General features: G+C 39.6%; 3 protein-coding genes across 4 annotated transcripts; 2 read left to right on the top strand and 1 right to left on the bottom strand.

Annotated features, from left to right (window-relative positions):
* The first annotated feature begins 113,390 nt into the window (after nt 1–113,390).
* Nucleotides 113,391–208,126, top strand: LAMA4 (laminin subunit alpha 4). Of its 2 annotated transcripts, none has more exons than XM_052678593.1 (38): nt 113,391–113,959; nt 134,067–134,168; nt 145,186–145,310; nt 148,939–149,019; nt 153,778–153,992; nt 156,941–157,036; nt 158,283–158,434; nt 158,582–158,692; nt 161,471–161,582; nt 164,748–164,915; nt 165,644–165,837; nt 167,679–167,795; nt 170,110–170,258; nt 172,337–172,478; nt 173,503–173,599; nt 174,158–174,274; nt 175,265–175,450; nt 178,611–178,750; nt 179,956–180,129; nt 181,272–181,414; nt 181,823–181,985; nt 183,588–183,721; nt 184,804–184,975; nt 187,049–187,180; nt 188,278–188,420; nt 192,327–192,462; nt 193,621–193,758; nt 195,204–195,337; nt 196,662–196,826; nt 197,540–197,693; nt 198,397–198,590; nt 200,038–200,227; nt 201,037–201,192; nt 201,798–201,957; nt 202,923–203,053; nt 204,505–204,598; nt 205,542–205,661; nt 207,549–208,126. In XM_052678593.1, exons 1-38 carry the CDS (start codon nt 113,759–113,761, stop codon nt 207,692–207,694), a joined length of 5,484 nt encoding a protein of 1,827 aa, XP_052534553.1. In that variant the 5' UTR covers nt 113,391–113,758; the 3' UTR covers nt 207,695–208,126. The 2 variants fall into 2 exon arrangements, with proteins under 2 accessions (XP_052534553.1, XP_052534545.1); XM_052678585.1 differs by having other exon boundaries at nt 174,158–174,277.
* Nucleotides 208,127–212,712: 4,586 nt separating this feature from the next.
* TUBE1 (tubulin epsilon 1) lies at nt 212,713–226,035 on the top strand. The gene is made up of 12 exons (XM_052678706.1): nt 212,713–212,845; nt 212,919–212,992; nt 214,454–214,506; nt 217,800–217,857; nt 218,401–218,516; nt 219,523–219,644; nt 220,881–221,068; nt 221,695–221,870; nt 222,613–222,753; nt 223,232–223,372; nt 224,161–224,335; nt 224,826–226,035. Exons 1-12 carry the CDS (start codon nt 212,821–212,823, stop codon nt 224,982–224,984), a joined length of 1,428 nt encoding a protein of 475 aa, XP_052534666.1. The 5' UTR covers nt 212,713–212,820; the 3' UTR covers nt 224,985–226,035.
* Nucleotides 226,036–226,643: 608 nt separating this feature from the next.
* Nucleotides 226,644–235,196, bottom strand: CCN6 (cellular communication network factor 6). The gene is made up of 5 exons (XM_052678754.1): nt 235,059–235,196; nt 231,617–231,908; nt 231,007–231,246; nt 227,871–228,064; nt 226,644–226,967 (listed from the first exon to the last, which is right to left on the bottom strand). Exons 1-5 carry the CDS (start codon nt 235,107–235,109, stop codon nt 226,686–226,688), a joined length of 1,059 nt encoding a protein of 352 aa, XP_052534714.1. The 5' UTR covers nt 235,110–235,196; the 3' UTR covers nt 226,644–226,685.
* Between the last annotated feature and the right edge of the window lie 53,162 nt (nt 235,197–288,358).

Raw genomic sequence — 288,358 nt, 5'->3', positions numbered from 1 at the left:
TCTGTTGCATGGGTATTTATCAGTGTGCACCAGTCCTCCATGCAGAAAGTTCATGGTGCTCTGGGGATGAAACCAAGCAAAGTTTACAGATCAGCAACTTGTCAGCCCCAACCTCCATATGAAATTAAATGCAGATAAAACAAATAGAATGTTTTAAGGAAATGGAAATACCAAGTGCTGGAATTTCCTGGCTATATACAGCTGGATTTATTTCAAGCGCTGTGGACATGGAAAAAAACATGAGCTCATACTCCCCATATGGGAAATATGATGTTGGTAAGAGAGGAAAACAGAGTTACAATCCCTGCTCTTTGGAAACTGTGGGATTAACTAGGCCAAAGACAAGGGAACCTGTCTACCATCATGAGTAGCTGCCTAGTCACAGCCCAGAGAACAAAATGGGCAGAAGTATGTACCCAGTAAGGAGAATGGATGAGGCTTTCTGGGGTTAGTGAAAGGGAGAAAGAAAATTAAGCCATGTGGCAGCAAGCTGCGCTATGACCCTTGCCCTGGCTTCGTGTAATTTTCTAATATAGAAGCAGATTATGTGACTTACTGATTCCAGTGTACAGTGAGGGGTCAGCTTGAATTACAAGGATGAAATGTTCAAACAGGAGAACATCAGATCTGCAGCATCTGTGAGTGCAGCAGGGAATTATCAGAGAGGGGATAGGAGCAGGGGCTGCTGGAAGTGGGAAGTCATAACATGCTGCATCCTCACATTCATCACCCAAAATTAGTGGGCACTTGTTCAATTAACCCCCATGTGTGGTTTCTCCATCTATAAAATAGTTTTCTTGCAGGATGTGCCTACTACAGCACTGCAAATTCCATCTGTGGTTTTGTTTTGAAGCCATACCTTCCCCACTAACCACACTCCAGTTTACATTCCCAAGACCTGCTGAGGCACAGGTTGAATTTTTCTGGGAGCAATTGATATAGGTGTAGTTCTGCAGGCAACCCATCTAATGCTCTCCAACCACTCCTGGATGTTTCAAATGTGCTGCTGGGGTTCAGCAATCCCCTGCAATGTGCGCATCAGGCCCTCTGCATTCACTCTTCCATGAAGGGATTCACTGCTCACTAACAGGCACAGATTTCTGTAAAATTGATGCTACAAAGTGCTTAGCTGCAGCAGTGATGAGCAGGAGAGAACCACCTGGAAGGAAGCTAAGAGTCTTTTCTTCAGAGCAAGGTTTGTAGGGTGCAGAGTAAAAGCATCATATACCAGATGCAAGAAGGATAGTAAGTAATACATAGTGGTCCTTAAATGGGCCACTTACACTTTCTATGCACCGTCTGAGATTGGTGTCGTGGAGAGAAATTGCATACATTCGTGTAACTAAAGACTGCCTTGAGGTATACATTCATGAGGTCAAATTAAAGTTGCACAGACCACCTTAATTCTGGCATTTCCTAAGTCTCAAGTGTTTGACTTTACAACCTTAATAATGTTCTTTTAACATAGATTTCGTAAGTGTAATAAATTATATACCCTTCTCATTTTCAGTGCTCTTCTCACCAGTAATGCTATTGGACTCTGGTCCTTTGTTATGAAAACAAATACTGGAAATTATTGCTGTTGTTATTGAAACCAGATGTACTACTCTCTGAGGCATTTATTTGTATAGTGTCAAGCTCTGGCACATTGAATTTCAGCGTATTTATTGAATAAAAAAAAAATAGAACTGATAGTGAAATGTCAGTGCTGGAAAAGCCCTAGTAGCTTTCTTTTCAGGAAAGTCTGCAGTGTTCTTTTTGTACATACACATTCACACCAGTGACTCTGAGGAAAATTGACAAAATCACGTTTTCATCAGTATAGAGTAATGGAAAGTTACACTGGGCCAAGATGAAAGAATTTGGGTCCGAACGTGTGAGGCATTAAATTTGTCCTGAAGTAGGTGGTCTCTGGTGCCTCATGGACAAAAAAAATAAAATGTGATGCCTTCGGTAAAATGCAAAAAACAGCAAAGATGAATCACAGACCTCATCTTCCTTTCTGAGATCTCAGCAAAAGCTACCCTGAGGGACAGCATTTCACTTACTGCCAAGACATGTTTTAGTTTATGCTTCAATTTTAGAGGTTGAACTTTCAGCCATCAAACATTAGGTGGGAAATACCACATTGTGTTTCTTCTACACTATCACTGCTCGTCCTGACCTCACTCCAAGGAATAAGGCTGTTGACTATATTAAAAAGGAATGGGAGGAGAAAATATGCAGGGGAGAAGCCCAGTGGGTGTCTAACAGGATATAGGATTGCAGGGAGACAGAAGACTTCCCTAGTTCTTCCTTGGAAGGAGGATTCCAAAAACACTGGGTAGAGATCTCTGCAGAAGGCACAAAGTAAAGAATTGGAATAGTATAACTATTTTCATGAAAATTGTCAGCACTGCTAGATAATACTGATTAAACATATTTCTTCAAAAAATACTGGATGTAACCATTTATAAAGCCTTAAAGTAACATTACAGCTCTATGTCTAAGTATGCAAAAATTAGCAAATCCTAGTGCTAGATAGCTAGACGTACTGGCAATAATTCAATCCTTCTATAAACATATTTTAGTATGAATTTTAATTGCATGATCACCTTGCAATTTTCATACAGGATTCCAACCTCAGTTAAAACACATGCTGGGTAATGTGAACGTGACCCACGTTCATGACTGTGCTGGTAATGAGGTTTTGCCAAAGGGCTGAGTCTGTAGAATTACCAAGCACTCGTGTCAGTCAAGGATTGTCTGTATTCTGGATGTGCATCATGACAGCTAAAGACCGTAAATCGGCCCGTGGGCTTCTCAGATTGGATAACTAGTCTTATCCTGTTTGAGCTTTAAATGTTATGTCACTTAGGTGTCTTCTCACAAGCCTGGATACCAGTATGCTTTCATCTCAGAGAGCTGTCACGAAAATGAATTTATTAGCAGCTGTATCTCTCTTATGCACTGCAGTAAAAACAGTGCAGTAAAGCTAGCTGAGCTATTAAGCACATATGGAAGGCATGTGGTTATGTATATGCAGAGTAATAGATTTCCATTCTCTGTGAAATGAGCAAAAAAATTAATGCTGCTGCTTACTGAGAGCTTTTGCAACTTTGACATGTCTCTTATATAGGTTTTCTGCAATGTAACCATCTGTGCAGTTCCCAGGGTCGTGCAAAACACATACAGGTGTCAAAAATCTTTCACTCTAAATAAGCAATATATATGGGGATGGCTGAACAAAGCATTGTAAGTATGGAAAAGTGTCCTTTCAGTTAATGTGTGTTAAGCATTGCTACAAATAAATTACTTCTAGCTTCATTATTCTTGAATACCCATTGATCATTTTTAAAGAATGCTGTTTCTGGACAGGGCACTGCTGACAAGTCTAAACAGACAATTACTGTCTTCTCATTTATCCACTGACCAGCCTCCCATGTTGTGGCATGGCAGAGTTCACAGTCAGCCTCACAAGGCTTGTATTTGAGAAGGACCAAGCCTTGTTTATTTGGTCTTCCATACCATCCAGGGGAGCAAAAGCAACTAATCAATTGATTGATTTCCTTCCATTCTTCTGACATTCCTTGGATTTTCTGCAGTGAAGATCAGACACCTAACTCAGAAAACAATTTGGAACTTCAGTGAGACTTAGAGAGAAGCTAGCTCAAAACAGCATGGATTTTTATCAGCAAGCTAATCCCAGAGTACCTCTGACATCTCTAAATGATGGTAACATCAGAAACAGAGAAGAATGACCAGGTAGTTACTGAAAAATTGAATCCTTGTGGCCATTTCAAAAACACTACCGTAACCAAAAATGTCCAGTGGGAAGTCTGAAAGAAGAAAGTAAATATTTTTTTAGTACAGCTATAAGGAAAATGTGCTCCGTTAGTTTATGAAGCTTTTGATTGTACTGTGATTAATCAGATTTATGCTGCATATATAGTATATGGCCCTAATTCAAAATGTAGGAGGAACTCTTGTAATAAAACACAGTGATTATTTTTTTTTTAATATTGCAAAAGGATACTATTTTTACTGCAATGCACAACTGTGCCAGTGGAAAATAGTGGGAAGGAAAAAATATATTGTCTGGCACTGGTTGCCATAGCAGCAAGCTGAAGTTCAAGGAGAAGTGGAGAATCTGAATTCTGTGGCAAAGTAATGAATTTAGCATCTACAGGAACAGAAATGGATTTTCTGTCACAGCCTGTAAATCAACCACAGGAAACTAACATGCTGGAGATATTTAGGAATGCTTTATATCTGCTCCAGATGTATGAAAAGTGTATCAGAATTATCTCTCTGGGTTTTGTCTTCAAGGGCCTTCCCTTTTTTTGTTGTTCTGACCACTGCACTTAAAAACACACTTGTTTGTTACTGAGACAAAGGAACAAGCCTTGCCATTTTCTCAGCAGCCTCCCAAAGACAGAAGGCATCACTCTCCTCTGAGAACGCTGCTCATGTGCACTGTCTTTTTGCAGTGCCAGAAGGTCAGCAATGAATTACTTGTGTCCAGTTGTCCGTGCCAGCTTTCGAGAAACATGGTATCCAGCTTAGCAATACGAACAAGCAAGATGCTTTTCAACATATCCATGCACATGTGTGACCAATCCACCTTGAAAAACTTGTCTGCTTGGCAGGGGAAGCTGGTTTAGGTGACCCCTCCAGACAAAGAAAGGGGAGATGGAATTCAGATGCTGAGCTGATATTGTATGAACAGTGCATGTAAGCAACCAGTTATCTTGATAGAGATTTGGGGGAATGGTGCCCATGTTTCAGTTAAATCTCTAGTCAGTCCTCATGTTTCCTCGGCATCTTTTTAATGGCTACTTGATGTCCAGAATGGCTTTCTCCTTGGCCACAATAATTATGCCCCAGCCATTCAAACAGTATCTGTGAGAAATGTATAGAAAAGAAATACATCTCACAGCAGTGGGACCCAGATAGCATTCTTCATGTTCTACATGACATTAAAAACATGAAAAATAAATAGCTTTCCTTTCTACCTCTGTTCCTGGAGCAGATGGAACACACTCTGGGGAAAGGGGGGGAAAAATCCTCTTAAATAAAAAAAAGAATTATTACAATACACTACGGTTAATCTATCTATAATGGTTTCTATTCCTAATAAATCACACTCATTTAGCTCAGATACAATTCTTAAAAAGTCAGTGAAGATAAAGCAAAGTGAACTCAATGTGAGCAGAAACTATAAAATATAGTGGGAAAGAAATAAAGAAATAAAGGAATATATTAAACAAAACAAACAAAACAAATGGTCAGAGTTTTTACATGTATGTCTTTTGCATAAGAGATGGAATGCACCCTAACCCTGTTACTGCAGAGGGTTCGTATGGGATATCTCTTATTTCTACATACACTTTTTGCCTATCAGTCATGAAACGGAATGCAGACTGAACATCAAGTAAAAGTTAAGGAGTTAAAATATTTCATAGAATTTCATTTTATATAATTTGCTGATTGTGACTAACTCCTGTTCAAATTCTCTTTTCCTTCCAGAGTAAAGGAACAACGGGAAGCATAAATTTTCCTGGGTGTGCATTTGTAACCTCCTCCAAACAAAATTATTTGAAATCTGCAAATTAAAACACATAGTATCACAGTCATATATAAAGACACAGCAAACTCTCTAAGATAAGCCCATCAGAGACTATCTGAAAGAAAATAAATAATATTTCCATTCTAACCGCTTCATGTTCTGTTCTGTTACTCCAGTTTCCTATTCCACAATCATCATGGTCCTCAGCATCAGATGAACTTAAGAGTGATTCCCAATTTATGATTTTCTAAAAAAGGTGAAATTCTTAAACTTGTAAAACTAGTCCTGAGATTAAAAATAGTTGGTTTCAAGATTTGGGTAACCTGTGGCCATTTGGAAAAAAATAAAAAATAAAATAGAAAAGACAAAGAAATACAAATTTCAAAAGTACTTTAGTCCCACTTAGGACAGCTGTAGAATTGAGGATATGTTTAATCTTTAATTCACATTTCTTATTCTTTCGTACCCTTCTAACATAACTTCAGTCCCCTTTGAGCTGTTATAAATAAATAGATAGCTAGTAGCTTCAGTTTCATCTTTGCCATCTTTCATTTGAAATGTGAGTCTTTCTGGGATGAGAGCAGGACAGCATCGCTCTGCATGTGTTTTCTTCTCAGGAGTCCTTATAGAGAAAGCCACTTTGCTACTGAGGTGAACCACTGCAATGACAGCTTGGAGTTTGTGGGATTTCTTTACAAATATATTAGTTCACATTTGAAGAAAGGAGTCTTCTGATTCAGGAGAGTGCTTTAACACAATAATGGCCTACCATGTTTCTGCTGATTTGGTTTGAAACTGTAAGTAAGCATGAAAATAGCAGGAAATCATTATTTCAATTATTACTCCTGTCGTGAATGTAGGGTTCTCTGTGTCTGACAAACAGTACATGATCTTCACTTACATGATCTTCTCTTAGAGTGGAAAATAATAAATAAAAGCTTTTATTTTCTTCCCAGTCTTGTCACTAAAGCTCCATTTAAATGCATTCAGGTCAAATGCCTTACTTCTGACTCCACAGCACTTCTCATTTCTCTCCCACTTCCCAGACAGGTAGGTACAAAGGCTGCTGAGAAGGGCAGAATAACAAGGTAAAACAGGCACATGCTTTATTTTCCTAAAGAAAGAGGATGAGCATTAAAGAAGAAAGAATCCTACTCTGTACACTGGCCAAGCACTGTTTGCTCTCCTAGAGCAAAGTGTGTAAGCTCAGTCTATAAAACATGCCACCGCAAAGACAGAGGGCAATTTCAGTCCCATTCCCTTTCTTGCAGTCATCAAAGTTGGGACCATATATGCATGGCCCAAGTTCTGGATCACGACCAGGCAGGCCAAATTCATGTCTGGGCTGGTTCTGGTTTCTCTGGAGCTAAACAAAGAGAAAAGTCTCCTTATGGTGTCAGGATCTACTCTACTGATCAATTAGACAACTTAATTATCCTAACCTTTTGGCAAACAGAATACTAGCTACTCAGAAAAACAGTTAACTCCAACTGTAATGCAGAGATCTGACCAGAATATGTGTCAGTAAACTGTCAGTAAACTGTCCACTACTGCTAAAAACTGAAAATATTTATCCAGGCTGATAGATGTGTCAGGTAGGTGGTGGGTGCTCTTACATTTCAATCAGTTTCTTCTCAACAAATATTTGCTTCACAAAAACTCATAAATAACCAGCAGATGCCTCCCATGATTATATCAGACCTTTCAGAATTATAAACTCAGGCACTTTAAACTGGTCTCAATGTTGTAAGGTTTTAATTATCTATAAAATCTGTTATTTCAACTTTCTTGCCCTCTGTTCACATAGGAGGACCCTGAATCTCTGAAGTAAGCCAACTTCCATGAGGGAAGAAAACAGTCAGTCATTTTTCTGCAAGAATCAGATTGCAGCGTGACTGCACAAATTGGCATGACTCGACTGCTGGAACAATTGAAAGTGTGGGAACATGTGTGGTATTGTCACCAAACACACTGTCACGTCAAATCACAGCCTCAAGCAAAAGGACTGAAGGATGTGATTTGGACCTAGATCTCTCATCATGACTGAGATTTCCAAGATGCATGGAGAAAGCTACATGCCTTCTCCCAGAAGATTTGTGAATCAACTTTCAGGATATTTTTTCAGTATCTTAATAATAAAAATGAAAGAAAATTTTCTGTTGGTTTGGGTTCTTTTGTTGCTGTTGTTGTCTGTGGGAGGAGGGTGGGTTTTTTGGAAATCATCTGTATGCTGGTCAGTCTTCACTGAGAATTTTTTCACATTTTTTCATAGAATCATAGAATCACAGAACAGTTTGGTTTGGATGGGACCTTAAAGCCCACCCAGCCCCAGATCCTGCTGTGGGCAGGACTGCCACCCCCCAGCTCAGCTGCCGAGGGCCCCATCCAACCTGGCGTTGAGCGTCTCCATGGATGGAGTCCCACAGCTTCTCTGGGCAGACTGTGCCAACACCTCCTAATGTCTAATCTAAATCTCCTCTTTTTATTTTTAAGCCCTTGTCCTACCACTGCATTCCCTGATAGAGTCCCTCTCCGTTTTGGGAGTTGCTGTAGTTGCTAAAGGAAAAGCCTTACTTACTATGTTATGCTTAATACATCTGGAAAAATCTGACTAGTTCTGCAACAGTTTCCACAGCTCATTAATTCTTCTATGCAAACTTGTTTATGAGCACAAATGATTCCCCCCCCTATCAATTATCTTCAGAAATTATCACAGGAGAGAACCGGCACTGGAAAGAGTCATTACATTAATGCTTGGATTCTTTTTATAGTTTTCAGGAAAAAAACTTTTGTGTTTGTGGTGTCCTTATTCACCTGAGAAATGTTAATTAGTGCTACTAATTCTAGTGAAGTATTTACTGTCTCAGTAATTAGATAGCATACCAAAGTATGTTATCTAGCCAATACCCCTCACTAGTCATAACACACAGCTGCAAAGCTCCAGGAGGGCTTTGACAGGTATACTGAAAGTTTGTGTTAGTGGCAGGAGAGAAAGTGAGGACACCTGGCCCATCCAGCATTCACCTTGAACTGATTTTTTATGTGCAGTGAGTAGGGAGGAGAGTGGACTTGTTTACGGTTCTGTTTAATCTTCAATCACCTCAAGGGGATTTTTGTGATCTGCTGATTTTTTAACTGTTAGCAGTGGCAGGGAAGCCAGAGTTTATAGTCTTCTGGTTTCCTGCTGGATTCTGCATGCCAAAACAAAAGTCTGCTCTCCTTCCATCTGCTCCTTACTCCTTCTCTGGGCTAACCCCTTCCCTCTGAAAGGAATTTTCTCTACAAGAGAATCAGTTTATCTCACTTTCCGGTGAGACTCTACCCTGAGTAGTTCAGGCAGAGGACACTCAGCTGCATGTAACTCAGCTTTGTGGTGTGCTGCATGAGTCAGTGCTGCTCCTGAATGTTTAAAGATGCATGCATATCTTCTTGCCATTCCCACAAGTAGCATGGAGAGGCTTAGTAATTTTTTATTTTTTATTTTTCAGAAATCTCTTCTAAATAGTCTGTCCACCTCAAGCACACTGCTCTACACTGCACTTATGCAGTCCTGGGAGAGCAGCAGAGCAAGCAACATCACTGCCAAGCTCATCAGTGCTGCCAGCTTGTGCCAAGCTAAGACTGCTTATAACTGTGCTCTTAGTTGTCAAGAGCTGTCTAGGAGCAAGGTGTGCAAGCAGGGGGTAGGGACTCTGGCATTACTACTATGGGCTTGATGCTCCCCTGAGCTGCTGAAGAAGATGATCCAAGTGATGTGGTTCAGGTTGTAGAAGACAATCAAAGACCAGAGGGCAGGCACAGACATTGCAACTGGAGAATAAGAGAAAGGAAATGTCTCCAGAGACACAAAACTGAACAAACAACTTCAGCTCTGTCATGTCCTGACATTTGAGTTCTTGGGTTGGAAACATGATCTTTTTATCTAGGTTACACGCATACAGAAGACGGTTACAAGCAACAGCATTTTTTTTTACCATCTTGTGTCATAGTTTCAAATGGCATCTTTAAGAGAACGACATAACTGCACTTTGCAATGAGCTTCAGCTTGTTAAATCCTGAAATATTGACAACCGTGTGCAATTAAACCAATCTCTCACTAGGTTCTCTCTGTAGCACTCACTTTATGGGGCAACTACTTGGAGGAAGGTAGTTTAATGTTCTCTGTGCAAAAGCATCAATAAACATTAGTGTAGACACCTAAGCATCACTGACAGAGTCTCATATAAATCCAAAGCAAATCAGGTAGTGAGAAGATTACATATACTGATTAAACCATTACATTAGGTGAGTAACAAGGATCCTGGATGTCTCAATGTCTGTTTGACACAACAAAAGGCAAGAACTACTGGTTTAAAGCTATTAGTGTAAAATGGGAGAACATCTGCTTGCTTATTGCTTTATAGACTAACGGATTACAGCTATTATCACGATCTAAGGGAGCTCTGGGTAGAGACTGGAGAGTATGTATGGTCCTACCAGTACAGATGCTGTGTGTAGTCAATGGAAACTTAGTCAAGTACACTTAATTACTCACATAATTAAAGATCATTACTGAAAGTAAACATAATCACCAAAGTTAGCACTCTTGAAGGAGTAAGTGACATTTCTCATTTATTCATACAAAAACCAAAAGAGATCATTAGGGCATAGATGTACTCTGGGCTGGCAGAATGACAAGCAGTTACAGAGACATTAAGAGTATTTATAGGTGTAAAATAATAATAATAATAATAATAATAATAATACTGAAAGTGTAATGCCTTTCCAGTAGAGGAACTGCAACTTGAACTGTGATTGGAACTGGAAATGGAGAGAGGAGCAGAGAGGAAGGAAGGTGAGGGGAGTAGGAAGAAGACTGTAAACATATGTACAGAATATGATCTTTGGTCACTACAGTTTCTAACCAAAAGCAAAGGGGAAAGCTTTAGATGATCTAGAAAATTTTTTTACAAGCTGATCTCTGTCGTGCACATAAAACATCCTGAAATCAACAGTGGTTGCTTAACTCTAAAGCAATCACTGCAGCAACTCTGAATGAAAGAAGATTTGGGTCAAAATGGCTCTGGGAGAGTGTTGCTTTCTGTGATGGCAATAGAAATTATCTGACATCAAAGTGTAATGTAAGTTACATATTCCCACTGGACTGACCACATTCACCACGCATCTAACATTAACATGGAGAGCAAGCAAAAAAGTGTGATGGATTCATGAGGTGCCAAGTGGCAGGGAGCTGGGCTGCCATTTTGTAAATGGGAATGGATACAGGTGAATTTTGCAGCTTCAGTAGTAGTCCCAAAATAGTTTTTCTCAAAGTCTTTTATTTTAGACCACAGCTTCTCTGTGCTGTAGCCCTTTAGCCAGATCCACTGCTACCTCATGAGGAAATGAAAATACAAGGAGGGATTTTCTTAATATAAAAAGCTTTTTTTGGGGGGAAATCATGCTTTATTGAAAGCCAAAAAAAAAAAAAAATGCCATTTATGTTCAGATTCAGATCTGAATCAAGACATAAATTTAATCTGTACATTTAGAGATATATATACTATTATATGTATAAGTATACATACTTGTGCACATAAATGTACATATAAGTACACACATGCACATGTATGTACACAAATATATTGCACATTTATAATACAAATATACATACAAGACTATGCATACATGCATACACTTGTGCCTGTATTTACGCCTGCACTTATGCCCACACATACTTACATTCACATGTATGCACAAAGGCATATGTGTGAATTGATGTGTATGGGCGTGTATTTAATGTGAGATATATGTCTAAACTCCTATTGTGGTTAGTGGAGTTAGGGCAGGTGTCTAAAAGCAGCTGGGCATAGTGACCTAAGCTGTCCTCTGCTATCCAAAACAGCCACACAGGTCTGCAGAGGCAGATGTGGCGTGGGATCTTTGGAGATTCATGGCCTCATGGACTGATCCTTCTGGAGGTCACAGAGGATTATTTTCAGGGGTCTCAAATTGTATTAGATGCATATGTTTAGACAACTAAATCCAGCTCCTAGTCTATGGATTCTCCAAAGCTGCTCAGCAGAGCTCAGCTAGAGCACCATTTGTTCACCTGAATAGCTCTCAAAACTCTGTTGACTGTATTTACTAAATCACCATTGTTTGTTTAGGAAGCTTAGACAGCCAGCATGTGTCAACACCTGTACAGAGACTTTGCAGTCTCAGCCTAGAGCAGAATCCCAGTCTTAACCACAGAAGTATCAAATCTATGTTAACTTTAATTTGAAATAGTTGTAAAATCATAGAATCATAGAATCACAGAATATCCCAAGTTGGAAGGGGCTTATAACCATCACTGAGTCCAACCCCTGGCTCCACACAAGATAGTTAAAAATTCAAACCGTGTCTACACGGTTGAGAGAGCATGTCCAAACACTCCTTGAATCCCAACAGCTTGGGGCCATGACCATTGCTCTGGGGAGCCTATGCCAGGGCCTGACCACTCTTCTTCTGGTAAATAACCTTTTCCTGATATCCAGCCTTACCCTTCCAATGCCACTCTGTTGGGTCAAAGTTTGTCCCATCAGGGACATAGGAAGCACACAATGGAAGTGGAAATCACCTAAGTTCCACAAAAACTGTGCCTGCAATAGCTGCAGGTAGCAAAACAATCTCAGATTTTTAGCAATATGCTTTCCAGTGAATGACCAGTTCACCTTGAGTGAATTGTGTTTATCTTATTACAGCATGCAGATAAAAGACAATCATATTTTTATACCTGAATTTATCCTCCTATGCTCTATTGTTCACTTCTAATTCTTTCACATCTGCATCCTTCTACTACACCTCAGGTAAAATGCCTGTTTTTATTTTTATTGTTTCCCAAACACTTTGTTTAGAGCATTCTATAATGTTGTTCATACCCCTATATTGACTATATTCTTGTGCATTCAAATTCCCTCTCAATACCAGAAAACTCTCTTTAAAGAGAGGGAAAGTTCATCTTAAACCAGTCAATTTAAACCATTTATCAAATTAACCATTTACCAAATATTCAGTATAGCATTTTGAGTAGTTAATGCACCAACAGAGGTTGGAGGCACACTGTCCATACATCACCTGGAAATGCAGGGGTTGCTGTAGCAGTTTTTCCCATGGAAGCAATCCCCAAAGCACTACAGTCCGGGCTGACCACAGAACTATGTAGCACAACTACAAGGACACATGGATTTGTATTGATGTAATCTCACTGGTACATGTCTGGAATGTGTCACTGATGTCTGGGTTGAGCAAATGCAACTTTTGTTTTCTATGGACTATAATTTTGCTAGAAGCATCAAAAAGGGGCACTGTCAGTGCACTTGGCTCCTTATTCAAAAAGCAAACTTGAAAATTCACATGCTACCCAAGTGATTAAGATGAGTCTGATTTCATGATTCAGCAATGTATTCTTCATACTGGCTAGTTAATTTGTGTGGCTGAGTTAGAACATTGCCACAGGCTCAAATTTTCTTGTTATATGTTTTCTTTTGCTTTGTCCAAGAAATAATATTGTTGGTCAGTTCTGATAGTTTTTTCCTGACTTGTTTGCATCTGCTGATGTTGTCAAAGAACATACGTGCAATTAAATATTAATATAGTTTTCGCAAGAGAAAATATAAATGCAAAAGCACTACAATGCTATATTCAGAAGATAAAATGCTGAGGAGAGATTTTGTGTTCTTGTTGACAACTTGGGTAGGCTAATGTCAGTGATAGAGTCACAGCTGGAAGCCTGCCCAGATCTCCCACCAGGAGGAGTCACAAGCTCAGTGGCACTTGTGGATCAGCAACATATGAGGTCTTACATGAGCCACTAATTTAGCAAAGAGGGATGTTTTCGTTTACTGTGTTTGTCAGCTCTGTAGTTTGGCATGGCAGAAATCAGAACTAGGAATGAGATGATTGGGTAGACAATCTTCACAGAGATTGTCTACCCAAACCAGAATCAAAAGTCTCCATCAAAAGAGGGCTCCATAAAAAGAGGGGTGGCCAGCAGGGACGGGGAGGGTGATTGTTCCTCTCTACTCTGCTCTTGTGAGGACCCATCTGGAGTACTGCATCCAAGTGTGGAGCCCCCAGTACAAAAAAGACAGGGAGCTGTTGGAGAGGGTCCAGAGGAGGGCCACGAAGATGACTGGAGCACATTCCCTATGAAAACAGGCTGAGGAAGCTGGGCTTGTTCAGCCTGGAGCAAAGAAGGCTGTGGGGTGACCACATTGCAGCCTTTCAATACCTAAAGGGAGCCTACAAACAGGAGGGGAATCAACTCTTTGAAAGGGTAGATAACAGCAGGACAAGGGGAAAGGGTTTTAAGTTGAGGGAGGGGAGATTTAGGTTGGATGTTAGGGGGAAGTTCTTTACAGAGAGAGTGGTGAGGTGCTGGAACAAGCTGCCCAGAGAGGCTGTGGATGCCCCGTCCCTGGAGGTGTTCAAGGGCAGATTGGATGGGGCCCTGGGCAGCCTGGTCTAGCATTAAATGGGGAGGTTGGTGGCCCTGCATGTGGCAGGGGGTTGGAGATTCATCATCCTTGAGGTCCCTTCCAACCCCAGCCATTCTGTGATTCTGTGATTCTGTGAAAAGTGCCTGCTCTAAGCAGGGGAAGATCTTCTCCAGAGTGAAGGATTGATAGTTTTTTCTTCCCAACTACTCTTTTCGCCACAAGCAGAATTCATTTCTGTTCCAGGAACTGAAAACTCAAGGCATTCTTCTACCGTAAAAGCAGTAATGGAAACAGATAGTTTGGCACTGGATCACCACAATGGCTGAGCAATAAAGAGGAGATTAAATTAATGCATAAATAATGCATTGTCCCCTACTTTGGCTGGCATTTCAGCATTTTATTATTATTATATGAATTAAAAACCCAAACAAGCAATTCTTAATCAATCTTTGCTTTGGTAAGTGAAGAAAATGGTCACTAAAGTACAAAGGAAAAGGGATTGTAAGCTTTTTAATTACTCCTTTCAGCATTTTTTTCTGCATAGTTTCTCAGCAAACCACAGTTTTGGATTGAATCAAACTGAATGAGATATTCCCCAAGAACAATGGCAGATGTGAGGAGGGGTGACATAATTTTGTTTTACCACACAGTCAGGGCCCCAGTGCCAAGCACTGCAAACAGGGATTTTTTGCATCCCAGGCTAGCAAAAGGGTTGGGACTGTTGAGTATATCGCTGTAAAATGCACTGTGGTCACAGACTCTTTAAAAACACATAATGGATGGACACGGTGTCTGTTCCCTGCCTGCAAGTCTAACTATCTGGTCTCTTTTCCTTTCCAATTAAAGTATGGGTTTATGATCCAGTGAATTTAGGTCATAATTCAGAGAGAAGATTTTAAAGCACTTAGCTGTGCTTAAGAAAAGGACTTGGTGTTAGAAGAAAAATATGATAAAGAGGCATGAGAGGGCATATTTCTTTTCTTCTTGTCTCCTAAGCAGAGAGGGCTGGTAAGAACCTCTTACCAGCAACCTCACAGAGTTGCTGTGATGACAGCAGCTCTTGAGGCAAAGGCATTGGTACTTGCCATTGCCCTGTGCTATCCCCATCCTGTGGTGAATTGCACAATGTCACAATGTTTGCTCTTAAAAGAGTTTGTGTGTTTTCTATGCACCCACTGAGAAGCCTTAAAATCTAAAGATCACACCTAATTATTTATAAAAAGTTGTTTTTCTCACCATCTTTCAAAATAGTTATGAAAGCCTTCTGTTGTTTCCAATTCTACTTCAAGTCATATAATAATTCTTCAGTGTGGAAATCCTTTTGCCCAAACCATCAATGAGATGTAGATGTTCAAATCTCACTGACTTCAGTGGGTATTCAGAGATTAAATAGCTCCAAGGCTCTAGAGTTTTTCTGTGCCCTTATCTTTGTGCCTCTACCCTAGAGCTACTCTGGAGATAGGGACAACAGCAAAAAACCCTGAAGCCTGTTCAGGAGGTGGGAAGTACAGGCATCCCAGAGAATGCACCATGTCTCAAACCACAGAGCCTCAGCACTGTCCCTTTCCCATCTGCATGTCCTTCCTAATATCTTTTTCTCAAGCATCTCCTTTGAGAACCACACTCTTGCTGGCTGGCTTGGTGTGCAGCTGCAGAGAAACAGCCCTGGGAAAGGATCTTTGGAAGTTACCAGCTGTTGCTAATTCCCAGGGTAGCATTGTCCACAGTGACCAGAGTTGAATAGTCCATGAGCAGCATCTGTTCTCCATATGAGCACCCTTCCCCAACCTGAAATATTCAGGGCAGAGCAGGTAGGATGGAGCCACAAGTAGGAATCTCAGGAAAAGGAAGAAGAGCAGAAAGTCTCAGTGTCTCATCTGGTTGAGTCCCATCCTACATGTCCTGTGGGCAGACTCGTATGTTCTACATTAGAGCTTATCTCTGCAGCTGCACTGAGGTACCACGCTTCTTGGCCCCAGATCTGCATGCCAGCACTGCCCAGTCATTTACAAAAAAATGCATTGAAGAGATCGGCCTGGGAACTGCTTTCTGATTTTTCAGAGAAAGAGGGCAAAATCATAATAAATGAAAGGGGTTTCTCACTGCTTGTTGCAACACAAGATGTTCTTAGGTGAAACACAGGCCTTGATCATCTTGAAGATAAGCAACATCGTCAATCAGTATATTTGTTTGTTTAAAAAGTAACATAAAAGCAGAGACAGAAGAAAATGCACCAGAGCACTTGTTTTATTTTTCTCCACAGACTGTATTGATTATAATAAAAATTTCGGCTGGAAAGTTGTTTTTTTGTTTTTTTGTTTTTTTTTTTAATGCACATATCTACAACATTTATTACAATAGGGCCATTGAAAAGAGGAAATGGCTTTTTCTTCTGGTGGTATATGGTTTAAAATCCAGTAAATTCTCATTCTAATGCTCTCTTCTCTGAGATTCAGTCTAACACGAGTAAGTCTTGCCCACACATCAGTGAAGCTGAAAAAGACTTCTACCAGAGAGACTGCCTGGACAATCTGTACTCAGTTTTGTGCAAAGCCAGATTCACCCTGCCCCAAGTCTTTAGGCACTGCAGATCATAGTCTGGCCAGGCAGGATGTGCTCAGCTATGCATTTGGAGCACTGTACTGATCTGAAATTTTCTGCATTAAAAACAGACTTTCTCGTGATCTGAGGGGCGGAGTGACCCTGAAAAAGTTGATGATCTCCTTTATTTATATAGAAATATAGTAAGCTGCTTACCAGATGGACTTGTTTGCAAGCTTGCCCACTTCTGACATGAATCAATTAATTTACAGGGAGATTTTTTGGAAACCAGTTAACCCAAGAAAACGGACCAGTGGGATACCGGTACTGCCACCTCGTGTAGGCTCTGATCATTGCAGTTGGCTCCTGCAGGAGCTTCACGTTTTAGTATCACTAACGAGGAACGAGGAAGTTATAGCAAATACTTCAAGTGGCTGCATGCGAACATGATGCAAAGGAAACTGTTTTCTTCCCAGACCATCCTTCAAACTAAGCATCTGCAGGAACAGAAATACCTTTGGATCTTATTTAAAAGCAGACTTTCATATCATACAGTCACAATTTCAGAGGTAGACCATAATCCCTTATAGGAAATTAGGGAAACAAAAGAAACATTGAAGGACAATTTGGAATAGAAGGAGATTTAGTGAGTGAATGGTTTCCCTGGAGGAGAATGACCAAGGCAAAAGAAGCAGAAATCTAAAACAGCAGGCAAGGTGAGCAGACAGATGCACAAGATAAGCAAGTCCAAACAAAACAAAATACAGAATAAAAGGGAAACAGAAGAAAGCTTGAACATTCCTCCATGTTTTTTTCACCTTGGAGATTCACCTTGGTATTTTCTTCACTCAAGTAACACTCTCAAATTTTTCTTGGGAAGTCCTGTTAAAAGTAGAGATGATGGTCAACAGACTGTTGATCTTCCAAACAAACATCTTAAGAATTTTTTTGTAGTAACAGAGGAGGGGCTGCATCATTACATGACCAGAGACTCGATCTCTGCCTCAGTGCAAAGATTTGCAGCCCTCCCAGCCTCTCCCTGCCTTATCTGACCACCCCACACATGCACAGGGTGGGGATAACCATGACCTCACTGAAACAAGCAAGGCTCACTGCCAGCCCAGATCTCTCTAGAGTACTGCTAGAAGAGTGTAATACTCTGTTTTGGACATATCATGCTACAATTCAAGCAGGCAGAACCAGTTCAAGAACCAGGGATCATCAGACCACGTTAATAGGATCAGTGAAAATAGAAACTGAAGAACAGCAGAACAACACATTGTTCTCCCCAAGGATTCTCAAAGTTAACAGGAGTTCAAGGGCAGATTGTACAAATACTGCAAGAGAAATCTCCAAAAAACACAGAAAGTGCAGGACATGTCCAGTCCAGCAAAGCAAACTATCCCATGTTTTACATGCCATCCAGTCTGACATCTTGGTTCCAGTATTAGAATCACAGAATCCTTATAACTGGAAGAGATCATTAAAGGTCATCTAGTCCAACTCTCCTGCAATGAATGGGGACATGCACACCTAGGTCATGTTGTCCAGGGCCTGATTTGAAAGTTTCGCTTTGAAAGTTTTTTAGGGATGGGGCTTTCATCACTTCTCTGGTCAATCTGTTCCAATGCCGCACTTTTAAACCCTCACTGTTTAAGATTTTTTCCTTATATCTAGTCTAGATCTACCCTCTTTAAGCTAGAAACGATTTCCCCTTGTTCTGTCACCACAGACCCTGCTGAAGAGTCTGTCTTCTTCTTTCCTGTAGCTCCCCTTTAGATACTGAAAAGACACTATCAGGTCACCTTGCAGCCTTCTCCAAGCTGAAGAGACCCAGCTCTCTCAGCCTGTCCTCATAGGAGAGGTGTTCCATCCCTTGGATCATTTGCATGGCCTTCTTCTGTACCCAGTGAAACAGTTCTATGTCCTTTTTGATTGGGGACCTCAGAATTGGATGCAGTACTCCAGGTGGGGTCTCATGACAGCAGAGTAAAGGGTCTCCCTCGACCTGTTGGCCATGCTTCTTTTGATGCAGCCCAGGATGTGATTGGCATTCTGGGCTGCGAGGGCACATTGCTGTAAGTGCATTGCTGTGTTGGTGCTTTTCTTAAGACCTTCTTCAGACCTCAGAAACTGGCAAACAATCCTCCAAAAAAAAAGATAAATTTATATTTTTTTGACTTAATAGAGGCACAGTTTGGTTTGAGACTAATCTTGTCTATAAAAATGAGCATATCATCTTAGAAGAAAATTTTTTATTTTAGATTGGGTCAGACTTCCCAAAACTTCATATGGGTTGTGCCTGGAAGCATCTAACCCTCCTGCTATCCCTCCCTCCCTCTGTCCTGGGATTATTACATGCAATCAGCTGCTCTTCTTCCCCTTTCTTTCCACTAGCCAAACCAGAGCGACAGAGCCTGAGAAGAAACTTTCTTTCAGTAGAGCTACAAATGGATTGCTAACTCTTGCTGCCTATGAGAATGATTATGTTGAAAGAAGAGTGAGAACTGTGACACCTGCAGTCATACACAATACCCAGACACCCAACAGTCACTATTCTGCATCTCCTTGGATAGTAGCAAAATAAAAAAATAACCTAGGGAAAACTCTCCATTACCACAGGTTTAGCTTTCAAACTTTCTTTTCATTCTGTCATCACGGAATAAATTCTTTCACATCAAGTCCTTTCTTTTCCCCTTGCTACATCCAGTGTAGTAATGATCCCCATCGCTTCAGTTTCGAAAGCTGTTACACTACGTTTGTCAGTACATGACATGGGAGCAAGCCTCACAACCTGACAAGCCTTAAAGCAAACTTCTTCCAAAATTTTGTTCCAGCATACTTTCCTGTGGAAACTTCTATCAGTTAATGCACTGAAAATAGAATTCTCTCTTGGCCAGAGAGAAAAAGAGAGACCTCCCAAATATCAGTAAGAGGCTTTGGCTACAATCCTTTAATTACATTTCTTTTTATTGACTATACATATGTCAGGTTTGATCAAGACCAAAAAAAAAACCTCTTCTGGAAATATATGGAAAATTATGCTTCAAGAATAAACAAGTGTATTTGACAAAACATGAAAGTACTGTCCAGAGATACATGTCTGAATGACTCTTTAAAATAGTTATAGAATTATAGGAATCGACATCATTTATTGTCAATGATGATTTCTTGATATGTAGAGTCATAGTTCACATCAGTTTGTTCAGTGCCACTAATGTGTCCTGTGTGTACATTACCTACAGAGCTTCTTGATCCATATAATATCATGGTTGCATTGGTGGGCAGTTGATTAAGGAAATGAGATTAGCTCGAAGCTAATTCCCAGTGTCTAAATAAATGACTTCAGCTTCAAAATGTCAGATGAGATAACATCCCAGCCAAACCACATCACACTGTAGTATCTGGTATGCTTTTTATTGCTTGATATAAAAAGAAACAGATGAATATAATAATGCACTCTAAAAAACTCTGTGTATGTCCTATTCTTTAAAAATTGAATCAGTTTTCCCTTAAATAGGTAGATTAATGATGTATCAGATGTATCACATCTCTTTTTGAGTCTATAAATTAGGTGTATGGTGACCCATACATTTCCAGATGTTTTGCACAAACTTCTCTATCTACGGGACACATAGAAATCTTTTTCTCTCTATCACAATCACTCTTTAGAAATAGTGTCGTACCATATGGAATTACTTTTGTTTAAATCAGACATGCTATTTCAGAAAAATACAAAAACTATAAGCATCCATTGATTAGCAGATATTCTGATTGAATCGCTGTGATCAAAAAGAGAAAAGCATTCCATATAGGTCTCCATGACATAAATCAAAAATATATTTGGGAGCATATCTTAAATTGAGCACTTCACAAAGCCACTGTAGACTGAAGTAAAATACAAAGGATTGTTCCCATTCTTTGTTCTTTCCAAGGAGCAAAGACCACTACGAGAAGTAAAATGCAATCATGACATTTTTGAGAATTAAATCTGCATTATTCTTTAATTTCTATATCTCCAGATTCCAGGCACATTTAGTATCTCCTCATGCAATTTAGCATCCTATTAATACAAACAATTGCTGCAGCTTTATCCTAGGAGAACACCATGCTGCACCTGTATTAAAATCAGTAAGCCAGCAGACTGTGACTTAAGTCAGTCCCCTGAGTAAAGGGTTTGAGTGTGGGTCTGCAGCCCACAGCCTCCAGCAGGAGAAACAGCAGCTCTGTATCTGTGCAGTTAGCACTGGAGAATTAAGTAGTCTCCTGTTTTCCTATTTTAGATTGTCTGAAAGAGAGGCATCTAGTCTCAAGTTACTTTCCAAGTTGTATTTTCTAAACACTGGTGGAGAACAGGTGCCATCAGAGGATGGACCTCACCCTCAAGAGGAGTTCTGCTGCAGCTGGCACACCTCATTCTCTGGAGATTGCTAGACTGATGATGGAGGAAGCTGAATGCAGTGTTTCAGACCAAAGCTCCAACCTTTAAAATCAGGTGAGATACACCTTCTAACCCCTGCTAAACTGCCCCCTTCCACACCTGCTCATCTTGAATAAAAAGTGATATTCAATGAAAAACGAAACAAAACAAAACAAAAAAAAAAATAACCAGTGACCTGCTAGAACTTCAGAAACTTATAATTTCCATTAGTAAAGTTGTATTGATTTGTTCTGGTTAAGGTTTGCTGATATATGCCTAACAGAGAAATGGAGTTGCAGCAGGCGACCGCTTAAAAATTACTGCATAATCTATTGGACAATATACCTTCTGGTTCCCACAGGGATAACTTATTTATTTATGCACTGTAAAACCCTGCACAATAGATTCAAGTACAGACTCCCAAGGCCAAGAATACAAAACATCCCAAGAGATCTCATCAGTTCCTGAGGCATTTTAGCCACATCAGTGCAATTCTGCCCCTGAATTAATTTTCCCGACAGAATACCATGACTTATAAGTTGAGCACAGCGGTTGCCTGAAACAGCTATTTTATATTTCGGGTTGAGATAACATCTCTCTGTATTGCAATGAATGGTTTTAGACACATGGCTCGTGTTAGCTCTGGTATGAGTACATTTTGCTTTCTTAGGATGTATAGAATTGTCTTTTAAAAGCCAAAGTTTCCTGAGAAAACAAAAGCAAATTAAGACTCTAGTTTAAGCATCACCATGTTTCAATTCCTGCTTTTCTGTATATACATTCTTTGCTAAGAGTACAGATATAAAAAACATCAAATTTCAAATATCTGAATTCTTAAGGAACAGAAGAATTTTTGTAGCTCATAACATTACGGGCCCAATCACCCAAAGTGTACTTAATGTGTTCTTTAATTTTAAAAAAATTTGCAAAACTAATGGAAAGTCAGGCAAGGACACCTGATTAATGTTGCTACAAGAGGGCAGGAAGGTGAAGGAGAGGACAGGTAAGCAATCTATGATTGTAAGCAAAGGTACCATAAAGGTACTGTCGTGTTAACTAGCTCCCAAACCCTAAAGTGGAAAACAAAGGAGAGAGGCTGCTCTGTGCTCATCAAGCTATCTAAAAAAGCATGCTTGTCTAGCAAGTGCAAAAAAAGCTGATTTTCTAGGCAGCTAATGGAGGGTTATTAACTATTATGGCAATTGTTTTGTCCATATAGTCTCAGAAGGAGAATGAAAACTCTGTTTGTCTACTGAAGATAATTAGTGACAACTACAGAATTATTTGCTTTCTTATTTCAGCTTCATGCCAGGCAGCACAGGATAAGTTTCTGTGACTGAGAAAGTGCAGGAGCAGTAAAAAGTCAAGTTAATAGATGAAGTCTTTATATAATCAGCATTTCTAGACTTGACATTTGGAGTTGGAGCCTGTGACAGTCATGTCTGTAGTTTGACTCAAATTACTCATCCAAGATCTCTCAAGGTATTTAAGTATCTAAGCCCACTTATCATTCCAGACTTCTTTCGTCTACCTGTCTGCTGTAGGAAACTCAGCAACGTCCTGCACAGACCTCCCATTGCAGAACAGTAAAGACTAACGCTTCTTTTGCATAACTTTCATGGAACAGTATATAAGGGTAAAGGATTTGAAAAATACTAGATAAAAGCTCCAAGCAGTCACTTGGCTCATGGGCAAATCTTTCTGACTTCTGCATCCCACATTTCATAGAATTCTCATCCCATCCACCACTGAAGAAACACCTTTGATTTTTTTCACTGATATTTGCACAAATATCAGTGTCACTTTACAAAATATGAAGTATCATATGGCCAAAAGAGTGGTATCCAAATGACCTCATCTGCTTTCACTGAATTTCCTGTTTCATGGAACTAGACATTGTTATTCCATGGATGGTATCTACATATTGGCCTAATGAAGCAGGTTCCGACTGAAGTAGTTTCAGACTGAAGTAGAAGGTCTGTACACGATTGTATTTTCATCAGCTGAAGGTGACCATACATATGGCAGCATAAAATTTGTATAAGTTATGACTATTATTACTTACTATAGTGATAATAGTAAGATATCATATCAGGGCAGATTCAAAGTTTATAGAGTTACCTGAGCCCTGAGGCACAAAAATTTAAAATTTAAAATTTCATCACACAGAATGTCCTAAGGTGTTGCTGCATGAAGATATAATAGATGCAAAGTTTAGCTATTGGACAGTCGGAGGGACAGAAAATTAAGCGAAACAACAAACAAACAAGCAAAACTCCTTGTAAGTATTGCTTGCTCTTTCAACAAAGTTACAAGGGAGAAAAAATGACAAATTCTAATTAAAAAATTAGCAGGTAAGTACATTATGCACACCTGAGAAAGACAGAATTAATTCCCCTGCATGCAGTGCTGGTGCTGTTCAGGTTCAATTATTCAGATTATGTTGTCTCTTAATGTTAGCAGCACAATCTCTCTGCATTGGACTACAATATTTTCAATTGCTTTTGACTCTGTACTCTCCTTTTCACCTTCTTTTCCATCTGCTGTTACAGAACCATTTCTGAGCTAGCCTGGCCCTGGAGATGACAAGGGGAGGAAGACAACAAACTGGAGAGAGGCTTCCCTGGTGAGAGCAGAGCTGTGGTAGCCCTGGGGCTGTCAAGCATGGCTCTGGCTCCAGACAACACACATTACATAGTGAGAATGATTTCTGATGCAGTGATGGTGTCTAATCTATGGCTTAAAGTAAAACAAAACACAACTCAACAGTGCTCTGAGTGTAAAGACTTGCTCCTCAGTGTTTCTTCTCAGTGTTCGCACAAATTTCTAGTGAAATATAATGTAGACAAAAGGCCCTGCTGACTTGAATGTAAGCAACGTAAAATTTCAGTCTTCCCCTGGAATAATCAAGAGGAAAGGAAAAGAAATGATTTCCCTGAATTGAAGTACTGACTGGTCACCAAAAAAACTAAGTTCAGATCTATAAGGTCTTTAGGTTTGACAACCGAAGACCTACCAAAACCGCCCAGAAGTCAGTGATTAGAGACCAAAATGACTTTGCAGATTTGATTTCTATATTGGTCTCTAACTTTTACTGTCCTTTGTATGTTCTGATTGAGTTCAAGATCTATGAATTACTTTCTATGGAGTCTCTCAGTGTGAACAAGCATGTGTATCCACATCTCTAGAGAATAATACACTAATTCTTCCTGTGATTGTTTTCTTCGCTTAGCTGTGGATTCTTCATTATCTTCAAGTTTCCCCATCATTAATTTGCAATACTTTCAAAAATATACACATGGATTCTTGCACACAGCTGCAGCAATTTTATCTATTCTGAAATTTCAAAGATAATTTTACACCACAGCTTTATAGCTACATTTCTTCCATTTCAAATTCCCTCCTATGTCCTTCACACTATTTGATCACCATTGAAAGATGATAGATATAAATCTCCCTTTGTTCTCACTTCATGATCAGCATGGCAAAAAATGCCCTTGGAAAAGGTGTAATTCCAGAAGCATTTCAATTGCATTCCTAAATGTCTAGAAATGAATACAGACATCCTATAATTATAAACAAGAAATGGTAAAGGAGTTATTTACTAGTAAATATACAACCTGTATTCAAGAGAAAATGCATTATCTCTGTATCTAAATGTATAATATGTACACCTATACAAGTCAGAAAAATGTCTCTTCCTTTTCTGTGTATCAACTCTGCAGAAGCAACGAATGGTTCTTACACAGTCTGCAGCATGCTGAATCTGCATAAATCTTTATTTTTTCCTTGAGGAATATATCTTTACTTGACTGTGAACAGGTGTCTTTCACATCCGCTTTGAATCACAGCCTAAACGCTGCAAAATTAAAGTAGTTTCTCAGCTAAAGTCACAGTAGCATACTGGGAGACTTACAGAAGGTCAACACAAGCTTTTTCCAGAGCTGAACAGCTTCTAAACTTCTTACCAAGTCTATCCAAGAACTCAAAATCCTTTTTACTTGATCTTTTTAACTCTATATTAAAAGATTTAGGTCTTAACCTTTGAATGCCTTTAACTTGAGGCCCAAATTTTCCACTCCAAATTCCCACACATTACTACATGGTTTGGGGTAGAATTATCCCTTCATTTGCATTGCAGAAAATAGACTTGCTATTACCTGCTTTTCTGTCTACAATCACCATGTCTTTTCAACTGTATCATAGAATCATCAAATCACCAAGGTTGGAAAAGACCCACAGGATCATCCAGTCCAACCATTCCCCTGTCAGCAATAGCTCTCACTAAACCATGTCCCTCAACACAACATCCAAACATTCCTTGAACAAATCCAGGGTTGATGACTCCACCACCTCTCTGGGCAGCCCATTCCAGTGCCTGACCACTCTTTCAGAGAAGTAGTATTTCCTAATGTCCAGCCTAATCTCCTCCAGTGCAGCTTGAAGCCAGTAGTTCTTTTCTTCAGGGTGTGGAGGCATTCCAGCTTAAGGTGCACAAGCAGTAATTTCCATATGACATTTGTAAAGGTGTTTTAGATTAAGCACTAAGGTGAGAGAGAGTTCAGAAAAGTTACAGGCAAATTCTCAGGGGTTGTAGCTATATGCACATAAACATGACTGCATTTTGCATGATCTGAGAGCAGCAGTTCTTCCTCTACTTTGGGATGACTGTCATACCATGTAGATGTGGATTGCACAAGAGAGGGGGAAATGAGCATCTTGGCTGAAACAAACCCCCTTTAAACTGCCCTAGCTCTGCATAATTTTGAGTCGTATGGCAGTGTTTATGCATATTTACTTTGTTTGACATCACATTGTAAATTACAGGGAGTTGATGGGCAGCTCAGTCAAGAAGAAATGAAACACCATCAAAAAAGGATAATAAATTTCCAAGCAATGAGCACGGACTTTTCCAAGTAGTATTTCTCAGGTACACATTATGTTTGGAATATATTGTCCAAATGTACCTAAATCATCCTTTTATAGTGGTAATAGGACAAAGATTGAATGAGCTTTGGATTAATGTCTCTGAATTTAATTGCGAAATGTGTCAGGCTTCTAGTTTTTCCTAGTTATAAAATGTTTTATGCTTGAGAGAGTACAGAATGATTATTTTTCATTTTTGGTTTTTTTTTTTGTTATTTTTTTTTTTTTTTAGCTGACTAAAATGGAGTGGGCACAGATATTTTCTTCTTTTATTTTTATAACACTATAAAGAAATTACCCATGTCTCTTTTGGCAGGTTTGATTCTTTTAGAGATTTAAATTCTATTTAGGGGTAGTTAAATTCTGTGACCTCATACTGTGTTTAAAGTACCTTCCCACTGTTGTTTAATAAAGCTTATGATGAAAGAAAAGCCCAGTACCAGCCATAGCTATTGTTATCAAGGAACAAGTGAAGGAATAATGACAGATGAAGGATGGAATATTGTCAAAGACTTTTTTTCCATAGATAAACAGCTCATTGGTCTGTACAATCTTATGAGTATCTGTCTGTGATTCTGCCCACAACATTCTTTATCACCATTGCTAGAAAAACCAACACCAAAGATCAGAGCCCTCCATAAACTCTCCTGTATCAATGGCACCAGAAATCCAGTGTCCTAAATGATAGGAAAAGATCAAGTATTACATAATAACTGAGCAGTTGCTGCAATCCATTTACAAGAATAAACAACACTTAAATATCAGTGATATTTATCAAACACAACTTATAGTCATGCTCTTAAATGAATGTAGTGTTGAAAGAATTTAGCAGAGAGCCAAGGTGTTCTCTAACAATCTCTCTTCCTTCAGCCCCCCCCTTCAAAAAAAAAAAAAAAAAAAAATTCTATGAGTAAAGCAGCAGAAAAAAAGAAAGGATCCCTTTAAAAGTTTAGTGCCACAAACTTTTTCAGGTGCAGATATTATACTGTTCCAAGGTGCTGTCTCCTCTTTTGATTCCTCTGAAGTCCTGTTCCTGGAGCCGGTTAAAAATGTTTCTTATAATGTGTATCAGCAGTTGAAAGTCAGTTTACTGAACTGAACAGGTTTATAAAAATTGCAAACATTTTTTATCACAAAAGCATTGTAATATGTGTTTCTACCTGCTAGATGAATCATTCCAAGTCATAGACGTGCTAGATATCATTGCTATACTAAGAGCGTGTGTGAGTTTTATTTTAAGAAACATAAATTGGAAATAGAATACATATGTTAGTCTAAAATTACTAAGCTTCAAAATATTCATAAAAGGAAGTAGGATGCCAACACTGGGGGAAATTAAGAGCCTGTGAATTGTGTGATTCTTCCCAGTTTGTGAATCATTCACAGATTATTTTTAAACAAAGCAAGTGGAGCCATACACTGGGAAGATACTCATTCACCAAGTATTTAGGATGAGTGTTCAGCAGCCAGCATCCCAGAGGGAGTGTTGGTGTATATATCTAGTCATGGGACATGCTCTCTGTTCCTCAACGGATGCTGTAATGGGAGTGAGGAAAGGTAAAGAAACAGTCATAAATTTTGCCATCAGGCTTTAGTGGATCAGATGAGGACCCTTTAAAGGGTTGAGTGCTCACTTGTGACCTTTTTGGTCAGACCTCCTTTGAGCATCTATCATTCATCCTGCTCAGATCTCATTAAATTATCCAAGTCAGAAAAATTAGCACAGATAGAAAAATAACTTCTCGTGCTGGATTTCACAAGATTAGCACACTGCTGGCTAGAGATGAAAAATAGGTACATCTCACTCACATCCTAGGAAAACTTTTTTTGTCAGTAAAGTTAGTGGAACATTTTTACTAATGAGGTAGTTACATGGCAAGTCGTTCAATAGCTTTAAGGAAAGGTCAGAGGCACACAATGAACTAAGCAACACAGGGTCCTCTCCTCCTCAATGTAAGGGGCTGGATCCAAGTAGTGCCTTGATCCTTTGAATCTTGTCATCCATAATTTATCATTAAAAAAGCTACCTCCCAAAGAGCTGGGAGATCAGGAGTCCGGTTTTGTGTGCAGGAGGAGCTGCTGAGACTGAGCTGTTATTGTTCTGTAATTGTCAAAGAAGCCTCTGTGTGCCTGTAGATATTTATAATCTGGTGTATTTTAGAGTAAGTGTGTTATCTCATAGAGAACAGCATGTTTGATGTAATTCTAGTGGGATATATGAAACCATGTGTTCTATATGAATGGTGGAGCCACCAGGGGAAGTGTGTGACAAGCTGAGGTTGCTGCATTCAGCCTGCTCAGGAAAACACCAGAGAAAATAACCTGACTATCATTGTGATCAGATCTCTCCTTGCTGCCAAATTAAATAAATAGAAATGAGAACATTACATAAAGCTTTCTGGGTGCAGTGAATTGTGAGAGCATTATGTTTGTGCACATGCTAATAAGTGTTTCCAGTAGCAAAATCAAGGGAGTTTAGTGCCAGCTGCCCCATATAAAGTTTATTTGGTCAGGCTCACATAACACATTGAGCTATCAAAAGGGCACAAAAAGATCCTTTTGAGATCATTTTCCAATAACACCAGGCTTGCTTTGGTGTTGCACACCCAATAGCACCATCTCACTAGGTGCAGAATATCACACAGTGCACAGAAGAAAACTGTCTGCCTGCTTACAACACAATCCAAGGAATTGTCTAACTATAAACCTTATAAAAAGGAATCTTTCTTTCTTCCTCACTCCTTCCTCTGTATCCTTTGCTTTTTCATACCACATTATTTTGCTGAGGATCTTGTTTTGAAAGCCACGTTTATATTTTCTCCAAATAAATACATGTAAGATCATGCTGTGTTGCTAGGAACATGATAATTAGCTTTGCTGCAAAATGAGAGCCTGAGGTGATGCACTGATAGAGTAGGCATACACAACACCTCCCTGAGCATTTTTCAGCAATCAGATGAGGAAATTATGAGACTTACAATTGGAACAACTATGGAAATAAAATACTTCTTCATAGCTTTCTCATTACATTTTGATCTCTGTATTTTATTACTGCTGAAATTAGTTGCTCATTGACGCTGCATTTGGAGATTCCTTAAAATGTTTTTGTTTCAATTAAAGCACATTAAACGCTTTCAGATAAAGTGAAATAGACATGGCAGTGAGCAACAGTTGACTGCTCATTGGATATTTGAGCTGAATGTCGAAGAAACAGACCTCAATTGGTATCAGTTTTCTTGCAAGTCAGCAGAAAGGGCCAAAGACAAAGACAGCACTGAATTGAACAGTATGGTTCATACATGAACGGTGACGTTTAAGGGTATTTCTCCATTTAGCTTTGGAAAAGAAGTATCGTCTCTACCATAGGTTGTCAGAATATGCAGATCTAGTTTATTAAAATACACTGATGAGTGATGGGAGGTCCTGTTAGAGCCATGATGAGATATAATTTAACATGGTATCCATCATAGATTGACAAAAGCCTTCTCAATAAGGAGACAGAGGTGGGTCAGCTTCTGGCTAACTAAATCAGTGGCATCACACTAGAGATCAGAGCAGTGAATTGCATTGTCCCAGAAACATGATTTCATTATAACTTCGCAATAATTCTAGGTAGGTAGGTAGGGAAGGAAGTGAAGGAAGGGAAGGAAGGTAAAGAAGGAATGGAAGGAATGGAAGGAAGGGAGGGACAGAGGGAGGGAGGAATGGAGGGAATATGTATTTCAGATTCTCATAAGCCTGTAATAAAATTTGTAGTGAAAGATCCTGTTCCTACCTTCTTGCAACAGATCATCTACTTTCACCAGACTCTAGTATCTCTAGTCACATCTGGTCATTGGTACACCTTTCAGCATGTGTATCTCCTCCAGAATGTATTTTTCAAAATGTACTTTGATCCTAGAGGACACAGATAAGCCTGAGATTTTTTCTGCATTATTTAATCTTTTACACATACATCTATCCTCTAATTTTCCAGGATCTTTGGGAGTTAGGATGAGAGAAAAGAAAAGAAGAAAGAGTATTTTTCAATTTTAAGTTATCTTGTGAAATACAGCATTGTTTGAAATTCTCTTTCCTTCCCCAGTTTTGGTCACAAACACAGGAATGTCAAAGAAATGCAGACCTACCCCAGAGAGACATTCATAGCCTCGACTTATTCTTTTACCCCTGGAGTTGTATTCACAACATTGCTGATGCATGATATCTGGTAACTCTCACCATGTTACATCTCTGGCTGTATTGCATACTGAAGGTTTTTTGCACATCTAAAAGGCTTTGGATTGTTCACAAATCTAGACACTTTCAAAATGATTTACTATCTTCGGTTATGGGCTTTGTTGTATTTTCTGGATCAAGTGACAGCCTATGGGATTTTAAGGGGTGTATGATGAATGGCAATTTGTAACAATTCCCTCTTATTTCTATTAAATTTATTTCCCCAAGTCTTTAAGCTGACAGGTAAGAATATGGCTGCAGCCTACCTCTCAGGCCATCTATGTTTCCTACAAACAGAAAAAAAAAACATTTTAGTGCAGCTCTTTTCAAACCTGAATATTTCTTTCCTTAATACTATCCCATGACTGGTTTGATCCTCAAAAATTTTTTTTCTAACATCTCTACTTGTTAGAGATGCCAAATGTGTAGAAATAAAATGTATTTATTCAGCAGCACTTACCAAGATCAGCAACATAAGTTCCTACTTTTGGCAAGTCAAACAATAACCAGCATTGGGCAAGGTGCCCTCTTCAGTGCTTTGCTTAATTTGCTTGGGATCATGCACATGAATCGTTACTTTCTCATATTTTTCCTTGACATCCTCAGAAAGATTTTTCTGCACTGTGTTGGTTTCTTTCCCTTTGTTGTTGCTTTGCATTTGCACAATACTGCCTGTGCTTTCATTATTACTGGTGGTTTATCTCTGAGACTGCTCCCCTTCTGCTCTGCAGTTAGATATGAACTTTTAATTTGTTTTATCTGCCAACAATTTTTGACAGAGTTAGTGTGGGATGTCAAAGTACTTCTCATTCAAATACTTGCATTTTGCATTTCAGTCTCTAACCTACTATGAATCAGTTTCAAAAAGTATTAAATACATTAGTCAGGTCACCAAAACACTAATTCTTTCATTCTCCATTTCTTGCTTAAGCCCACTAAATAGATGGTTTTCTGGCTACTGGTTGAAAGTGTGTAACATCTCCCAGCAGAAGCCTCCTCTCCAAAGGGGCAGCTCCAGACACTGGGGTGGCCTAGGGAGGAGAGGGAGACTGGAGGACAGAGCTTCTCCTCCAGACTGGATGGAACAGGAGGACAGGAGGAAAGGACAGCTCCAACATCCTTCAGCCTCTGTTCTGTCTGCACATGATAGGAAAAAAGGAGCAAGAAATCAACATCTTGTATTTCCAGCCACCACCACAGAGGGTGACAGGGATGCTAGTACCCAGCTTCACATGCTGCTGCCTTCTCCCCACCATGAGCTGCACATCTTCGTGCTGAACATAGCCCTGCCATCTGCTTAGAGGCAGGGGTGTGACATGTTGCTCAATCATTCTTCGAACATTCTGCTTTGATGAGGTAATTTTTGTTTTCTTGATCACTTTGTTTTTAAATAGGCTTTTGCTGGGGAGGCCGGAAGAGATGAGAAACACAGCCTTATTGATTTTGAATCCTGCAAGACACCACTCACTAGCATAGCCAGTATGAGGAAGAAGGAATCAGGACAGGACAATATCCCACCTTCCTAGCCCTTTTCCATTTTTCCCACCAAATTCTGTCCATTGCTTTTCCCACCAAAGACCCCATGGAAACTTTTCTCCTTGGGCATGGGATTGGACAAGAAAAGCAGGGCTGTCAAATGTGGCAGAAATAGCCCAGCTGCTCTTCCATGGCCCGCAAAGGATAAATTCTTCCCCTTGTCCCACAGATCCCAATGCCTAGGCCAGGTGGGGATTTCTGGAGAAAGAACAGCTAGAACTTGCAAAGAACATACAGGGAGGAGGCTGGACACTGTACATCTCTGCTCTGTATAGTTTACAGACTTTGCTGATGCAGACACTGCTCAGCTGCCAAGCTCTACAGCATATGAAGCAAATGGTTAAAGAACAGCCAATATACAGACAACGCCACTGAAAAGCCATTTCCCAAATTCCATAGTCAGTAAAATGTAAAAAGTGCTTACCTGCATTTCTTGTCTACATATGCAAAAATCAACTTCAATAAAGCTTTGGCAAATGCTTGGGAACCTCAGGCACAGACAGACTGCAGGAAGGATGTAGCTAAAACACCAGGGTAGGAAATGAGTGACCGTGGCTTGGATCCAAGCATAGTCACAGGCACCTTCCTTGGCTTGCAGTTTCAACTGAATTGTGTTTGCCCCTGAAGAGCTGAGTGAAACCAGAGCAAAGTTTATCAGTTCCTAAATAGGAAAAAATGAGAGGTGAGTAGAGCAAATATTTTTAACTTTGTGAATTCATTGGAAATCTGCCTTTTTCCTCTTAAATAGGGGAAATATTATTAAATTCCAGATCCAGCTGTGTGGGACAGCTGGAGCAGCGGCTGTGCTTGCATGGTCACATCACCACATCCCAGGGTCTCATATGGACAGACAGCCCCATCTATGTGCTCAGACTGAAAGGCACACAGCTTGTCTCTCATTTTTTCCTCCTTTCACAAGTGCTTTGGGATGTGACAGGTATCTTTCCCCACCAGAAACACAAGACATGACACCGGAAGACTAAAGTGGTGCACTTTCCCTTCTCCATCAGGGAGCCCATCTCCCAGCCCAGCTTCCTTCATCCCCTCCCTCTTGCTCCCAGCCATGCATTTGTTCCCATTTTCCTCCTGTTCCACTCCCAACTGGAAAAGCACTGATCGCTTTCTTTCCCAAAGGTGATCGCATGACATCCCTCTGGCAACAGCACCAATTAAGTGTGAAGAAAAGTAATGCTAGGAAAAAGTTAATAGATTTTGACTTCTTCTAATGTAATTCAGAGCTGGAAACAACAAAGCAAGACTGAAGGAAGTAGGCTGCCAGCACCCATGAACCAACAGCTTTGTTTGGGAACTGGAGCCGCTGGGACAGGCGGGAGAAGGAGGCAGAGTGCTTTGGAAAAGGTGACAGCATTCACAGGAACCGCTCTCTGACTTCCCAGAGAGAGCAGCACTGATCAGTGCCAAAGGAAGAAGCAACTAAAGAGATTTGCATGGACACAGAGGAAAGAGCTGAAAAAAATGACATTTTGAGTCTAATCCTTTATGCCAGTAAGCATTTACTGAAAAGAACAGAGAGAGGCCAAAAGACCAAGAAGCCAAACTGGGGATCAGGACTGAGCAGGTCAATCATATCCAAATGTTCCGTGCTCCTGGAGACATTGGTTACATTACTTACAGAAACTGGATACATCATTAACTGACCTAAGATCTCCATGAGCATAAAGGAAGTGCGTTTGGCTCTCCACAATGGCAAGAATACAGCTGGAATTCAGATCCATAAAAAACGCCAGATCGGAAACACCCTCATAAATGCTGCCACCATGAGCTGCAGGAAATGGAAAAGATAGACAATGCTCAGGGCTCAGCACTAGATATTACACCGTACCAGTCAGCAATAAATAATCACAACATTAAGAGTGCCTGGTCCTGGTCACTGAAGTACTGGCAGAAGCAAGATGGGCCTGGGGACTCAATACTGCCAAGGTGCCTTTTTTTTTTTATCAGAAGAAAATGTCATTAGAAGAAAATGGGGAGAATGTGTTGAGCTGCAGGAAAACAGAGTTTAGTACAGTGCTTTTAATTTTTATCAGAGGACATGGGCACATATACTCAGATCTTCATTAGATGACAACTGCAATGTAACAGCAGTGAATGCCTTCAGTCAGTATCTAGGAATACCTGTAAAGGCAGGCAAATTCCCATAACTGGATTTTAATATCAGCCAGCTACCGAAAGGTCATAACCATAAGCACAGCATCCCCCATGGGTTGCTGCAGCCCTGAGAATAGTGAGGGACCACATATTCCAGGTGATCTCCTTCTGTCACAGCAAGCTGCTGCGAGTGTAAAGGGTGGGGCGATTTCACGTGAAACAGGCTGCTTTCTGTGACAGATTGCTTCTGTTTCTTGTGCTTCCAGCAGTGAGCTGAAACATCTGAAGTAAAACTCCAAAAATATAGTTGAAACACAGTCTTCTCCTTAACTAATTCTGCCTTGCTTTCTTTGATATGAGAGAGGGAGAGGAGCTGAAGACATTGATTTCTACTTCTAAGCATGTAACCTAGATACATGACAAGGCTAATCCCTGAGCTCTTACTGAGACAAATGAAGTCAGATTTTCTGCTGCATATTTTGAATGAGAAAAGTTGGGATAAATCTCCAAGCTCACCAATGTTTGTATTTAGAAATTTATTAGAGGCCATGCTGACAGTGGAGACTTGGCACATAGCAGCAGAACATCAGTATTGAGAGGCATTCCCAGCTATAAAACCTGCCTACCTTTGCCTCCTGAGCCACTGCATGGAGATTGCTGAGCTGGGGTTGGCTTCAGGCAAGCTGTCATCTAAAAAGAGAGAGCAGGGAGAACATTGTACAAAAATTCTGTGCGTTTTGCTGCCAAAGATTTTGTTTGTAATTCATTGCATTTTTAGACGATTCCAGTCTTTAACTCACAACTGTCTGTAAATCCATAGATATGTAATACTAATTCAGATAACATTTTTGGGCAGGAAATTCAGCAATGGAAACACACTATATGCAAAATCAGTATGTGAATATGTAGACAAATAATATTAGCTTTTTACATTGGCACAGCTCAGAAACCATCCCATGTGACAAAATAATTTTTCCTTTTGTTTAATACATTTTTGAAATCAATTAAAATCACATTTTTACTGTGATTTCAGGCCTGATGTAACTCAGTTCCACAAATTCCTTGCATCAGGAACAACAATTTCTGACATTCTGAAACATCATTACAAACATACACTGAAAACTCATTTGTCATACTGAAGTAGAACAAATATATGATTGGAAGCAGGACAGACTGTAATGACTTCTGAATATGTCCCACATTTTTACACTCCATGTATTTTGTGTTTGTCAATCTACATTTACAATGCTGGAACTGGAATTTATTAAGGTAAATCAGGAGCAAGATGGAGATTCGTATTTCAGATTTGTGAACCATTCTCCCATGTGAAATCAGAATATAAGTATCTCATTGAGGCTGATTATTCCCACCACTATTTTCTGCAGTTTCCCTGATTTTCCCAACCAGCTGAGAAAATATTTTGCTGTGAAACATCTGGCTGAGGAATGCTGGGAGTTCTGAAACTGCTGGTGCATCCTCTGAAGTAGATAATTTTGAAGCAAAGTAACATAGCTTTGAACAATTCCAATAGACCAAAAAATGTTTAAAAACAGCTCACCAAAGACTATCCAAGATCCTGTAGTTGCTGTCATAGACTTCTCTGAGTATGTTACCCTGGTACACACAGATGTAACTAAGTCTGTGCAGATATTATGGGCAGAAAACTACAAATCCAGCAGAAAAGCAGTGAGGGGATGCACATGAAGGCAAAGGAGTTGTAAAAACAAAGAGTAGTGGAAAATCGAAAGCAAAGAAAATCTGTTCTGTCCAGCTTGCAGTTTTTCTTCCACAAATGTTTCTCAGAGACAGTGAGAATCTCTCCAACTCTGCTGCAATTACTCCAGAAAGAACTTTAAATTGAGAGAAATGCAGGAAACAGCAATCCCTTAGCCTTGTTGGAGTTTTGATTATTAGATAGATAGATTGACAGACAGATAGATTAATAAATAAGAGAAAACAGAGAATAAGTTATTGAAGAACAAAGCAAGTTCTGGATGATTTCTTTCATGATAGTTGTGACTGAAATCTTGGCATAGAATTCAGCTCAACACTTGCCCACAAATGTTTACAGCATCATCAGTCAGGGACACCACTGTCAACTGAATTTCAGGCATCTTTCTCTGCACAATTAGTTGTACTTGGTTGAATAACAGTATTTATTCTTTCTTGAACACAACAGTATCTTTCAGCTGACTGAAGACTTCTGCCTTTATTCCAGCACCAGTCCCAATAACTGGAAAGATTGATTGCTGCAGCAACTGATCACAAGTAAATGCAGTTGTTGCACAATTGAATGATCAGAGATAAACTCCAAAGTCAGTGAAAAAAGTCAAGAGAGATGTCATGAGAAAACAGTGTAAGAAGAGGTTAAAAAGCAGAGGTTCCTGGGAAAAGGCATCAACATAAATTATGTCACTGTGGAAGAAAGAAGTTAAGTGTTGCAAAGAATTAACTTGGTTAAGCAAGGAATCCTCCATTTATCAATGACATGTTGGTACAAGAGCAGCAGGTAGAAACATGGGAAATATTCTATTAAGATTCAAATTTATAAATACGTTCACAGATAAGAGAAAAACCAAAGATAAACCACAAAGCAGCTGAGATGAGAAGTTCTTGAGACATTACTATTGAGGAAGTAAGCTGCAGAGAGTGAAGTAAACCCTAGTGATAGACAACATGTCACATTTGTGGTAGGAAAAGAATAGGTTAAAACTCTTTTCAAAAGTCTAATGTTTTCAGATTGACCAGTCTTGACATGATGTCATCATAGAGAATTTTAAGGAGCTGGTTGATTAAATCTCCAGTCATTATCAGTTACTTTTGAAAAGTCATGGAAAAAAGTGAGATGTCCAAAACCAACCATAGGGCAGACGTGTCATCTACCTTCAAGGAAATTAAAAATATATTTATGAAAAAAGACTTCAAGGAACTACATACATACATACTACTCATTTCTATTTTCTGGAAAAATACTGGAACATCTAAATTAATAAACGATTGCAATCATGTGAGTGAAAACAAAGTTGAATAATAACCTATGTGGATTAATCAGGAGCAAGCTGTCAAGCCAATCTCATTTATTTGTATGATAGAGTAACAGGTCAGAACAGGAAATGAGAAAAAAATAGATGAATAGGATTTTGACTATTTTACAAACTGTGTTCCAAGCAGACTATGAAAATATAGCTGGAAAACCACGCTCTGAATATGCTTCTGTGCACAAGGCACAAAACTACAGGCAGGCATTGACATGATAGAACCAACAGTTCAATGGATCAATGGTTCAATCTCATCTAGAAAGGTGGCCAAGGGAGAATTTCTAAGGAAAACAGAAGAAAAATTTAAAAATATAGCAGTGCTTTCTCAGAATACTGCATTCAAACAGCTTGTGGCTTAGGGACAGTTTGAGCACAGGATGATCTCTTTATACTCTTTCCTTATGAATTGGTTGGTTGCTTTTTTGAACGAGCATATTTTTCTGGCATCCAGAACACCCTGTGGCAAGAAATAGTAACATCTTAACTTTGCATTGTGAAATGAAGCATGTCCAGTTGTTTTGAATCTGACTATTTCTGTATAATTTGATTTCTCCTAGTACTTATGTTGGAAAAGAGAAAAAATAAATCTTTCCCATTTTCCCATATCTGTGATGTTGTGGCACGACAGGCTTCTACTATATGCTCCATACAGAGACTCTTATCCTGTTTGAAGCTTCTTAATAGTACTGTCTGATTTTCATACAGAAGATAATTTTGATCATCCTCTCCCAAACTCCTCATTAAACTTGTGATGTATCTTCACTATGATTGGAGATAAAATTTTCCTTCTTCATACAGAAGTAGCATCAGAATACATACTGCTCTGCCAAAAAAGATTTAGGTCATTATTAATCAGAAACTGAATATGAGTAAAAAATGGCCTCCTATTGCAGAAAATAAAAACAAAAACAAACAAACAAAACAAAACAAAACAAAAAAAAACAAACACAACTTAAACCATACCAACATAAACAGAGATGTAGTACATACATTACGTGAGGTCATATATACTTTCTGCTCTATTCTAAGTTGGGTTATATCTGCAGTACTCCACAGAGCACTATTTGGTGATGTTTGTGACGGAAAAGAACAAAATGAAAATATGAATCAGTTGGGTAAGATTGAGAAAAGTTCAGTAAAAATGATTAGAGTCTACTTGAGTAAACAAGTAATGAGGAAAGACTAAGAAAACTAGAGTTGGCTATACTACAAAGTATAAAAGCAGACAAATAGGACAAAAAGTCTCCAAATATATGTTGGAGTAAGAAAGTATCCTGATGTTCGTTTCAGTGGCAGGTAGGAACAGAGGAGACTTGGTGTTACAGCAAGAAAGCTCTAGGAAAAGCTTGTGAGTGACAAGAGTAAAGTGCCTGGAGGACTGGGGGACTCCATAAATAAAGACCATAAAGATCAGGTTAAGCAAGTGTCTTCTAGGAGGAAGATAATTACACCAGATCGTATCTGGAGAAAGCAGATGAAGAAGACAATTTCTCCAAATACCTCATATCTCTGGATGCATTGCAAAGTGGAGAATTAATAGAACAGACAATGCTTGAAAGTCCTTTTCTGTAAAACATTGCTAAATGACTCTATGTGACTATTTATGCCCTATTTTTATGACCTATTTATAAGTTTTGTTTACATCTCACCAAAGATCACTGAAAGACTCAAACCTACTGGACACTTCCCATGTCCAAAAAGCAATATCAAATATAACCTAACAAGATAAATATTATTGTTCCACTTACCTTTTTCCCTATTGGAAGTCATTTATTTGGGTTAGATTTATATGCACTGCCAGGCACTATTCATGCTTGTTTGGTTTTTGTTTGTTTGTTTCTTAGTTGGTTGGTATTTTTTATTTGTGCATATAACAATTTGGAACAGTATCATTATGGCTATCACAGCTAGCAAAACCATCAGGTTTGGAGGAGAAGATTCAAAGTTTCCACTCTTCAGTTTATATTTGCCTCTGTTAATACAAAATTGCTTTTGTTGTTTAGCTACTAAAGAGATAAAACAGTTTAGAGATGTTTAGTAAATATGTTTATATTTTTATTGCTAACTTCCTTTCCTCAATCTAATTTTCCCTGAAGTGATCTAGTACAGGATATGTTAGACTTTCACTCTTCAGACTGCTCAGCAAATGATTGTTTTTTTCTGCTCTACAGGATTTCCTATGCAGTGCATAACCCATTAATAAAGTTTTGCAAGAAGCAGGAAAAAATATCAGCAATTCGTCACATTTAAATCCAGCAGTTTCAACAGAGAAAGGGTTAATAATACCTCCTTGTTTAACATTTGCTTTTTCACACTTGCAGATCTTTGACTGCAGAACATTATTGCTTCATCCAGAAAATAAACACCCTTAGTGTTTATATAATATTTTATATATTCCCATGTGAAGTGGTATTAAAAGGAAACACTCAACGAGGGCACAAAGGGGTTAATGGCCTTTCTGAAGGAAAGCATTTCTTTGGCCTTTTCCCACAGCATTTGCCAGAAGCGACAAATCTGGAGGAAGGGGCCTTCCTCTGATCCTCACAGAGAAGGAGGGGAAAGAGCATACAGCATTAACCGGGGGGGGGGGGGGGGTGCTCAGACAGGAGTCCAAATGTCCCTGGTTTAAGCAGCTGCACGTAAGCAAACCTGCTGATGTGCCCTCATAGCCTCATCTCTGATATACATCACTGAGACGAGGCAGTGTGTTATCAAGCTAATCAATCTAACTTCCCTTCCCTTCCCTTTCCCTCCTTTTCCTCTTCTCCTCCCTATTTTTTCTTCCTTCTTTCACCTTCCCTCTCCTTTCCTTCCCACTCCTTCCCTTTCTTTCTCACCTCTACACCTGCCCTGATGCACAGCACAGATGTTTATGTGACTTGCAGCATTTGAGGAAACACCTGAAATTGCTCTCTGCACTGAACAGTGGTTCTCACAAACTGTGTATTCTGCAGTATGTGGCTGGTGGACTAGCTGCTTATTCTTTTCTCTCTAGCACCACTGCCAAAGCATCCAGACTTAAACCTACATGTAGGGGTAACTTTTAATGCCTGTGCAAATAGATTCTTAATGAGATTTTCCAGAGTACTTTCTCATGACACCCACTGTGCTTTGTGAGATAGGCTTACTGTGCTCCACGCCTTGTAAGGAAGGATCTTGGGGAGGTATGTGTGTACAGCTCTCACCCTGGACTGAGGAAGTTAAAGAAGGAATTACTTGCCTGATATTCAATTACACTTCATTATTGTGAAACTCACCCATTACACAGGATCCATTTACAACATCTTCAGTTTTCATCAGACATTTACTGAACTTCATAAATGTTTGACCAATGAAACAGTCCTTAAAAGGTATGAGGGGAACCCTATGAAACTAATACCCAGACTTTAAAATCAGCTTACTATAAAGTGTTTTTGCAAATACTAAAGGAAATGAAAGAGAGTCTTTGTATACTATGAGATTATATTTCTGCTTTTCATGGTTAAATCCAAAATGACTGGCTCCAAGAAAACATCTGAACTTCATCTGGATTTCTAATGAATTAAAAAAAAAAAAAAAAAAAAAAAAAAAAAAAGAGAGAGAGATGTGAATTCATTTAGGTGATAAAGAGCAAGTAAATAGTGCTCTTGCTAAAGGTTACAGGTTTGGATTAATGTCTGAATTTGAAATGATCCGTTTTCACACTGCAAATAATCTCTAGAAAAATTAAGGGTATTTTTCTCTTTATTCTTTCAAGTCAATTTAGTTCTGGTGAAAGCCCTGGAAACCAGTGCTGCGTGCTTGTAAGCAGTCTGGGCAGAGGGCTACAACATGGATGGAAGAAGCACAACCTTGCACAAATTGCTTGTCCATCTCAAAACAGACTTCAGGCATCTGGCTCCATGGCACACGGTCAAACTGCCCTGGCAGACATGGTCTTCTGAGATCTGAAAGCAACAATGCCAAAGAACTGCTGAAGGACTTCTAGAAGTCACATGGAAATACTGCTGAGAAATTGATCCTTCTGAGAAACAGAAAAGATGAAGCAAAAATAACTATACAATTTTTCACAAGCTTTCCAAATTGCATTTTTTGCAAACTAGTAATGACTTTCAACTCTTTCCACCCACCAGTAATTCCGGTTTTATAGAACAGTGGAGGGAAGGCTAAGGAGAAGCAAAGTTCATTTCCCACTTGCATCATTAGTGAAAAAATATTCCAGGAGCTTTTATTAGCAGCTGTCAGCATTAAAGCTTATGGTGTACAACTCAAAGGTAGATTCATCTCTTCTGAACAAATTTAATTTACAAAGTTGCACATCAACACACAAGTAGGAGTGGGTGGTTAACAGCTCCCAGTCTAAGGTATGAAGCTTCCTGAAGAAATTCTGCTGATGAAAGCAGTGCAGGAAAAGGTTCTTCACATATCTAAATTTCTATCGCTGTCCTAAAAGTGGAGCAACGTACACCAGTGTCACTACCAGAGGACAGGGCAGTGTTAACCAACATGAACAATGAACTGCATCTTATGACCACATGGAACCTTGCAGGTAACAGCAGACAGAAAGGATTGTAGGAAAGGGCATATGAGAGAAGCAAGCGGTCTAAAAGTGCCCCTCTTGCTACAGTCATAACATCACACCCTAGCAAAGATCCTCGTCACAGACTGAATGAGTTGTTGAGAGGCAGTCCAAGACCTTTAAATGTTTCATTCTTAAAAAAAAATGCTCAGAGAGCAGAAAAATCCATCTTAGCCACCTGGTGTGGAAAGTGAGAGAAAAAGCTGGGGCAGAGCCATGCTCTGTATTCTCACTTACCTGCTCTAAACACCCAGATGTTCTCTCCCCAAAAGTGACATAGTGACGTGAGCAGTTCTTGTAACATCCTATGCCCCCACTCATGATTTGAGCTACGTTTTATAGCTGATCTAAATGGCTTCTGTGCCTAAGGTCTATAAGCATGTGATTTCATCAGCTATAAAACTGAGTATATCACTTTAAAAATTGTATGTGGATATATATATATATATATATGAAAATACATATTTAAAATACTTTGTTGTATTGCAGGAAAATACTCTGTGCTTCTCAGGTCCACTTGCTATGCTCTTGATAGAGCAATAAAATCACAATATTGTGAATTAAGCTGCTGTCACTAGGTTTTAAAATTAGAACAGTGCCTCCCACTCTCCAGTTTTTTTACATTTATTAATGTGCTTTTACTCACAACAATATTCAATTGTTCCATCCTTCCCCCAGTCCATTAGTGATATTCAGAGTTGTTTAAAAAAAAAAAAAAAAAAAATTGTCTCACTGCAATAGACCACCTAATAAAAAGGAAGGAAAAATCATTCCAAGGCAAATTAGATGACCCATAAAGCTAAATATACAATTTCATTTTCACACTATCTCACATTTAAAAACAATAAATGGGAGCAAATATTCAAAACAGGATTGTTTCAAATTGGAAGTGTTTCCTTTGAAGGATTTCAAAATAAATATTTTCAAGCACTTTTTTCTTCTAAATCAATCACTAAGTTCTAGCCAAATAAATAAACACTTTGAGAAGTTTTCTGAGTTCCACTGTTCCTTTGTCCACTCACATTAACAATTATCTTACCCTTTTTTCAGTGTTGTCCTCAATAGATAAAGTACAAACTGCTGTGCTCTGGCCCCATCAACAATGATTTTTATACTTATGCTTTTCAGAAACTACCAGTCAGTAATAACAAGATTATCTGGTAAGAAAAATGGGGATTGATGAAATTCTGCCCTAATTAAGTCAGTGTCGATGTTTTCATTAACTTCAACAGTCTTAGAATTCCACTGATGACATTTCTCTCATTTCTCATGCATCAATATATGTTTTTATCATTGGGTCTCTTCTCATCTGTTTTATATTGAAGTCATTCACTACATTTGTGTTTCAGCTTTTTGCTTAGAGATGTGTGCCAGTAGTATCTTTAGAGTACTCTCTGAACAGCACAGCAGGAAGGGTGTTATCTCTGATCAGGACTTGATATCATATGTGATAATCACTCTGAACAGAAGAAACCAACACAGTACAACATATTACATTTCATTTCATCCAAATGCCCCATAAAGCAGATTCTTTGCAGTCTGCTGCCAGACATGTTATTGCAAATGACCCGAGCGTTTTACAATTATGTGTCTTACAATGATGGGTCATCACTAGAATTTTCCAATTAAAACTGTCCTGTGATAAAATCAATTATTTTCATCATCAGATCAAGAAAGCAAAAGGATAGATATATAAATCAACTAATACTTGTGCCTCTTGCATTTGTTTTACTTGCTGTTCCTTTACTTGCCTCTTCTGCAATACCTGTAACTGTCAGCCATCACTAGGATGTCTTAGGAGTCTGCTAAACAGATTTCTTTTCCTCTATAATATCGAACATTGCTGGAAAATAGCTTCCAATTCACTGTGATCTCCACCGGCACCTCAGCTCTGGCAGCTAGCAAGGCTTAGCTGACAGGCTTTGTGTTTTAGTGGGGGCAGCTGGGAGAGTGAGGGATCATCAAATCTAATTTCAGAAATTATGCCCTATTCCTTTTAAAGCAAAACTGCATCAGTAGGTTCAGCCATCATTTCAGGCCTGTCCATTTGAGACTTAAGTGGTTCTCCAAGGACTAGGGTGAATTTACCACTCAGCATGATGACAGATTCACATCTGGCAAACTTTACTGTGGTTCGGTAGAGAGAAGCTTAATTAGTAGCAGTAGCAGGTCACTATACTTTGATCAGGAGCAAATCTTAGAGAATTACTTCACTGCTTTCAGTGGGATGACTTGCTCCGATGAGGTGAAAAGGATTTGGCCCTGGAATTGTAAAACAGACTTGGATTGACAGCCACTTCTGTATTTGCTTTCTGCCCTAATGAAAGCTAAATGATACTTTAATGAGGTCACAAAGGGGTAGGTCCAGAGGGACTGGCTTGTAGACAGTCAGCACAGATTAACCATAAGATATCTAAATATCTGCCATATATTATGCAAGCAACAATGAATCTTGGCTCCACATATATTTCCATAGGAGATACTGTCAGTTTTCAAAATCCAGGAGGGAAAACACTTGTCTTCCATTACCAGTTATCCATTCTTATGCCCATCTTGTTGTAAAAGGACCAGTATAATAACCTGATACTTATTTTCCAGGGCCAAAGTATAATGGAATAGTCAGACTTAAGCTATGAGATGGGAAGATCAGGAATCTTCAGTGAGGACAATGAGCAAGCAGTGGCCTGCCTCAGGACAAGGCAGACTGCAAAATTCGGAGTGGAACATGGAAACTGAAAGGCAGCTGGATCATGCCCTGATACAAGATAATTTGTTGATGAATTTCTTCAGGAGCATCTCCTAAAGGATAACATATTTGTAATCAGACACCATCAGAAAAGAGGCATGTGGAAGCCATCTGCTTCAGTGTAGTGTAACGATCCAGTGTAAAAAAGCCATGCATGTAGCAAAATAACTGCTTCTTACTCAGCTTGGCATTGCTGTGCTGTTCTTCAGGTCCTATCACAGAAAAGAGAACCTGTTATCTCAGCTTCACATAATCTCGTCTCCTCTGGCAACATGATACCACCCTGAAATGTGTAACAAAAGCAAACCTCACCTAGATTCACATCTGCCCTCACACGAGCTTCCACCTTGTGTTTACTCACTGATACAAATGAGCTAATAAGACAGGACCTGTGACTCAGCAGAAAAAAAAGGTCTGAAAGATCAATAATGAACAAGATTTGAAGCCAAGGGTTTTGCACAGAATACTGAATTTGAGGTCAACCAATGCCTTTTTTCTGCTACCAAGCTATCTTAGTATAAGTACCATCTGAAATGGCAAGCATTTTTCACAATCACCCACATTTGGGAAATGGAAACTCCTTCAATTCTGTCTGACGTCCAAACCTCAGCTGTAATTTCCCTTGCCTTTGTACTCAGATATTTTCCTTAGGTCCTACACAATGTTTAAATCCTCCTGAAAACTCTTCCTCTTTCAAGTTGCTTAATATCAAGTTTACCACTGCTAGTTACTTTCAATACCTAACAAAGAAAGCACTTTTTCTGCCTACTCATTCTTCCACTCAGTCAGCTGCTTCTTTCTTTCCATTATACTGCTCACTTCAATCTCTAATTTGTCTCCATACATTTCTTATAGGTAGGTGCTTTCTGACACACCTCTGTGTGCAATAATATTCTTGTAGGTAAAATACTTTTTTTCCTATTGAATCTTCTTTATTCCTTCAAGTCAAAACAGACGTTGATTTCACATTTTAGCAGATTTTTTCAATAGTTAAAGAAAAATTTTGAAGTGAAAAATGCTCAGTTAAAAAACTACTGCAGGCGAGTTGAATAAAACATCTTGTTTTTTCCCTGAGTTCATATATAGAGGGGTGGGGGTGGGGTGCAGGCCAAAGAAAGAAAATAGCTTATATGGATTACAACGTGAGATAAAGTGAAGCAAAAATACCTGTTTTCTTCTCCTTCTCTACCAGTTTTTTTTTGCTGGCTTGTTTTTTCTTTCGTTTCATTTTAGTAGTGAAAAAAGGTTTATGAAATGAGTGCATCATTGACAAAAAGAAGTAAATTTTCTAAAACTATCTCAGATGTTACAAGAAATGAACTTTTTCATTCTGTGGTATCTCAGACTTAATAATAATCCACACCTTTTTAATAAAGGGAAAGACATTTGGAGTTGCCAAGAGACAGCCATCCACACCTCTGCTCAGATTTGCTAAGGGCAGGTAACAGGGCAATAGTCCCCATGTTCCTACCTCTCAAGGGCTGTTCATTTCTTCACAGTTACAAATGACCACACAGATCTTTCTATTCAAGTGTATCTTTTGCTCCTCTGTCCCAAATCACCTCTTTAGGGTAGATGTTGTGCCTTCTTCCATGTGACTGAACAATCACCAATGTTGTTTGAAGATAGATTAAGCTGACATATTTTTGCACTATAAATTCCTTTTTGCAAATCGAGTGGAGAAGCTCACAGAGCCACTCTCTCGAGCTTCACGGAAATTACACCAATGAGGCTCATGAAATGCACAATGGCAAAGAGTAGGGTCCTCTGTTGACCACACATTTCATCAACCCCATTGTTCAAACTGAAACTCACTGAGAAAATGGCTTGAGGAAGGTTGGCTACAAGTGTTAGTTTGCCTTGCAGTCCATTGTCCCAGTACTGAAAACAGAAAGAAATAAAAGATGCAGAATGTACACATTCACTCTTCATTTTTCTCCCAAAGCCTCATAAAACCGTCATATTAGTTTTCATTGTGAAAGCAGAAAAAAAAAAAAAAAAAAAAATTGTAAAATTGTAAAGTGTCAACAAAAACATGGAGGTTCCTACTCTATTTCTGAAAAGACCACATTGTTCCAGTTCTGTTTTCAGCTGAGACACTTCATTCTGTACTGTACTCTCGAGTTACTAAGACACAGAAACTTAGTAAGAGAAAGTAATAATACTTCCTTGAAATCTTCAAGCGTATCCCCTCTAAAACAGGAGAAGTATCCAGTTGCCATGAATTCTCTATCAGCAGGCAAAACTAGACAATGAGAAAAAGACAACGTACCTCTAAGCGGCTTCAGCTCTCCACTGAAAAACTCAGATCCAAGAGAAACCATATCCATCCAAGTACACACTACAGTTTTATTTAAACAGGCTTTTTAATTAGCCAAGTTAGCATTTGAGATTTCTGCTCACTGAATGACAGGAACATTTTTTTATGTTCACAGCTGAATACAGCTGCAGTGTGGTCAGGGATGGGCAGTGGTTAGTCAACCTGTGCCCCCTAAGTATCAGCTTATACAAAATGAAAACATCTGTGTTTTGTTTATGCATTCACTGTTAGAGATACTGCTGTTAGAGAAACGGCTGGCCTACTTATATACAGTGTTGTGACCATTACTAATAAAATAGGCAACCACAAGCTGTTTACAATCTACAGCTACACAAAATATTGATGTGTAGATAACTAAGTTTGAGTTTAGATCAAAAATATCAAGCTCTTTTTGCTGCCTTCTTTATGTCTGTGTATTTTCCTTTGATTACATTCTCTCTGATATATTCCAGATAATCTTTGTGCTTGCAATTGAATAGAATGCAAAGTTACAAATACTATTAGAGGATTTTTTTCTAGGCTTCACATGATAAACACTGTATATTTGGTTTTAACAACAATTTCAGAAAAATCTGCATCTACCTAATTTACTGCCTGTGATACCAGTCCAAAATCAGTTAAAAGGAAAAAAAGAAAAAGGCACTCTAAAATTGCATACAAACTGCAGCCATAAATGATAAAATATATATTTCACAGACAGACTGTATCTCTGGTTAAAACATAACTATGCTGCTATGTGTGATAGAAAATCAAACTCACAAATGCGTATGCTAAGATCTGAAATGCTTTCATGAATAAATCTATATGGTTTATCTCCACAGTTTAGCCGCCTTTAAAAAAAATATTTCAATGAACTGAACATCTCTCCATAGGATCAGTTCTCTGAGGTGATAAAGGCTTTGGCCATTGCTTTGCAGGCACTGAAATAAGCCAATATATCCCATGTGTTCTCAAACAGTGAATGAAAGCAGGGGAACTCTTAGTGAAAACAGGAACCTGGAAAAGTTTTCCTTACATGTGCTGCCATTGTGTATCCTTCCAATCCAGACAGAATGAGAAGTCTGGGGAAATAATTTTGTTGATGGATTCTGCTTTGCTTCCTTGTAAGGAATATTTTAACATATTATACAAACTTTTACTAAGGTCAAATATTTCTGCATAGCAGGAATTGAGTTTGACTGATGGAGGCTTTTTGTTTCTTTTTTCTTAATTCCCATAGTAAGTTACAGATCCAAATACATTGAAAATCACGTATAGTAAATTGCTGGCATGCTGAAAGAAATGATGATAGGGGATTATCACTGCATTTGAATCATGAGTGTAGATTTCCCTACAAAGATATGAATTTGCTAAAACTGAAGCAGAAAGAGAGCTGATTCAGTTCTGTGAGAAGAATTTCTTCCCAGAGCCTGGGCCAAGTTCAGGCACGGCAGAAAGCTGCCATGGACATTGTCCATGGACAATGGAACACCTACCATTAACGACTAAGACCTGGGGAGCCAATCTAACTGGCTCAGTACCTGTCTCACACTACTCCACAAGGAATAAAACAATGCAAAAGGGGAGGGAAAAGAAGCCCTTTAGCCCTGGGGCTGACAAGACCCCTGGTTCCCCCCATTGCATCTTGGTGAAACTCAGAACCAGATCTGTGTCAGGTGATGACAATGCCCAGCAGCCATGACAATAGCTGGTTCTTTAGAGCCATTTCTGCAGGGCTGAGGAAATACTATTGCCCCAAATAATACAGATCTGTAGCCACTCCTCTTGTGACATCCACGTCAAGACAACTCAGCTTTCCACTGGGAATAAATAATGTGTAGCAGTTCTCCACAGCAGACAGGCAGCCTCTTTCTTGAGGAAAGTCAGATGTCTTTGAGATTTCATATTCCATCAGCACTAAGGTTAGAAACACTAACAAGCAGTAGAGTGACAACAATCAGAACAGCTTAGTTAATTAAAGGGATTTGGAGAAAGACTGTCTAGGTTATTTTGATCACAGTTCTGTAAATACAGAAAGTTAACATTTTGTTTGCAGTAAAACCAACTCAGCCTGCTCAGTGGTATAAGATTTAAAAATTGGTTTTATGATGTCTTTTGTGGGTGAGACAACTCTGGCACCCCAGGAGTCAGATGTAGTCCTGGCTGCCATTGCCATGGTTTCCAGGACAGTACTTCTCTGGTCTCTGCCATGGTCCTCAGCATATACATGCCCAATGTCTTAAACAGAAAGCTGTACAACCCTCATTCTCACACCTGAAAATATGAGAGCTGCTTTACTCATCTAAAAAAAATGTCCTTTTGCACTGTCCCAAAGCACACCAAATCATTAGTTATCTCCAAAAATGCACCTCTAAGAGCATACAGATTTTTTAGCAAATGCTCAAGGAATACAAGTAAACGTGTAAAAATACACTTAAATAAATATGCATTAAGAAAGATCTCTTCATGGGGTATCATTATTCACTTTAAATTCTGTAATGGTAAGCAATTTAGAAACTCAGCACTGCAACTCAGGGAAGTCCACAGTGAATCATATCTGACATTTTATCTCTCTTTTCATATAGCTTTTCCACAAAGATCTCCAGTTTCTTCTAGTGTATTCATTATTTCAGATGGTTTATTTTGTACCTCATACCTGATGCTATGAAACTCTGCTTCGTTGTCTGGCTGTAATTATCTGGGTTCTCTAGTTCTATGAAAAACACGTTTATTCTTAGGTATTGGGAAACACTGGATTTAATAAGTAAACTCATTTTCTCTAAGTCACGTTAGTCACATTATCCCTATGATCACAGAAGCATAAAACTGCCTTTCTATGATTATTCATGTTCATTAAATTCAGTCACAAAATGCTTGAAAGAAGTGAATACTAAAAGGTCCCTACAAGCTCTCATTTATGTTCAAGCAAACATTGACAGAATTGCTTAGCGCTATAACTTCCATCCTATCTATGAATATAAATTACTAAAATTGAATACATTTTAATTGGGTTTGCTTTTGACCACGACAATGCCTTATTTTATTTCTCTGAACCTGTAAAATAAGGGTCTGTTTGAGTTCTGTGAACACAAAATTCTCGTGCATGTGTTGCAAAAGCAGATAGAAAAAAATAACGTGATAATGAACAGAAGTAAAAATTTCCAAGTCTTTTTTTGAATTTCCTTTTTATTTACTGAATCTTTATATAATTCCCATTGCCTCCAAAAGATTGTGTTGCATGTCACATTGTCATACATTAGCATGAACATCTTTGGGCTCCAGAAACTTTGGGAGGTGAAACAAGACAGTATTGATTGTACAATACTTTGCTGAATCTTAATGTGGGTGTCAGAAATGTGCTGCTTTGCAATTGTTGTTAATTCATTACCTAGTGGAGAAAAAAAGGAAAAAAGAAAAAGAAAAGAAGAAAAAAAGAAAATAAATAAATAAATAAATCTGTCTCTCCAGCAAAGCACCACAAGGAAAAATCAAATACTTGCTTACAAAACAGCATCACTTATTGATTCCTCTCTGACTTGGCTTGTACTTATTTACTGTTCTGTATTCAGGCCTAACCGCCTACATACATTAAATATGCTTATAAAAAACGAAGGCTATAGATTTGTCTTGTCATTTGATTGCATTAACTGCACATTAATAGATGAAGAGCAAATTTCCCCCACATGTGAAGCAACAAACAATTGTGAGCTGCCTCTGGGCTTGGTGACCTAGAAACCAGGAATAAGGCTCATAAAAAACAGATGCTGAAGAACAGCATCAGGGACAGCCTCAGTGAGCAGATGATAAATCATTTGAAAAGGCTATAAGATGTGTTTCTGAAATAAAAAACTCTTGTAAATTATTTTCCAGCTGTATTTTTTTCTGTCATTTTTTGGCTCTTTGATGTTTCATAGAGACCCAACTCCGAACACAACACTCTGACTGTCACATTTTCATTACAACATTAGGCATTCTGCACCCGTTCTCCTGTCCTCTTCTTTCACACTACTAGAAATGGCATTTGTTAATGCCCCAAATGCATGAGAAAATCAAGATTCTGGAAGCACACAGAAAACAAAGCTGTTTTGATTCAAGATACCATAAATGGTTCACAAGGCAGTGATTTATCAGATCTATCAGTGATCAAAAGTGCCACTAGTGGAAACAGACATATTCCTGTCAAAGTTCAGAGAAAGAAAGTCTGAGCTGGATCAATTAGGAATACAGTGTCCATAATATGATTTATAATGACCAAACATCAAACCTCAACAAACACAAAAACAATAGCATTTTGCATTGTAAGAAGAAGTAAGAAGGATCCTCTGCAAATACACGTGAAGTTTGAACTTGATTTGGAGTTGTGGGGTGTTTAAATCCCTGACAAAGGTTTATTTAAAGGTTGGTTTGGCTTTTTGCAGGTGGGAAGTGTTCTGATTCCAAAATTTAACACAATTTTAGATGACAGGCCAAGAAAAAATGATGTAATTGCACTAAGTCAATACGTTGTGTGGGTACTGCATGCTAATAAATTATATCTTCACACTCAATTGCTTAGACCTATTATGCACAGATTACTATTAGTGCTGTTAATTCTGAAAAATAATAGCTCACTGACAGTACACAGAGAACAACATCACTTCTCAAAGAGAAAAGCTAGTTGGACACAATTCATACTGTTATGGATGTTCCACACGTGGTGGAAGAGCTGATGCTTGTTAGAGGAAACCCCAGGCACAAGTTGAGACCCTATTATGCCAAGTGCTGCACAAGCACAGAATAAAGCACAATAAAGCATTCACACAGGAGGTGAAACACAGCAAAGCCAGTTTCTTAACAGATCTTAGCCATGCACATATGTCTTCACAGCTGTGAATGTGAAAAAATAAATAAATATACAGGCAAGAGATATCCAAGTATCCGGTCGTTTCAGATGTAACAGCTTAACAAGCCAATTAGATAGGAACAAACCTCAGGTTTCTGGCACTTTCTCAGTATGATTCACATTTCTCACCAGCATGTGCTGCCCTTAGCCTGAAAGAACCGAACAGTTAGGCCATTTTCAAATGCCTGCCTTCATGGCTTTTTCCTGTGTGCTTTGTTTCTGCCTTGCACAGAACAACCTTCGCACTGCAGGAGGTAAGCAGATAAAGGCTGCAGCAAGGTACAGATAAAGGCACCAGCTGTCCCTGGAGATTTGTTTTCCTCCTCTCACAGCACCTTCATTTGAGAAGGTCTCATCAATAGAAACAACCTGCCCTTGCCACCATTCCCTGCCATTCTTGTGAATCACATCTTCTATATCTGCCCAATTGTCACATCTTCATTTCCTGGAGTTTTTTAATGTAGGCACTGCTGTCTGTGAGCAACAGAGGATGGGAGGGAATATCACACGCTGAATATAAGTTCAACCTTGCCTTGCTTCAGCCACCTCTAATTTAAAATAAAGAAATAATGCAAACAAGAGAAAAGAAGTGACACATATAACTACATTCTTTTGCTCATAGTGATTGTTTGGATCCAATTGCTCAGTGATGCAGCTTGCAGTGTGCCTGAAAAGGAATAACAGTAAAGATCAGGTCTGCCTTTCCCAGCCATCACAGACAAGAAGCAGAGCCCTGGAAAGAAAAGAAACCCAGCAGTTCTCAGCTGATATATCAACTTTGTAATGGTGCAAGTGAGAGAGGGGAAAGGAGACAGAGCTGGAGAAGAGTCCCTTCTCTTCCTTCTTGCATCGTCTGGCTTCTGCAATGCTGCTGCATACATTCCATGGGAGAGTTTGCCATATGTTATTTGTGTCTTGATCAAAATCAGCAAGTGCTCAAAGTCTTTAGAAGCAGATTGTTTTAGATATTTCAGCTTGTTTTGCAGACAAAAGAATCAAAACCATTTGAAAGGAGGTCAATAGGAGTTAAGTATATAATCTGTTTAGGATTTAGTAAATCCTACAAAAGACCTTTTCACATTTCTAGGTACCTAAGTACCTCTGCAAACTGACCTCTGTACAAATTTCTGAAGTTTGAATGCTGAAAAGAATCAAACCAATGACTGGTTCAGATTTGACACACGGTGTCCAGGCCTAGGCTGTCCACTGAGATATTGTGGGAAAAGCCAGGGAGATGGAAAGAGACTATGATGCTCTTAAGGAAGAAGATGAAGTGCCCGCTCAGTTCTGTACATGTAGGATAGGCTGCAGCAGCACATCATTAATGTAAATGAAAGAAGTATTTTGTGAGACATACTTGAGAAATAAGATGCTGTCATCAGTTTTATTGAAATGACAGTGTCCTTGAATCTTTTCATAAGTAAGATATTGTAGTTGACAGTGTATTTGAAGAAATTAAACATCTGGTCAAAATAATAGCAATTTGCTACAGAAGAATCATCAACTCACGCTGTTGGCAGTTGTTAAGTACAGATGGCACAACTGAATAGCTATGACAGCATGACAGTAAGTTATGACAGTAGCTTAGCAGTTATAACAGCACAACTAGGCAAGCATTTAATCAAATTAAAGGAAATATAGGATGAAAAAAGTAGTGATTCTAGGCCAAAATGAAAACATTTCCATGTGTTTTCGAAAAATTCAAGATACTTGTACCTGAAAAGTTAGTCAATGTAAAGAGGTAATTTATCTTCTGAGACAGTAGCACTCCCCAAGAAGACAAATCAAATAATGCCTCATAAACCAAAGCAGAGGACTGCTGGGATCTCTTTTTCCACATTGAAAGAGATGAAATCTCAAAAAGGTCAAAAAAGATTAGCACCAAGCTGCTAGTTCTAGGTACTCAAATTTCAAGCAGAAAGAGGAAACATTTAGGTGAGCATACAGCAAGCTCTTTCTTTACTTTCATGAGCATATCCATGCATACATAAAGCAACTGCAAGCTGTTCCAAAATGAGACCTTTCCAGCAAAAGGATTTGGAGCAGAGTTAAATAAGATCTGGATCCTCCCATTCTGCAACTCCTCCCACTGGCCAAGAGCACGGTCCTTGTGCTTGCCAGATACCTCCAGTCCCCCAAATGGTTCATGTTTTGCCAGAAAATAATTTTAAAAAATCTCTATAAGGCTCTTCTGGGATGAAATCTGAAGAGAGCCACAAAGCCTGGTGAGAAACATTAACGTGGTGCAGACATACGTGAAGTCAGTTAGCGATTCAAGATGTCCTGGCCTGACAACAGTCCTTACCTCTGATGTACTGATCAGCACATGTGAGCAACATAGGAGTCATTTCAGTACCTTCAGCTGCAGGTTACCAGTCATCTGCAGCTGCAGAATGATAGTGTGCAATGTTTTTTTATTGGATGGGATTAAAATGTATAAATTCTGTTGACCCTCCCATACAGATAGTGGAACATCAATCAGAAAATGAAAATACCAATAAAGTGGGCATTCTCACTGACCACTGAAATGACCTTGAAAAGTGATTCATATTTTATTTCAGCCTCCACCCTATGGGCATAAAAGAAAAAAAAAACAACAACTGTTTCTGTTATTAAAAACTGCTTTCAATGTTGTATATTTAACACATACATAAAAATTTCAGCTTGTTGCTTGCACATGATAAAGGCATGTAATTCAACATGCACTCGACATATTTGAACAATGAAAGACAACCCAGACATCTTAAACAGGTCAGAGAGGAATCAGTGATTTTCAGCAGCAATTCCATGGCATCTTACCAAATTAGCAAAGCTACCCTTAGCAATATATCTTTCTTTGCAGTATTTTGTCTGGAAAAAAAAAAAAAAAAAACACATTTTAGCTGGTCTCACAGTACTCCTTAACTGACCTGAGATGCGCTTTGGTCAAAGAGAGAAAATAAGAGAAAATGCAATACCAACAGAAGCCTGTGGTTCTTTTTTTCATTTTGCATGCTAAAACTGAATAGAAGTCTGCAGTCTTTCTGACCTTCTGTGTTTTCCAGAGATACGCTGTCACCTATCTTCAAATACTGCAATGAAATGAAAACAATGGGAGCATGTATAAATGACCACTCATGCCAGGGAAAACACCTCAAGTCTTTTGGCAATACTGAAGGCTCCAGGATTTGCCATGGACACCATTTGCCAGCTATGAGAACAGGATTTTCTCCTTGACTACAGTCAGCTCATTATTTGGCCCAAACGTTGGCTTCCTTCTCAGAGGTTTTTGCTGGCCTTCAGATAATCACAGTCCAGAGGCTGTGAGGTCTGAAATTTCTACACAGTCAGCACTTCGTCTGCAGGCTGCTGTGATTGTACTTTGCTTGAACAGCACCAAAGTAGTTAACAGCTGCTTATGCTTTGGAATTGGCAACCCTTGAAAAAAATACTCTGTAAGTAGATAAAAGGAAATATATATCCCAACACTGGTGAAATTTTACTTTTTCCACATATGTTATATTTACAGCCCAGTCAGAAGAACTGCTGTCAAGCCACACTTCATCAACACTCATTCATTCACAAATAAGATCAGCACAATAATTAAGACCTGCAGCTCACATGATATACATAGAGAGGTCCCGATAGAGTGGAAGGGTTTTATCGTCAACAAAGGAAACAGACATAAATATTACTTTAGACTCTAATCAGATAAACTTGCTAGTAACAAGTTTTGAAAAGAAAAGATGCTATTTTAAAAGCTTGCCAGAAGGTGAGGACAAGCCCTGCAGCCAATTTAACTATCCACCTGTGTCTTTTCACAGAATTTCTAGTGAAGTTGAACATCATTCAGTGTTTACATCATTGGTAGCTTCCATGTGATATATCTGTATTTTTCCTACTGTATCAATAAACACATAAATTTATGCTCATACAAATGTTAACTATGGGAAGAGAGAGACTGCTTATACTGTATTTCAGCTCAACTAAATTCCTGACATCTTTCAAAACAGAAAAGAAATCCATGTCTTTTAGTATCCGGATTTTAGAAATGATTTGAGTAAATGCATAGTGTGATCTTGAGCATTATAGTCACAGGCCTAATTGTTATTCGACATTTTTGCAAAATAATTATTCATTTTGACATGGAAATCAACAAAAAATTTGGTCAACATTATAAATACTTGTAAATGTTTAACCAATGTTTTTAAGGCCTCAGTATTATCAACAGAAGATAACCTGTTCAGGAGTACAAAAGGTTCTATCTACTCTGTTTCTTTAAAAATTATTATAAATGCATATTCTTTAGTACTGAAAAACATTCCATTTTTTACAATTTTAAAGTGGTGTAGGAACCCATACTCAGATTTCAGAACAGACATGGGGAGTTTGTACATCTTTAATTTTTTTTCTGAAACCTTAATACATAGGTGAACTACTTCATAATATGTATATATGGGTATATAAATACAGGCAAGCTGTTGAGACTTCACAACATCTATGGACAAACTGTTCCAATAATCTGTAACCCTCAAAGTAAATAAGTTTTTCCTTGTGATTCTGTTTGTGCCTGTTCCCTCTTGTTCTGTCACTGGGCACCACTGAGAAGAGTCTGGATCCATTCTCTTGAAACCTTCCCTTCAGATACATTTATCAGATTATTTTTTTTTTCAGATACATTTACATTTATCACATTTCCCTTGCAGGCCTTCTCTTTGAAACAGCTGAACAGGTCCAGCTCCATTACCCTTTCCTCATAATAAGAGGGGCTCCAGTCCCTTTGTCATCCTTTAGCAGCCCTTTCATGTCACTTGTGCATACTCTAACACCTTCCTTCTCCCTAAGTCATCTCTCATGCACCCCCCTACACTCTATGGGTCCCTTAAAAGGCTAAAGTTAGCTCTCCTAAGTTCAGGTTTGCAATCTTACATCTTGCCTGTCTTATTCCTTGTGGGATACTGAACTCTAAGATCTCACTTTCACTGTAGCCAAAGCTTCTCCAGCATTCACATCTGCAACCAGTCCTTCCTTGTCTGTTAGTACAAGGTCCAGCAGCACACTTTTACTAACTACTAGTTGTCTTCCTCTGCAGTCTGGTAACAGAGAGCACTTTTCATATAGGGCACCCTGTGTAACTCACACTGTGACATGAACTCAAAAGGCAGAGTGTTGTGCCACCCATATTGAAAAATGGATTACAGTTTTAATAAAAGTCAAAAGTAATATTTCATTAAATCTCATCAGAAACATTTGTATCATATCTGAAAGAAATAATTGCACTTCTGGTTCAAAGGAAATGACAATATCTCATTTTAATTTATTCACTAAGAAGATATTCAACAGGCTTAAAATACAAAAATTTTAATTTTAAACTAAATATTAAGTTAGTGTCCCCAGCATCTGGTGTACATTTGAAGGCCACAGTGAGACTAACCAAGTGAATAACCTCATTTCTTTTTATATATTCAATTTGATTATGGATTTAAGAGGCAATAAATACGTAGTTCACATCTACTTCCACAAAACTGTTCTTTTCAGTTAGAAAAGAAAGGGATAAAACTCAGTTATTCAGTGTAACTGAGTGAATATTTGTGACCATAGAAGAGGACAGACAACGAGAAAGGAAATATTCTTGATATCATTCCCTAAAATGGACATGATGATCATTTGAAAACATTTCTGTTTTCAGTTGAGATGTACTCATTACCTGTGAAAACAGGTATATTTAGATGCAAGAATCATTAGTACTATTCACTGTTTTCATAGATCCTATTAGCATAAGTTATTTTGTTGTTCCTTAGTGCTATCTCAAAAGAAAAATTTTTCTTTTTTTGTTGTTGGTGACTGTGGTTATTTCCAGTTCTGCACCTCAGGTGTCTGCAATTGGCCATAGGCTCTCCTTCTGCACACCAGAACAGAGCCTAAAAGAATCTCCTGCCCAGTTCTATTGTGAAATCAGCTGGAGCATTATGTAGGGTTGATTTCTTTTCCCTAACTTCAGTGCTCTTAGTTGGTGTCCAGCCCAAAGGCATTCATTTAGGCTCTTTCTGTAATCAGAAGAAAAGGACTCTTATCAAAGGGAAAAATCAGAACTATGATGTTAAGCAGCTGCTTCTATAATGCATCCTGACCCATTCAGTGTGGAGAGTCATGTTTTGGACTACTGGAGATGTCAGCAGCATTTGATGGGGTTGTTCCTCACTCAAACTCAGCTGCTTGTTCCCACCTAGGGAAGTGGGGTAATCAGGTCATGTGCAGGTAAACAGTGCTAATGCAATTGTACATAAAGTAACAAAGCTTTCATCTGCATCTCTTACTTGCCAGCTGGTGAGACTATCTGTTGCTCTTCGAATAAGTCTGATTAAAAGGAGATAAAGCAATGCATTGATATTTTATCATTTTTAAATGAAGCACTGCACCACTGGTAAAAATAAAGACATTCTGTCAGTTCTAGTCATGTCAGATCTATTAGGTCACCATGTGTGGCCACTTGGCAGTTCTCATTTAATTGAAGCTTCTTACTTTGCCAAAAAAGTAAGTACTTAGGCAGAGAATCCTCTGAGGAGCCTCTCCTCTTCTATTAACACCTCAGGTTTTGTTAACCATTTCCCATCCTGCTTGTAGACTTTAAAATACATATTTTCATAGATCAATATACCAGTACAGAAAAATAAAGAGGGTTCTATAAACATTTCTGCACAAGGGGCTAACCAGTATATGTCCAAGCAAGCTGGCTACGGTCTCACCAGTGATCTAGAACAATGTTTTCTGTGATGTTGTATCTAAACTTGCAGACTGGAAAGACATTGTTGATGAGGTGGACACCCTGGGTATGTGCTGACAGTATGCATGGGAACATCCCCAGCAGAGACCAGTCCTCTTTCCACTTACACTATCCTCAGTAAATTGCTTCCATAAGCAAGAGATCAGGATACCTGAGTGAGAAGCAAGCAACTCCCAGACATATCCAACTCCAGACCAGATTTTTAAGGATGAAATATTTTTTTAAAGATGTTAATTTTTTTTTAACTGCTGTTTTCTATCTACTCCACTTCCTGAGGTATCCCACAGAGCTACATATGGTTCAAGCAGATTATATAATTCATCAGGAGAGGTGATAGAAGTAAAAAATATACCTAGAAACTTCAGAACTGCAGAAAAAAATAAATCAAATTCATTCCATAAATTTCACTTCTAGAAGACACCTCTATTAAAATGTAGAAGTGAAGCTGTGAAATATTGAGGAAAAGGCAATGAAATATAGAAGTTATCATAAGCAGAGAGACATAAAAATCTTGGAAATACATAATAAGGAAAAGGTTCAAATCTTATTATGATTTTCTATACATTACAAAGTCTGATTTGCAAAACATACAACTACAAAATTTTTTCTATGAAACTCTCTAAGGCTGTCCTAGTAAGTAAGATTCTGGGCAATTATGTATAACGTGTTTTACAGTAACAAATGAACTTTTACAAATATTTTGCCAAATCTTGGTATAGATGTAAAGATAATAATAATCATATGGTCACTACCTTAAGCTGGATACTTGGAAATAAATAAATATTTCCAAGTGACTACTATTGTTGTAAGTAATGCAGAATAATTACTCTTTTCTAGTATTTCCACAAACGATAATCATAGAATCATAAAATCATAGAATGACTTGAGTTAGAAAGATAATCAAGTTCCAAGTTTTGCAGCACTATCTTTATTCACTCTCCATAAAATGCTACTGGACCCTCACATTCATCCTCTGTGTGAAAGCATTAAAATAAAGTAATTTCTAGATGGACTCTGTATTAGTTCTACCTTATCATGTCCATCTGAGGAAGCTCATTACCATCTTCTTATTAAATATATTTATCCTGTAGTTTCTGGAACTGAGTTTCAACTGAAAAGGAGGCAACGGTCTCTCAAGAAATTATAGTGTTCACCCCCCGACTGGCAGCAAAACATTTGCACCTACTTAGAAAACTGGCATCTTTACCTGAGAAGAAAAACAGAATATCACTGACAACAGGCAGAATAAAGGACTTTGTTTTACTTTCTCCACTGCTTGCAGACCTGAGGGAATACAATCTTGCTTTTTAAAATAATATTTTGTCTTCTAATAGAAGTCCGTGTTGATCTTCAGGTTCTGCAGTAAGAGGGTCCTGTTTAATTTTTTTCTATGCTGTGTGTCAAGAGGAAGAATTTGAGTCCAGCTTCAGTTGTACAAAAGCTTTATTTTCTTACAGGCATGGAACAATAATATGTTAATATTAAAAATAGCCCTTTGCTTTCCCCTTTAGCACAGCCAGTGGTAGAGTAATACGATGCTGAAAGAAAAGGAGATGTTGGGAGAAAGAGCCCTGAATCCTGATGAAAGTGAGATTGAAGGAAACTGTGGGAAAAATGCCATGCTTCACAACTCAGCTACTCTGTTATAGATGTTGCCCTAGAGCGTCACAACCCCATAGAGGAAACATATTACCCAAATTCACTTTGGGAAGTGACAGCAAAAGCATGTTATCTCAACTTCATGTTTATGGCAACACCTAACAGCTGTATCCCTCCCCTCACTATGCTGTCCAGTGGACCTACATGGTTATTACAAATTATCTGCTAAGCTTTGCCCCAGCTTTTCCTTGCCCAAGAGCTATTTACATTATTATCACACTACCTTTCTTTGGCTTGAAGCTAGACAGAAGCTCCTGCCACATGTATAATCATGAATACATAACACAAATAAAAGTGCAGACTTTCCTCATCAAAACCATGTGATAATACAGCAGTAGACTACAGCACATCTATGAACCATGAGCTGGGCAGATAAGGGACTACTCTGTCAGAGTTTGGAGGGCATTTCTGCCTCACCGCTGATGCTTTTTCTTCCTCCTCATTGACCTCTAGCCCAATGATTCCCACAGTGACAGAGGGCCATTGCTGGTGATCAGCCTTTCCCTTATGCTGGCTGTACTGCACCTTCACTGAGTCCTTTTCTGCTTGGAGGAACTCCAAAAAGCGCATGCCACACAAGTTTTACTAAGCAATGAAGTCCAGAGAAATTCCAGAAGTTATAATAGGCAGAAGAGACCCCACCATTTTTATTGGCAGCCCTATGTGCTATCCCTCTAACAATTAAACAGATTGACACCAAACACTATTATCAATATGACAGCTAACCTTTCCTTTCATAATTACCTTTCACTTTCTTTTTTTCATTACTTCTTCCCTTACACGATCTTACATAATTTCCCTGATAAAAACATGACAAGCCATTGTTCTGAATTAGCCAATGTGCTATAAATCACAGATGTTATCATTTATGATATTTTGACTACCTGAGCCCCTTCCTAAAAAACATTTAAGACTTCTCATCTCTGGGTGACACATGCTTGTGAAATGTCAGCGTTTCCAGCATTTGATCACATTGTGAAAGGGATTGTCTTGATAAGCACTGGAACTCATCAGTTGCAGAGGGTGTCAGCTAACGTCTCTCGACATCGTTCTATTTCGTCTGAAATTCCATGGTAACGAGTCTTTAAACACTGGCAGCAGGGAGGTGGAATAATGTAATTTGTAATTTAAAAAACTGTGTAAAATGGGATAAATTGTAGAACATTTGAGAGGATATTCTCATCTCAGCACTAGGCCAGAGCAGTTCCTTTATTAGCACAGGGAAACACACCATGCAGGGATGAATATGCAGCATTTGCATAAAGCAGCCATCTTCAGCTGAAGCCACAGGACACCAAAAAGGCTTGAAAGCGTAAGAAAGCTTCTCTCACCACTGGCACTACTCAGTGCTACAGCGGTATCAGAAGGCCAAAGGTGCTAGTCTAAGGAGACACCCAAAAAGCTGATGGGCTGGGCTCTGCTGGGGTCCTCACCTCAGCTCATGTTGCTGCTCTCCACCTCTGGTTCTTGCCCACTCAATATGTTATGTGAGCATGGACTTCAAATCTGAAAATGCCACCTAAAACTGTGCTTTTTGATAAAAATATTGAAATTGAAAAATGGAAGTTAATTAATACTGAAGATTTTCTTTGCAAATTCATGATTTCCAGCTCATACTGGTGGTGATCACATGCATGTAGTGTAAGTTCTTGAATCATCTTAAAATAAACAAATAAATACAAAACAGTTCTAGTTAGCCTTAAGTGTCCACAAATGTCCATGCAGCCCTACATTTCCATGAATGTCCATTTAGGAGTAATCATAATGATCAAACTATTAAACAATCTCTCATGATCTCTTTGATTCAAGATACATATTGTAAGATTAGAGGAAGCAATACAAGTGAATTCTTTACCTAAGAGTGTGTATCTCTGCAAATGTTTAAATGTGTGGTGTTTTAGCTTGAACTTGCTTACTCTGTCATTGTTCATTGTTTCAAAGCACAATATAACTTACTATTCATTAGTATTCATGCACTGTTATCTCTTAAGGCTTATGAATATTTCAGCAGTACTCTCTGCATGCCTGTTATGAACGAAGGTGATTGTGGGAGAAACATCTGTTCAGGTTTGGATGCCCTTGCTCAAGGAAGATATAGTCAAGACTGAAAAACTCCATAGAGACACAACTAAAGCATATGTTTTAACTTTAAATTACTTAGCCAAGTTAAAAATAAAAATTGAAAATTAAAAATTAAAAAAAAAAAAAGTGTACTTAATGAAAATAGTCTAGTGTAAGAAGAAATTTTAAAGAATAGTGATGGAAACCACTTTTTGTGCAGAATCACCCCCTTTCTTAATTTTACTGTCTCACAGTAGGCAGTAGGACCAGGCAAGAATTTCTTCTAAATTTCTTCTAGAGGTATACAGACTATTCCAGATCTGTAATTCCACCTTTATAATCCATCAATAGAGATGAGAGCATCACTTATTCCTTTTTTTAATTTAGCTTTTTGCTGGTACCACTACATGTCATAACAATTAGCCAGCACCTGGAGTGCCAGAGCAAACCATTAGTAGACCAATAGCAACCAAAAGCAGCATGTTCCAGGAAAACAAGGGGAACTGCACATGTTCCTTGGCTCGACCTGGAAGGAAAATACAGCTTTCTGTGGGAGTTGCAGTGGAAAGGCAAGGCTCTGAAAGGATTTATGTGGCCTGAAGAGTCACAAAGCAGCAAACAAAATGGAGACTGAAACAAGAGAAGAAAGGCTGGGTAGGAAAGAAAAAGCAGCTCATCTAAGTGGGAGAAAAGAAATGGATTTCCTAATGTATCTCAGTTGTACAGTAAAGGTTTCGGTCATGAAGAAGTCTGGTTTCTCTCACTACAAGATGGGCTGGTTTTTGGCACTATCAATGCCAAAACGGTCTTTTCTTCTGGTTATCCTATTTCCAAATGAGTTTAAGGAAGCAACCTGTCTTACTGTTAAACAAATCACAACTCGTCCCATTTCAAAGCTTGAAGAAATGGTGTCAGAGATATTAAACCGTGTCAGACAAAGTGCGGCCTTGCTGAAAGCTAAGACCTCTGTGGGATACTCTCGTGACTTTGTAAAGATTTCTTGCTGATAATGTTTTTCCTTTTCTTAAGTATGAGGACGAGTAATTGTCTGCTGTAGAAAATTCACAAGGGTGGTGACTATGATATGGAAACTGCTGAAAGTTAGCTGTTGTCTAATAGCTGTTCTTCTTCTGAGATAAATAGTAGAAATATTACAGTCAAAATTTGATCTTTGTTTCTAAAATATGATGAGTGTCTCTGAAGTGCTAATGTTACACGTTATAAAATTCTGAGCTAACTCTATAAAGAGAATTTGAAACAGGCATTAACGGCAGTATTCCTGCTTCCCAAATCAGCTATTCTAATTGATGAGATTCTTCACAAGTTTGCAGTTGTACAAGTGCCTCCATAATGCTTCTGACATTTCAATCCATTCAGACATCCCCTGGAAGAGCAGCACCTGGGAGTTAAAAAAAAAAAAAAAAAACAAGAAAAAAAAAAAAAGGGGGGAAGAAAAAGAAAGGTCTGGTCCTTTTGCTCTTTTGCTCATTAGTGTTTTAGCCTTTCTGAGGTGAAGGTCAGAGCCACTGACTAAGATGGTCATCCCATGGATAAGCTGTCCCCCAGGAGCACTGGCTCTATACCATTTTGAGCACAGGACAAGCTTTGCTACATGCACTCTTCTGGTAGGGATTACCAACTTCCTTCTTCCCAACAAGAATCCCCTGAAGAGACCTGTCTCTTCAAGGCCTTTCCTTGAAAGAGAGTGTACATGCTAAGTGAATCTTCTTGTCTTTTATTAGCAAGATCCTAAAAAAACCTTCTTGTCTTTTAATGGAAATAATTGATACAATTCCTTTCTACGCTTTCTGATCTATAAAAATACAGTCTGGAGAGTAAATAGTACATACTGAGTAAGACCACTGAGAGGAATAATTGCTGTTACTTGGTTCCACACACAAGTTTATAAATTTCAGTCATGTTCTGTTTTAAAACAAGATATCAACTTGCAGATTTTTTTTTTCATTTTCATTAAAAGATTGACAGCACCTTAGTTTATTGAAACCAATTAACATTTTCTTCAGATTGTTGTTCTAAATAACACTTTTGTTATTTAGAACTTTTTGCATATTTCACAAATCTCTTCTTTTGGTAATTAGACTATTTGCCATATTATGTGATGTGTCTTTGGAATTTTACAGTTCCATAGCAGATCAAATAAAGGAACTTTCCTTCTCTCTTTGTTGAACAGAAGGAGGATCCGATTAAGATGAAAAGAAGGTCTTTAGTTCTCTGAATCCCAGGAGATGCAAATATGACATGACCTGACTGCTGTTTCCCAGGTCAGAACCTGGGAAAACAGGAAGAGTCAACCTCCTGTACTATTCTGGTGTTTCTGGTGTTTTGTGATCCACCTGACAAACTTAATTCGGAAATCATCTCCATGACTTTTCAATGGATTCTACAATAGTAGCTCCAGAGCTAAATGATTGATCTACGTTTCAACACTTAAAATTCTCTAATTTTGAGTCTTTCTTCCTTGTTTTGTCAGTACTTAGTACCCTGGCAGTAATATCTTAGTTTTCTACATATTCAGGAAAGTCAGATTTCCTTCCTTTTCTCAATTTTCTCCTATTTCAGACTGTCCCTTGCACCAGATCAAATCAGAACACATCTTATGAGCTAGGAAGCAAACTTTCATATAATTCAGTATCATATATAAGTTCAAATATCACAAAACACCAACACTGTTATACAATCTACATAAAAACAGAGCTATGAGTATGAATGGGAAGAAGTCTATTTGATGGACTAATTGACCAAATTTTGAAGCATCAGACCTATTAGGAACTTGAATCAAGGGCTTATTTACATTTCTTAATAACATTCTAAGTGGAAGACAAAATCATGGATGAAAATAAGAATACTTTGGGACTGGAATCTGCTGAAAGTCACACACTGTGACAAGTTGGAAGGCCTTTAGAAACTCCTACTGGTGATTCAGCTGGCAGTTGCTTTTGCTGATTCAGCAGTCTTGATCCACCGAGCAAAAGCGACGCTTCGGAGTAGCTTGGTTGCTTCGCAGAAGCCTTCTTTTTTCTACATTGAGCCAGGGAACAAGCAATGCCTGCCAGGGTAGTCTCACTGGCTCTGGGCAGCTACTGCAGGGAATACAAGCATGCACCACAGAAGTAATTTATGTTACGCACTGCCATCTACTGTGTCTCCGCTCAAACTACAACATGAAACTCAAGCCTAGAAAACACGGAGCTTAATAAAAAAATGATCACTGCGTGTCAATCCCATTGTGCTTCAGGAGAGGATTGCACAAAGGAATGGAAAACAAATTCTTATCAAGGCACAAATAAATATAAATGGCATGTGTTGTTTCTAAAGATCACATGCTTTGCACAATGAAGGAGGTCACATATTCATTTATTTTTAAAGAAAGGATCTGATTTATATTATGGTGTTAATGAGTGATAGCCTATACATATAAACTAGAACAAATGTTCTGTATCTTAAGATACTTCTAAGACAATTGCGGATTTATTTCTGACTTTCATCCTGTATGAAAATTTATGTGAACACCCAAGAGCAAGCTTCAACAGACCTGTCAAATACATTTACTCATATTCCAACCCAGAATGTCCCCAGGGCATTAGCCTTACCCTATTTAGAGATAACCAGCTAACTGGTAATCTGACTGAACAGCTGGCCTTTTGAAGTGCTAACAGTAGACCACAAAGTGATACCTGGAAATCACAGAGTGAGAAAATAAACAGACTAAGTGCAGCACTAGGATTTTGTGAAGAAAGCACATGACTTTTCCTGGAAACCTTGGGGATGTTTGCAGCCCTGTGACACTCCTTTCAGTCAAGGATAAGTCATAGCATCACACTCTTCTCTCTATAAAACAGGTATAAATCTAGTGGTACATTAGTGGACTGCATTAAAGAATCATAGAGTGCCCTGAACTATTGCATCCTGCAACAATCATTGAGTCCAGCTCCTGGCTCCGCAGAGGACCAAAATTCAAACCCTGTGGCTGAGAGCATCGTCCTCGCACGCCTTGAACTCCAACAGCCTGTGGCTGTGCTCCCTGCCCTGGGCAGCGTGTTCCATGCCCACCACCATCTGGTGAAGAACCTCTTCCTCATTCTCAAGCTGATCCCTTCACCATCTTCACATCTCTCCTTTAAATGCTCTAATAGCTTTACATCCTTCTTACATCATGGCACCCAACCTATACCTGGCACTGTAGGTGAAGCTGCACAGCACAGAGAAGAGCAGAATAACCCTTCTCCTTGCCCAGTGGCAGTACTGGGATTCCCCCTGGATATGGTTGGCCCTTTGGGCTGCCAGGGCAACTACTGCATCATGTTCAACTTGCCACCAACCAGAATCCGCAGATCCCTTTCTGTGGGGCTGCTCTTCAGCCCCTTATCCCCCAGCCGGGGTTGCCCCATCCCAGGTACAGAAGCCAGAACTTGCTCTTATTAAACTTGCTGTGGTTGGTGAATGTACAGCTCTTTCATTTGTCAAGCTCTCTCTGCAGGACCTCTCTACTCTTGAGGGAGTCAACAGCTCCTCCCACCTTTGCGTCGTCTATAAACTTAGTATGTATCTGAATCCTGCATCCATATAATTTATAAAAACATTGAGAAGGACTGTCCTCCAAAAGAAACCTTTGAAAAAGGCTGTAAGATCTATTCATTTACAAACCCAGGACAGTTTTCGATTGATATGCTATATCCTCTCCATGTATGATGTCATGGATATGTTCCATAACATTGCTTGTAAATTCACCTCTTTGTTTGCTTGTTGGTTTTTTGTTTGTTTGTTTGTTTTCCCATGGTATTTTTCTGTGTCTGAACATTGCAATAATATACAAATAGGAAGAATTGCTACTGGTAAAAACTTATTTGCCTGCACCACTCATTCTTCTTGATTTTATCAGTCCTCAATCATTAATACCTTTTGCTTCAAGGCATAAAAGGTTAAGTGATGCAAGTAGCTATGGCATGTGTCCAGGTTAGAGGTGAATAACCACACATTCAGAAATCTATGAAGTCAGAATGAATTACAATTCTCAGGCTATTTTAGTTCCACACTTCTTTCTGATATTTCTTTACACTTTGGTATTTCACTGCCTGAAGTCCTGTACAACTTTAAATTATTTATCATGCTTTCAAGGGTGTAAGTTAGTAGAGAGGCTTTTTATTTCCTTCACTGTGGCTCTATTAGTCATATGTGAGAGACTACAGCTCCCATCATATTGGTACTGTTTTGTTTTGTTTTTTTGAGATTGTGGAACCTGGCATTCTCACTATTAAACTAAAGGAATTAAAGGAGGTATATGCAACTTACCATCAGGATGAAGCTACACATACAAAGTCCCAAAAGGCATACCCAGAGACCCATGCAAAACAGTATTTTCATTATTGTTTTTGGTGTGGTTCATCATATTTGCAGAAAAGGGAACACACTGAGAGATAGATATAGAATTCAAAGTGATCATAATAAATCAAAGAAACAGTCCACTAGAATTACACAATTCTATTACACAAAGCTAGCATGCACAATTTACTGTAGTTAGCCAAGGGCAGTCAGCCACAGAGGTGCTGGAGTGCAGATGACAAGCAGCAACTATAAATGAAAAGAAACTGGTGATTACTATGGTTCTTCAAGTTGACCATGAGTCAATAACACCTTGCTACTGCAAAAGAGATACGTACTGATGTGAAAAAATACAATCTGTAAGATGGGCAGGATCATCACTCCATCCTACAAAATACTGGTCAAATTTCAGCTGGAATTTCCTTTTCTTAAGAAAAACAATAAGCCTGCTAGAAAGTCTTGAAGAGATTAATGATTGATTGAGGTCTAGAAAACAATCTAGGAAGAAAGACTGAGAATGTTTGACCTTGTTAACTTATATCAGAAAAGACTGAGAGGGATCATGAAAACAGCCTTCATATGTAACATTCTGCTTTTAAGAGTGGATAAATCTGTTCCTAGTACCCATTATTAAGGAAGCAGGAGGTAATGGGATAAAATTTTAATGAAAAAAATTTCATAGTGCACAATAGAAAATTCTTCCTGGAAGTTAAAAAAAAAAAAAAAAAAAAAAGAATAACCACTGTAGAAATCTGGAGTCTTCATCCTTGGAAATCTTTAAAAACAAGTGAGGCAAATCAAATCTTTATTAGAAATGGCATTTGTATAGTAGATAATGTTTTCTTAAGGCAGCACACCAGACGAATGAATCTTGAAGTTCCTTTAAGCTCTTCAGTGGTAGCTCAAGAGAAAAAATCAGTTCAAGAAGATAATTGAAAAAAACAATAAAAGGAAGCAGTGTTACTGACCATCCTTTAGCAGAAGAAAAAAAAAAGTGAGAAAAAGTAAGTAATCATTTCCATCTGAAGCCTTTCATGTATTATGGAGGAGCAAACACTACTGACCAAAAAAAAAAAAAAAAAAAAAAAAGTAGCAATGTGCAAAAGGGTGGGGTGGGGGCATTACTTATTTATTTACAGAGGAAGGTTGTCTGATAGTTAGGGAGCTAAGAGAATGGAGGCTGCTTAAGCCTGGAAAGAAGAAAACTGACAGGTGATTTAACTACAGCCTTTCTGCAGCTTAAATAGATTTAGCAAGTAGAGGAACCCAGCAACAATAAAGAGGCAATGAGCACAGCTGCAGCAAGGGAAATTCCAATAAGATAAATACAATGAAAGAAATGTTTTTCAGTAATACTGGTTAAACACAAGTACAGGTAAGGCTGAGAAATTTTCATTTCTTGAAGATTTTCAACACTTGACTGAACAAAGATCTGAGTCAGCAATCAGTTCCAGCAGCTTGAAAACACTGCTGAATGGTGGAAGAAAAGTCTCTCTTTAAATTTTAGGTTGTTTTATTTTTCTTTTGTTCATCTGGGGGATTTTTATTTTTATTTGTGCAAAGTAGGTGATTCTTTGCTTTTGATTGCCAAAAATAAAAAATCTCTGGGGGCAAAAGAAACTGCTGTAGTACAGCAGTGTTTGCAAGGGATTTGTGTCAAATTATAGAGTGTAGATGCAAACACTAGTTGCAGCCACAGCCCAGGTAGGGGCTTTATTGAAAGCACTGATGGCAATGCCAGTACTCCCTTATTTCTACCTCAGGCAGAAATTAACCTTAACAAGGATGGAATCTCTGCCTTGATGTATTGGATTTGACAGTGGAAACCTTGGATTTTTTTTTTTTTTTAACTCCCTTCTTTCTATGGTAAAAGCTCTATTTTGTCTCATTTACTACTGATAACAACCTTTACTTTAAAACAAATCTGTGTCTTGTATCCCTGGTATTTAATTGTATCGTGTGTGCTGATTCCTTGCTGTTAGAAGTTTCTTCTGAGGACTCAACAGCTGGGATTGATGTGTGTGTTGTGATTTTTTTTTTTATTTTTTTTTTTTAAAAGAGCGTTGCAAAAGTATTTCTGTGGAGGTTAAGGAAAGAACATATGCGAAGAATTAAAACAACTCTCAGAAAATATCCAAAACCAGTGCTTGCTGCTGCTGGCATTATGCCAGCCTTGACACTGTCTCTTTAATTCTGTGGTAAGCTGTTTTCAGAGATATTTCTGATATCAATTCCTTGCTTCCATTACAGAATCCCATTTTATAAAGTGTAAGGTTCTATACTACAGATCTGGGAGCTTTATTAATTTGTTATAGGACAAAAACAAAAATGTAGCTAGAAAATAAAGAAGCTAAATATTCACAGCTTCAAAAAAAATTCCAGAGGGATTCCACAGAGATTGTATTTCAGTGTTTTAATGTGTTGTGTGTGTTTAAGAAAAAAAACTGGTGAAGAATTTGAGCGTACCAACTACTATACCATAAATCAACTAAAGGGAAGGAAAAAAAAAAAAAAAAGTAATGAAAAAGCCAGTTAAAATTTGCTGTATAAACCTCCTTCATAGCTCCTACAGATCAACATCCTCACATTCACCTACTTGAGATTTATAGTACATAGTCATCATAGCCTACTTTTATATGAATGGAAAGAGAAAGGCAACTATACAATGCTATTTACCTTGAGTAAGATGAAAATGCACATGTTTTAAGATCAAGAATAGAAAGATCCAGAAGACAAAACTAAGCTCCTGCTCTATCTAACTGTTGAGTTAGATACTTACAAAACAGCAAGAATAAATGCAAGCAAAAGGCTCATCTGCAACATATAGAACACCCCTTAAGAGAGGAAATATATGTCCCCATAAATACAGCCTACTACATCAGCCAAGTTCTCAAACAGGCCTTATCAGAATCTGCAAGAAAGAGATCAAATCTTCAAGACCACACTGTAAATTAGTGATGAAATGCAGAAATACTTTGGTTAAAACAGAAAGATAACACCCTCCCCAACAACAACAAAAAAGGCATTACTATACTTCAAAAACAAAAAGCAAAGTCAGAAATATTCTTTCCCTTTAGACCGTCACCATTCTTCAGCTGTTTTATATCTAAGGAAGAAAACCTTTCTCCATTTATTTATGTAGTCATTCTGATGCCAGGACTTTCTTTAAAAAGAAAGAAAAATCCCTCTTCATATATTGCCTCTTTATCCCACCTGGTTCTGCTTAAGCCCATTAGTTAGGAATGATACCCTGCAGCTCCTTTCCTAACACAGGAGCTACAGCTGAACTCTTGCATCCCTACCACATCAGGGCATGTTACTGTGTGATGTTGTGCTGAACTGTGAAAAAAGAAAGAACCACAACTCATGGTTTTGTCATTAGACTTATTTAAACTGTCCTCAGCATGAATGCAATAGCCTGGCTGTTTACCTGTCTGAGGTAGAATAGTTGCTGCCAAATCGCATAATACTCATGTGGTTATTTTAAACTAGCAGAACAGACTCTGAGTAGATTTCTGATGAATAGCCTACTTTTTAGAATTGTTCGTATCTTTTTACACTATAATTACTGTGATGTATACCACAGAGCATTTGAAACTATGGAGAAAAGGGAAGGAAAATATCAAAGCGTGCATAAAAAGTTCACTTGACATATTTGCAAATAATTTTCAAAACTATAACATTGCTGATATTATGGTTGTTCATTATTATTAGACAACATATGTTTATCATGAGCAATATGATCAGAACAAAAGAAGGTAGTTTCTAGAAGTGAAAATAGAATATGACTGCAGAACACCAGAAAAGACTAATTCTGTTTTCAGTGGATGGCTTGAAAAAGGAAGGTCACCAACTGGTGATTTATTTTCTTTGTGCATGCTCTGAACATGCTCTGGGAAACAGCTATTTGATGTATTTCAGCCTGCAATGGAAGAAAACCAAAGTTAAGCCACAGGTGAAGCACACAGGTGAACAAACATCACTCTTGACCAAGTCAAGACATCAAGCCTGTAGGTCCCGGTCAAGGCCTAATGCCAGGTACTGGCATAGCCACAACACATGTCAGGCAAGGACCAGCTTAAACACAGCTCCCAAGGCAAAATGGGAGAGTTGTCAACAGCGCTACTCTTGTATGAATCTAGGCCACATTTCATATGCTGCCAGGCATAATGTACACCACATGAGCCTTCTCTAACACCTGGAACCTCTGTTACTGTGATACACAGGAACAGATTGTGGGTCTGAGCACAGCATGTTGTAGTGATAGATGAAGCACCTTGAGTTACAGTACAAGGTTTTATAAAAGCCAGATCTTCTCAGCACATAGCTATTTTGGCATGTTTAAGTAAGTGTTACTTTTGCTTCCCCAGTTCTTTGTGCTTCAGCAAGAAATTCAACTGTTCTAAATTACGGAAAGAGTGCCCTAATGGTTAGACAAGTGGAAAGCATCAGGCTGCTTTCAGAAATGGCTTGCCATGGCCTTTACTCAGAAGATTTCCCACCTAAATTTTGCAAACAGAGAGGTCTGTAGTAAGTATGAAATCTCAGTAGGAGATAAGTATCTCAAATGAGCAGACATCAACCTTTTGACATCAACCAGTTTATTACTTGATGCAGGGTTTATTGTCTTCAGTATTGCTCTCTTCCCCTCCTTACGTTCAGTACATTCATGTACCTTTTAATGTAAATAAATGATGTTTTAATGTAAATAAAAGATGGCACATACTGCATAAGTATTTGGCTGCATTGTTTGAAGGGAAAAATCTTCACGCTTCCAGGTATACTTCTGTCAGTGCTCCAGCTCCATCAGCTGCCCACCAGCAATCAAAGAGTCTCCTCCTTACACAAAAAAAACAATGGTCAATTTTAATTAGTCCTCAATCTATTAATATCCCTTCAATAAAAAAATTATTCATTTTTTCCTGCAGTAATTATGGTTTCAACACAGCAAACCATGATCTTCTAGTTCTGTGGAGTGTTTTTATTTTTGCCTTTTTTTTTTTTTTTTCTTTTCCCCAAGGCCACAGAAAAAAAAGGAAAAAAAAAAATTGAGGGGAGGAAATCACAAATTTTGCCTATAAACATGTGTCTGTAAATGAATTCCACTGAAGTTGGCTGGCCAGTTCCATGCTGAGAGAAGAGGCACTCATCTGCACATCATTAAGGAGAGATACGGATATGCCATTATTTGTAGGCTTCCATTACATCTCTTCAGTGTAAGAAGACTTTACACTTTCAGACAAACTCAAGACCATGAAATAGACCGAAAGAAATAGAAAAGCTTAAAAACACACACACAAAAAAACCCACATATTAAGAAAAAATAGAAGGGTTGCCCATTTTTATTACCATTCAATTCATGCATATATTTGGTTTCAGGCAGCCTCAACAACCTAGGAAAAATCCCCTCTAGGCAATATTATTTACTCCAAAGGCAGCAATAATATTGAACAGATAATTTAAAACTCTTAATTAAGAGATTAGGTACAATTTGCAGGATGGTCTCTGGTCCATCTCAATTTTTTAAATCTACACCTTAGAAAGGAGCCTGTTGAACAGTTCAACAGTACAAAGCTGCCAGTACTGTCACAAGTCTGTATAGTAACAAACTAAAAGGACCAGAAAATGACTCAGAAAGTATGTTATGAAAAGCAAGAAACTGTTTAAAGTTCATAAAAACAAAAAATTCAGCATCTTCTGTGTTTTTATGCCCCAAGCTTCTGAGAGCAAAGCATAGAATTAAGTATAAGAACTATTTAAGGTGAATTTTGATTTTTGGAAATACTGTGTGTTTAGCTTGGTTCTGTTGGAGCCATGGCGATCTTTACTGAAACGTCACTTTTATTGTGATCATGAAGCAAGTGCCACACATCTCAGAGTTCTTATCTTTCCTGTTGTTGGTCCACATAGTATACTAGCAGACTGAGTCATCTGCAAAAACTTTCAGTTACTCAAAGGGGATTTCTGAAGAGAAAATCCTTAACTCCCAAACCCTCTGTTTCTTTTCAGGATGCTGCCTTCCCAGTGCAACTCTTACAGGTTAAAGGATTACATGAAAGGATTTTCTTTCTGACTTGTAGATCCTCATCACTACTTGGAGAAGACTCATCTCTCAGTAAATCTCATTTCAAGGCCAAACAAGACCAGAAAGACACGAACCAAAATTTATATGTATATATTCCAATGTTCAGAAAATACCCTTCATTTAACAAGTACAGTCACTGCTTTATCTTACACTGAACACAAAGAAAGCTCTTTCAAGCTGATGATAGGTATCACTTTGGTGCCTGTGCATGATAACCTATAGAGTTCAAATCAGAGAAGATCTCCAAAGGAAGTAATGCTGCGTATCAGATATGACAGTGCAAACACACTCAACAAGTCATTTCCATGGGCTGCTTGTGGGGCAGAGTGAGCTCTCCTAGCTCACTTAAGACTCATAACCTGAAAAATATGTTTTCCTCCAGAGCACAATTAATCTAAACCAGCTTATATGTTGGTTTTAGAATGAGTTGCTTCCATTTAGTAAAATCAATCCATGTATCTCAACTTTACACCCTTTTCCTTGCTGTATCCTGTCATCTGATAGAAGAACCCAGTGTTTCCAGCCATCCTTAAGTCGCTCCTGTTAGGACACACCAACAGCATTTTGTACATCCAACCCTCCTCAGTATTATCACTGCCAGACTCCAGATAAGCTTGACAAAGTGATGCTAAGAACAGGATCTTCTTTTTCCACATCACCCCTCAAAGCTATCGAAGGCATTCTCCTCCTCTCTGCCTGGCAGAAAATCCTCCAAATCAAAGACTCACTCACAGCATGCCCAGTAGGTAGTCCATTAAGTAGCAGAAGCCTTCAAAATCTCATATTCACAGGGCTCAGCTCTTCATCTTAGCTCCCTGCAGGGTCTGGTTCAAAGACATCTGGATCATCCCTGCAGGTGTCTTTGCCAGCCCCCAACTGCCTCACCTGGTCTCAGCATCATCAATCCTCGGGAAGACAAGGGATAGAGAGAGGGATAGCCTCACCAAAGAGCTCAGGCTAAATTCATAGCATCAATCTCTTGTCCTCACTGCCAGAAATCCCCTGTAATTAGTTCTTTTGACTCCTTTTCCTTCAGGAGAGGAAGACTGGCAGTTGAGGCACTGCTGCCTAAGCTCAACCCAGGCAGCCTCAACAGCCTCAGCCATCTTTCTTGTACCAATGGAAATATTTTACAGCACAGGTGTAGCCCATACACCCACATACCAGGATTTATCCATATGCTTTGGTAATGACTCATCTGACAGTAAAGTCGAACATTATCTGGTAGTGCTTTCCTTCCATCTTAAGGCATCATTTCACACTAATTGCTATTCTTTTATTTCATTAGGAGCATTAAAATACTTTAATAAGGTCACTTCATACAGTGTTTTGGCAAAATCTTGGAGAAGCCAAAATCATTAAAGTTTCACAAGCATGAATAAGCTATGCCAGGGGAAAATTATAGATTCTTTTCTCCCAGTGACTGTTTCTCCCTTTCTACTGCTGTTCTTTGCTGTTACAGTAGAACAGTTTAGCCTTACACCTCGAGACATCACTGTTTACAGACCGTCTTATCTCTGGCTGCAATAGAAGCTAATAGCCCAAGACATGAAGTGCACAGGTGGAACAGCTGGCTGTCCCTATCACAGAGGCAGTCACCTCCAGCAGAGAGACAGGGAAACAGTTGGATACTACAGCTTTTTTAATCATCTCAGCCAGATTTATTATAGCTACCCTGAAGCCAACAATGTGAGAGATTACAGTGTCATTTAAGAAGGTACTCAGGAACCACACATGCTATTGCAAAAGCTTATAGTTTTCACTTGAAAATAACAACTAATTTAAAACTCCCTTCTAATAGGTTACTTCAGTGCTTTAATATTTTGCAAAATCTAGGTCACAGCTCATGTGAAGAGCCATTTAAGTTCACTGGTGGTACTTCTGTGAAGATGAGCTGCTCTGTGCAATTTAAGTCTGGCAGCAATGGGTCACCTGAGGGCTGTAAATTCAGAGTCACAGAAATGTAGGGGTTGGAAGGGATCTCTAGAGATCATTGAGTCCAACATGAGCAGTCACATACTAATTCTGCATTATGGGAGAGGGTGAAAAAACATTTATTACTACTACATCTAAGAAAAAATGTAAACTGATAGAAAGCCAAAGGAAACACAGATGGCTTCTGTTTAATATGATGCCATACTGCAGTTCAGAAGGTCTTGTGCTGTGTGATTAGTTTCATTTGGAAATGAAAACTTCTGGATTCCTCTAGTTTCCTGTCCCCTAAGCTAATGGCAGTAAACATTTGAAAGGCATTCCTCCCACCACGTTTTACTTGCTATTAAATTATGCATAGTCTGCAATTCAGGTCAGAGGCATGGAAATCTGCTGCTGGGTAGAAGTTAGATCTGTCATCCTGCTGAAGATAATACATCAACAAAATTTTGGAAAAAAAAAAAAATATTATTATTGGTTTATTTAACCCTACTTTCCCAGGGGAAAAAAAAAAAAAAAAAAAAGATTAAGTCTTTAGAGAGCTCTTTCAAAGTGGACTATACCTTTGCTGAAGGTATTCTGAATTCTGGGAAACAAAACGAAGATCAAAGTTTTTATCAGAATTTTCAGAACTGGTGGACCCACAAGAACAGATGCTATGTTTGGAAATCTTTGCTTCTGTGCTCACTGCAAAGTATACACATTGCTTTTTCTGATCCTTTGTGGGACCCACAAAAAAGGTTAAAATCCTATACCCAAGATTTCAAAACTACTATTAGCTACTGCCTAAACAATAAGATGTTGCAACAGCCTTCAGCATTTTCAGAGTGGTCAGAGCCTGACCAGTCACTGGCACATGCCCACAACACACACCATGCACTGTTGACCATTCTTTCCATTGAACAAACCTGTTGTTAAAGCATTGACACAAAACAAAAACTCTAAAACTTCTTTTGCAATAAAATAAAAATCTTGGTTTTCTCATATTTTTCTTCCCTAACTCCTTGTTAGTGCTCATACTGCTACTCAGTCTTGATTATTGAATACTCATTGGCTGGAACAAAGCTCAGCGTGGAATAGGTGTATCAGAGTCCTGGCTTACATTTGGCGCAGTAATGAACATTTACTAAAGACAGAACAGCCCAAGCTGTACATGGTAAAGGAGATCACCTTGCAATATGCAATCAACCCCACCTAAGAAAGATCTCCTGTGAGGCAATAAATCTTTTTATCAATTGGAGAATGAACTTGAATTTACAGATGAATTCAAAAGGAGGAATATGTTCTGAAAAGATTGAATAGTGCTGTAGGAGACTACAATAGCAGACCAAATAGACATATTACGCTCCAGTAATTTAAAGAGTAAAATTCACGTCACATCTTTTCAACCAGGAGCAAAACTCAAGTAGTAATAGAGCTGGAGATGACTTTAGCATAACACTGGAAATTTTATTTTGGAGGTTCAGGAATTTTGTACTTGTAATATTAGTCATGATTCTTGAGCATCACAGTCAGTTGCAGATCTTCATGCTTAGCAGTGAAACCAAGAGCTAATTTGAGATCAGCCACCCATTAAATCAGGGGAAATTAATCTCTCCTCTATTTTGTAGATAACTGTACAAAATAATCAGCAGGAAACTGATCTTAGTTTATGTGATGTGGCTTCTGTTCCCATGGCCCTATTTTTTGAGTAGAGTCACACTACCATGTGCTGGGATATCTAAGAGATTTATCCTAAGACTCATTTTGAGCTAGGTTAACAGTGTTGACTGTCCAGATTTGCTGACAGATGCAGCATTTAGATATATACTGAGTTTGCAAAATTGATTACTAACAAAATTTTATTCAGATTCTGACATATCTCTGAAGAGCAGCAACTACATTTGTGAATTTCTGTAAGTTTTTCAGGAGAAATGTTTTATACTGAGGCATTTGTAAAAAGTCATTGGGAATTCCAATGAGTGAGGAAGTAATTTCTTTGAAAAAGCTTGAGGTCATTTTATCAAAGGAAAATAAAGGAAGAATATTCAATATCAGATTCAAATCAAATGAGATCATTTTGAACTGCATGAGTGACATTTGACTGCACTCCTGAAGCATGGCTGTGAGCAGTTCACCTAAGAGGAATGGCCATAAACTGTAATTCAGTGAACACTGCAATAACAAAATAATGATTTTTCATCCAGAAATGGGAAACATTTAAAAGGCTCCTGACAGTGAGGACAAAATGATCTAACAGAGAGGGAACAATATTCTGAGAACAACACATTTGGAAAATATTTGCTGACTAGAAGCAGAGAAAGGATGGGTTATGGTGGATTAACTATGATAAATCAGAACAAAGTGGATGACCTGGTCCTCTGCTGAATGACATAGAAAGCTGGTAGCAGATGGCTTTGGGAAGGGCAATTCATTTAGTGCCTTTTTGCTTCAGAATTCCTGCTTCTATCTTCATTAAGAAAGTAAACTGGGCTCAGATGGCTGACAGAATTAACATCTGTGACAAAGTGGTAATGGCTCAGGCTAGAACAAAGACAAGTCTCAGATTCCTTCCCTACATTAGACAAGCACCTGGTCCCACTCACATCCAATCTAGTGTACTTAGGGACTTGAACGAACCAACTTTTACACCATTCAGAATTTATGGAGAGGCAAGAGAAGATCCAGAAGAATGGAAAAAGAAATACTGCATGAAATGCTCGTACCTATATTTGACACATGATGGAGGAAAACTGAAAGGACTAAAAATTAAAATTAATAATTTTAGAAGAACTAAAAGAATATTTCTGGTAAGAGATCTAAGAAGCTGAATCTATGGAACTAATAAAAATGCTTCAGAAGACCGAGTTGGTTTGATCATGGCATGTACTTTGACAATAAACAGGATATTGAAGAGCCCTATAAACCAACAGAAATAAAGGAATGGCAAGAATGAATAACGAGAAGTTAGACAATAAAAATTCCAATTAGATAATTTTTTATTTTTTTTTAAATCTCTCCATCCATTCACATCTTCATCTCAAGACTGGTTATCTTCTTGAACTGTCCCAATTTGAAAAAATGTAGAAGTATGCTGAACCTGAGCAACTGACACAAGAAAAAGCATTTACACTGTCATTTTCTCTTTCTTTGACAGAAGCTCTAGCTATGCTAGAACTATTTAGATAGGAACCTCATTCATATATGCAAACAAAAGCTTAATTAATTTAGCAAGCACTTAAGGTAACATTTACTTGGAGACATAAAATTCAACAGTGAGAAAATTAAATAATACCATGCAGTTTCGAAGGCACAAGACAAATAATCATTTTCTTGTAAAATAATGTCTTCGTACTGCTTTCTTCCATTCCTAAAATGTTACACCAGAAAGACTGTTAGGCTCCAATTGAAGTGTCAACCAAGCTTCATGAAAGATAGCAGCCTTGAACTACATAGTTACCTACAGATTTGGATAATCGTAGAATCATAGAATCATCAAGGTTGGAAAAGACCTCCAAGATCAGCTAGTCCAACCATCCACCTACCACCAGCACCTCCACACTAAACCACATCCCCTAGTACATCTAAATGTTTCTTGAACACCTCCAGACGGGGTGACTCAACCACCTCTGTGGGCAGCCCATTCTTGTGTCTGACCACCCTTTTAAAAAAATTTTTCCTAACATCTATCCTGAATCTCCCCTGGCACAACTTGAGGTCATTCTCTCTTGTCCTGTCTTGTCTTGTATTGCTTAGTTACACAAGCAAAGAGGCCAATCCCCACCTCACCACAACCTCCTTTCAGAGATTGTAGAGAGCAATAAGGTCACCCCTGAGCCTCCTCCAGACTAATTCCAATTCTCTCTGTTGCTCCTCATAAGACTTGTGCCCCAGACCCCTCAGCAACTTCATTACCCTTCTCTGGACACTCTCTAGGGCCTTGATGATTTTCTTGTAGTGAAGGGCCCAAAACTGAACACTGTACTTGAGTTGTGGCCTCACCAGAGCTGAGTAGAGAGGGATGATCACTTCCCGGCTCCTACTGGCAACACTATTTCTGATGAAAGCCAGGATGCCTTTGGCCTTCATGGCCACCTGGGCACACTGCTGGCTCCTGTTTAGCAAAGCATCAACCAACACCCTCAAGGTTCCATAATAATACTGTACTTGATTTAGCTGTAATACACTGGTGCCAGCTCAAGGCTTACTGAAGTATAGTACTGCATAGAGTCAGAATGCATATTGTAATTTCACTACTGTTTGGGGCTGAACCAAAAATGTGCACCTGCTGAAATGGGGCATTCTTCTATGCCAAGCTGCATCAGAATACAGAGGCATACACTATGCTGGGATGTCAATGCAAGGAAAGAGGAGGCTCTTCTTCTCCCACCTGCAAACCCACATCATCCTAGAGTTCTAACTAAAGCACTGGATGCTTATGTAAAAGAGAAAGTAGAGCAGAATTCATAACAGAAACTAGGGAATTGATATTTACGCTTTGTCCCCAGGACAAAAACAGGAAGGGTTTCGGACACTGCTCTGTTTCCCTGCCTTAGTAAAAAAAAAAAAAAAGAGAAACTGTGGAAGTAGGTGGAAAAATCAGACCAATCTTCACACACATAAATCCCTGTGCAAGTCATATACAAACTGTTCAACTGTTATCTGAGTTGGCTTTCAATTGATAAGGTGAATGTAAAAGGCTTAATAGCTCATTACTACCTCCTGAGCTTGCATCACCTCTAAGAGTGAAGCAGGGTCTGGGGCCATAGACACACAAAGAACAATAACTGTTAAGTTTAAAAGGTCCACACTGTATTCCCAATTCAGACTTCAGCGCGTGCAGGCAAGAGGGAAAACATGAAGAAAGAGTAGCAAATTCTGAATCATGTTAGTGATTTCACAGTGTTAATTAATTAATAAGTTAATTAAACACACTAAAATAGATCTATGACATTTGCTTCTGGAATATGTAATGTACATATTGTAAAATCTGAAAAGATATGTGACTGATGTGAAATATAAAATTAGCTAAATAAATGAAAGGTTTCCATACATAACAGTGTTTGCTGTGCAGTCATGTCGTTGGTTAGCTCCAGTGGCTACTTTTCCCTGACTGGATAACTCTTCTTTGTGGTGAAGGGGACTCCCTAAACTCAAATTCCAGCCATAAAAACTGAGTGGCATTCCTCCTTTTCCCTCACCTCTCAAGAGCCCTATTTCTTGGTCCTCTGTGCAGCTGAGACATTCATTGTAGGTCAGCAGGGGGAGTTCAGCCTTCTTAGCAACCTGTTCCGAGTCCACTGCCATCTTCAGAGCATACTGACACCACTGATAACTGACATGACCACGAGGAAAAAGCTTCCATGTAAAACAAGTGACATATACTGTTTATAGTAATTACATATTGATATTCTACTAAGTATTACTGTACTTATAGATGACAAATTTCTTCCTTTACAGTCTGTAGAAGGGAAAATAACCTAATCCAGTCCTAATCCAGAGCGATGCAGACACAATCTTTGTACTGTATAGAACTTGTCTGGCTTCAGTAGAAATTACCGTATGTCCAGATTTCTTTCAGCAAGGTCAGAGGAGATGGCATTATTGGGCTTCGGATTTCTTGACAACCTGCTGCTCCAGGAAAAACACTGGTAAGAGGATCACTCATAGATCAGATATCAAAATACCAAATATCATATTTACAGTTTGTTTCAGTTATTTCTGAATGATGCTGCAGAGTCTCTCCCACAAAGCATGTTACTGCACTTTTTGTGCACAACTTAGAACTCACGCACCCTCTGGAAGTGCTGTGTAGACTGTACATAGGCTACACCACACAGCTTTCTGCCTAGGAAGCCCCAGACACAGATAATTGTAGGGATACCCTTCTCCCTCCAGTAAAGCTGTGCTTTAGCAGGAGTTACACTGCAGAAGGTAAATCATGCACATCCCAAAAGCCCTCCCTCAGTCTGACTAAAAGGGATGTTTCCAGGAAGCAAAGCATCTCTCCAGCTGACTGACAGCCTTCCAGCTGCAGCTTCTGGCTGAATCCTTCAAAAAACTACCCACTCCTTTTCTGCAGGTCTCCAGTCTGCACAGAATAACAGCTGCCTTAATAGCTCTTTCCTGAATGTACATGAGACTTTTCCCTTTGTTACTTTAGGAGCTTATTTAAAGCCGTATCTATTGCAAGCTAAGGACTTCCATTGACTCCCCCGAGCAAAGTGATTTCTTTTCATATTAAACTATTATAGCTAGCTAGCCAAGAGAGAAAATACGTGACAGACTTCAAATGTGAGCGGATGTGCAGACTCATAACCTTGAACCAAGGAGAAAAGATGGTGACAGAGACAGGCCCCAGCTGAATATCACTTTGTTTTGTTTCCCTCTCCCTCAGCAGCTCATCATTCATCCCTCTTGTGAAAGCGGTAACATCCTCTAGCCTGTCTTTTCAAAGCTTTTTTCACACAGCTGAGGGGATGCTGTGGAAGCACTATTAATGGTATGGTTTGTCTGAAAGTGCCTAAACAGATCATATATCATTTGAGGTAGGCTCAGATGAGCTAATATGGAAGACACAAATGATCCATTAAATTCCAGCAAAAGAAGAAAGTATTAACCCTTTGCCGCTCTCCAAACCTTCCTCAGCAAGACTACTGTCTTTCGTTTAAAAAATAAAGAAGCAGGTGTGATAGTGAGAAAGTGAGAGGCCAGGAATTTGAGACCAAAAGCAATGCAAGCAAAATCTGGGGATGTTTTACTCTGACCTGTGTGTCCAGCCCAGTGCAACTGGAAGGAAACAAATACTGAGATCCAGTTATGTTAAGGACAGCACTGTTAAGTAGAAAAGGGCATAAATTCAGAGATATTAAACCATATTAATAGGTATGCTACTAAAATATCACATGACAGAGCAGAAGAGAAAACTGTTTCCTAAGACAACAACCCCTTCAAGGAGCTGACATGGGTACAGAGGCATAGTGCAGACAGTGTAGAAATGACAATTCATTATTCATTTTACTGGTCTACACATCAGATCAGAAAATGTGACAAATTTTAAAAATAGCTTAAAAAAATCCTTTACACAAATGAAATATATGAAGAGCTTATAAATATTTAGTGGTTGTCATTTGAAAGTCTTCACACAGATTTTAAAGACTAAAGAAGCCACAAGGCAAGAAAATTCTTGACAGGATTGAATCTGGGAGCTCTTAAATGAGAATTCAACTCTTGATAGCATAGAAATTAAAACATGCCAGATGTTGCAGGGATTTGACACAGTTCAACAAGAGTAAAGTTACAAGTTTATTAACTACACCAGCTGGTATCGGAGGATTTACAATTTTTATGTGACACATAATTGGTACGTGCAAGCACACAAGGAGCATGAAAAAATGTTGTGAAAGACCAACAAAACGAGGACCCGTAAAACGAGAACTTGGAGATATGCAAGGAATGAGGTGGTGTAATAAATCAAACGAACAGCAGAGGTCCTTGTTAAACTCCCTGCAGCCACGCGAAGATGAAGAAATGCAATAAAGGATCATTTATTTAGTCAGCCTGAAAGGATTTTTAAAAGCTTTTCTGAATTACAAAATCTTTTCAAATTATAGCCCTTGTAATTAAATCCATCTCCTTTGAACCGAATAGAATACAAGCACTTTGAAGCTGTCCCCAGCCTACACATCTTCACAGCAAAGGTCAGTAGGCAAGTCACAGATGAAGGCTGCATGTGGAGAAGGACTGCTGGTTGCCCATGCTCCTGGCCCATGCTTAAATTTATTAAGAAAACGTTTTCATGGATGCCTACCTTACAGTTAAAACATTTTACTAATTACTAAAGGTGAGGAATTTACAGCTCTCGGTTTTACATCCATGCTTACTCAAAACAAGTAAATACTTTTTTTCCTCATGCACCTGAAAATATCTGGGTAAAGAATAGATTTGCTTCAGAGTGCACATATTTAATTAAAAAAAAAAAAAAAAATTAAAGTAACATTGGTGTATATTCCATCTCTCCTCATTGTATGTTTACCCAAATAAAACAGATTTTTACCAGAAAACCATAGATCAGTAACTGCATTCTTGGCATGAAAGAGCATAAGCATAGTAAATACAAGAAAATAACTTTGTTGGAGCATATAATAAAATTGTCAGAGGGATGGAAGCCTAGACTGTAGCCACCCACAGCATTTCACATCCTGCAGCCTTTATTTCAGTGTGTGGCTTAGTCTAACTCTTACTGAAGAAGGTTCACATTCACATGCTTTAAGATTTACCCCTCTCTGTCTCTACTGGGCCAACGAGAAAGAAACACTGTTTTTGTCCTGATAAATCCTGCCAATGTTTTCATCAAAATTACAAACTTCCGAGCACAAACTTTACATTGGGCACTCATGATGGCTTGCCTATCCATAAATGGTTTTTGTACCCAGTGAAAATTTGAACAAATTTTACCCAGCTGTAGACTCTTCAAAAGTACAGTTCATGCATGTTCAATAGAAATCATGTTCACTTTTGCAACCAAAACTTCTCAGAAAAGAAAGCATAATGATGCAAAAGCATCTTGAGGAATGTTTATTGTGCAAGGATCAAAGAACAGACTTACAAGTGAGGTCACTGGAAAATCAAGCAGAGAGACTGGCCACTCAAAATCACAAACATGTCCATCTTAATCTCTCTAGCTGTTTCTTATTTATAGATGATTTATTTCATCTAGCCATCTTGTTACAGAAATAAAGTTATTAACTCTGAAAAACCCGGTTGTTTGAGTGATAATCTCCAGAAAGCCCTGGAGAAATCCACTGCTTAATAAATGTACAGAATGCATTTGAGTGCTGTGATGGGTTGGTGTGCCATGACTTCTATTCCAACAGTGCTCTGGAGGGCTAACTAGGAGCAGAACTACATTGTGCTGAATTCTGTAGGTGGGATTCTCACTCCCAGCTGGATTTATCCTTCCTCAGCCTTAGACAGTGAGGCTGGATTCCCTCTAGATTCAATGAAAATAAAAATGCACTTCTGGAAGATGATTGTTCTGCTCTCCCTCACATAGCACGAATCACTCTCAGAAGGTGCCCACCTCAGCTTGTTGCCTATGAAAGTAGCCTTGAGAACTAACTATAATTAGACAACTATTTCTTCGGTACCTAGCAGATGTGAACTGAATTCAGTTCTGAAAACACTGACAAAACTTTTGTCATCTCACATAATACAGTACTCAAAATGTGAGGCAGGCAGACTGAACTATCCAGTTTTCCCCCAATTGTCATCAACAAAGATGCACCAAGGTCTCCTTCCTCACACCTCAGACATCTGACTTAAACCCTGTATTATGATTCTCCATGTTAGAAGCAGATGTTTCCCCTCACATTTTTCTAGAGAATACAAGGGGAAAAAAATGATTCTCACAGCCATCTCTAAAAGTTATGGTTGAAGTGTACTCTTACTACTATTGCAACTGCAGCATAGTGCAGAAATGCACAAGGCAGATTCACACACCCAGGCAGGTTCAGCTCACAACAACCCTGGCAAATCAGCAATCCAGCACACTTTGGCAAGACACCACAAAGAACACAAATGGTCCATGCATGTTTATGGGCTGTGAGAGCTGGATACACCTGCAGCATGATGAAGGAAGTCATGGTCCTTACCTGGCCTAAAAAGGCAGTTACCTTGGCTGATGTCAATAGCACATTACAAGAATATACATCTAAGTATATTTCATTAAGTCTGATCTTGGTGCTAGAGTTGCATCAAATCCATCACCAAAGTTACCTGCTTCAAAACTCAATTAATCTTTGAGTGACTTTTATCCCTGAATACCGCATGACAATCAGAGTTCAGACTGGAATTCTGAACTAAAGCTCATCTGCTTGCTAATACTCTGCCTGTTTTAAAAGACCACATCTCCTTTTAGATTCAAATGCATTTCAGGCTAATTTCAGCCATATAGATAAATCTAGGTATTTTTAACATTTCATTTCTTCTGTCATCCTTGCTTGTAGAAAAATAGTAGGCCACATGTGACAGTCCAAGAAAGAAAATGATTAAATCAAACTTCAAAGCTCCTTTCAATAGAGACAAGCTGAAGAGACCCCTGTTAGCCAAGATGCTTTTGTGTACCTCATCATTAAACTGCTGCAAATTAATTTAACTTTCTTTTTGATTCATTTCACTAGAGAAGGAAGTAAACGTAAAGATTTGGAGTGATGGTCTGTAGTATATGTGCTAGTGACATCCTCAATAGTCACATGTATCATATGTAAGCCAGAAGAGTGGTTTATAATCATTCACATAGTATGTTTTCCAGACTGGAAGGCATGGTGGACTCTCTGTCTGAAGTATCAGCCTTATCTGTGGTTCAAATGAAACACAATTCAGTACATCGCAAGTATTATATATATATATATATATATATATATATATATATATATACTACATCTCTAGTAAGCAAAAACACATAATAAAAGGGCAGCGATACTCCTCTTTCCTCTGTTTGGACAGCCTAACTGCTGCCATTTTTTCTGTCATTGGTCTATCTGTTTCCAAAAAATTTTGTCACTGTTCTCTTACATTAAATCGTCATTTAGAAGATATCTCAAGTTTCAGAGCTCTCCCCTGACAACAGACAAAAACATTATTACCATTGAAAACAGTACCAGTTTCACCAAGAATGCTTTAAAATCAAGCAAAATGCACATCAAATACAGGAAAACAATCTCCCATCAGTGTTTTATGTAGCCAAACGATCCACTGATTTTGAAGTGAGAAACTAGGTGAGTGGGTGCACTGACACTCTTTGTCCTGCATACTATGCATTTAGACCTTATTTATAAACTGATTTACGGTTGTTATACTTAAATATTAGTAATAGTATGTAACAGAAAATTAGAAAAATCTTCCTATATAGGTTTGTGGCTATTTTTTCAAATAGTTGGGGAATTCTGAGCTTTGATTTTCAGGAAAGCTCTTGTAAAAAAAAAACATTTCTTTTGGATTTGGGTTTTTGTCCTTCAGAAATAGAGAGTTTTTGTACCTAGTACCATTTTCTACATCTTCATTTATCCCTGAATGATACACATCTCTTTAGCTCACATTTAATGTGAGCACAGTGTCATTTTTGCTGTCTCTGTGATGCTGGTTGGAGTTTTCCCCCCAGCTGTCCAAATGGGAGGGGACTCATCTGGCCCTTCCGGCAATTGAATTCCATCCTCTGAAGCACTCACTGCTCTTTTCCCTACATGTATGGCATTCTTCAGCCAGAGTTCTCTCCTGGTGCTATACGATTTCCATCTTGCCAGTCAAGGCAAGAAGGGTCTTCATACGGGAGACTGCATTTATGGCCACAGTCAGAACTCACAAAGGATGAAAACTGAATTTGGTTTGTGCTTTTTTTCAACCCTTTTGCACTATGACAAACAGCAGCAAAAGCTGGGTATGAATTTCTCCTCACTATGTCTTTTTTCACCATTAAAAATAAACTAACGCAGTTTCAAAGGAAATCGATTTTTTTTAAGGTACGTTGTCTGATAGGAGACTATATTGATAAATTCATAGTGGATAATTAAGGGGTGAAACTTCATTTTAGAAAATAGCATCTCTCTCTTTCAAGCAACTACATTTTTATGGGTGTGGCTGCTTTTCCTGAACTCCATGAAATTATCAGCTCTCCATATAAGCTTGCACAGCTGTATCGCCTTCCTGCAGTTTCAAACACTTTTGCAATCTTGGGTGGAGCGTGGGATACCAGGTGCTTCAGTAACTAATCCAGGAAACAGCTGATTTTTTTTAAAGTATCCTGTACTCCCAAAGTGGAAATAAACATATCTTTATTCCCATGGCTAAAGAATCTTCTTTTATTCTTCACCAAGCAATGATCATAATACAGAGTATTAGCAAAATTAAACAAAACAAAACACTCTGCAGGATTGGGTAGGGAATTTTCCATGTTTCCAGGAAATAAATAACCCAACATTTCTTCCTTTCTTTTCCCCATGTGAATAGAAAGAATGCTGAATTTGAAATTTTTATCATACATCTGTTTCTCCCCCGACTCGGGCATTTTAAATCTAGCAAATACGCTTTCCTCGTTAATTAGATCACTCTTTGAAATGCTCACTATTTGGGGAGGAGAGAGGAGGAGAAATAAATAAAAGATAGGGAAATGAAGAATTTTCAAGCAGCTTGAATCTAAGTTGTTAATCACATAAGCCCAGACGGGTTGCAATACCAAATAATGCGCTGGTAAAGCACATCCAGAACTTGTTTTATATTCCTTGTGATTTTCTCAGGGATCCCACATTTGACCAAAAAAAAAAAAAAAAAGGAACAAAAAAAAATCACAAAAAGAACTGCCAGACACCAAATAACCTTTTGCACATTGTGTGGAAGAAGAGATTATTGTGATGATGAGGAGGACATCTTTGATAAATGCAAGAAATGCAAGAATTTGCAAATCTCTGCAGTGTTGGCAATCACCTGGCTGTTTGCTAACAGTTTGGTTCCTAGCTCATTAAGGTCCACTGCCAAATTGCTGGTGACTCCCAGAGCACACTTTGTAGACCTGGTTGCCCATGAATAATTGTTCCTCAGCAATTTTAGCAACTCTGGTATGTCCAGAGCTCAGCTGCCAAGAGGTGCTCCTACATTGTCATGTACACAAAGCTGCTGGGAGAGCAACACAGTAGCCCATCCCTCAATCTCAAACTTTTGCAGTTGCCGTCAGTTCTGACATTGTACCCCTCAGAGATCCACAGTAAAATTATTACCAGCTTGCTGCCAAAACCAGTGTCAGAGTGCTGTAGACAAAGCAGGGCAGTGGAAATGTTTTACACATTTTGGGCCAAAGTTTGGATGCCTTATGTCTAAGATTGGGAGTGTTGCCACTTTGCAGAATTAGCCTCCTCAGAAGGACAACCCCAAGTATCTGTGTACCCCTGCCTAGACATGCATTTCTTTGTGTCCAGGCCTGCCCTGGGTGCCACTGGCCAACCACTAGTCCCATCCTGAGAGGTGGCCAAACCCTGGAGCTGACAAGTAGATTGGGGGCATTCCTGTCCTGGTGAGTGAGCAAAGAGGCAAGAGGTAGCCAAGCAACCACAGTGCAGAGGTGCTAACCCAGGAGATCACTAAATAAATCTTCTGTCAGTAAATACTCCTTTTGGCCTCATGCCTCCTTGCCTTCTAAGTAATTGTACTTAGAATGTACAAAAAAAAGATGTACTGCACAGAGCTGTAGCTTCATGCATCAGTAACAGCGTAGCATGGTATATGTGAATTTACCAGTTGTGCTGTACCTCACTTCTGTAACCTGCAGCAGATTATACTTCCTGCAAGAAAGCAGTTATGTTGCAATGGCTATTTGTATTAACAGCTAAAAAAACAAAGCTGGAAGACTTTGCTTTGGCTCACATCAGCTTTTCCTCAGTGTGTTCCCTGTTGCAGAGAAGGTCACCTTCTGTCACTAAGAAATTATCTGTATCACATCTTCAGCTCTATGTTGTGGTCTAAGAGTAATCACAATGATTTCTTTGGCTGTGGTGCAAATTCATCATCAGAAAGTCACCTAAACATCTCCTATCACTTACTTTTGCCATTCCAGACATAAAGCTAGAGTGTTTTTTTATACTCACGTTGGCAGAATGTCTACAGAATACTCTTTAGCCAGGAAACTTGAAATAAAATAATTTTTCAGTTTATACTTGTTTGCCTCACTCATTTTCAGTTTTAATTTTATATTCCTCTGCTTTTAAATTTGAACTCAGAAGGGTTCATTTTCTGCCTTTTTTCATTGTGATTGCACCAGGTTGCAGGGGAACCCCGTCCCAGTTATCTGCCAGAAGGTACGCATTGTAGAACATAGTGGGAACTGAGTGTTCACCTCTCCATCCATTTCACTTCCACCTTCCCTAATAGCAGCTTTCTCTATTTCCCTTCTGTGAGTTCCCATACCCTTGAAAGGCACTGAACTGACAGCTGTGAAACTGTTTTTACCCACAGGAGAGTTAGATTTGGGAGCAAAAAAGGCAAGCTTTCAAACATGGCCAGGAATCTTATGTCAGCTATAACCCAGAGGTAAAATAGCTAACAGAGCAAAGCAAGTTTATGTTAGGAATCCACTTGGATCTCTCCAGAATCAATTCACTCCTGGCTCATTGCTAAGGCAGCTGGGCAACTGGCCTCAGAGTTTGACCCTTTCTTCAACAGTTACACAGATATTTCTTGACTATAAATTTCACAGGATACAGCTTCCAAAGACATTTCTAAATCTATTCCTTTCATATTCACCACTCCCTATACAATTTAATTGTATATGGAAACTACTGTGAACAATTTGGTGTGAGTGAAGAGTAGCTGGTTTTCATTACCAACATGAGCCTGATAGATATTCCAATTAACCCCAGCACATGTGATCTGCGTAGGTCATAGTAATTATTGGTGGTCTTTTCCATTTACAAAAATAATATTTGCATTGGCACAGCCATAATGCAATGAGTAGGATGTGACATGAAATTCTCAGTAAAACCAACTCAGCTTTCTCAAAACTGAATCTATTAGGTGTTCTAGAGTTTGAAAAGAAAAATTACAATACAGATTTTTAATAAGCAGCTTTCTGGCTTTAAGTGAGAGGCATTACCCGACATGAGATTCACACATGCGCAAAATGCACTGAAACAACTTTTTGAGACCGTAAATTCAAGCAAGAGTCACCTACACTCAATGTTTTTCTGTATACTCATTAGAACATTGCTTCTAATTACAGAAGTGGATAATAAGCTTGTCTATGCTTGTCCAGTACACTAGAGGATGGTGTTCACTTAATGAGCATCCCACTGATAATTTGTTTTCTCCTCATTATTCAGTATCTGGGCCTCAGTTTCATGTACAGCATGCTGTTCAGCTGTTCATTTTCCCCATGGATTTTTCCACAGTCTTGGCACAGCATCTCAGTGATTCACAAACAGCCTCCTTTCATGTTGTGGGAACGTGGCTGTATTTTACAAAGAGTAAACTGAAATAGACATATCCATGGGGAAAGTACTCACTGATTTTGCAGCTCCTGTGGTTGAAGGGTAGCTGTGTAAATAACTTTTTTAAAAAATAAATCCCCTACGAACCAGTAGAAATCAAATGTCACTATTTGGTGGCAGCTGCTCTTTGGCACAGGGCACTGTGGAAGTAAATCATTAAGATGGGTTCAAAATATGACTAGAAAAAAAGAAAAATCCATTAAGGACCATTTGATACAAAGGTAAGTAGCTCAGAAAGCTGTTGAGGACTTGTTTTTGGAGACTGGCAAGATACCCAAAGAAAGTATTCCAACATGATATTCTTGTTCCTACACTCTTTCCATTAAGCCTGCTATTGGCCACTGTCACAGACAGGATGTGGGAGAGATAGATTATGTATTGGTCCTGATCTGGCACAGCCATTCCTAACTCTCCTCTTAAATATAACCTAGCATAACAGCAGTTATGCCAGAGTTTGGCATAAGACTCCATGTTGCTCCATAGAGCTATATCAATATGTGGGGGGATTTTAATATACCCAGGAGCAATATGTTTGGCAAGAGATAGGTAGTGTATTTTAAGTTATCACTGGAAATTCAGAGACAGCCAAATATTCCTGCTTGTTAAGGTCTTGGCCTAAATGATGAAGGTGATTAACTGACTTTGACTTTCATAGTTGCTCAGTTTCCTCCAAGGTGCTGCTGCTTTTGAAAATGCTAGCTTTTAGATTCCTATATAATCCTATAAAATAACTTTCAACCACATAACAGGAAAATGAAAACTAAAAATGTATACATGATAATGTCAGCAACTCAGTGCTTCAAAGAAATTAAAGTGTATGGATGTGACCTTTGTAGCTTCTCTTAGGCACGCTGTCCTTGTCTGAGATTTTTCCCATCACCATTGGCTAGTTTTCTTTTCATCTATGCACAGCAAAGTCTTGACATCCAGCTATCAGCATGAATCATGCATGGAATGGAGAATCCATAGTCATGAACAGCCATGTGCATCTACAGGGATCAACTGCCAATTTCTTAGAATTTCGTTGTGTTACCTTGTGTTTAGGGATGAATTATTTTGATGCGCTATCTCCTAATCCAATTTGACACAGACACATCTAGGAATAGCATCTGTGTGTTTCTTCATTATATAACCTTAGAAACTCTGAAAAATAAGGACACTGGGCAAATCTCCCACAAATAGCTCTCTACTCTCTGAAGATTTATAAATGTAGTACAATAAATATCTGACTTAAAGTGAGAGGACATTATTTAATGACTCAGTGTTGTTTCTATCACTTCTGCAAAATATCACTATCAATATATCATGATGATGTGAGGATTTGCTGGCTTTGAAAAAGTTAGTCAGAAAAGGACTATGAGATTCAGAGTTGGATTTTGCTTCTGACAAGTATCCCTCTCAGAATAATACTCTTCTGAGAGTGAGAAGAAGACAGTAAGGAGACTTTAAGGACAGTAGGAAGTAAGGAAAGGTCTCACATCCTGGGTGAGAACTTGGATGTTATTGCTGCTTAATGGAGTAGCTCCATTTCTACTGTAGAAATCACTGAATAAGGATAGGAACAATGAGGGAAACAGACTGACAGCTTGCTTGGACAACCCCTAGTAAGTCCCACTTTCAAGTCACAAAGGAAAGAAATCTAGAGCAAGGGCCTGAACTCGGCAGTTCAAGGGGTTGGGAAGTGTTGTTTTCTTTCAACTTTTAAAAGACTCTGAAATGTTTCTGTTCCATTCTTCTGAATGGCAATGATTCAGAAACCACAGGAAATTCTGCGGTACAACAGAAAACTCTCCCATTGCACTGCCTTCTCTTTTGCCAGCTTTCCCATTCCCTCCCTATGAATGCAAACCCTTTCTTGTGCTGCTTTGCTTTAGGGACAAAGACTAAGCCCAGCACTGATATTTCTAGTCCAGAGATATCCTAAGATTCATTTGATTTGAGGTGAGGGGAATGGTAGCCCAAGTAAATAATAAATCTGTTTACTATCAGATAAGGCATTTTCCTAAAAGGAGGGATCTTCATATATGTGTCCAATCAGACTCAGGAAAGATTTAAACTTGACTCTGCTGTGGAGATAAATTCTCCAAACGAGGCATAAAGCCTGTGAACATACAGACCATGGCTTCATTTCAGGTGTCCTGCAGTCACACCATCTGCATTGGATCTCACCATGTTGAGCCTGAGCATGCAGGGTTTGAAAAGCAGTTGCTTCTGGGACAGGCAGTGTGAGATCAGTGTGTGCAGAGCTGCCATGAAGCTTAAGTCAGAGGAATACTAGCATATATATATGGCTCAATTTTAGTGTCTGTGAAATCAAATCTTTGTTGATACTGGAGCATGGTGCTGTTCCATTATGACTGGACAATCTCAAACAATCATTTAATTTTCTGTCCCCATTAGAGACCAGAGTGGAGTGCTAAGATGGCTCTGCTTGTGAAACATATGTTCATCCTTCCTCAGTTTATCTTAATACTTCAGTACAGCCTGAATATCATGATATTACTAAAAGATGACATTCATAAATTACAAAGACGCAAGTTGTGAGAGTAATTCCCCCACCCATTATACTCTCACATACATATTAGAGAACTTTCTCTGTGTTGGCACAATAATATACTTTGCAAGTATCAGGAGCACAGCAGGCTTGTATAATTGAAGAGATAATGATGGTGGAATAGCCTCCTGCTGTAAAATATTGTAAATAAATTAAAATATTCATTCTGACTTTTTTAGTGACAGTACTTAATGCTAGTAACTCTACAGTCTCATTAAAGTATCAGCATATAGAATCAAAAAGTAGTCTATGGTGACTTGTTTTAAAAAATGAGAATTTACTGAAAAGTTGAATTGCTGATAAAAAAATTCAAATTATTTATGTTGGTGATATCCTTATCTCCAATAAATTTCACTGGGAACAAAAAGAAAATATTCAGAATAAGATTTTGATACTGTAAAACTTAAATATGCATCTTTATTTTCATCCTTTATTATCAATACTGTTACTGAAATAAATAGCTGAAGCCAAGTGCAGGCAGAAGCCTTTACATGACCGAGAATAAGGTACAATTTACAGCGGCTAACAGCATCAGTCTGACTGAAAGAGCAGATGTAATCTGATTTTATTAAGTTTGGCAAACTGCTTCTTTCATTTTTGGAAATTATTTGGAAAATCTGACAATCTTCTCCTTATTTTCCAAATTATGTCAAACTCATGGAAATAAACGGTAATGCGGCTACTTTACGAAATTTCTGTCCTTCCAAAAGTCTCACATAATCTCATCTTTACAAAATGTTACATACAGCATTTCAAAAATAAATTGAGCTAGGTCTGCACTGTGGAGAGATAGATGTAAGCAACTGAGAAAGCTTGGTCTTGGTAATTATATAAAAACACATTTATTTTATTGTTCCCTATTTGTCCTTTTGCCATCTGCTTTCCCATCTATGTATTTGTCTGTCTTTGTCAAGCTGCCACAGACATCAGGCTTACAAGAAAAACACCACTTAATGATATACAAGCTTAAATTCAAAAGCTGATCTCTAGAGCTTTGTCCTTCTTCCTAGTATTGTAAGCCATCTGTGAAGAGGCTCTGGCTTACTGCAAAATAGATGCATGTACTGCAGCCAATGGAAAATAAGAACCCATTCATTATTTCTGAGTAAGCAATTGAGTGAGTGATTTTGGGCATGAAGAGGGTCTTTTTGTTCTGAAGAGAGGAAGACTAGATGTTGTGTAGCTACAGGAAGGAAATGTTTACTTGTGTGTCTGTGGGTCTTTCTTGCCATTCCGCACCTGCTACAGTCACTGCCCTGCTGGGACAGTACTTAGATTACTATTTACAGTTCCTAAAAATAAAAGCTAGGTCCTGAATCTGATCACTGCAAGGACCCTTCCCAAATCTTATCTTTTTTGTGGGTGTTCAGGAGTGTATTTCCACAACATCATTTAGCATCACATAATCACAGAACGATTTAGATTTCAAAGGAGTTCTGGAGACAACATATTTGGGTGGAGATGCCACAGACTTGTCTTGGGAAGGAATATCAAAGCTGCTTTTTGGCCAGCCAACTGCAGTCCCATCTCTTTGATGTCAAGGGAAGTTTGAGTGACAGAGCTTGGAAACAAGGGCAAAGTGAAAAGCATGTCTCATTTCTTCCTGCACTGTGAACAGTATCACAGGAGAAGCTAATGAAAATGTTTCCTTCAGCAGGAGACCATAATGCCTTACTGTGGAAGTTGGAAAGATCATAGGAAGCAATATGATTTCTGTAGCACTGAGCTAGAAGGTCCTCATATCAACATAGGAGGGACTGACTTTCCAGAATCTACAGAATCAAATCCATTTGAAGAACCTGACACTTTTCAGCATGGATGTCTCCGGTACTGCTCAGATCTGTGAAAGTTAGCAGACCATCTCCCACATGTAACTGTGTCTTTGTACATGTTTATAATGCAGAACAGGTATAAGAGAACAATATCAAACAAAACAAGAACAACATAGGCTATTATCGAGATAATACTAGCAAGATAAACATATTAACTCCACACTTTGACAAAAAGAAAAATGGTCATCATTATCCAGAGGATTTCTAACCTGCTCTGATTAATGCCTAAGACATACTTTCAATCTGCTTATATGTGCAATAAACAAATAAATAAATACTACTACCACAGAAGAGACAAAAGGCACAGATTAAATAACTTGTCCCACACCACACAGGACTGGAAAGGACAAAGAGCAGAACCAGTGCAAACCCACAATGCAGTGGCTTGGACCACTGCACCATCCTTTCTCCCAAAACTTTTTGCTTTCCTTTCATTAGATTTCCTCTTTTTGTGACTTGTTTTGTTCTTCAAGAGAAATGATTGCATATGCTAACAGAAAGGTCAACAGAATGCGTATTTTTCTTATCTTTTCTTCTCACTGACTTTCTTTGATTTTCCTCCAGGAACAAAATTAAAAAAAAAAAACAAAACTAATAATCTTCTCTCATTTCTGCTTACAAATCCAGAGAAAATGATCTGAAACTGCAGTTTCTGACACACAGATTAATGCAGATTCTATTTCAATTTCTGTTTTCTAATCTCAAATCAATCTCTTTAAATCGTTTCTGGCTTCCATGCCACTTGAATTACCAGTAGTAACCAATTAAGGAAAATTATGCAAAGGTTAAAGACAGATGCTGAATACTTCACAAAATTCATTTTCTTATAGAGCTGATACTGTCTAATCCATTAAGAATGTCAATGGAATATTAATATGCACAGGTTGCACTGAAAGAAATGACTCCTATTTATTTCCATGGAAACTAGAATAGATACAAAGAGCACAATAACACTGTTTGATCAAGGAAATTTTCAGATACAAAACACTGTTTTTCATCATAGTCACCATCATTAGCTCTGCATTTTTGCCAGTGATGAACAAGAGCCTACATGCTACACTCACTGTAGTAGAGGTAACCTAATGTTGTCACTGTTGAAACAAACTATCCACCACCTCACTGTGCTCACACCCACTGTTTGGCCTCTATAAATGTTCAGCAAGCATCGAGGAATATCATTGGGTGCCACTTTTTTCCACACAGGAATTCAATGACACACTTTTGTTTCACACACACTTCAGATGCCACTGTATCACAGACTGCCCCTATGCTGCCATCTGTCACATGACAACAACATGGAATGGAAGTGAATGTTCAATCTCTACTGCTATATCAATCTCTACTGCTATACCACCATCTGCCTTGGATGTTCTAGGTCAAAATTATACAATAGGAGGCATTACTTTTGGAGCAGTCCTCAGAGTAGGTCACCTCTAAACCCCTAAAAAGTGAGAGAAAAGGGCAAATAAGTGGGCTATAGTATCAATTTGAGCTTTTTTCTCTAAGTCTTGAGTTCTTGCTGACTAGAAGATCACAATTGTTGACCTGTCATAATAATACCATCACCAGTTCAGAGTCAGCCCCTTTACTCCCTAATTATGTGCATCCAGAGCAAAAACTATTCCCAATTTGGAAATATAGGTTTTCTCATTAGCATCAAAAGGAAATAGGAAGGGGAAATCAGCATCATCACACTTCTGTTCTCAGGCTGTCTGCTGAATTGGAAGGCATAGCTTGTCTGTGCAGATCCAACAGCAGTGCAGGGTATGGTTTGGGCAATAATTCAGAGAGGTGTGTGTCTGAGTTGAGTGTTCTGAGCTCAGAGCTTGCTATTTTGGACACAGCAGCTTCACAGACAGCTGCATTCCTGGGTGGACAGTCAGCAGAGCCACTGTGCAAGGCACAGACACAGCAAGCAGCCATGGGCTCCTTGGGGACTGCATGGCAACCCATGCCAGCAGCATTTGTGAGAAAAGTGCAATCTTTTAAAATTATTATGTATGACCTGGGAGTCAGAGACACAAAGTGATAGCTTTCAGTTAGCTGGGAAGTATTTGCCCTTTGACTAGGAGTACATCACATCCACAGAAGGAATTTACCCTTTGTTTGTTTGTGTCTGACCTCTGCCCATGATAGCAGTTGCAGGAGCCCCTCCTCCAGGAGTAGAAAGCCATCTCAGTGCTGTAGTCTCCTTTTTGCATGAAGCTAATCTTTGCGCACATAACCCCCAGAGTTTGAACATTTATCTATAGAATAATAAGCTCTCTAGCAACACAGGAAAGAGAAGTGAAGAACTAGTTCAAAGCCTGCTAAGCTAGAACAGGGAGACATAGTGTGGGAATCCCTTTGCTGCTACCTCTGGTGAACAAAGTAAAATGTGGGTGCTGTAGTTCATCTGCATGCATTTCTCCAACTGGCATGTTCAAGTTTCATGTTGCACAACAGAACATGATGTACGACTTTAGAGCTGCTCAAATTGCAAAGCTGATCTAGAAAAGTAAGATGGAAAAAAAAGAGAAAGGTGGAGAAAAGACCTTCCAACATCTGGGGGAGAAAATGACTGACACGGATTCTGCTCTTCAACACCAAAAGACATCAAATTTGCTTTTAGTAAGAACTTTGCCCAGAAAGATATTTGAGGGGATTACAAGTGCTCACAGACCACTTGCTGAAATAATAAAGTGAGCATCACAGGAATTCTGATAAAGACTCATCTCTGGAAGAAAAAAAAAAAAATGGAACTGAAATTACAGTGACTTTGCTAAGGCAGCTCTTCACAGAGTGGTTGGGAGATGTCTCTCTGATGGCCAGAACATACTACATTTCTATGTGTGTGAGATTCTTTCCTTCCCTGACTGCCTTCTTCCATCCAAAATGAAGTGTTTTAGCACATATTTAAATGTCTCTTGTCAATACATTTGTGTCAAACTTTTCAAACTTTGCTTCTTACATGGTAGGAAAAAAAAAACACCTTTTTTATACTTCAGTAGGATATGAAAGTCAGTGTGCTAGAGTTTGTGTCGTTTTTTCCTTCTCTCACAAAGCAAAGCAAATACGTAAGGAAATAGTTGTCAACACAGTCTTTATTTCACTCTTCTTACTATAGGTCATTGCAAATGGGGATCTTGTAAATGATACCATTAGGAGACTTTTGTCAAGCAGAAACAGAAATGAGCCAAATTACATTTACCATATTAAAACATGTACGACTGGAATTGCATCATCTTGGAGCTTGAAAATATTTATACTACCTTGGATACAGTCACTTCCAGATTATTTTACAATACTGGTAGTCTTTATGAATGGGTCAACATTCCCCTCCCAAATCCCTCTATTTAACAGCGGGGAAGAAATGCAGAAGGCTGGTGACTTAGAAGAAATAAACTCTATTTCCCATGGTCTAGAGAGTGTGACCTTTCTCTCTTTCACCAGAGAGAAAGGTATTTCCAACCAGTTACTGCCACTCATTTTAGGTATAAAGCAATACAGCTATACTGACTGCATTGGAACCCACCATACCATATCCCACAACACCATGTGTATTTAATGACAGCCATTGAGGAGGATCTCTTCATTAAATGGGCCCAATTCCAGTTTCATTATAATTCTACTTTCTATGAATTCTCTGGAACTAGAGAGGAGTAACAGAAAAAGTGGTAACAATGGAACTATCCTTGCACTTGAAAATGCATCTGCATTCCAAGGCATGACGTGATCCCTCTTAAAAAACTTTAGAAAATGTTTCAAAGGTCCTCATGTGGGGATAATTTGGTCCTTGAAAGAGCCTTTGTGCTTCCAGACTTGGGAAGTTTCTTTCTTGTCCAAATTAAATCCACGCTATTTTTATGTGCTGACTTTTCCTCTTCTTCCTCTTTCTTCTTCCCTCCCCCCTCCCCCCCCCCCCCATATGGAGGAATTAATTCACAATACTGTTTTAAGGAAATGAACTCATTTGGGTGGAGGGCAGTGAAAGACATAATCCCAAATCTCCATGTTTCTGTTCATAGAGCCTACTGTGAAAGAAAAACGGCTGCCAAGCACTAAGCCTTTTAAAACTGCACTGTTATGTCTCTGGAGTGGCTTAGTGAGGGTGGAGAACAACAGTACACTGTGCTAAGTAAAGCCAGAGAGAAATAGTCTCTATCTGTTTTTCATTTGTTTGTTTGGTTTTCTTTTTTTTCTTTTTCTTTTTTACTAGAATCCCACGTATGCTGCAGCTTAGTTTTGCTCTGAGTGTCTGCCTTGACTGCCAAAAATCACATAGCTTTCAGTCTTCCTCTTTTATTTCAAGTTATATCTGTGACCTTTGAGACCTTTTCTTGGTTTTAGTGTTGAGAAATACTAATTGCATTCAAATTGTCAGTTACACTGAAAAGGTTGTTTTCCATCTACCCAAACGAATAATGCTATACCAGAAAAACAGCCCGACCTTGACAATGTTCCATCTGAGAAAGGAATCAGCCACAGTATCTGTGCTGTTTGCTTATAACCTCCTTACACACTTTTGAATTGTTTAGTGATATTATACACAAATAAATAGAGAGACACAGTGAAAAATACAAGAAAGCAACTTCTGACCCTTCTAACTTGTTTGGTACTGCAATCCAACAAATCACCTGAGAAAGTATCTCACAGAAATAGACTTAGCTGTAAAGAACACTGGATGTTTCATAGTGTCACAACTTCAGATATTCCACTACAGCATATAGTGTCATTTACTACACTCAAAAACTTAAGAGAAAGGCTTACTAAGTTGTTCCTTTCCTTTATGGATGCCTACCTGTGCGACCATGGATGCCTACCTGTGCGACCTGCTGTAGGGAACCTGCTTTGGCAGGGGGGTTGGACTCGATGATCTCTGGAGGTCCCTTCCAACCCCTACAAGTCTGTGATTCTGTGATTCTGTGATTCTGTGATTCCTTTCCTCCTAATCATCAACTGTTTCATTGGACTTCAGATTGCAATGATAAATATATATGGGCAGTTCCAGAGTTTCTGCTTCAATTCTAAAGGTTTACTCCCTCTTTTGTGTTTTAAGTCTACATTATTTTTCTTCATTTATGAGCTTCCCTTTATATAAATATATGTAATTGCATATAAAAATATGTGGCCAATGCAGATGCAAAGAAAATAGATTAAGATTTTCTCCTTTCCACTGTAAGAGAAAAATCTTTTGGATCAAGTCCTGGTTCAAGTCAATAAAAAACTCCTATCACCTTCAGTGGTGTCAAGAATTCACCTTATCTACTTCTTCAGAAAAACTGTGAAATTATGGAAACAATTTGGCCAGCAGATTGTAATCTTGTTATATTTTGAAATGTTCTACTTACATGTTTTTAAGGCATGTGGGTAACTCCTAGTTACAGTAAGTCAGTTCAGTTATTTGTTTTGCATTTGATTTGTGTTTTCATAAGTCACACAAACTCAAAATATGGAAACATACAGCACAGCGAAATAGAGATAAGCAAGTTATCCTAGTAAGGAAACTGCTTAATCATAGTTTCTGTTAACAAACTCCATTTAGAAGACAGGGACCAGATAAGATGAAGGATACACAGCTCATGAAGTGAAGTTTCCTCCTTAGAGTATTCATTAAACCTGCACTAGCGCTGGTGCTTACTGATCCAGGAAGTCAAACTAGCTGAAAACAATTTGTTTCGTAAGCTTCATTTTCAACTTCTTTAGTTCCCTGAACTGGCTCACCCAGGATGAGAAAAATGCCAGTCCTAACACATGAGAATAAATTAGAACAGAATAAATTGCAAAAAAGTTGAAAACAAGGCTTAAAGGCAGTTAGATAAAAGAGTGAGAATAGCACAATAAGTGCTTAAAGTGCTTAATCATTCTGACTAAATTCATATTTGATGACTGTGATCAATGTTTCCTACTTTGCTTATCATGTTGATGGTTTTAGATAGCACTTTTGGAGTAAAACAGCATGAAGGTGTCAATAGGCCTATGCAAATAAGTAGTAGAATTGTCCAAAAATTACTAACAAAAAGTCCTGGCAGAGCAATTCCCCCTTTTTTATAATCAATTCTTGCAAATTTTACTATCTCACAACATTCATAAATGAGGTATAGTTCTATATTTAAATCTTTAAGAGATTCCAATACAACCTATGGCAAGATTCTGTTTGGCTTTCATTATACCATTGTCTATTACTGACATCACCATTAAAACTCAATTCTACATGCCAAATCTGTAATGAAACTTTTAACTGCCACTGGTCTGAGTTTGGTCACTTTTTTTTTGCTGTTGTTAGGGCAATATTGTCAGGTTCATGCAGCCACATCCAGGACAGCCTGTATTCACCATCAATCAACAACAAGTGGTCAGAAGCAAGAAGTTCTGTAGCTGACCTTCCAGTGTTAACCCATAGTCCCCAAAACTGTGAAATCTAACTTAAAATAATCTAGCCTGCAAACATGGACTTAAAAATCCAATGTTAAAAAGTTGGACAACTCATACCAGACAGTGGCATTCCCAACATCCTGAGCTTAAAATCTAAAAATATTTAAAATTTCTGGTTTTGCTACAAAACAAGAAAAAAGAACTAAGGGAGCTCCTAGGCAGAAAATAATATCCTTAGATCAAAACAGCCACATGTTGATAGCTGTGGAGGTGAATGGGAAGGTACTACTGGCATAAGAGGAAGATGAAGAATCAGAAATTGCAGATTATCATGTATGATCAACAATGTTAAAACCATTTACTCTGAGAGATAAGTAAATCTGGACTGTCCCGGAAGCTTGGCAAATAAAACATTTTTAGACATCTTTATTTTATTCACAAGAGAAGCTTGTACGCAGCCCAGCAAGTACTGAGGATTCAAATGAGGCCCACAGCAACTATTTTCTGCAAACTCAACCAAGAAGGGAAATATCTTCTGTATAATTTGATGGTCTGTATGAACAATTGAGCCTTTCATGCAAATCCAGTGTTCATCAGGGGTTGTTTCCAAAGACATTGAGCGTGATGTTGGCTGCTATGTGCACACTAAGCGCAGCCACTGCAACAGCCATGGATTCTCCCAGCATGATAATAAAATGTAAGAGCCCACTGTTTCATTTGACTCAAGCATTTTGCCAAACATAAGGTCTAGAGTTAGGGAAAGAGAGATGTGAAAGACAATCATTAATAGCAATATTAATTTACCTCTACCTGTGCTAATCAACTAAGGAACAATAAAAATAGAAAATAAGAGGTTAAAGACAGCTTGTGTAGCTATGAGTAAAACGTATCTGGGAAGTGAAGAAAACTTCCTGGCAGCAAGCAGTAATTCCTAGTTTATGGAAATTAGTGATAGTCAGTAGAGAAAGTGGTTGGTTTTCTTGGAAACCACAATGGGAATGGTGTCAAAGTTTTAGTGGGTTTAATGTTGTCTCAGTATCAGGAATTTTGAAATCATATTATTTATTTATTTATTTATTTGCCATTAGATTAGTGGTAAGCAAAAAAATACATAAAGTGCTTTTTTTCCTGTGGCTTTGGCAGGAGTTATCAGAACGATGCTAGCTTTGTAAGCCTCATTTAGACTTCTTCATAATGAGGGTAATGAGTGATGCTATGGAGATGTGGTATATGTGCTGGAAGGGTACAGCAGACACTGAGTCAGGAGGACTTGCATGCATTCACTGGCAGTGCTTTTAAAATAAATATAGATCCTGAAAAGTCTGAGTATCCCTCACCATGCAGAATTTAATGCCTGGTGTGGTGACTGTTTTGACATTTTCCTGCCTCTGTGTGGATCAGTCGGCTGGTCCTGACTACACAGATGCTGCACACAATAGCTTGCTTGGCTTGCTCCCTTCACACAGCACTGAAGAAGGAAATCTGGGAACTGAGTGGAGAACTGCAGCTGGAGCCCACATGGCTTCCATCCACACTGATTATAGATCATAACGCTGTTATCACAACAGACCAGGTAGCCTGCAGTTACAGACCCACAGGACTGACCAATTATTAGGGTTGTTAATTGCTTTCAAATCAGAAACCAATCTTGGTACATCCACCAAGTAGGAAGAGTAGTTTCTCAAAAAGATACTCTCAGCTTACCAAAAAAAATTATAATCTGGGTTTATCACAAAGTTTAGAAAAATCAAAAGAAATATCCCCAAAAGCATCTGAACAGTCCACTCATCCTCCAAATGTCAGATATCTAACAGTGAGATCTTCTCAGGATGTCTTAACTTCAAACTATAAATTGCGTAGTCTTTATTCAGTATAGTTTGTGCCTTTAGCAACATGCAGCAGATCAGTTAAATGCTCCCCACGTCTTGTTTGTGATCATCCCATTTAAGTTAATGCCTTTCTATTAGAACAGGCCACCACAGTAAACTTCTGATTATTCTTAAAGGCAGAAGACTTTTCATGTTTGAGATGAAGTCTGCTTAAGATACCAAAGAAGAAACAGCTGCCTCTGGTCCTTACAGGGCATGTGTACCTAAGGGCAGTTGCCTCAAAGCACGGAACTCTTTAAGGTTTTACACAATGCCTGTCCACACGCTTGCAGACATTCATGTCTCTGATAGCTTAATAATAGTGGATAAAGCCACATGGATGCTCTCACAGCTATGAAAGCAAACGTCTAAAATGGAAGGGACTGACTTAATCTGTAGCTGTCTGACTACATCGCTAACAGCCTGGCAATTAGGGAGCTACCAGGATTCATTTGTATGTACGGAGAAGCAACTAAATCAGCCAATTTTCAACTTGCATGCACACTGCTCTGTCTGTTGGCTCCACCATGGCTGGCTGCTGTCGTAGCAAAACACTTTGTGCCAGCTCAAAGATGCTGCTGTCTCCCAAACTCTTGTTCACTATGCTTTACCTAAAAACACACCACCATTCATGTGCATCACACACTAGGGGATGTCACTGCATGAAGAATATGTCCTGCACATTTGTGATGAAACTTTCCAGGTTGCGGGGATTCTCTCAAAGCAGCTGACATCACAAAGCTGCTGTTCTTTTTCCTCCATTCTGGACAGATGAGGATAGCACTTACACAATTCATTAGCCATCAAGACATACTTATGGAGCAGGTTAACAACTGAGATTTTGTAGCTGTTGCTGTCAGCAGTTTCCGGCAATGGGACAGGGGCCAGCTGCTCAGCCAGCCCTTTTGCTAGCAGACAGGCTGGGTTAGCTGATATTGTGCCTGCTGTCAAAGGGAATTGCTTTGTTTTTGTACTGATTCTACTGGTTGTCCAGAGTGAAAATAGCAAAAATTTACATAAATGAAAGAAGAAAAATTCTTTCTTAACCATGTTAACTCTGACTTTCAAACACATTTGTTGACAAGACAGGCTAAGGAAACCATGCAAAATAGTTTGAGCAATACATTTTTTTCCACCTTCTAACAGGTCCATTTCATGCAAATGCTTTCAGTTTATTATGCAAATTGAAACTTTTTTTATTAAAGTGAAATCATCAATGTAGGTAAATCCATTTGTAGTCAAGGACAAATGGGAAGTAAAATAAACACCAGAATTAAAAAAAAAAAAATTCTCATTAACTGTGGTAGTTCACTGGCTTTATCATTTAGAGAGCTTCTGTCATTCTCATGCCTCTGATTAAGATCTTTTGGAAAATCCCAGAGAGCTCCAGCTAATTGCCTCATACCAGAGCCAGTGCCCTTCGTCAAATTGTCAAGACTTCATGAGCATTCATTTAATGCCTGTAAACTTGACATTACCAAATTAAGCAGTCAGGAATGCAGGTGGCACAGTGCAATAAATGTTTCCTCCTCTGCCTTGCTTACTGGGACATTCAGAAGAAAACACTTGAGCATCCAAACCATGTAAGTTGAAAGAACATGCTCACAACTCCTTGCTTGTAAACAAATGCAGAAGAGGTAGTATAGAAACCAAGGATTTGAAAAATTCCCCATCAGATCATACAGCAGTAGATATAGTAGAAAAATCTGGACATTTATATATGTTCTTAATCTGCCTTGCTGAAGTGTTCATGTTACAGGACAATATCACAGAATCACAGAAATCACCAAGGTTGAAAAAGACCTTCAAGACCATCCAGTCAAACCATCCACCTGTCACCAGTAGTTCTCACTAAACCATGCCCCTCAAAACAAAATCCAAATTTTCCTTGAACAACTTCAGGGGCGGTGACTCCACCTCTTCTCTGGGCAGCCCATTCCAGTGCCTGATCATTCTTTCAGAAAAGTAGAATTTCCTAACATCCAGCCTAAATTTCCCTCCTTCTAGTTCTAACATTAGTTACACAAGAGAAGAGGCTGACCTCCAGCTCACTACAACCTCCCTTCAGGTTGTTATAGAGAGCAATAAGGTCTCCACTGAGCCTCCTCTTCTCCAGACTGAACAATCCCAGAAATATTTCACTGTCCATAACAGTACAGAAGGTTTTGAATGCATTTTAGGTTTGTTATGCAAGCCAACTAAGACTATTTTCAAGCTCTCCTGGCACACAGCAATTTTAAAACCTGTGAAATGCTTAAAAAGGGAATGACTGAACAGACAGAGCTGGCGACTGTTGGGATGCTTGCCCATGAGACAAGCAGGGTTGGAAAACATCACTTTCACAAGTGCAAAATGTTATCTGCTACATCCAGCACATATCTGGGTATGTTTAGAGCTCAGTAGAGGCTCCAAAACCCACACAACATGCAGGGAAACAGCTGCACCAAGTTGTTTGCTGCCTTGTCTGGACTGCTAGTGTTTTCAGGATTAGTTCATCTAGTTGTATCAGACTCCATTTTTGCTATTAGCTGTAGGTGGCATGCACCCTTCTGACCTCCAGCACCCTTCTGACCTCCCTTTTGGAGGGAGCAGGATAAACTTGAAGAGGTCCAAGATAATTTTGCTCCTTGCTGATAGCACAGAACCCAGCAGAAGCATTTTAACTGTGGAAGCTGGAACACCTATTTCTGTGCACCTTTATATCCAAGGTTATGTTGAGCATTTTTGGATTTGAGACGATTATTTGTCAGTTTTATGAGATTTAGGTTTTGGATTGTTATTTTTTCCATTTTTTTCCCCACCCCCATCCTACTTTTGGCAGGCAATTTTATAGGCACTTCTAGAGGGTATATAGAGTTCAGTGTGGATTTTTATGCAACTCATTTCTTTAGCCAATGTTCCATTACCATGATGAAACAACTACTAATGAGGAAGGGTGGGGAAATTTCCCTAGAGAGAGAATAGAGAATTAAAATAAATAAATAAATTAATGGAAGTATGTAGCTTGACTTAGACAAACAAGTTGGGAGAGGAAGGGAAATATCTGAAGACTCCAGGCAGAGAGGAAAATGGTTACTGTGGTTCAAGGCATAACGGGATGGGAAGTATTAAGGGAAATGTTGCACTGTGTAAGAACACAATAATTAAATATGCCACTTTATCAGGCTGTGAGTACAAAAAACAGGTCAAGGATGACTGATTACAAATAAAAAGATTTTTGCTTTAATCTTCTTTGTTTTTTTTAGAGTAAACTCTTCCTGACTGAACTCAAAAGAACAGTCAGCCCTTTGCACTCTATGTATGTGAAGGACACAAATAAAAGTCAGGGAGAAGATTAGATGAAGAGTGTAACTTCATGAAGGAATTGTAGCTTTCAGACCTCTCCTGTAGAGAGATTTCCAGAGGCAGTAAATACAACTGAAATCATGAAGAGTAGGCAATTTAAGAAATATCTTCTTGGAGATTTGGAGAAGATTGGCAAGGACAACAACAAAAAGAAGGAAAATGTAAGGAAATTTATTGTTGGGATAGGCCTCCACTTAGTCTGAAAATGAATGCACTTAGTTGAAAATGATTTATCTTTCACAATGCAATCTTTTTCAGAAATAAATTGAGTATACAATTAACAGCAGGAAAAAATCCATCATCTGCAGCCCAGACTACAAATAGGGTCAACATAGGTGCTGATTATGATTAATCTGTCCTGTGGGTCTGACTTTGAAGTCTATTCCTATTGATTTCAAAAGAAGTCATAGTAATACTTGATGACCTTTAAGGTTTTTTCCAACCTGAGTGATTCTATGATTCTATGATTCTAAGTTGTTGACAGTATTTAGTTTCAAGTTTCTTTGTATAACACATTGCTGTTATCAAACAGGAGATACTGATGTTTTTTTTTTTGTTAACCCCAGTTAACAGATACTTGCTGTGCAATAAAGACATGTCTTTCTATATAACTGCATCCACTGATATTAGACATCATCATCTATGTACAAAATAATTCTGTCCTGCTATACTTATTGTATTCACTCCAGAATAATAGAAATCTACAAATATATGTGGAAAAAAAATTAGGCTTTTTCATTTGCAGAAATAACATCTTGTGTTTTCTTCTTTCCTTCTTTTTTTTTTTTTTTTAGATTTTATTTTAGTGGCTTCAACAGACTGAATTGACTTGTCTTGGCTTATTTGACCTTGAAAAGTAAGCAGTCACAGAGAATCCAAGAATTGATATGAAAGACCATATAGAAATATCAAGTGCTGGAGGTGCAAGCCAAGGTGCTAGAACCAAATACTGGGTCACAGAAAGCTGAATGAATTGGAATACTGCAATGGTCCACTCTTCACAAGTGAGAATTGTAAAAGAAAATAAAAAGATATAACAGTTCATCCAAAGAAGATGGGAAGCACAGTCTTCATCCCTTCATAATACCCTTCATTCTCATCTCTCCAGCTCCTACTCTAATTTAATTTTAAAGACCACTGAAATTTTGCTATTTATGCAATGCTAGGTGTGATGGTGCTTTCTTTTCTTATACAGCTTTCTACAATGGGATTTGGACTTAGAGCTTACAACACCTGCAGTTATTTGCACAAATATGTTGTCCCAGAAGGAGACAGAATCTTAGGATCTATAGGGAATGAAATAGATGCTGCCATTAATGTTCCTATAGCATCTCTATAGCTCAGCAGGCCATCTGGTAGAAAGTTGATATAGCTGAATTACAAGAAAGTTCAGATATGGCTGGCAAAAATGACCAGGTATTCTGAAAAACTCAAATATTAAGACAATGTGGAAATGTTATTACTGGCTACTACCAGAAGAGGATAATGGATTGGGAAATTCACCATCTGAATCTGACTGACTTTAGCAACCAGAATAGGTTGGATTTTTCAAGTATCCAGTACTACACGATACCACGATTCATTCCCCAGTAAAGTGCTTTCAGCAAGACAGATAGACAGCTGTTTCCCATCTAGTTGCACTCTAGAGATGGAAACCTCAAGAAATCTCTCAGTAAACAAGTTTGCCTTTAGTACTGTAGTAGTAAAGAATTAGGGCATTTTCACCAGACTTGCAAGACTTTGGCATGCTTAATTGAATTTGAAAATTTTTACAGAGGGGAAAAAATAAGCAATAATAATGTATCAAGGCAGAAGGGAAACGAAAATAGTTGAAAGTAGTTTGGAATCAGCCATATCCTAGGGTTGCTACCCTAGGAGTAGCTAGAGTTTTTGGCTTGAAAGTATTGTCACGTGGGAAATTTTAATAAATAATTTTAATAAATAATAATGCCCTTAACCAGGACAGCCAAGAAGAACATGCTTGTGCACCCTTGCACTAGATCTAGAACTTGAAGCCTTTAAAGGTACTCTCCCTTTGGACTCTACAGCATAAATTCTATCTTCTACATGAAAACTTTGACTTTTCCTAATGTGACGTAATCCAAAACACATGAAATAACAACAGTGTGTTTTATTTACATAACTGATATTTTTTTTGCATATCTATGGGACAAACTATGGATGACAAATCATTCCTATTTGCCCCTCAGCCATCACAGGTCCCTAATACAGACTGCAGAATGCTTTTTCATTTGATGATACATGGATAAACTGCCAATGTCTTCTAACCTTTACAGAAGTACTCAAAACTGTTTCCAAAATGTTTTATACTACTAACACCAGCCATTTGTCAACATTTCTATTGGACCACCATGCAAAATCAAATGTTTAACTGGTAACACTTGCAGTGGAGCTTGACTGACTGCTTGCAGATCTCCTACCGGGGCCTGATAAGCCACCAGTGGCCCACACACAACAGCTTGGTATTAGTTAATTTAGAATATGTTATTTCTAATAAGTCTTCCACTGGAAACTTCATTTCTATCACATTAATCTTAGTATCTTCACACTTGGAATCAAAACCAAATGTTAAGTCGGGGGAAGTGGTTGAAGGAACAGAAGATGATACTGTGAAAGCAGAAGGATAAACTGCTGTTTCCATACCCTGCCATATTGAACAATTCCTCTTCCAAATCTGAGATTGCTCATGCAACATGCCCACATCATCTCTGCCAAGTATAAAGATATGGGAAGTCCATCATAGCAGAAATTTACATTCAAAAGCCTGTATTTTCATACATATCCTATGCACAGAATCACAGGGGTTGGAAGGGACCTCCAGAGATCATCGAGTCCAACCCCCCTGCCAAAGCAGGTTCCCTACAACAGGTCGCACAGGTAGGCATCCAGGCAGGTCTTGAATATCTCCAGAGAAAGAGACTCCACAACCCCCCTGGGCAGCCTGTTCCAGTGCTCCGTCACCTCACTGTAAAGAAGTTCTTATGCACATTCATGAGGAACTTCCTATGCTGCAGCTTATGTCCATTTCCCCTTGTCCTGTCTCCACGTACCACTGAGAAGAGACTGGCCTCACCACTATGGCTCCCACACCTCAGATATTTATAAACCTGGATCAGGTCCCCTCTCAGTCTTCTTTTCTCAAGGCTAAATAGACCCAGTTCACTCAGCCTTTCTTCATAGGGGAGATGCTCCAGGCCCTTCACCATCTTTGTGGCCCTCTGCTGGACTCTTTCCAAGAGGTCCCTGTCACCATTTATGTTTTTCTTTATTTCTGCAAAAATTGTCCTTTTCTGAAAAGGAATATGATATTTTTAAAGATTTAAAAGTAAATGCAGGAAACAACTTTTGTATGCAGATGTTGCTTATACATGATCTGAACCGGATATTCTAATGATGCAAAGTATAGAAATATTCAGTGATTTTAGTGTATATGTTTTCTGCTCAGAAAAATTGGTTATAGTTCTTCCATTATGGGACTAATATGTGCTTGAGAGATTAAGATCTTGTGAGCAGTGATGAACTGTGTAGTCTTTGGTTCCTAGTATTTCAAAAGAATAAATCATTAATTTTTAATAATTCTATTATCTTTAATTATCTGTATTTCCTTCCCTATATGGTTTTATCACATGAAATTTTCCAGATTTTGAATGTCCAGGGCTAGTCTGAGATTTTTTTTAAAGGATCTAATTTTCTAAAAATATTAACCAGACATCTCCCTCCTTTTAAGATTTTGAATTTGAGAGCAATTAAAATGTGAATTTGTTTACAAGGGATATGAATATCTTTATTCTGATTTTACATAAAAATGATGTGATGGGTAACAATGCCATTTTCACATAATCTTTTTTTCACTAACCCTGTCGGAAACACTTGCAGTTTGCTCTTCCCTGAGAGTGTGCACACCCCATTGTGAATCACCAAAGCCACTGTTCTTCAGATTCTCTCTACATGTAGCACCAAGTGTGCCCTCCAGTCTGCATTACCAACCACTTCCCCAGCAATGCCCTTTATCAAGCATCCCTTCCATTTCATTTCTCCAAATGTATCTTTTCACACTTTTCTCATGCACTCCATTTTTAGCATCTTCTTATCTTTCCTTTAGCCTTCATGGCTTCTTCAGTATCTCCTGCCCCAGCAGCACTGCCTTTTCTTTAAAGTGTTTGAGCAAAAGAACCATGATTTAGAACACTGTTTCTAGCCATTTCTGAGCCAAAACAGAGCAATCCATGGCTGCCTCCTGCACGGCCCCTGCTCCCAATTCCTGCCATTCATTCCCAATACAATAACTCAGTTTAGCCAAATTTTTTTGAAGATGTAAGCATTTAACTCTCCAAAGCTATTATGTGGTCTTTATACACAACAGCAGGATCTCAGCCAAAACCAAGTGTGCATACATGCAATACTCAGTTTCCCTTAAATATCTCTGTAATAAAAAGACAATTTAAAAAATCAAATTGTGAAAGTTGATAATTCAATTAATTTAAATTCCTCAAATACATTAATTTGTCAAAACTGAATCAGTCAACATTATGATTGTTACCTAAAATTGGTCTCTTACATAGTGATACTTCTTGTGACATATTCCCAGGCCTAAACTATACCAGTTTCACTTTAGACAGATGAAAAGATACAAAGCGACTCTACAGACCACTGTTCTAAAAGGAACACTTTCAAAGTCTTTTATTCTGAAAATATATTTACTGAAGTTAACCCAAAATGTTCTACTTACCAATGAAGCAAATCTTCAAAACTGCAAAACTAGAAAGAATCTTTTTTCTCATTGTTGCAACACAAGCCAGAAAAAATATATATATATATATATACATACGAGCAATTGTGCAAATACAGTTCTACACGTTATTTTTTGTTCCACTAGAATAATAAGTCTTGTTCTCCAGAGCCAAAACTACAACAGCTAACAACTTCCTAGGAAAACTGAAGTGCATAGAGCTAGAAAAAGCCTCAAGAAAGCGGTTATCCATTCCTTCCTTTTTAACACTTTCATGTCAGATTTCTCCACTGATATCTTTCTCTCTTTGATGAATATTGAACCAAGGATCTCCTAAATCATTAACTCATAGAGTGGCTTAGATTGAAGGGGACCTTAAAGATAATCTAGTTCTAACCCCCTGCCATGGACAGAGTTGCCAAGCACCAGAGCAGTCTGCCCAGGATCCCACCCAACCTGGCCTTGAATTGAATGCCTCCATAGTGGCATCCACAATCTCTCTGGGCAACCTGATCACTCTAAATCAGCCTAACCACTCTAAATCATCTTCTCATACCTATTGTCTTCAAAATTACATCTCATTTTCTGCCCTTAGCTTTCAACTTTTGGCTCAATATTTCTCTGCTCAGATGTTGTCTCAGATTTTACTTCCCACATTTCTTCTTGAGCATCAGCTCCAGAAATTACTCCCAGATTGACCAAATCTTCTTTTATTCTCCATCTTTCTGATTCATGTCGTTTCTTTCCAGATAGCCTACATTCTTCAGTTTCTTTTTCTACTAGGCAAGAGAAATTTCCACCTAAGCACCTGAACTTGTTAAAGATCCTCTATCAGAAACACATAGATTTGACTTTCCAGTTCTCCTCATTTACAGGTTTATGAACATGAAATAACTCTTCTCCAAGTTGTTATTCTCTATTTCTTTCTCAACAGTTCCTTCCAAATGGCTGGCAACAGATACAGAGGATTCTCTGCTAATTGCTTCCCCTCCAAAAAAATAGAAAAAAAAAAGGTTAAAAAATTGTTGCATACATGGTCTAGTAATTTGCTGCATTGGGTAGTTTTAAATCTCCATTGTTGTCACACTAGTGGTGATTCTGTCACTTATTCTCAAGATGTTTTGTTCTCTCTTTTGCACCTTCTTTTTAACTGTTACCTTCCCACCTGAAACTTGCCCCTGTAGCAGGAGGTCTAATGGGAACTCTGTGGGGCCCTGGCCGGAAGTCTTCACCGTCTTTTGCTCTATAATCCTTCAGACCTGCTTCAGACCATTCCCAGGGCTGCCACTGGCAGAAAGAGCTGGAAAAGCCTTGATAGCTCCCAACAACATCTCACCATCACACATCATGCTTGTCACCATGTCAGGTCCCATCCACAGAGAGGTCTGCATTATGCTCAGGATGGAATTACTTGCAACCACCATGTTCTACTTCCTCCTGCACCCTTTGGACCTGATCCTCACAATCTTGGGTTGCATAGCTTTTTCTCCTTGCCCACAGCACTTCTGAAACACAGAGAGTTTCTTGATGTGTAACTACTTTATAGTTCCTATATGAAACTTGTATATTTAAGAGCACAAATCTTAACCTATACGTGTGTGAAATTCACAGATCACCAGAGGACTTTATTTTACTCTTAATTCTCTATTGAAAGCATCCTCAGTTCATAATTTCTTTAATCAGATTGGAAAGGAAAGAGGGTAGAGGGGAAAAAGTGGGAACACACTTTCAGAACAAAGTCCAAAAAGCCAATCTCTAGTGCAGTGATGTCATAAAATCCTGAAAATAGAACAGCTAAAGGACAAGGTGCTGAACCCTTAGAAGGAGCAGTGCACTTTAGTATAATTACATCTTCACTTTGCCCCAAAACATAAGAAGGCTTTTGCTTTGTCTTTCTGAGATTCTGTAGACATAAAATTAGGTCATCTGTGGGCAATATATTAAGTTTGCTTTCATACACTGCAGGCCTTGTTAGCAGGGCTTCACAAAGCATCTCTTGAAAATGGAATACAAGATGCTCTTTGTAAATAAAAGTTCATGAGTCTGAGTGATGAAGTCATTTTCCAAAACTGCAGTGAACGATATTCTTTTTCACGAGCTGCTGAGAAGCCAAGAGGTGGGCTTGAGGAAAAGGGTTTGAATGAAGCATGTCAGAGTAACTACTTTGCCCTATTAGCCCATGGCACAGCCAGGCTGCCTCTCCTCCTCCCCCCATCCACAGACTCCCTTCCCCCCGACCAAAGAGAAGGGTTGTTGGGCAGCTTTTAATAAATTTAGCACTTTCCTGCTTTCCATTGAATGAGATGATAAACAAAAACAAAAAAACAAACACAGTCACAAATGCCCCTGCTTTGCACAGAGGGGCTGAGGGTACCCAGACAGAGCCAGTGGGGGTGGTGGAGGGGGAAAGCTGACCTCACTTCTGAACAGCAAAGTTGGAGTGGGAGGGTCCGGACACGAAAGGTAAAAAGGGAACGATGTGAACATGTGAAGGAACCCAGAGCACCGCGCACAGCGTCAGTCTGCATCCTGACAGGGGGAGATAAGGTGGCTGGGGAGCCAGCGGTGCTTTCCTGGAACACAACCTCCGTTTGACACTCTCTGCTTAAGCACTGCCCATCTTTATGTTATTGAGCTGGAGCCTCTGGGGAAAAGAGGAGCCACAGGCACAGAGAGTGAACGAGAGAGGGAGGCAGCAAAAGCGCTTTTCTTCCCTTCTTTGCTTTTTTTTTTTTTTTTTTTTTTTTTTTACCCTTTTAAATAAGGATCTGGTTAGACTGCCTTGAAGTGCCACATCTGGAAACTGAACGCTGAAAGAAAGTTAAAATAACTGAGGCACCACTAAGCCAAGGGGGGCTGATTGCAGAAGAGGGTAAACAATTACTAAGACGCTAGAAGACCACTGCTGGATGTAAGGGGAGGAAATGGCTTTGATCTCCGCCTGGCCCCTGGTTTTTCTTATATTATTCTTTTCGAGATGCTTCTTCTCCAGCACAGCCTCGAGCTCAGGAAGCGTCTTTCTGTTTGACATTGAAGGTAGCTCAGCGGTCAGCACGCAAGAAGCTACTATTATCAGAGGGCAGCAGCAGTCAGTAGCTACTGGAAGTTGGGTGCCTTTTGCCGAGGTACAGTAACTGCGTTCTCTCTCTGGTGTCTGCGCTTTTCTGCTTTCATCTGTCTGTGTCGAAGTTCCCATCTGGTTAACGTTAGCTTAATCATTCGATCCTTAAAGCCATGCCGGAGATTTTTGCAGGGGGTCTGAGACGCTGCATTTGGAGACTAGAGAGATACAGTTCAGAACTTCAGAATGCACGCGTGCCCTGCCTGCTGCGAGCAGGCAGCTGCTGTGCTTTGCAGTGAGACCAACCTAGCACGTCTCCAACTTTCCTGGCAACATAACTAAGCAGGCTTGTCCAAACAGAGCTGTTTTAGAAGGGTTAATTGTCACTACAGTTTTCTGCTTGCCTTATGCTTAAGATTTTAACTCATTTAAATTGACAAAGAGTTTCTCTCTTTTGGGGGCAAACACTGTGCGGTAGAAGTTTTTGCTTCTGTTTCTGAATGCCATCCACCTCCAAAAGTTCCTTTTGATGATGAGAGCAAGGATAAAAAAATCAAACGCGTGCAGGAAACTGCCTGCAGAGAAAACACCTGCAGAGATTTTATGTCTTCCAAAAAATATGAAGTTGAGATTAGTGACAAATAAAATTAGAGAGATCTGAGAAGAATTCTGACTGTGGAAAATTTTCCAGCAGTCACTGTGTTTGTTAGAGGATAGGGTGATACTTATTCTAGCAGGGCTACATCTGGGATGAACTATAAAAAAACACAGCTTGGGAAAACAATAAATTACTACAGCATGCACAGAGAGAGGGAGACAGTAATGTCCTATACGTGGGAGATGCAAAGTAAAAGGCAAATTGAGTTACATAAGGTCATGGGAAGGGAAAGAGTTGTTCTAGCATGACATCCAAAAATGAGGTGTGATTAGCACAGCCAAGTCAGTATGACAATATCAAGATCTCAATCTCTTATATCACAAGGCTAATTCTACCCATCCACCCCCATACTCCAATTATTAGAGCTAATATCCATGGAAATTAATGTATGAGCTTTTCAGATGGTTGGGGTTAATGCTGGACTGAACAGAGCTCACCCCCCCCCGCCCCCCCCTTCCCCACTGCTGTGGCTCCAAGTAGCAGTGCAGCCTCCCAAAATTCCTGCCTGCTTACCCTGTGAGGGACTTGCTGTGAAACATGACCCGTGTGAGAAAATTGGAGTCTAATCCCTGCTCTGCTCAGTGTAGGAGCTCTTAGGAACCATTGGAGGTTTGGATGGGCTCCATGCCATGGGATGTACATCTTTGCACTCTCGGCCTGGGATGTCCCTGGGAAGCCACATTGCCACCTGTTGTTTACAAAATGGAAAGTGAATGAAATGTCAGATTTAGGAGTTGAATGGATTTTGTAGCAGGATTTCATAGGATAAAGGCTCCAAATCTCTCGTGGCCATTCTGTTGTACGGTTTTCCAAAAATTTGTGTTAACAGACTTTACGAAGGTGCTGTGGGATATACACTGGACTTTACAGAAGAATGACACTTTAGCCCTATTCATCCACCTCAATCATCTCTCAAGCTTCACCTAATAGACTCACTAGCTGGTGTTTCTTCCAGCAGTTTATTTCAGTCACTACAATGGGAGCATTTACACACTGTTCAGATCCCATATTCCAAATGAACACTGCTACCTGCAGTAATTATGCCAAGGCTCTTGACAGCAGGATGTTATCAGGAAGGAGCTCAGGCTCCTTTGCTACATGCAGATGTCCCCATAACTATGTTTCAGGGCCCACCTCCATGCCTACTTCCAGAGAGGCCCAGTAGGATGTTCTTTTTGGACAGAATTGATGGCTTTGTTGCAATGATTCACGAGCTGGTAATGGGGGCTTGGGAGCTTACTCTAAGTCCAGAGATTGACCTGAGGACCAAAGAGTGACACCTGGTAGTGTCTCTTCCAGCCCTCAGATGGTTTCCTCTTCCCAAAATCCATCATCTCTCATTCAGCAACGAGAAGAGGGTCTATCCAAGCAGTTTTGAATCTGCCTTTTCCAAGCCTGAGTTCTTAGCCCACAGTTCACAGGGAACCACAGTATAAACTCCTTTACACAACACGGCTTGATTCAGCTCTCTCATCTAAATATTGACTCAGGCCCACAGCTCTCCCGAGCAGACAGAGGCTGTTAGTCACATTGAATAGTGCCAAGTTACACAAGGGGTTGGTTAGTGAGGCAGAGCTAAGGGAACCACAGACTTTCTGTGCACAGACCTTCATGAGGTCTGTGGTGCCACTCAACCGCAAAGTCAAACAAGCTGCTCTGAAGGCAGAACACAGGGCAGATAGAAAGCGTGGCATTTCAGTACGAAGAGAACATGATGGACAGTACTGAACCCACTCATTAGTGTGCACTTCCTACTGTCTTCAGAAATCCAGGTCTATAACAGCGTTGGCGGGAACTTCTAATATGCAAGCAATGTGATGTTCTTAATTCCTGGTAGGAGCTAATATTATGAACTGACAGAAGAACAGGCAACCTCAGTTAATGTAAACAAGTATGTATTAGCACATATTTCTTAGTTTTCCACTTCTCTTCCTTACTCAAGTTTGGCAACGTTAGAGGCACTCGGAGAAGCAGTTTAAAAAATTCAAAATTAATGTTACAGTGGAGCTTTCCTGTACCATGGATTTGAATGAAAGTTTCTTTATGGCAGAGAGAAGAGACTAACTATATTTTCCATACTAGGCTAACTTGCTGTACCCCATCACAACATGGATCATGCGTATGAGTTGAAACTCTAGCAATATCTAAATAGCTTGGTGCCCTGGTAATAAATGAATACATAACTGGGGTTCAGTACGTACAACTTAGGCCTGTAACTTATGCCTAAACTTTTTTTTTAATTTGAATCAGGTATTGCATTCAAGTATAAGCCCAAATTTCACAGACAGTAATGGAAGCACCAGGTTTTTAAATTCCCTAATTCCTACTGGTTTTCCCTCAAAGGAGGGAAAGCTTTCCCTGCAAGGACTTACTTCAGGATGGCTCCATTAATTAGCTAAAGATTAGAGAACATTTAGATATTTAAATTAACTACATTCTGCCAAATGCAAGGTCATGTTATCTGCATAATGAGCACTGGTAGCGGCCATTGTGAAATAATATACCTAACTCTGCCACTGTTTCAACAAGAATTCTTATAAATTGCTGAACATTATTCAGAAAGTATCATGAAAAGGATTAAATTGCTTGGAATTTGAAGGTAACTGAGAGATTCTATAATTCAACATACTTAGCTCAGGGGAATAATTGCATAAGGATATACACAAACAGCTTTTCCAATAAGAGCTTCACTGATCTAACACATGAAGGTGCAATCACAAGCAACAAGTGGAAATTGAAAATAACCGCGTTCATACTAAAAGTTAGTTACAAATTTAAGTTTTAAAGGTAATTAAGCAAAGGAGAATGGACCCAGTTGCATTGGATTGCCTGGGAAGAGGCAGATCAGTATGAACAGCACTCTGTGAAGTACTCACCTCACTTATGCAATTTAAGACGTCTAATGTCTGTTTCTTGGGATGGGAGCACAATAAGGCATGCAGGGGAGATGTTATGGTGCTGAAATCCTGAGGGAGCATGAGCCCAAAGCTCCAGATCCAGCTCATCACTGTAGCTCAACTGCAGCTGATTGCATTAAGTTAAAGATTGTTTTATTTCCAAATGAGAACGAATCTAAATATTTTGCAGGGAAGGCTCATCAAAGATGATAGAATTTCAGACTGACAGTCTAACTGCAAATGAAAGCAAACAAGTGAATTGTAAACATTAAGAACCCTTGGCTTTGTGTTCAACCTGTTTGCTTAAAGAGGGCAGAAGGAAAAGGGAATAGTGAGACAGAGACACAAATGAAAACTGGAGCTGCCTTCTGAGAAAAGTTATATCTCACTGTCTAAAACATGCCTTTAAAATAAGAGGTAGGTTGTACATCACCATTTGGATCTAAACCTGCTACTTGCAATTATATTTGCAAATTTCACTGACATGATGAATTTAATTGCATAAATACCAATTTTATTTCCTAGTAGGATCAAAGTTGCTTGTAATCAATGGAATAGTATAGATTCTCAGGCGAGAATAATCAGTGGGGCAAGACCTCAAATACTAGAGAACGTGGCAAAGGATTCCCTGTGATTCACATTGTGTAGTCACTCACTTTAATGCAAAATGAATCTAAGGCTATATCCAGATAAGATTCACTTCATTTTTATATATTACAGGAGGTTCCAGAAAATAACAAAGAAAGCCCAGTATAGGAGGGCTGTGGAGAAAGAACTAGTGAAAAAAAAGAGAAGGCATTCTGTGGAGATATTTGTTAAGTGAGAAAAGATGAATTGAAACATCCTCTGTGGAAAGAATTGAAGCATACAGTGGGAAAGGAAGCAAATAGTTGAAGGAGAGGAAAAAAATAGAGCAAGAATGAGATAATCCAAAGCCTTAAGGGAAAAAAAAATAATAATAATAATAAAAAATCTAAAGTAGTGAGTAGAAGGCAGAGAGCCAATTCTCAGAGTGCAGGAAAGAATGATATTGATGGATAAATTAAAAACTGTTTCCAGCATCAGTGCTTTTGACACAGAGGAAGGCAAAATAAGACTAGTTCTTTAAAGGAAATTATTGCACTTGCCAAGGCAAAAATGAGATATTTTCTACAGAAGTCAGTAAGAGGCAGAAGTAAACTTTTGGAGCTTGCACAATAAAATGACGTACTTAACCATCATTTTTCCCACCTGACTTCTAGCAGCATCTGCTAATCTATGTTCTTAAAAACAAGCAACAATATCTGAGATACTTTCTTTCTGGTTTTCTAAGGTAATAAGCAATAATGAGTGCAGGAATCATAGCAAGCTCACCTCTCTAGAATAGCTTACATTAAACACCTGAAATAGAATAAGCAAAAACCCTAGCCAGTTGTTAGCAAATACTCAAATTATCACCAAATTGCCCTCATCCCTTTCCCAAAAAGTGTTGAACCAGGAGGCCTTACAGACTGTTTAGGGAAAACACCAGGTGATCCTTACTTGTAGTATTATTTCTTCAAAACAAACTAGTTCTAAAAGAAATAGACATAATCCTGATGTTTAAACCAAAAAAAGGGCTTTAGCTTGACAGAAATCTTTATATTCTTTTAAGCTAATAGAAACTGTACCTATCATTAAGAAAGCAGACCTTTAAATAATATCATTTCAGACCCTTAGGGTTACATTAGGTTAACTCCCATAAAGGGCAATTTGGATTTTTTTTTTTTTTTTCAACAAGTTTATGTTCTGAGAAGCTTCTATTAGCAGGGAGGAAGTTTTACTGCAGATGTTTGTGATTCCAGCTTAAGTTTCTCATCAAAGCTTTAATGAAAATCAGCTGCTAGGAGCAGAGCCACCAGAACCCAAACCTTTTAAATTGTAGGAAGCTAAAGTGAATAGAACTGAAGGAGAAAGCAGATGGATAGTGTTCTCTATTTTGAGAAAGTGCATAAAGTACCGCCCAGAATAATGCTTTTTAAATTGTACTGCAGTGAATTCGTGTAAAGATTTGGGCTGATACCAGCAAAATGCACCAAAGCTAATTCAGGATTGTGAAAACCAATAAAAGGCATTCCATGCCTGTTCTTATCAATGATATAGGAAGCAAGTTAAGAACTAAAATTCCAGGTTTTCCAGAGGCTATGAGAAGCAACAAAATAACTGAAAGAAAACATATCCTGATTTTATCTGATAAGATATCTACAGTTTTAATAACAGCTCTTAGCATTCATGAGCCGTTCAAGAGATAGGTGTTGTTTCTGATTAAGATATAACCAGTCACTGATAATTTACAGTTTGCTTCTGGACTTCTGATATTAAGTTCTGACACAGGGAATCCAGGCAGAATGGGAAGAACTGGCACATGTGCTAAATTGAATCACAATTTAATAAATAATGAATTAAAAAGAACCTATCCGTATGAGCAACTTGCAGTGACCTGGGGGGTTGGAAGTAGGTAATCTATAAGGTCAACCTAAGCCATTTTATAACTCTAAATACAGCCATTTTATCTAAATGAATGATAGTTAAATTCTGTCCTCCCAACAAAAATGAATAAAAAAGGATCTTTTCCACCTTTCACTGTTAGTGCCAGATGTAAGAAGATACATAGGGAATAAGTATCTAAACCAGATCATTTCTGGGCTGTTGTGCCCTGTTACCACCCAGTTGCATCCTGTTGCTTTTGAATGAAAAGACTTTTCAGTGGCAAGAGATGAGCAGACTTCATCTTTGTGCAGGTTTATGTTTTGTCTGTCTCTCTAATTTCCTGTCAATGGGAGGGACTGTAGAAGGGCTCTACAACATTAGTAAGGCACCAGTTAATTAATTCTAAGTCAACTGAAAACTGGAGTTCAAGTAAGGGATTTTTCTGAGGAATGGAGAAAGAGATGACTTTCTTCTTTCTTCCTGATGAATCTATTTTTCCCTTCCTTGAGACAATAAGAAAATGATTCCTTCATTATTAGATCTTGTCCATGATGAAACCAGCCATGAGTAGCAAGGCAGTGAAAGATCAAGAAAGGTCATCTCTTTTCCTTAGTCCAGATATTTCCTCTGCCCACCTCCAAGTATCAGTCAGAGAGCACCTCTGGGTGCAGGACTTGTAGCATTAACCATGCGCAGCTGCCTCCCTTCCTTCTTACACATTTGCAAGGTGCTAGCACCACCAAGCTGGAAACTGTGCTGAGAATACAAACCAGAATCATAGCACCTTCCATCAGCTGTCCCATTTTGTCCACTATCAGGCCACTCTTGGGAAGCAGAGATGGATGAAAGCTTCTTTTCTTAAACTGTCAAGTTTTTCACACTTGGATTTGGTACTAACAGGCTTTTAAATTGATGCTTTGCCAGCCAGACAAGATCGCTGTATGTCTCTACTGCAATTCCAAAATGTCAAAGAGCTGTAAAATCAACCCAGAAAATACTAGAAAATTGGTGATGTAGTTGTGGCAAAAGGGAAACCAAAAGCAGCTTCAGTCACACCTGGCCATCTTTCTCAGGTTTACCACACCTGATTTAACACTGTCCCACAAGTACAGTAGTACATGCTTTAAGAAACACTTTCATTGTTTATCTCTTCAAAAATTTTGTGTCTGTCTGGAAATTTCTCTGGGAGTGCTGTACTACGTCAACTGATTATGTCCCCCTTATGTGGAGGATGCAGGTGAATGGAATACAGCTCAGACAGAGCATTTCATTTGAGTGAATTTGTGGGGACTGGGTGGAGGGGGGTTAATGACGAAACAAAATTATTTATCCATTTTCCTGTAAATTGTTTTTCTTGAATAAGCTTGGTGTTTTCTTTGAAAGCAGAAGATCAAATAGCAGCCTTTCCAGCTGCAGATCTTCTATTTGCAGTAGTGAACATCTGTAACAGTAATATTTTTACTTAGTGGCTGTAGCAATAAGTACATTAGAATGGAGGCTGGTGTTAAACTAATCCTTAGCCAGCTTGCAGACAGCTAAGACATTTTAGCCCATCCTCTCTTTGGAGAAGAATGCCTTTTAAGCAGAGGCTTTGTCTTTCTCACTGTATATGGAAAAAATGACTATGCACTTCGATGGAGAATGCCTAACTGAGAAGTGTTTATGTTGGATCCAACCCCATCTCTGTTGCTGAATGGCATTTTGTTTTTCACTTGGACTGGAGAAGGGGTAACAGTCTGGAAACATTTTCAACACAGGAAATTTTGAAAATTAAACACAATTACCTTCTTAAGGCAATAGATAATGTTGTTGTTCCACATAAAGCCATCTGGTTTTCAGCTTTGGATTGTTTTTATGGGAGTCACAGTTACTGCGTCACTACTGCAATGGAGGCATGCACAAACCCCTCCAAGGAACAAGAATATTGTGACAGTGGTCTGGGAGGGGATCTCCATGTGTTGTTTTCTTTTTGCCATTCTCTGCTTTGCTTATTTGTTTGGGGATTACCCATGAATGACGAGCCATATACCCTCTCCCTCCAATTCCAAAGTTCTCTATGCAACAGGGAAAAATAGAAACAACTTTTTTTTCTGTATCATCTCTGCCAACAGAGTGCTATCTACAGTCAAAGCAACTGGTTTCAATCTTGTAAGTTTTAGTTTTAGCAACCACTGAGTGTTTTGTCCAAAACTTCGTGACAACAGTTTCTGCCAGCAGCATAATCTGGTGTTTATCATCATCAGAAATAAAGATCTATTTTGGAAGCTGACGAGTTGATAACTCTTCAGGTGATGCATACATATTCCCAGTTGTCAGGGATAAGCCAGGAACTGAGGTATTCAAGTTGTCTGTTATTGTTAGGGCCTTGTCCTGTCTTCCTCAATGAAAATCCAATTTTTTCAGTGACTTTTGAGGAGGGCTCAACTGTTCCTTATATATAAATGATGAAGATCTTATGGTGTTTCTTGTTTGAGTGGAAATCAGATTAAATTCAGTCTTTAGACATTCCCTTTAACATCTGCAGGCTGGCCAGACATGGCATGCATGACTGCAGAGCAGCCACTGCACTGTGCACTTACTGAGACATCATCAGAGACAGACAAAAAGCGATGATACTGAGAGCCACACACACGGGACAAGATACAGGAGACTAGTAATAGGAAACAGGGCTTTATTTCTTTCATCACTCACTGAACTATTTGTTTACTGAAAACGATTATGGATTCAAAATCAGTGACAGGTTGTTTGTTTTTGTTGTTGTTGATTTTGACATTAAAAGATTTAAATTCCTGAGGATCAAAAAAACACACCACTGCGGTTTTAGCGACTATTTCATACACATGAAAACTCAAGAAAACCCTATTATTAGATTCATTTGCTAATTAAAGCTTTAATTGAACTATCACACCTTGGAATTCAATTTGAGAATATGTAATGACATTGGAGTTTTTTCACTGAATGACATTCAACAAGAAATAATTTGCTTTCACATTTGTAAGCTAAATAACAAAATAGAAAGCTTGTTATTTTGTAATTCAATAATTGCTTTAGTTTGTAATCTCATTAAATGCTATTAGAATTGAAATACCTGTCAAGACAAGTGGATAAAAAAATATTACCAGTATTGTGTCCAAAACTTGATCACCAACTTCTGGTTCATTCCTGATTTGCAGCATCAATGGAGCACTGGAAGCAATAAGTATTTCATAGCTAGCACTGTCATAAATTGAAACAAACAATACAGAAATTTAATGTACTACATCAAATTGTTTAGTATAAAACCTATCATGAATATTATAAAAATAAGTTTGAAATTGCAAGTAACCAATTTATGTGAGGCTTCTGTCCTTGAAACTGCAAATTCAGTACAGTGGCTTTTTTCATGCAAATATTCATCTAACAGCTGTAGTGTCCTAGTAAATGGGTATTTAACTGCCTGCCTATGATGTCACACTGAGAATTCACTTCTCCAGTAATAATAGTTAGAATGTGACCTTTGTCATCCGAAAGAATTTGGACCAGAGGTAATGTAGGCTTACAGAAATTATAAATAGTGCTTGGGAGCTTAGGGGAAGCTGGTGAACAATCTTATTTGGTTTTAATTCTCTAGGTTTGTAAGGTCTCAAAGCTCAGATTAATTTAGCAAACATCAATAGAGAAGAAATAAGCAAGAGCAGGTGTTTGGTTCTTTGTGCATACTGTGGAGCCCCTCACAGTGTAGAACAGAAATTCTGCCCATCTCTTTTTACTGTGACTTTGCTGACTGAATATGTTTGATGAGTGGGTCTGGTCAAAGGCTCTGTTACTAATTTCTGAAAGCCTCGTTCTGCAGGAAAAGACAAAGATTCTTCTGAAGTGTCACTACATAGGGATTTATGGGCTCAAGCACAAAGACAGCAAAGCAAAGTAAACAGAAATCCCTCAAACACCTTAAAACCATTCCTACAAAGTTAATTTCACTTTTTCACGTGAAATTTTAGTACAGTCTTTCTCCCTGACTAATCCAAAAAAGTTCTTTCAGCACTGGATTAAAAAGACTGAAGTCATGGGACTAGCAACAACTTATCATAGCAGACACTGAAAATAAGTAATGGCTACTAGAAATGTTTGTCATATGGGGATATATATTATTCCCAGTTGTTTTGACTGCTTCTCCTAAATGAAGTCATAGAATCATCATCGAGGCATAGAATGGTTTGAGTTGGAAGGGACATTTACGACCATCTAATTCCAATCCCCCTGCTATAGGCAGGGACACCTCCCTCTAGACAAGGCTGCTCAAAGCCCCATCCAGCCTGGCCTTGAATGCTTCCAGGGAGAGGGCATTCACCACCTCACTGGGCAACCTGTTCCAGTGTCTAACCACTTCACTGTAAATAATTTCTTCCTAGTATCTAATCTACATCTACCCCTTCAAGTTAAAAACCATTTCCCTTTGTCCTGTTGCTACCTGCCCTTATGAAAAGTCCCTCCCCAGCTTTCCTGTAGGCTCCCTTCAGATACCAGAAGGCTGCTATAAGGTCCTTCTCTAGGCTGAAGATTCCCAGCTCTCTCAGCCTACCCTTATAGTGGAGGTGCTCCAGCCCTCTGATCATTTTCATGGCCTTCCTCTGGACTTGCTCCAACAGCTCTATGTCCTTCTTGTTTTGGGAGTCCCAGAACTGTACACAATACTCCTAATGACTTGTTTCATTGATGTGGATTACATTGGGTGCACAGAGCTTCTTCTTGTGAAAGCTAAAGCTAATGGAAGTTCTGCAGATGATGTTCTTTGTTGTTGCCTTCCTGGATTTGACACCAACTTGGGGAAGCATGAAAAAATACAAAAGCCTGTCTTGATCAAAAAAAATGAGGTACATCTGAATGGGAACAGAGTTTTATAGAAGCCTGAAACCATGGGTGTAAATAGTAATAATTACTGTGGAAATAAAGCCGTTATGTAGCACTTCCACTAGCGTACAACAAAGCTCTTTCCAAAGACCACTACTGACATTTTTCCATTTCACAGATGGAAAAACTGAGGGAAAGACTGATATGCATAGTCACACAAGATGAGTGGAACAGTGTATTTTCTTCGGTCTTGGTATCTTTATGAACATGGTTAGAGACAATGGAGCCCATGTACAGAAACAAGGCCATACTTTTCTCAACAAGTTAGTGAAAAGCAATATTTTTTTTAAGTTAGTTTCAAGCTTAACATAATGAAGCTATCACTGTGTAGGCTTTAGTACACTAGAGGTGAAGGATCATGAAGTGGATGAGCGACTAGAACAAGGTGCAGGGAAATGCCAAATGGAGAGGAGAGATAAGAGGACCAATGAAAATCCAGACCAGGAGGACACAAGCAAAGAACAAGACAGCAGCAGGGAGCTGACTGGGGACAAATGGAGATCCACAACCCATCAACGCAATGTTCTTATATACCATTAATAGAAACAGCCCAAGTACAAAGGCCTGCCCCCATGAAGGGCCAATGAGCAACCATTTCATCTGGATGACATTTACTGTAAGACCATTTCAATGACATTCAAGCCTTGTTGCCAACGAGAGAGACACATAATACAGACAGGACTAAAAGGTATCCCATAAATAACAACTGGAGTGGATGAGTGTTATGAATATAAACTGAGGAGCCATAGATTTAATTAATATCTCAGTATAAATAAATGGATCTATTGGGGGGGAATATGCTGTCTGCAATAAACCCCTCAAGGCTCAAGTAGTCACTAAGATTTTGAGGAAACTTGAAACAACACAGTTCCCTACTGATAAGATTATTCTTTTTCTTTGAAAAAATGAAATCCATCCACATTTGACTGACTTCGGAGCCAGAAGAAATTGATACACAAATTAATTGCACCTATAGTTGTAACTGTAAAAAAAAAAAAAAAAAAAAAAAAAAAAGTGGCAGAAAATTAATGACAGTTATCAAGTACTTTTATACAAAGAGCCTAAGGAATATTTTCTATTGCCTGCCTCCAAAAATAAAAAAATAAATAAATAAATAAAGCAGAGAAAATTTCATTAGATAATTTTTATCCCAAATCATATGGTTCACATAGAGTTTGATTCCATCATATCCTTTGCCCACATGACCTACGCAGAGTTGCATCAAATGTAGTTGTAAAGATGGATCCTTTTGGCAGGTATGAGTAACAAAAATCACAGTGTTTAAATACAGTCATCTGATACCTCAGCCATTTCTGCTACTGAGAGATAGAGACTGCTCTCTCAAGTTTCTCCTGTAGAACAACTGCACCAAGCTGCTCATGCACACAGAGTGTGCTGTATATCTGCCAGATTTTATATTGAAAGCAGGGCAGGAAGGTCAGGACAGTGGGCACAGGGTCATTACAATTTTTTTGTTTTGTTTTGTTTTGTTTTGTTTTGTTTCATGAAGTTTCCCATCAGGCTGAACTAAATTTCTATGTCTGTGTTCATGAATAACATGTCTTTGACTTGAGGAATTTGAGATGTCTGTTACTCTGCTCCCAAGGAGCAAGTAAATGCTCAAAAGTCCATCAGTCTGCATTGGCAGTCTGGATTTTAAAAGTCCACATTTATAGGTACTAGACATCAATTATTCCTTGAGCTGAGAAGCAGAGGTAGAACTCACGTTGGTGCCCCCAGTATTTTCTAGCCGAATGAAACACTATCTATTGGAGGTAAAGAAGTTTGCTGTGTAATTAATACTTACCAAACACCATAAGCTGTAAAAATTCTGCCTAGTCAGAGTAGTATGGATCAAACACTTACTTTGTTTACTTACATCCCAAGCATATTTTTAATGCAGAAAATGTGTGCTTTTTGGAGGGAACCAGAAAATATCCTCAGAATGGGGTTATGCTTCTTTCTTTACTAGAGTTTTGTTCTGTAGCTGTTCAAGGAATTGCCAGACACAAGTTCTGCGGATTGTCCAAGTCACTCAGCAACTGAGAGCCCTTCTTCCTGGATACATCTGCAATGCTCAATTGCAGCATGAGCCAGGAATGAACGTAGCAACCCTAATATGATGGTAAGGATCAGTTTTGCTCTTTGTAAAATTAGATAATCTTTTATCTCATAGGCACATTAGAACTAACGTTAATGTTTACAATGAGCAGAGTATTTCAGATGACAATAAAAAGTTTTAATAATAATTGCCTACAAGTTTCTTGCATACAGTCACTGAACCTTTCCTTGAGTTGGAAAGGACCTTTAAAGGCCACCCAGTCTAATTCCCTTGCAATGAACAGGGACACCTACAGCTAGATCAGGTTTCTCAGAGCCCCTTCCAGCCTTATCTTGAATGTCTCCATTCCATAACAGATCATCCACCAGCTCTCTGAGCAACCTGTTTCAGTGCCTCACCACTGTTACTGTAAAAAACTTCTTCCTTATGTCAAATCTAAATCTCCCCCCTTTTAGTTTGAAACCATTTCCCTCTGTCCTTTCCTAAATATGCTCAGTGCTGCCCAAAGCCATCAAACTGAGGTGGGACTGAATTATTAGCAGCAATAAGATCAATGCTCAGATAGCAATGTTCAGCAGTATTTTTTACCTCTTTGTGAGAATTACAGCTTTTTTTTACCAAAGGTGCTAGCATATATTCATGCTTTCTCTCCCACTTTCAAGAAGAAAAAAAAAAACTTAGGGATGGACTGAAAATATTTTGCTTGTGGATTTTTGAATGCACAAGTATTTAGTGGATATGGTAGCACCAGTGCAGGGCAATATAATAAAAAGCTTTGAAAGCTAGCTGTAAAAATCAAAGGAGAAGCTATCTGAGCGAAGGGAAACATACACTTTAAACTGGCCAGAATCAAGCTAACTCAAATGTAACAACACAACTGCTTGAGTGATTCACCTATATTTGAACTAGCAAGTCTCCCTTTGCAATCATTGACAAACAATAGGCACAGCTGACCTACTTTAGATGCATTTTCTTATAAAAGGAATTAAACCAATCAAAGAAAGTATAATTAGCTTCTTCTCATGTGGAGATCTCCACGCTGACGATGCTCAGCCTGCTGTGGTTTGGTTGTCTTACACAGGCATCCTACTACCCAGCTGCAATGGTTGCTGGCCTAGGTGCCCCTAGGTCAGCACAGCCACAGCTGTGTCAGCACAGTATGCACCTGGGCCAAGGAGGTCTTATGAGGTTCAGCCTGTCTTCATTGCTGACATAGGCATGCCAGTGATATCTGCTAAATGCTGAATTTTTTTCTCTGAGTACTTGGTTGGAGATTATTTCTGAATGCAGACACATTGTAGGCAATAAAGACCAGGAATTTCTTTGGAAAGGAATCCTACCTTTTCTGAAGAAAACAGAGAAAATTGGGATATCATCAAATGTACAGTAGAGGACTGCTTTGTCAGAGCTTTTCGTGTAATGTTCTAATTTCCAATAAATAATCAAATAAATAAAAATACCAGGAGATACCCAAGCAGGAAAACATCTTTATTTTTAGGAAGGGCAGTAGAGTATTTACTCAAGTTGGCCTACACAAACAATCTTCAAAAACACTCCAGTACTGCGTCTGCCAATTCTAAATATTGTACATTAAAAATAAATAAACAAAAGCAAGTATGTTTGGGTTGGGTTGATCCCCAGCGAGCAAGTGGCTGTTGTTTCTGTGGCAATGCCACGTATTCCAGCATACTGGTCATTCCCATAGACCTACAGATTTTAAAGTGAGTGGAGGATTTTTAGAGTATTAATTCACTCCTGCATAACAAAAGATCCTGAGCTTCAGGAAATTGATATTATTTTGAATCCTAAACTTCTGTTAGATTAAACTGTACCTCCCAGAAAAACATTACATCTTGATGTGAAGTTGTCAAGAACGGAAGAAGGTATTGCTCTATTCAATGTGTCTAATTCTTTTAATCAATATAATGAAAACTTGTTCTTTACTAGTCATGTCTGCCTTTGACAGTTATCAGTGGCTAAGATGAAGCCTGGTATATCACAGGAGTAACATTTTTCTGTTTCTTTTCCCTGTTCCCTGGTTTATGAGGTTAGGCTCGATAATGGAAGGTTTCTTTTTTTTTTTTCTTATACTCAGTGCAATGTACACTCGGTACAATGAGAACTTCAAGGGTCACACAGATCACCCTTGATCAATCTATGTCAAGTGATACTATTACACAAATAACTCACAGTGTGTGTCATAATTCTCCATATATATGTTTCTACAAGTAGACAACTTATTATTTCAGATGTCACAGTTCTCAGACTTGAACTTTCAAGAATACGTGTTCTGACAGTATTTTTCCAGAACAGCTCAGTCTGCAGAAAAATGGAAACTCTAATGCACAAAACGTCTTCCAAACTAAAATTACATCTGCAATGTACTTGTTGAAACATCAAGATAAAACAGGTGAATAAGCTGTGGTATGTAGGCTCAGCCACAATATCTGTGTATGTCCCTGAACATCACCAGATGATTGCTAATATGAATTAATTTAATTCTCTTTCAGTGAAGGTGAAAATAAAATATTTTTGCAAGGTGCTAAGAGCATGCTCAGGAGCAATCACCATGGATTGACTAACACATTTTAATTTATGCTACAAACATTCTCTAAATGTTTGTAATGTTTGTAAATGTTTTTCAAAATTCTCTACCCTTTTAACACATGAAGAAATACAGTGAAGCGATTGCCAGAAATGAAAAAATCTTCATTTTTCCTCACATAATCAAAAATCACAGAAAATACAGGTTCTTATAACAGAGTAAAAGTTACCTGTGTTTTCACGTTTGGGATATTAGTTAATCCAGCTAATTTTACTTTAATCACTAGATTCTGAATTTAACAATTTAAATGTGACCAGGTTGCATTCACTTTCACTACCATGAATTGACTTTTAAAGTGAAAATATGCTAAGCAATACCATGATGCTTGATCCTTGCCCACCTATCTGAACATCTATGCAGCCCAGTGAGGATCTTTCCCAGCCCTGGAGGAAAACACACCTTTTGACTCTGTCTATAGTACCAAGGCAATACATGCACAAAGCCAGCTACAGCTAAGTCTCACAGGACACTAAACATAGCAGTGACATGGCAGCTAATGTGCCCTGACTGCTACAAGGGTGCTGTTCTTCAGTTTCAGTTCCCCACGTGCCCTATCTGCCTCCAATTTTACAACAATCCTGGAGGTAAACACCATCCTTTTCTTCCGGATTTGTTCTGTGCCAAATCCAATGAAGTCTCTGGTACAAGACTGAAAGTCATGAGTATAAGGAATATAACAAAGGCTGAAGTTGTTTAATGTAGACCATTTAGCCTGGAATCCACATCTCTCCATACACTCCAGCACTCAAGAGAAAACTCTGGAAATAACAAATACTGGTGAGGATCCAAGGGAGACGTTTATTGCCAAAGAAAGAGACCATTTGTGCTTTATATATTCACAGGAAAGTCACAAGTTCCAGTACTAACTAAAGAAACATGCTATGTTTTTTTTACTGTTAGATAACAGAGTCAATGGCTACATCTGAATTACTTAATAAAGCAGTCTGGGGACCTCCCTGTCAAGTAGCATAACACAGCCCATGCCCACGTACTTAAACTCTGTATTTGCCATAAGCCAGTGCCTGAAACCATGCTTTGCCCTTCTTTAGTTGGCTAACATGGATGAAACCACAGAGAACACTCAGTGCATGTCACAGCACTTTTCCTTTGGGAAAAGCAAGCCAGAAGACAGAGTATCACAACAAATAGACCTACCCCAGCATAGCTGCACCAGGGTTGCTACCTGGCATGAGGGAAGGAATGGGGAATCGAGACCAAGAGCAGCTGCAATCAAATTGGTGAAGCTGTTTGAATGTATTTATGGCAATAAACTGATATCCTATGTATCTGGACTGCCATCTTCAGTCCCAGCATACACTCATACCATCAGAAAGGCCTAAAGCAACAGAACCACAGCTACAGGCTCCACAGCACTTGCAGCACCACAGCTGGTTCTTGTTTGTAAGAAATGTAATAACTAAAACCAGATGCAAGGAAAAAAAAAAATTAAATGCACTATGGGGTATAGAAGATTTTCAAGGGCTCAGCAAGATCCACATTAGATGGGACTTTTCAGTTTGAATTGGAATAGACATTGTCCCATGGGCAAAAAAAAAAAAAAAAAAAAAGAATTGTGAAGGTGTAATTGCTAATGCAGACCTAGCTTTTCTGGCCTACTAATTGTCTTCACCCTTCAGAAACAGCCAGTGGATGGAAATGTTTCTCGCTCAGTTGCCTACATAACGGTTTTTTACAGGGAGGTATTTCCATTTTTGTTGCAGACCTGTTTGTGCTTTGCATGCCATTATTTGCTGCTCCCAGAACATTTGGCCATTTGAATCCCTCAATTAGCTCAACGCTCTGACACTTCTTTTTATAAATACAGCATTGGCTCACGCCCTGGAACAACTAACAGATCACTCCATTATCACTAGTAGGGCAAGGAGCAACACAAACATATCAGAATAATTGAGAAATGCCTGAGAAAATGTTTGAAACCCAAGGAAACAATCTGCATCCAATTTTCATCTCATTCCCATCTCCCTCATAGCACTCATTGTCAATACCTCATTTCTGGTTTAAACTGATGCAACCCAGAGTTTAAAATATCAGTTCCCAAGCTGTTGTGATGAACTGAATAGTTCTGAGAAGATGATGTTAAACAGAAATAATAACAGAAACTTAGGCACCTGCATCTCATCTTCAAGTGTCTCTGACAGCCATGATAGCAGACACTCCAGGTTGGGACATATGTCTCTGGGGGCTGAGAAGTGTGTCCACTCAGAGTAGGAGGTAAATTGGTTCCCAGCATGCTCCTTCAACAACCATGCAACCAGGCCCATGCAGCTGGTTCCAAAGATGCTGTGTTGTCCTGTACCTAACTTGCTTCTTCTGGGTGAGAGAACTGGCTGCAAAGCAGACTTACCTCTAGCTGAAGTTTAAAGCAAATAATATTTATAAAGAATCTGTTTAGACACCTTTGCACATAGACATACATTTCCATCGTCCATATTCACCATCTTATGTCAGAAACAGTTCTGCTTAGGCCTGCAGAGCCAGCCTTCAAGCTCTCATGGATCATCTAGGACCACCCACCAGTTGCAGGGCATCAGAGAACATAGCATGTCTTAAAATTGTATGGATAAAGAGAAATATCGCCAAGAAAGACACTGGAAAAATAATCTGTTTTCAATTTAGAAAATAATTGTCTGCCTTTCACAGTGTGTGGCGTAATCATTCAGCTGAAATCCTTAGTCTGGTGGGAGTCAGTCTACAGTTCTGCGTTAAGACTAAACAACTGAAAGAAACAAGCAGCACTAAGGATAGTATTTCTGCTGTTCCAAAGTGGTGAGGTGAAGGCTTCTCCTCCCGGGAGCTATTATCTGTGAAAGTGTTTCCAAAGCAAAGCAGATAAAATATTGTGTATAAAAACGTTAAAGGCAACTGAGTTCTCCATTTGTGTTCATCTCAGATCCTCGGAGGTCTCTGGGATAAGACTGGACTAATGATTCATTTGTAAACCTTGTTCTTAAATCTTGTTAGTCATCTTATATGTTATTTCCTAAACAAGAAGCTCATCCGACTTGGATAAAAGCATCCATCCACCCTTGAGAATGGAAGCTAACACACAAATGAACCTCAGTATCACTAGCTTTTGGTATCCGATGCTCCACACTGTGCCTTTAGCACCAGGCAGACATCCAATATCCCAGACCCCAGAAGCAATTCAGCTGTAGCACTGTTCCAGGGTTAGCTCCAGCCACCAGTAGAAGAGGGAGCAATACCGCACTCAGGCTGGCTTCCGAGCCAGTGGAGGAATCACCATCCTGCACCCACGCTGCAGCTGTTCACATCACAGCTCAGAGTGGGAAGAGATGATTAGGCCAGTGCAGGAATAAGTGACATCAGGGACCAGGGAATAGAGAAAGTACGTAGAGTCAGCTACAAAAAAATATTTCAGGAGACCCTGGTGTATCTCAGGCTCTTACTGTCACATCAGGGACAGTCTTCTTCAGTGCCAGATAAAAGAAGGTAGGGCAAATAATTTCTGGAGAACTCAGTGATATTCCCATCAGCTCTGCAACAACGCTACAAGAGTTATGCAATGGTAACAACGTTAAGATTCAAAACTTCATGAATCTGTGTGGATCTAACAACTATAATGTAGGGAGGTTGCTATACAAGGTGAGCAGGCACTGTCTGAGCAGCAGAGGTTGCTCCCAAGACCAGCTCATGCATGCCTCACCAGCCGCACAATGAGGTGTAATGTCCTCTGTGGAGAACAAGTTACATATAATAGACCACACAAAAGCAATCCTCTTTCGTTTTCTTCTTATCTTCCAGTCTTAGAGTGGCATCTTAATAGCTCTGTGTTTCTGACTGCTTATACTATTGCTGTAATTAGTGTTTAAAAGAAGTCAATTTAGATATTTACAATCTTCTGTTTTATTTTGATAAGCACAGTCAGGTTAACTGATATACGACAGGCACAGCCACACCTTCAAGAAAAAAAACAGGGAAATCTTAGCCTTCATGCAATCTCTCCCATTTCTTTGTTGTGTCTCATGAAGAATGACTGAAGAACTGTTTTATCTCTCAAGGACTTATATAGTGTTGGCACATCTCACCAGTCTTACAATCAGATAGGCAGGGGCCTTCACAGGATCTCACAAAGCCCACCAGCTTTCACTCAGAAGGACACTGATCTTTATAGATATGGCTCTGCCTTCTCAGAGCTCTTCATTCAAAGCTCATAAAAGCCAGTACGTAGTCTGCTTTTAGTAAGCTTTCTAAGGCTCTTCTAAGTAAAAGCTATACCTTCGTTATTCAATTTCAGTCATCACTTCTAGCTGACCCATCATCTAGCACAAAATGCAGTTTATTGTTCTCACTGCTATAGGCACCCACTGCTGACCAAGGGCCAGACGCAGGCAAGGATGCTGGCAGCTTGAACACCACAAAGCAATTTGCAAGCACCAAGGCAGAGAACAATGGAACAGACTGGAGCTCAGCAGTGTGTGTGGTCTTCTGCAAAAGGGCTGTGGAGTATACTTGGAGGAAAACTGGTGGTTGCAATACTTGCTTTCTTCTGCATTTTGATTTCTCCTGCCAAACCTAACCCTCAGAATACATCTGCATAAAGGATAATTTATTTTTATTTTCTCATTGCAGGGATGCCAAGAAGGATTTTACCATACCAGCTCAGGAAAATGCTCTCCTTGCAACTGTAATGGTAATGCAAACAGATGCCTTGATGGATCTGGAATCTGTGTGGTAAGGAATTCCTGTATTCTTAGCCATTCCCTCACTGAACAACAGCACACTTGGTTTTGAGTTTCTGTTGGTGATAACATGAACCTTTTCACCCTTGCATAAGGCTTCACACAAAGGAAGTATTTCCCAGGCAAACCCAAGAAACTGTGGGCCATGATCTGACTCTTCTATTAAAGGCAGTGCTAGTTTCAGTACATAGCAAAAACAGTTTCTGTCCCACAGGAGTTTTTTTGCTGAAGGGCAATCATAAGCAAGACCAAGATCAAAACATTAATAAGATTACTTTAGCCATATTTCATTCTCGCTTGCTTAGGTTATCCCTGCAGATTCCACTTTCTGCATGTAGTATTTGCAAGAGGCAGTATGCTGGGGAAAAATTGCAGTCCTAAGAAATATGGGAAAAGTTTTGTATTCCCCAGAGAAAACTGCTAAATTCAAATACACTTCATTCTGCCCTTTATGAATACAATACTGTATATCATACAAATAATTTACAGTGGCAAGTGACCTCTGTGAATGTATATACATGTGTTATCCATAGTAATTCTGCTGCATGGCAGCCTCCTGCTGTGAAGAAACAACATGTGGAGGTTGAAATAATACACCAAGCAAAGAAGATGCTGAACTCCAAGGTAGTATTACAGTTTCACATATGTTCAGGCGTACTCATTATCAGCTCATACAGAAAGCTGTGAGTTAGCATTAGTAGTTGATGACTTGTAGCTCCAGAGCAAAATTCTAGGCAGTAAAACTAACCCCAATTACTAATGGGTAATTTGAGCAGTAATACACTAGAGAAAGGATGGAAGTTAACACTGTAATGTGTCTGAACAGCATAGCAAGAGCGAACGCTAGTGTTCGCTTTACAGTCTTGTATAGAGCCCAAAGCTCCTGGTTTTGCAATGGACTCACTGTACTACTTTTGACAAGTCATAAACCTTTGCCCTCCATTTGTCTCTTCATAAAATGACCTTATAATATTCACATACTTTGCATTGTTGCAGCCTCTGTCAAGTTTTTAGTTATATATAATTCCATGCTCCATGGCATATTTCCCATTCCATTCCCACAGGAGAAACACGGTGCAGCTGTTCAGCCCAAGAACAATTATGGTTTGGCCCCTGTAGCACTCACAGGATTGGTTAGCTTTTGCAGAATACATATTGACTTAGTGGATTAATATTACATTTCTTAAAACAGCTTTACACTGTAAAGCATTCCCAGCTATTCTCTTTCACATGGACATGGTTTTTTGGTCATGAGACAATGAGAAGAGGAAATTTCCAATGGAGGAGTTGGGAACAAGAATAAGAGCTTTTCAAATGTCTGCTTTTCATGATTCTGTTGACCAGAGAATTTGTGGAGTGGAATATATGTGATAGGAAAGAGGTTATATCCTCAGTTTACAAACACAGCAGAAGATTCACTTCCTGTTTTCTACAAAAATGAGGCCATTGTCAAGAGCTGAGGAGAAGAAAAAAAAAAAAGGAAAAAGAAATGTTGCTGTATTAGCAGAAAATAATCTGAAAGGGTATGTGCATTTGTGACTGATGTCCCTCCGGGATACTAAATTCCATGAAGTGATGAGGTAGTAAGAAAACTAAGAGCTAAAACCTGGTTTACTGCTTGAGTTCAAATAAACCATTTGAAGGCTGGTCTGAATGATTTAGTAAGTCATTACACTCAGGCCATTTACTTCTCAATAAAGACGAACAGAAAATCAGCTTAAGCAAAATAAGAGTCAAAGGGAAAGGGAAAGAGAGTGATGCAAGGAAAGAGTAGAATGAAAAGGGGCTTAAATGGTATGGTAGCTGAAAACAGAATCAGTGATGCCCATGGAGACTGCAACAACAGGAATTTTCTGAGAGCAGAAGAAGAACTTCCATCTCCTGACTGGTGAAACTGGTAAACCACAAAGTGTGACTGAGAAAGTTTTGGAGAATAAATGTTTAGAGGAAGAAAGATAATTTGGAAAAGCAGAAGGCAGAACTAGGTTAGATGAATACATGTGAGTAATTTGAGAAAAGGAGCCTCTGTTTGTTAAGCCTCCTATTGTTTAAGACTCTGATTTTGTCAGAATCAGTGAAAAAAATAGCTTTTCCTAAGGACCATTCTGGAGAAATACAGGCATGGATTTGATCAAAGTGTTCTAGGGAATGAGGCTGGGACAGAGAGGAGTAGATGTCTGCATGGCTGTGAATTTCTGGGAACTATAGAACCATGTGGTATTGCGAGTTCATCGGCTTCCCCTCCTCAAACTTTTAGGAAATTATTCCATAAAAATTGCAGTGGTAACCACCACACTTGATAGTAAGATATAATACTCTCTGCATTCAGTTAGGTTTTGAAAGATTGATAAAAACAAAATAGGGAGAAACATTCTGTACATTTCCTTTATTGTTGTTGTCATCCTGCATTTATATCCATACAAATCTGTTATCTCCCTGCTTCTGATATGCAACTGTTCTGAAGTTTTATCACTTGCAGACTCCCCACTGGAAGCCTATCCGAACTCTGAGTTAGAGATTTTTACTGAACATCTTTACCAGAAGATATTTAGAAGAACTGATATTTAGCAAAGCTGAAAGATTCTACATTTGCGTGTTTATTCACACAGTAGAATCATTTAAATATGAAAAACATAAATATACTTTAACTGCTAACAATGATGGAAGACAACAACAAAGTAATTGTAACACAGTATTCAGCTTTGGTGAATATTTTTTGCAGTTTAACTAATAACTAAGTTGTAAGACCTGAAAAAATGAACAATTCTCAGGCAGCATGAAAATGAAAAAGCACTCTACTTTAAAAGGGATGAAATACAAGGGCCTGATTCCACACAGTGCTCTAAGACCTTCATATTATGCAAATACGTACGCATTTCTCACTGCATACAAATTAATGAAATTTTCATTGTCCGTTGCCCTGAATTTGAAATCAAATAATATTAAGCCCCTATCAGTGATGTGTTACGATAAAGTACTCGCATCCTTAATTTTGCTGACATAAATATCTAACTTCTGCTCCTGTTCTAAAACTTTTCTCAGCTTATTCACGGAGTGTAAATCAAACCTGTGAGTCTCTAGAAGTTTATAAAATGACACAATAAATCAACAATCTCATTAGATAACCAGACAGAAGAAATTAGTGCAAAGAGAGCCATTATTGCATAGATGTCCACATAAAACTGGTGCAGAAATCAATCATGTGGTCCTGTGATTATAAATGAAGAGCCAGTCAGTCCATTTTTTTAGTGCAGAAAATCACCCAAGTATTAGAAAAGCAGTCAGCATAGCATAAACTCCATTTATGATATAATACATTACAGATGTCAAGTAGTGCTTCATTTCAAATACATTATCTGGTGATGTATATAAGGCCAATAGGGGAAGAAATACAATTCTGATGCTGATGTGATACTTTGATAATTTAATGTAACCTTTTCAGTCCTAGCTAAAAGAAGAAAAGGAAGGCACTTGTAGGACCCTGTAGCTTTTCAGTTTGGAAACATGCGTTTACATGATGTTAATTGGATGAAACTATAACAGCAAAAAGTGGCAGTCTCCACATAGAGTGGTATCCATTCCTCCTGCATAAAGCCTAAGCAATTAGGTTTTGTTACCAATAAAATATGGAGATGCAAAGTGAAATTTTTATCTCCAACACCATTCCCAGATCCTGTAACACCAGCAATCCACAGCCAAGTTACTTCTTTAGAGTGCCTCTGTTGAAAGATGAACTGCTTAAAATTCAGCCATGGAAGTATGCTTCAAATGACTTCCAAATGCCAGGCTGAGGGAGCTGGGGCTGCTCATCCTGGAGAAGAGAAGGCTACAAGATGGCCTGATAGTGACCTTTCAGTATCTAAAGTGGGGCTGTAAGAAAGCAGGGGACAGATTCTTAAGTAAGGTCTGTGGTGATAGGATAAGGGGAAATTGTTTCAAAATTAAAGCCAGAGAAGTGGTGGAAGCCCTATTCCTGGAGACATTCAAGGCCAGGCTGGACCAGGCTCTGAGCAACTTCATCTAGCTGTAAGTGTCCTTGTTCATTGCAGGGGAGTTGGACTAGATGAGTTTTAAAGGTTCCTTCCAACTCTAAGGATTCTATGACTCTGTGATGACTTTGTAACTGAACAGAATGTCACAACTGATTGGAATTGAGTGCACCCTCAGCAAATTTTCTGATGACACCAAGCTGAGTGATGCAGTTGACACAGTGGAATGAAGGGATGCCATTCAGAGGAACTTCAACAGACTTGAAAGGTGGGCTCGGGTGAATCGGTTCAGTACAGCTAAGTGCAAGGTTTTGCACTTGGGCCAGAGGAATCCCAGGCATCTATACAGACTGGAAGGAGCAGTCTTTGAGAGCAGCCCTGCAGAGAAGGACCTGGGGGTCTTGATGGATGAAAAACTTAACATGAGCCAGCTCTTGTGTGCTCTTGCAGCTCAGAAAGCAAATAGTATCGTGGGCTCCATCAAAAGAGGGGTGCCCAGCAGGGACAGGGAGGTGATTGTTCCTCTCTACCATAGATAGATAGATAGATAGATAGATAAGACAGGGGAATAAGAAAGGATAAAGGATCATAACAACGGAGAGTATATATTCGCTGATATCCCTTCCAGACATTTATGGAATTTTTGACAATAGAGTATATTGTCATGTGAGTGATTTGTGTTTTAGTGTTTGGGTTTACAGTTGAGTGGAAAAGTTGGAACTGATTTGGCAGTTCTGCCCAAGAGGATAACATGTTCCACATGACTGCCAAGGGAGGTCTGGAGAACTGCCAGTGGATCTAAAACCATCCATCAAACATGAGCACAAAGCAGCAGAGAGCTAGCAGAAGTCTTCAGATTATTAGGTACTCCAGGCTCCATGAAGAGCCTTGCAGCTCTTACGGTTAATTATTGCCTTCTTTAATGATAGACTACATCTTTAAATGCCTGAGATGATACATGTTTGGAAAGCCAGAGAGAACTACAGCAGTCAAAATGGCTGTCAAAATGCAGCCATTGTCCAGAGTGGTTTCATATTCATTAGTTATCAGAAATGCCACAGGTAATAGTCTCAGTGCCTTAGATGTAGATGTTTCCCTTCCTCTTGGCTCTCTTTTAACAGAGAATATTTGTTGTCTTTACAGTTTTACTACTGCAGACTTGCAACGCTACCACTAACATGTGAGCACTTTGCTTTCTTTCCCCGCACAGCTTCTACAAGAGTCTGGTAGTAAGCCAGATCAAGGCTGCAAGGAACACTGCCCTTGCTTACATGCCAGCTCAGCAGCACTTCCCACACTAAGCCAAGAAGAGTAGCAGAAGGAAAAAATAGAGGGCAGGTGTTTTGGCAAGACATCCCCAGAAGTTCTACAAACAAAAGCTTTTGACATTGATTGGGTACCTTGACTGAAATCAGATCAGGAACTGGCTTTTGTTGCTATTCTTACTTTCAGTTGTCTTTACTTTAGTAGAGCTGTACAATATTTAGTATTTCATTCTAGTCCCCATCACTTCCATACCAAACTATCAAACCCCTACAGCTAACACTGCAGCTCATCCACAGTTACTGGAAAGAGAAGGATGAAATCATAAAGATGAAAAAGATAAAACATAAATACCACAGCTTTCAAGTCATTATGCTAAAGTAATTTTTTTACTATTATTTTGGGACAGCAATGAGTTTCGGCATTCTGGTGTGGGCAACGCTATACAGATCTGTAACCTCAGATAGGAGGGCATCTCCCATATTTGGAAAAGTTTAAATCTAAATCCAGATATCAGGCCAATCTCTAGTGGCCTAGCAACAGAGTGCACAACAATGTAAGCCACTTTCATTATTCTATCTGTATAATTATTTATTTATATGCATATATATATATGTGTGTGTGTGTGTATTCTGCTTTAACAATTGCTCCATTTATAACCATTACAAGACTACCTCAAAGAATAATCATTAAAAAAAAATTAAAAAAATTAAGCCAGTTCCCGCTATCTGGTAACAGTGGCTATTTTCAGCTGCAAATTAATATTCAGAATTCCCAAGCAAGGTTTGGCGACACATCCAGATTTCACAAATAATCTTTCAGAGATAGGATTTTATTTTGTTCTACTTTTTTGTTGCTTTATTAGCCTCACTAGAAGCAGTGCTGCCTATTAACTTTTGTTGCCCTGGAAAGACTCAATACCACTCAGCATTAGGTGCCTAATATCATTCTGTGGTGGATCCTGTCTTTTTCCTTTAACTCTAGAGGAGAAGCAGAAAATTTGTTGGCTATTTTATTTACCTGTGGAAGAGGGACATCCTGCTTAAATTGCACTGGAATAAACTGGGGAAATAACCTCCTCAAAGTAATTGTCTAAATGGCACATTTAATGAGGCCCCTGTCTTTTAGACAATTAAAAAGAGTTCTGTTCTCTTCAGGATCTTAATTTAAGTTGGGGCAGATTCTACAGTTTTTAGTAATATTGATTGGCAGAAAAGTACGCTTGTCTTTTGCTGGGACAAATTAGAATTTTACTTGTCACTGTACCACTGCCTGAAGAGAATGAGGAAATTCATCATTATTTGTGCACAAGCATTATTACAGATCAAAACTACATCACCCTAAGCGCTCTCTGATCTCAGAACAGCAATTCCAGCTTTGCTTTCCAAGCAGATGAACACAGGAGCTCAGTGCTGACAACTCCAAAATGGCTTGGTACAGCACCTTTTCATGTGCAGATGTGTGAAGTACACATGGTTACAGTAGGAGCCAGAGGTAGAAATGCTCATCCTGATTGACATTACTCCATGAGATCAGAGCAGGTTAACCAATAGAGGCATTTTCTAAAAGGAAAATGCACTTCAGCCAATCAGTTATAGTACAGTTTGCTGTTGGTGTAATGACGGTAAATGATGGTAGGCTATAACCTCACACAGAAGCTTTCAGAAGCTAAGCTGCAATTACATTTGATTACTTTCTCTGAAATTGCCCATGAAGACAGGACACTTCTGCCTGTTTTTGTTCTATGAAAATAAAGGCTGTACTAACATGGGCATCTGGAAAGAATTCAGCTTTAGAATTTCAACTTAATGTAAATTTAAAACATAGTTTTAAAAAATAGTTTACAAATTCCAGAGCATTTTAAAGAGTGTTGCAATATTTTTCACCTCATGGCTGTGTTTCTTTTTTTGAACTGTTTCATGTCTCACTCTGTTCTGTACAAAGATAGGCAGCAATTTTCTTTTCTGTTAGCTTCAGTGCTTGATTTCCTAAGAGACGTATCTAATGACTATTTTCTAGAGATCTTTACTTTAGTCTTCCTTGCTGTTAATAGGAAACCTATATATAAACATGCATAGAGTTTCATCATTTGTAAAAGTAGATACCAATATCAATAAACATGTTTCTACAAATTTGTAAATACCTTTGAAAGAACCACTGACACAGGAAAGGCTGTGAAACAATCCCACACAGTCAAATTTATGACACCTACTGTAAATGATGGCTTTCATTCTAAAGCAGGTATGAATACTGGGACAATGAATACCCCTTGTAACTCTTAGAGCAAAGCGCTTCTTTAAGATCCAGCTTCTCAAAGGAGACTATAAATGGAATTCTATTTTTTCTCCCATGATTATTTCTCTGTTAGAAATAACTGGTTCAGCAGTGAAACATTTTTTCAAACTACCAAACTGGTGTGCCTCAGCACTGAGAATCCCTCGTGAGCTATAGGGAGGATGTCCTCCCTGCCTCAGAGATATCTCACAGGCTTACTATAGACTGCAGCTTTGTTGGAGTTGCCAAGCTAACTCAATATAAAGTATATAAGGACAATACTTTTCACTGTAAAAATGTAATTCTAAATACCCACAGGAGTGCTGATTTGTTAAATAAGATAAAGCCACTTTTACATAATCACTAACCAGAGAAAAACCACAGACATGCCTCCAGCATTTAGCAACCAGGTCTTTTGGCCAAGAGGGCCTTTTAGCATTTCCCTTCAGTTTAGAAGATGAAAAGTACTGCAAATGTATGGAGCAGCATCAGCTACCCTGCAGTCCTGCTGTGTTCCTTACAATAGAATCTGTGCTTTGGAAACCAGTAATGGATTTATTCTGCTAATGTCCCAGTGTTGCTTGGGGAGTTGAGGCCAAAAGAGGTGACACGAATGGCTCAGAGCAAAAATGAAGAGCATGGTGAAGACTGAAAATGAATGCAGCCCACCTGAGGCCACTGCCAGCACATTAGATACAAGATTTTTATTTCTCTTTGAGCTCTCAGCTCCTACATTCTCATCTCTTTCTTGCAATATATCAAAATGGCATTTGCATTGAAGAAGGACAAATGCAAACTATTTTTAACATGTACTCACCTTCTGCTTTCTCCTGGTTCACACTGCATGCTTCAGTGGCCACGCAATGTCTGTGCTACCACAACAGGAGAGAGCAAGGGCCAGACGTCTCTCAGGTGTTGCCCATAGCTCTGTCTTCATTTACTCTTCTCAGCTTCTCTGCTCTCAGTGGGCTTCTTTCCTTCCCCTCCTCTGAATCAGATGCCTATCATCTTAGAGCCATTTTGTTAACGGTACTTTCTGCTTTTGTGCATACTAAATACTCTCTTAACAGCAAATATTACTATGAAAAAAAACCCACATTTTGTTCTGCAGCTATTGGTGTCTAATATATTTAAAGATCCACAGAGAAAGAGATTTTTTGTTTTTGTTTTTGTTTTCCTTATCATATTCTACCTACTGTAGAGCTCTCTGGCCAAATCACAGCTTTGTAGAAATAAATAGTTGCTGTGCAACGGGCTCTGCATGACTACAAAGAAAAAAAGCAATAACATATGCAAAGTCTCTCTGAATCAAAGAGTCTGAACTAAATTAATGAGTCCTAGGGACATTTATGCGATTCAAATGAGGAAGATTGGTAAAAAAAAACATATGATATGCTCTGTGCTCTGACAAGGATAATTGTCTTTTACTAAAATGATGAATTTTCAATGGAGATAGATGATAAGTGCACAAAGATGTATGAAAACAACCCATCAGTGCTGCCAGGAGAAAACTCCACCACTAACTAAACTCACAGGATTTAGATACAAAACTCATTTAGCAATGCAAGCACAAGAGAAACATAACTATTTGTTTTCATTAAACATCTTCCCTAATCTCATTCCTCTCTCCTCATACTTTTTTCTTTAAAGAACACACTGTAGTTGGAGTACAAAGTGAGGTTCAGATTTGTATTATCTTGGCTTAATAGAAAATCAGCCAGTAAAACTCATGCTCCCAACCCCACCCAGTGCAACTGTAGGAGCTCTGGCACAGACAGCACAGAGTAAAGGCTCACCAGCAGTCTTGAAACCCAACACACAACTTCCCACTTCTTTCAGGCATTGCCAGCTGCCAGCTCAGAGATGTCTGATGGGATTAAACAACTACCAGAGGAGAAGCTGGGCACCATGGTCATTTGCCAGCACCTATGCAAACTCTGAACACAACACAGGCATTTGCAGGGCCTAAGCAAAGTTTTCTGCAGACCATATTGGGACTCCAGTGGTGGCAAAAGGACCTCTTGTTAGGGGCCATTAGCCTGGCCTGTTTCTGATGCCTCTTTGCTTCATATTTTACCAGTATCCGAAGTTGCTGTAATAGGGAACGTTATGGAGTATGAATATTCATTAATTTCTCCTGACAGCAGGTTGGAGAAGTTTCTTATCTTCTGTGTAAAGTATGTTTTAGAATACTTAAACTCCTAATGGTTTTACGTAGTTCTGTCATGGAGCTTTGCTATCTCAAGCTTGCATAGCTGTTTGCATCCATATAGTATCAGTACAAAATGTTGTCCCTGGAGAGTTCCTATCCAGGGACTCTGCAAAACCCATTGAACAGCTGGAAGAAGGAAGAGAGCACTTCTGCACAGTTCTACTCTTTGAAAAACAATTCAGCAAGACAGCTAGTGTGTTTTTTCAATGACAGTCTCTGGGTATTTTGCTGAAATGGAGAGAAGAGCATTACCACGTGCATAGGAGAAAGCCCTCGTAACCTATCACATCTGAGTGTGTCCATTTCTCAATCAAATGATACAAAAATGCTTATTTGGGCCTGCAGAACTTCTGAATTCAATTTATAACTGCTTACAGATGAATTTGGACTTTTGGGGGGGATTGCAAATGTTATCTGAGAGGTGCAGTTTTGTACCTAGCATGATGAAAAATTTTGAAAAATATTCTGTGTACATTACCATAGCTTGATTTATTGTCGTGGAACTCCAGCAATATCAGCCAGTGGCCAGTTTTCCTCTGCGTGATGAAACATGTTCCTCAAAAACATCAAACTGTAGACAGGAAATTTGCTTACAAAGTGAGTGACATCTTGTACCATTGCTCTGTAGTTTATAAAAAGGCCATTGCAAATGCAGTTTGTCATGGGAAAGAAATGTGTTAGACCTCTGCTTCTTCCTTCCATTTAACAGACCTCCTTTAAAACTAAGAAGGTGTAGTGATAAAAATCCCATCTCAGGACAAAAATCATCAGAATCACATTGCGAATTAGCCACCATCTGCCTGCAGATTCCCCTAATGCCCTTTTCCAATTATCAGGTCTAAGAAGCAGCCTCGCTGCTGAAATCTGCTGACAACATTTACCAGCAGATATTTTTCAAGTTGGTTTGGTAGCAGGAAAAGAGATCTTTCCTACTGGCACTTACAACTCAAAGCTGTCAGCTACACCTGAGTGCCCATGACATCTCTGACAACAGCCAGTGCTGTTTCTGCTCCAGCACCCTGCACACACATGTGCCTGTTTTGTCCTGTCATGCACCTTGCCAACACTTATTGGCTGGCCAGTGTAATCTAATGGAGCATTCTTATTTGCAGCAATAATAGTTACTATAGAGTTTAGCTTCACCCATCAATGCCTTGAAGAGTTGGGGTCTGGCATCAGCCCCTATTCCGCTTGCCTTTCAGATACATGATTTCTTTCTGAATTAGGCAGCACCTTCATTTAACTTTCATTGCTCTCTCTTTTCACTGAAGGACTGCCAGAGAAACACAACAGGGGAACACTGTGAGCAATGTCCAGACGGCTTTGTTGGTGACATTGTTGGAGGAGCACCCACATTCTGCCAGCCTTGCCCCTGCCCCCTGCCAGAAGCTGCCAAGTACGTAAAATAGTCTCCACTTTTATTTGTGCTGGTCTGGGCTCTTTGTAAGCTTGGGTAAGCATCCCTGCCTGTATGCAGCAGACAAAGCTTCTGCCCTTCCCAACTGAGAAAACTAAGAGCTGCTCCCATTTATTATCACAGGAAACAAACAAAAAAACAAACAAACAAATAAAAACAGTTTGTGACCTCTGGAGGGTAAAATCAACCAGGAGAAAGCATAGCTTGGCAGACTCCTGTGCTGAATCTGGGCAGAACTGAAAGGAAAGGGTGGGAGGACACTGTGACAAGCACGGTATCACATTAGTTGACGTAGCTACAATGACAAAAAGCTCTGAAGCCTAAAAGTAAACCAAGACCAAGCTAAAGGCCTCCAGGGTTATCCATTTTGTGTCTTCAGAAGAAACAAAAAACTACAAACTGTGACCAATTAGTAGAAGCCTAGTGGCACATCAGTAAAGCATCTGAACAACATATTATTAGCTCCCTTTTGCGTGAGGTCTGTGCTATGTGAGAGGCATCCAGGCAAATTCCACTGTAGTGCACAGAAGAAAAGCTACTAAATACTTGCCAATAGGTTGAAGATACTTTTTACTGAGCTACCTGCTCCCCTTGTATTTTTTTTCCCATTCCACTTGCAAGCAGGGCTCCTCAGCAAAGGGGAATGTTTTTATTGTGTTTGTTTACAGTTGCTATAGCATTTCTCATCCAGCCCCAAGGTGGGATGAGGCTCACTTTGCTCAGCTGCTCTGTGGTGCAGGCTCAAAACAGCAACAGAGAGCAAAATCTCTCCAGCCAAACTCCACAGATTACCTCCTGGCTTTCACAGTGAGCTGAGACATGAGGAGGGTCACAGGGTGAGAACAGCTATAGCTGAAAACCTGCAGCTCTGACTGGATTAGAAAGAAAACCCTCAAGAGACAGGGGGAAAACCTGGTTTTGCTTACATGAGTGAGCTCACAGACAAAACTTCCTGCTTCCTCCGCTTTCAGCAGCAGAAGTAATGCCAGAAATAGGAGAACTATAACAATTGGAAGCATTGGTTTCTCCTTAGCAAAAGAAAATGATTATTTCTAACCTTCTGGACACAAAGCGTGTAAGGAGAAGCACTGCCCAGCACAGTCCATGGACAGCCCTAAGGCTTCAGCACATCTCCAAGCTGTCCTCTGTGCAGTGCCACTGGGCAGTGCATGGCCCGCCTGCCTCCACCAACCCCCTGCCCACAACCCGCTGGGCTTCAGAGAAGTGCCCCTGACATTGGCAGCCCCACAGATATGGGGAACCCAGGATTAAGAGAGCCCTAAACTCCAAAGGGCAGCAGTGTAAGGTAGGGAAGAGAGAACAAAACTTGCCAGGAGCCGTCATGTGGATGATTCAAGAGCAACAGTACTTCACGCTTTTAAATCTATCCCAGTAAAAATCCACTTCAATTTTTTAAGGTTTTCCTTGGAATCAAGTCCTGAAGGCAGTTGTTAAAAGAGCATCCTGTCCCAATTTGCCTTATGCATCTAAGTAATGTGAAGAAACTCCCTGCACAGCATCTTGCATGACAGAGACCTGGCCACAGCAATAGCCCTCAGCTGCGTGTGGAACACAGGCAAATATTAATGACTGAGCAACATTCAGCCTTGCATAAGTAAATTCAAGGAATAACTATCCTTTCATATTCTTGTAAATTTCCTCCATTATATCCTAATCCATATATACTGAGGCAAAATACAGTAACTCTACCAGAAATCAGAGAAGCATTAGAAGTCTCAAATAAAGAACATACAAAGGATATTGTTTTGTCCCCTGTATTGGAAATAACCAGTGAGCCCATAATAGATGAAATGACCAAGTCGGCAAGCTGACAGACTTATCAGACACATACTTGCTCTTGGGATCCATCTGTGTGTCTCCAGATTTTCTGGAAAGATCATGTTCATATCTGTCCTGCAAACTTTTGGAGTAAACTACATGAAGCATAATGTCATCTTTTTGGAACAAAAAAAGGGGATGGACATTGCTTCACATTCAGCAGATGTTACCTCTTTTTAAACCGGAGGGAATTTTATGAACTTTTTTTCCCCTAAAAGATCACAAAAATATAAAGCCTGAGGAAGCCTTCAGCCGTATTTCATAACTTAAATCCACAATGCGGTTTGTTCAACTACGTGAAGGAATTAGCTTCTGTTAAAGAAGAAGAATGCTGCCAAACTCATGATTTTCTCAACAAGTTCTCATAAAAGCCTTACTGAAGTTCATATGTGAATTCTATGAGAAGGATCTCATTTTGTGTTCTCTCTGGTTATACAAAATGTTTTCAGACAACACCAACCCAGACACAGATGTATTTGACCCTGGATATCCCACCAGCTAAGAAATACTGCTGGGAATTGAAATTTTGCAGGAATTCTTGTTGCCCCTTAATACCTCTAGTTCCTGGAAAAAGCTGTGTGTGGATCATGCTCTTTCTCATCACTCTGAGAGTTTTGAAATCCTGTGGAGAAGGGATGAAAACTGCCACAGCTGCACAGCACAGCTTGGCATCACACTGAAACATGAGACGGACAAGAGGACAAAGACTTACAGTCATTCTTGATGCTGACATTTCTCAAGGGGCATGCAGCCATTTAGGAATTGGAGCTAGTACTGCTCAGGATGAGGTTGGCAGTAGGACTCACAACCTCTACTTTAGCAATCACGGGCCTACAGCTGGCAACTGCTGCCACTCAGTATGCTGGTTGCCTTCCAGTGCTGGCAGGAATTTGGACATGCAGATTGCAAACTAACTGAAAACATCTTTAGGACTGTATGCCTTATTACAGCAGATGTATTTAAGTCATGTACATCACTGTATTTGAAGTGAATGGGATTTGCACTTTCCAAATCTGGCTGCTGCTGCTCCTCGGATGTTCTATTTTGTTAAACAGTTGTTAAATCCTGAAAGCATACAAAAGCAAGAGATCCATGTTTTAGAATCTTAGCAATGGAAATTACTGCATAAGGCATTTCTGCAGTCAGCGTAACTAATTGGCAAGATGGACACAAAAGGCACTAAGGTCTTTCCAGCTTTCTCACAGAGATGGTACAGCAGCCTTTGTTACAGCACCAATGAGTTCAGTTTTCACCACTGACTACTCCCAGATGAGATCTGAGGAAAACTGTGAGATTTGCACAGGAAATTAGTGCACCCATTCCAGAGTCTGAAGGGCTCTCTGCAGTGTTTTTTGTAAGCAACATCATGTCCCTTAAAAAAAAATACAGGGAGCAATGAGGTTTGCACAATATAGACATTTATCCTAAATCCCTGATCGAAAACGTGTAGCAAAACCTGTAGGTGTCTCCAATCTATGCTGCAAGATAGAAATTTGTATGTATCTGGAAACTATATAGCTATATATATAAGTAGTGTAGATAGCTATACACTACTTAGTGGTTCTAATTAATTAATTAAAAAGATTAGACAAGGGGTTTAATATGCATCACATACAGAGCTTAGGTAAACCTATGAAGGAATATTCAACAGTGAGAAATCAAGAGCCAGAGTTTGCACTGACAACCTATGTCCATTGTTTGTGAAGAAATACTCCCACCTGTTTGCCACTGCCTGCTATTCTAATGAGTTACTCTAATGATATTCCAGCTTTGCAGTCTCCTGTTATCGAAAAAATGGAAATGTGCGTTGTGTCTGTAAGGAAAACTATGCAGGACCGAACTGTGAAAGGTAAGAAACTAACAAGATGACTTAATGGTCAATAATACTGAAGTTCAAGAACCTTCAAGGGAGCCTTTACATACACGCAGGGAGAAGCCCTGCACAGAGAAATCCTGTATTCATTTGACTGAATCATGCTTGTTCAAGAATCTTGTCTAGTTCCTAGCAAAATCTATAAAGGCTCCCTGTGGAGATGTGTCAGGTAAGACAGACTTTTATATCTGATGTTCTTTGACCCAATCCTTGCACTCTGTGTACCTCTACATGGTTACTGTACTAAAAGGAATAAAATTTAAAAATGAAAATACAAACCAGAAAGATCAGCTGAAGGGAAAAGTCACCACCATAGATGCCTCTTGCAGTGCTCCACTTTGAAAACATAACAGGCTTCTGCTGATTAAATGTTTCAAAAGCAGAAAAGAAAATGCCTCATCTGATCAAATTCTTAATGAGCAGATGCTTTCATTAAATGTGCTTTACATGCATTATTAAACAAAGTCAAGCAAACAACCATAGGTCAGTGTTGCTTTTCAACTCTTATGCTCACAAGCAATTCCAGTAAATGACAAAGTACACAAATAAATGGAGATTTGCAGTAGAAATATAACTTATTGTCCTGTCTTATAAAAGGCCACATTACCATGGACACACATGGACAATGCTACAGTGAATTCAGAGGTGGAATTATAACTCTCCTTGAGCAGACAATAAATTAAAACCACTTTAACACAAAGACTATGGGGTATAGAACAGTTCAGACACTGAATTTCACAATGTTTTATTTTGACTTTCCTTAAAGCCCCTGAACCATATAAGAATTCCACTCCACTTTCCAGTCCACTTTCATTAACGAGCAAGGTGTGAATTCAGATGATACTTTACTAGAGAGAGATAAACATATGAAGAGAAAGGTAAGATAAAAAAGAGAGTGAAGACTTTTGCCCTTACAGAGGATGCAAAAACATCAGCGTATTACCTCTGCATCACTAACACAGTGACAGCAGTAGTGAAAAGCCCTCTAGACAGATGGCACAAAATGAAAAAAAGAAAAAGAAAAAGAAAAAAAAGCCTGTTTCCAGGGCTATGGCTGCATGCTTTTGTTCTTAGGAAATGTCAGATGTATACACAAAGGATAATGCAGACAATTAAAAGGTCAGTGAGGTTTCCTAATGGTTATTAAAATGTCATCCTAGACTACAAGCAAATCAAATCCCATGAAATGAGAAGCAGATTCATAGCAGCAGCGGAGAATGGCAGCAGCTTTTCTTTCTAACAGCCACTACCCAGCCTTACACACTGCAGCTGTTTCAAAATATGTGTAGATGGGTTAGAAAAAGTTTCAAAAAAAAATCAGCCTGTCCTGGTCACTGCATTAAGCCCTTTGCAAACTGCTGTGGTAAGTGGTTTGCAGTGACAAAGAGACCTTTCCTTCTGCTAGGTGGCTGATCCTGCTCCTGGTTCATGTCAGATAGGACAAAAAGCATTTCAAAGACTAACAAGAGATGCTTGTCCGTGTTCACTTGTCAAAGAACAAGCTAACGCTAGCTGCTGGTGTTGGCAGCCATTGCACCATAGGAGCACTAAAAAGAGAGGGGACATTACTCCTGCCCATCCCACATCCCCAGGGGAGAGGAAGACTACATGCTATCAGCCTCCTTCCCTCCATGCCCCCTGCCAACTGCCTGCAGGGGGACAGGGCAGCCGGACACCCTTCCTTGGACAGTGGCTGCATGACAACATGCGCCAATCTCCTGGAATTGTTTGGAGGCTTCCCTATGCTAAGTCAGGGCCTTGGCACAAATCTAGCTAGTTTCTTTTACATGTGCTGGTGAATAATCTGAAATTATGGAGGCCTTTCCTAGGAACTCTGAAAACCACCTCTCAGTTCAACATTTAAGAATGAGTCATTTTGCTCCTGGACTCTGGCAGTAAAGCACTAAGGTGACAGCAGATGAAATGCAGGTTTTGCTAACATCCAAATGTAAAAAACTATAATTGAACAAATTATGCTTTAGATTCCAAAGTGAACAGAAGAAAATAGTCCTTTTGGCATTGCCAGAGAAGGGGAAGTTAATTTCTTACTCACCAGTAATTGCAGGAAGCAAATAAGGCTGTAAAATGAAACAAAGATAGCCTAGCAGCTTTAATATCTCCACAGTGCTGACAAATCATGTGGGAGAAGAAATATTCTTTCTTAGCAACAAAGAGCCCCTTACTGATGCAGCAGAGGGAAAATACATTTATCACAGGCCTCTACTTTTCCAGACCATAAAGCACAAAGATGGAGCAATAAGTTTCCACTCAGTAGTCCCTCCTCTTCTCATGCTACCAACCACTCAAAAGAGGAAAGGCACAGTCCAAACCTATAACATCCCCTGAGAAGCAAAGAGAAAGGAAAGGTGAGGGTGACACATTTATTCACAGCTCTAAAAGTTCCTATTTGTTTTAGACAGCTACTCTAGATTAGCAGATACGGCTAATAAAAGTGAGTCAGATGATTGTAAAAAGTAGGACTTTCTTCCAGGCCCAAAGATTTATCTGTGAGGAATTGCCTGCTGCATTTCTGCCAAGTGAACTGAATGGTGTATTTCTGAAAATAAAATGTCACCTTGTCCTTCTGAGAAACCATAGACCTGATGGGGAATAGCAGGCAGTCATTGGTAGTCACTGTCTGAAAGCCTACACTGGCTGGTACTACAGTCTCACCTGAGCACAGCCCAGTGGCTTCTGTGATCTGGTAGAGACATCAGACAGATGATTATTTGGAAAATTATCTAAGTACAGAAGATAAAAGAGAAATGCTGCAAGGTATTGAGAGCTCACAGTAAAACAAATGGCTCAGAAGATTTAAACAACAATAGCAAAAAAAAAAAAAAAAAAAAAGAGATTTCTGTACATATATATCTTGAAAACTTCATATACATCTTGAAAATTTGAAATTTTGGACAACTGTGACTGTCCCACATTGTCTGAAATATTAGAAAATTTTAGTAAGCCTTTTGGCATGACTAAACAGAAGCATCACACATCACTGCCTGCTCTAACTTCTGTGGAAAAGGGGAACAATTCCACTCCAGTCAGTTAAATCACAATCTTTATGCTCAGAATTGCATTCACATTTATTTGAGTGCAGAGAACTCCCGGCCACATTTCTGTTCTTTACATCTGGGTCACGCAAGTGATAAGATCTGCAACAAAAATTCTGGCAGCGCTGCAAAGAGACAAACAGACTGTTTGCCATTGGAAAAGACAATATTGGAGGCAGCCAAGTGGTTTATATTAAGATGCTTAAAATTTTATGTATGTTTTTTACTGTGGGGGTTCAGGACTGGAAAATGAACAAAAGAGCCTTGAGGAAATGACTTCTGTTATGTTAAAAAAAAAAAAAAAAAAAAACAAAAACGTGAACAAAACCAAAAAAAACCTTCAGCAAATGTAGGAACAGAAAACTAAAAGCTCTTATCAGATCTCCCACACTTTCATTGTTGAGACAGAGCAGAACCAAAATTTATCTATGTTCATATTTCAGGAGACAATATATCTCATCTTGTGTCCCCAGCCAGAATCTTGAGAAAATTAAACTAAGGTGCATGAGAGCTCACCCTCCTCACCCACAAATAACAGAACAAACAGTATCTGAATGCCGGGCTTTATGGATGGGAGAAAAGACCGGGACAACAGGGTGATAAAACAGGATAACAGAGTACTCCTTAACTAAATAATTCCAACAACCTTTCAACCCTCTCACTTCTCCAGTGAGCAATCATTACACCAGCTAGTTACCCCTTCCCTGCAGACATTCTTCTTTCCCATAAGTTTGGGGCCACAAGTCCCCAGCCTCTGTAGTGCAGACTGCAGGGTCACAAGCTCTCCTGCCACCCTGCAACAATGCCACAGGCCACATAGGCTGTCTCCATCCTGCCAGCTGACAGCCCTGGCTCCCTCTGCTTCCTAAATACTGCTGGTTTGTCTAGACTTCCAACAATCACCACAGTTTCAGTACCTGGCCCATTTTATGATGTAACAAGCATTCAACACAAAAGCATCCCAAAAGTGACTCTTCTCTGCAAAGCCTGTTGTCTATTTCCTGCTCTCCCTCTGCAACCCTTCACAGACATCCTCCCCTCTTGGGCTCACAGACATTCTTACTCTTTGGCCTCAACCAACAGGCTAACAGAACAAACCAAAAAATGCTGTGGATGTAATGGATTGATTCAGCACCTGTTTGGTTCTGCAAACACTAGCTGCCATCCCAGTGCCACATCACAGACATATTTTTTAGTTCTCTTCCAGTCTGAACTCTGTTATCTGCAATCATAATGAAAATAACATCTGAACTTCCTCTAAGTTTCCACATCACGAAAAGCAGTCTCTTGCCCCAGTTTCCTATAGAACACAATATAGTTGGAGAGATCCAAAGCTGAAAGAGACCAAAACAAACAACAGAACTGCCTCTCTGCCAAGGTCATGCTGTTATATTTTAAACAATGGAGAACAAATCACTGCCCCACTAAGGATACAAAAAAAAATAAGGCAGAGTAGAGTGACTGAGATACCAGAAGTGTTCAAGAAGGGAAAAATTAAGTAATAGTACAGTATGAGATTAGAGCATAAAAAAGCATCTTCAGGAGTACAGCTCCTAACTTCTGTCCTTTAGTGATTGCTGACTGTCAGCAGTTCATGAGAACATCAATTAGGTAAGAGAATAATGGTACTACAGATGAGAATGGCATTGCAAGTCAACTTTGGGCTTGCTTCTCCTTTTAGGTGTGCCCCTGGTTACTACGGGAATCCTTTGCTAATCGGAAGCACTTGTAAAAGATGTGACTGCAGTGGCAACTCAGACCCAAACCTGATTTTTGAAGACTGCGATGAAGTGACCGGCCAGTGTCGCAACTGCCTGCACCACACCACGGGCTTCAAGTGTGAGCGATGTGCTCCAGGTTACTACGGGGACGCTGTATTCGCTAAAAATTGCACAGGTATTGTCTGTAGTTCAATGTAATGGAGCAGAAAAAAGTTGGTACTGCATGGGGCACAGACTGCCTCCCAGAGATGTTTAAATCAGTCATCAGATGCCTGGGAGTGGGCCTGGGAGGCGGGGGGGTTCTGGCCACGCTCCTAGTGCATTACTGCAGATGTTCCATCAGCTAAATAACCCCTGAATCTAGCCTGTTTTCCACTGCCCATAAGGAATTCTCAAGAGCCCAGACTCCATATCCCAACTAAATGCCAGACAACACTTTGTCCTCATGCCCTTCGTCATTGCTTTGGCTGTGGGAGGAGAGACTGCATCTTTCTCCAAAGAGATGAGAAACAACCACAGCTAAAGGCAAAATGCAAGTGCTCAGAGCAAGGACCTTGGAGCTCCCTCCCAATCCCATTGCCAGAATCCTTTCCACAAGGACAGTAACACAAATTAGGAGGATGGATTACTCCTAACTCTCAGCTTGATTTGAATGTAAGCCATTGAAGCTTGCAACCAGCTTAGACATTTGAAGTACTCCTGGGTTCAAGGTGCAATCCCTCGTATGTCTGCAATGTCTTGATAAAATTTCCATACTTCTTGTAACTCAGTATGCACCTGGAGTTTTTATTCACTTAGTGATTCACAAAGTGTTAAATTCTGGATCCTGGAGATTAGAAACTGTGAGGACAATCTGGACTCAAGTGTTTTTTGTGCAGCAGTCTTCATTTACGCGTACAGTGTATGATGCAGTTCCTTCTTGTTTCCTGTTTCCAAAGTATAATTCACCTCACTAAGTTACATTAATTCAGCTTAAGATGAATAGGGAGAGGAGGTAATACACCATAACCCCAAAAGCTGATCACAGGTATCCAAACAAGCCAAAGACAGAGGCTGCAGGAACTGCACATCCTGAAGCTTTAATCACATCTGGATCTGGGCACCCAACATATGCCCACAATTCAATCTCTGTGATTTTGAGGTTGTAAAAGCAATTCCTGCTTACGCATTTCATTTTATGCTTTCAGCAATCTTTTGGCTGACTCTAGCAAATCCTGATTTTGAAGTATTATGTTTCAGAAAGTTATGCAGTCCTCATTCTACCTTCACTTCTGCTAAACACCCAAATGTGTTGTACTTGATACATGGCAGCTGCAATGATCTCCTGCATCAGTCAACAAATCCATGATAGACAAACTATTGTGGTAGCTTACAAGGCAAGCTTATAGTTTATTCGGCAGTTCAGAATGACTAGAGTTCTTACTTAGAACACATATTGATTCTCAAATAAGATAATTACCTTCTTTAAAACAAACAGTCAAAAAATACCCCATAGTATTAAAAACAGTCTATGTACACATTTTTCACAGAATATCTGAAGAGGTATACAGAATAAAAAAAAAAAAGAAAGAAAAAGAAAAAGCAAGCAATTACTTCTATCCAGCTAAGATTATCCTTTTTTCTTTCATGCAGAAGAAAAAGTTTTTGTAGTTGTCAACAGCAGTTTTCAGCCTCCTTTCATTAAATTTCTTAATTATGTGTCCTTTATCCACACTTCAAAGCTTTCTACAAGTCTCCCTCAGAAATGCAGGTAAATTAGAAACTTTCTCCACTAGTAAACCACAATAGCACTGAAACTCTGAACTCCCTATTAAAAATTTGGTACCTCTTGAACAAGTTGATGAAATATTGTCAGAACTGCTTTTGAAATGAATTTACTATAAGCATTTGTGTAACAAGCTAAGAGTTATCCAGTTCAATAAGAAGACACAATTTGATTTTCTTGAGTACTAACCTAATCCAAACTAGAGCTGTGATATAGATCCTGTGATACAGGTTAAGAGATATCTCTGCTTTCAACTGAGATTTCTCTTTCACTTCTTAATAAAAGAAATAGCAAAACAGTGTAGATTCAGGAGCTGCAATACGCCAATTCAAACTTGTGGAGAAGTCAAAAGGTTGATTACCTCATAACATTCTTAACCAACTTCTTTCATCTCTAGTATAAAGAATGAATACTTCTAACTTTGGTTCAGTTACAAAGAAATATTCCAGTGTTAGATTATAGTGTTGACTTTGAGGCTGCATTACAAATTTTCATAGAAAATTCCTTGAATGCTCAATGTGGAATGTAAATATAAGGAAACTCACAGAGAACAATGAATGTGCTGCAGTAAAATGGCAGTAACAAATTTTGTTAGATACGAGATTCTGCTGAAACCATGAATCACAAGAGTAAAATGAATTCCAGATAAGTCACTGCTGTTCCTCTATTTTGCTAATTTTTGTTATTCCATCAAAGTGTTCCAAGAATATTTTAATCTTGAAAATAATATATTTTTAAAGGCCAATTAAATCTTGAGACACTTTAGATTAAAAATTAAACTTTCTAAAAAGCCACTTGTATTGGCAAAAGAAATGCAGCTTACTCAGTTTAAAAAAAGTGCTAAGCCTCACTTGTTCTTCATTTTAAGTGGTAGGAGATACTTACTTCTTGATATGATCAAGCTGGAATTAGAGTCCACTATCACTCCCTGACAGCTGGAAACTTTATTTGGTGGGAGCCTGACACAGCATTGAGAAGTTCCACAGGCCTGCAGAGAGTTACATAACAAGTAATTAACATCAGCTGTACTGCTTCCCTTAGCACATCTCCCAAACGTCACCCTCTGCAGATGGTAATGTACAACGGCACCGCTGGACAACTCTGGCCTTTCTGCCTCTGCTTTTGACCAGCTGGGAAGCTTTGAACAAGTCACTTCAGCACATACGTTCTGTGTCATGGCTGATATTTCATCTGGTCCAATCTATGTAATTAAGGAAAAATCATTCAAAGAAGCCCTTGATTATGGTTTGATTACCTTTGCACAATCCCACGTACAATCATTTCATTACTCTTGGAATGGGAAAGCTGGGTTGAACATTTTGAAGATTACTATCTGAAAACCCTTTTCTTTTCCTCAGCATGTAACTGCGGTGGGAGAATGTGTGACAGCCAGACTGGACAATGCCTCGCAGACAGTCCTGTAGTTTCTACTGGCACAGACTGCCCAACCATCAGTAAGAATAATATTATGAGAACACCAAAAATGAAGATCACTCTCAGATGCTTGCAGATACTAACTTAACAGCTCAGCTCTCTCTCCAGTGCACACTTGTACCATGATTCTGCAGGGTACTTAAACACGCAAAGATCCAGTGCCCTACCAACTGTGTATTTTAATTCATACTTACTTGCCTGACTGAGCCCATTAATATGTTCAGCTCTATAAAACAGGCTATATGTTTAGGTACAAACTGCAGAGCAGTAGAGATGTATCATGAAAATTACTTCTCTAGGCCTAGAGATACAGAGCCTGCAAAAAAAAATAGCCCTAAAATGCTACCTTGCATATATTTCTGATTTTCTCATTTTATATGAAATATAAATTGTTACTGTTGGATTTGATATACACACATCAGTCAGTTTCTTTTCAGCTGTCTGCCCTATTCTAAATACAGGAAGCCTGTTTCAAAAGCACTGTTACAACTTCTAGTGAATACTGATAGTTTTAAAAAGATAGCATTAAGACTATAGTACTATACAGACTATGTGTCACCTATGGATTCATAAGTCTGTTCCCAAGAAGAGAGATCACGTGTCCAGAAGCACAATCAGAAGAAAAACATTTGGCAGCTGCTGCCATCAGGAAAACAGACTGCACAATACCAAGCAAAAGTTCCTACAAGAATCTGTGTTTCATATTCATCTAAGCCTCCTGCATTTACTGGTGGCACAAATGTCACTAAAAACAAAGTAGTATTGCAAACATTCTTACAGGACAAGGGTGCAGTTCTGCAGCAGCATAATTCAACATGTCAAAACTCTGCTTTGAGAAGTTGCCATTCTAATTGGGTAGACAGCCAAGCATCTGGCTGCTAGACATCCTTACTTCTCATATCACTAGATTTAAAATGCAGAGTTCTGGCTGCTGGCAAAATGAACTTGTTTTTTTTGACCCTCATCTGTTGTTCACTGGGACACAAACATGTGGAACCTCTAGGGAATAGCCTCATCTCCCGCTCCCTACTGATTGCAGTGCCGCCTCGATGGCCCTTCAGAGCAGTCCCATCTGGTGCTGCTCAGCTGGAAGCATCGTGCCTGTCCTGTGGGACCTTGGGAGTGGGTGGATGAAAGGGAAAGAAAAATGGATGTAAATCAAGGCCCATCCATTTCAGAAAGAGGAAACCCCATGGAGCACACAAAAGTAAATTTAAGATGTTAAGTTTCACAAGCACTACAATGACACTTTTATTTTCTCATCAGGCTGCGATAAATGTATTTGGGATTTGACAGATGACATCCGGTTAGCAGTGCTGGCTATTGATGAAAGCAAATCAACTTTATTGAGCATCTCTACAGGTGTTGCAGCTCAGAAACGTTTGAGTGACCTGAACCTCACTACTACCCATCTCCAGGTACAAATATTGATGATGTTTTGCTTTTTTTTTTTTAATGTAATTTTCATCAATGGGTTTCCATCCATTCATGTAAATTTACATATCCGCCCTCAGTGCAGAAATTTGGTTTGGGATGTGCTGACTTCTTATTTTCTCTACACACAGGCAGCAATGTCGAAAAAAAAGGACCACTCCACACTTTGGACCATCGAGGTCGATGATGCTGTGGATGACATGAATGATCTCCTGAGAGAGGCAGAAAACCTGGATGACCAGGTTTGTTTACAGCCAGTGCACAGAGGCCTTGTGGCATGTGATATTCTCATGCTGGCAAACAACATTCACTGCATAAGAGTGCCCTGAAAGAAAGTTAGGATAATGTTTCATTTCTCAACTTTCCACTTTACTGAGGCTCTAAATTAAAAGTGCTGAAGACCCACCAAGTCTTCTTCCCAGGAAAGGAAGAGCCAAACTTTTCTGAGCATAGTCAGAGGTTTGTCAAAGATAGCAAAGAGCCTTCCCTTGGAATCTAGTTCCTTTTTCCTCCCATTACATCATAGGCACAGTAGACACCCTGCCTTGCAATTTCAAACCGAAGTAACCAACATTAAAGTAATTTGGACCGACTTTAGGAATCTTCATATTATATTTATTTTACATGTATGCCCTTGTAAAATTCCATTTAGTCTGATTAGTCACTTCACAGTGTGCTACAAAGCTGCTGATTTAAAAGCCTTTTTAGGTACCCACTGAGATGGGAGCCTGATCAGCACTCAAGATATGTTTTAACACAATTATTATCATAAATGTTACATCCATATTCAATTGTCAGGCCATAAAATTAAGGTTATCTGCTCTCAGCTCACAGAACACTTTCACTGCACCCTGAAGGAATACTGATGTGCTATGTCTCAGGTTGGATATTGGGAAAAATTTATTCTCAGAAAGCGTGATGAGGCACTGGTACAGGCTGCCCAGGGAGGTTGTGGAGTTACTGTCCATGGAGGTGTTCAAGAAATGTGTAGATGTGACCCTGAGGGATGTGGTTAGTGGGCTCATGGGGGTGAGTTGGGTTGGTCTAGATGATCGTAGTCATATTTTCCAAACTTAATGATTCTATGATTGATTCTGTGTTAAGAATGAAGTTCAAAATTGCATCTCTTCTATTTTAAATGAATATTATTGAACAGCTTTTTGTTAGTGAAATATATAAATTTTAGGGAAATACACCAGGCTATGTTATTTCCAGCCAGAGACAACCACAGCTGACACAGCAACTGGAGTGTCTTTCATGCTTATTGCAAAACACCACACCTTACGTTCACTTACCAATTCCTTCACAAAGCAAAATTATATACCATTAAGAAAACTGAAATGCAGGAGAACAAAGAAGAAGAACAAAAAAAAGAAAAAAAAGAAAAAAAAGAAAAGAAAAAAAAGAAAAACAAAGAATAAAAAGAAAGGCTGTATAGACAAACGGAAGACAAAATAAAATTTGGGTTTGAGTATTTTTAATCAGCACAATATTTAGGAGAAAGGGCACTGCAGAATTACAAGGGTTCAAAAGAGAAATGTGAGTGCATGTGATAAATGTGGTCTGTAACACCTGGAATTCACTCGGGACGAGCTCAGAGTAAAGTTGCACACAGCTTGACCATAAGTGTTTGGCAGACTTGGGGGAGCCCAACATGTTTCCTGCTCAGGCTCCAAGCAAAGCACAGGGCAAGTGCCCCATGCCACTGGGGAAATGAGGGCCATTAAGAGAACCCCTCACTCACACAGCTATGCTTCCCACTAACCTTTTGGAAACCTTGACAGCAGTAAAGGACAAACCCTTCGAAGACTGAAAACAAGCAAGCAGACAATACAAGCCTTCCACTAAGCCCGGCCGTGTCGGCGTGGCCTCAGGCGCCCCCTGGTGCCAACGCCTCAGCAGGTCTGGCGTCGCCACGACGCGAGCACAGCAGGAGCTCGAGCTCTCCAGCCTTCACTCCCATGCTCAGACAGATTTTAGTGTGGATTTTCACTGCTGCAGCCCTAAGAGGGCACTGAACTGAACACTGCGCCACTGCGAAGCGTGTGGTGCGGGCTTACACGCATACACGTGGTCAGCAGCCTTGTTATCTTCTCCTTCCTTAGATATACCAGTGAAAATCAAATCTAAGGAATCCCAAAGTTAACATCGTGTCCAGATAATATGATAGCCGTGCCAACGTAAATGTTTACCTCCCTAACAGCTTCACTCAGTGCCTCACTTGTTTGGGGACCATCACCTCAATGCACATATGGGAAATGCAATGGGGAGTGCAGCCCCAGCCATAATACAGAACATCAGGGGACCCGTCCTTACTATGACATGCAGTGAATGGTGGAGCACTGGGATAGATTGCTGAGAGAGGTTATGGAGTCTCTTTCCATGGAGATCTTCAGAAGCTGTGTGGGCATGGACCTGGGCAACCTGCTGTTGGTGTCTTAGCTTGAGCAGTGGGGTTGGACCAGAGGACCTCCAGAGGCCCCTCCTTGACCTTCACCTGTATTTATGGCTTTTGTGATGAGAGTGTGGCAATGCTCTTCCTGGCCTTTTGAATCCTCATGCTTGTTTTCTTAATTTTAACAAGTTGCAGAGCAAGCAACCTCGCATGAGGGAGACAGTGATCTAAAAATGGTGGTGAGCTTCATGCCTTACTCTGCAGTCTCTACACTTACTCAATAAATGTAATATCCAGCAAAATGAGCCAGCCCTACTGAATGCCTAGGAGACTCGGCAGATGGGAGGTTTACAACTGTACATAATTTATGACAATTTGATTGCAGCAAGTGATGGATAAATGTGGGACAGATTTTAATCTTTCACTCTGCAATACTGAAAATATCGACAAGACAGCCCTTCACTTCAAACAGCTCTGTAAATACCACTTTATATGATAAATGGACTTTTGCATGCTCATCAGGAAAAAGCTAAATGTGTGTTTACACTGCTCATCTCCACACATGCATACAGATCTGAAAGAAAAAAAAAAAATCTAATATCTTGCTTACATGGTTTATTCATAGGGAAATCAAGCTTCCAGCAAGGGTCTACTGGTACAGAAGGAAACCATGGAGACCAACAGTCGTGCCACTCAGCTCGTGCAGAAGCTTAGTAATATGAGAGATAATATTCAAGGTAAATAGATTTATTTCTAGTTCAGCTCACTGTGAAGCATGTATTAATTAAACTTCCAGCAAAAAAAAAGGCCATAGCTCCCGGGTACTCTGACAAAGCAATCCACACAGAAGGCCACTAGCGCCTGCAGTACCATGATGAAAGGTTGTCTCTGAGTGGTCTGGCAACTAGAATAAGTGCATCTCCTTCATTTTTTTCATTCTGAAAAAGAAAAATAATAATAAATAAGTTTACATGATATACTTTAAGATAATTCAATTTGTAACCTCTGATTGTTCGAATAGGTAGTCAAGGTATTTATATATACTAGTGGTAAGAAAAAAAAATAGAGTTGATATCAGATTGGAACTGATTGCAGCCACAAGCACAAGAATGGGATTGGAGGTGAGAACGTTTGGTGTCTTCTTTTATAGCAGATTAATGCAAGTGCTCTTTTCCAGTCTTGCAGGTAAATTACAGAGGACACACAAATGCTAGACAGATTTTTTTAAAATATCACTTTTCCTTTTGAACCCATGGCAGTCAGATCTGACTGAGTCTGGTGATCCCTTTGGTGAATCACTAATATTTTGCATTTTAGCAAATTGTTTCTTGGTAGAACCATGTTGATTGATATAGCATCATGCAAAAGCTTCTAAAAAGATGCTGAATAGTACACTATTTTGTGGATGTACTGCATCCCCAAGCTCACTTTGGAAGGTGGTGATGTTTTTCTCCTCAAGTTGTTTATTGCTTCATCTGACCAAAATTTCTGGTTGAGTTTGAGTTCAGACCCATCCAAACAGTATTAGAGGGTGACTGTTGTCTTTTTTTTTTCCTGAAATACATAAGTAGAATTAGAAAACTACGTTTTCATTGGCCTCTCATTTCCCCACAAAGTGAAATGCAGAATTTTAAACCAGATGGCTAGAGCAGACTGTCAGAAATGGTTATAGGGATGCTGTCTCACAGCAGGAGAGGTAACCATGATTAAGAGCTTCCAAAATTAGAAGAATGAAACCAAAAGCTTTTTCATGTTAACATGAGACAAATTGTCTCCTGTTATCTCAGTGTCCTGCTCATCTGTGCATATGATACGTGGAGATGCAAGTGAAACTTAAGTCCATCTTTGGGCAACATGCTGGAGCAATAAAGCATCTCTAGAACTAACATAAATTTCAAAACATAATTTCTCTTCTGACTGTAAATGTACATATTTCAGACCTTCCCAGGGGAAGATTTGTTTGATTTACAGCCAGGAACTGCTTGGATCTTCAAGAATTTTTACTGTACTATACATCAAAAGTTAAATAACAACAGTGAACACCTTCCCTAGCACAACAGCAAGTCCAATATGATCATCTTCATCTGGAGTATCTGCGACATAATATTATCATAATGGTATATAAAACTAAGATTACACCAATCCTACAGAAAGGAATACCTACAGAAAGGAATAAAATCTAAGGGAATATATGCAAAAGCATTCCAGTCCCCTGTACACCTCCATCACAAAAACATTATTTCTGCTGAAGAGCACACTGATTTCTCCCAGTCCTTAGCAAAGCCGAGAGTGTAAAAATCTGTGTGTGGCACCAGAACAGAAAGTTGCCTGGTAGGTGAGGTTAAAGAACACTTTTTCAATTAATAGAAATCCTTAATTAACAAACTTGAGTGGTTCTGACTTAGAGCAGTAATTTCAAGTTCTGTGGCAGCTTTTGTAAGGAAGAGCTGTGACGTATCAATCATTATCATTGCTGATCATTAGCTCCATGGATGTTTTAACCAATACTTTAATTTCAACAAACACAGTTAACTTAACTTGTCACAAAAATGAGGCAGGCTAAGACCATGCACACATAATTCTAAAAATGTATTGCATTCTTACACCCATGATTCTGGATCATCTTTAATTACGGGGTCAACCATTGCATTTCATTTCTACAGTTTTTGACTATAGGTATCAGCCTAAACCTCATTGATTGTCATAAGTATTCACTGGCTGACTTGTGTAGATAATTCTTTTTAATCATCAGTTGTCTTGGGGAGAAAAGGGTGTGCAGAAGGCAGAAATGTTTCTAGTTTAAGACACAGATAGTAGAAATCAGGTTGAGCTATTGTAGAAAACCAACACCTGTGCCTGCAATTAAGAGTGCCTGTTCACCCAGAAAGGAAGTTAGAAACAGGTGGGTGAAAATGATTTTCACCATGCCCAAAATCATTCTCTTCTATCTCTTCTGTAGAAAGTGATCCAGGTCCTTCTGAAGATAAGATGTACATGCGTGCCCATTTTCATACACATATTTGTCTGTGCGTGCCAGTAGGAGAAGGAAAAAGCAAGCTGTGGAGCCATTCAGTTACTGCTGAGACTGAGACTTCAGAGCTTCACTAATGAGTTCAGGAGCCATCAGAAACTGTGTGAAAAGATACTCTGCCAAGGAATTTGTTGTGTCACAGTGATACATACATTATTAAAAATTTCAGATGGCTTTGGCAGATCTGCTTATCCCCAAAACTGGTGATGAACACAAGCCAAAGCTACTCAAGGGTACAAATGAAGACATGGTTGGTATTTGAATCCAGAGATGAAAAAGTGAGAAAACTTCATAATGCTTGCTCTGGGAATGGGTAAACTCAATTACAGCTGCAAGGATCCAACAGCATTTTCTGAACTGAAACTAAAACCTTGAAATACTACCCATCTCCAAACTAGCAAGCCATCATCAGACCAGAAGTTGTATGTTATATCTTAAAGGCGCCTCAAACTTCTTCAGATGGCCTAAGAGATTATTTTAGTCTCCTTGTTGCTATTGTTATTTAATAAACATCATATTTTTTCAGTAGCACTTCAAAACATGATCCCAGATGAAAGCCCCAATCTGCTACGTGCCACAGAGCTCAAAATGAAAAGATGATCCCAGCTGCCAAGCCAAATAAAGCACATTACCGTTGCCTGTTTAATCTCATCGTCTTCTGATGAGATCCCTACATATGCCAGAAACTGTTTATTTCCAGGTTTCATTTTAAGACTGGATTAAAGATAATAATTACCTACTGTAGAGTCGTAGGATAATTAAAATTTTCTTTTGCTACCAGCATGATCTGGATTCACAAAAATAGAAGTACTCCACAATGTTTACTTCTCTGTAGCATGCTAGATTGACCATCTGTTCCTTTTTCCCACAGAAATCAGCAGCAAGATGAAATACTATGCGATTCAACAAGAGCTAAGCTCTGAAGAAATTGCCCAGAAGCTGAGTGTGGCTGAGGAGATGCTGAAGGAGATCAAACGCCGTAAGCCCTTCACAAATGAGAGGCAACTTGCAGATGAAGAGGAACATGCTGCAGAGGACTGTGAGTTTTGAATCTCTTTTCCATTCACCCAGATGTTGATACGCAACAGGCTCAGGCTGGGCAGCTTAGGGCATAATGCTGAGGTCCACGCTGGGCAGCTTGGGAGGTAATGCTGAGATCCTGGGGAGGAACAGCAGATGCTGGTGGTTGAGCAGCCATACATATCACAGTTTGGGATAATGTAGGAGCAGGTCATACAAGACCTGTGTGTCCATCAGCAGTCTTCTGTCATTAATTACTTAAACAAGAAGTGAAAGAGATTAAATAATAACTCCTACTTCTGATGGTTTGAAGGAAAAAAAAAAGCTCAAGAGCAAATCTGGGGTAAAAGAAGGAGAAAAAAAGAGTGAAAGAAGCCAAAGAAGCCATTATCTGCCAACATAAAAGCAATCTCAGCTTCAGACAGCCAGTCTCCTAACCCAAGCTAGTGTAACTCTGTTGACTACAGGAGATTGTCAAGCATTAAATAAACATCAGGGCTACAGCTTTTTCTTTTCCTGCCTTTCCCCACCCTACTAAAGCTGTGGAAAAAATGCCAGCAGTGTCACGGCTCTGACGGGCATAACAGTGAGACTGTAACAGCAGCCCAAAGTGCCCCTGCTTTAAAATGACTTCCCCAGGCCAGGTCTCTGCTTGTTGCAGGACAGACATAAAAATACACAATAGTCTGTATGCATGTCTGCATGTACCTGCTCTGGCTAATCGGCCGTCTCTGATTTTTCTTTCAGTGTTACAGCAAGTTGAAGAGTTTCATGAGAGGTACAATGACACCAGATCTCTGGTTTCTGATGTGGTGGAGCAGCTCAGTGAACACAATATGAAGCTGTCAGACCTGGAGGAGGCATTAGGCCAGGCACTTGACTATGTTACACAAACAGAGGCAATAAATAAGGAAAACACAGCCAATCTTCAAGAGCATGAGGTATTATTATTGCAGTCTAGTTATTGTCAGCATCTGTGAAATAGCTCATATTTACCAGTACTTAAAATAGTGGATTACCATGGAGATTTAGAAATCACCACCTCAAAAAAGATCCTTTAACTCCTCAGCAGGATGAGTTTAACATTCCAGTTCTAAACAAGTTGAGAAGTGCAAAAATTACGCCTTTTTTTGTGAAGTGACAATGCATGTTGCTTTTGGCATGGCATGTCCTACCTGGCCAAGGAAAAGATGGTTACTGATGCCTAAACGTAGGAAGATGTATTCCAAGTAGCACAGTTGCTATAAATACTATGGTGGAATTGTTTCATCTGCTATGCATTTATAATGTGGGAGGACTTCATGCTCACAGATGTAGTTGTGTTCTAATGAAATATTCTGTTTATAGAGACTGTGCTGCATTTAGGTTCTGGGCTGTGGTTGGGTTCATACTGCCCTATCCAAGCTTTCTTCTCCTCTTTTAAGCAAAACTCTTCCCCGCCCCCCCCCCTTTTTTTTTTTTTTTTTTTTTTTTTTTTTTTTTTTTTTTTTTTTGCTTTTGTTGTTCTTCTTGTTGTTTAGAAAGAGTAGATGATTGTCTTTGCACCAGCAAGCACAAATCCAACCAACACCAGATAGGTTGAAAATGGGTTTCCTATTTGCTAGGTGAACTGCCTTGCTATGAGGCTACAGTAGTTTCTTCTTTTGCACTGTTTTATACTGAATAACTTCAGTATTTTGAACAAAGCAATAAATCAGAGAAGAGCTCAGAGGAGACCTTCCCCTGTGGGACCCCCACAGAAGGGGGAAGTTCACATGTGAGTGGTGGAGTTAGGTTCAAATAGCATCTGGCTGATGAGAAAATTGAACTTTGAGGTCCTTCATACTAGAAAGGTACTTAATACATTGTTCATATTAAAAAAAAAAAAGATTATTGTTTTCCTTGCTGCAGTTTGATGAGACTTCTGATTTTTTTTAAGGGATGCAAAATTAGACTGTCTCACCTAAAATTCTTTTTCTTGTTTATTTTTTAATCAAGCAAAAAAAAAAAAAGAAAAAGAAAAATATAGGATCATTTGAACCTGTTTTCATTTTAATGACTGAAATTGTTTTGTATCTGGAGGAGAGCAGTTTAGGGAGCAATCCTCTCGTCACAAGAACGATCTTATGAATTCAGACCAACCTCTGTGTTTCATAGCACCACATTGGCTCCATTTTGAGCTCTGTACTAGAAGTTCATGATGATGTGGAATGTCTAATAATTCAGTAGATAACTCAAGCACATTATTCTTTTGAAGTCATCTACGAGAAGCTTGAGATCCTTTGTGTGTAAAGTCTCTTTATTTTTCTGTTGTTTCATTGTTGTAGTTGCAGGTTGCAGTTCATGTGACGTGTCTGAAACGAAGCCTTACGTGAGCTAGCAGCAGTCATAAGTGTGTTCTGTTGGATTTTCCAGTTGGATTTTTATTATTCCTCACAATGAGAGATTGTTCAAGTTAGCTTTATTATTGAGAGTGAAAAACATTCACAATGCCATAAATTTAAAATCCTACAGATTGATTTATGCTGACCATTCACTGACTAATACTTAATCCCACTAACTGTTCTTGCTGTAATATATAATATTAAAAAATTAATTCTTATAAAATATTTTTTCCCATAAGGACTAAACATTAATGGAATAACACCATTTTATTAATAGAGGTATCTATGAAAAACTTCGACTTCATAATTATCTAAAATCTATTGTGTTTACCTTTTCTTAAGTTAGCATTAGTAACAAAACAAAAATTATAACACTATTCTATCAATCAGAGCAATTTTTTTGTTGATTTGTTCTGTAGAAACAACATGAGAAATTAAAAGAGCAAGCAGATGAAGTGAACAGTATTGTGCTAAGTGCCACAGCTATTCTGGCAGAACCACAAAAGATCAACTCAGAGTTAAGTGAGGTAATAAAGGTAGGTGCATCATTGACTTGTCTAAATGGTATGTCCTGAATTTTTGAACTTTTAAAAAATCATGTACTTAGACCACTGAATGAAAAACACCTTTTCTTTCTTTTCTTTTCTTTTCTTTTCTTTTCTTTTCTTTTCTTTTCTTTTCTTTTCTTTTCTTTTCTTTTCTTTTCTTTTCTTTTCTTTTCTTTTCTTTTCTTTTCTTTTCTTTTCTTTTCTTTTCTTTTCTTTTCTTTTCTTTTCTTTTCTTTTCCCTTCCCTTCCCTTCCCTTCCCTTCCCTTCCCTTCCCTTCCCTTCCCTTCCCTTCCCTTCCCTTCCCTTCCCTTCCCTTCCCTTCCCTTCCCTTCCCTTCCCTTCCCTTCCCTTCCCTTCCCTTCCCTTCCCTTCCCTTCCCTTCCCTTCCCTTCCCTCTCCCTCTCCCTCTCTCTCTCCCTCTCCTTTCTTTTCTTTTTGACTGAAAAACTGATAAAAAATAAAGTATAACTCCTCCTAGATGAAAAGTGCTGTAACATTTTACTGCCGTGGAAAAATAATATATTAGAAGTACACATTATTGTAGGCACAACTAATTGAAGAATTTTGCTGCAGGGTTCTCAGCACTCAGTATGAGTGGCTGCCAAATGGTGCTTTGGTGGCAGACTGTACTTTTCTTATGCCTTCAAGTGAGCACAGAAGGCAGCTCCCATGTCTCAGTTTTAAAACCAGTCATAGAATCAATGATGGTCAAAATGTAAATTGTACATATAAAGATATTATCTTGACATTCTCTTTTGGAACTATAGATTAGGATCCAATCCTCTGAATAAGACAAGGTGTTGTGGGAAATTTTTAGAAGATTAAACTTTCCCATGGTTTTTGAACTTTCTATGAAAAAAAAAAAAAAAAAAAACAAAGAAAATAGAAGTGGGATTTTTCCAACTAAAATCCTTGCTGTTTTACAAAAGCTGTTTGTTTTGGGTTTTTTTCCTCTCTTATAATAAGAATTGTTGATAGTTAAGACAAATGAAAATTGTCTACAAACATTTATTTTGGCCACAGTTGTTCAGAGCAACACAAAAACAAATGTCAACATTTTTTCTTGGAAAATTAACTATAGAAAACAACAAGACTACAGTCTTCTTTAATTATAGCCATCCCAAGGTAGTCAGTCAGTTTGATGTTTTTTTCTCATGTGTTTTGTGTAAAATAAATTTCTGCAGTTTATCGTTCAGGGTATGATAAATCTGCCATAGGGGATGGTTGCATAGCAGGGGAATAGTAACTTCCATCCTCACCAGCAGTGAGATTCTTCGTACTTCACTTATTCATCCTTTTTCTCTCCCTTGTTTCATCCTTTTTTCCTGTATTTACAATCGCAGTTGTAATCATCAAACTTGCTGCTAAAGTTGTGTACTAGAGAGAAGGTGAACAGATGTCCACTTGGGCCTTCACATAGATATTTCGTATAAGAAAAGTCTATAGCTAACGCAAAGTGATCGTACTTCTCCTTTGCCCACACATACATGTTAGTTTTCTGATAGACTCCTGCAAACCAGACAAATACAAGATATCCTCCTGCTCTAAGAGCTATTTCTGTGCAAGGCGACAGAATGGGACCGGGACTATTCTCACAGCTGTGTGTGGCACAGCTTACATCTATATTGCTAAACTCTGTCCCTTTCCAACAACATGCCTCCTCCATGTTGCCCCTGGGGCACAGGCACTGCCTCATTCCCCAAGGAGGTACGCTTGGAAGATTGGCAGCTGACCAGGGCCAAAACAGTGCCAGGGATCATGCACTAATGGGATGCTTTGTAAGCCAGCTCACTCCAGCATTGTTTAGTTTGCTTGTAGTTTAGAAGTCCCAAGAATTAATTTCTGGCCTGCAGGTTTAAAAAAATAAAAAATAAAACAAACACACCATGGTTTCCGTTTCCTAATTTGGTGTCAGAATAAGGGGATTTTGCAAAGATCTGGTTTAATTATTCTACCTACTTAGTCGTGCTTCACAACAAAAAAGCATGCCATTGGCACTGTTCTAAAGTAAACACAACAGATGGCAATACATCTCTCAACTGTCTCTCTTTTGTATTTCTCACATCTCTCTATAATATCTTTTTAAGAGATTTCTTGAATTTTGGCTGATTTTTATCTTCCTGCGTTTGTCTTGCTTCACCAACACTCATAAGACACCCTTTACTCTCTTTTATCTGATAAAAATATAAAAGAAAACAAATGCATTGTAACATAAAAGGTAAAATAAAACATAATAATTTTTTAAAAGACCTGATTTTTTTACGATTTTCATACTCTTTCCTTCCTTCCATATTTATTCAGAATGTGTCAGGGTTCTACGCAGAAATAGATGGAGCAAAAAAGGAATTGCAAGAAAAAATAGCCAATCTGTCTCTGTTCGATGATGAGCTGGAAGAAAAGGCTATGCAGCATGCACATAACCTAAGAAGACTTGCTGATGAGTTGGACCGGTAAAATTTAACTTCAGCAGACTCTGCTCATACAAGTGCTAATTATTGAACAGCTGAATGAACTGAGAAAAGCAGAAACACAGTGACATTAGATACACTGGCTGTAAACAGGCATTAAACAAATTGCTGGGAACTCATGTATGGAAAGAACTTTCATGGTCCAGAGAGAAAATCTGAATTTGAGCAAAACAGAATCTATTCATCTTCTCAAAGCATAAACAAACGTATCTTGTGTGGTATTCTTCTCTTTCTAATTTGGCACGTTCTCCTCTTGCCGTAATATGAGAATAGAAAAGGCAAACTACTGAAAAGTAGTACAATACAGGCAGATTAAATGGGGCTGGCAGACACTGCTTTTGTTAGTGAGTTATTTCATATTAAAAAATGTTTTTGTAGTATGGGCCATAAAATGGGATTTGTGATAGTTTTTGTTTAAGAAGTGGTTCACACATGGAATATATCTTAAAGTGTAAATTGTGCTTCAGTGAAACAAGCCCTCTGTAATTCCAAAAGTTTACTGCAAGGCCTCCTATTTTGCTGGCAAACAGACTTTCCTTCAATTTACTAAAAAGTCACTCTAAGCAGATTTAAAATATGACTTTATTTGCAATTGGTACTACACATGAAAAAATCACTGCTGCAAGTGATTTTTTAAAGAAAATGCTTCACCAAATTCTACCTTAAGTAATGAACATACATTTTCAGAGGATAAAGTGTTATAACTACTCATCAAGCATATTATCTAAATACCAGTTGTTTCTTAATATTAGTACACAGTGGATAGGAGATTTAAACAGTGAAAAAATAACAGATGGCTTTCCTTTATAGAGCTGTACAAAGCTGATATCTGAAACTCTTGTTCTATAATGCTACACAAACTACAGACAGCCTAGAAAGTCAACAATATGTTCAGTCTGAGATCGCCTAGCTGGGGGTAGTAGAATCACTTGAAAGAAACTACCCCGCATGGCTAATCTTCAACCTTTCCTAAAATAATTTTAAAATTACTACCAACTCCAATATATCGGGAATTTAATATAAAATGAGCAGGAATAATTGCAAAATATCCAGATGGAAATGTGCTGATTCTTAATTTTTGAGAAGATCGTCCTGCAGTGAAACTTTAATCCTGTAAAACATTTAGCCTATCTTCAAGTCATTATGTTGTTTTTCAGTTGATTAGTTGTTTTATGTTGTTGTCGTTGTTTGTTCTTTAATGGATTTCCTTTATAAACTTGTTAGGCTTTTTTGTTGTTGAATTTTATTTGGAGGGAATATAGCAGAAAATTCTTACTGATAATTGGAAAATTGTCATGCCTTCAGCGTGCAAATACGCTGAAGTGAATGCACAGAAGCAGATATAAATGTATGTCTAATATTTATATAAATATATTCTCTGAATTCTGTTTATCACAAAAATATAGAAAATGATTACTCAAATTTAGCAATTATTGAAGGGTCAGCCCTAAGCCAACTGTTTAGAATCTCCTCTGAAGACCATTTACCTCTTAATATGCACATCGAGTTCTACCATGGCAGCAAGGCAACATTATATTTCTGAAATCAAACTTCTTGCAAAATTTCATGACCAGTGGATAGTTCTTCATCTAATTCTCCCCCTTTTCCCATCTACATTTGGAACATATAAACAGTCTGTTGATACAGCTGTCCTGATCACTGGTACACGTAGTTCTTTCCATTCACAGCCAGGAGTTATCTCCATAGAAGGACAACCCACTGATCTGTTATTCTGTCTGTTTATGAAATGCCTATCCAGATTTTTTTAAAAGATAAAAGCTTAGAAGTTACCTGTTACTGCTCACATAGATGTGAAGGCCAAATTCCCAGAGCTTTAGCAAGTTGGAAACCCTTGGGATGTACCTGCTATCCACATAGTTTTCTCCTGCTTTAGATTGGCGTGGATGGTCATACCCAATGAAGGGAATACACTCCAGGCCAAAATATATTTATGTGCAAAATTATATAGTCAAGGTTCATAGAATGTTAAGAAAGCTAATCAATTTGAAACTAATTTGATGCAGTTTGGTTTCTTCCTCTGTTTACTCTCTTTTTAACAGGAATTTACATGGTGTTGATACAAATGGATTGGTACAAAGGGCAATAAATGCTTCAAATGTATATGAAAATATTGCTGGTTATATTGAAGAAGCTAATAAAGCTGCTTTACTGGCACTGAACACAACAAACCGGGTCAATGATGTAAGTAGTTGTCATAACACCAGCATTTATGTGCAATGCTACAGGGGCTTTGAACAGCTAAGTATGAAAAAAAAACAAGATCTAGCTTCATTGTCCGCATCAAAGTTCTCACTGCACATTATGCTTCATATGTTATTTCCTGAATTAAATCCTAGGTGGTCAACCATTCTGCCTGTCTACATTCCCCTGTAATTTACAAAGAAGCAATAGGGCCTTCCTGTCAATGAGTACAGGGAGATGCTTCTTTGTCCTGTCACTCAACCTGAGACAGTCCTGTAAAAGTGCAGACAACTCCCTGGCTCTGTAGGAATGGGTGCTTGAGTCCTCCTCTTCCACACAATACCAGGTGGAAGGAAAGGATCAGTGACAGGATCACTGCTGTTTCTCATAGAAAGTTAAAATGAGGCAAATAACCCACTTGTATGCTCACTGCTTTAATGAGGATGCTAGTTTTGTCTCGGGCATTACTGTTCTAAAATATTTTATTTCCTTTTTTACATTTATAATTTTAAAACACTTTAGTAGCAATTTATTAGTGGGATAGAAAGAGGAACTGGTTGGATTGCAGGGACCAGATCCCTAGGGATTTTAAGTCCTGTCCTCTGCTTACAGTATGCTAATGGGGACTGGAAACAGTTCCCCACACAGTACACGTTCATCACCTGATAGAATTGACAGTGGAAACAAACACCATGCCTAACTAACATGCAGAATGAATACCAAGTTGGTATATTAGAGCTGATAAATTAAGAGGAGTTCTCTGTCTTCTGCATCTTAGTTATCCTTTATTGCTCTCTGAAAAGTACGTTTCTCTAAGCTTTTATTACAGCCTATAGGAAATTTTACTTTCAATCTTCTTTTTGTATTCCAGTTGCCAATCTTAAATACTAACAAGAAAAATGAAACTGCTGTTGACTTTGAAGTTACATTTATATCAAGCAATACATTGTCTAGAATTATACACTTCAAAAGGAAACATTTGGTAAACATTATTTTGACTTTCTTTTTTGAAATACACTTGCAGGCTGCAGTTGGAATTGATACTCAGATCACTTACCATAGAGGTAAAAGTGAAGAACTTCTCAGGCGAGCCATGGAGCTACAACAGACAGCAGCTTACAGTAAATACACAAAGTTTATTTCATTTACAAAAGGACCATTTGAAATATATCCACTGTTTAAATATCTGCACCCATAAATAGTTTTTCACATGTAAATATACTCAGTTAAGTAGCTGACTGAAATCAATTCACAACAGTTTAAGTATTCAGGAATCTGGATTTCTTCAGTGTTGGATAATAATAAATGTTAAAAGATTTTGACTTTTTTTTTTCTTTTCACTGAAAATGATAGTACTAAGATTACGGAAATGACCTCTTCAATTTTTCAGGACCTTTTGAGTTTCTTAGACTTTCTCCTGTGTAAATTTGTAATTGGAAAACACAATGAGAGTTGGCACTGACTGAGTTAAGGCAATTAATGGCTATGAGCATCAAGGTTGCTTATGACTTTAGATTATATAAAGTCAAGAGTGCTACTGTAGCCGATGCTAAAAAATGTTTTAGCATACTACCTATGGTACACTAAAGGCTTAATAACATACCTCAGTAGGAGAAAATTTATCTTTTTAAAATGCTCTTTGATATCATTCAATCATACCTCCTAATTTCTCCCCACAGGTAATGATTTAACCGTTGCAGACACCAGCCGTCATGTCAATGGCACTGCGGCACGAATGCATGCTGTGCAAAGCAAACTGATGAGAGCCATCACAAAAATGCAATCAGCAGAACTAGGTTGTAAGAAATCTCATTTTATGATTCTTTGCCTTCAAATGCTTTGCACCGCATTTTATCTTTGCATATGGCCTATGAAGTTGATATTAAGATTTCAGTTCCAGGAAGGCTCAAACAAATTTGATGGAAATGACAAGACATAATCAATACCAATCCATCTTTAATGTATTCATGATAAAATTATACATTTTTTCCATCAGAAATTACTAACATTTGTTTTGATCCTGCTTCCTACAATTGTCCTCTCCCATTTAACTCTTGATTTTTTCAGGGCTTTGGAGAATTTACAAATCTGTGAATTTATTGATTGTCAAAATCTAATTCTCATATAATCACATACAGAGTATTTGGGAGATTAATTACTGGCAGTCTTGACTGACAAAATCTCACTTTAGGTTCTCAGAAAACAGACATCATAGAGCATCCAGCTCATACCCAAAGATGTCCAAAGTTGACATATTCAAAATTCTACATTAATTCCTATTCTTGCTTTTTGCTACTAAGATATCATATGCAAAATGCCATGATTTTGGAAATACATTCCTTGGTAACTCAAAAAGAAAAAAAAAAAAAACTGGATGTGGAATAACAAAAGCATTTTAGTGCCTTGGATTTCTCTGCATGGAAAATAACTTTCATGAAAAATATTTAGTCTTTACGTAAATTTTCTTTTAAAACACAAAGAAAATCAGAATATCCTTGGACTATGCAACAACTTTCAAAAACCAAGGATACTGAAAAATTTTATCAATACAAACTATGAGGAAATAAGGATTTGTTATATTTAAAGAATTAATATAACGGTAGACCACCCACTAGGACTTTTGAGTATTCCTTGTGGAAACAAAGAGAAGACCAAATAAGCAAGGTTGGATCTCCACTCTGCAAAAGCTAAAATCCTCCTAATCTCATCACTTTTAAAGTACAGGCAACAGCTCATTTGAAACTTTGTCAATGTTCATTTCCTCTCATCCCTTATTTATTATGTAGTGGAGGCCAGACAGCGCTTGGAGCAAGTTAAACAGAAGACTGCAGAGGCTGTTAGCACTACTGTGACAGTAACACAGGCTACAACTCCCATGGATGAGAATGTGAGGTTGTGGTCTCAGAACCTGCAAAACTTCCAGCACGATTCAGCTGCATACGACAGCGCTGTGCACTCAGCTGGAGATGCAGGTACAGCAGCCTGAGTTTTGCTATTCTGTAGTATTAAAAAGGAAGGGAATGCAGCATCATGCTGTGCAAATTGTTTACACTGCATTTTCATTGCTTATAATCTTATGGAATTTTATCTACAGGAAAATATTGTAAAAAGTAGCATTTGCCATGAGAATTGACTCCTCTTTAAAACCTCTGGATACATGAATGTTTCTAAAAATGACTTAAACACTTAAGGGCTGAAGTCATCTAAGTCATCTAAGTCAGTTTTATTAGGGTACCAAGGTCACGCTGAAATGTGGACAGATTATTTACATCTTTTCATTATGATACATGGTTCAGCTATTGTTTTTGTAACATTGGGAGGCACTTAAAAACAGAGCTGTTCTATCGTCAGTGGTACAAACATAGAGTTGAAAAGGTCCCTGATTTGATAAGCAAAGGAGTCAAAGAAGAATAAGGAGGAAATACAATATTTAAGCGGGATGATTGCTAGAAAAGCTTGTAAACGTTACATCAATTTCACTTTTATTAGGAAGGGCAAGGAGGAAGAATAGAGAACAAATGTGAGGGTTTGTTAGGAAGAATGGAGAGTACCAACAACAAAGGAGACTGCACTGGAACTGCTCCAGTTAGATGTGGCTGTGATTCACAGCCTGGTAAGACAGATGTTGAGTTGTCTGAGGGCAGCAGAGCGCTTTCAGATCAGTTGTGTGCATCCTGGAAACAGGAATGTCCATCAAAACCCAAGAAGAAGTATTGAAATATGTTCAGCCAGGTGCCTGCACCGTCATACCAATAACACTGCCACAGCAGAGAAAGTCTCTAAGCTGATCTGCCCAAACTGCCCTTGACTGAAGCTTGCATGGCATTTTTGGAAGGGTAAGAACATGTCATGGCTGTGGTGTTTGAGAAGACTTAACATGTTGCCATTGTGCAGGGAATTGATGATTTTCAGCAGAGGATGAAGTGTAGTTTGGGAAAGAAAACACTAAAAGAGAAAGTATCTGGAAGGTTACAGTCAAGATGTTTCCTACTTGACAGTTTGCTCTCTGTCCTTTTTTTTTTTTAGTGTTGTGTGACTAGGAAAGACTCATTATTACTTTTATTCCAAAGACTAAAAAATCATCATTCTTCTTTGTTGAAGAATGCCATATAAAGGATAAAAAGAAGAGGTTTATGGCAAGATTTTACTAGGAGTAACAGATGACAGTTAGGAGCTTTCATATCACAGCTGTGTTTCTATCTTCGCATCTAAATTTCAAACAGACAAAAAGCCAGTTTTTCAAGATATCTGATCAAATACAGTTACAATTCAGTTGGTAGTTTAAAACAAAACAATCAACAACAAAAAAGGGATGCTTAAAATTTGCTGTATCACTTTCTGAGCTTGGAATTTTTTAACAGTAGAGAGGACTTTTTTTTCTAAGTGATTATTGTAATACGCTTCATTTCAAAAGGCAGAGCAAACTTTCTGCAAGAGAATTAGTATACTGTCACATTGTTTTGTTGTTTTTTTAAATAGAATGCTTAATGCAGTCTGGAAATAATGTGTTAGGTTAATTCAGTGTGCTTCGTTGAGGAAAAAATGGCACTTTTTGTATACTGTAAGGCTTACATGCAATTATTATTATATTATTCTACGTAGCATATAAGGTCTTTCAGGACTTAAGGAAAATAACTGGAGAACTTAGAGTTCCTCACAGCTCGCTCCTATACTGAACTTGGAGAAAAAACACAAGTGAAAAGAGACAAGCAGAGGGTGAGCAAGGTTGTGGCAAATACAGCTTTCTACTCTGCCCAGAGGGAGGCAGGCTGTATGAGACTCCATGGGATATTCTGATACTCTGTGCTACTCTGAGTGAAGCTGAGAGCTGCTTCAGTCTATAGTCAGCATGAACAGAGAGCACAGAATAGAATTTTTTTCCCTTCTTTATAAGGATAGTAGAGCTCAAGATTAGGTTCTCTACCTGTCTCCCTATCTTTTCAGACAAAAGTAAAAATACAAGGAGAGGAACACAAGAACAAGTGGATGCAAGTTGATAACCCTTAAAACATAACTAAAAACCTGACAAATCAGATCTTAACCTTTGCAGTGAATCCATGTCATTAAAAATTAACTATGACCACTGGATCTTGCTTGTATGCATGAAGCTTGTGGCTAAAATCACATTTAATTATACTCAGCTACTTATACCTATACTTAATTAGAGATGCAAAATGATGTGATGTGTAAATATCCTTCAAAGGGCAGCATGTCAGTGGAATCTGATGTGACAAAACTGCATTATCATTAGGAGTAGTTCTTTTCCTTTCTCTGTAATTTCTCTGCTTATCTTTCTGCCTTTGAACACATTAAAGCAGACACATTTCCCTTTGACCACCATCCTTCTCCCACACATACCAAGAGATACTGCAGCAAAAGACTAGAAGCACAGGACTGTGATTCATGACCTTGTCATACATAGACAGGAAAGCTGAAGAGTCTGGGACAGATAGTAAGTACAGTTTAGGTGCACATTCATCATCTTCTGAGCTTCTCTGCCATTGTACAGCACAAAGCTTTTACCACAGGCTGAAAGCAGCAATGTTTCTGTTAGCACAGTGGGCTACTACATCACTCCACAGCTGTTGCTTCTGTGTGGGTGGAGAGATGCACAGCTGAGAGCAGAGGAAAGCAGCCTGTCCAGCTCCTCTAAACTGAATTTGAAAAGCTCATGAGCCTCTCTGAAATTCCCAGGTCAGCCACAGATCTCGAGTGAGATGCCAAACAACTAATCCTTCTGCTCCAGTTGCCATATCTGTAAGATCGGGTTTAACATTTATCTGCCTTGAAGGAAGATGAAAAGGTTAAAATGATTAACATTTACAAAGCTCCTTTAGAAAAATGGTACATAGGTACAACTTCTAGTGGTTATTAGAAGTCTCATGAAAAAATAGCTGTGTTTGTGCAAGGCAAAAAATAAAACTTTTCTTCCAAACACTTTTGTGCATACTAGATATCTTGATAAGACACTAACCTTTCTGAAATCAGTGGTTCTCACGCACCACACCTAGGACTTGTTCTGAAAGTACAAGGAGGTGGGCTGGTTGAAGACTGCAAGGAGCAATTTTCCTAGTGCAAAACTGGTGTTGCAAAGAGGAAGAAAACAAGCTGTCACTTCTTTTCTAACTGCAGTGAAGAAGCTTACGGAAGTCTTCCCTCAACTCCTGGATAAACTGCGCAAAGTAGAACAGAAGGCACCAGCAAACAATATTTCTTCCAGCATTCAGCGGATTAGAGACTTGATTGCCCAAACCAGGAGTGTGGCGAGCAAGGTAAAACTTTGAGATGGGGTATTTGGTTAATAGTGCTAATTATCATATACATCTTCCCAGGAGCTTTATTTTCTTGGGCTATGTCTGAAGACTGAACCTTGAAATCTCCTCCCAACTACATAAACAAAATACGTGAAAGTCAATAAAATATTTGCAATTCATATTTACAAGCAGTTAACATTACCACAGTGTTCACTGCAGACTGTTTCTAACGGGGTAGCAACGTTAGTTAAGTGATAGGCACAGAGTTAATGATGGCCACTGTTTACAGGTAAAACTCAACTGGCAATATTCGTTAAATGCAGGAGTAATTATGGCAACATAACACAAACTCTCCTCAGTTGAGAGTCTTCCTTTTTTTTCTTGTGAATTAATTTTCTGCAGAGTAGGAGAATCTTTAACTCATGCATATTTAATAGAGAAAAACGCTTTCATTTTCATACATTAATTATGAAGGATTTTTCTGTAATAAGAACACTGAGGTCAAAAATTAAAACAATATATTTGAGTTAATTCACAAAAATCAAAAATTCAGTTCATTATTACGTGCTCACAATGCTATCCGTGTACATTCCTTTTTTTTTTTAAAATTCATCTAGTACATGAGTACCTGGGAAATGTTTGACTTTTCTTTAAAGGTCTTTCATCATTCAGAAATATACTGCTTAAACTTGAAAACACTACTGCATTTATGTTGAAGTTCATAGTTCATTTTGAACTAAAATGTTTTAAAATTTGATTAGCATCTTCTATATGTCACTGTAACTTCAATAATAAAACAGGATTACTCATAAACAGAAAATTGGCCATAGTACTCTCAATGCAAAGAAAAATTACAGGTAGAAGTTTTATAGCCCTGGAGGAACTTCATTATAATCTGTACCTTGCAATGTAGCCCTAATTCAGCTAAGCACACAACAATGTCCCACTGAAATTTAAATTACATTAAGAATGTTCTTAAACATATTCTAATTTAATATTAATATTCTTAAGCATAGTTAATGAGGAGTTTAATTTACTATCTTCTCTTTAAAGCATTTTCCATAAGTGATTGTTATAAACATAAAATTCTGAATAGTACCTATATAGGTGCTGATTTTATTCTAGTAGTAAGAGAGGCTACTGACCAAGATTTCTTGCACATTTACCTCAAGCAATGTCTACAGGCAGCAGTAATGTCTCACTTAGTGCACTTGCAACTGCAGGTCCAGGTTTCTATGATGTTTGGAGGCGAATCAGCTGTTGAAGTCAATCCAAAGATCAACGTGGAGGAACTGAAGTCTTTCACTTCCATGAGCTTGTATATAAAGCTTCAGAAAGACAACCCACAACTGGAAGCATCTCCAGACAGATTCATTTTGTACCTTGGAAACAAAAATGTAAGAGAATAGCCCAGTTAATTTTTATACGTATAAAAAAATGTTGCAATATGTTTGAAGTTCATTTGCCCTTGTTTATTCCTCTCACTTTTTCTCCATTTCACAAAATACAAGGTATCTATTGTCAGCTGATTTTAAAACTGCCACTGACTTAGTGCAAAGCAAAGTGCAAGGGCTTCCAGCACGCCTGTCCCTGAAACTTCTTACTGCAAGCAATGAAGGATTCTCTCCAACAGGCAAATTGGGCTGCCTACGCAGCATGCTTTTGTGTTTGCCACTGCTGGGAGCTTCACTTGCCCATTTGAACTGCCAGTACTGAGCAGCTACCATTACTCGTATTGCTTTTTTTATGGGCCAAAATTTAACCAGGTTTATGTTGCTGAGAGTGACAATTCCAAACTTTCAAGGCCAGAAGTCCATAAGCTGAGAAGTCTCTTTGCCTGAGGCTTGTGCTGCTGCTGTACACCTGTACTTCACTGCTTTGAAATACTTAGAAATGGCATATGCTCTCACTACCTGCAAGTGCTGTGAAAGAGTTGCTCATTAAATTGTGATTCCTGAAAGAAGAAAAATCGCATCTCACAAACCAAATAGAATCCTGACAAGGTCTGAGCTGAGAAGGGTAAAACAGCATGCTTTTCTTTTTAAACTTTTCTAAAACGAATACCTACTGAATATAAATTAAGAGAAACCCCTCCTGGTAAGAGAACTATTTGCATCATAGTACCTAGGCTTCAAACAAATTTTTCTTCTTCAAATATTTAACACCTTTGCACAGTAAATATTGATAAGTAGCTTCTCATTAAACATGACCAATTTACAGTCAGTAAAAATGTTATGACCTTGTATTTTCTTGATTAAAAATGGATAAAACATCAGAGGTTTTTTTCTGTCCAGTGAAGGAAACTAATTAGAGAGTTAAGATTTTTAATTATATTTATATAATATATAAAATATAAATCTAATACATAAAATTACAAATATAAATTATATAATGTATATATTATTTTAATAGAATATGTACGAAACCTTACTTTTTAAAGCCTTCACTTTGTTTTACATAGCCCAATACTTTACTAGTGCTCTGCAAAAAATCTGTTTTGATGTTGCAGCTCTGACATCCTTCTCCACTGATGTTTTAGGTTAAAAATTACATGGGACTGGCAATTAAAAATGACAACCTTGTCTACATTTATAACCTGGGAGACCAAGACGTGGAAATACCTCTGGACTCCAAGCCAGTCAGCACCTGGCCTTCTTACTTCAGCATCATCAAAATTGAAAGGTAAACAGACAGTGTACATTTCACCACATTCAAACAGCTTCAAAGAGAGGAAACAAACAAACAAATAAATAAATAAATAACCAGAAAAGGCTGTCCCAGAATTGCTCATTAGTAATCTTAAGTGTCTGGTTCTATCCCTGCTGAAATAAATGGAAATTTGTTTTGCTTCTAGAGAGCCAGGACCATGGGGACATATGAAGGGGAAGGGAAAGTGTCTATTTTTCTGTTTTTTTCCCTGTAGAATACCAGTCTTCTAATGAGGGGAAGAAAAAAAAAAAAAAGAAAAAAAAAAAACCACACCTTTCTGGAGCTGGAGGCTTCCTGCTGTTGTCTGTGGCTTTCTGCATTTATTTTTTTTTTAAATCTAGCAAACACAAAACTCTCTTCTCTTACAATTTCCTTCTGCAGGATTGGAAGACATGGCAAAATGTTTTTAACTATACCAAGTCTTAGCAGCACATCAGAAGAAAAATTCATCAAAACAGGAGAGACTCTTGGTCCTAGCTCTCTCCTGAATTTGGAACCTGAAAATACTGTTTTCTACGTTGGTGGAGCACCTCCAGACTTCAAGGTTAGTCAGATAAATACTTTATATTCAGAGCTTAAATAATACAAACCTATCTTGCTGAGCTTCCCTTTTTAACACAGAAATGGCTAAAAAATGAAATGTCCTTATTTAGTCATTTATTATCTTAGGACTGTCTCTTCTATCTACAGCAAAAGCTACTAGTTTCTCCAGCATAACATGTCATACAGAGGATGATCAGATTCCTATTAGCCATCAGTAAGGTTTTCTGAAAAGTAATAATAAAAGTGATTTTTTTTTTTAATTAAATTGCATAAATTAAGGCCTGGTATCCCAGCTCAGAAGGGCTACCTGGTTTGCAGGCTACTCATTTTTTTCAAATGCTGGTAGAGCTTTGGTACTTAACAACTTTTCTTTCACAACTGCTACAAAAATGAAAGGTAAAATACCATTAATACTAGCATGGTGTAGCAAACTTCTGATGAACTGATTTGTTCAAATTTAAATTATCAGTGGTTTAAATCCAGCCTTGCAATGACATGAAGACTTGTCTGTGCAATACGTACCTGAGGACTTGCAGGAGGGGGATGCTTCTGCCTGGATTTTAAAGGATTGCACCCACCTCATCACAGTCAGGATGAGCTAGCACCTCATTTACCTGTCTCTGTAAGGCAACTTTCTGGATTTAGAAAATGTTACAAATGATCTCATTAATAGAAAATGTATCACATAACCACTGGATATCTCATACTTAAAATAATTAAATAGAATAGTAGAAGAAACAAAAAAAAAAAAAAAAAAGAAACAAAATACAGGTTCTGTGCTGCAGATGAGAATCTCACTTTCTCTTACAGCTATGTTCTGCATTGCTGCATTACTGTTACTATTATACTGTAAGCAGAATGGAAGTAATGAGAAGCCGAATGAAAGTTGCCATCAGTGATCAGTCTCTGAAGTGCAAGAGGTGTTATTAATATCACACCTGTTCCACAGAGCAGAGTATTTTAATATTAAAAGAATTATTCACTAATGCTACCAGCTTTATTCTTTTGTATCTTTCACTACTGTGGCAATTTAAATTTCATTTGCAGTGACCTTTGTTAAAAGAAGGAGTTTCTATATCTATATCCTGTTAACTGTTTCAAATAATATTTACTGAGGCTTAGACACTGGTACAGTCTTTGAATCCAAGTATCCTGAGTTTAAAGTGCTCTTTCATTCTTTCTCTTGTCATGGTAGGCAATTATTTTTCAAGGAATAAAGAATGTCTATACCTTAGACATGAAATATCTTTTGAGAGATTCAAGTACTTCAAGCAAGATTTGGGATAAGTCACATCCTAACTCTTCCTTTTTCCAAGTGCACTCCCTTCAAAACTACCAAACTACAAAAAAAGTCCTTGCCTCATCTGCCCCAATCTTCTCTCTGTGAGGACATCTTTATGCTCCATTTCCTCTTTTTTTCATGTATGGAATATTATGGCTAGTGGCTGTATCATGATAAGGATTGCAATGACTGTTCAAAGGCAGCAATATCCCATTTTTTCACAATATGAGGAGTACAGAGAAAAAGCCGATCCCAGACACAAATGCTTTCGTGATAAGCCAAATAAGGCATGTGTCCTTTTACTTCTCTCTTTCTGCACAGCTCCCTCCCAGCTTAGACTTGCCTGGCTTCATCGGCTGCCTGGAACTGGCTACCCTGAACGACGATGTGATCAGCCTGTACAACTTCAAGCACGCCTACAACATCGACACCGCCACATCGCCACCTTGTGCCAGGTAGGTGACAGTCCCGCCATCGCTCCTCGTTTGTACGAAGTGCCTCTCCTGATAGTTTCAATCTGTTTCAGAAGACAGATGGGAAGGTGATGCCGAGTTGTCCAGAAGGAACTTTGCCACTGTTAATTCCTAGTTGTGTCAAGAAGCTGAACTTAGATATTTTCTCTCCATTAATTCTCTCAGAATCTTGTTCCTGCCTTGGAAATGGAAGTGTGAAGGGAGTGTTCAGCTCCATGAGGCAGGGGCTACACTCCCACTTTCCCTGGTCTACTTGCCAAGATCAGGGTTTCTCCTGCCTTAAATCCCTTCCCTGTAAGTGATACGGCCACAACCAGTTAGCTCCAGCAGGCCTGGTAAACTTGAGTGCTCTCCCACACCCAGCTACCAAAGTCAGTACAGAAGTTACCTTTCAGCCATATGCTCTGAAACCCCCAGTACAAATCCCCCAGATAAGCCACACACACATTGGGAAATACGGTCCTTAAAGTCGAAGGGAACATTTACCACAGCATTTGTTTGGCACAGGCGTGACTGGGCATTTTGTTCATACAACACAATAAAACTGGAGAGAAACTTGTAGCTTTCACTTCAAGGGAACTGCAGAGGGAACCAGGAGCTGAGAGCTGCTGCCCTCCATGTCAATGCATGTGGCCCATTCCTCTCCAGAGGGGCCCATTTTCAGTTAAAGGCCATGGAGAATTCAAATGGATTTCTGCACAAACCAAGCAACCTCTTAATAAAAACATATGTATATCCTTAAAATAATTTCATCGAGTGTCATTACCCTTATGAGGATCAGCAAAAAATTGTCCTGTCCTTTACAAACAGCATAGAATGAAAGCATAATCTGATGACAAAGGAGTTAGATGCACCTTCAAATCTGTACATTTCAGAAAAAAATTCCCAGAAAGAATTTGAAAGAAAAAGTCACCAGTCTCATCACTTCCAGGAGAAAGCATCGGTTCAGAATAATAATTTCAAGAAAGTACTTTAATTTACAAAGGCCCTTAAATTTCCAAATGAAAACGGGGACCATAGTGCTGATGCTGCCAATTTTTGCTTCCCTGATTGTTTTTTCATAGAAATAAGTTGGCTTTCACTCAGAGTCGAGCTGTGAGTTATTTCTTTGATGGTTCTGGCTATGCCGTGGCAAGAAATATTGAGAGGAGGGGAAGATTCAGCCAGGTGACACGGTTTGACATAGAAGTTCGAACACCTACAGACAATGGATTGATCCTGCTGATGGTTAATGGAGTGAGTATCAAATTCTTCTGTTGCCCTTTAGCCATGAATATCACAGGTTCTCCAGTACTTGCAATATCATGGGAAATAGAAAATATTTTAATTCTGGAAAGAGCTAATACCTTTGTGCTTATCTGGTACATACATACATTGGGAGAGAACTGGCAGATGCTTATGAGAGCTGAACTCTGCTCTCATCCACAGATATTTAGGACTTTTGAGTGGTAATGCCACTGTGATGACCCTGTGATGATACACCACTTAAAATCAGGAGTTGTACCTTTGTTTAAATGTGAATGTACATTCAAATCTATAGAAAAATTCTGTGAAGTAGCTCCTATAGAACAGTCATTTTGCGGTAGCTGCCACTTTATAGCTGTATCTCAGGGAGTGCCAGAGCTAAATAGTTATTTAAGTACTGAATATAGAAAGTAACACAAAAAAATTAGCTAGATCCAGATGTTGCCAGCTTTTCAGATGTTTGATGATGATGCAAACTCTGAAATGGTTTAAAGAAAGAAGACTACATACAAATATCCCCTGAAGACAAGCTCAGATTTTTTATTTGTCTTTTGGCATCTCCACGTCAGTCTCCAAAGTTCTTTGTGGATTACAGGTTGATAAAGCCACAGAAAACAATGTACTACGTTAATGCATAGACACACCACAGACACACACTGGTCTGCACACCAGCGTGAGTATTTGGAAGGCAACAAATCCACCCTCAGAACAGAGTTCTTATTTTAATAAAATAAGATTTTACTTAAAATAAGATTTATTTAGTAAAATAAAAATCTTAGTTTTTATTTTTCATCTTAACTTGCACAGTAGAGTTGTGGAGAGAGATTTGCTCTGCAGCACAGCAAGCCACCACTGACCTTTGCTTTCAGGAGAATCTAGACTAAGCAACTGCTGGTCAAAGCTTTACTGCCTCAACTGCAGATCTTCTGAGCAAAAAATGCATGGAGATTTGTTGGACACGTGCACTTTGTATGTTACAGTGAAAACTGTGATCTATGGAAGACTGTGCCTGCTCACAAACACTTTTAGAAAGACTGTGTAAACTGCCCCATTATTCCATTCTGCAAGGACAGATCATAATTATTATAAATGTAATCCCTGCTTAATTTTCAAGTTTAAAGTTTTCAAAACAAACCCAAGCTGCATTTTCATTTAAAAGCACTGGATTAAGACTTACTTTTATTACTTCAAGTAATGACTTCTGAGTGTGGAATAATTTGTGTCAGAGACATGAAGTCCATGGCCTGTAGTTGTTTTAAGAGTATTATTGTTCCCATGTCTCCATTAAGTATGGGAACAGCATGCACGCTAAAGAGAATACAAACAGTAGCATTAAAAGCATTAACCCAAATCCACAGTTCTGTAAACTGTCTGCTTTTTTATGTTGAGATTCAGAAGGAGACAAAGTCTGTACTATAGATCTTCATTTCAAGCCCTCCCCAGAGTTTTCCTGGAGTAGAGTTTCTGTTTATAAAATCTAGGACACTCAACCACTGAAGAGAATCCAAACCAAAAAGTAGGAATAGTCAGGAAATCTAGAAACCAAATATACAGTAAATACACTCCACCTATTGCTCAGCCTTCAGCAAATACAGTGATCGGGGCTGTGAAAAGATATAATGCTGTGCTATTTTAGGCATCTTGACAGAAGCTGCTGATGCAGCCCCAACTATTCTAGCACATCATTGTTTTTACCAAGATAGTATCTTTCCTTGGGGCATGTGCTATTACTTTGACAGAAAATAGATGTGTCCACATTACAAATACTTTGCTGGTGAAGAATATTGACATACCTGTTCTACTAAATTCAGTTTCTCCAGAAAAGCATTTCACCAAGCCTTCAAATATGTGGTGTTTATCAAGCAATTATGTGTCTACATATGCATATATTATGAATTAATCCAGAAGCTCTGCTCTAGTTTTGGAAAGATATGACCTTTTCTGAGTAGTCTGATGTTCACAATGTCAGTTGGTCTCATTACACTGTTCATTTTTTTTAATTCTTGACACAATCATACTGTTTTCCTGACTGTTTTCTTTTGTGTGCTTGTTTGTTTTATATAGAGTATGTTCTTCAGTCTAGAGATGCACAATGGATTCCTGTACCTCCGCTATGACTTTGGCTTCAGCACCGGCCCAGTGCTGCTAGAGGACTCCATGAAGAAGGCTCAGATTAATGATGCTAAATTTCATGAGGTAGAGATATGGGGTTACAGTCACAGCCATGTAATTAACTACCCCAGCAGCTCCAAAGCAGGCACAATTTGCTCCAATTAGAAGAGGAAAAGGATGAGAAGACAGGTAGTGATGCACAAGCGGGCAGAAGAGAAGAGTAGACACATACCTCACATGGGAAAGCGCACATCATTCCTGCCAGCACTGAGCCAGTTCATGAGGGTCTCTCCAAGAGTCCTGGTAAAACAGTGCTTATGAATAGATTCTGCATACTGATAGACAAGAACAGGACTTTTCACGTGGAAAAAAAAAAAGGAAAAGAAAAAAAAAAAAAAAAAAGAAGAAGAAGAAAGTATTAGAATTCAGATTGAAATTATTGCAGTGATAATTACATACTTCAAATATACAGTGCTCCTGAACTAAAAACATGGCATGTTGTTAACTTGACTGCCTTAGTTGTTATGCATTGTGTTACAAGAGGTATTGTATTTTCCATTTCATTCAAAGTAAGAATTATTCAGGTAACAATCTTTTATATACGGATAGTATTTTAGGGATTTAGGCAGATCATAAACACCAAGGTGTACTAGTTTTAAGAGATTTTGCTTTAAGCCACTGTAACTGTGACAGTGGCAGCAGCAATAGCAAATTCCCCCTAGTGGCTTGTTGTAAATGTGATTCAATGTAAATTCAAACTATAGCAACAGCTACTGTTCTGCTCAAACTTTTTAAGCAGGGAAAATATATGCCTTTTATGCTTTGACAGTGCAGTGAGGTTTGTAGAAATCTGCCCTAATTTCTTTTAGAAATCAAGAAAGCACTGCAAAGCTGATGGAGTTTATCTGCTTTGTGCAGAGTAGAATTTGGTGTGGGGGTAGTTTTGTATGAATTTAAGCAAAGTATCCTGTTTCTTCAAGAATTAGAGAATTAGATGACATCAAAACAAGTTCCCTATTAGAATTGACAGCCTATCCTATTTTACAAACAACTTTTTTGATAAATGAGAATAACTGTTCAAACAAAAAGACATAATGATACTATTGATCTTGCAAAATCACCATGACAACTTAACAAAGATGGCATTTCAGAAACTTTTACAAACATGTTTTTCTTTTCAGATTTCTATAATATATCATAATTCTAAGAAGATGATCTTGGTAGTAGACAGACGACATATAAAAAGCGTTGACAATGAAAGAACAGCAATGCCATTCACAGACATCTACATAGGAGGAGCACCTGCTGAGATCTTACAGTCCAGGTTGGTTTACAGCTAGGATTTAGTCATTATCTTCATGTAATTTAAGTTACATGTGCTGAAAGGCTTACAGTGTATCACTATAGTTTCTCAGGAAGCACTTCTTTAATGTGCAGGTGACTGAGCACTGGCAGAGGATGCCAGATCGGTTACAGAGTCTCTCTCCTTGAAAAGACTTGAAAGCCTCCTAGACGTGGTCCTGGGGAAGCATCTCTAGGTGTCTGTGCCTGAGCAGGGATTGGACCAGAGATCTCTTCTAACTTCATCCCTTCTGTGATTCTGTGTTTTTCCTAGCTTCAACACCTTATGTGAAACAACCCTTAGGACAAACTTTTTTTTGTTTTTTTCAGAGTTCTACAGTACCAAAGATTAGGATGGATTCTGCTAAATTCTGCTGAAACTGGTTCTCTTTCATTGAGGTTAACAGAAACCATTATCTTTTTAAGATAAAAAGGCAATTCTAAACACACAGAATCACTGAATGGCCCAGGTTGGAAGGACCTCAAAGATCATGAATCTCCAACCCCCTGCCACATGCAGGGCCACCAGCCTCCAATTTAATACTAGACCAGGCTGCCCAGGGCCCCATCCAATCTGTTCAAGCACAGGGATGGGGCATCCACAGCCTCTCTGGGCAGCCTGTTCCAGCACCTCACCACTCTCTCTGTAAAGAACTTCCCCCTGACATCCAATCCAAATCTTCCCTCCTTCAACTTAAAACCATTTCCCCTTGTCCTGCTGTTATCTATCCTTTCACAGTATTGACTCCCCTCCTGTTTATAGGCTCCCTTTAGGTACTGAAAGGCTGCAATGAGGTCACCCCACAGCCTTCTTTTCTCTGAACAAGCCCAGCTCCTTCAGCCTGTCTTCGTAAGGGACATGCATGAATATGTAGAATCATTATCTCTTTTCACTGTGCAAAAATATCTTTCTGAAATGAAAATGCATTAGCTGAAGGATCAAAACTCTTCACCAACAACATTTTCAAATCTAAAGATATCTTTCCTACTGTGCACATCAGTTCTGTTGAATCTTATTTTCTCTTTAAACTCAAGTCAGCTGGCTCTGAGTAGGTGTGGGAAGAAAATAAAAGTCTCATTTTCCTATCATACCTATCCTATATTCTGTCATTTGATAGAAGCCAAGCTTGATCCTAGAGAACCATAATACTCCAATTTACTGTAATGGTAATCCACCAGGGCAGTGTCATACTCTGGGAGATCAGGGCTCTAGATGCTTCAAGAAGGATGTGGCAGGAAACACACATTCCCTACAGCTCAGAGATTCCAAAGGGCTCTAGCTGCTAACTAAAGAGTCACAACTGCTAACAGAAATACAGGTTCTCTTTAAAATAACCTTGATGTTTTTAAAAAAGAGAGGATAGCAAATGTTGCAGAATAACTAGGAATTACTGGTAAGTCTCCTGAAACCTTGTTTTGTTTCCAGGAGACCCTTTTGTTGGAATTGATAAATAATCAGATGTAATGATATACACTTAACGATAAGGACAAAACCCTGTAAAAGAAAATGATGCCTTTTGATCCCATGTAATTAACTGAACATGAAAATAAAATGGGGGATAAGGGATGAGTAGCCTGTGCAATATTCATTGCTCTTCATAAAGATTTATCACTAGGGCTACTGAAAAAGCTGGTGGGTTGGAGGAAGGAAAGGCTGCATTGGATTATAAAATGCCTGGAAAGAGAAAATAGAACATAGTAGTAACTCCTCCATTTTCACACAATAGCAGTTCTACAGCACATGCCCAAAGGATCTCTCTTAGGGTCAATATTGAATACATCAATGATTTAGGGGAAAAAAAAGGTAAAAGGATGGTCAAAAATGCTTTCATTACTCAAGCCTAGAGAACACTGAAAAAATCAGAAAGATGCAGAAATCTGTGCAGTTGAGTAGCCCCATAGCAAGTTAAACTTGTTCACAAATGTAGGATACAAGATGAATCACATGAGTTATGTCCATGGTTTCCCAAATGTATTGTGGTCATTCTACAAAACATGTGGAAGATAATGTAAAGGAAAAAAGAAAAAGAACAAGTGGTATCACAGAAAAATGACAATAGGCATTATAAAAATATGGTAAAAATATTATAAAAATTGGAAAGATATATTGAAATTATTTACATGGAGCTACAGCTTTGCTTTGTATATCATACCCACCTTTGTTCTCAAGACAAGGCTACACAGCAGAAAGTATGATTCAAATGTGGTGACAACTTTTCCAATGGGTGCATAGTTTGCTTTTAGAATTATGACACTGAAGAAATGCAACTATCTAGCTAGCTACTATTGATACCTGTGTTTCCTTTTTTTAGGCAGATTGACGTTTGACTGACATTGGGGTACAGCAGCAGGGCAGAAGTAGCTGTAGAGTTAAAGGAGAAGTTTAATTTTTCTTCAAAGCAGTATATTTTCCTTCATTTCAATGGCATTATTTTTCTCCCACTTCACTCACTTCATAAAGCAAATGCTTACATGGAGCTAGGAGTTCTGAGGGCTGGGAAATGTGAGAATAAATTCAGAAGACATTTTTCTTTGTCTTTAAACCTATCTTCTTCAGTTCTGTTTGCTTCTAGAAAATGTTATTAAGTTAATGGCCTGTTTGCAGGCCTGTATGACTGATCTGTATGATCAGTCAGAGTAGAGGCTTAACTGACTGACTGACACACCACACTTTGATCCACACACTGTGATCCAAATCCCAGTGAAAATGACTGGAGACTTCCTGTTCATTTAGCCTTCATGCTGATTTACTGAGCAGCAGATTAAGCCCTGACCTGCTCCCCCTCTCTCCTTATTTCAGACATGTGCATCTGAACTATTCCACTTGATGGTCCGTTTCAGCCAGTGTAGAAAAGCAAGTATTCCCAGAGCTTGATTTGTTTTTCATTTTTCCAGTGCCTACCTTACACTGATATAAAGCATAGAAAACTATCGCAGAAGCAGATGTCAGGACAGTCAGTATTATCTATATGAGGTGAGAACCTAGCCATTAGGAAGTCCTGTGGAAGGCACAAAGACTGTCTACATGCTTGTCAAGTCAAAACTCTGAATTTCACATTCATTCCTTCAGTGTATTTGTTCCCTGATTATCTCCTGGATTGGTACCAAGTAAGCCCCATGTCATTTCCCTGCTCTGTCACAGACCCTCTGCAGTTTTTGGCAAATGTCTTCTTCATACAGCTTGAATATTGTGAGGATAAATTCAGTGACATTTGTCCTGTGCTGTAATGCTGTTTTATCTCAGTGAGGAGTGGAGTAGAAAAACTTTGAGCGGTGAGCAACAGCAGCTGGGATACAATGCTGTGCTATGCACGTCAAATCCAGCATAGAAAGTATCCTGAAAGCCTACCTACTGCTCTAATTTAAAACTACATAAACCTATTCACCAGCAATCAGTATTTACTCTTACTTCCTTGACCTCTGTTATTAATTCTTGTTAAGAAATATGGATCCATTTGCTTCCCAGAATAAGAAAGGAGCTTGCCAGTAAAAGCAAGAAAGGAAAATTAAAACAGAACTTTTCTAAAATGATAAATGAAGACATAACTCAATTTATTTTTACCGTAAGTAGGAACAAATCCATTTAGAAATGGATTTGTTCTTTTGTTTCAGCAACCATTTTTATCTTTTTAAATTACTTTGTAAATGTTTTCTCTCTGAATTCTCATACACTTCTCTCTGTAATGTTTGTTACAGCTGGTGCATCTTGACTTTTCAAAACCACTAATGTGGTTAAATAGCTGCTTTACATAGAGATGTAGGAATTGGGCACAAGTGAGGCAAATGACTGAAACTCTTCCAAATTTTTAAGAACACCTTGACAATAAATATATATTCTGGAAGGCAAAAAATATGTAATTGCATCTTGTTTGACATTGTTTTCCAACAGCATTAGTTCACATCTGGCAGGAATTATTGGCTTTAAAGGCTGCATGAAGGGTTTTCAGTTCCAAAAGAAGGATTTCAACTTGCTGGAAGAACCAGGAACCCTGGGAATCAGTTACGGGTGCCCTGAGGATTCACTGGTAAGCATAACTTAATTTGTGAGGTAACAACAAAATTTTGGCAATGGTTACAGTCATGAGCTTGTCTTTCATTCCAAACAATGGAAGGTAACACTTAAAAAAAGGAAGTGAAAACTAATTCATTCACTGTGTGTGTTTGTGTGTGTGTGCATGTGTATGCACGCATGCTAAGTCTGCTGACATGCAATCCAATTTTCACAGAGAATTGCAGCAGAAGGTACTTTACTTGATACTGTTATATGTGAGATTGTAATATGAAGGCTGGATTTGAAATACATTGTATGGTGCATTCTGAATGGAAATATTTTCAGGTAAATTAGTTTTTATTAAAGAAACAAGGAAATTGTTCTCAAATGTATCCTACTGCAGGTGTTTGGGATGAAAAAAACAGCAAGATATTCACCCTTCTAATGAGTTACAAAAAATACTCTTACATCAATCCAGCTCTACCTCTGTCATATATGGGCCAACTGCAGAAGCTTTAATACCAAGAAAATTGTCTTTTACTTTCTGATCCTTTCCATCATTCATCATTTGTTCATTACAGTACAAGACTGGAAAGTCTAAACAGCATTTGTGGTCTTCATACTATGGCCATGACTTTCTAAAACCACACTGAGAATGCATGAAGATGAAGGAGCCCACCACTAGTATAATTCATTGCTGAATCTCACCTTCTATAAAGGAGGAATGCAATTTGGCCAGCTGCAATTTGACTTATCTCAGACCCAGTTTTCCTTCTCTCTCAGAAGGCTGTAGACTGTCATATCCAATCAGTCCCCCACACCAGCATTCAGTGCAACATGCTAGCATGCTGGGGTAGTTCTCAATACTGTAAAACTCAGATAGAGGCTTAAGTGTCCTCATTCCTTCTTGCTCATTTTTAGCATCAACAGACTTAGGATGAGGCCAAGAATCCCAGGAAACTAAAAGCAATTTAGCTTACACTGTCTAAAATATGTATACTTCCTTATGATTTTCACAGCATGCCAGGGAGAGCCTCCAAAGTTAGCTTAAGACATACACAAAAAAAAAGAACTGTTATAGAAGAACTGAACTGGCTTAGTCTTTAAAAGGAAAAACAAAATAGCCTTGTTCTTTTTATTATTTGAATGTTTTATGAAGTTTACATGTAAATTTGTTTTATTTAATACACAGATATCTCGCAAAGCATATTTCAATGGAGAGAGCTTCATTGCATCAAGCCAAAAAGTATCCCTCTTAAGTGAATTTGAAGGAGGCTTTAATTTCCGGACATTGCAGCCCAATGGGCTGCTGTTCTACTACTCTGAAGGAGTGAGTACATCTTTCTTTACTTTTTGTTTTATTTTTTTCCTTTGGATTGTTTTCCAGGAGAATATTATGGGTATAATAGAATTTTTCACTTCATCTTTTAATGATAGAGAAAACAGTCTGCAGTATAGAAGCATTCCTCAATGTACTCATTTTCACAGTTCACATTTGATTCACTGATGAAACCCTGCAATGCCTAGACATTATTTTGATAGAAGGTAGATCTTACTGCACTGCAATCCCTATTTGGACCTGTAGATGCTACTAAAGTACAAATAATTCTAAGGACCTGAAATTTTCCTTTCAGAGGCAACTCCCTACAAGCAAAGACAGAATGTTTGTTTGGATTAATAGAACATTATTCTGAGTATTGCAGAGTTTACAGAAAACCAGACAAAAAACTGCCTATATTCCCTGTACTTAGACCTCCATGTGTGACCAGGAAAAGCTGAACCTGAGAATGGCTCCTAGCAGCTATGGGAAGCCAAGTCACTCCAAATATTCCCTTGAAGAAGTGCCATGGGCAGAAATATGGACTTGCACTCCCAAAATGTTGAATGAACCAGAGTGATTCCAGAATTCTGCAGTTTCAGACCTGTATCAGCAGCACCCACGAGCTCACATGACAGAACATCTGCAGCCATCTCAAAAGTCTTCTCTGGCATACTTGCAGAAGATCATGAGCAGTGCAGCAAGGAAAGCTGTATGACACCTATAACCACTTTTTACAGCATGGAATATTGCCTTAAATTGAAACCATGTTGGTTATCCATGCTGCTTGCATAAATGAGACTCTGTACACCACTTCTGTTTTTAACTCAAAAGCTCTAATCCTATGAGATGCCAAGTGCCCTGTTTAAGAAATGGAAGTTCAGCAATTTAGTACTTGACAGAATGAGACAGCATGATTCCTCTGAGTGCACAGTGGCAGTGCTTGTGCTAATGAAACAGATAATATTCAAGCTATGTGGCACTCTGATCCTGTATGCCTGACCCAGATAAAGGATCATATCTCTAAGATAATTTTGAGTGACTGAACATGTCTGATTAGAGGGAATTAAGAAAAGAAAAAATGCATTGGCCTTATGACAGCAGTAATCTTGCTAAAAGCTAAGCTGCTCTGTATAGTACCACAGTGGTGCCAGAAGCACAAAGGAAATGTAAACATCATACTTCCATTCTAGGTAGAAGAAGCTCCTGTGACAGATACATGAAACATAATCAGCAACAGAATTCCCAGAATTCAGGCTTCAAAAAGCACAAGAATATCAATTTGAGATAATCTCCTGTTTTGGTTCTCAGTTTGTGCAAAAGACAGTAAAAAATAGGGAAAATAGTGATAAGAAATCTCCTCAGCTGGAGAAAGTAAATCCAACAGGAAAATGTACAGAACTGTTATCTTTCTCATACTGTACTCACTTATGAAGATGTTTTTGTCTATATTTCAGTCAGATGTATTATCCATCTCCATGGACAGAGGTGCTGTTGTTTTAAATGCAAGTGGAATCAAAATTCAATCACCAGACAGAAATTACAACGATGGAAAAACTCACTTTATCATTACTGCTCTCACACCAGAAAGGTAAAGCTGTCCAGCACCTTTTAATCCCTACCTTCAGAATATAAATATTTCATGTAAAGAACATGTTAACATGTAATATTTTCTTTCAAAGTGGGCTTTTCATTTATATCTTTAACTGATTAATTCAGTTTAAAAAAAACATCAAAGACAAAATCTCTGACTGAAATTTGCCCTGTGACCTGAATATGAGGTGCTGGGAATTGTTATTAAAACTAAAAGAAAATAATTGTAGTTTTAAAAGCTTAGTCCTTTCTTGTCCTTAGGTATGAAAGCAGTTTAATATAATTAAAAAGTAGCATGAGATTCATTCTTCACTAGGATTGATTATTCTGATTTGTTAAAGCAATCCCAAATTGACCCTGAAATAGTTGAAGCATCTTCTGAAAAAGCATTCATTTGGGATATACAGAGTGGAACATATTTAAATTGGTTTTACTACTGACAGATGCAAATGTTAGATTAGATATAGCAGTGGGGAATAAATCTATGTACACGCTTATCAGAAAACTTGAAAGCATTGTTTTGTTAGTGTGAATTTTACTGTTTTTTTCTGTGTTTAGAATTTTCTTAAGACTGTCCAATACTCAAACAATCTTTCGTCAAGAATCTTGCCTATGCAGATACAACCAGGTCATTCTCAGCTTTCTAATCTGAAAGGAATGTTTGCACCTATGGTTTCTTACATCCGAAAAACACAGTTCAAAAAGATGCAAGTGAAAAAGAGGTGCCCCAGAACTGAGTTCTGAGGTCTCCCCAGTGCTGAGAGCTGTCTCATATGTTTCACTGAGTGCACTGAATTCTGAACTTGCCAAACAAAATCCGTGTTGAATGTTTTAGCTATACTCAGTTCCTCATTAAAGCAGTAGTACTCTTCCTGATACTTGCAGAAATTAAGTGTTAATTGCAAATTGATATTAGGTATAGAACATTGTATGAGGTCAAACATCAATGTATTGTGATGAAAGAGAAGAAAAAAGAGATAGGGACATAAAGAAGAAACAGTATGTGCTTAGGTCTTCTATTACCCAAACATTGGCTCCGTCTATTTATTAGCAATCCCTTGGTTTATGTATCTTCACTGGGTGGGCTGTATTTTTTGGACTTCATATCCCTGTGCCTTTGGACACTGGTTGCTAGTGGGCTAATTGCTCTGATGCTTGTTGCACAGCTGGAAGCAGGAAGGTCTCTTCATGACTACAGAGTGCTGCTATTCCATTATTTTATACATCAAGCAGAACATTTTAGATGTGTGTAATATGCCATCTAATGACCAACATAGGCTTTTCCAAAATGAGCCTACAAAGTGGATGCTTTGTCTTTGCAGATATGAGCTGAGTGTTGATGACAAGAAACAAAGCAAGAAGAATCCAGTGAAGGACAAAGCAGGGAAAAGCCCTGACAGCATCAAGAAGTTCTATTTTGGTGGCTCTCCCCTCAAAACACAGCAAGCTAACTTCACTGGGTGCATAAGCAATGCATACTTCACTAGGTGTGTGGCATCCTCCCAAACACATTACCAGGCAATTGCTGCCTGACAGCTCGGGTTATAGCTCCAGAGAACTGATTTATTTTAACAATAAAAATCCCTCTCTCATTTTGTGAGGCTAGACAGTACGTGTGAATAAGTTTCTCACCTTATTTTCTATGGAATCTGTTGGCACAGACTTGGTAGGTTGTGATATTGTTGAAGTGGGAATAATTTGATGTAAATCAGTTTTCACTGTTGCACCTGCTAATGCTGTTTGTGCAATGTGGAATTTGCATAGCTTTCATTTACATTTATATGATGTAGCTTTCATCCCTGCCTTTGAAACAAAATGATGCTAAGGCATCTCATGAACACTGCTGAAATTAGGAGTTTAGTCATGTGAAAATGGTCTATATTTGTTGGCCTTAATCACTTTAGGAACTGTTCTTATATAGAAGATGTTAAAGGGAAGTTGGTGTTGCAGATTCAGCCTCTCTGTTTTTGAAAGCATGGATAGAATATACAAAAGCAGTATAGGCTGCCCACAATACCCAAACACTGACTGATACATCTGTACTTTTATTCACAATCCAAGAATGAAAAAAATCCATCAAAACAGTGTTTAAAATACAAATGTAAATTACTGTGATTCTTTTTATTTAAAAAATTACATCACTGGGGAAAAAAAAAAAAAAAAAAAAAGCTGATTTTGTTATCCTCTCCTTGAAACATAGATTGGATCGGGAGGTTGAAGTGGAAGATTTCCAGCGGTACTCAGAGAAAGTTCAGACTTCCTTTTATGGATGCCCTGTTGAATCCCCACCAGTTGCTCTGCTTCATAAGAAAGGAAGAAACTCATCAAAAGCCAAAGGAAACCGTAATAAAAAGGTTTGCTACAAATAGTATCAGTACAGAGTTGAGACATACTGTGTTGTAACTTTAAATTCTGTACAAAGTTACGGATCCAAAAATGTAATACTTAAGGAATACTTTGTGTGTAGAAAAGGAAAGGATTCCACTTCTTCACACGCTGAATCACTGCAAATGACTGCCCTAACCGGGTCTATCTGGCCTACACTCACACCATTTTCTTGTACTGGAACTGTAAAACAAAATATTTGACATATTTTTAAATGTCTTGCATAAAAGCTCTTCTTGGTTTCTTCTACAGCCTAAAGGCAATAAGCTTTCTTCAGGTATTTCAGTTTGGCTCACTCTACTGGGTGCAATAAGCACACATTAATATGCATAAATGAGAAAAAAAATCCCTCTTCCAGCATGCAGCACTTTTGGTCCAAGCATGTTGTTTTATACTCGTGCTATTGCTTATATCGTCAAAAGCATAGAGGAGTCTATCAGGAAAACTGCAAGGGAATGGATTATAATTATATACAGGCATTCTGTTTATCCCTTCTGCTCTAAATTAGCATCTATAGTAGATCTCTGTAAGGAAGATCTGACTTGGAACCATTCCTTGTATTTCTGTAAGAAAAAAAAAAACAGCGTATTATTAACTGATATGTCAATAATCCTCTTTTTTAATGTCCAGCCTAAGTTAAAATTTCAGGTTAATGGTTTTCTTTCTGTGAAGGTGGGAAGAGATAAGGACAAGGTCTCACAGCCTTCAACTGGCCTCAAAAAACTGTATCAAGATGTGAATATGCAAAAAGACCCTCAGTGCCACTTGCCTATGAATCCCAAGGCAACTGAACATGCATACCAGTTTGGAGGTACAGCAAACAGTCGGCAAGAATTTGATCACATACCAAAGGATTTCAGTGAAAGGTAATGAGACTTTTAGAAATAAAAATTATAATTACTGAGGAAACAAGAGATGCATATGCAAAATGAAAGAAGAAAAAGGGCATATTTTTGCTGTTACTGTGTTATTGGGGTTTTTTATTTTATCTTAGGCAAATTTTTGCAATGTGTTTTCAATTACGTTCTTTTTGTGGAGCCTTCATCTATACTATATACTTTTTAAAGAAGTTTCTTTGCCCATTTGCATGAAGACTTCAAGGATGTTAGTTATATACAAGAAGTGCATCGTCAGTCTCTGTGCGAGAAGTAATGGCACTAGATGAGAGCTGGAAAACATGATCGTTCACCCAGAAATGAAGCATAGTTTTGTGTTGAGTGGATGTTAGCATCTGTTCAGTGCTCGGAAATCTACACCATGCAGTAGAACATAAAGCTATGAAAACCATGTCCAGTTCATGCCATAACATAAATAATTTTTAATGAGTCCAAGTATTGTGGATATTAAACTCTCAGGCTCCCACAGAATATTCCATATGATATGTTTTGACCAGCACAGGGTTTTGGTTTAATACTTCCCATGAAAGACAATAAATGCAACAACACTGGAAGCGTACCAGACCACTAATTCAGAAAAGAAGAGTGCTGTTTCCTGACTTAGAAAACAAAAGCATTGGTTTTAAATCAACAGTGTTTTACTTAGGGCAGTCCTGATGGTGCCCATGTGAGACAGAACAAGGAAAACCCAAACTAACATTTCTACTCATCCTTACAAGACATATCCCTGTTACAACTGTTATTACAGACTTTTTATTGTAATGTGCATTTTAAAAAACCAATGACTCGTGATGTTTTACAACAACTGATACTGGCAAGGCCCTTAGCATGCATGGAATGTGAGAAACTAGCAGCTAAGCTAGTTCATCTAACATGAGAAGCAGAACTAATCTGTTCTGTCTTTGTGCTACACTAATATAGCTTTGCCATTTTTTAGATCTAAATAATAAACCTAATACTAAACATTGAAATAACGTTCACTGCTCACTATGTTGAACTGAGTTAGCATAATTTGCCATGTTGTCTTAGATGTCATGAAGACCTACAGGGATGAAGAAATTTAGCAGCAAGTGTAGAGTAACATTAAATGATCATGAACAGAGCCACCATTGAAAAAATGTTGAAGTCCTCCAACACTGCTGTGAACAAAAATGTATATACTGTCATTTTCTGGTGGTCTGGTGGTATTGATTTTATTCACTCAATAAATTTTGGTTTTTGAAAATCTGCCTTGTAAAGAAGCTTCTTCTCCAACTTCTACTTCAAAACTACTAGAAAGTTTATCAGAAACATGTCTTCCATAAAGGAGATAAATATTCCATACAAAGAGATAAAAATTTCAGTCATCTTCTGCCTGCAGTTTGATTTCAGTCAGTAAAATCTGCTTTAATACTAATAATGCATTTTTGTTTGCCAGAGCTCAGTTCTCTATCAGTCTGAAGACTCACTCGTCTCACGGAATGATTTTCTATGTCTCAGACCAAAAGGAGACCAACTTCATGGCCCTTTTTGTTGCTCACGGACGACTCATTTTTATGTTTAATGCTGGTCATCAGAAGATAAGGATTAAGAGCCAAGAGAAATACAATGATGGTCTTTGGCACAACGTAAGTAAAAGAAAGTAATCAGCATGATGATACATGCTATAATGCTGCAGTAAAGACACTGCTGATCTGATAACTCATGGAGGTTTCATTCACATTTACATAACCACACCTATATGTGGAGAAGCTTCTGCCAGTACTTTTTAAACGTTCACAGTGTATTTTATAAAGTCCTTAAGTAGGGATAGGAAAGTAAATCAGCTGTAAAAGTCCAGGAACTCACAAAACTATCATGTGAGTAGAAATATGAGAAGTGTGCAGAAATGCAGAATAGTGAGGGGAAAAAAAAAAAAGCTAGGAAAGAAAGGACTAGGATAGTTTTGTTCAGCAAATTTTTTGAAGTGCCTAAGGCACCCTTTGTAGTCCATGAAAATAAAAGACAATTTTAGGAGCAAGGTGAATTTCCTACTGTACATACAGAGGGACTCTATAGTCACTAAGCTCCTAACTTGGGTGCTTAGGTCTTTAAATCTGGTTGGATAAATCCAGACCATAAAACTGGAGATAGCCATGAAAATACTAATAGTGATAGTACTGTAGCAACAAATCATATGTGCAAATATAAGATGAGCGGATCTCAGTAGAGCCTGTGGCACTTTATACAGCAGAATGGTAAGACTGCAGTTTTACAATCCAACCTCTTTACGGATGTGAAGAGAGAAGGTTGCCCAGCAAAGAATGCTGGCAGTTAATAAAATTGATTTGCAAAGTATGACTCACAAGCTTCTCAACTTCTTACCTTCTTCCACTGCACTGGAATATTCCCTCAACATATGAAAGTAATCTTCCAAATTTTTTTCCTCCCTTTCTAGGTGATATTTATTAGAGGGAAAAATATTGGTCGCTTGATAATTGATGGTCTCCGAGTACTAGAAGAACCTTTCACTGGTAATGCTAATACCTGGCAAGTCACTGAACCACTGTATATCGGAGGTGTAGCTCCAGGAAAAGCTGTGAAAAATATCCAGGTAAATCAGACAGCTATTACATCACCCATATGTTTATGTACAGCTAGAGCAAAAGCTGCCTCTAGGGATGAGTCCATAAAAAGATATGTTCCCAGTCCTCAGCACATCGAGGAGCTCACAGCTCAGTTCATGTAATAGCAAAGATCCCACAGAGCTGAGCCAGGATAGCTTAGTAGCTGGGACAGATTTCAGTAGACTTGTAGCAGCATCTGGAAAGCTAATGGTCCTGAGGAAGAGAGAAGTCTTAGCAACATTCAAGCTTAGATGAGTGAAGTAAAATTAATTGAGATCAATTTCACCCTAAGATCTGAGATATCTAAGTTTTATTGTTGTCTCAGTAGCTCTGAGACAGTACCTAGAGATCAGTATTCTGCTATATATCTTTGATATTAAAGTATATAGAAAGGAATGTTAAAGGAAAAATCAACGTCATTAAAGACTCCTTCAAGGTAATCTTTGGTGATATGTGCCTAACAAGATAGCTGCACACTTCAGGAAAAACTGACCACTATCTTGCCTTGAGGTTACGTGGTGTGTACAATACTGCCTTGCTCTACGCACATTGTTTCCAGCGGTTCTATCAGTCATGTTCTTTCTTCCCCCAGATTAATTCAGTCTACAGTTTTAGTGGCTGTCTCAGCAATTTACAGCTCAATGGAAGATCAATCACTTCAGCTTCACAAACGTTTAGTGTAACACCTTGCTTTGAAGGCCCATCGGAAGCAGGAACGTATTTTTCATCAGAAGGAGGATACGTCGTCCTTGGTAACACGCTGCTGAAATATATTCACTAATGAAACCATACTTTTCACTGTACTTCAAAACAGTACATTTCACTAAAGAATGTGATAATTTCCAAGGCTGTGAGCTGCAAAGATTATTAGATACAGATCATTATTGTGGTAGGCAACTGATGTTGACAGGTAAGAATGTCCCCATGAAAATTAACAAGTTGCTACATTAATATATCTGTATGGGTGTATGAATGCATATATTTAAAATAATTAGAATAATTTCACAAGAGAACAGATTCTAATATGGTAACAATTATTATAGACACATAAGTCAACTTGGCTAAAACCAAGAACACCAACATTCCTTATTTTTTTCTTAATAAAATAACACATAATTCAAAAATTCTATGAAAAGAATTTCTGAACATCTTGATAATGAACAGCATGACAGATGCATCTTTTCTCTCAATGGTCCTCATTGACATGGTCCTGTGTTCCAGGAAATGTTCTAAGAAGGCTTTTTTTGGGGTCACATTTTTGCAACACCAAGAAGAACTACATGGTGTTTCTAATTTGCTCCCTGGCCTGCCAGCAAATTGAAAAAGGGACTTTCTGCTATTGAATCATCAAAGCTCAAGTGAACTCCCACTCACTGTATAAAAACTGCTGAATATCTAGCAAATTGCACAATAAGAAACTGCCAGAAACCCACATAGAACCTATTTTCTGCTGTCCATTTCACTGCTAATATTTTTAAAGAAAATATTTCTTCTTGAATAATGAAAAACACCAGCAAACTATTATTAGTACTTCAAACAAAATCAAACAGAAGTGTAAGTGGGTGGCAAACCATGCTATCTCTTCAAGTATGTGTATTGAAACAGGTACTAATACTTCTGAAGATAGAACAAATAGGTTCTACCCTGGGACTCTGAGTAGATGTCCAGGCTCACCATTAACTCAGTACAAAGACAATGTATTCTTTCTTCCTCACAGACGAATCCTTCAGTCTAGGTCTGAAATTTGAAGTTGTTTTTGAAATACGTCCCCGAAGTAGCTCTGGAATCTTACTGCATGGCCACAGCGTGAATGGAGAGTACCTGAATATGCACATGAGAAATGGACAGGTATAATGGTCACATTTCCTACACTTCTCTGACTGGTTCCTCTACTGCCTAGTTGGGCTCTGCTATACGCAGCTTTTGTTTTACAAATTTGGCATTATTTGATTCTTATTTCTCTCCTAGATAAGTTAACTGCTTAGATTAGGCAACTCAGATACTTCTTTTAACATACAAAAAAAATAACGCTGAAGACAAAATAAGATCACTTTACTGGTGCCAACAATAAATATTTGATTACCAGAGCACTGATGCTTTGGTACTGTTCTTTCATCCACATACTAAAGATGTATAGTAAGTAAGATGATTTTTATTTCTTGTATGTTAAAAGAGAAGTCTGGGTAAAGCACATTCTCTTCTTGCTTTAGTAAATGTGTGTAGTGGGGAAAGATGAGGAAAAGACAAGGTTCTGATTGTCTGGTGATCATTTTCTAAAATTCCTGGATTTTTCTAAGGCTACTAGTTGAATGAGGAAAGTTTGAAATAAACATCAGATAGTTGTTGTCAGTGCTATCTTTTGTTATGTTCATCAGTATACTCCAAGTCCCTCCACTATACACACGCAACAATAAGTTGCAGTATAAATAGACAAAAAAGCAGAGGTTTAGAGCGGTGATTGATTGATTGATTGATTGATTTAAACTTTTCTTTTTGCAATACAGAAACTCAGCATAGTTAAGAGACTGGGCAGTGTGGATATTCCATAACCATTGCATTGCAGTATCTAACTGTCCCAGTACCTAACTGCCAGCCAAAGAGAAGGAGGCTGACTTGGGTTGGAAGGAAACTTAAAGGTCATCTATTTCCAACCCTGAGTGGCTAGGCTCAGTGTATGACTTATCCAGCAGCCACCACTGGGAGTCTTGTGCCCTGCAAAAGGGCTGCAGTATTGCTCTGCTACTACAGCGGTGTTTCCATGCAGGAAGGTACTCATCCAAATGATTAAAGCAGAGGTACAAAATTCAAAGTTAGGTACGCTTTCTAGTTCTGCCAGTGGTTTCCTGGTAAAATTGAAAGCAACCTAAAAGTCATTCTTGAAGTCCCCTATCTGTGTTTCTCAGATCATGTCTGTTTGTTTAGATTTTTCATGACTGTTTTTCTTATTAAGTGGCTATCAAGATGCCAAAACATCATCTAAACACTGATTTAACACACAGGAAATTACAGAGCAGCAGTACTAGAAAATCTGAGTAAAATTAGCTGTTATTTTTGAATCTTTTTTTTGAATTCTACTCTGAGTTCAAATCAGAAATGTTTAGCACTATTGAATCTAAAAAAAAAAATTGTGAATTTGATACTTTATTCTAAATAATTTCATTATTTAGAATATTAATTTTGTTTATTCATTTATTTATTTATTTATGTATTTATTTTGCTTCTGAGTGGAAAATACTGCATTATCCCAAAAGAAGGGGAAAAAAAGGTTTTACAGCAACAAGTACATTATTTTCTTCCAGGTTACTGTGAAACTGAATAATGGAATCAGGGATTTTTCAACTTCAGTGACACTGAAACAGAGTCTCTGCGATGGCAGGTGGCACCGAATTGCAGGTCAGTAAAGCATGATCATACCTTTAAGAAAGGTAACAGTGCCAAAACTTCCCTCCCTAGCTATCTATTTCCATGGGCCAGTGCACTGGACATATTTTCAGGTCTTCCCTTTCTCTTTGTCAAGATGCAGTCTGTATGAAAGTGGCAGTCCTTTTCCTCACTCAGACACAGGAATTGTAGAGTCCTGGGAGAGCAAGACCAAGTTCCTACCAAATACAAAGAAAGATGAATGCTTGTTGTTCAAGGAACACATGCCTCATGGAAATGCTGGCAACCTTTTCCGAGATGTAAACCAGATGATATTCTTCTTTTTCCATTTTTCCCAATTAGAGGTTAAATACAGTGGTAGAAGTCAGTACTGAGCACAAGTATGCTGCCCTTAAGAGGTCAGTGGGACAGATTTGAGGAACCCCTGCCTCACACAGGGAGAGGTTTACAGTCAGGATTTTACCCCTGTGCCTGGGTTTGAAAGTCAAAAAGTACACCTAAACCTCAGGTACTTTGGACTCCCTTATTTTTCTGTGTGAATGCTCACTGCGTTGCATACAGAAGAGACCTGAGTATATGCCCTTTCCCTATGCATTCTAGTTTCCTTTTGAAGGAACAAGCAAGGAGAAAAACTCACTGCATTCAAATTGGTACCTTACTGGGAATGATTTGGCAACCAGTTTTATTCAGCAGCCCACCATTGCATGCACATGCCCTACAATCTAGACATAAGCACCAGCAATCAAGAACCTCACTCAGAAATACCCTTGCTTCCACTCTCTTATCTTGCTTTGACCCTCTGCCAGTATCTGCCCACACATTAGTACTGACAGTAACCCTAGCTAGGCAAAGACTAAATCAAACAACTTAGATCAAGCAGATACGTCTCTCTGTCATATAGACTTCAAATGATTCTTTTGAAAATCTTTTTGATATCTGTTCCTTCTCCCTTCAGTTATTAGAGATGCTAACGTGGTGCAGCTGGATGTAGACTCAGAAGTCAACCACGTAGTAGGGCCACTAAACCCAAAGGCAACTGACCACAGAGAGCCGGTGTTTATTGGAGGTGTACCAGGTGAGTATGTGGCAGCTTTGTTCTCAAATTTCAATGCAGTTTCCACAGGAAGCACAGAAGAGGGACTGTAGAGGGACTTTTCATCAGGGTATGTAGTGAAAAGACATGGGGCAACACTTTCAAACTAAAGGTAGATTTATATTAGATACAAGGAAGAAATTCTTTACTATGATGGTGGGGCACAGAAACAGGTAGCCCAGAGGAGCTGTGGATGTCTCATCCCTGGATGTGTTCAAAGCCAGGCTGGATGGAGCTTTGTCCAACCATGTTTAGGCAGGGGGTTGGAACAAAATAGTTGCTAAGGTCCCTTCGAACCCAAACCATCCTATCATTTTAAGATTAATTTTAATTTCAAAAAAGAACAAAAGATACCCATGTGAACAATCTGGTAAAATTCAAAGTCTCAAAAACTAATCAGAAATGCTGTGTCTCACATCTCAAAAGAAAAATGTCTTCTTTCACTTAATTTAATACATTCACTGTTTCTGGAGAGTTGGGTATGGACTCAGTTCTCTAGTCTGCTAACCAGAAAAAAAAATCTTATTATACACCTTCCTTTCCAGTAAGGGTTTACTTTTTTTTTTTTTTTTAAAGAAGTTATTTATTTACTCGTTCTCATTTATGAAACTGGAAATTCACTGTGACTGTAGCCTTATGGATTTTTTGCTGGTAGGATGCTTTCCTCTGCTTCAAGCAATAGCATCTTTGAACACAACATAAAACATGAAGATTCTTATTCTGACTACTGCAGTCCTATTGCACAGATGTCTGCTAACGTGAATTTGTGACTCACAGACCATCTGTGTAGCGTGGGCCAAGATTACTACATTTACTTCCCTTATTCAACAGACAGAGCTACTCTGTTGGGGTTCTTATGCAAACTGTAATCAACACTACGTGATCCAATTTTTAAACCATCTCCTGTACATCTCCCATTGAAAACTTGCAGCATTATTTTTCTGTGCCTTGCATGTCAATCAGAAACATCTCTAACTACACCATTTATTATATTGCTTATCTTGGATTAGTGTCTTGAGTGCACAGTGTTCAAATCCATCTGACACTAGCAGGAGGAAAAATGAGCCTAAAGGGAATCATAAAATCTATGCACACATGCCTGTTCACTCTTTAAATCCAAATTGGAGTTTTATTAGGACAGAATTCTTCCCAGAGAGGTAATATAAAATGGTAATTGCAAACTGTGTTCTGCCTCATAACAGAGCTTTCTCCTTCTACATAAATTATAGAATGCTAAAGCAATGCCATACATTGGCTCTATAATATTATTATCATTCTGGCATAGAAGATTCTTATAATGAACTTCACAACAACAAAAAAGATGTAGTACTGATAACCTGTAAATATAGTAAACTAAATGCAGCCTAACAAATCAGGCATGGATGACAACACATATAATGTTAGAAGAAATTACAAACACATTCATTGCCTGAGATTCATCTACTCTGTTATTTAAATAAAGTGCAGCTTTAGAAAAATGCAAGATTGAGCCTCTATCGATAATATATTATTGAGACTTTTACATAAATGTAGATAAATCCCTGTATTTACTCCAGCATCTTACTAGTCTGCAGGCACCAACCTTCCTTTCATCCATGCAAGATGTTCAGTGGAACAAAACTATTTTTCATATACTCTGACTCTTCCAAAAGCTGGCTACTCTACTCCAGCATCTAATTAATTTTTCTACACTATCTGGTTTTCTTGGTGGTTGGATCATGGATAGTATTGATTATGCCATGGGCTTTGGAACAGAGCACTGAGCTGCAATTAAGAAGATTTAAGTTCCATTACAGATCATTCTACCAACCTGATTATTTTGGTTTTTGCAAGCTCTAACTTGTTTTCCTTAAAATTTGTTTCTTACAGAGTCTCTGCTAACATCCAGCCTGACTACACGCAACTCCTTCGTTGGCTGCATTCGTAACTTCATGATTGATGAAAAAACAGTGAGTTTTAGTAAAGCAGCCCTGGTCAGCGGTGCTGTAAGCATCAATACGTGTCCTGCAGCCTGATAGCACGCTGCATCAATCCTGTGAAGTGTCTTAGACCACAAGAAGGAATTATAGAGCAAAAGAAACCATGTTCTATTCATCACCAATGCTGAGAAAAATATGAAAACATCAAGGATCAATTTACAAAAATCACTTCTAATATTTCTGCACGAAACAAAAATCACTGAAGAATAAAGAGCTGTTGCTTCTGCAGTTCTCTTATTATGCCACAAGAGTGAGCTTTACCATTTCTTATACTACATGTGCAGCCAATCTGCTACATGAAAATGTGGAATTATAAAAGAAATAAAATTATACTAAAAATGTTTCTTCCAAAATAAATCCTGTACATCATTTTGTTCCATATCTTGGGTCCCAACTTGTTTCCCAGGAAAAGATCTGCTACTGCATATTAAAGAATAAAGCCAATTAATAGACTTACATTGCAAATAACTGTGTTCAAGGATTTATTTCATAATTTTCTATTCAACTCATTTAAGTATTCCTCATTTATATTGGCAGCAGAGAGTATACTTAATTATGTAAGCTAATAAACAGTGAAAGATTATAATGTTCTTATCCCACTTCTAGATTTTTGGAGGTGTTCTAGCAGAGTGTGGAGAAAGGAGGTGTATTATTTAGAACAGATACAGAACTCTTTCTAAGTCAGTAATTTTAGAATTATACTTGACTTATGGAGGAAGGGAGGGGAGAGAGAAAATTCGGAATTTCAAGCTTTTTCTCTACAGTGTTAAATATACTTACTTATTTGCACTAGCATAACGTAAGTAAGCACGAAGTATAGAAAGGAGAATCATAGCCACTGTTTCAGACAAATCCTTATCTCATAAATTGTCACTTCCTTGTGAAAATACTGCAAGACTCCAGTTTACAGAACTAGTCTTCAAACTAGACAGACATTCCTACAGAACGTGCCCTGAAAGACAGACTGCTGAGGAGGAACTGGGAGTGAAAAAGGAAGATGCAAACAGGAGGCAAAGGGCTGCAGATGTGAGCTGTGTGAGCCTGTGTCTTCATAGAAGGTGAATGGAAGTAAAACTGTAGGCCTTTGCAGTATGTTTTAACATCAAATACACATAAATCCCCTGCAAAACTTGGTCTCTTCTGTGATAAGCTATAAGATATCAAAGACATTTTGATATATTTTCTTTGAAGAAAGAACTACTGTTGACATCAACTTTTATAATGATTGGGCAAATTATTGGTGGAACCAACTCAAAATTTGGCCAGTTGCAGAGTAGGAAAAGTAGTAAGAAGAAAAAAGCATAAAGGACACCACCACCCAGACTAAAAATGTAAAGGAACTCATCTGGAAAACACAGAAGAGACAACCGTCTCCAACAGTCTTGAAGTGATGGACAGTTGGAAGAACCACTCCAAGAAGATACCACTCAGTACCTTCTTCACTTTCAGTAGGAAAAGGATTTCAACAGACTGAAGTGTTCTTGGCTCACTGTGGGTGAGGAACAACAAGCTCTGGATAGACTGGCACATGGACTGCTTGGCAGGTGGGGTGGCATCACTGCCTCTCTGCTTGTCTTTAGAGCCCACTGTTATCAGACAATTGCAGTGATGAATGAACAAGGGAAGACAGCATGACTCCAGCAACCACAGCCTTTCTTTTCACCAGTCTTGTCAGTTTGCACATGCTTTCAGCCCCATGTGTTCTCCTGGACAAATCTCCCATTCCACTCCCTGCAACTATAAGCCAAAACACTCCAATGGCTTCTATTCTGGGAATGATGCTGAGCCCTCTCTCTTCATCACTCCAAAGCCCACTGTTCATCATTCAGAAGGAAGCAATGAGTCCCACTCTTTACCAAGCACACTGTGGGGTCCCCAAATCCAGCTGCCTTCAAATGTATTTTTCTCAGATATCAAAAATCATATGGCTACTTAACAATTTCCTGCTCCCAGCCACTACGTAGAATGCAAGTAGAAAACTTTTAGGGCTTCCGTACTGAGATCTTATTCTGGGGGTTGGAGTAAAGTTCTCAGATCAGTGAGCTGGTCTCCCAGTTGGTACAAGAGACTGTGTCAGGGCTGTGCAACTGGCACCAGGAGTAAGAAGGGAATCAGAAGTCTCTCTCTATTCACTGGCAGACAGTTGACAGATTGCCCTAATCTATCTCAAGATGCCACAGCTTCAGCTAAACTTCCTCTGGCCCTGGTCTCCAGAATGCTATTGCTGGAGAGAAAAGGACAGCAGATTCCCAGTTTAGATAGATTTTTTACAAGGATTACTGAAATTCTTTTCAAGGTTGTCTGCAGCTGCTAAGCAGAGATAGCCAAGAATAGCATATGCTGCCCCCTAAGAGCATCACAGTTTACTGAGTGCTAGCATTAACTGGAGCATTATATGTTAACTGGTACATGTACTCAGAAAAATTGTCCATCTTAGATCTACATCAACCTGAAGCTTTTTTTCTCATATCCATACCCAAGCTCTGGGAATAAACAGTGTTTTTCTTAAGACATATTTGCTGCAATTAGATTTAGTTTCATTCAGTAGTTTTATATATTAAAAAAAAATAAATAAAATGATTTTTCTGATTAATCCGTCCTTTGCATATTTTATATATGGAAAACAAAAATAGAGTAAAATAGTAAATGAATAAAAAATACATCAAAATTCATAAACTACTACAATTCCTTTTACTTCTCTTTAATGCATCCCCAGCTAATCAAGCACAACAGTGGCAAATTTCCAGTGTAGGCCTCAGAGATGCAGGGTTTTTTTTCTCTGCAGAAAGAAAAAATACTATAAACTGGAGGATTCTTGCATAGGCAGGAGAAAGTAGAGAATAAATTGAGTTTCTCTCCTCCCAGCACCCTCATGGACCTTGAAATTGCCATTCCGCATGCACCAAAAAAAGCTCTCTATCTGATGAATTACATCACATACACCCCTGCATTCATTTTGAAGCTTGTGGTGTTTAGGAGAGGAAGACTGCCTAAGCAAAAACCTTCCCAGAATTCAAACAGTCTTCTGTATCTACCTGAAAATTCATACTTCATCTTCAAAGATCTGAGAAAAAGCTCCAAGTTCCAATGTGCACTGTTAGGTTACTCATTTGCATTTTCAATATGAATATAAGTAACTCAATTCTGCAGAAAGGCTGTTTTAAAAAAAAAAAAAAAAAAAGACCTTAAGGAGATTATACTTTTCCTCTGCCACCTTCAAGTTTTTAATAACAGTGTTATTATAAAGTGAAACGTTCTGAAATTTGAAATTTGCATGGCTATGTCAGAAAGAATCGAAGTTCAAGCTGAAATACGCAACCAATTCAAAACAGAATATTTAATTAGGATCTTTGACCCCCTGTTTCTTATTTCTGAAAATCTGTAGAAATCTCCCACAGACAAAGGTTCCTATCAACCTTTCTCTATCCTCAGGGATGTAGAGTATAGACAATAGCCTGAAAACAAATATGAAAGATGAAGGTCTGACAGTAAGTCCTCAAATGCCAACAACACCAATTATATATACATATGTGTGTGTGAACTACGTCCTGATAAAATTCTAGGAATAACATTAGTTCAAAGTCCAGTATGTTCTTCCTACAGCAGCATGTGACCCACACAGTTAAATGTCTGTTAAGATACTGAGAGCATAGCATATATATTTAAGTTATGGTACACATTTCGGATTTAAGGATTATTTGCTGATTCGCAGCGGTCCATGCAAACTCATTTCCTCTCACTGTGCGTTGCATTTTGACTCGGATTCCAAATCTATGGCATGCAATGGGTGTTCAACAACAGTATTTACTGAGAAAAAAATAAAGGGTGAGAAACACAAAGCAGCATAAGACAGGTGATTAATTCCCATAGACGAAAAGTCTCTGAGGGAACATGACCAGACTCATCCATTTATAGTACCCTAACCAGGAGCTTCATCTGCAATGAAACAAGTCAGTGTGCGGCTATTTCTTTTACAATGATGAACTGCCTGTTCCATTAAACCTCTGAGTGCATGCAACAAGCCAAACTGGTAACTACACAACTACTTTCTGCCCTTGGACCCCTTTTGGAGACTAACAAGATAAACTGTGAATATGAATCTTGTGTTCTGAATCTTCTTTTCTGATTCAGAACATTTCCCAGCTGAGGGAGAAGAAACAGTGCATGTTTTTCATCGCAGGCTTAACAGTACATGGGAAGCCAAAGCATGGAACCCCATGGTGCAGCCTCACATTCATGATTTGCTGGGGGCTTCTAATTGATCTCTGATGGATCCTATGTCATGTCCATGAGTCAGCACTGTGGCTTCTCCAAAGTAAAGAAAGATTTAGGGTATATTAAACTGGTTTGATCAGTATTCCATATCACGAAAATTGGGGCATAAAATCAAGATTTCTATTAAGAATTTCATCCAACGAATCTTCCTTGCACACCAGAACCAGTGCATTTGGAAAAAGCCTGATTTGTTATATTTTGTGTAGCCACACCAGCAAATGAACCAGACTGCATGGAACTGCTTCAGTTCTCCCACAGGAAGCCTGGGTGCCATCTGAAGCCCACGAGAGCCTTCTGCAAGGAACTGTGGATTGCAGAGAGCACGCGCTCCTCACACCATTTTGCAGCAGCCATGCTGCAGTACTGCAACAGGGCATTGCTGCACTTCTTGCCTCTCACACAGAGCCCTGAAGTTGCTGCGTTCAACACAGAAACCTCCTTCTAATGGTAACGCGGGAGATTATTTGCTCGAGAATCATGAAAACGAAGATAAACCTAATTTGCAGGCTTGATGGGTATGTCATTTCTGCTTGAGCTTTTTTTCCCATTTTCCTTTTTTTCATTTTCTTTTTCTATTACAGTCTCATTCAATTTGACACCACCAAGCTTAACAACATATCGGGGCAAAAAACCTATCTTAACAAACGCTTCTAGCAATAACAATAATAATAGCAAATCGGCTTCTGTGTGCTCAGAAAGGCACCATCCCGCCCCACCGCCGAGCTGCCCACAAAGGCAGAACCCCCACACAGCAGCGCCGGGCGGTGCTTAAGGCGTGCCGCTGTCAGGGCCCGCCCCCCACCGCCGCCGTGACGGGAGGGCGGCTTCCGGGCGCCGAGTTGGAAAACGGTCGGAAGTGGAGGTGGTGGCGGTCCGCTGAGGCCGTCATGACGCAGTCGGTGGTGGTCCAGGGTATGGGGCTGTGAAGCGCGGAGCTTTCCCGCCGCCCCCGGCCCTGCCTGAGCCTTGTCTCTCCTCTTTGCAGTGGGCCAGTGCGGGAACCAGGTGGGCTGCCGCTTCTGGGACCTGGCGTTGCGGGAGCACGCGGCCGTCAACAAGGTAACGCCGCCCGAGTGGCGCCCGCTGCCTGTTATCTGCTCCGGTCTGGTCAGCTCTCTCGAGGCTTTCCGCCTGGAGGAGCGCAGACTGAGTCCCTGAAGGCCTTCATTACCAGGGTTAATTCGCCGCCTGCTGCCCTGGCAGTATAGCAAACAAAGCAGCCGTGCTTTGGAGGAAGTTTTTCACACAGAGGGTGGTGAGGCACTGGAACAGGTTGCCCAAGGAGGCTGTGGATGCCCCATCCCTGGAGGCATTCAAGGCCAGGCTGGATGTGGCTCTGGGCAGCCTGGTCTGGTGGTTGGTGACCCTGCACATAGCAGGGGGTTGAAACTAGATGATCATTATGGTCCTTTTCAACCCAGGCCATTCTATGATAAGCCCATCTTTCCTACCCCATGCTCATGCATACAGTGCAGTCAGGGTCACTGTGCTGTAAAGAGGGCACGGGATTATGCTAAGTGCTTTCAACAAAAATGCATCCTTCTTGGTATAATTATAGAAATACTGCTCCTAGCAGATACCTTCAGTTAACAGAGGTGATAGTGGGCAGTCCTGAACACCTTTTGCTGAAGTAGCTGTAAAAAGGTAACAGGTGGAGTTCCTGTGTGTATTGAGAGTCCCTTAGTTTATGTGTTACAGATTTTCCAAACACTGTATCATCAGGTCTTCAGAAAAAAAAAAAAAAATGTGACTGTGTATTAAGTTGACAAATATCTTTAGCTTTATGCTGGGAAAAGTGATTTGCCCAGCAGCAGTGATTTGCTCAGCAGGGAGTTCAGAAATTACCAATGGAGCAGTCTGCTTTCACTTCTACAGAGCATGGTGGGCGTGACTGTCTCCATGTCACATCACTAAGCTGAATTAGCTAAACAGCAGCTTTGTGATTTAATAGTTTCATTGGGATCTTCAGTAAAATCCAAAATATTTAAAAATGAAGTAAAAGTATTTGTTTAATCCTCTGCTGAAAAAAGAAAGAGAAATCCTGGTTACATCCTCCTGACAGTTTTTAATATCAACTGATGCTTGAGTGAAATTCAACAAAGCTGCAAACAGGGGTGTTCAGGTTGGAGATCAGGAAAACATTCCTCACCAGAGGGTGGTCAGGCACTGGCACAGACTGCGGGGCATTGGCCATGGCACCAAGCTTGCCAGAGTTCAAGAAGTGTCTGGACAATGCTCTTGAACATAGGATTTGAACTTTGGGTGGTCTTGTGTAAAGCCAGGATTTGAACTGTATGGTCTCTGATGGTCTCTTCCAACTCAGGATATTCTTGGGTTCTATGAAATTTTCTTTTTAATGCTGGCTGGAGCTATCTGGATTGGACATAGATGGCTCACCCTGTTTGGAGAGTGGGAAGTTTGGCTGGTGACCTCCAAGAATTCACTGTAACCTAAGTTATTCTGTGAAAAAGCACTGAGTACTTCTGACACACCATCTTATCTTAAATTGTCTATTTCCAGAAAGGAATTTATGATGAAGCACTGAGCAGTTTCTTTAGGAATGTAGATACGAGGTAAGTCTTCTTATCAGGAAACTGTGGATTTAACACAGATTAACAGTGCTAGCATCTCATCTTAACCTAAATTAAAGCTCCTTTTTTTCACACCAGATGTAGTTTGCATTAGAAAAAGATTCTGCTTTTTTGTCTTCTCAAGGCACTACCTTTTCATTATATTTATTGCAGTAGTTAAATGTATTGCAGGTGTTTGGTTTTGCTTTCCTTTCCTTACATCGGAAAAAATGGATAGTTAAGATCTTTTGCTCAGGATGAGTCTGCAAGCTGTCTGAATACTAACTTAGCAGCATTCACTGAAGACTTGTAAATGGAATTATTTATAAGGTGGTCAGAAACGGCTGTGTCAATTTTTAAATCTATTTTATCTGACTTTTATCTGTAATTTGCTGCACAGAGCAGTGGCTGTGATTTAAGTTGCTCAGTTCATACCTTAGGAGCGTTTCATTGTATGTCTGTCCAGTTACAAAAGCTCTTCCAGTTTGCTGATAAGAATGGAACAATTGGACACCTAGGTATTATTGTTACATTCCAATTAGAGAAAAGGCATTAGACCAGCCTTTGTTTCCTTCCATTACACAGCAGAAGCATAGCATGCCATTTTAACTAAAATGGCATTGAAGTAGTGTTTTATCTCAATTCTTTTCTTAGAAGAGTATTTGCTTAGAAATTTTCTTAGAATATATATTTTTTTTAATCCAGAAGATCTAGTTGTAAGCAATGTCTGTGTTTTTATATGTGCCAGATGGAACCACTGAACTTTCAACAGGTTGAGTGCAATTTCTCTGTAAAGGAGAAGGATTTACCTTGTTGAGCCCTGTAGAAGTGTCAAGCAAGGTTCCCCTGTGAGATTTCATCTTTTGTGATGATTCCCATGTAAAAGGAACACTCCCTGCTTTTGACTGTAGTATTACTACAACTTAAGGAAAAAGAAATTCAAACTCTGTGGCAAATAGCAATGTTTTGGTCTTCTGTTGTGAGTTTTGATTTAGTTTTATCAAAAAGAAATACTTCACTTCCCATGTCACTGCAGTCATAAAACCCTGTGTTAGAAAAATGACAAATTTCAGTTTTCTATGCTACGTTATACCACTTCTCTGAGTAATTAATGTAGGTGGATTATCATGTAAGGAAAGTCTGTAAAAACACTGGCAGATCTAGATAGACTCTCTCTTTTTTTACTGATACTTATTAAATGGTGTAGGATTGGAAGTGGCTTTATGTAAATTCTCTGATTTGTGACTTGTCTACAGAGCATTTTACACTAGTACTGAAATAATGAGGGATCTGAACATCTGCACTCTTAACTCTGCTGTCGACTGCAGTAGGAAGATGCTTTGGTTGCCAGTGAACTGCACAATGGAAAGAAAGTTTTATTTGTTTATTTTTCAAGTAAAAAATGTGTTTTCATCTGGGATAGAATTACTGCCTGAAATCACTTATTTTTACACTTCAACCACTATGTTACAAATTCTTTTGCCCTTCCTTTTCCTTTCCCAGGGAATACAAATCACAGCTGGCAACTGAAGCTATTGGCATACCTTGTGGAGGGATGTGGTTTTTGAGTTTAAAAGCTTTTTGGTTCAGACTGCAAAAATTCATCAACATGATGATTGCTCATCTCGTGCTTCAAGAACACACACCTTCTACAGTAGAAGCTGCTGCTGGTATTCATTTTCTAGAAACCAGATGTCAGAATATTCAGCAAAGAGAACAGCCTTCTGTATTTGTGTCAGCAATGGCAAGAAGATTGGCTGTATAAGATGGCTGTATAACAATAGCTATTAGAAGCATCTTAGATCAGGCAAAATAATTACCCAGATATATAGTGAACATATGAGATAACAACATGTGCTAATGGGCTGATTGTATAACACAGTTTTCATGTTTGAGTGTTCTAGTGGTAAATTGAGGCACCCAAACGTTATTAAATATAGAAGATGATGTCTTACTCCAAAGATCATGTGTATTTTATTCAGTCAACAAGAACTAGTGGTTATAGGATGACCTCAATAAAAAATGTATGGCTTTATATGCAGAAAAGATGTCTTAGATAATCCAGGGAGACTGTAAGGAATGCAGGGATTTTTGTGAGCAGCTCAATGCGTGTGATTGAAAGTACAGGTGGTCATGAAAGACCACAAGGACTGGTAAGAGAGAGATAAAGGTGGGCTTTTCTTGCTATTGTTTATTTTCTCTCCAGGTTTTGTTAGTCCCTGAAGAGAAATAGAACTTACTCTGACTGTGGACTCGTACATTGAAACGCATAGGCTGGAGTAATCAGTGTGAGTCCTGTAGGCTGCTGTGAGCCGCTCAGCTATGGAGAAGTGTTTGGAAAAATGCTTTGGATGAGAGCATAGGAGCTCCCTGGGGAATCCCTTGCAGGCCCATCCTCCCTTTTTTCACTTGTTTGTGATGGGAATGAGCACAGTCAAAACATTTAGTGCTTTCCACTGTTGTTTTAGAATGTTATTGCTATTGAGTGTAGAACACGGTAAGACGTACTTTGATTTGTTTAAAACTAAGGCTGATTGCCCCCTAAACTAGGTGGATTGAACCATCTTCTAGTATCCTTTTTCTTTTCTGTTTCATGTTTGTTTTGGTTTTATTTTTGTTTTTTTTTTTGTTTTGTTTTTTTACAGCCTTGAATGCAGTTGGACCAGAATAGATTATCTCATCGTTTGAGTGCAAAGCACCAGCATTCATTATGGGGAAGAAATATGATTTTATGCAATGCACAGCCCTGTGGGCTGATTCAGTGCAACCAATCCTGGAAAAAAGGCTGATAAAGCCTGTGTCAACACAGCGTGGTTTCTAAGTTAGTAGATCTTAGTGGCAAAATAAGTCAAGCACAGCTCTGTCCTAGTGCAATTGTACTGCTTTCAAGCCTGGAGCAGTAGAACAGTGCTGTGCTTCCCCCATTGAAAGTGTAGCAGTGTTATCTGGTGCAGTGTGTTCTGCTATGTGATGTAATGTACCACATGCTAGGAAAAAGGTTGTTGCTTTCAGTTTTGGCAGTGCTTGTAGAATTAGATCAAAGGCTCTATGGGAGAGGAAACTTTCCATGCTTTCCTTTTTCATTCTCCTGAAGTACTGCTTAGGATATTTCTCATTGAGATTGTATTCTGTAACTGTGTTCTTTGGGGAAAATATGAGGCATGTTGTAGCAGGTTACATTTCAGGGTGTTTGTTACTCTGAACAATAAAAAATTAAGGAGGGAATTATATTCCAATATATATTGCCTTATTTTCTGTTACAGTTCTAAACTTGGAATGTTGCTTTTGTTTTTCAGAAGTGCTGGTAATGGTCCTGATATTTACAAAGGAAAGATTTGTTCTTTAAAAGCACGAGTAAGGCAATTTATGAAGACTATTATTTTTACACCACTTATTTATGTCTGATTGCATAGGGATTTTCCTAATACTTCGTATGTTTTTAAGTATTTTGAATAGCAAAATTTCTAATAGTAGCTTTATGGTTTGGGGGAGTTTTACTTGTTTTTTTAAAGTACAATTTTAATAAAACAATTGCAGATAGTACCAATTATTTATTAAAAAAAAAAAAAACTAAGGGATGTGGGTTTTTTTTGAGCCACTTAAAGTGATTAAGAAGGAACAAAACCTGAAATGTACCTGTTTTAATTCCTTTGCTCCCAAGTATTTGGGAAAAGTATTTTTACAATGTTAACAGTTGCAGTATCTGAAATGCTGTGCTCTTTATGCATTAGCTAACAAAGCAGTCAGGGTGAACTTGACAAGTTGGTCAGCAGCAACTCTCTGAAGCACAACAGTAACAACGTACCTTTACTATTGTAGATGTTTTCCCTTATTTTGTAATTATTTCAAAGATCAGCTTGCTTACTGACTGAATTTCAATGCTTTTCTTTCTCACAGGCGCTGCTGATTGACATGGAGGAGGGTGTGGTGAATGAAATTCTGCAGGGACCGTTGAGAGATGTTTTTGATAGTAAGCAGCTTATCACAGATGTTTCTGGTTCAGGAAACAACTGGTGAGATCCTCTTCAGAGCAACTAATTGGAAAGCTTTTGAAAAGGGGAATGATAACGGTAGCATTCTGGTTCATTCTGCTGCAGCATATTACCAGTGAACTTTGGAGTCACTGTCACCTGGAGGAGGGCTTTGAAAACCATTTTACAGAAAGATAATTCTGCTGATAAATCATTTTGTATGCTTTTTTTTTTTTTTTTTTTTTTTTTTTTTCTGCTGCTTCTTGATTACTTTTTACAGAAGAACAGGTTTTATATTTTTGTTTCTTTGAAATTCAGCTGCTTCCATTTCTCTGTTAGAGCCATAATCTAGTTTGGGACTGTGCACCTACCATGGAAATAAGATGTTCAGATTTCTAAGCGTTGTGGTTGCTGGCATAGTGCAGATAAATTATATTATCAAAAAGAGAAATTCAGAAGAAGATTCATTAACATAATAAATTTCACATTTTCACTGATATGCTAATGTACCTCTGGTAATTTTCAGTCCAGCACAGGCTGAGAATCAAATGATTTACAAATATACTGAAGGTATATTGGGAATAGGCTCACCACCTAACAGCAGGCAAGTGTGATGAGAATGGTCTGTTTGGTTTCTTTGTCACTGGTAGCAAATAACTCACCTAGAACTCAAATGAAGATCAGATCACTTTTATACAAGGATGTCCTCACTGATAACAGATGTAACTTTCAGATCATAGTTAAAATTTGATCACCTAGCATGGATATTTATTTTCTTACTATGTAAAACGGTAATGCAGGATCAAAAGCTGTGAACTGATTGCTACATTCTCAAATTTAAAAGCACATCTCAACTCCCATGTTTCTGTGATGTAGTCAAGTTTTGCAGCTAACAAGTTGGGGGTTACATCCAGCTCTGGACTCTGAATTATTAAGCAATACTATACAAAACATCAAAGAGAGGGAGTTAAATAAAATGAAAACTGAAGATTGGTTGTTACAGTGTTTTATTGTGGTGTTTTTTTTAAAGTACTTTTCTTATCCTCAGGGCTGTAGGTTACAAGGTGTATGGCTGCCAGTACCAGGAGAGCATAGTGGAAAAGCTGAGGAAAACTGCAGAACACTGTGACTGTCTGCAGTGTTTTTTTGTAATTCATTCTATGGGAGGTGGTAAGTATATCTTTGTTAGTATGGTTGCATCTGCCACAGGTAAATAAAAATGAAAGCCTAAGTCTTGAAACAAAGATTGCTGTAATCATCTAATCATGAAGAATGCAGAATGAAATAACACAGTCCCTGAGGAGCCCTAATCATGAACTTTTACTTTACTAAGTGCTACCTAGAAGTACAGCTTAAATCTTAGAGACAAGAAAAGACAGTGGATGGATCAAAATAGGTGGCGAATACAAGAAAAAGCTGAGTAATACTGATCAGAAGGGGTAGCTGCCTCAAAACAGTGACATCATTGTAGTGATCAAGTTTTTAATTGTGGGGAAGTGTTTTCAGAAAGGTTTTGTAGACTTCTGATGTTGCTTAGCTTCTGTTCTACTTTAGTTTTGTTGTTTTTGGTTTGTTTGTTTGCTTTTTTACATTTCCTTCCACACAATTCTTTTTGCATTCACTCCACCTATTTTGTTAATAAACCTGAAGGGAGAATCAGTCACATCCTTTCTGTGTTGCCACTGAGCAATCCTCTCCCAGAAACTTGAGGGTAGCAGGTATTATAAACAGCTATGATATGGAAATAGACTCTGAAAATAGCTCTAAATATGGTGCAAGAGTTTTATCAAAGGCCTTTTTTGTGGTCATTTGCTTAATCTGAGAAGGAATTTCCATTATTACAGAAAATAGCTGTGTTGTTCATTGTCTGCTGCTGAAAATGTTAACTGTATGTGACAGGGGAAAAAAAAAAAGCTACCTAATTCTCTGATTTGAACTTAATGCTATGAGGAAAAAAGTATTTGTGCTGGTGCAAAGGGGTTATTGTTTTAACTGGAGAACAAGAGAGTTTTATAAAAAAATCCTCAAAAAAAGTAAACTTAAATAATTTGGATTGGCTCAATATTTTTTTAAACAAATATTTCAAGATTCAAATTAAAGATTTTAAAATGCTAGGAAAGAGCAGAGAAATTCTGGTGACATATTAGGACTCGTTGAGCAAATGCTTAAAACTATTCACTTCATCCTGTCTAATAAAATCTGAGAAATATCATTCAGTTATTTACTTGTCTTTGAAAAAGCTTGCTTCTTTCTTTCATTCAGAGAGCTCCTGCTGCCTTCAAAATGCTGGAATATACATAAAATTAAAACTAGTATGTTTCCAACATATGAGACTTAATGCTTGTAAGAACTTGGAGGATTTCTTTAATCTTCTTTCATTCCATTGTCGTTCCTACTTATTTTTAGGGACAGGATCTGGTCTTGGAACTTTTGTACTGAATTTGCTTGAGGATGAATTCCCAGAAGTGTATAGATTTGTTACTTCAGTTTATCCCTCCGGTGAAGATGATGTTATTACTTCTCCATATAACAGTGTTCTGGCTATGAAGGAGCTTAATGAACATGCAGACTGTGTGCTACCAATAGAGAATGAAGTAAGAAATAGCATACTATTTCTGTCCTTTTTTTTCTTATTAGATTGCATTGATTTGAATGCCAAGTCTTAAAAAGAAAGTCTTTGTTTATTTAATCATAATTGAGCTCCTCGGTAACTTGTAGACTTTTGAAGTGAAATCACTTAAAAGATGCTCTATACTTTGTTTCCATGTGCAAAGTAGTCTGGAGTGATTTTTCTTTTTGTGTCTTATTCAAAGGTAAAAAGTGAGATGCTCCTGTTTACTGAGGCTGAGCCTCAAATCTTTTAGCATCGTTTTGTGTGTAGTATTGTTTAAGTGCTTACAAGAGGAATGACTAATGATTTCAAATTCAAACTGACTTCAATTCGAAGTCAAAGTTCTGAGTCAAACTATCCGTGTTTGTGACAAGGAGGGAAAGGATGTTCAGGAACACTTCAGCCAGTTGGAACTGGTCAAAAGTTGAACATGTTTGAATCAAAGTTGTAATGTTTGAACTGTCATTACCATATCTTAGTTTTTTTCTTTAAGATTAACTGAAGTGGAAAAATAGCGGTATGGAATTTGGATGTTCTGGGGATGAGGTTTGTATGCTTTCTGTTTGTTTGTTTTTTTTTTTTTGTCAGTGTTTCTTTTTCCTTTCAAAGTCTCTGTTTGATATAGTTACTAAAATTCATCAGATGGTCAGTTCTGGGAAGGTGGGGTCAACTGTGAAGCCAAACAGCTTGGTAACATCAAGTGCAGGCACTACAAAAACTGTGCAGGAGAAGCCATTTGATGCAATGAACAACATTGTAGCCAACTTGCTGCTGAACCTGACAAGGTAAAGTCACAGATCACTCCTCTGTACAATATTGCTAGAGGCAGTGTGTGCTGCAAATATGTGTGCCTGCATCAGCTCAGTATTGTTTTCTATTTGATATTAGTCTTGTTAAGAATTAGTTCTTAAAGTAATGAAAATCTGAAGTGTTTGAAACTATTCGTATTGCAGTGGTGTTGCTGTAGCTGTGATGGTCTTAGAACTGAAGTAGGAGAAGGTTTTGGGGCAGGATATTGTCTTCCATTAGTGCCTAATAGTGCCCAAGGAAGTTAGAATTTCTAGGCCAATGTTATTATTTTATAAATACCATTTGACAGTTGTTCCTGAACTGTCTATTGCTGTAAGGAATTCTTGCTGAAAAAGCATTTTTAAAGCTGTGGTCTGAACAGCTTTTCAGGGCTGCTAAGTCATACGTGTTTCATTATGTACTATCCTATTTATTTAAATTGGTATCAACCAGTTATGTCTGCACATTAAAGAAGAATGCTAAGAACTACAATCAGGAACATTAAGGTCTCATTTTTGATCATTAGTTGTTCTACAATGAAAAGCGTAAAGAAATAAGAATAGCAGTGTTACTGCCAAATGTGGAAGTTCAATAATTATAGATGACTGTTTTATCTATAGATATTGTTTTACTGTTTTATTGCAGGGAACAGTTGAAGTGTATATTTAATGAATGTTTACATTATAAGAGTGACATTCTTAGTTTATAACTATTTTGTAACATCTGTTAACTTTTCAGCTCTGCTAGGTTCGAAGGTTCCCTTAACATGGATCTTAATGAAATCAGTATGAATTTGGTTCCATTTCCTCGGCTTCATTACTTGGTTTCAAGTTTGACTCCTCTGTATACACTGGCTGATGTTAATATACCCTCTAGAAGGTAAGAAGAAAACTTTGTTGTGGAGACTTTACAGTGAAGCTTAATTTCTTAATTTCATCCATAGTTTCCATTTAATAAAAAAATAAAAATTAAAAAAAAAAAAAGAATTCTAAGAATTCTATAGCAAAACTAAAGGCAGAAGTCCAAAAGGGTTTTAAAGCCTGCCACACTGGAAAATTCATTCTACTCATTTGGAGAACACTATTTGTCCCTGTTCTCATTAATGGTTGAGCCAGCAGACTTGAAATGTTTTTACTATGTCTATTGGGAAACAATTCTGCTAGGAGCCACGTATTTCTGGATATTAAATAGAACCCACACCATTAAGTTATTTTGATTTTGCTGTCCTTATGTGGTCCGAGATTAAATGTACCTTTATTTCCAAGATTTCAGGAAATTTGAAACCCTGAAGGGTGGGTATTTTGAACTTCTGTAGCCTGCTTTAATAGAGTAGATGACTGTTTTCATCTTCACCTAGGTTGGATCAAATGTTTTCAGATGCTTTTAGTAGAGATCATCAATTAATTCAAGCAGATCCAAAGCATAGCCTCTACCTTGCTTGTGCACTTCTTGTTCGAGGGAATGTGCAGATCTCAGACCTTCGCAGAAACATTGAAAGGTTTGTAATAGCACACAAAGTAATCGTGTTATTTTTCATATAAATATTTTTCAGTTGTCCAGGGAATTCTCAGTTTTTCATCTGAGGAATTTCAGTACCAATTAAGTACTTTTTGTCATGTAAAGTAATTGAAGAAAGATAGAAAGAAAGAAAATGTAAATAGCTTTCTTAACAAGTTAGAGTAAGTCATGGCATTCTTTGATTTCCAAATAAAGGGAGCTGACTAGGTGTGCCTGTTCTCCTCCCCTCCATTCTTAATAATTTAAAAAGATGAAGGCTGGCCTTCCGGAGGTCTCTTACTGCTATGGGATTTTGAAGGAATAGGCTCTCTGCTGTAGTTCACACTCAGTTTCTACTTTTTACACTATTGTGACCTATGTAGGTGCAACAGGGGAGGTGGAACGGAGTGCAGAATGGAGGCAGATGGGTGCGTAAGGAAAAGTTCTGAGCATCAAAATAATTTTACCTATATCAGGTAGACTCATCCCCACACATTTACCTCTCTCATAAATCTATGTGTTTGCAGTTGCTTTTATAGGCATACATGCTTGTAACTTTACTTTTCAAACCCTGATATGTTAAATTAACGAAATTGGTGTTTACTGTGTGAATTTTAAATACGTGCTGTTTCAGTCTGGGATCTAAAATGCCTTATTCAAAATGCTAATTCTGACTGGTTTACTTAGTTGTGAAAGCTTCAGAATTAACCTTTGCTAACTGTTAGCAAAGGAAACTTTGGCTCTGTTCTCTTTATATTTCATAAGTAACTGTACTCTTTCTTATCACAGGTTGAAGCCTTCTCTGCACTTTGTATCGTGGAATCAGGAGGGCTGGAAAACTGGTTTGTGTTCTGTACCTCCTGTGGGCCATACCCATTCCCTTCTAGCTTTAGCAAACAACACCTGTGTGAAACCAACTTTTATGGAACTCAAAGACAGATTCATGAAGCTCTACAAGAAAAAGGTATGGCTCTGTCATAAGTATGTCATCCACAGCCAGCAATCATAGCACCTTGGATTACAGGGAAAGAAATCTTAGAATCATAGAGGGACTGCTTAAAAGTAATATTCCAAGATTTTTAACTGTGTTATCTATCAAGGAATCATTCTAACAGCTGCTGCTTAAAAAGAACAAATCCCTTATTAACCCATACCCTACTAGGGGATATATTTACTTCTTCAGCCACGAGCCAGTATCCAGTGGATGTGCCTACCAGTTTGTTGAGGTCTACCAAAGACAAAATGTGAACAGATTAATATGTAAGAAATCCGTAATACCGTGATTCCACAGATTGTTACTGAAGTTGTTAATTATGTAAGCAGGGGTTGTCAAGGCATGTCTTCAAATCTACTTTATACAGTTCTTCAGTGCAGGCCAAATAATACTTAGTGAGGCAAATAGATTACGTTATGTGCCAATAAAGGGAGTAACACTGAGTTCATTATTCTCATAGGCTCATCTTCACCATTATCTGCAAGTAGACGGGATGGAGCAAGGCTGTTTTTCTGAAGCCATATCATCCTTGTCTGACCTAATAGAAGAGTATAACGAACTGGATGCCACAAAAGGTGGGTTTAGAACAGCCCCATCAAGACTGAAGATAGCTGTGTAAAGAAGAACTTTGATTTAAAAAAAATAAAATCCCCAAGCATCCAACCACTTCAGTTAACCCAAATGAATTGCAGAGCGCCTACCTATTGTCATTCTAAAGCGAGGCTGGGGTAACTGCTTCCTCAGCTCTCTGAAGTGTCACATAAAGTGACAGGCCCAGCCTGTAGGAAAGGTTTGAAGGCACTTAATTATGGCAAATATCAGGAAAGTTCTTCCAAACTGTAGAGTAAATCGACATGCCATGTGCTGCAAAGAGAAGAAAGAGAAGTACTAGCAGCCAAAAGGTAATGCTTTTTCCAGACTTTGAGCTTACAGTGAACTGAAAGCAAGCCTTGGTTCGAAGAAAGATCGCTATTGCTAGCTTTTTTCTTTAGCTGTTTTTAAAAAGCAACGAAGAGAAGGAAAACTGCATACTCTTCCAAGATGAAAGCAATCCTCTAATGGAACTTGTTTCTGAAAATTTGCAGACAAGCAGTCATTTTGGAATGCTCTAAGCTATGTTCATAATTTAAAATTTTTTCACTTCATTGTTGTACCTAGCTGTATTAGAGTATTCTGAGCTGATAGTAAAGTGGATGGTTTCAGGGGGGATTTACCAAAATGCATTTTCTTTGACATTTTATATTTGGAGCATTAATTAACATGTGATTTTAATGATTCATGTTCATAAATGGTGAATTGCACTTGATAATGAGATGATATAGCATACCTCTGAGTGAAAAACACACAGTAAAGACTGTTAGGTAAACAAAGTTTATATGTTTAAAGAATGCAAGTAAAATAGATGTTTTAATATTTATAATTACCAAGGTCGGTAGATTTCTATATTACATTATATTAAGAACTTTTGCAGAATGTACAGCTATTTCCTGTTTACTTTCCAACCTTGACTTCTTCAGAACGCAAGGACTGGTGAACTGTTACAAATCAGAGTGGGCCAATGCAATGATCTAAACCTTGAAATCCTTTTAGCAGAGTTTGAATGGGTGTATAAGTAGGCACAATTTTCAGTGTATGAGTCCAGAAATCATCAATAAAACCTTGTAATAACACTTTCTTGGGGTTTCTTTAAGCATTCCAAATATGCATTTCCTTCAAATCTTGCAGTTCTCTTATCTGTAGCTGCCTTATGTCTTCCTTTACAAAGGACATTGTTTATATTCACAGCAGTAGAGAGATTATCTGCTGTAAAGAGTATTTGGGTCTTGCAATTAATTTATCCTGTTTACAACAGCATTCATGTGTTTTGCCTTTGTTTTGAGTTTGAAGATACATGGTAGAAGATGTTAGTTTGAGAATCAAGAATAATAGATGATGTTACAGGGTCAGTTTTGTTTTGTTTGTTTGTTTGTTTGCTTTTGTATAGATTAGTCAGAGCATCTGTGAATCTAAATGTATTTGTCTTGTTGGACAAGGTGTTATGGTAGGTTACCAAGCAGTCTCACTGTGCTTTCTTGAATTACAAGGAGTTCTCCTTTTGACAGTAGTGTTACACAATTCTTGAGAATGTATTTCCATATACTGCAACAGTTAAGTTTAAAAGGATACCTTCTTACGTGGATTTTTCAAATGTGTTTTTTTAAATGAATATTTACATTTATAGTTTGACTACAAACATTGCTGGGGTGACAGATAATGCTGATTCTTCAGGATGTGAATGTGCTTGTCACCCTTGCAGCACGTTACAGTCAGTGGTGTTAATTCATAAAATTTTGAGTTCAGAAAATATATCTCCTGGATCACTGCAAATCCTCTGGCATACACAAGATGTTATCCACATCATCTTCCACTTGAAGAAGCCTTCATTGGGGCACTCGAACTGGAGAGTGATCATTTTGGACTTATTAGGTACGCAGCACCTCTTGTCCATACATACCCCACAGAAAGTTAACTTGTAGCTTTGTGTAGTTGAACATCCAGAGAAAAATAGTTTCTCTGCTCTAGGGAACTGGAATGTTGGTTGGCATGTTTTTCCTTTTGGAATCTGTAAAACAACAACAAAAAAAAAGCTTATGTTTTTACACATGGAAAACAGACCATGAAAAAAAAACTTGTGATGTTTACATAGAAATATGTTGAAAATTACGCCTACTAAAAGCTGTCTTATTTTTCTTTCAGTAAACAAATAAAAATATTTTGGTTGGCCAAGCAGCATGACAGCACTTCGAAATTATACATCTGTAGCTTACTATTAAGAGTTGGCAACTAAAGGTAGAAAAAGGAGAAGTGTTGTTTTATGACTTAAAAGTATTTACTAACACATCCATTTTTCCATTACTTCTGGCATTTTTGTTTTCTACTACCAAGTCATTTTACAGAGGTTGCTCTAACAGTAATGCCTCCTATTTATTTCCTTGGAAACTGCAAGAGATGCAAGGAGTAAAATAACACTATATGACAGGAAATTCTCAGCTACAAAACAGTGTTTTCCAGCATAGTCAGCACCATTGGCCATGCATTTTTACCAGTAATGAAGAAGAACCTGCATGCCACGCTCATGAAAACCTGCAGCCTGTGGAGGTGGCCCACAGTTACCAGTGATGAAACATACCACCCACTCTGCTGATGCCTCACTGCTCTCACTTCCCCTGTTTGGTTTCCGTAAGCGTTCAGCAAGCATTGATGAATGTCAGTGGGTGCCACTTCTCCCCATGGAGGAATTCAGTGACACACACCTTTGCTTCATGTGCACTTATGTATCAGGTGCCTTTGTTTCAGACTGCCCTTCTGCTGCCTTCAGTCATACAGCAACAAAGCATAATGGAATATTGACGGGAAGGTTCAACTTCTACTCCCATACCACCAACATCTTTCTCTGATGATGTGGGCCTACATAATCAAATTGGAAGCGTTAATTTTGGAGCAGCCCTCATTTATGAGAAGATACCTTTATTGTCTTCAGGATATTGGTCAGACAAGGCTGGATGAAGCATAATCTCTTCTCTTTTTTCATTTCACACTTCCTGTTTTCATTGGTCACTCTGCTGGATATACCAATGCCACAGGTTCTGGAACACGGTGTCCAAGGAGTTGCCTGCACCAGACACTTTTTCTTTAAAACTAGTGGTAAGGTTCTGTAAGCTAAAGCAGCAATATATTACTTACGCAGCAGAATAACCCCAAAAGGATTAACTGAATATAAAAAGGATAAGCGTTAGGCTTCTGCTCATGCAAGTAAATCTAAAGATGAGGCCTTAAAAAGTTATTTAGACGTCTTAGCGCTGAGCTGCCTTTAAAATTTATTGACACTCGTATCCTAGCAAAGGCTATAAAACTGCATGTGCTGTATGGCCCTTCTGTTTAATATGAAGAAAATAGTGTGTGAAGAGTTACCTGTGGAATTTTTATAAAATGGCCAGAGTGGAAGAATCGTTGATTATTTAAGGCTAAATACAGTTCAAATAGGAGAGTGATGTAACCATTAGTCCCAATTTCTGCTAGACACTGTGAAGACCAGGTTTTGTTTAAGAAAAAAAAAATTGTGTAGAAATTCTTGGTGTCTGTGGAATCTGCATTTAGATGACATCTGCATGTTAGATGACTGGCAGAATTACAAGGATACCTGGAAAGTAGACATCAGTTTTAAGATCTCTTTGCAATAAGCAGATTAAAAGCCTGTCCCAGATCTGCAGTAAATAAAGGGAAGCTTAATGTTTGCTTATACTTCATACATTTTCGAAGTATAACCTCTGCACATCCCTAAATATCTAAGTTAGGTCAAAGTTGGACAAGGAAATCCAGAAAACATTAAGAGCAATGAAGAGAAATCTAGCACTTGTTATCCATGCTAGCAAGGGAATAAATAAATTAATTAATTAAAACTTTAAAATATATCTATATATATATATATATATCTCCATGTAGATATTAGCCTATTGAGCCATTGATGCAGTTGATGCACAAATTTGCATGGTAATTTGCTTTGCTGTACTGGAAAAGGGAAGGGGGAAGACCTCATTTTGAAGCAAAATTTCAAGGAGATTTCTTCAGAGGAAGATAGGGTGAGGAAGAAGTTTATTATAAACACTTATTTTGGGTTTTTTTTGCACATTTGCCATTTCTCATTTTAACTTTATCTACTATTTCCAAATACTCTCATTGGCCCAAAGAGTCGCTGGGCATTGTCTCCCCATGCTCCTACCTAATGTGGGTCAGATGTTTTGATTACCATTGTTGTCAATGCGTGTCCCTCTCTGGTCGGATTAGTAACGCTCTCTAGAAATGCACTACATTTGAAATTGGTTGCCTTTACTGAGTGTGGTTTTACTCACTGCATCACATAGATTTCTCTACAAGGTCTCTGACACTAGGTATTATAATTTTGCAACAAAGATGTGCTTCCTTTTTCATTTTTGCAAACTTGTATAACCGCTGTTAACATTTTAGAAATTGTCCAAACTGAACTGATTGTATCTTCAGTCTGTTTATCTGCAGATTGGCTCATGTGCTCCTTCAGTATTTGGGGATTTTTTTGATAAGCATTTTTGGTAAGCTTTGTGATCCCTTTTTATTGTATTGATCCATGTTGATGATTCAGGCCATCATTTCCCCATAATTTAAGTTGCCACCAAATAAGCAGCTCGGCTTTCTGGTACCCATATTAGTTGAAATGAGGATGTATTTTGTAATGTAAATATGCACATGCAAAAGGAAGGAGAGAACAGAAGGCCTGAGGGGAGGATCCAGACATAGGGAAGGGCCGGGAAAGCTGCTTCTGTCAGTGGTCCTTTCCCAAAGTAAATGAGAGTACTGCAGCAGAACAGGAACAAGGTTGAAGGGAGGATCAGCTGACCATAGCAGAACTGCGTGGATAAAATGTGTGGTTTTGATCACACTGCATAGAGAAGAAATTGGAGGGAAGGTTGTCCTCACAGTGAGTGAAGTTTTGTGAGTTGAGGAAAGCTGCTAAGGCAGTCTATAATTTCCTGCTTTCCACTTGAAAATGGAGCCTGCAATGTTTTAATCTGTGTCTTGAAAACCAAGATTCCCTACCACCACAAAGGGAGAGAAAACAAGAAAATTCCTGGGCTGCTAAATGGCTGTCCATCAGCAGCCCTAATAAGGCAGATCTGACAAGCAGTGAAATTCTGCAGAAAGATGGGCTAAAGGTAGCAGTGGGTATTCCCTATCAACAGAAGAAAAAAGGCTTCTCATGTGCACTGGGACCTGGGGGTGTTGGTTGATGCTCAGCTGAACACAAGCCAACAGTGTGCCCAGGTGGCCAAGAGGGCCAACGGCATCCTGGCCTGCACTAGAAATAGCATGGCCAGCAGGAGCAGGGAGGTGATCATCCCCCTGTACTCAGCACTGGTGAGGCCACACCTCGAGTACTGTGTGCAGTTTTGGGCCCCTCACTACAAGAAAGACATTGAGGCCCTGGAACGTGTCCAGAGAAGGGCAACGAAACTGGTGAGGGGTCTGGAGCACAAGTCTTATGAGGAGCAGCTGAGGGAGCTGGGATTGTTCAGTCTGGAGAAGAGGAGGCTCAGGGGAGACCTCATTGCACTCTACAACCTCCTGAAGGGAGGTTGTGGTGCAAAAGGGTCTGGCCTCTTCTTCCAGGCAAATAGTAGGACCCGAGGAAACGGCCAGAAGTTATACCAGAGGAGGTTTAGGTTGGATATTAGGAGAAACTTTTTCTCTCAAAGGGTGGTCAGGCACTGGAATGGCTGCCCAGGGAGGTGGTGGAGTCGCCGTCCCTGGCAGTGTCCAAGAGGCGCCTGGATGAGGAGCTACGAGATATGATTTAGTAGCTTGTGGTACTAATAGGAATGAGAGGATGGTTGGACTAGATGATCTTGCAGGTCATTTCCAACCTTGTGATTCTGTGTAATCTGTGAGTTTAGAGAAAAGAATCTGTGACTTGAAAGTAAAAGGGGTAATTGGGACAGAGCAGACACCCTGGTAAGGGCCATGATGGAGAACAGGAGTAGCCAGCATGCAGTCATCCTAGCTGCTGCAGCAAGGACACTGAAGGGGGCAAGGCTCGTGCTCAGAGTTGTTACCAGCATAGCAGGGCACACCTGACATCCGCCTGTAGTTGATTGATTGAAGGTGCTTCTGTCCTGGGCCACACACCCTCTGTCCAGTCTTCTTCCTACCCGTGCCACTGGAGCAGGGACTTGATGCTAATTTTGGTGTGAATACAGGAGTACATCCAATTGCACCACTGATACACAGGCACTTGTAAAGTGGGTTAGGCTGGAAAGTCTGCCCATTGAGATAGTAAATGCCATTGAGCTCACACCCTACAGCAACCAGATCTGCAAATGGTAAACGAAAGTTACTAACACAGTGGGAGCACTGGATTCTTGCTCACTAAGTGCTTGATGCAATCATCCTTTCCTCCATTCTTAGCTTCAAATTCTTCCCAGCCCATGCACAATTTTGTTTGACCTCAATGATAACTACAGCTGTCCTGCTTTAAATTAGCCTTGTAACATATCAGCAAATAGCAAACTTATGCACAGTGAGCTGGTAGGCAGAAAGCATAAAGACAGTCCCTGCCCCGTTCTCAGATTCCCCAACCAGTGTGCGTTTGTACAAATCACACAGCACAGAGCTGCACGGCTCCATCAAGCCGGGCTCCCACCCTCCTGGATTTGCAGAATAGAACGTGAAAGAACGACTTACATGCACACACGCCTGTTTCATACCTAGGCTCATCCTGCGAGTAGTCGCAGTAGAGACCCTTGTGGGGATCACAGATGTCCACCTCGTTGCAGACTTCTCCAGCCTGCTTGGCGCAGGCCTTGCAGCAGCCACAGCCGTCTTTCAGCAGGCTCACCCCGGGGCTGCAGGTGGGCACTGGTGGGCACTGGCAGGGCCAGTGGCACAGCTCGGTGCGTGGCTGAGCCTCGCTGCTCTCTGGACGTTTTTCACCAGGCCTCGGCTGTGAGCGGTGGGCTTGCGCCCTGCAGAGAAACTTACATACAGTGGGATGGTTTGAGAGCTGCGTGTTCTCTGCATGGCTGGTACAGCATAAAATAAAGCTCCTAAGGTCACAGGATCCAGAAAAGTCAGAAGCTACAAGACTTTGGTACGGGGAACCAGTTCCAACTGAGCATGGCCTACTGCAGGTTTGGAACACCGCTCGTTGGTCATTTCTTCGTTAGGACAAAGCCCATAGCAGACAAAGTAAGGAAAAAGCATTTTAAAACCAAAAGTAGATCTATTTTAATTAGTCCTTCCTACAAGCCTTATATCAAATTAACTACCTTCCGACTCACCCCACTACTCAGCAGCCAACCTTTTGTGACACTTCTGATGGCCAAAGCTTTTGGAAATAGGGAACATTCAGAGGGTTACTTTGGCTCAAAGCAACACTTCAGGTGTTTTGAAAGGACTATTATATTACTTTCAAGTTCTTTTGTGCTAGCTGCAACAACTGCATCCTGTGACTAATTAAGGGAGGCTGGTAATTGTACTGAGCTTAACAGGTAACTTTCTAAACGAATAACTACTTGGATTAATAAGTGTTCCTTAGGCCTAGAGCTTACTCTGCAAAAATGGAGCTCTGAAAGAGGTTTACCTAAGCAGCAGGAAGTCAAGATCTAGTCAGAATTTGCAGTTTCCACATTCTGTCTCAAGAGTTTGCATCTAAAAATGTCCTTGATAGTTCTTGACTTATTTATTTATCTTTCTGAGGCGCTGGGGAAGATTAAGTCTGCACAGTATGAAAGGATGTATTTGAGATAGGTATTCTGTACGTTTTTATGGAGGATTACATCTCAAACATGCCAGTTTAGATCTTAGCAGCAGGTATTTCCATGCTGAGTTTCAGCAGAAATGCAGGCTGTGACACTGCTGTTCAGCAAGGAAGGACATGTGGGGAATGGAGGCATAGGCAGTGCTGGCATGTAAGTGGAGTGTATCCTAGGAGCTGCTCTGGCCTAACAGCTCATGCTACTCAAAAAGCAGGAGAGAAAGATGAGACCTAGGCCCTCATCACCTACCTGTACCACCATCCAACACTGCAGGGGGTTGAAATCAGATGATCTTTAAGGTCCCTTCTAATCTAAGCAATACTATGGTAAAGAAAAGGAGGATGTTTTGTATTTTTCAGGGCACATGCAGTCCCAGCTATCCATTTCTCTCCATCCCTCTAGCTGTAGGGCACCCCTGGCAGAAGGGAGGGGCTGCAGTGCTGGTTGGGCTTTCAGGTCTGCTCTCAACCTCTGCAGAACTCAACATTTCATGTGACATGTCACATGAAAGCTTTTGCAGCATAATTGAGCTGGCCTAATTGCATGGTGCATTAAATGACCTTTTAAAAGGCTCTTCTTTCTACCATTAGTTTCCATTTTTTTATGGTCATTTGAAATTATACTTATGTTATCTTAATCCACACTTACTAATGAAACTCCAAAGTAGTAGTTTTCAAGTCCCTTTGGCTGTCTGATTTTTAAGATACATATTAATTCAGAAATGCAGTTCATGCATTAAATGAATAATGATCTCTCATCTTGCATTCCACTGAGAAGGCAGAAGATAGTTTCATAAATGTAGTATTTTGCTAACCATTAATCATTTGCTGATAAAGGATTTCTTCTAGCCCTTTTTCTCTAAGTGCAGCAATAATACAGAAACAAGTAATTTCAGTTTACTGTTTTTCAAGAACCTAAGCTTTTCTCTAAAGCATAGCATTAATTTGATGAACGCGTGCATAGGAGCATTAAAGGCTGTTAAGGGCTTGTTCTGGGAACGCTACGTGGAAAAAAAGGTGTTCCCATAAATTTCACAGTATTCAGGAAGGTCTGGTTGCTTTAGGAAATTCACTTTCTTGCTGCTCAATGGGTTTTTCTTCTTTTTAAGCAAAGTATTATTATTATGAGTTTGGCCCTGTGCCAACAATATGAGCGTATGTGGTTTAAATCAGGCATCTCATTTCAAAATGGGTACGTGTAGCAGGAAATGACCTGTGTGCTTCATCCAGTAAGTTTAATTTGTACTACAAATTAAAACGTGCTTAACACCTACGGAATTCTATCTAAGCAAGTGTTTTCTCTTTCCCTTTTTAGGAACAGATGTCAGCTGAGAGGTGTAAGACTTCAGAGTTGCCCCATAAGAAATCAGCACTGGATAAGAACCTGTACATTTTAACTTCAGAATTAGAGAATAGCTTGGTCTGCCTGAACAATCTTCAAAAATGTTATGTCATGATGGAAATTCTGCTTATCAAATTTACAGGCCTGATATTTTCTAATTCTTGTATCCCAAAGCTTCTCTACAAAGCTATCCACATCACGTAAGCCCACTGTGTATTTTTACTGATCCTATGCACAGATCAGAAAATGAGACCATTGTATAGCAGCCCTTCATATGCTGTTGCTTGTTTTCGTGTGTTTTAAGGATTGAACAAGGTGTGTATGGCATAAATAAATAGCAAAAGTAGGCAACGTTTTATTACTAATGTTCAGTTATATCAAGCTAGCTTTAAGTATTCTGAAAGTTAGCAGAGTCAGACAGTCTCTTGGAAATTTTCCATTTGGAAGTCATCTTGATCATAGAGGAGAAATACGCTGAGTACAGGTAGCGTGTATTTTCAAAATGAAGTAAATAATGAAATTGGCCCTTGACACAGATCTCTTCAGCAATAGTTATCATTTAATATTTTCTCATAACAGACACAACATAACCCAGCCTAGATGAGTTTCTAAAATGCAGAACTATCTGAAAACAAAACTTACTGGATGTGTATACGTAGATGTATGTGGAACATGAGCATGGACAAGATGTTTACTTCCCTACACTGTATCAAATAACCATTTGTGCTTACATTGTGAAAAAAGAAAAGAAAGGGGGAAAAAAACGCATGGTCACTGAGCTTCCCTAACACTTCGTTTCCTGAAAGATTCATATTAATATACAGGATAGAGAGGAAAAAATACCAAGATCAGGACAGATGCCATAAATAAGCTACACACAAAATTTTTTCAGGAGTAGGGAATGTCTCCTTATTCCTTAGGAGTAATTTGCTTCTCTGAAATTTATTTTGTTGTTAAGCAAATAAAAACTTTAAACTCAGACAGGGTGAGGAATGGAGAAATCTTTTTCTCCTATTTAATGAACTTACCTGCTGGGTGCAGGGGATGATGAAGATAGTGGGAAAAAGGAGCCACCGCATGTTCCCGCACACTCAGAAGTGGAACTGGGAGATAGGGAGCAGGCTGGGCTGTGTCAGAGCGAGCACTGTGCACAAAGCTCTCCTCTGTCTCCCTTGCCAGCCCGGCTTTCCTCAGCACATGCACGAACACATAGACACATTCACACTTGGAATTCTCCACTTCACGCAGATCCAGCTTCACACTAAATCTTCCAACCTATCTTCTTTCCTCCGTCCCATGCTGGGGTCCAGCTTTTCACACCCTGCTTGTTGCCATCCAGCTGCTTCAGCAGATCCTTCCTGACTAAACTGAGGTCGGGTGGGGTGACAGCTGATTCTTGAAACCTTCCTGCTGGAGATGTAGTGTTATTTTTGACTTGTATTCAAGACCATGTTGCAGGAATTTCTGAAATTTGAAGGGCAGAGCCCAAAATACCTGTATTTGTTGAGGTGAAGAAAGCAATGTTTCTCAATGTTTCTCTAGTGTGTTGTGCCTAGCAGAATCATAACATAAAAATTAATACCCTTGATACAAGCTTTCCAAATAGGAAAAGAGAGAGATGCTATGGTGTGTTATAGTGCTGGTACACACTTCACACTGTTTCTTTCCTAATGTTTTCTCCTTGAAGCGCACAACCTGTCCTACTGCCATGGCACCCTGCTGGAATGCCCTGCTAGACCTTCTAGCTCCCCAGCTTTCCTCTCCTCAGTGCTGCTGAATTGATGTGCTTGACTTTTAAGCTAACAGCTCAGTTTGTCGGTTGTGCTTTCCATGCAATGCTTATATATGTAGAACCTAGGTTTCTCTTACTCTCAGAAATCTCTTCTGTATTGTTTTGTAGCATTATCTAGGTTGGAAAAGACCTTCAAGATCAAGTTCAGTCATCAAGCTGACCTACTGAACCTCATCACCAAACCATGTTCCTTAGTGCCACTTAGCATGTCAGAGCACATCTTATTTTATAGGACTGGTGGATAGCTGAGGTGGGAGGGGACCCAGGAGTCATCGGGCATCTTGTCTAGCCTGTGCTCCAGCAGCGTGAGCTCTGAGGACACTCTTCCCACTTTCCAGCTTGGGAGAAGTGGGAAGTGTTGGGTTGTGCGTTATCCTGCCAGGACCACAGGGAGCACAGCATTCATTGGGAATGTGTTGTTCCTTGTTGCATCCTAGGAATGAAACACATGGCCAGTGCTGAGCTGGGAATATCTGCAGGAGCTGGCAAAGAGTGGTCTGTGGTGGTGACAGTTCCTGGTCTTGGTAAGCAAGAGATATATTCATATAGGATTACCCATCTGGGTTTTTTTTTTCTGGTTTATGAGGCTGGAATTCACTTGGAGTGCGGTACCTTTAAGATAAGAGTGAGACTAAGATTGATCTTTTTGAATTTGAGATTCATGTTTTCCTTTATTAGTGTAAGTAAGCTGAGAGAACCTGATGGGTTTGAGGGGTAGGAGGAAAATTCCACACTGGGGAAAGTGGGATGGTATTAAAATGTGACTGTAAGCATCTGGGTGGCTTCCCACTTGTGTGCAAAGCAGCCTGCATGCTGCTTCAGCCCAGGCAGGGCTGGCTGGAAGGGCAGCACTCCTGCTAGCAGCACCAAGCTCTCTGAGGAGCACCATGCCCTCCTTGCCTCTTCCCAGAGCAGCCACATCAATCAGGCTGGGCTGCCCAAGCCTGCAGGATGTGCAGCACGAATTGTGGATGAGAAGGAGCCACACGCAGACAGCAGCACTGACCCCTTTGCATCAAAAACACACCAGCGCTTTGCTTAGCACTGGAGTCTGTGTCTCCCTTAGTCCTGGCTCTGATTTAAATAAATAAGGGGTTTGTGCCCTTTTGCTCTCCTGCAGATCTTCAGCAATCTCCCACAACTTCAGATTTAATGTCCTCAAGGCTGAGTCCAGACCCAGCAGAGGTTTATCTGTATGCATCCTGCTTGCCAAACCTCCCTTGCAGATCTGATTACAGAAAGCATCATTCATTTTCTGAAATAAACCTGCTCTTTTGTCTGGTGCCATTCTAGTACTACCCTGATGGAAAATGTAATTTGATTTTATATTCAGTAATCTCTGCATATAGCACGCGTTGTGAAATATGCCATGTAAATCCATTGTCTTAAGAAGCAGAGATGGAAAAGGAAGGAATTCAAACCCATAAATGATTATAACTGTTTTCTATAGCAAAATGCCGTCTCAGACAAAATGCCATATATGTTCACTGCTGATATTACTATAGGCTGGGATTTTCACTGCTTCTGTGGGGCTCAGTAGAGCCCTTGTGACAGCACCCAGCAAAACCAAGGCTGGGCTTGGCTGTTTCACATAAATGAGTGCCAGTCCTGGAGTCCATTTGTCATGTACCAGTGCTACAAAAAGACTCTTCTGTTTCACTCAGTACAACCTGCTGTGTCTGTTCAAAGACAGATGAGTAAAAAGAAACAAGCACATTGTATGACAGCATATTGCCCTTGGCTCACCTGAAGCATTTTCTTACATGTAGTTCGGAAATGCTGCCTCCTCCAAAACAGCTGTGCAGGCAGTGCCATGCCTCCTGAGAGCTGTCCTTGTGGCAGTGGGGCTGCACTGCACACACCTCCCCCCTGGCAGTGAGACTGTGCCCGTTCTGTGTGCAACACTGGGATCCCCTGCAGAGGAATGGAAATGCTCTACGCAAGGGTAGCTCTGATATGTTCCTTGCTGTGTGCTCCTACTTCAGCTCTCATCCACTTCCAAAATGATTTATTGTGCTTCTCAGAGCCAAAACATGGGACCCAATTGATCAAAATGTTTAGCCATTGATTTAAGATGTCTACAGCCCATTTTCAAAACTGGCTTATGCAGATGGGTGTCTTTATCCTGTTGCCTTCTAATGAGCCTCAGATTAAGAAATGATGTAATAAAGTGTATCTTTTCCTACAGATGCATCTCTGAAAAGTTTTGTCTTTCCAAGGCTATTGACCGTGTGAAAAACAGAAATTCTCTGAACTGCTTAAGTTTAATATCTGTCAGCAAACGCAGGCTTAGCTCTCCCATTAGCTGACCTTTCAAAAATACAGTGCACATTGAGCAAGACTGTCCTGCACTCAGCCCAGCTGTGGGCTGATTCTGCGCAGCCCGTCTGGAGAGCCACAGGCTACAAAACACAGCTCAGGGAGAGCAAATGGAGTAAAAATGAAGATCAACTGGGGACCTACCAGACAAAGCAAAGAAGTGTAACCACACTGCACTAACCCGTTACGTGCTGAAATCGGCTGGTTCTACCTATAAAGTAGTGGCTCTGCTTTCTCTTTTTAATTTGATATTGAATTATCGGTGCCAGAATAAACACGGATGAACTGAAATTGCGTGATCCAGTCCCCAGCACTGTGCAGAGCATTCCCTGCTATGTGCTGGGGGAGAAGTGTTGTCACCATGCATGTTGGGACGTGGTGGCCAACCTCACATACCAGGAGATGCGTGAGCTGTTGCAGAGCCTAGGTAACTCTCAGAGAGTTTCTACTGTCAGATATAGGTGTCTTGCTCCAATTTGTAGGAAGGAGAGGAGGTTGCAATAGGAAGAAAGAGTAAAGCAGCTTCCCAAGCTTCTCTGCTTTGCACACGTAGCTTGTGTGCCAACTAGAAACATTCCTGATGGAAACGAAAACAAGGTCCCAGCCAAAATCCTACTCAAGGCCTCCTTGAGGTGAGAGCATGGAAGAGACACAGGAAAAGGACTGTATTTTCTCCCAAAACACCCACTGGGGATTTTTTTTCTATTTTATTTCCAGTTGGTATTATTATTATTTTGAGAAACATCTCAACTAAATATTGGTGTATTCCACTGCTATCTCCAGATTTACTTTGGCTCCAAATCACCTGAAAGACAAACTCAGCTCATCATTCTGTGGGGAAAGTGTCTGAAAGCCTCTGTAGAGATACCTGTAAATTGTTGGGTTTTTTTCATGCCAAGTGCCTGTCACAGGGGGGAGAATTCCCCACAGTGAATTTCTCAAAAGCAGCAGAAACATGGGAGTTGGCAGCAGGAAGCATGAAGAGCGAGTGCTGGGCAGGCACATCCAATCTGAGCACGGGCTCTCAGAAATGGCAGCAGCCCATCTATCTTCTGGCTTCACATAGACGGTGTAAGAAAGGGCATGAGGAAGTGAGTTCCCACCCCGGTCCTCAGACTGTGTCTCTCGGGCTCTGTAGATCAGTATCCAAGGGAAAAAAATTCCTTTCCTCCTTATTGCAGAAGTATGGAAAATAGTGTGGAATTCCTTTATTTTACCATTTAAGAATCTCACTACAGATTGCGCATATGAAAGAGTGCGAGAAATCATGGGAAACTCTGATTAAACAGCCACATTTGGCTTATTTTCAGTTTCCTTTAGAATATCAAACCAAAAATGTCCAAGCAAAATCCCACACCAGCTCAACATCTCCAGGGGGCTTGCAAGCTTGCTGGGCTTACGAGAAAATGTTGCCACATGGTGCTGGGATGGCCACCTCGGCAATTCAGCCTCATAGTTGCCCTTTCTTCTTCAAGCCTATAGCAGAATTCCATGTAAATTACTCGGGAAATGAAAACCACCACCTCCACCACGCAGCTGTGACCATTCACTTCACCCAGTGCTCCATCCACCCCTCACCACAGAGCCAAGAGAGGAGAAGCAGCAGCGGGGTCAGCTGGGGGCGGCCCTCTGGGAGAGGGAAAAAGGAGGAGGCAGGAATGGTGAAGGCAAAAGGCTCCTCAGTGAGCTCAGATTCAGAAATGCCCACACAAACCAGTGAGTAATGCCTCCAAGACCCATGGCTCTCACTTCTGCTTTGCAGAAAGGACTGTTAAAGAACCACCTTAAATTCACAGAAGTGCTCTATCTTGTATTAGGTACTGTCCTGCCATCTGTCAGACTTCTTAATTAAACCCTTGTTTAGTATAATGGAAAAATTAACAAAAAAATACCAACCAACAAAAAAAAAAAAAAAAAAAAAAAAACAGTGACAGCAGTTGCTTGTTTTTTTGTTTCAGATATTTGTTTACTTTGCTACAGTAGTTCAGCAGTCTGGGTAATCCACAGCCCCATCCAGACATCCTTGAGACATAAATATTTACCAGAGGATGAACTACAGCACAATATAGGGAGGGAGGTGGCAGGTCTCTGCCTTTTGGGTTGAGATTCCCCTGGATGTCCTCCAACACTGGCAGCTCCCAATGAGCTGGAACTCATCCATCTCAGTGGGGGGGCAGCAGGCTTTTCCTCAGTGCAGCTCCTCTGAGCAGTAGGACACTTCTTCCTCAGGAGGAGATGAATCACATCTCAGCATACCTCCATGCCTTTTTCTCTCTGCTGACCATAGAGGCAGCAAAGGATAACATCTGGTCAGAGAAGGGCACCTTTCATTGCCTGGGGTGACAATTGGCCAAACGCTGCACCTGGCCACCTTTGCAGTGGGCAGCCAAGTGCAGTGCACAGCTCAGCAGATTCCTCAGGTGATTTCCCATTCCCATCTGGCCTTGCTTCCTGCACTTCTGTGACATGGGTGGTTGGGGCCGTCCCACCATCTGGGTGTCCTGGCAGATTGCCTTTAGCTCCTAAGTTGGTGTGAGGGTCAATCAAAGGGAATGTTCAGGCCTCAGAAATGTATGGATTATCATTGTTCTGATAAAGCTGGTATATTCAAAGTGGGGAGCTTGTCCTCTTCTTACAGTCTGCTTGTCAGCTTGCAGAGTGCTGCTCTTTTTGCTATGTCAGAACACAGGCAAATCTCCTATCTGAAGCCAACAGGCAGCTAAAGGAAGCCACCACAGGCTGACCATGTGTTCTGTTATCTCTATAAAAATATCAGAATAGCTCACAGCCGGTCTGCACCTGGAAAGGTTGTCTTAGTTTGAGATGTTCATCTCCATGAAGACCTCATGTGAAATGTCGCAGGGAACCTGCTCCTGCCCTACCTGCAGCTGGAGCCTGACAACAGTGATGGAGAAAGCAGGCAAAACTGCTTCCCTGAGCCACATCTGTGATTCAGGGCAAGGTCCAGCATGAAGGGAGACAGCCTGGGGTGCACACACATGGATGAGTGATGCTGGCTGGTGCCCAGCTATGACATTAGCAAGATAGTGACATTAAGTGAAGCACAGAGTGCACTCCAGCCTCTTGCCATGGGCAAGGACACTGCCTTGGACATATCCCAGGAATGTGCACTGGGTGTGGAGCGCTAATACTCAACTACCAACTAAAGTTTCTTTAGATCTAATGGAAACAGATAACATTAAAACATCCAGCTGGGATCCTACAAACAGCAAGGCCATGGCAGCACAGAGCTTGGCCCACTGGAGATGCCCACTTGCTTTTCCAAAGGCAGCAAATGCTTTGGAGCATCTCATGGTCCTTCCTGAACACAGACTCACCCCACTCTCTTTAGGCATCAACTTGAGACCCAAAACCACCTCAGAAAAGGGGTAAAACCATGGTGCAAGAGTTTCACTGGGGTCAGAAACTTGTGCAAGCTTGGTGTGACACATAAGCAAGCCACCACCAAGGGAACACAGCTGCTGTTGGCTAGAGCTATCCCCTCCTACAGATGGCTGTCACAGATGTCGCTGCTGCCATCAAAATGACCTGGTCGTAATTCTCTTTCATTTCTTTCTTTCTGACAGGAGAAATTGCTGCACTTGGAAAGAAAACAGCTTTTATTGCAGTTCTGAATGTCAGTGCTGCTCTGAAACATCTAGGAAAAAAGCACACAGAGTTCAGGAGAATAAACAGCGCTGTGTACCAGTTGTTAGTGTGTTCATCATGCCTTAGGAGCACCTGATGTCTGAATGAAATAAAGAGGACAGCTGGGAGAATTGGCCTCTGGGACCCCTGTCCTTGCTTCTTTATACACTGCAGGACAAGCTTCCACCTACAGAGTGGCTGTGCACAACAGCTGTTGGCTATGCACGTAGTTCCAATCCTAAGTACCTGCAAGGCTGCAGCCTGACCTAGCAAGAACATAAAATTGGAGAAAAGTAGTCAAATAGCAGAGGAATTCAACCTTGATTAGATAAAATTGAATCTGAAGCACGCAGCAGCATCACAATGCATGTATGATCAGTAACTTCTGACCTGGTAAGAGAAACATGGGAGCAGTTGTTAAGCGCTCAGACAGGTTGAGTCCTGTCAGATGTGATGGTGCAGGGAATGTAACTGTTCCCAGCTCCCTCCATATGCATCCAGCTGTGCAGTGATGAACACAGGAAGAATGGGGCAATCCCTCCTGGTCTGTGCCATGAAGCATGAGCCATAACTTAAAACCTTTGATGCTCCTACACGTGAACATAGCCTCTCCCAGACCTTTTTGTTGAGCCAGACAGTCCCAGAGCCATTGACACTGGCATATTAACTTCTCTCTGAAGGTGTCTGAGGCATTTACTTTTTTAGTGGAATTTGTTGCAAAAACATAATAGCAAAAAAGCCTTAGTAACAAAAAGCTCCTTCAGATGTTCCCTGCTTCCCAGCAGTTAATTGCTGAAATATCTCATAGGACAGCCCCACTACCTCTTGTCCCTCTTGTCATCCCCATGAGCCTTGACACCAGCAGCACACCTGCAGAGGAGCCACAACCTGCTTCCCAGGTTTGGATATTTCAGAATTGCAGGGCTACTGTTCTTCAGGTAGACTACCCTTGTTTGAAATTGGAGGATGAAAGAAAAATTGGCGCTTTTTGTCATATCTCTGGGTTTTGTTTGTTTGTTTTTAACTTTTAAAGGTTGAGGGGATCTTTTTTTGCTGGGCTGGGAGATGCCTGTGGTGCACATCTAGCAAAGGAAAAACAAGGAGAGGTACTGAACCAGCCAAAGGGAGGCTGTGTGGTGATAGCTTCCCACTAGCCTTGGCCATTGGTCACCAGGACTGTGGCTTGAGTGTTATTGTCACTGTCTCCTGGCTTTGTGCAGGCTTTTGTGGGTGATGACCTTGGTGAGGCTGGCAGGACACTGCAAGGCCATGGGCATGGTAGCAGCACTGTGAAACAAGAGGGTAATTCGGGCTGAATGTAGCATTAGGAGGCAGAGGCCATGTTTTGCAGTTCCCACTGTGTCCTGCTAAGATCTCACACACCACAGAAACTGTTATTTCTATAGCAAACTGTTATTTTGGCAGAAGGTAGAGATTCTGGTAGGAGACAGCAGAGAATCACTGCCCCACATCCAATCAAGTCCATCACAGCCAACAGTTCTCACTGCTCGACTGGTTAATGCTGGTTGGAAGAGCCAAACAGCACTGCAGATGATACAGGCACTGATTATCATGAGAAAAAAGCTGAGCAAGCACAAAGGTGGCTTTGTTGTGCTCTTCTCAGATGGCTGCAGCTCAGAGGCAGCCCCTGAAGGTTCCTTTTTATAGCATCAATCACTCCAAACAGCAACTACAAATTTGGATCAGAATAAGGGAGATCTTGTGCAAAAAGGACTCTTCCAGAAGTGGCTCTGCTCTGCATTGTGCTGCCAAATGAGAGTCAGCAAGTAGGAGAGGAAAAGGTAGAAGTGACAAAGGGGTACATTGCCCTCCTACCCCAAAGCACTGCAGATTCAGCATCAGGACTCACAGAGGGACATATTTGCACTGTGCCATGAATCCTGATCATTCCTCACACAGGCAGGAAACCCTTTTCTGAACTTTTCAATCCCAGAGATAAGCCATTGAGCTGATGTCTAAGCAGCTGTCAAGTCACACGGTCAAGCATGGAGGGCAAAAATGGTTGCTCTTTCTCTGAGGATTTCAAACCATCACCATACTTCACACACCCCGTGTCAAGAGAGCCCTGAACAGGGGCAGAGCTGGAGGCAGGTCTGGCACAGAATCATAGAGTCATTAAGGTTGGAAGAGACCTTTAAAGTCATCAAGTCTAACCATCATGCTTTGTTCTGTGGTGGGCAGGAAGCTGGCTTCACAGAATTCACACAGACATCTTCAGGAGCTGAGTGAATAAAGAAAAAGTAAGTTCTAAAAGTGTTAGGAAAAATATTAATAATGTATGGATGGTTTTCATCGTGGAAATAGGTTAGTAAAGTGGGCTGTTCATCTGATCAGTGGCAATCTGGGAAAAGAAACAGCAAGGTGCTGATTTTGCTAAGAATAGAAATACATTTAATTTAGCTTCAGCTGTACCATGCCTCTGAAGCTACAGAGGTGTCTCTTCTGTGAGCATCGCTGTGGTTTCAAAAGGAAAAAAAGGAGCTGCAGCAAGAGATTTGAGTCTTACGAAGTATTGCATGGTGTAATAACACCTGTTCATATTCCCTGCCTTTTCTCCCTTGGCCCTTACCCTCATAACAGATCTTACAAATAATGGAAAGCCCCATCAGTACAACCTCTTTTATCTAGTGTATGTTCACACTTGGTGCTGCAGACAGAGTCCATGCTTTGGGTTCTTCACACTTGTACAGGCAATGGTATTGCCCACTCTTGTAGCTGGTAAGAACAGTGCAGCCCCAGCCCAAAGTCCTGATTTCTCCCAAGTTTGTGGTAACTCCAGCATTTCATTGAACTCCTTGTCCCTGCAGGAGTTCAGGGGAGCCCTCGAGCATCCTAGAGCACTGCATAAAAAAGCCAAATTGCAAATTATAGTCTTTTTGTTAAAATAATAATAATAATAATAAATAATTTACACGATAATAGTTTTGGGGCAAGGGGAACCTATCTTCAAAATGAATGCAGCAGCCACTTCAGATGCCCCAGCCCATGTTTTCCTCCAGGGTAAGTGGACAACAGCTCTACTCTACCAAAGGGCAGTGGAACTTTCCAATTTGCCTGGAAAAGTTACAGATTTGAGCTCTGGAGCAGCATCTGAGCCCCAGTCACTTGTCTCCGGCATCATCTTCCCTAACACTATTTGATATTACTAAATTATCATGCTCAGCAATCATGCCACAAACATCAAAACTCATATAAGGTTGCTTTGAAAAGCACATGATAATTAAAAATGAACTTTATTGTTTTCCTGTTTACTTAGTCTCTAGACTGCCATTCTCTGAATTTGGCTCTGCAGCCAAAGGGCTACAGCTTTTTTCCAAAAATGAAAGCCAAGATTGTGTTTAGTCACAGAAACTGAGACTTTAAGAAAAAACACCAAAGATCACAAAACTTCTGATAATTTCCTGCACTCCTCATCATGTAGGATTTGTCATGCAAGCCTGTAGAGAAGAATGGTTTGAAAGTCCTCAAAAGCACTCCCCTGTTGTTATGAAAACTCATAGAGAACTGAGTATTGCATTCTATTTCACCTTTTGTTTGGTTGATGTGTTGAATTTTGGGTTGTTGGGTTTTTGGTTTTTTTTGGTGATCTTAGTTCCTGAAGCACTTTTAGGGTATTTATATACTCAGCATTTCAGATGTCAGCTATGTCAGGGAGCATTCAGAAAGAGGCAGTTCTGTGTTCAGACAGCTGGATTCATCTTGGAAGTTCTGACCCCTGTCTGTATTATTACAGATTCTCAAATAACATGAGAGTGGAATAAATACTAAACTGGCTTCTCCAGTTGTACAGTCATATGCACCAACCACTTGTGCAACTCGACAGACAGAAAACAGAAACAAATGCATAGTATACAAGAAAACTGAATTGTTAAAATAGGCAAGAAGAGATGCAGTTCCTCTTCCACTCACCAGCATGTGCATAAAGACACTCCACTGAAGTGTCTCGCTTTACTAATAACATGAAAATGTTATCATCATATTTCTGCTTCTTGCTCTCTTCCCCTAAAAGAAATGAGAAGTTCCACAATGCCTGTCTTCCCAAAAGCACATGCCACCTTTTCAGGGTTAAATATCTCACGTTGCACTGCTGCCTCAGCTTCTCACATGTCATTATATTTCCCCCGTAAGCCTGCACACCCCTCATCTCACAGCAATTCATAGGGACATACTCTTGTGGCATACTCTTCTGCAAGCCTTTGGAAATTGTCTGTTTTCTGTGAGATTAAGTTCTTCCCTCCTAATTAAATGAATTGCTCAAATTTGGCAAAATTAATTGAATATAATATTAGCTAATTTATTTTTAGTTAGACTTCAGGGAAAATCCAGTTTTAGAGTATAAAGTCCTGCAGCACCTCTCCATCTTCTCCCTTCCCCTCAAGAAATGATTTTGATGAGCCAAAGCCTCCCAGCCTTTCCCCCCTGCAGCATATCACCACCACAGCAGGCTGATGGGGGTAAACACGGGTGGTTGTCCCCACACCAGCCAGGGACCTGAAGCCTGCCTGCAAGTGACTCTGGGTGGCTGCTGCTCCCTCCACCAGCTCAAAAGTGTAGAAGCCACTAGGCTTCCCCTCTGAGCTGCAAAGGAAACCCAGGTCATGATTTGGGGAGATAAGAAATATGCTTCAGTTTGAGAGGTTCCTTCTTTTATGTTCTGAATTTACTTTGTATTATCATCAACTCAGTGTATTCAGAGGGAAGGAGGGAGTTTACAGTGTCACAGCTGAAAACTAGGTGTTAGTAGTAAGTGATGCACTTCTAAAGGATGTTTACTGCACCAGAAATAGAAGCTTTACATGTGTATACATACACACAACCCTACTACAGATGTGCTGCATGGTATTTCTAATGCATATGTAGCTACTGTTCAGGTGGAAAGAAAAAGAGGATAAAGAATACAAAAAAGAAGAAATGAGGATGCTATCACAAATATACACCATAGTTACACTGGCCTGTTGACTACCCTCTACAGCCTTCAGGCCCAATTCAGTGTTTGCTGTCTCTCATCCTGTTGCAGTATCTTAGCCCAACAGTGACCATCACAATCTTACACTCCAAAGGGACAAATGAGTAAATTGTCCAGCTGGCCACTTCCCATTTTCTGAAACCTGCTGACAATCTGTTTTTACAGAGAACCCCAGATTTTCCTAAAGCACTGACATCCAAGGCCTAACTTGTTTTATAGAATCAGAACGAAGCAGGAGGAAGTTAAATGGCTGCACTAGAGATCAGCAAACTGTATCTACCAGCTTCCCATTCACCTCAGGAAGCAAAGATGCCTGCCAAACTGCCCAGCAAGGGGATATCGCACCTTTGATGCTGCAGTTAGACCCACATTTTATAGTGAGACTGATAGATGGTTGATTAGATACATTGACATAAAGATTTACTCCTACCCAATACAAAGAGTCACTTCACTTACGTCAACTCTGTAGGCTTCTTAAGTTGTATTCCCCAAGAAGACTAGAGAATCAAGAGCAGAGACTCTGCATGAATATTGCTACCAATGCAACTTTAAGTTTATGAAGTAGAAGGTGGGAAAATGCACTTGTTTAGATTGCTTATCCAAAGTTCTGTAGCAGAAGCAGGGAAATATGTAGCTAAATATGATCAAGAGCTGGTCTAAATAAGAGAACCCAACAGTCTGGAGACCTTCCTTTATCTGGCTGTAGAAAAGGCTCACTGCACATCAGGAGGCTGAACAATGGATGTATTTCAAGTGACAGAGAAAGTGCAGTTTGCAAGAGGTGAAGCAGAGAGCAGTAGGCACAGTGGTGCCATTGCTCTGTGTTTATGTTTTCTGGCTACCATGGTATAAGTCTCACTCTAAACTCCTGCCAAACTCCTCTCCCAGTCTCATAACCCTTACAAATAAGCAATCTTTCTCCTAAATTATATTTTTTCAGAGTAAACAACTCTGAGGAACAAGCACAGAAATTGTAGGCAAAAATGTCTACTTTTGTGACAAATTTAGTGGATACAGAAGCTACATACATCTACTCCTAACAATTCTTCATCAAATATGATGTCTGCCTGGGTGAGATCTTGTCTCCTCCCTGCTGCAAAAGGGGTGCATCTCTCTCCATCTGAGCTCTCACTTTCCCAGCATGCACAGAAGATCACACATGGCATGGAAAACAGCCAGACATCTGTGCCATGTTCAGGGTATAGCAAGTGTCCTGTTTTCTCCCACAGGAACGATAAGGCTTTCTCTGGATATGTTCAGAAATAACAAACCTTTTGCTCTGCTATCAAATGTTCTTCCTTACGGAAAACGCAAGCCCCAAGAAATAGTTATGGCTCTAAATCATCTCAGACAGAGCCTGGCCACAACCAGATTTCAAAGCGCTGATACAAATATGTTTTCACTCCCCAGTTTCATTTTCTATCCAATTTTCTTTCTGTACTGCACCACACCCACACTGTTTATCCTTAAGCTGAAATGTTTCCCACCACTGCTTCATTTCAACACCCCCCACAAGGCTGTCATTTACTGTACATCTGCATTTTGCAAGTCGCTGCCAGCAACCAAAAAGACCGAGCCCTTCATGTTTTGCTTAGCACCAGAGGGGAAAACAGTAACACATTAAAAGAACACCCCAGCAGCTCACAAACCACCCCAAAATCAGTGCAAGCCTCGAAGGAGGGCCGTAGGAATACTCACACAGCACATCTTCTGCCTGCTATAGTGGCTCCGAAGGACTTAAGCACAAAAGATGCTTGGGTAGTCTGACAAATGGAGGACATGTAGCAATAAGAGCCTTTCCTGAAGCCGGGATTCCTCTGGAATCACAAACATAGGGGACAGCTTTAGTAGTTAAATAAGTGAAAATGATGGGATATATCTTATAAAAGCCTCAAGTTCACCTCTACATGATACTTTCATATGTTATGAAAGTACCATATGGAAATGTATACAGTAGGCATTGTGGAAGATAGAAAATTGAGGAGTGATTTGGAGGGGAGACTAGATAAATTGAAGTAATAGACTGCAGTCAAGCTGAGATTTAAAATGATATTGTGAAATGCTTGCTGTCTATAGGAAACATCAGATGTATACAGATTGTATGATGTTGCTTGCACTGCACATTCCAGCCTAGAATGGATCCTGGGCTGACTAATGGATTCCAGCTTGCATGATGGATCTTGGGCTGCACCATGACACAGGCAGGCAGGTGGATCACAAGCAAAAATACTGCTCAAATGTAGAACAGGTGGAAGCTTTTCCCTAGCTACAGGTTGGTCTTTGTACAGACACAGCATTCACGTGGGGACATCTTTTCAGAACTGACAAGAGAACTTTTGGAAGAAGTTCAAGAAAGAGATGAAAAGACAAAAAGATTTAAACATCTAGGAAAGTTCATAAAACTGAGAATATTCATGCAGGGGTCCAAGGGAGGATCAGGGAGGTGTAGAAGAGTATTTCCTCAACTGCACAGATTACTATGTTTTTATCAAGAACAGAGTAAGAATAGGGCGATACAAGTAGAGAAATTGAAGGTAGAATTACATGTGAAAATGCTGTGAGTTCCCTCTGAGTGGAAATCTAAAGCAGCACACCAACCAGCTCAGAGACATGCCCAGGGACCTTCTTGCCACTGACAGCTTCAGCAGGCCCACTCTGCCCCACATCTGAGCTGAGCATCATCTCTTGTGGAAACAGCAGATTGCTATTTAGAAATGCTGAGGGTCAATTTTTAATCCTTTTCCTAACTACACGGCCTTTTTCTGCACTCAAATGTTGCAATGCAGGCTTTCTGACCGTTTTTTTTAATTATCAGTAGGGAAGCTGATGTAACACAGCAGCCCATTCCTGGGGACCCAACTCAGGCTGGGGAGCAGGGGGCACCAGACCCCACATGCCTCAGCTCCCCGAGCTGCGACAAAGACAGCTCATGCACCAGAAGGCCGAAGATCAGCAGGGAAACATCACACAGGCTTGGTGACGAGGACAGAGGAGGACCTAACTGTGTATGACTTAGCTGCTAAACCTCATGTCTGCTTCTGCATAGAGAAGGTCATGCTGCTCTTGTCTTTCATCAGGCCCTCTGCTGTTTAGTTTTTATATCTAGACAGCACCTTCCACATGAGAAACTGCATGTGTGTACGTATACATATAGGATATCTCACTTGGAGGCAGAGGGCGCTGCAGCAGGGCATGACAGCTATGTCCATACATGCGTATTTAAAACATCTAGCCACACAGTGCACAAAAGACCTTTCGTCTGTACAAAGATAACGAGAGGACTGCAGGTACAGTCTGGCGGCAGGAGGTGTCCCAGAATCCTAGCAGATTGCCTCCAAAATCTGCACAATAATAGATTTTCCTTTTCCTTTTTCAAAATATTGTTCATCTCAAAAAGAAGAAAACAAGCAAAGCTACAGGGCACAATGAACTGCCCAGGAGGACGATGATTTGAGGTTGTGGAAATCATCTCAGCACTGTGCTAGGATGCTGGGAATTCAGAATGTTCAGCAATAAAGAGAGCTTGCATTCAAAGGTGACATTCAAAAGCAATTCAGATGGCATAATAAAGCAGTATGCAATTAGGTACACAGTTTGCATCAAATGTCCTCTTATTAAAGGGCTGCTGTGTGTGCTATGCAAAAGCGTCTCAAATAGACATTTCTGGTTAAACAAAGCCTCATTTCCAGCATATCTTCCTTCTCTACTTGCTCCTGCAGCCAGGGAGGTTATATCATATGGCTAAATTTATGACGACATAACTGTTGCCATGGCAGCAAACTATTGTCATAAACACTGAACTTTATGATTTCACAGCTGGATTAAGAAAAAAAAAAAAGAGAATCAGGCTGGAGAGGGAAGAAGTTTTTTATTCCAATGAGAGTTAGGGGAATACAGAAGATTGCAGGCAAAGAAAATTGCTTTTTGCGTAAATGTTCTCTTTTAAGTTTACCCCAGTGTGAAAGTCCCTTTTAAGGGATGTAATTTGGGTAACGATCTTTCTTCTATTTAAGTGCTCACAAGGCTAATGAGCCAGCTTGTCTATTTTTGGAACACTTCAGCAATAAGACTGGATGTTTTGCAGCAGGAAGCCAACCATACTGAAACGTTTTCTTCCCTTTGCAACCAGCTCTTGACCCTTTCCCCACAGAATTTCTGTAACTTCACCAACTACAGATCAATCTGCTGATGATGTCAGCTTATTTATGTAGCCATCACTCACCTCCTCATTACCTGAAATATGTTTTCTTTTTATCAATTATGCTAAAACATCAGTGACTACTGAATAGAAATAGTTGTCAAGACGGACAAATTGAAACACAATCACATATTTTCAGGAAAAGTTGTTATCCTCCGTTGATCACTGATGTCCCTACAGATAAATTAATATCTGAGATTATCAAGAGCCATTGAACATGAAAATGGAACCAGGTAAACTGGCTCAAGGGTGGTTGGAAGAGCTCCCCTACCAGTCATCTGGTGATCCAGTATAAAATCTCAGACGATGAGATTCTGTGGTAGAGGCAAATCCCAGACCAGCTTTGTAGTCATTAAATTCCCATGTCCAGATGCCCATCCCCATAGCCTGCTTCCCATGTATGGACCTCCCTATTGCTACAAGAGGGGCCTGGATACATCCTTGCTGTCTCAGTGGTCCATGGAAAGTGATACGGGCAACCCAGGGCCACATCTCGGTCCTTCCCAAGCCATCCCACCCATCTGCATTGCACAGATAACCGGCCTGTATGAAAGGCCTCCCTTTGGGCAGCTGCAGTTGGTCAGGACAACTTCCATCCCCACTGACTGGGGAGAAAATGTCAAGAAGCACCACATGATGAAGTGCTTGATTTTCCTGCAGGAATACAAGTGGGGAAACATCCAGTGTTGGCCTCCATCAAAGGCAGAGCTCACAGCTATAGAAAGATTATTACTGTGTCTCTTAGTGATTCCCCTGGAATTTCTACAGCTGAAACAATTTAAGCATAACTCTCTTACAAGTAATTAGCACTTTTCATTTCAAGAAATCCCAGTTGATTTCACCTACTAGACACTAGATTACTGTCCCGCACTGCAGGTAATCTAGATTATCAAAACAGAAAATAACAGCGCAGTCGGTGCTACAGGCTACAAAATTTCCCACAGAGCAACACCTAAAAGAGGATGCTGTAGAGCATGAGGGCTAGGCGATGGCAGACATAACACTGCTGGTACTTTTCTATTAATCATTGAAGTCTCAAGGGACCACTTTTTATTTTCTTGGAGTGGAATCCAAAATAAACAGAAAAGTCACTTTGTACTGCTGCTTTCTTCCCACGAGGAAGAAAATGGCCTTGCTCTGTACGCTGGAAATGCCAGACTTGGATACTGAGAGCTGTACACTAGAGGTCACTGCTATTATAACAGAAAGAGCTAGCTGGCAGGTAAGGCAGGGTTTTGTTCCCCACCTTATTGCAAGGTGACTCATAACAAAAAGCAACAGCTAATTCAGTTATACTGTACTATGTATATATCATATGTAAAGTATCACTGAATATGAATTACTCAGTTATAGAAGAAAACTAAGAGATCTTCAGATGTTTGGGAAAGGGATAAAGACAGAGGAACTGAACAATTTAATTTGAAATATCAGTTTGTTTTCATCAGTTCCACTTGATAAGCAGTGCTAAACAGTGCTGCTAATAAATGGTCATAGGGCACTTTGTTATAAATCACAGATGCAAACCAGTGGGTGATGAGCTGAGGCTTACAGGTGGGATGCTAATGAAATCAATGCCTGTAGAGAGGTTGTCACTGCCAACAGTGTGCCACTTAACTTATCCCAAGGCTTCTTAAATCTCCAGGAATGCTTACATTTTTACATCTTTTTGTTTATGTATGCTCTTAATTAGTGCCTGGGACTGTTTATTTAACAAGGCTTCCCACACTCAGGCAGTGGTAACTTCTCTCTGTCACATGCTGTTGCCAAGCAGACACAACCAGTCTGAATTTTCAGTCTGCCTTTTGGAAGCTTCTGTCATACTGTTAGGATGCTATTTAAATATCTTCTCCCCACCCCCTGGCAGGCTATTAATTTCATTGCAGACTGAGTCCTGTAACCTGTCAAGGGCCTGCTTACTGATGATTCATGACAAGCTTCCTGTTTTGTTTCCTTCATAGGAATTGTGGTTCCTGATGATTTTGCACATCTTCACATGGCACATCCTGTCCAGGGGATTTCTTATCGCAGTGGTAAACAATGTATTTTGTCAGCTGTTTCTCCTTATTCAGTCTCAGTTCCAGTATTTCACATCCCTGGCGTTGTTTCATCCCATTCACTTTATTTTCACAAATGTGTTCTTTCCTTGTGCCAGATGGCACGTGAGGCAGAAACATGAGAGGTGAAGGGATTTTCATGGTAGGCAGCCCTGATACTGGAAGATCGGTTCATCTCACAGTCCCAACCCACCTCCATGCTAACCTCTTGTGTATTCTGTCACATTTCATCTTGGTCAGATGTCACATGCTAAGAGATTAACCTATCACAATAGAAACTAAGATCTGACCACTTCCTGCACAGGTTACCCCAGCCCTACACAGCCAAAGCACTCCCCATGACGCTCAGTTCTATAGATTTCTCTTGTAGCTACCATCTTCTCTATCCCTACGCACCCCTATCTATCTTTTGCTATCCTCTCCCCGAATCTTTCCGACACACTCAGTTTTCCTGTGTGTGTGTCTGTTTTATCCACCTGGAGGTAGCCAAAGAACATTTCAATATTTCTTCATCTCCAGTGGTGACGCTGTTCAGATACTTGCAAATTATTTTCTTCCTTCTGACATTTCATATATTTTTAGGCCTTTTAGGCTTTACATCTGCACCTGAAACTTAATGTTCGGCTTTCTAAAGCTACTTCACATTACAGTTTCAGGTTTAGTTCATTCTTTGCCTGTGTCATTTCTCCTATGTCTTTTTAAAGCACAATCATTTCCTTTCTACCTCTGAATATCCACTTCAAATTAGTATACCCCAGATACAATAAGGCTGGATTGCTTCCAATATCAATCTCATTGTTATGGCTCTCTCCCTATCCAAGCAATAATTAATTCTGGAGGGAAAAAAAAAGAAAAAGAAAAAAACTCTGCATTTTATTTCAGTCTAGCAATTTTCATTTCAAGTAGTATTTTCTACATAAAACATACAGTGTGCTAGAGAAAATGTGGGGAAGGAGCAATCTGGGCCTATGGGTATGAGGAGTGTTTTCTGCATAGCATAATGTTGCTTCCTGCCAAAATGTTTCTGCTCATGACCATTGCCTTCCTGACACCTATTTGTAATTGAAAACAAACCTTGCTATGATACTGTTGGAATGCAGAGAGGCTAAAAAGAAAAGAAAACCAATTATTTTCCAGACCTTGCAAAAAGTAAGAAATCAACTGTAATACATTTGTCACTTGGAGAAGTTCATGTTTAGCACAGCTCTCCTATTATTGCATAGATTTCCTAGCAAATACACGAATGCTTCCTGCGCTGCTATATATGAAGACAAGCCCCATCAACCTCAGTCCTTCTCTTGGAGCCACGAGCTCAGATGCATTAATATCAGTGACACTATCACTTGAGGCCAGAAAAGAACAAGTTCATGAAAAGAATAGTTCTAATATCAGTGTGTTAGGCAATTGTAAATTATTTTTTTAAAGGACTGCTCTCACTGATCTTTCTCACATGCCAAAAGAAGTAGTAGAGGCATTAAGCTTAGGTGTATTTTGATGTTGTTGTGCAAAATAAATCCAGAAGCCTCCTTTCCTAAGCTGGGCTGCTGTGCACACTCTGAATCAGCGCGTGGTCTTTGTTTTTCCCCACAGATCCAAACTTCAATGCACATACAAATTATGTCCCTGCTGCTGTTCTCTGTTTGCAAGCACTTGGGTCCCAAGCTCTAAGCCATGTTTTGCACATGAGCATCACTGTATTTTCCTCTGGAAAGGTTTTTGGTAATGTGCACAAGACATCTGGGGAAAGTATTTATCATCAGATCACAAGAGGTGTACTTCTGAAGTTAGTTATCAAGCAAAAGCAGGCTAAGAGCACAGTAACTTTATTCATTCTTCAACTTCATCCTGCTCAGGAATGGTCTGGAAGACTCTAATAAGGCTGAAAGCCAGATACATTACATTTCAGCTCAATATATTATATAATACTCTGCTGGGCATCCTACTTGCACTAACAATGTCAAAAGAAAAGAAGAAATGAATTACAATGTGCATTGCTCATCAAGAATTAACATGGATAGCATGAAGATACTCAGTTAAAAACGGAAACAATCTAATGTGAGATTTAAAAGTCTCTGAAACAATAGTGGGGTTGGCTTTAGGATGAAGCTGGAATCAGATTCGTGTCACAGCTTCCTGCAAGCACAGGCTCTGACCTTTGCAATTCCTCAGGTCCTTTCTAGGCCAGGGTTTCCACATCTGCCTTATCCCACCTCCCCAGTGTAAGCCTGAACGCTCTGCACTTCTCCCTGAGAGAGGTCATGCTCTCTCATGGTATTTGTATGGATGGAGGTTGTCATTGTTTTCAAGTGATGTTAAAGAGCAGGACTGCAACTGTACGCTCAATTTCATTGTGTCATTTGGCTGAATGTTCCTTAGTGCTGGGATGGAAGCGTATGATGAATTTTTGGATACTAAATGAATCACTGTTAACAGTGTGATGCACTGCTGGGCTGTGGAGACTTCCACGCAAGTGTTTGAATGATTTTGGCTCTTGTTTATTTCCAGTGGACTTTTGAGAATGCTAAAGGCCTGACACCAGCCTACTCATAGGTCTCTACTTGTTTTTTGCAAACATGATTTTGAAAAGTTCATGAAGACACTAATACCGGAATGCATGGGGAGACCCAGGAACCATAGAGCTAATTCTCAGTCAGACAATCCTGCACTAAACTCCTTCTATACCCTCCATAATTTGGGGCCACTGAAGACACCAGTTTGTCTATATTGTATGAAAACAGTGAGGAGGTTAGTATGGCCCCTGATTGCTGCCCATTTGAGCACATGTGCTGGCCTAACATCGTCCTAACTGGACATATCCTTACAAGGCATCTTCCAGGGAAACTGCGGTTATGCTTTCATGGAGCCCTTGGAAAGATCTGAAATAACCAGAGAGATCCTTTGAGCAGTAATTTTTCTTACTTCTACAACCCATTTTATTTTGTGTTCACTGGCTGGTGGTTAGCATAGGCTTAGCCTGTGAACACCCTTGATCTATTCCTGCAGTGGGAGGTTTCCCCATCGTTTGCTAAGGATCTGCTGCATGCAGGCCTGCTGCCCTTTGGCAAAGTGATGGGGGTACCCCAAAGGAAACTGTGTGTATCCTCAGGAAAACTTTGCTTTAGCTCTCACCTGCTATTCTCCTTTTCCTATTCCATCCCTCCCTGATTGAAAGTGTACTGATTATAAGCATATTGCTGTCTTTTGCATGTGGAAAAACATGTCAAAACAATAGCAAGCTGTCTGCAAAGGGTGGTAATAACAAAGCCTCTCTGCCTCAGAGAATGGTGAAGTTCGTTAATTTATTTGCAAGACGTTCTGACTGCAGTAATGATCCTGTAATTATCTTCTACTTCTGCATCACCAACGCCTTCACTCTTAGTAGAATACAAAATATAAGGGAAATGGCACTGAGTTTAAAGAAAACATGCAAGGAAGCCTTCTGTTAATAGGTGATCTGATGCAAACAGAGCTGACTCTTTTTTCTGATGCTTTTGATGCCCAGACGAATGCTCACTTCCTAGTCCAGATGATGAGTTTGATGAACTGTGGCTCTGTGGCCCCAGGGATATAGGATTTATGGAGATGGCACAAAGTGACCACTGCCAGCTTACTTCACATACCCACATTACATGATGTGTGAGAAACAGGGCTGCCAACACTTTCTTGATGGGTGACCACTGGCCACTATTTCAACACAGGCTAGACCTCAGATCATATCTGGGCCTGTGGTCAGATGTGTCCTCCTCCTTCCAATGTTACAGTGCTGCTGGCACCGACAACTAGAGTTAATCTTTAGAAAGAGTGGGGAGGGGAATAATTGGTAAGCAAATCTTTATTGCAGTGCGAAGCAATTAAATGCAAATGCATTTTGAATATACATCCAACTGGAGCTAACACCTGTTGTCACATCAGATATAAAAAGCCACCTCCTGTCAAGAAAGAAGGGCTGTAAGATACAGTGATACATGGCTATATATGGTGATAATGTACATCAGCATGAAGCCTCCACTTGCAGAGGAAAGGGCAGGGGGAGTACAGCCCCCACCTCAACATCTGGAGTAAGCATGAGATGAGCAAGCACAGAGCTTTGGGTGGCCTCCTATTGCCACCAAAATGGAGTGAATGCCTGACACCATGGCCCCTGCCCATGAGGAAATACACAAGAAGAGAGGCAATAAGGAATTGTCAAGTGCTCTAATTAGTGCAGAGGAAACACAATTAGGGTTAATGGTGCACCTGTGTTTCCTAGGATAGTAACTGCTAAGGTCAGGGTGGACCAGGCTCTGAGCACCCTGGTGTAACTGTAGGTGTCCCCGTCCATTGCAGGACAGTTGGACCACGTGACCTTTAAAGGTCCCTTCCAACTTAAACTATTCTATGGTTCTATGGCTCTATGTAGCAGTCAGTATCTAATCTAACTGTATTAGTATCCACTCTTTATTTGATTCATGTCCAACTAGACAACTAATCAAACGTGTTGTTTAAGAGACACACAAAGCAGAAGGTATTATGTTGTGGTGACTAATAAGGTATGTTTCTACCTTAGCTGAGATGTTGAGGGAAAATTGTTCAGAAGTTTGCTAATGAAAATCCGTCCAATAAACCTGCTCTGCGTGAATTCACATTCCTGTGAACTCTAAATCAACAATTTTTCATATCAGAAGAAAAAGAATTATTTCATGCAGAACAGTGCAAGAAATGTTACGTACAGATTTTCCAGGAAAAGCACTGCAGAGAAATGAGCTGAACAGAAGGAGCTAACAGAGCTGATCTTTACAGCATCTGAAGTAGATAGATAGCCTGCAATCTAAAACCAAATTCATTCTCAAAAATGTTCTGGTAAAAAGGCAAAGAAATTCATCACAGACCACAGGTCTCTAGTGACAAGTCCAGAGAAGCACAGAGCTCACAAAGTTTTCCCCAGCAACTGCATTGTATTACTGTACATGCTGCTGCAAGTCAGAGTTGCCAGATGACCATTTTCCAGCTTAGCTTGAAAGACCATCCCAAAAGAACATTCTCCAGAAAAATGTATATACCACAACAGAGGAATAGTCAGATCATCAGCCCTGGTAGTCTAACACTGCCTGAGATGCTGCACTGTGGGAGCAGAGCACTAATCATTCTCCTAGTGGGCCTCACCTCCATGGAGAAAAGCAAGCATAGGGCTGCAGCCAAGAAGCATGCTCCTCAGGAGGAAGAGGCTTCTGCAAGGACGAGTATGTTGCCCAAATTCAGAAAAACGTTTCAAGCTCAGAGGTTAAAATGGTTATCTGGCTTAATGATCTTGCTTGGCAACAGCCTCAGTGATTTCATTCCCAAACTTCCATGTAAAAGAAGGATGAATTTGTGTGTGATTTTTAAAAAGTATTCATTCTCCCTTCAGAGAAAGTGCACAAATCTGCAACCTCATGGCTGCTCTGCAAATGTGTGCTGGGCGGTGGAAACCAAAGTGAGTTAGAGAGCCAGATCAATAAAATGTTATTGGATTTACCCTACCCAGAGAGGAAGAGATGGAGCCAGTTCCCCACTGCTTATGCAACGTTTCCCATTGAACACTATCTCACAGGTCATATACCTCCTTTCCAAATATATTATTGACTCATAATAAAACTTAGAAAAATGCATTGAAACATCAAGATACCAATAACAACTTATGAAGTTCTTTTACTTTCTACTTACTCTACTTAGTCAAGATTTCTACTTCCAATAATCTTTCATTAATCTTCCAAAGCATAAACTTTAGCAAACCTCATTAGGCTGACATTTTGACTTTGGGTGGACAGTGTTAAAGTGCTAATCCTTGCCTGTATTTAAAAACTCAAACCAGGCTACATAACTAAAACATTTGATGTCTGTAGAGCTCTCTCTCTGCTTTCTTAGGAGCAGGTAGTTTCCCCTAACTTGAGAGCCCCTGAGAGAGACTGAGCCAAGCGGAGCGAGTTGTCTCCCCCTGTTCTAACATGAACATGGCCTGGTGGAAATCAGGTCATACAGAGCAAAAAGAGAATTACCAGTGTGCAGGCTGGGCTGGGTTGCTTTTCTGTATCTCACCACCAAACACAACTTTCTCACAAACCAGATTCTACGAATTAATTCACAGATGCTTGTAGAAGCCATTTCAAAGTTTCCAGTGCATTAGTTCTGATAAAAAAATGTGTCTTTAAGCAACTTTACCAAAGTCATATGAGAAGGCTGAAGTAAACCTAGAAATGGGAGTTTGGTCTTCAGAAGACAAGCATAAAAACAACGTTATAGTCATTAGTCAGCACCACATATTTGCATTGACACTCAGAGCAAAGGCACATAGTGGAGTGTAAAGCCAGAAGCAGTGGCTTTAGGTGTTGTCTATCTGCGAGCATACTGTATCTGTTGCATGCAAAATTCTCAGTGCACATTCACATCTCAGTCTGTTTATCACATGAGTGTCCAAGCTTTTGGCTTGCCTGAGCCACACTGAATGAAGAGGAATTATCTTGGGCTGCAAATAAAGTATGAAAGTTGTTCTGAAAATAATGCCTCCTATTTATTTTCATGAAAACTACAACAGATATAAAGAGCATGATAACGCTACATGATAGAGAAGATTCTCAGCTACAAAACTATATTTTTTTCAGCATAATCACTTTCATTAGCTATGCATTTTCACCAGCGATGAACAAGAACCTGCATGCTGTGCAGAAGTGACCCACTGTCGTCACTGTTGAAATGCACTATTGCCTCATCGTGTTCACATTCACTGTCTGGTCTCCATCAACATTCAGCAAGCACTGATGAATGTCAGTAGGTGCCACTGTTTCTGCACGGAGGAATTCAATGACACACATTTCCTTTACACATTTCCACGTCAGAAGCCATTCTGTCAGATTGTCCCTCTACTGACATCCATCACACAGCAACAGAATGTTGTGGAATACTGGTAGGAAGGTTCAACCTTTACTGCCATACCATCAACATCTGCCTCTGATGTTGTCAGCCCACATAGTAAGTAGGAGACATTATTTTTGGAGCAGCATTCATATGTAATATAGTTAATGCATATAAGCAATATATAAAAAAACTTATTTTTTATATTTTGCATTAAAAGATAAAAAGGAGAAAGCAACACAAAACTAGTGGTATATTTGACCTTGTTTTTGTGAAACTAACACATCAGTGTGGTTCGATGGCAGTGGCTGCAATTCTTAGTGAGTTTTCAAGGTGTTCATCAGAGATTTTTCATGAAATATTAGTCCTCTTGTGTTTCATCCTTGACAACAGGTGCTTACAAATGTACATACTGCCAAAAGTGATGACATGAATAAGGCATGACAGTGAAGTGAGGGATGTCTTTCTCTGGTAAGAGAGGGCTTATAAAGGTCTGGTAAAGAGACATGATTGAATGTTTGAGTTGATTGCAAACTTCTATGTTCCATCTGAAAATTTGCTGATATATGTATTTATGCAAGAATACTAGAAAATGGATGGTTTTCTTTTTTTTTTATTTTGGAATCTTGAAACCTATTTTCAGATTCCTGCATCAAAACAAAAAGCACGGCCATGTATTTTTCACTGTTCACAGGACTCTGTTTAGATAATGTATCAAGATGCATACAATCATTTGCCATAACTTGAGTTTGCACAGCACTGCACCCTCCTCATGCCGTGGCCTCAGCCCAGACAGCTGAAGTTAATAGGACACTGATGTTTGGTTGGTGCTGAGCGATGGGTGAGGCAGAGCCGCCGCCATGATGGTGCACGGCAGGGGAAGGCCGCAGGACAGGCTGGGCCGGGCTGCATGTGCCCTGCAGGCTGCAGGTTGGACGCACCTGGTTATCATCTGCTTCCAACATCGTATTACCAGCTCTGTACCTGGCCACTGTAACACAAGTGGAGTGGGGTGTACGTGGGCTCATATCCTTGGGTGCACGGGCTCTGATTAGTTCTGTCCAGCCACTGCTCCATCCCAGGCTTCATCACTGGATCCACGCAGGTCAGGACTGCCTCTAAAGTCCCTGCTTTGATCCAGTTGTACGGCTGACTGCCGCCAACAAAAGTCTGATAAGTCATGCCTGGGGAGAGAATGCAGGTGGGAAGTGGCAGTCAAATATTTTATTTCCATATGGTTTTGCTATGCAAACATATGTGGAGAGGGGAGAAGGTGAAGCCCTCAGACTTGCACAAAAGCAGGGTAAACCTGTTTTGTTAATCCACCCTTGCAGAAGCGTAGTACCTTGTGCTGGGGAAGGCTATAAATACATCAACAGCTGGGCTGATAGGTACACAATTGATTTGCCCCAATGTGATTACATGCTGTCTGTTCCTTCACACCTGAACAATGAGCTGCTTATTTCCTATGGCACCATATGAAATGACAGTGTTTTAATTGAAGCCTAAGAGCTCTGATAGATCCCAAGGTTCCAATGACAATAAAATCAAGCAATGAATCAGTTACGAAGGGGAAAAAAAAATCAAATACTAAAGCTTCAGCCTCTTCCAATCTGATGCAATTTCTTAGCTCTTATCTGAGTTAACACTCTCTAACTCCCGTGAGGAATGCAAAGCCTGGTAGCACTTTTGCTGCAGTCTCCAAATTCATGTGGCTATCGTAAATCAAAAGTGCTGGTAGATAAGAAAAAGAAATGGAAAAAAAAAAAAAAAAGAACAGTAAGAACTGTTCATTTACGCAGCAGCAGTACAGATGATGTGTGTAGGCTGCTCTGAAAGTAATGCCTCCTATTTGTTTTCATGAAAGCGACAACAAAGAGCACAATAACACTGTATGGTAGAGCAAATTCTCAGCTACAAAACTATTTTTTCAACACAGGCAGTCCCACTAGCTATGCATTTTCAACAGCGATGAACAAGAGCCTGCATGCTGCGCTTATCAAAACCGGCACCAGCAGAGGTGACCCACTGTTGTCACTGCTGAAACACACCACCCACCGCCTCACTGTGCTCATATCCACTCTTTGGTCTCCATCAACATTCAGCAGGTGTAGATGAATGTCAGTGTCTGCCATTTTTTCTGCACGGAGGAATTTAATGATGCACTTTTGCTTCATCCACACTCCCATGTCAGATGCCCTTTTATCAGACTGTCGCTCTGCCGCCATCTGTCACGGCTACGACGTGTAACAAAACACAGACTCAACTGCTGCACCCCCAACAGCCACCTCTGACACTGTGGGCCAGCATAATGAAATAGGATGCATTGCTTTTGGAGCAGCCGTCATATGGGGTTATACCTGAGCCAGAGTGACACAGATTCTTTGGATGTGACTCCCGCACTTTCAATAGTTAATTAATTAATTAATTAAGTAATGCTTTCAATGGTGCACATTCAGGAAGCAACCTGAGAAGATTCAGGGTTTTCTTTTTGAATACGCTCAACCGCAGCGTGACGGTTCAACACCTCCGTACAGGGGACGCGGTTCTTATCGATACAAATTAGGCAAGTCATCGTTTCCGTTGCACATCCTTTGCTCTCCACCTGCTCTAATGGCAGGTGCATGAGGCACAGCCCCCTCTCCGTCAGCGCAGGGCCGCGTGACGGCGGCTCTTGCTGCCCAGCAGCAGTAACAGAAAGAAAATGGCCGGCCGAGGCGCGGGCCTGGCGCCGGTGCGGCACCAGGGGGAGCTCGGGGTGCACGGCACGGCGGGCAGGCAGCTCCCCGCGGCGCTGGGGCTGCCGGGCTCGGAACGCTTCCGCCTGCGCCGCGGGGCTGTTGACGCGCTCCGAAGCCGTGTGCTTTGTTCAGAAACCGGCGGGGGCGGAGATGGAGATGGAGCTAACGGGAAGCCCCGGGGACACCCCGCGTCGGCCGAGCCCGGAGCGGGGCGGTCAGAGTGGTGAACGGCGGAAGGGCGCTCCGGAGGCTGGCTGAATCATGTTTTCCGTCTCGGACTGCGGTCCGTCTGCTTGCTTTATCACAGAGCAAAACGCACCACCGGCCAGAGTGCGCTGTGGGCTCCCGGTTGGTTTCCCTCTGCCGCCGCCACTGCCCATGGGAAGGCATGCACTCCCTCCTCGCTGTGCCTCACGCAGCCCTCAGGGTGCCCACAGCTCGGTGGCTGTTCTCTATTGCTCGGCTGCTTTCCTGCAGCAGGTCATGGAGAGAGGAAGCCTCTCCTCTGGGGGTTTTGGTTCCTCCTTCTGGATGTCAGGTTGTGCCAACAGGAAGCGATGCCATGTCATGGGATCAACAGGGTGGCAGAGGTGGGCAAGGACCTCTGGTCCATCTGGTCCAGTGCCTGCGTGGGCAGGGATACCTCGTGGTATCTGATGGCTCTTTAACATCCTGCCCATAGGCGGCTCCCACCTGTTTGGGTTGTGGGAGCAAAAAGTGGCCACGCATCTAAGCTGAAAATCAAATGGCTGCTTCTACATAAGCTGTCTAGGCAAAAGCAGCAGTCTGGTCATCGCTCTCAGCAGGTCCAGTGTAACAGTGCTGTGTACGTCCTCCAGGTAGAGTCACAGGATCACAGAATGGTTTGGATTGGAAGGGACCTCAAGGATCATCAAGCTTCAACCCCCCAGTTACAGTCAGGGCTGCCAAATTCCAGATCCTCACTGCCACATGGACTTTGTTTTATAATTCACAGCCACTGTCTTGTGGCTTTCCCATCGGATAGGGCCTGTACCCTACAGTGCTCTCCCACACAGTGTCCAGGGCAGTCTGGCTCACGTGCTGCACATGGGCACTGTGGATGCAGGCATCCTGAGCTGGACTTGGAACCCCATTCTGCACAGTACAGCCCACACTGTGCCATGGGACAGCAAACAGGCCCCAGCCTGTTCTGTGGAGGGGGATAAGGGCTAGCAAGCCAAGCTCTTCTGTGAATCCTTAGTTATCCCCTCCTTAGCTTTACTGGATGTACACATCCAGTGGGCTTCACCTCACTGAAGGGAGTTTTTGGAACCTAAATTACAATCATTGGTCTCCCTACTTAGTAAAGAGACAGAAACAGGAACTTCTAATGGGCGTCCTGAAATAGATTGGGGTGAGTCACCAGCAGAAGATGTCTGTTACTATCCACTAATTAAAGACAGAGTCCAGAGGACTAAATCAGACATCTAGCTGCACATGGGTGATGTGAATCGTGCCTTATGTGTTTTTGCCTCAGAATTACCTCACTGAGTCCGAGAACAAAAGGCAGTGTGATGAGCATATAGGCAGTCACACCGCTGCAGTACCAGTGCAAACGTACAAATGCAGAGCTTGCTATGCGTTTTAGATCTGATGGTTCCTGACTGCTGATCAATTTTTTTATTTTTTCCAGAATTAATGTTTTTAACATTTCCATTCCATAGGAATACACATCATACTACACTATATACAATGCGCTCGATTCTGGATTCACATCATAAATGACTTTTGGATTAGTTTTTGACTGACATATTTGTTCCCTGACTTATACCACATGGCTGAAGGAGAATATACACATCTCTCCAGTTCGTTACATCCCTCTGAGGTAGCCCTCCCTGCTGCTTAAGCAGAAATGGGTCAGTAGCAGGGACTCCCTCCAGCACCTGCAAGAATGAACGTCAGCAGCAACATAATTTTATACCCACTGATGGCAGCACTGTTGACAGCGTAAAATAAATCAGATGCTCTGCAGTGACTGTACCTATGTCCTGTTCCTTTCCGCTGTTTGTTGTCTTCCACTGTCACAGCAAGGATGAGGAACCAGTGTCAAAAGAATGTGTAATGCCTTCTGCACAGTTCATAAAATAGCTCTGTGACAACTCTTTGAAATACCAATAAGAACTCATTTTCCTCCTGCCTCCGTGTGCTCACGAGTGCATGAGTAAATACAAACTGACATGAGATTTGTATGTGTGCAGCATTGTGAGGCACCGTTCTCCCTCACACTGCCAAGCTGTAGCTGTGACCACATGTCTCATGAGGAGAGGAACAGCTCAGCAGCAGCACAAGTCTCCCTGAAACACAGGGCACAAACCCATGGCATGCTCCAAACCACTGCACAGACTGTCTGTCCTGCTCTCTCTCCCTCTGAGAGTTAGTCTTTGCCTGTCGAATTCCTCTGATTTTTCCTCTTTGAGGCACATTAGTTACTATGGAAACTGATCTGTGGGTACAGAACTCAGTGACATCCACATGGAGGGATGCTTCCTGGGAACCTAAATATGAGCTGGATGGTTATATGTGAGCTCTGCATATGGCTTAGATTTGGTAAAAGATTACAGGAAGCCACTGAGGGAGAAGAGGTAGCAGCTGAGGTTATGGTGAATGAAACCCCAATCCAGCCACTGGCATGACCTTCCTTCCTGTGACTTCCAGGCCCCGGAACTCAGAACATGCAGAGAGGAGCTGTGCCCAACACAGCCCCTGCTCACAGTGCCCTGTATGGGCACTACAGCCTGTGCCAAAATCTTCAGTGCTGCTGACCAGACAAATGGTAGCAAAAGTTAAACTACTTAAAGCAAAAACACTACTCACAGCACACCAAAACTGTACTGGCAGTGAGCTAGCTGGTTTCACAGAAGGGCTTCTCTCACAAGACAGAAATATCCATTGCAAAACTCCACAGGGATGCACTTGGCCAACCTATACCTTTGTCACTGCAGGCACCAGCCCCACCTGGCCACAAGGGATTCCCCCTCAGCCTCTCTGCTCATTAAATATTGTTTTCCTTCCTCCTTAAGTAAACTCCCCATGTTGCCTGCTCCCCGAGGCAGGCAGGCAGGCAGTGGGGGGTGACAGCACATGCAGTGTGGCAGAAAGCAGGGGCGGAGGGACTGAGTGCAGCGCAGTCTCAGGCATCATCTCAGCCTGGATTTGTAGGCTCAACATTCTTGACTAAAGTGGGAATTACTTATTGGAACAGAGGGACATGCTTTGGAGCAGCAATTCTTCACATGGGTTTTTTCCTACTGAGTTTGCACCAGGCAGGGCAAATGCTGCCAGATGGGTTTCCTACTAAAGAGGGCTGAAATCCTCCAATTAGAGATGTTGTTTGAATTGGTTCCATTTGTGTTGGCTTCTAATCTTTAATGCCAAAGACTTGTGGCATTTCAGTTCAGCCACAAACAGGCCAGCTGACTGCCCCGGGGCACCATAATGCTATTCCTTTACCTGGAGGCTGGGCGTGGGACAGGGTGCAGAGTGCACCCCAGCCCTTTGGCAGCTCAACCCTCAGCCCCAGTGGGGCCAGCTAAGGCCCTGCCTCGCCTAGAGCAGCCCTGACAAAAGCAGGCTAGGAAGGATTTAGACTAAGGGCTGAGAATGGAATCTGATCCAGCTGCAGGCTCCTCTAGAAAGTTCTTTTCTTTAAAAAAAGTTAAATCCTTTCTGGAAATTGATCCCATTACACCAGTAGCAGATCCTATTATAGGCAACAGGATAAAGAGGAAGAGACTGAGTTTTTAAAGACAGTAAGTGGGGCTCTCCTCAAAGACAACCAAGTAATTTAACACCTTGCACTGTGCTGCCACATTTTCATTTAGCAACTGCGTGAAAAGTCATCATGTCCCATTTTTAGATGGCCACCTCCCTGTTTGCGCTGATCTTTATGGCAAGCATGCAGAAACCCATCTATATTTAAAGCAGACTCATGGCAGGACCCTGGAAATTTCAGGGAGGCAGAGATCTAGGACTGGGTATTAATGGGCACACAAAGTACTAAACTTCAAGGATCTGCTCCCTGTGATCAGGTTTTTCTCCCTTCCTCTCCTTCCCTGTGTTCGCTGCCCAGCAGGGGGGGTATCTCCAGTGTGTTCCCTGCTCATTTTTTCCCGGTTTGTCACTTGCGGGGACTTTACAGAGTGCCTTTTTAGATCCACCTGTTGTTTATTCAGTGAGCCCCACAGAACTTGTAAACCTGTTTTACTTGCAGAGGGAAAGCAGGCAGCCTCTTTACAGTCAGCTGTCTGCTCTCTGCCAAGGAAAAATGCCAGCTTGAAGGAGCAATTTACCTGACAGACATCTGAAGAGGAGCACAGTGGATCCCCTAAATTAAACCCTCAATGCAGAGTCAGGGCAGAAGTTCTATTCTGTTCCAAATATTTTTCCATTTCCATTCCAAGTCTTTGCAAAGGAGGATGGCTCTGATTTGTTCCTATTTGAAATAAATGGGCTTACCCATAACCAAAATCAGCATTTGCGATGTGACAGGAGAAGCTATCCCAAAATCAACAATGAACCAATGACCCAGATGTAAACTTGTGACTGCCAAAAGCTCAGACTCAAGAATATGTGTATTCAAAGTGAACATTACATGAATATTGCTGGCTACCAATAAAGATACTACAGAAATAGCCTGGAAAATTGTACTGATGGCTTTGTAGAAATCTTACATACTACATACACTAATAAATAAGTAACAAGTAAATGAATAAGTAACTAATGAGGCGATAGCAAAAATAGCACTAGGTGGGAAATTATCAGGCTGCAGTCCACGTTGGTCAGAAAGAGTGGCTGCATTTTATAATGAGCATGTTGTACTGAGTAATAACTGAGTGGAGAAATGGGAAAGAAACTGAGCGGCAATGTCTCCCTGTCTTTCCCAATAAGGAGATATCCCAAAATATAGCAACACTTTTGAGATGGTAAAAAATAGCTTCAAAGCAGTCAGCAGGAGAAGTGGCACCCAGGAGTTACAGAGTCACCAAGTGGAGAAATTGCTGCTGAATGACAGCTAATGCTGTCTGCCTGTACACAGGGGATGCTGCAAGAGGAGACGGCAAGAAGTCCAGAACCAGGGCTTGTAATAGGGTCAGAAATGAAAGTCAAGATGGGAAAAAGATAAACAGAGGGGTAACTCTGTGCTGTCACCTACAATAACTAGGAAGACCTCTCCCTTGATCACACTCATTTTTATGTTCTCATGTGAGATGTAGACTTGGAGACAAGGGATTGTGTTTGCACTTAGGCATAAGATACCAGCTTATAAGTGGCAGCAGCGCTGCAAAGCATGGGTGGGGGGAGGCCTCTGGGAGCAGGAAGAGCTATTTCAGCCAGGAGAGATATTGCAAGTGGAACAGGCAGCAGTGAGATGGCAAGGAAGGCATGGGTGAGGCTGTGGCCTGCAGAAGAGATAGGCTGAGCCACGGTACCCTCCCTGGCCACAGTCCCCATCCTCCTCATCACTAGGAGCACCATACACCTCCCTTCCCTTCCCTTCCCTTCCCTTCCCTTCCCTTCCCTTCCCTTCCCTTCCCTTCCCTTCCCTTCCCTTCCCTTCCCTTCCCTTCCCTTCCCTTCCCTTCCCTTCCCTTCCCTTCCCTTCCCTTCCCTTCCCTTCCCTTCCCTTCCCTTCCCTTCCCTTCCCTTCCCTTCCCTTCCCTTCCCTTCCCTTCCCTTCCCTTCCCTTCCCTTCCCTTCCCTTCCCTTCCCTTCCCTTCCCTTCTCTTTTTCATCTGTGTAATTGAGAGTTAGGCCAGAGTTTATTGGCTTTCCCATGCAATGTCCTAAATACTAAATCAAAGCCTTGTTTCTCTGTCTGTTTCCCAACAAACAGGAGATGTTTCTCCTGAGCACTGGATTCCTACAATTGGTCACTCTGGGATTTCATTTCTAAGAGAAATCACACTGTGAAAGATGTGGCAGAGAGAAAAGATGAATGGCTTGCACTGGGACTGTGAGAAGACACAATGTGGAGGATGCTGCAGAATAAGTATCAGCCTTCCCAGCTCCTGCATGGTAGCACAGGTGTGTGAGCCAGCTGTTGCCCCTGCAGGTGACATCAAGCAAAAGCTGCTCTGAAAAACTGATGTCACCGTCTGCTTCCTGTGCTCCCTGGCCCATCAGGACAGTGATGTTTGTTGTCACAGCCTGTTCTGGCAGCATGCACGGATTTGTTTTCTTTACTTTCAGGCAGAATACTACTGGAGTCCTACTGGGAGCCACAAACATCCTTGTCCATTCACAGGGATCAAAACCCACCAATGACATATTTTCAGAGGGAAAACAATCAGCCTCAGAAGGAGAGGTGGAAGGCCAACAGACTGAGTCCAATCTTTGCCAAAATTGGTGAACAAAGATGCTTGTATATGAGCATGGCAGCTCCAGTCATCTCCTTCTAGCTCTGTGCGGCCACACAAGGGTTGCACTGCCCATCCCTTACCACCAACAAACAGCGTCAATTGCATGCAAACCTATGGAGGGAGCAGCACAGAGGGGAAGTTAGGGAGTGGAAGAGCAAGACGAGCAATGCCAGGGAGAGATGACGCCACTGAGGCCACCTGGGCTTCTGGCTGCTCTCACCAGCTCCTGCTGCCAACCTGGAAGCACCGTGGAGGATCCAGGAAGACACAGAACAGGGTGTGGAAGTGACCTTATCACATCTGCTTCTTTTCTACTTTACATTCGCTGCCTGGCAGCTTTAAGCTACATCCCAGGGGCTGGGTAGGGTGAGGACAAAGCTGCTATGCCAGCTCCCTCTTGCCTCCCTGTGGGGCAATTCCCTCCCAAGTGTTTTGTACCCATCAAGTGCTGCCAAAGGATCACCATGGGGCTTAGCATAGAGCTCACGTCGATGCTATCTTACTGTCAGTTGTGCTGTGTTATTATCTGTGCACTTTTCTCCTTAAGCCACGACTATGGTAACTTCACTGCTGACTCTGAACTGGGATTTTCATGAAGCTGCACACATCTATTTCTGGCCATGTTTTTCTTTTTTTTTTCTTTTTTTTCTTTTTTTGGTGTTAGTGAGCGCTGTTGAGATGTACAGCTCTGACTAGTGAGTAAATCCACTCAGTGTGTTTCCATCAGCTGGCAGATGCACATAGTCTGGGTGTGCAGGAACTCTGGGAGGGATCCCAGCCATGTCTCTGTCCTGCATTCAGATGGAAGAGCCTCACTGCATTCACAGTGACTTTTTGCAGGTTCTCACTGCCACAGTGTTGTTTTTTTTATGTTTAAGGGTGCTGTGAACATTGTCATGCAAATACGTGACTTTCCATACAATTAGTGGGCAAAAACCAACAAAAGCCCAGCTGAGGCACCTCCAGAAGGTGATATGAAACTCTTCTCATGGCAGCACTGCAGGGCTGGAAGCTGCCAGCCTTTGCCCACACGTAGGTGATACTGATGGAAAGCAGCAGGACTGGCACTGGTAGCATTGAGTAGCTCTGCTTTCCTTGAGTGTGATCCAGCTACAGCACAGCCTGTGTTGATTCCCCCTAGGAAACAGGGATCTCCCTGAGGAAGACTTTCCAAAAGAAGCTCAGTTTCTGTAGCCAGATACTACACAAAGCTTGGCAGCTTGCAGCACAAAGTCTTTGAAAGCTTTTATTTTCCCACTCTTTGCCCTGCTGCCACATGCACTTCATACTTAGGACCCCAGAGAGGAATCGGGGAAGGAAAACAGTTTGACTAGGAAATCTTTCCAACGTCAACATCCTCCATCCTGGGGCCTTGCTTTCCGGGAAGAGATATGCTTTGTGTGCACATGTTTGTGTGGACTGAGTTTAAAGGCAAAGACCCCTCTTGTGGGTTAAAAACAAACAAACAAAAAAAATTAAAATGCATTCTTCAGACTAAACAGATAAAGATCCCTCAGTGCTCTAAGGATGTATTTAGCAACAGTTCCTGCTTCCATCACCAGTGTAAAGACTGTTCAAAGATGAGGGCATTTCAGTGCACCAGGAAGCCCTGGAGCCATTGGATCCTGTTCTGTACCAGGATCTGTCTCCATCAACACTGTGGACAGCTGCTCCAGTGCACAGGAAAGCTGTGGTCCATGATTTAGGAACACTTGGGCTATTCCAACTCCAAGGACCTGGGCTAGGACACCCATGGATGTTTATGGCCTCACCTATAATTTCTACTGGAGCAGCAGAAGGTTGGCTTAATCAGCTGCTGTGATTTCTCATATGGCCAGTCCTGCTAGAGAAGTAATAGGAAACTGAACCGATGCCTCAAGGGCTGAGAATCAAACCAGTAGCAGTTGGTCCCAAAGAGCAATCGAGCAGGATTTGCTGAACTGCACAGCTTACTTCCAGCAGTGGTTAGGAATTCCACAGCATTATTGTCTCCACTATGCCTCATCTCTTCTCACTGCCAAGGCAGTGGAATAGTAAGCCTTGAAGCCAAGTTACCTCACCTATTAACCTATCTAATCCTTACAGATCCTTTCGCAGAACAGAATTTATGTGAAAGGGACATTTCTGACTGCCATGTTGAAATATTGCTACTTCTATAGGAATATTATTGATTCTGAAAGGCAGGAAGGCAGGGGCGTTTTGAAAGTATACGTCACCAAGAAGCAGTTTACTTCACAAGACTGAGATGCGTATTCTTATGAAAGAAGCTTTGTCCATGACTAAAAATAAACCTGTGCAGTGTTTCCCTATTTGAACTTCCTGTAGATCTTTAAAGAATACAGAAACCCAAGCAAGTCATTCCCTTTGAAGGAAACATTTGAGATCATTAACAACTTGCCTGCTGGGAGGATCTCAGATCCAGATGTCTTCGTGGTAAATTTGCACAGAGCATTTGGTATCTTATTTATCCCCTCATTTACAATCCATGTGCAACTCATAAAGTCAACACTGCATTAAGAGAGGCATGACTAGTGGTAGCTCTGCTTATAATAGACAGGCACTGGGTTAGAAAGAGACTTCATTGTTAAGTGAAAAGTTAACTTCCAGAGTTCTTAATTTAAAACATCTGAAAAGTTAACATTCTCTTTTGGTCAGATGGTAGCTCCTGAACGTTTTCCGGACAAACTATCTTACCCACAGTAAGTGGATACATATTTAGCCTGCTTCTTTATGTATGTAAGTGAAGAATGATGTTGTTTTTATTAATCACCCCAGAATTAGTTCAGCCTCCCACATGACAAGTTTTTGTTCCGTTGCTGCTGCTCACTTCCTAAAACCAGAGCACTTGTGTCTCACTCTCTGGCACTCCCCACACACTTTGGCAGTTTTGGATGACTTGGATGTCTTCAGTTGCTTTCATCTTGGATAATTTCCTGGCTTCCTTCAGCACTTGCCATATCTGCATCCTAAATGGGCTATCAGCATGTTTGTTTGTTGTTTTTTATTTCTAGGACAAATTAAGATCTCTTTGTTTATGTACCATAAATCCAAACAGACTGAAAACAGAGAGAGAGGAACTGTCGACACCATGCTTGCTATAATAGATTCCCATTCGTTTGGTTTGATTCTCAGGATTTCTGTATTACATCTTCAAATAGAACCTGTGTTTGTAGCCACTGTGGTTGTGAGCAGTCCATCAAAGGAAAGGGATTTGCACCTCAGCCTTTGGAGATTTTGGCTTACAAGATGGATGCAGGTTACACAGGTTCCAATGGACTCCAACAAGCCATGTAGAAGAACTGCTATTAAAACATGTAAAATACATAATCTTTTTGGTGCCAATAATGCCTCTGCTGGAGAGGCATTATTCAACCAGTTCCAGGCACCAGACTTCAAGAAATATGTAGAGGAATTGGACGGAAACAAAAATCTGAGGCTGTAGAAAATAGGACCTTCCAGGAAGACTTGAAGTTGATCAGTTCTTCTAGAAAAATCAAACAAACAAACAAACAATAAAAACAACACCTAAGGAGAGATACTAAAAGCCCTGAAGGGCAAGAGAGATGCAAAAATAGAGAAAATAAATTACTCCTGTTCCTCGGAGATCAGACAAGAGTAATGTATTTTGATTGCACCAAGAAAGACTGAGGGTTGGTGCTAGAGACAAACCTACTGTAGCGAAAAAGGCAGTAAACAGTGGATGAGGTTGCCTAAAGGGTTGAGGAATATCCATCACTCTTGGTTTCTAAGAAAATGTGACAGAAGCATGCTAGGAATCATTCTAGTATAGCTGGACCTGCCTTTAAGCAAGGACTGTGGACAAGTTTATTCCTCAGGGTACATCCAGAGCTGTTTATTTAATACTTGGTGATACTGTGCCTTTTGTATAAGGAGGAGTAAATACATCAAGAAAAGAAGAGTGGAAAAAAGGCCTTTGACTTTGCAAGGTTTGGAGAGAGTTGAGTGTGCCTTGGTCTTCAAAGAGTTCTATGTTCTGTTTTGGTTTTTGCATAAGGTTAATATAAATGATTGTTTTATAGGCAGTATTAGGAAGTTTTGTTGACTTAAGGTTACTTAAGGGAGATAATCTGGGTGGGAGCTGGAGTCATTTCAGTTGCCTCATCAAGTTTCTCATACCTGCCACAGTCATCAGCCTCATCAGAGGAAGTGCGTATATTACCTGGCTGAGAGAAGGCTTGTGCTATAAAATGTTCATAATTCTTTTTGAGGAGATTCAAAGATTGAAGTAGAAGTTAAAACAAACAAACAAAACCATGCACACAAAATCTCAGCTCCAGCAAACTGTCGTGAAGCTGAAGTACCACTTACAAAAAGGGAGAATTAAGCAGGCTATAAATGTTTATGCTAAAAGATATTAGAGAGATGTGGTCCCAGTTTAGTCTCAAGGTGGAGTCTCAATTTATCATGCTGTGTGCTATGCAGAAGGATTTCAGACTGACAGGTCTTGTGAGGAGGTTGCTGGGCTATCACACACCTTCCCATGGAAGAAACAAAACTATCTGTCTTGCAAAGCCAAGAGGACCATCTCAGGATTCCAGATAATTTCCTTCCCTCCTTAAAATCATCCAGTACTTTTTATATAAGCCTCCTAAATCTTCTGCACTTGTACTTCAGTAAAACCCAATACTATATACATCATCCTAAAATGCCTTCCCCAGTAGTAGCTCATTAAAAGATTTTCCCAATTTTGATTTCACTGGCACACAGGACTTAATGAACTGCTGAGATTCAAAGCAAAATTCAGATGATGAGAAAATTGAGGTCTAAAACAGCAAAGACATAAGATGACATATTTCTAAGGGCTTCACAGCCTTTATTTCTTTCAATGTTCTCATCCGTGCTAGTATACTGGGAACAATGACACTAAATATAGCAAGTGCATATCAGTGTAATCCCACAGTGACAGCATAATGAGTCCTGAAAATGCTCTCATCAATTGTCGTTTAGATGCTACCTTTCTTGAAAGCCTCTAGCAATAATTGAGAAAAAGAAAAAAAAGAAACAACAAACCAACTCTAAATAAAGGCACTTTGTGGTTCTAGTCACTGCAGAATGCCATTTTATGAAAAGGGAATATCTATGTGTTTTCACTTAGTAAGCAGATGTGCTTTCCAAATGCATACAGCGAAGCCAAAGTACTTAAAACAATAAAACATTTCCAAGACAAATACTGTCAGTTTGGAGATAATATATGAGTAGAGGGAAAAATGTCATTTGATAGGCTGCAGGTACACCAGAGATAAAGAAGAAAGGCCTGCTTGAATGGTGTACAGGCTGGTGTAACAGCCAAGGTTTTTAAGCCATGGGAAGTGGATTTGTAATAGTAATTAATGTTTCCTTTTCCAATAAGCTCAAATTCACCCAAAACAAAACAAACAGACAAAAACCTTGAAGATACCCACCCATATTTTGTTGTAAACTTTAAACTCAGATCTGATTAGTTGGGATGCCTTGTACTTCAAATGACTTCAGTTTAGGAAACTTTTCATCAGGGCGTAGGGATCACTGAAACCTCTCTCAAATTACGTACACTTTAGCAATATTATCTATTTCCAGCTGAAAAGTTGAACAGATCTGAGTTTCCTGTAGGTATTGTTTCAAGTTCTTGGTGTTTCTTTTTCTTGAAACAGAAAACTAGGTTTTGAGTTCACGCAGTACAGAGCATATCTAATGCACAACCTAAATCTGCCAAGTTGGCATAACAAAAAAAAACACACAAAAAAAGGAAAAAAATAATAGAGTGGCTCTATAGCTGAACGACAGCAGTAGGGCAAGATGAATGAAGAAAAGTGAATGCTATGTGTTTGTATTGTGTTTGTATTGTATGGAATAATTTATGGGGCATGAATGCCTTTGAATGCTCTTGCCATTGATATATGAATGCTTTTGATCGAGGAAAAGAATAGCAAACAGGATTTCAGTACTCCAGAATTGCATATGAAAAACCCATGCTGCATAACAATAAAAGTCACAGATTCTTATAAATGAGTACAATTAGTCATAATTATATAAATATAGGTACACATTCTATTTGTATGCACGTATCAAATACGTTAAAAGAAAAGAAAAAACTTCTTTTCAGAGTAAGGCATAATGTACAGAACAAAATTACAGCACAAATAGGAAACACTTTCTTTCATGGGAGAAAGCCCGAATGCTGTTGCAATAAAGGACACCAGGGCTGTCAGCATGCACTGCATTGGAGCAAGGGTTCACCACAGAGCATATTGCTCCTTCCTGGCCATCAGTGAGGGCGGTAACACCAATGCCATCCAGCAACAGGTCCATTTATCTACAAGGACAGATTGTAATGCCCACTAACTATTGGATTCAAAACACTGTAATTTACTTTTTTAAAACTGCATTTAGCTCAAGGAAGCCATTCCAACAGCACAGTTCATATGCCAGGCTGCCTCACTCAGATGTTTTAACTCTGAACAGAGACTATTCAGGTGAATGGGAAAATTAGAAGTGGTATTTAAAATACAAGGGACTTCCAGATCACCTATTTATTTTGCTAGTTACCTCTCAGGTGACCTGGAGTCCCCTGAACTTGTCCCTGAGTCACATAGCTATATTCTTGGACAAAAGCTGGCCTAGCTCTTCACAACTCTTCATCCCCTTTATTCTTATGTGAATGTTAAAATATAAAAGCTAAATGCTGCAGTTACTAGATACACCATTCATCCTCAGATGGTGTTTACTGGACAATTTTAGCATCTCACCTGGCCTTAGACTAATCAAACACTCCTGAGAAATAATCCTAGCATTTCATTTGTAGCTTCATGCACTACAATTTAGAAAAAATACCCTTGTTACAACACATTCATTTTCCTTGCAAATTTGAAGCTGCACCCTAATTGTTCTAGAATGGATTATATCATGTTAGTAACTGATCCTTAGATTTGGAGACCTGATATAACTCAAAAGCTGGAAAACAGCAGATGTAGATATGCAGCATAATACTTCCTATTGCATTTGATGACTCATTTTTTGTAGTCTGATCGGGCATGGCATCTCCTACAGGCAACCTTCCATCTCAAGCCACAGGCCCATTCATAATCCTTTCCAGTCACTAAAAGGAAGGAGGGATCTTTCATGCCTTCTGTAAGGAGACACGGGAAGAAGTGGCTCTGCCTCTCGTCATTGCCCAAGATGTGTCGGGGTCTGATGTGCTGCATGTACTCCAGTATTTACAAGGTGACCTCCATGAGGAACTCCCATAATCTAGCAAAGCTATCCCAGCACATACATGGTGCTACAGCTACTGATTTCCCAGCTGACATTAAGGAGAACAGAAGTTACATTCTCTTAATTGTATGGACAAAATAACAGTCGTAGGCAAGTTGTAGTTTTTACCCTAGCCTTCAAATATTAGTCATTCCATCAGAGATACAGGAGAGGACTGTGAATGAGTAAAGAACATACCACATGCCATGTGATGTAGAACACCAGTCTTACCAAACTGGGCATCTTTCTTCGTGCCCGTGAAGACATGCTGGTGAAAAAATGGCTTTTTGACCATTTGGTGTGGTGTCTGTCCCATTTGACTCCAAGCATCTGTCAGGTGCTGAAACACAAACCTCTGCAAATCAGATTGCTTTGTCAGAAAATCAGCTTTCACTCAAGATATTTCAAAAACAAGGGATGTCCAGGTAAATTTTGCACGCCTCAAAGCAGAACAAAGTACTGGGCCCCAGAGAGAGCAAGGAGACTCCTGGCTTGATATTTAAATTTGGTTCTCAGCCTCCATTTTATTTCTTTAAATTGAAATAACAAAAATATTTTTGTAAGTGTGAATCTCTTGGGCACTGTCATATTATGTCACCAAATAATTCATTACAAAATGTTAGCTCTGCTGCTTCTGTTTGTAATGTCAGTGCCTGAAACTGCCTCCTATTCCCAAGGATGGGAGGAAGAAGAGAGTTCTCTGTATTTTTTGTTCAGAAACAATGCATTTAAAAACGAAACATAAACACCCTTAATAACAAGCCAACAATGAGAGAATTCATTCTAAAGGATCGTAGCACGTCGCAATAGTGCACTGATATACAGATGAGGGCAAGGCTCTGCTCCCTCCACAGTAAAGCACAAACTGCTTGATTACACTAACTGCCACAGTTTGTTTCCTAATATTCAGCATGATATTTCCTGTTTCTAGCCTTGGGCTTAGGTGGGTTTGATCCAGCCTGACATGAAATTAATGGGAAAAGTTCTATTTACTTCAGTGTCCCCTTTTACCTCTCACTGCTGTTGTTTGCTGCTCCAACAATTTGTCTCACTTGCATTTTGGCTGGCCTTCAAGCACTGCCCAAATACCATGCTCCTCACTCGCAGTCACAGGCAGAAGAAAGGAGATAATAAGCCCTTCGACCCAAATTCCTTCCCTGTGCCCTGGCTGAGAGGCAGGAGCATGCCACAGGCAGCACTGCAGGCACTGGAGCCCGCCCAACCACTGCTCCTTCATGGCTGGTGCCTGACAGCCAGGAGCCCCACTGCAGCTCTGCATTCACCAAGAGCCATACTCTGACGTTTGAGATCCCTGGGTGTGATTCTGCAGCCAGGCATGGTATAAACCCCCCGCATGGGTGACTTGCACTGTAGCATTTCTTTTGGTGCAATCATGTGAGATAGTGCAAACGCTTTTCCTTGTTTGTGTCACAGCACTTAGCCTACTATCTATGGATATGTTCTTTCACTGTCTGGCCGGATTGCCTGGCTGCTTTCCCCTGGGTATGTGAGGTATTGCAAGACGTCAGATGTGCACTTTCCAGGTGCTTAATGCTAAATTACAGACAGGTTTTTCTCCCACCGACAATCAACTGCCTTGCACTTCTGGCCCTGTGATATCTACTCATTATGTGCTGATACATTTTTACCTGGATCTATCAGTTTAATTCACCATTCTCCAGGGTCTGACGCTGGCCCACAGCAGCAGGCTTTAGCCCATAGGTGTTTTCCTTTTGTCCTATTTTTGCTCTCACTGCCACTGCTGTTTGCAGTATCTAAGCAGCAAGGTATATATTCATCTTGACAGCAAGCATTTTCACCAGTCTGCTGTTAATGCTTTCTGCAGGGAAGATTTCTCCTTTCAGCAACTACTTGACATGTTTTCATTTTTAGCAGCTCCCTTTAATAGAACTGTAGCAATTTTAAGCAGCGATTAAGCTTTGTCATTGCAACATGATAGTGACACAGAGCTCCCATCCCAATGGTAAATCATCCAAATAGAATGGCCAAAGGTGGGGCATTATTTAGAGGTACCAGGTATAGGATATCAGGCCTGAAGTGATCCTTCTGTGGTCATTGTAGCAGTGACTGGCAGATATCTGCTCCCAGCAGCCAGATAGTCTTAGATGCATGGGCGGGAGAGATGAACAGCCAAAGCAATGTCAGGGGGCTCTACTAGGTCAGTTCTACATGGTCAGCTCTGGGAAGCGATTATGGTGTGGGCAGGAGAAGGTGAGCATGCTTTGTCTGCATTGTTGAATAAGGGAGTGTCAAGGTATGATTGTATGGCCTATTTCCCCATGGCACAGACACACTCATGTCCTCCAATCTCTGGGACAGTCACAGATAAAGAAGACTGTCCTGAAGAAAGCAAAGTTTGAGTCATCCAAGAAAAGAGGTATCTCCTGGAGTGTAGTAGGTCTAGTATTGCCAGCTGGGCAAGGGGAGGAATTGTCACCATTGCTTTGCACTGGGTGGCCTCACCTCAAGCACTGTGTGCAGGTTTGAGTGTCACAATATAAGAAGGACATAAAATGATTAGAGCCTGTCCAAAGGAGGGCTATGAATATTGTGAAAGGTATGAAGGGCAAGGTGTGTGAGGAGCAGCTGAGGTCCCTTGGTTTGTTTAGCCCAGAGCAGAGAAATCTGAGGGTCCGCAGTCACAGCCCCAAGCTGACAGAGTTCAAGAAGTACTTGGACAATACTTCTGTATGTTACAAAACTGTAACATACAGTTTGAATTTTGGCTCTGTGCATGTAGGAGCTGGACTCAATGATCCTTGTGAGTCCTTTCCAACTCAGAGTATTCTATATGATATGATTTTCTATAATGAAAGGCAAGAGACTTGACTGTTAAACATTGGACAGCATGCTACCAATGCTCAAGTTCATTTCCATGCTGTCCCATTTTTAGAGCACAGAAAAAACAAATGCTATATACATTTCATCTGCTTTGGGTTGTTTTTGCACATTCCAGTATGAACCCCCAACTGTTTACCAGGTCTTTGATATCCCTGCTCACGTCTGCCAAACAGTGACATCTCCAGGTTTTTGGATAGACACTTCACTTTCAGAAAGCGCTCAGAGAAAGCTTCTGGGATCAGAGCACTGCGAGCCAACTGCCTTTAAGTACGGTGCTATCTCGCATGCTCAGACAGCCCTGATAATTCAGGCACTTTGTGGATGGGGGTGGGAATTCTCCTTTGGCATATGCCCAGCTCTACAAAATGATAGATCTGAGTGCTTGTTTCATATGGCTTGTTCTCAGCTGCCTTTCTGGCGTCTCCTTGACAGTGGTTAATAATTGGCTTGGTTGCTTTCTGTGCCTTTCTGCTATCTGTTTTTCTAGCAATTTGAAGATTTCGTATTTTAGTTCATTTGCTGTACTTTTTCAACCATGGTACAAAATCATCTGTGTATATCTAATTCCCTCTTTTTGACGTGTGTCTCAAAACTGTAGCATTGCAGTTTCAGCATCATGGAGAGTCACTAGCAGTAATTACTTAAAAATGCTCCCAAGAGATTTAGTGTCATTTTCTACTTGAGCTGCTTTACATCCTCACAGTGATAAAACGACTCAGCAAACATGATCACTCGACATTTTTACTTGGTTTGGGTGTCTCCTTGTTCCGGTGTGATACTGAACTCAGACTAAAAGCTACCAGCTGTCTCTGCTGCAAGAATTAGTACTCCAAACTGCAACTCACTGACATCACACTGTGTGGTTGCCACTTTCAGTCATAATGCCATGTTTTGGGACAGGATAATTTGTCCCCCAGTTTCTGGTGGTGTGTAATGGTTACCTGCAGTAGCCATTTTCAAGGGTTTTTTGGTGTTTTTTTTTTTTTAATTATTATTTTTAGAAATCAGGCTGTCTGATGGTGGGAAAGCAGTAAAATATTAGCAGCTAATTTAGAAATTAATATTAAAGTCCCTCACAAACTATCAAATTATCTTAAGACATGGCTGTATTGTTTTTACCTATGTGACTCATAATCTTTGGGAGGTCAGACAATGCTTGTGAATGATGTGGCAGAAAAGTATAATTTATTGCATTTCCAGCCAATTTTCAGTCCACTCTGAACTCAAAGCAGATCATAGTCAGTTTCAGCTGTTGCCATGTGTTTCCTTGGTGCAACAGAAAGTCAAGAAATAAATGCTGCTACCAGTAGATCCAATTAATCACATTTCTCTTGTTGATGATAACACCCTTCTGGAAATGGGATCGTAAGTGTCAATCCCAACTTTCTGCACCCACATGAGGCAAGAATGTTGCAGGGGAGCCATCTGACTTACAGCAGTGCTCTTACCAGTAGTGTTCGTCACGAAGCATTGGGACTTGTTGTGCTTCTCCAAAGTAGATAATCCCAAGGCAGGAAAGTATTTAGTCATGAATTCCAGTTGTCTGCAACTTTAATGGCTACAGTTCTTGCCTAGCTTTCCCTGATCCAATCATAGCATGTGTAAAATGGAACCAGGCTCACACAATTGTTTCAAGAACACATGAAAGGCAGTTTTGGGCAAAGGTAGTTTGATTACCAGCCAACTCTTCTAAGCTCTTTAAAGGAGAAAGCAGTGAAGTGAATCAAATCAGAGGCATCTGAAATGAAAGAACATCAGATAGAGTAGGAGAGAGTACAAGAGAAGGGTGCAGCAAAACATTCACGTTCCCATGCAGCCATGACGTGTAAGGAAAGATGCTTATCTTGTATGAGTTGATACAGTCATTCACATGGTGACACCCTACAGCACTCCTGACCTCATCCTCAAAGGACTCAGAATAACGAAGGCAGCTTGCAATTTACAACATCCTACCACCATTACAGTACTCTGGTTGGCTTTGTTTGACTGAGTTCTTCCATCTAGATAATGCTGAGGAAGTCTTTGTAGCTTTACATATTTACTACTGCCCTACTGTTTGTTTGGTATCTGATTTCCTGAGTGTTTTTTTTTTTCTCTTTGTATCACTGGTCTTGATTTTGGGTGGGGTGTTTTTTAGATGCCATCTTGTATTTGCATCATGGGTTGTACAGGAGCATTTCTTTTTCCATACCTTTTTACTGCATTAATATTATAAGCCTGAAAAATCTCTTACACTTAGGATCAGTTCCTGCATCCCTGGTAAGTTATTTCATATTTATTTTTTTATCAGTACATTTTAGCTCAATGACTTCTCTTTCCATGATTATCATATTCAAAGTGCAGAGCACTTTTTATTCCACCTAAGATAATTCAGATTTCCCTTTGAATTTTGTTTGTCTCCTTTTTTTTTTTTTTTTTTTTTCCCTCTATCCATTTGATGCTTTTGCATTCAGATTGGTATATTTTCCTGTTTTCTCTCTGCTACTTAATGGGTTAATAATTCTAGCTCTGCACCATCTTAAACCTTGCATTTACATGGGAAACCACATCTTTTTCCTTTACATATGATTCCAGCTTTTGTAGGTTTGTTGATCATCTTGAAGTCTTACAAATTCTTACACTTTAGTCCTTTAAGATTTGATAATCACATGAATCTTAATTGTTCAGCAAGACAATAATCTGTTCCAGTCTTCCAACTACATGCACCGAGCAGATACTCTTTCTTGTTAGAAGTGGTTTTAGGGAGATTTTTAGATCTTCACCAGAGACTCATCAGCTTGGTGCCAAAACCTTTGCTCAGCATGCAGCTGTGTGACTGCTGCAGGAAGCGCTGTGGCTGTTTGTTTTGCTTCTTCTGCATAGCTTCACTACATCCTGGATCTGTTTTCCATTATAAGTCAGCGGATGACCAAATGATGGGCATGGTCTGTACTGCATAGAGGAAGCTTCGGTGCCATAATGATTGCTTTTTCTTTAGTTGAAAGATCTAGAGTTCATTCTTTATGATGTATTACAGTTTTCAAGCAAAAAACCCACTCAGTTAGAAGTGAAGCCTATAAGAGCACATGTTCATTTTGACATTGGTGACAAAATCTAAAAGCCAAGTCCAAATACAAGAGGTGAGAACTGGGCAAAACCAGCGTGGTGGAAACAAAACTTGCAGCCTTACAGCTTCAACCTACAGTGCTGCAAACATGATGGCTGCCAAGGTGGTGGATGCTTTGTGGGAGATTTGCACTGAGTCACATCCGTTTGCAGCTGCCAACAGTGTGGTGTGGGCAAAGCATACAAGAAGCACTCCGCTGGCTTAGATGTGTTTTCCTCGGAGATAACAGCATTAGGAGTAGCTCCTATCAATAAAATAAAACCAGATGAGTTTTATTAATCCTTACTTGTAATCAAGTAAGGATTTCCGTCATGGAAAATAAGGTTAGAATCAGTAAAGCAATACTTCAAGGACCTAGACATGGGACAGAGACAGGCTGATAGGGCACTGGAGTGAAGATAGCTTGACCGTGAGAAGAACAAAGAGATAGAGGAAAGAAAGTCAAGAAGAGGAACTATGAAAAGATGAACTCTTGCACTAAACTGTGGCACTACCCAGCAGTTGTCCACTGCCAGCAGAGAGTTGGGAAATCACCGGTGAAATGTGCACTTTGTACCTTCGTGATCGCTGCCCTACACAGGCGATGACAGCCCACTGCTGCTGGGTGGCAGCTCTGCAGCATCCAGGGGAAGGAATGCAGGCAGCCTTGCAACTCTCCTATCCCTCTAATAGGCTAATTAGCATATGTCTCTGCTAATGATACATATGGAACCAGAGTATTTCCATATGACAGAATGCCGAGTTATTTTACCATTAAAAAAAAAAAGCAAAAGAAAAAGCTGGGAAATTACATCTGAAAATAAATTAAAAGAACAGTGCCAGAACTTGGACTCCTTACATAACCTTATTTTAACCTCTTTGAGAGAATATAGTCATTAGTCACAAGATAACGGGGCTTTTTTTCCAGGGACTCCTGACTCATTTAGTGATGTAATGGCCAAAAGAATTAAAGAACTAGAAATATTGCTCTTCTCTAACTCAGGATGCGACATGGTGTGATATCTTTTCTGTGCAGAAATCCAGGTCCTCAATGGAAACGAAATGATCATGATGGCTGCTCCAAAAGTAATGCCTCCTCTTTTATGATGTTAGCCCACAGTATCAGAAGCAGATGTTGGTGGTATGGCAGCAGAGGCTAAACTTTCCTGCCAATATCCCGTTGTATTTTGTTACTGTGTGACATACGGCAGCAGGGGGCAGTCTGACAGAATTGCATCTGACATAGAAATGCATACGAAGCCAAGGGACGGCATTGAAATCCTCCATGCAGAAAAAAAAATGGCACCTGTTGACATTCATTGACATTTGCTGAATTTTTATGGAGACTGAGGAGTGGATGTGAGCGCAGTGGTGCAGGGGAGTTTGTGTTTCAGCAGTGGTGACAGCAACAGTGGGTCACCTCTGCTGGTGCAGGTGTCTGTAAGCACGCAGACACGCAGGCTCTTGTTTATTGCTGACAAGAATGTATAGCTAATAGCAGTGAGTATGCTGAAAAATAGATTTTCGTAGCTGAGAATTTGCTCTATCAAGTAGTGCTATTGTGCTCTTTGTTTGTGCTGTAGTTTCCATGGAAATAAATAGATGGCATTACTTTCAGAGTGACCTATATAATTTTCTTCAGGAGCTTCAGCAGAACAGTCTTCCCAAACTATCCTTAATTCTTTACAAAAAGAAATTCATCTTCATACTGTACAGGAAAACAAAAATTATTAGTTCCATTGTATAGATAGGGAACTAAAGCACTAAAATTGGGGTCAAAGTTTTCTCTCACGTAGTGTGTGGCATCCTTATGTTGTGAGCTATTCCTTAGCACACACTTGCATTTTAGATGTGAAGAATGCTGTTTTAGTTTTGTTACACAGTGGGGCTTGGAGAGTAAGCGACTGTCAAGAAAGATTTTACTTTTATTTTTTGGTATCTGAGGACAATTTGTTGGGATGTACATCCTTCTGGGAATCACGAGGACCCACATGTGCTGATTTTGGGGAGACGGAGTATACAAGTTCAGTTTATCTGCTATGGGATTGACCTAAGTAAGTAAGTGAAGAAACAAATACTTAAGTTTAAACTCAAGGTGTTTTCCTCGGATTTACCCTACCATGAAAGGCAGCCTTCCCAGAATTCCTCTGATGCTCAGCACAGGGCTCACATGCATAGCAGAACAGTGATTTGCCTTTAATTGCATTAACTGTTCTTCATTTCCACAAAATGATGTGATGCAATACGTGCAGCCTCTTGTATATTCCAAAAGATACCGTCCCCAAAAAAGAATTAATGTCCTTCTTGGCTGAACTATAAGTGCATGGCTGTTCCCAGTGTTCTTTTCCCACAAGCTCTTAGCTGCGATTAAAAAAGTATTTTTTCTGAAAGTCAATACATTTTGTGAACTTGCACAAGGAGTTTAAAATGTTTATTTGAGCAATTTAAAAAGTGAGATTGTTGATCTGACACTTAATATGTCTGGAAGTTATAAAAAGATGGATTTAATATTTTTAATGTTATTCCTGGATTTTCTTATGTAACTCCATGTGTTGTTTCTTTTTTGCCCAAGTCCACATGTAACCACACAGACTGCAAACATATCCAGAGCTTATAAATGCAGAAATTTAACTTTCACAAACTACACAATCTCTTTGAAGATGTTATTCTGACAGTTTAGCACCTAGTTTGCTGGCTTTGCAAAATGTCCATGAAGTGTCTGAGGAAACACTTCTTCCAACTTGTGCTTGCGAACACAAATATTTCTGATTAGACTCTCTCCTGAAAAGGCCTCTTCTGCTGATTTTTTAAAGATACAGTTGCAATCAAGTCTTCCTTGTCTACCTGCTCTCTCAAATGACCTATATGTATCTTATGCAAAACGCAAAGCGTTCTTTTCCTGCTTCTGCCAATACCCTTCCTTCAGCTTAAGTGCATTACAGCGCTATTAGCATTCACAAGCAGGATGAGAAGCTCAGCTCAGACCTTTCCCTTCCACTTCCAGGCTGTTGTTCCTACATCGGAGACGGTGTCCCTGGGGAGCCAGATCCGCCACCTCAACATCCCTTTGCAGGAATCAGCAGTGAGTCAGCGGGATCCATTTAGCACTCCCCAGCCGAGGCAACTCCTGAAAACACAGTGGGATGTTTCAGGCAAACACTGTCACCGTCTTAAAATACTGTAGGCAAGTTCTGATTATGTTTTTCCCGCTACTCTGTAATTATTATTATTATACGCGATACATGGCAGTGTACAGCTAGTAAAATACACACCACCAAAACCAAAATAAATGGAAGCATTGCTCCCATTCGTACCATTGTTTTAGCACCTGGGATTTAGCACAGTTTTGCATACTCCCTTATGCATAAGAGAGGAAGAGGGAGGAAGCATAAGAGAGAATGTGAAACAGCGGAGCTGTGCGATCAGTGATCTATTAGACTCCATGTGATGAGTGTATTGCTTTGAGTGAAGGGCCTTAAGAAAACACTTGGTAATCCTTCTGAAATGTAATCCCATTAGAAAGTTCATGAGAAAAGTGCACTGTAAAACTAAGCACTGTTTGGATCTTTTCAAAGATTCTTAGGCTATCAATTTTTCAAGTTATGGCTTGCAAGAACCCATAAAGTAATGCTGAGGTGTCCTTTTCTTAGAGGCAGCCTGGCTTTACCAACAGGAGTTTGAAACAATCAAGAGAACTGAACTGATGTCCTGCATTGTTCCACAAAAGCACTACCTTTACATCTCCTTCCTATCATGAAGTTCAGCATGTTTTACTTCTCAGAGCATTGCATTTCAATACAAACTGGAGCTACTGCTACTTATTAAGCATACATTCCTGATTTTTTGTTCACCGAGTTCATCAGGCACTCATGCAATGTGGCTTATTTTGTGACTGTTGCACTGTGTTCCCGGGTGTTATGTCAATAATACAAGTCAATAAGTAAATCTTAAACAGGATCCATAATTTTCATGTTGCTCACTGCAAAAATGGCGTGGGTTTTTGTCACTGTGTAAGACAAAAGGAGCACAGAATGGGAAGGAAAAGGGAAAATCCCGACACATCATTTCACACATGTAACTATTCATGGAATTAAGATCTTGACATTTTGTCATGTTTTCCATACAGGCTGAAGGGGAATAAGCATTTCAGTGACATTATTTCAAGATTTTACTGACAAAGTATTTGAACGTGTCTGGAGAAAGAGGAGAAATTAGTCTGCATTGAAGACAAAGGCCACTAAGATGAAAGTGGGAGAAAGCAGCATTACAGACATTAAGATGCTTAGAAAAAGCTGCTTCTCTTCTTGAGGAAGAGATTTTGTATTCTGTAAGTACATTTAATTTTTTCTTCTGTTTAATTGGGAGTGTGCCTGCCAGATTTTCCTGGTGATTCCTCAAGGCAGACACCAGCATCATCAGAGCATGATGGTGAGGGCCAAACACGGTGCCTTCTGCAAGGAAGAGCTGCTGTGGGCATGAGCAGACTCCACTCACACAGCAGGCATTGCTCCAGCACATTTAACCTCTGCCACAGGTGCACACAAACTCACAACACCTCTCCTAGCCTTTATGATCCTACAGGAACTACAGTTCTCCTGAAGGGAAACCCCAAGGCTTCCTCCCATGCTTCCCTCCGATGCAACTTCCTATGCTTGGTTTCTGACCCCACACCTTGCTCCTCTTCAGCTGTACTAGCTCAGAGAACCAGACTTTCTATGGCATGCTGCCAAGCTAGTTTATGTGCCCAGGTTTATAGCGGCTGTGTGGCTGATGTGTAATATTGTTCTGGTCTGCCTTCATTGATTAGTTGGTTAATTTCTGGTTTGGCTGGGAAAAAAAAAAAAAACCAACAAAAACACAGTAACTGTTCTGTTTGTCTTTTTTTCTTCGTTGTGCCATTCTGGTTGTAATTGGCAGCTCACAAAGAACACTCAAAGTTTTGGGCGAGCATTCTTTTTGCTCTCTTTCTTGAATGTGGAATGAAGTGCATTTCTTTTCTCTATCTCTCGCAGGCAGAACACCTGGTTCTTTGATTCGTTTCCTGGATGCCTAAGATCACAAGAATATAAATCCTTATTGACTTGTGGGGAGTTAAGATTATGCATGGCCCCATACAAAGAAGCAAGCTGAGAGCACACAAAGATGCAGCTTTTTATAAAGTCAGGCACCTTGATGTCTGCGCAGAGGCTCTGTGCTTCCAGCGCTGCTACTGCTGCTGGCCCAGTGGATGAATCCAGAGCTCTTCTGAGCCAAAAGGATGGAGATTCTGCCTCATGTTTCTGGAAAGAGAGAAGAGCCAGTCCACGCCACTGTTCTCCTGCTATCACCCACTAGGATGCAAAGCAAAAACTGTTTTTTCAAATGATCTGTACGTTTCTGCTCATATTCTGCTTATACCTTCTGTATGATAAAACATAAAAATAAGCATGCAGCTTCACATGAAAAAACTAGGAGGGAGACAATAAACAAGCTGCCTAAATAGCTGAAATTGTTGTTTGCTTATACGTCTATGCAGAGGTCCACATCTTTTCCCAGGTAACAGCGACAGGATGAGAAGTAATGGCTTTAAGTCACACCAGGGGAGGTTCACGTTCAATGTTAGGAACAATTTCTTCTCAGAAAGAGTGGTGAGGCAGTGGCACAGGCTGCACAGGGAGGTGGTGGAGTCACCGTCCCTGTAGGTGTTCAGTGACCATATGGCTGTGGCAGTGAGGGATGTGTTTAGTGGGCTGGTGAAGGCAGGTTGGGGTTGGACTAGATGATGTCTGGTCTTTTGTCACCTTAATGATTCTGTGATTCTATAATCAGATTTAAAATGAGAAATGATACAAGTGAAACTTCCCTTTGGAAATCCCATCTTCTCCAAATTTATACGAAGGAGTGGACAAACTCTGAGGGTCCTGAAGTGTTGTGATCAAGAATCACATAAACAGATAACCATAATGGTTATTACAGAGACAGGTGAAACATTTATTGTTGTAATTGCACAGCTGTAAACATACAGATAGAAACAAGATTACATTTGAACACATACAACTGCAATTTTTTCAAGAAATCAGATTAACCAAGATGAAATGATTCTTTGGGTTAATTAGGAGCAGCCGAACGAAAACTGGGGAGCAGATACTCGTAAACCTTTTTATT

This window comes from Tympanuchus pallidicinctus, unplaced genomic scaffold, assembly GCF_026119805.1.
Source record: "Tympanuchus pallidicinctus isolate F22 unplaced genomic scaffold, pur_lepc_1.0 scaffold1, whole genome shotgun sequence".
NCBI classification, from domain to species: Eukaryota; Metazoa; Chordata; class Aves; order Galliformes; family Phasianidae; genus Tympanuchus; species Tympanuchus pallidicinctus.
The sequence above is the reverse complement of the archived record's forward strand: the minus strand, read 5'-3'. Positions and strand labels throughout refer to the sequence as shown.

Coding starts and splice junctions, on each gene's coding strand:
- LAMA4 (XM_052678585.1), top strand. CDS start 113,759: ATGGCTTTGATCTCCGCCTGGCCCCTGGTTTTTCTTATATTATTCTTT. Junction 161,583..164,747: donor TATGAGAGATAATATTCAAG/GTAAATAGATTT, acceptor TTTTTCCCACAG/AAATCAGCAGCAAGATGAAA. Junction 200,228..201,036: donor ATGATGGTCTTTGGCACAAC/GTAAGTAAAAGA, acceptor CTCCCTTTCTAG/GTGATATTTATTAGAGGGAA.
- TUBE1 (XM_052678706.1), top strand. CDS start 212,821: ATGACGCAGTCGGTGGTGGTCCAGG. Junction 217,858..218,400: donor TTTGTTCTTTAAAAGCACGA/GTAAGGCAATTT, acceptor TCTTTCTCACAG/GCGCTGCTGATTGACATGGA. Junction 221,069..221,694: donor TGCTACCAATAGAGAATGAA/GTAAGAAATAGC, acceptor TTCCTTTCAAAG/TCTCTGTTTGATATAGTTAC.
- CCN6 (XM_052678754.1), bottom strand. CDS start 235,109: ATGCGGTGGCTCCTTTTTCCCACTATCTTCATCATCCCCTGCACCCAG. Junction 228,065..231,006: donor CAACTACAGGCGGATGTCAG/GTGTGCCCTGCT, acceptor TTGCTGCTTTAG/CTTACAGAACCTTACCACTA. Junction 226,968..227,870: donor ATATCCTGAAGACAATAAAG/GTATCTTCTCAT, acceptor GTTGTTTTACAG/ATTCCAAAAGGAAAAACATG.